Source organism: Episyrphus balteatus, chromosome 3, assembly GCF_945859705.1.
Source record: "Episyrphus balteatus chromosome 3, idEpiBalt1.1, whole genome shotgun sequence".
Lineage (NCBI taxonomy): Eukaryota > Metazoa > Arthropoda > Insecta > Diptera > Syrphidae > Episyrphus > Episyrphus balteatus.
The window spans coordinates 56,427,038-56,654,640 of NC_079136.1; the positions used below are offsets into that span (position 1 = coordinate 56,427,038).

At 32.1% G+C, this 227,603-nt stretch overlaps 1 protein-coding gene across 1 annotated transcript; it reads right to left on the reverse strand.

Moving 5' to 3' along the window:
* Positions 1-11,429: 11,429 nt before the first annotated feature.
* Positions 11,430-215,898, reverse strand: LOC129915027 (uncharacterized protein DDB_G0271670-like). Its single transcript, XM_055994482.1, has 4 exons — positions 214,192-215,898; positions 171,145-171,229; positions 86,136-86,176; positions 11,430-12,639 (listed from the first exon to the last, which is right to left on the reverse strand). The coding sequence occupies exon 4, from the start codon at positions 12,612-12,614 to the stop codon at positions 11,430-11,432; it is 1,185 nt and encodes a 394-aa protein (XP_055850457.1). The 5' UTR covers positions 12,615-12,639; positions 86,136-86,176; positions 171,145-171,229; positions 214,192-215,898.
* Between the last annotated feature and the right edge of the window lie 11,705 nt (positions 215,899-227,603).

Here is a 227,603-nt window from a genome sequence, read left to right on the forward strand (position 1 = left end):
TTGGATTTTAAACAGTTAAAATTTTTGTTTTTTTTTTAATAATTTTTTTTAAAAACCGAGCAGTGAATTTTATTGAATCATTGTTTTTATGTGTCGATTTCCTTTTGTTAATAGCATACCTTCCAAAGTTTTTTTTTGAAATTTTTTTGAATTGTTTAACATACCTAAGAAAATCTATTTGCTAAAAAACTAATCTAACGATTTTAAATTTATTTTTCTAAAAATTCTTTGAATTCATTTTGAGGTTAAGAGGGGGGGGGGGGGGGGAGGGGCTTACCCCAGAAGGCATGGTAAATTTTTTTTAACGACACAGTTAAAATCTATTTATAAGAACCGATAATACATAAAAGTATGAAAAGATACGAATTATTTTTGTTATTGTTGAACAAAAATTACTTGAAAATTTGAAAAAGCTCTCTCCAGCGCATCGTTCAAATTATGTACCTACAGAAATAAAAATTCAAAATTTCAAAAGGTTCGGTGTATTAGTTTTAAATTTTGAATATGAATTTTAAAAAGTGCACTTTTTAAATTCAAATTGAAATAGAAAATGACTAAGAGGAATTACAAAATCAATTTTTGCCAAACAAATTTTGTAAAAAAATGCAACTTTTTTGAAAATTTTGACAATTACATAATGAGTTGGGTCTTATTTTAGCAGAATGTTGAAGAACAAGAAAACTGATCGAGCTACAAAATCGAGGTTATCGCGTTTCATATGAGTCTAGGTTGCAATAAAAAATTTAATAACATTGAATTTTTTGGATATTGAAAGCTTTGTTTTGAATAAACTTTTTTAAACAAAACCTTGAATATTTAAAAGTGTTTGAGCTACAGTATTGGGGTTTGCAACAAACTAACATTTAATTAGCTACAATTTTGGACATACAAAAATAAACTATTTTCCAATTTTTCTCCGCTACTTCAGTCTTATTTAAGCGTAATTTTTAATTACAAAAAAACTGTTGATTCTGAAAAATCCAACTTTGTGGAACTGAAAAGCATTTTAAGAGCTTCAAATTTGGAGGTCAGCCAGACCTATTGTTTTTTATCATTTCAGTTTTTGTCCGCTAATTTCAGACTTATATTTTGGCTAAAAATTCGATAATTTTTAAAACCATACAAGCTACAAATTTTTGATTTGCGCAACAAATAAGCATTTAGCTACAATTAATCAGATTAATTTTTTTTTATTCCGCCATAAAGTGTCCGTGTCCGCCAAAATCAGTGACGTAGAGGAGTCATTAAAGAAGAAAATCCATCGTTTAATACAAATTCGTAAATTCTAATGTATAACAATTTATTATTATGCATTAATTGCACCTTTCACTACATCAAAACCATCAAAATTCTATGTTATGTACATAAGTTTTTGACTTCGCATTAAATTTTCCCACATATATTAAAATTCATCATAAAATTATCAAACAATTTTTAAAAAATTAAAAATCAGTATTTCCCAGTTAACTTCTCTTACTGGCGCAATTAAAATCCATTGAATAATTCCATCTGTCCCGCAGGAATAATCGGCATTTAAAATCAAATTAAGCAAATATTTTAGAGTTGATTATGCCATTTATAAAACAACGACAACAAAAATAAGTAACAACTACATGGTGATGACATTTCGCAATTTTTTTTTTTTTCGGTTCTAACTACTTTTTTGTTTTTGGTGCCGCTTGTGTGTCCATTTTTGGCAATACCAACATTTAACTTGCTCCTATACAGTAGTTTGCCTCGTGAATTAATGAATTTCACGTAGTTATCGGAGAAATATTTTTGTTGCAACATTTGTCATTTGCTTTGTACACACAAATACACTGAAGACACATGATGCCGACGAGTTACCAAAGTTGGCCAAACCGATTAAGTTGGTGTGAACCGATCAGAATCTCATCATCATAAGTCCGTTTGGTGGATATGTGGCCTACTTGATGTGGCAACAGGTATACGTTTACTCTCTCTCTCTCTTTAAATCCGCCGTCAATGTGCTTAAACAGAAATTTATTACGTGCAGATAAGTGAACATTACCCAGTGGAGAGTCCGAATCGAATCAAGACCGAGCCCGAGCCCTACGGGTCAACTCTTTGAGCAGGATGGTTAAACTGGCGCAGGCAAGTTGCATGCATGCAACACGCCTCTGTGGGAGGTCCCGCAGTCTCATTGTCCATTCTGAGAACGAGAAGTCTCTGCTCTGTACACAAATGTGAGCTCTCAAAGAAATCGACGATTTGTGGAAAAATATATAAATTTTCATTCATCCGCGTATCTTTCAGAACAAAAAACATATTCGAACAACCACAATATCTATAAAAAAAAACTTATTATACGTGATATGAAATACGATATTCTGGAACGAGCGCATTCTGTCCATCACTTGGAACAGTCAGGCGGCGGTCAGAGAGCTAAGGAGGATTAGCCTGACGTCGAGTCGTGGTTGTTGTCACAGCAGGGTATCGGTGGTGGATGCAGGTGATGCAATATGCGCTCAGTACTCGTACAGTACAAACTTATAGGATTGTCGGTTATTGTGTGTTTTTCTGTCCACCAAGTCCATGTTCCAAGACCAAGAAAGAGCGAAATCTGATATCATGTATCTGCAATGTACGAATTCAATTAATTTCAATTCGCACTTAATCCATCACATGTGAGGGAGTGGTTCCGATGGAGGTTCTTGATTAATGGTCATAGCGATTCGGTTCGCAGCCAGGCCACCATCATCATCATCATCAAGCTGCACATATTGGCCACTACTGCTGTTTGCTGGCCGCCGCCATCAGTCGCCTACCTACCCGGGTGTGTATGTTGACTGCAACAGTTTGCGACACATTTTCATTTTCGAGGTTAATTGTATTCTAATTTTTACGGAATATAATGAGCCAGCAAAGCGATACCTGGGTGGGCAGGCGAACCGAAGGCAGACTATGGCCAGTGGTCATGGTGTGGTTTATGAGTGTGCCAAGCGAAGATATCAGGTTTTAAGTGTTTTTTCAAAAAAAGACAAAAAAAAAAAAAAAAAACTTGAAAGATTTATGGGTTTTTTACACCTGCATTGATGTTTTGAGAGAATTAGGAAATATGTTAGCGGGTTAATGAGGTGTGAATCAACGAAAAATGCCGCACAGTTAAAGATAACCTAATCTTTATTGGTTAATTTTTCTTTCAGAGAATTTGTCACTCTTTGAAAAGCAGTTAAAGGAATTTGGAAGATTTTTTTACGTAAGATTTATACAAGATGATCAAACTAGGCAAGATTTCAAAATAAATTTGGAGCATCCAAAGTTAAATAAACAGAGCTCCTTGGGTTGGCAGTTACCTATCTCCCTCATCTTTGACTCTTTGCCAAGTTCTTTCAAAAGATTATGTTGAAGAGTTTTGATCAAAAGGGGTGCTGTGAAATTTTGTTTTAGAAAATAAGTTTCAGAAGTATTTTTTTTTTTTTTTTTCAAAACAGCAAACAAACATTTTTTAAAATTGCAAAAACGCCCGATGTATTTATTTTTTTTTTAAATGTTTTTAAGGCCAACTAGCAGCACTAGTAACCATTTTTGTCATCTTTGTAGCGCTGGGTTTTGATTGTGAATACCGGCTGGTATAAGCAACTACGGTAAATCGCCATATTATTAGGTCCAAGTGCAAAGAGTACAATTCTTTGGTTCATCATGATGCTGAATTTTTAAAGTTTTTGTCGAAATTTATTTTTATCTCATTTACATACAATTATCATGTACATAGAAACGGATTAACTTTAAAAAACTTACAGCCGTATTTATTAGATTTGCTTAAATTGGTTCTCAAAGGTTGTTTAGTTAAACTTGCTTAAATATTTAATTCGCCTTTAAGCAACGTTGCTTTAATTTGTATTTATAATCGAATTACTACAGAGTAAATCGATAGTTGTGTCAAAAAATGAAGGGGAATTGACTAATCTAGTACAAAATACTATTACATTTAAGAAACATCACGTGGTTTTTGACAACTTGAGGGCAATATATATTCTTGTAGGGGCTTAAACGTTCTATGAAAAATTCCTTAGAATCAAATTGATTACTTTAACGGTTTAAAAGATAACCGTATCCAAACCAATGCCCACTGATTTCAGTAGTTTTCTTATGACTCGTATGCATTGCGATTTGGATACGATTATCTTTTAAACCGTTAAAGCAATCAACGTTTAAGCCCTTACTAGAATATATTTTGCGAATTTGAAAATAATGAATTTATAGTGAATTAGAAAATTTTGAAAAGTAAAAAATTTTTTTATAATTTTTTTTAAATTTGACCTCGAATAACTTTAGAATGGTTAGATTAATGAAAAAGTTAATAAGACCTTTTTTGTGGAACAATCTATTTCCTACAAGAATATGTCTTGCGCGTTTGATTATTATAATTTTTCAATTTGTTGCAAAATTAAGAACAAAAAACAATTTTTTTAAAGATTTTCTCGATTTTTGGACCTCAAATATCTATTAAACGGTTAGATAAACGAAAAAAGTGTAGAAGGCATTTTTTTTGTAGAGCGTTCAATTTCCCACAAGAATATGTAAAGAAATTTGCTAAAAAGTCGATTTAAAAAAAAATAATTTTTAAACAACCTATATGGCTGTTAAAGATCGCATAAATTTTGATAACAAATAACGTTCAAAAGAGGATACGCTCCAAAAGACGTTTTCTATGGAATTCATGTCCAGAAAATTACCAGACCGACCGGTCCAATACTTAAATTTTTGCATCAATGAATAACATGACATTCTAAATGCCTACACAGTGTTAACCTCAAAGCAGACCGTAGAAAAACAAGAGAACATCAAATCGATATCGTATCTATAGAGACGAACCAATGTCCGGTACGGTACAGTAGAGGAAGACCTCGTCTAAGTGTAACATGGCGTGAAAAACTGGATAGACCTGGCTGGAGAATCTTGCTGGTTGAGGCCAAAATCCACGAGGATTTTGAGAGCTGCCTTAAGGGCCTGGTCACCTTAAGTGGAAGTTCTCTGCTCAAAGAAATCAAAAAGACATTTATTTAAAATCAAAGATTATGCTTCTTTCAGGACCAGAACTGTAGCTTTAACATAAACATTGCTAAATAAAATGCACGACTGGGGTCGCAACGAACTTGCTGTTATGGTAAAAGTAACTCTAATATTAAAGCTTTTTATTGAACAAAACTAGTTTTGTAATCAAGTATATGCCATTTGATTTCTTGTATATAAGAGAATTTTTAGAAAAAAAAAAAAATCCAAAATATTTAGAGACGTTTTAAAAAAAAAAAAATCATGTGTGCAATTGACACGCGGTTGAAGTGAAACCTTAAAAAATCATTTTTCTTGAAAAAATATAACTTTTTTTTCATTCCATCACTTTTTTTTATATGACAACCTACAATAAATTTTATACCATCTGAAAGCTTATTGTTTCAGCTCAAAATATTTATATCGACCATGTCTATACAATATCTACAAAAAGAGCTATAATTTTTTTAACCCAATTAGTTTTACAAAAAAACTAAGAATTTTTTAAAGCCCACTATGTCGAAATTTGAAACTGAGATTACAGTACTTTCTACACTGGTGGCGTGATATATCAAATAAAAGGTTATGTTATCAGCATGCGTATTAAAGTTAAATCAAATTTGTATGTGCACTAGATCAAAAGATTTAACGTGTGTTGGAAAAGAACATCCTTTTACCGTTATCTCCGAATTTTGAATATGAAATTAATTGAATTGTACAATTATAATTTATTTAATTACCTATCTACAGTACAAATTTCATTCATTTATCTATTAAAACAAAAAAGTTATAACAAGTTGAAGTCGTGTCGCGTTTTCGTTTCATCTTGTTTCAAATCACTACGATACTAAAGAAGTTTTCACTTCAAAAAATAATTTTTGATATATAAATATTTTCCATCGTTAAAAAAAAATTTGTATGCCATTTTTAAGAAAATATTATTCAACACATAAAAGCAAGGTTTCGATAAAATTCATCAACCCGTTTTCAAAAAATCGATTTTTCAAAAAAAAAAAAAAAAAAAAAAGTTGAAATAGTTTTTAAAAATCCAAAATTGTGTTTTTGGAACATTTTATAAAATTTGTATGGTAACGTTTATGTATAAAAATGTTGGTTAAAATGTGTTTTGTCGTTTACGAGAAATTCGTAAGTTAAAAAAATCGTTCCATGGCATTTACCGTCTACAACAATACAAAAAATATTTTTTTTTTTATTTCAAAAATGAGACTCTTATGTGTTACACTACACACAAAAATTTTAATCAAAATCGTAGAGATGTTTTTGAAAAAAAAAATTAACTTTTCTAATTTCAATTTGTCCTCTAGGGAATCACCAAAAATTATTTACGCCCAAGTTTGAAGAAAATCGCTAGGCTGTAGATCGAGGTATTTACAGACGGACAGACAGACAGAATTGCCGGAACCACTTCTTTGGCATTCCCCATATCATCCTAATGTCATGTAAAATTGTTATCTCGAGTTCGAGTTATCGCCATTAAAAATGTTGTCCGAAACATTTCACTCCGTCGCTCAAAACAAAAGTTGAAGAAGCTGAGAAGAAGAAAAACAAAGTCTTCGTCTACATTGATTTATGTTTGCCCATTTCAAAGGTAAAATATATAGAAAATCTTCACATTGAGTTGAATCTTGGATATGGCAAAAAAATTTCACATCAAAATCTACAGAATTTTCATCCAAATTCAAGCATGAAGAAGAACATAGCATACATCATCAGAAAATTCTTGTTTGCATTGCTTTGGAAACTGAATAATAACTCCTTCAAACTATAAACCTACCAAACATGAACATGAACAGCAAACAAAATTTGAAAGCTTTCCTAAGGCCAACGTTTTAGCATTTTAAGACAGTGAATATACAAACTCCTCAAATGGCACTTCGGTTTTGCAACGTTCTTAAAACTTTAGCTCTTCGAAAAGTGAAAAGCCCGCTATTTTTTTTTTTTAAAGGTTAAATTTATGTAAGTAATGCAGTGCATTAATGTGATATGTAGGTAAACATGTGATGAAATATTGTAAATATTAATAGCTATTTCTTTCAAAGTTCAATGTCTCAATAAAATATTCCAATCCAACCCACAACTTCTCCCTAAAACCTAAAGCGCTTTATATTAACTCCCAACATCCAATTGAAACCTTCAAGTGTACCTATCATATACTTTCAAACTCATTCAAGTCATACTTAATTCAAGGTTAACAAATGCATTAATTTCAATAACTCTTCATTTCAAGTTCATTTTATTTATGCGCATTTTACTCTGAAAACTAAATGATATGAAAAAAAAAAAAAAATAAGAAATAACGATCAAAAGGTGTCAGCTTTATTTATAAGACTGTGATTTCTTACAAAGTGATTTATGTCTTCCCTTGAGCTTGAAAAAAAGGTAATATAAATAAATTTAACCCACTCACGCGATCAATTTATGTGACATTCTTCAAAAGCTTAAGCACCCATCTCTAATTTTTTTTTGTTCTTCTTTAAAGAAGTAGACTTCAGTCTACATCACCTATAGAACTTCAAAACCTCAACATATTTAATCCTATCTCGTTAAGAATACCCGCACTCTGACACCATCAACGAAAGGATTTAATCGTCACTGAGCTGCCACCTTTTTGTTGCCTATCAAAAGAGTTAACTTGACACTCGTTTGCAAAGAGATTAACTACGGCCTTCACGCAGCCATCTTTTTATGTCCACAAAAGATGTGAATGTCCTTAAGCTATTAAGCACTTCACCAGTTGAGAAGTGCGCACGTCCACATCATCGTCATCATAGTTTTTTTTTTTTTTCAATGATGATGATGATGGTTTACATCATCACCGCATAAGCACTCTGGCCACTGATGTGGACGCTCATCCAACAGCCTTAATGTCTACACCCGCGGGCCGGCCGTGCTAGCTCAAAAAAACACAAAATAAACATCTCGAAACCACAGCACAGAGTTTGGCTGTATAATGCGCGCACTCACGGATGTACGAATGGGCTCATTATATGGCCATTAGTATGGAGAATAGACTGCGATTACCCGCAGGGGAGTGAGTATTCACGCAGCACGCAGCAGAAGAGAAAAGAAGAAGATTCGTCAAGACTTTTGCACATTCTCAGAGGTCTGCCCCGACTGTTGACTGCTGGACTGCCAACTGCTGAATGATGTAAGAGTTTCTTGGGGCAATAGACGTGTGCACACGCGCTTTTGCGAATTAATTTTAAATCAATCGAATCAGATGGACGCTAACGCATGGTCTCGGACGGCGGACGGACGCGGACGTGTTTCCTCTTCAATTGGCCAATTGGAGTTCCTTAAGTCGTGGCTAACTCACGACTTGAGGTTTAGGTACTCTTCCGTACTTAAACAAAGCCCTCCATATGTCCTCCATTCTACCTCGAGAGACGTCATTTACCCAAGACACCAAAGCTATAACTCATTGTCTGACCAAGCGAAGAACGGACGGACATTGCGGAAGCAGCGTGTGCGTGCGATAGGACTAATTACATTCGAAAAGGAACGCTTCCCGAAGAATGCGGATTATACTGTCCGCGACTGTGGAGTGGCGCTGGTTAACCCATTATTATGACGATGACCCCGATTGACAAGCAGTTGATTGTGCCAAAACAATCATCGGATTTACGCCGATGAATAATTAATCGTGTCAAAGCTTTAGTAGCTGCTTCCTTAAATTTATTCTTTTCAGAAGCCAAAACTAATTAATTATTATGTTTTTGAGTGCAAAAAATTGATTGCACGTATTTATTAAGCAGCATACATATGTTGGACACAATAAGGTTGATTGCTTCTGGAACATATAAACAAACGAAGATATTAACGGGTTGCATTCATACTGCCATGTCCGACAGTAATGGAAATGTTTTGTTTGCTTAAGCTGACACAAGCGATTCGTTAAAGTTTTAATTTTGCTTTAAAAATTTATATTTTTGTTTGTCTCTTTTGTAAACATTTCTTGAAAATGGTTTATTTTTCGAAAAATTCATTGAAATTCATTTGAAAAAGGATAAAAATATGAATAATAAATATAAGCTCATTAAAATTTTGGTAAAAACTGTTGAATTGAACAAAACCTCAAGAAAAAAGATATAATCGCAAAAACGCAAAAATTACACAGATATCATTCTTCAGCTATTAAATGTGAGACAGTTTAGAGCTCAGGCGTTTTTTCTCGCTTGTTTGCAACAAAACATAGAACAAAAATTATTCCAAGTAAGTCTCTATTCTTATAGAAATATTTGACGATAATAATCTCTAAAAGTTATGATGAGATAACCGAAAAATTTATTGAGAGCTTGTTACTTTACAAAGTGGAAGTTGATTCGAAGTGTCTCTTCTAGAAATGGAGATTCGAAGTATTCAGTGAAGATTAATATTACTCCTGAAATTTTTATGTTTTGCATGATGTTTCTTCGAAAGACCTCTTCCTTGTTAGAAAAAATTTTCCCTCAAATAAAATCCACTATATAAAGAGTTTGTTTGCGTAACTTGTATTATTTGAATCCTTAAAATTTTAAGGCCGATTAAAGCTACCAACCTATGTACGTTATTCTCACATTGGTACATTTTTAAGAATGTTGAAATTAGTTTACTAATAAACCAGAAATCGACCATTGTCGATGATGGCCACCTTGGATCTCACTTACTTAAAACAATACGATTTCCACTTAAAATAAGTGGAATTTGCAATTCTACAAATTTTAAGGTGAACCTCATTTCATCTTAAATGGACCATTGCTGAAAAATGGAGTCTTCCAAAAGCGGAAGGAGACATTATGAAGGTTACAGTCAGTTTTGAAGTAGGCAAATATATAATTTCATGCTCAAGAAACTATCGACAAACAAAATTTTATCAGAAATTCCTGCCTGTACCGGACATCGAGTCGAATCCCGGTCTTGCTTCAGTCAGTGAACCAAATTAATTTTTACTAACTTAATTTGAATTTTTTTATTTTTGCATCAAAACGATTTAAGATAATTTTTTGGATATGGTTAAAAGATCAGTGTTTTTATAGGTCCATGAGTAAGACCACGAACGTTTTGAATTTGATAAGTGGAAAGAAAGTTTTGAACATCATGAATCATACCCTGAAAGTAGCTCTTTTAGCTATTTACTATTCTGCGTTCAAAACCAGCAACTCTTAGGAATGATGATTTGGTGGTGGCTCAGGATAAATCAGATGAGTTGGACTGCTTGAGTTTCTAAAAAGTCTCACAATCTGAGAACAAATTCTTTTTTTTTTAATACAAATAGCTAACTTAAAATTCAGGGTAAGTAAAAGGAAATAAAATGCAAGACTGGGTCGAACGAATTTGGTATATGACAGGTATCGTTATTTTTATCCTTAAAAAAATTAATCCCAAAAACCCCTCTGTATACATTGTAATCTAGAACTCTACTTTTATTACAGTATAAATATCAATGTTGAACTGTGAGAAATTAGCTATATAAATAAAAACTTGAAATAAACATATATTGCGAGTCTTAAGCTAAAGAAGAAAAAATCCATACCATTATGTTACATCGTAATTTTTACAATCAATTTTTTTGCATTATAGCATCAGTATTATTAAATTGGAGTCAATTTTTTCTTTAACCCTCTGTCGGCACACGGGTGCGAATTTGGCAGGACAAAAATGAAAAGTGGTCACAAAAAAGTGTCTTTATAATTGTGAAAATACATTTTTTAGGAATTGTGAATGCAATATTCGAATTCCTCGGAAAATTCGACATCAATTTCATGTATGATTCTCCATAAAATAGTGAGACCGAAAAAAGTTCTAGCGCCAGGAAAAAGTATAAACCAAATTCGCGAAAAAGAGGTGTGCCTACAGAGGGTTAACAAATATTTTGACTGATAACTTCGTTTACATTGTTGTTTTAAAATACTAAAAAAAAAAATCAAACAAAAATAACTTTGATGAAAGTTTCCCTATATTTATTTTTCTTCTTTACCTAATGAAAGCGTTAAAATGCGCTCTCCTCAACCGGGGCTACCTCATTCGATATAGGCATCCTGGTGTATCAAGGGAGAATTGTTCTGCAAAGAAATTCAAATAATTTAAAATTGGGTCTCCAGGGTGTATGAGTGTTTTTTTTTTTTTTTTTCAATTTAACGAATTAGTGATAAATCACATTATTAAATATTTGAACTGATTCCAAAATTAATCTCTAAAAACATATTTTAGCATATATGTACATAGTTGGAAATTTTATAAAGGAACTTATTTGTCATGTATTGGATTTTTGGTTCTGCTCGAAGGAAGTTTGTTTCTCCTATGTTTATGTTTATGACCATTTAAGAATATAGTATGGATCTGAAAGGACACTTTCTATGTATGTATTTACGAGTATATATAACAAACTTGTTCTTTTACAAAACACCTATCACTTAAAAAAACAAATATTTCTCCGAAATTCTGTCAAAATACTCACCGTTATTTGATGGGTTCTGCAAAAATTCATTGCGCATTGTTGCATTCATTTTGCATTCCGCTGTTCGATTGGCATCGCTTTCATTCGTATTGTCATTAGAACCGCATCCAACCATTATTCTTTGGGTTGACTTTATCGTCGAGTTTGGAGACGACGACGACAACGACGACGTAGAAGAAGACGTGGCTGATGGTGCTATCGCCATAGTCGTCGCTGTAGAATACGTTGTCGTGGTCGATGTTGTCACTGGCGCTGCTGCTGATGCCATTTCTATTGCACTGGTGGTGGTCGATGTTGTCAATGTTGTCATTGCATTTGCTAGACTATGTACAGTTTCTGCGCCAGCCGTTGTCACTGGCACTGGTACCGGCCCACACTCGTTTCTCTTGCGAGCCGTCGTTGTCAACGTAATTGTCATTTTTATATTGTTGTTATTATTTTTTGATCGCTGGCAATAATTATCCGCTTGATCATCATCCACGCATTCCTTTACCGCCGCTGCTGTTGTTGTTGTAGTTGTCGTTGTCGTCGCAGGAGAAGCTGTCATCCTAGACAACGACACTGGCGGACTCCGGCGAAGCGGACAACAACAGCCATTCAGGCGGCTGCTGCTACTGCTGTCGCCGCCATTTATGTTTCTCACAATTTTATTGTTATTTGAAATGTTATTGCTAAGTCTTTGGATTTGTTGTTGAACTGGCTGTTGCTGCTTCTGTTGATGGGTTTCACTGTCATTAGAATTGTGAATGGTATTTGTGACACTACCGCCGCCACTGCCACTGTCAAAGCTGGTGTTATTATTTTCTCCAGCCGACACCGTCACACCGCTATGATTCGCTTGAGCTGATGACGTTCCCATTGGATGCTCGCAGTTTCCAGTTGCTTGCAGCGGCGAATTTGTGCCGCAATTAAGTGTTTTTTTCTGAATTGTGTCAACTCTGCTTGACATTACTTCCCGATTTTTCAATTGGGATACATTGTTTCTATTGTTGGATGCGGTATGGGCTCTGGGGCAGTGTGTCTTGTGGTCATTTCTGTCGTTGTTGGTGAAATCGTTCGGCGTTTGATGTTGTTGGTGGTTGTTGTTGCCGTTCGCTATAGACCACTCTTCCACCGGGGCTACCTCATTCGATATAGGCATCCTGGTGTATCCATGGAGAATTATTCTGCAAAGAAAGGGAAATAATTTAAAATTGGGTCTCCAGGGTGTATGAGTGTTTTTTTTTTTAATTTAACGAATTAGTGATAAATTAGATTGTTAAAGCCTTGAACTGAAGCCAAAATCAAACTTAAAATAATTCATAGAGAATAATTCTGCCAAGAAATTGAAATAATTTAAAATTGGGTCTCCAGGGTGTATGAGTGTTTTTTTTTTTTAATTTAACGAATTAGTGATAAATTAGATTGTTAAAGCCTTGAACTGAAGCCAAAGTCAAATTAAAAGTAATTCACGGGGAATAATTCTGCAAAGAAATTTAAATAATTTAAAATTGGGTCTCCAGGGTGTATGAGTACTTTTTTAAACTTAACAAATTAATAATAAAATACACTATTAAAGCCTTGAACTGTAGCTAAAGTCAAACTTAAAATAATTCATGGAGAATAATTCTGCAAAGAAAGGGAAATAATTTAAAATTGGGTATACAGGGTGTATGAGTGTTTTTATTTTCAATTTAACGAATTAGTAATAAATTACATTATTAAAGCTTTGAACTGAAGCCAAAGTTAAACTTGATATAATTCATGAAAATAATTGAAGCAATTTTAAGTAACTGCCAAGTAGTTGCGAACTACAACCGCAACAATGTATTCAAATTATCGAACAAAACAATTGCCTTCTAGCCAAATTAGCCAACTAATCAAATTTCTATATCAAGCCTTCGGCTGTGATCGCGCACAAACAAGTGTTAAAATTGTTTGGCTCGTTAGCTATGTTTTATTTCGTTGTATTATGGTTATTTTAACTAACAAGTCACCGTGAAAAGAAAATCATCCTGTCGACAAACTAATAGTCGTATTTTATATAAAAGAGAAATAAATCGATTACATTAATTGGCAAAACAACTGTATGTTTGGTTTCGCGCTTTGACTCAAGCACAGAGCTCAAATCCAGATCCATTAAAGGAACTGGATTAAGTTTAACAACTCTCTGCAGAGCATACAGAGACTTATTTAAAACAAAAAAGTGAAGATTGTTTTTTTTTGCACGAGAGAGTGAAATTGTGACGAGAAAGTGAAGACAATTACGATTAATATAACCCCACAAGCTACGGAAGGATTTTGTTTCTGTTATTTTACAATTAAAAGTTAACACATTTTGGCTCAGGTGTGGTGTTATGTGTGTGTTGGCAAGAAACTTCAAAAAAAGGAACACACTCTTGTTGTCGTCGGTATACATATCAGTTGTTTGTTTGGGAGGCCAACAAGGAAGACTTCGACCAACATGTCTTTGTTTGGATTAAATGATTTTTAACGATTGATTTCCTTGATTAAAGTGCAATTTTCGTTGTATAACTTAAATTAATGATTTTATATAGACGACGACAAAAAAAAAAACGAGAGGTGTTCATTGAATCAGAAAGTGACGATTTAATGGATTGGTTATATCTTAAATAACGATACTTGACCATTTTTATATAATAAAAAGCAATTTATGGGAAAAAAAATATAGTGACTGACAAGCAACTTAAACCTGATCAAGATAGTGAATGCATTATTTACAACACTGTCTATAGCTATTATTTGACATTTTCTCAAATCTATTACATAACCGATTATGACAGCAAATATAATAAAATATGGCAGAAGGAATGACGTTGTGGAATTTAAGACATATGCGGAAGAAATTAGCGATTGACTATCAAATATATTTGAAGCTCATAGAAGAAATGCTTAGATATGTTTGAAACTCAGAAATCATATGAAATATGAAAGTAAGGCGACCTTAAGACCTCGACTCTACTTCCAGTCTAACATTTTTTAACAGAATTTTTAAACTAGTCAATGCTATTTATGTACTTCATAAGGTTAGATATTGAAATGGTTATTGATTCAAAAAAAAAATTAATACTGAAAATGAAAAAAATGGGAATGTGGCAAACTTTTTGAATGGAAAAATTGTCACATTATAAATTTGTCATATGTTTTTAGTTTGGTCAGATAACAAAGTTTTAAGATGAGAAACAAAAACATAAATAGTAAACAAATTAATAAAATATTTAAAGAAATGTAAGTCTTAAAAAATAGATATGGTAACCTTATTCGAATAAAAACGGAAACACTCCAAAAATCTTTTTTGAACAAAATAGAATTATTTTTTCTGAATATACTCGGTAACCTTACTCAAATGCTAAAAATACTGAAAACAATTATTTTTTAGCCACACAAATTATATAGGATATTGTTCAAGGCTAAAACATAGATACAACAAATTTTAGTCGAAAAATCTTCTATCTATTATAAACTTGACTGTTCTAAAACCAAATAGAAATTTTCTATCGCAACCAGTTTAGAAAATAATAGTTTTTTTCGTTCAGTGTATTTAAAATAATCTTACATTTTCATCCACCACTACCACGAATGAATGAATTTTATAAAATTTATTTTTTTTATAATTTTCTACGATAATTGACTCACTACATAAGAGGTTAAAAATTTTCATAATTCTTTTAAGTTTCAAATTGGTTTAAAGCGACAATTTTCTGCTCGTTTGCCATTCAAGTTATGTTTTTTTATAAAATTTGTTTCTCTTGAATAAAATATACAAGCTTACCTCAAAAGTTGAGATAACATTTTTCCATGGCATTACGATGGTAGACAATGCCAAAAAAGTGGGTCCCGGAAGTCCGTCTGTCTGTCTGTCTGTCTGTCTGTCTGTCTGTATACGAAGCTACAGCCTAAACGGATGGGCCGATCAATGTCAAACTTGGTATGTAGCGTTATTTGGCGACTCTCCAGAGGGGTTTTTGGAATTAATTTTTTTGGACCAAAAATAGCGGTACTTGTCATAGGTATACCGATTTTAGTAAAATTGAAATATCTCGAAAACGGCTCTAACGATTTTGTTTAAAAAATTCAAATGTTAGCTTTAAGCTAAGGTCTATCAATGAAAAATTTTTTTTTGAAAATCATTATTAACGGTACCTGCCATAGAACCATTTTTTTCAAATCCGATTTTCTCCGAAACTGCCCATTCGATTTCAACGAAACTTTTTGTGAAAAAGCATTTATATAATTTAAATATAAGCCAAAAATAAAATTTTGAAAAAAATAATTTTTGGATTTTTAAAAAAATTTTGAATTTTTTTTTTTTTTTGAAAAATCAAATTTTCGAATTGAATTTTTTTGAAATTTTGTTTTTAGATGTTGATTAGTGATTTCTACAAAATGGCATACCAATTTTATTTTAAAACTTTTTTTCCAAAAAATTGTTTATAAAAAATTAGTTTTTTAAAAAACAACTCTAACGATTTTGAAAATTTTTTTTCTAAAAATGCATGTTAATATATCAATCAAAACTGCATACTTGTTTTGGAGGGAAATTTAATTTCAGATTTTATTTTATTTTTTTACGAATTTTATTTTTTTTTTCAAAATTTCTATATAAAAAGTCTTAAAAATGTAAGCAACTTTAACTCTAAGAGCAAGTTCGTGTGACCCAGTCGTGGATTTTATTAAAACTAATAACCCAAAATTGGACATAGAACAATTGCTTATAAGTACGTTGTTTTATTAAATAAAAAGTGGACTTACAACAAAATATCATTTTCAAAAGGCTACTTCCCTGTTTTTATTGTTCTATGTCCCATTAAATTATATTATCTGCGGAATGAAATTTTTTTTTGCCAAAAACGGTTTTCAAATTCGGAAAGAGCACTCTCAAATTAGTAAAACTGCATCATTATAACTCATGTTCGGTAAAAAGTGAATTTAGAACAATTTTGCTTTACGCCGACGAATTGTTAAACCTTCTGTCGGCACACGGGTGCGAATTTGGCATGACAAAAATTAAAAAAAAAAAACATTTTTTTAACAAAGTGGGTGTAAAAAAGTCTTTTTATAATCGTGACCATATATTTTTTGGAATTGTGAATACAATATTCGAATTTCTCGCAAAATTCTACATCTATTTCATATGCGTATTCTTTATAAAATACATATGAGACATAGAAAAAGTTCTAGCGACATGAAAAATTAGAAGGCAAATTCGCACCCGTTTGCCTATCACGTCACAAAAAAAGGTGTACCTAGAGAGGGTTGAAACATCACCATTAAAAAAATGTTATAACAGTTGAATACTAAGAACATGTTCGTGTATTTAGTTTGATTTGGTGTTTAAAAAAAAAAGGAATGGACAAGTTAACATAAGTGCTTGTGAGACGATTCTCCTGCTTTGAGTTGAATTTCATGATCCGAGGAGTTTGAGAAGTTAACCGATAGCACATTTTTATTTATTTGAGCTTTTATGATTTTTAGTTTAAGTATTTCGCACTTACATACTTTATCTTATTTAAAATTAGCTTTTACTGATGCCGACAATATTTTATTGATCGATATACATTATTATATGTTCACAATTATTTGCAATACAAATGTTCAAAGCGTATCGGTCAGCACCTTGAAAAGTAAAGACGAAATCAAAGGGTGACAAAAAAGTAAGGGGACATAAAATAAACAAAACAAAATCAAATTTTCAGTGATAAGTTTGGTGTTTGAATAATCTATTTCATTAAATACAAACAAAGTTTTATGCTACTTACATTATTACAGAATTAATATTTTTTTTCGTAGATAAAACTACTTCCTTAAAAGTCAATTTTTCTTAAAAAAAAAAAATCCACTTAGAAAATCTTTTATCACTTGTAACTAAAACTGCTCTACTTTACTAAACTATAAAACAACAACTAACGGACATTAATGTAATCTCACAATAAAAAACCATTTAAAAACTCAAAAGACGGAATTAGTTTTTTTTAATTCTTTCTTATAAAATATAATGACTCGCATTAATAAAATAAATTCTCATGTTTGTGATATAATTTTGTGCCAAGTTCCATTTCCAGAACAAATCACTGCCAGTGTCCAATTTATTATACAGACACGAGCAATTAAAAAATTCCTAAAGCAAAAATCAACCTACAACTGAATCACTGCTAAATGAGTGTATATAAAAAATATGTTATTGAGCTTGTTATATATTTTTTTTAATATACATATTTCAAGCTCACAACTCATTTACACATATCCCACCCTAATCGACCGGATACAGATGTGCATTCTCATTCATACTGTTTGCAATATTGTAAACAAACAACGTCATCGTGACTACAACGGATTTGTGTAGAATAATATCAAAGTTGAATTTGTAAATAGATGAAATTTCTGAAGAAATACTTCGTGTTGTCATCCACTAGTTTGCAATTATTGTTACAATATTGTCAACAATTTGTTTGACTTATTGCACAGTTTTCAATAAATGCAACTACTGCCACCTGGCACACCTTTTCTAGAGTAAACAAACAAACCTTCTTCCATCACATATGAATTTTAATATTTTAAACTTTACAATAAATCACGCTGGCTATCGCACTTCAATAACTTGTGCTGTGACAGACAGATGTCAAAAAAGTTTTGAAATGAAGCTGCCAGCGCTGCTTCCGGCTTCGGCGGCGATGGCGGTTATAAGGCACGCTCCCTCTTTCAACGAAATGTGTCAAGAAAATAAATCATCGCGTTAACAAAGTTTTGCAAAAACGCACATAAAAAAATTTACAAAAAAAAACAAAAGAAGTCTTCACAAATCAATTTCGGATGATTTATTTATGAACATGGCCCGCCTGTCAAAATGACTTGTTCTTGCAACTGAAAAACTTAAATCGGTTGCCATTTTTGTTTGTATTTTTTTCTGTAGTTTTACTCTGACAACGACAACGCAAAAATATTGCTGAAACATTTTGTCTTAATTTGAAGTCTTGCACAAAAATATCGGTGCATTTATGAACTCTCTCATGAGAACAAAAAATATTAATGGAGGCCGCCATATCTGCCCCCGTGCGTCGTTGTCGGTCGTCGTCACTACTAAATACTTTGACGCGCGGGTCGTTCTCTTGCTTGCTGCACCTACTCTATAGAGCTCTTTGTAATCGAACGCTGGAAATAGGCTTAAACACGCAGATGGTTTTTGTATTTTTTTGTTTTCTTCTGAATTTGGCATCATTTAGAGTCTTGGCAAAAGTTTTTCTATATAGTAATCTTTTTACTGACACTAAGTAGTAGTAGTAGTTTTGCAGTAGCAATTGTGTGGATGAAAAAAAAAAAAAAAAACAGATCCACAGATGTTAGCTTTCAGCTTTAACATCAGAGAGTTTGTTCAAAGATAAATATCAATTTGATAGTCTGGGATGTCATGTTGAAAATAAGACGAATTCGCACAAAAATAATACAATGCACGACAGGGGTCACAAAAATTAGGGAACTTTTTAAATTTGATATTAAAAAAAAAAATTAAATCTGTATTTATAATTAACTAAACATTGTTTTTTTAGAAAAAATAATTGAAATTCAGTGTAAAAATTGTTCTTTTTATACTATTTCTCAATTAACCATCGTAATTCCAACAAATTACATCACAATTTTTACACGAAAACAAGCCAATTTTGATTTTTAAGAGGTTGGTTATTTGAAATAAAGTTTTTTTGTCATAATTTTTGAACTAAGGTTGGGATTACGAAAAAAAAGTAATGTAATTTGTCGGATTTACCATGGTTAATTGAGAAAGGTTTAAAAAGTACCTACTAGGTATTCGTGTGCTGAAAAAAAATCACCTCACACACAATTTTAAATAATGTTGTTGTATCTTTTTTTAGTGCTCATTGGAATACCAAAAAAATCAATGATTTTTACACTTGAAAAAATATTTATATTTTTTTTTTTTTTTTTTGTTTAAGTGAAATTGAACAAATCAACTGAAGCTTCTTTACAGGAATGTTGTATAAACTACATTCAATAAAGTAAGAATTTTTTTGAGGAGCAATGTACACTCCAGTGGATTTACTTTTTTCCAAATTATAAATTTAAAAAAAAGGTCACTGTGGTGTATGTGTAATATTTTTTTTAACCATTTTTCTAAAACTCAATGGAACAAGTTTGCCTTCGTAAAGTGGAGATGTGAAATAAGTGGTGGTTTAGCCTGGGCTAACCTTGGACAAACGAACCACAGTGAAAATCAACAATTTTCACACTGAACAAAAAAAAAATATTTTTTGTGGATTTTGAGGTTAAACAAAATTAATTCATTATATTTTTAGAACTAAGGGGGGACTAACGAAAAAAAAAGTTGGTCTACCCTGGACTGGACGAACCAGGGCAGGTTCGATTTTTGGCAAGCAAATATAATGAGCGGTGAATTGTCCCGTGAATAAAAGAAGACGTCACTGAAAAGCTAAATTAATTCCCGAGCAGTCTCTCCTCGTCTTTATGACCAAAACGTGACCGTTTATCAACACAAATTTTCTCACGAAAAGATCTTTGGACCTTTTTTTTACAAAGAGGATGGTAGAGAAAAAAAAATATGGACTTTTAAAATCTAGTATTCTTGGTCTTTTTGAACCATTTTTCATCAACACATTTTAGAAGATGTGATTACTGGTTTTGTATTTTTCTATTTTTATAAATTTATACCTCTATTTTCTAAATCCCTTAACTATTTTTTTTTTATTTTATAAAATGTTTCAAATGAAAATAAATTTGCTATTTTTGTTTTACTGTATATTTTCTAAGTTTTAAAATATTTCTTACATTAAGTAGTTTTATGGTTTAAATTAAGGACAAAAAGTAATTTTAAATAAAAAATGCATACAATAAAACCACAGCTAAACACTATTTTTTAAAATATGTGTTAAAGAAAAATATTTCAAAAAGACCAAAAATACTGAATTTTGAAAGTCCATATTTCATCCAATTTTAGCCGTATTCAAGTTTTGTGACCATTATGTTGGAAAATAAAGTATCTTCTTTTCTCCTTTATAATGTTCTATTTCTATAAATGCTCAAATGATAAAAACAGACCATTTAGTAAAAACATCAAAAATTTCGATTTTTTTTCTCTTTTTTGAATAGTATTTCTTAAGTTTTTTACAATATTTCAATTTTTAATTTTTTTAAAAGGATACATGTCGATAGAGAATTTAATTATCTACAAGAAATTACTTAATACAAATTTTCAAATTCAGCTTGCTTTTCAAGTTATAGAGACAAAAACTCAAAAAGTAACAGAAAAAGTCGAAAATATTGATCGTTACAAAAATATTCATATCTTTATAATTTATTCATAGATTTTAAAGAAAATTATCTTTTTATCTTTGCCAAAAAGTGTAGTATACATACAAAATTTAAAACTATGAGGATTCGAAATATTTTGATATTTTCTTTCAGTAATAAAGTTTTTTTTTACAAAAATTTCCTTTAAAAAAATCGCACTTTAGCACAAAAAAGTTGTTCTAGTGTTTGTTGCTTATTTAGTACTCAGCTTTCAGGCACCGGCTTTTCTGTTCAGATAAGTCGTTTATTACTCAAGATATAGCCCGAATACTAAGTGGGCTAGTTGGAAAAAACAACGACAAAAAACTTTGAAAAATCATACCTGGAAAACGTACGTAATTTTTTTTTAAGTAATTTCCGAGTCCCTGAGGTCAAAGTACGTTAGAAAAAAAATGGGATTGAATGTCCATTTTGGCTGTAAGCTAGTGGTTAAAAGTTTTACAGAACAAAAATTGCAAAATAAAATTAACCAAACAAATTATTATAAAGTTATAGTTCACAGGTAACTGAAGAATTTTCAACACAACATTTTGAACTATATCATGGAGCATGTGTATTTGGCGCTGACATTAAATAAATAGAAATATTGATGCAAAGATCGCGCAATTACACCAAAATTGATATTGCAGTTGCTATTGCAGTTTCAATAGAATTGCAGGGTCGAAATGTTTGTTGTTCCCATTGTTTGTTGTTTTTTTTTTTTTTTTTTTTTTTTCTTTTATTGGAAATCACTATTGTTATTACACATGAAACATGATGGAATTGTGAAATGGAATTTGAAAAATTCACGAAATTAGGAAATTCCGTTTTAGCAGTCTTTCCTTTAGTTTTGAACGGGATTTTTTAGGCGTGAACGAATTTGTTCATTTCAATTGATGATTTTAAAGAATTTTTACATTGGCACCATTTTTAATTGAAGTGAAAGAAGCAATAACGGCAATTGCGGAATTCCGCTTGAAGGTTTATCAACTTAAACTAGAGAAATCATGATACAAAATTTCTGTGATGAGGGTAGTCAAAGAGAAAATTTTTCATTATGTTAAAGTCATTTCGGACTAAACAGCTGAGATATTTTCAAGAAGTTCTTGAACTCTAAGAATCGCTTTTAAAACACATTTGGTTACCTACATTTTTCATTTCCGATTTCAAATCAATCTCAGTGCATTTCCAGCTTCTAAATCTTGAATTTCCAATAATGTTAGTAATTTAGCATTCAGAAGTCGACGACTGTCATTGATAAAATTAACTAACACAAAACTTTTTATATGGCTTGAGATTTCCATTAATGTCTCCGTCGAGACATATCTTCTCTTTGTTCGACCTGATCGCGTGGGTCGAATTACCAACCTCGCAAGTTCGATGCATTTTACCTACGTTTCTCCGAATCCTAACAACGTCAACTTCCTCATTCCGTTTCGGTGGATATAGGTACCTAAAGTCAAAGTCAATAAATAGTCTTTCATTGGTACTATTTCAATGTCAAGACCGCGATTGTACAGTCCTAGACATAACATTGTTCCACGTTTTTCAATGGAATGCAATCTGCAGAGTAATTTCTTCTGCAGCAGCAGTCACAGAAAAAAAAAAAGTATCAATCTATTTTGTGTGAGATATAGTAGTGTGCTACTTTATTTTTCGACGACGATGACGATACACGAAAGAACTCATGTCTCGACGACCGACGACGACAGAAAGAAGACAAGTCATCCACTTTGAACAAAATACGACAAATGCCAACGGATAAGCAATACGCAACAATTCAAGGCTGGAAATCTGGGCCAAGTTAGCGCATATATCACCCCGTCTGGAAAACCTCTAGTTTCTGGTATACTTGCGGTAGAAGTACTTCCCTTTATCTAGATGGAGACACTCTTGCAACATCATTTCTTCAGATCTTTCAGGATGAACGAGCTTCATTCCAATGGACATCAATCAACTGGCCAACCAGCAAAAGAGCGAAACGGTGCGAATTTGATTTTAATTTCTGTGGGAGATAATAAGCGCCAATTGCAAGCGAGTTGGATTTTGTCCAACTTCAAGTCAACTTTTGATGCGGATCCAATTAAAATTGTGTCCGTAGTAGCTACTGATCAGAAGTTAGTAATTCCAACATTCCATTGCAAATTCTGATGAAAAAAAAAAAAAACAGAAGAATTTAATTGTCTGTAATCACTCAAGATCGAGGTTAAAGTGAATGGAATTTTGCTGATGAGTCGTTGTTGTTGTTTGGAAAAATTACAAATTAGAAGAGTGTACAGTTGTTAATTTAATTGAAGTTGGAAACAAGGAGGTTTTTTGTATTTCGAGTGATTATTACCCTTAAATTGCTTGTAATTAGGTGTAACAAGTTTTTTTAGTTTGGAGAGTTAAAAATGTGCAATGTTATAAATTGCAGTATTCCATGAAACGATCTCGTCACTTGGTAATTTTTATTATGGGATCGCATTACTTTGGTCAATAATTTGTAAGCATTTATTAAGAGTAGAATTTTACACAGGAAATATGAATGTGCCTATGGGAAAGAAAGAAAAGAATTTTTTTTCCGAAAAGTGTTAAAAATAACAAAACTGTACAATTAAAAAAAAAAAACGCAAAGTGATTACCTAAACCTAAAGGCACTAAGCTTAAGGCTGTTCATAGCTATACTCGAAAAGATCGGACCAAAACTTTATTAAAAGAATATAAAAACGTTATTTATATTTATATATATTTTCTGTAGAGCATGATTCACAATAATATGTGGAGGATATTTTTCTGGAAAATCTAAATGTATTTATGTTTATATTCAGATCTTTTAATGGGAACAATGTTGTAAAAATATAAAAAAAAAAAAATACATTTGAAATTAAAAAAAAATTTGTAGCTGAAAAAAATTTGGATTTGCATTAAAAAAAAATATTTTCTGCAAATTAAAATATTTGGCATTAAAAACGAAAATTGTAGGTAAATGAAAAATATTTGCAAAAAAAATTATTGGAAAAAAAATGTTCTGCATTGAACTGATAACTGTCACCACCTACCCTATCTACTGTTTTCGTTTTGACGTTGACTTTTGGGACACCCTGTATTTGTTGCTGACAAAGTTTGATGAGAAACAGGTCTTTGGAAGTCTAAGAGCTGCGGTGGTAGCAGATATTTCGGCTCCGCGAAATTAGGCCCCATTAAATAAGGCACCAATAAAAAAATGAAATAAGGCCCCAAAAAAATACACACAAAACAACGAAATTTCTCAAATTTTGGGGTGTTATTTCATTTTTTGCGGCCTTGTTTCATTTTGTTTTTGGGGCATAATTTCATTACGAAATAAGGCCCCCATGAAATTAAACCCCAACACTTATTTTGGGGCTTACTTTCATTTTATTTTAAAAACAATTTGGGCTTTATTTCATATTTCATAATTTACATAAAAATGCTATACTAAATTATCTTTCAAAGAAAATGTTGTAAAATTCCTCTTATCAAGGACCCAGAATTGGCAAAGTACCGCACATTGTGGACTCCCTGTTGGTTTGCAGCAATATCTTTACATTGAAAAGCATTATTAAGTAACAGAATAGCTGACAAAAAATCGCACGATTTTTGAGCTATTCTGTTTCTTACTAATGCGTTTCAATGTATTCTGTTACTTACTAATGCCTTTCAATGTAAAGTATTGCTGCAAACCAACAGCGAGTAACAGAAAAGCTGCAAGAAATTGAAAGGCATTTGTTTGCAGGACGATCTTAACATTGAAAAGCATTGTTAAATAACAGAATATCTGAAAAAATCGGGCTATTTTTTTTCAGCTATTCTGTTATTTAATCATGCTTTTCAATGTTAAGATCGTGCTGCAAACGAATGCCTTTCCATGTTAAGACCGTGTAGTAAACCATCAGGGAGTAACAGAATAGCTACAAGAAATCGCACGATTTCTTGCAGCTATTCTGTTACTCCCTGATGGTTTGCAGTACGATGTTTACATTGGAAAGCATTATAGAAAGTAACAGAATAGCTGAAAAATCGCGCGATTTTTTCAGCTATTCTGTTACTTTCTAATGCTTTTCAATGTAAACATCGTGGTGCACTGCAAACTAATGCCTTTCAATGTAAAAAAAACCATCAGGGATCATTGAAAAAAGCATTAATAAGTAACGAATAACCGAAAAAAAACACAACAACAGTTTGAAACATCCTTGAGGAACAATTTTAAAAGTTCCCTCCATAAATATGGTTCTGTTGGTTTGGGGTGATATTTCATTACCAAAAATTAATTAATTATGATAAAGAAAAATTAGGGTCTTATTTCATTTTTCTAAAAAAGTTCAAAACAAAAAAGTTCAAAACATTTCATTTATTTTTGGGGCATTTTTTCATTTCGATGGGGCCTTGTTTCATTGGGGCATATTTTCATTATGAAAAAATACCCCAATTTGGGGCCTTATTTCATTTTTTCTTTTGGGGCCTTATTTCCTGGGGCCTAATTTCGCGGAGCCGATATTTCAAATGGATGTAGTGAATGCTGACTATTGTGATTGAGTGTATTAGTTAACCCCTTTATGTGTTTTGAACTGGTCCTTAATAATGAAAATGGTTACAATTGGCTTCATATAGCGATTTAAAGCTGTTTAACGAAAAACGCACTCTTGAGCTATTAATCGAGTTAAAATCGATGGGACCCATTTTTCAAAAAAAAAATGTCATATGGGTTCTTGAAATGACCGATATAAATAATTTAGCAAAAAAATGCACAACTTACTCTTATATTTCAAAAAACCTTTATCTAATCTTTAAGGTCAAAAAATTTAAAACAAAAATATATTTTTATGTTTTTCTCCATATAAGGTATGGATTTTTGACAAAATAAGTTCTGCCATTAAGGAAATATAAGCTATAGACCGAAAACATGGTAGATCCCGCAAAACAACAAATAACAACGTCATATATCCACTATCGAACTTTTTCAGAAAAACTAAAAAAATTTTAACTAAAAATACAGATTTGATAAAATTACTTAGTTTTGATTAAATTTTATAGAAATCGTTCTGTCCTTTTTAATCCTTTTGAAGTTTGACTTCTAAAAGAGATATAGAAAATATGAAATCATCTAAAAATCATCTGTTAAAAATTTCACGCAATCCATTTATCCGTTCAGGCCCTAAACTTCTTTGACTTCTCCGCATCGTAATGTTGGTTTTGATTAAAACCTCGAACTTTTTCGACACGAAACCAATATGTGTTGCATTATACAATAGATCATTCATCAATCGACGGGTGAATCTCATAAATTCCTTTATCCTTATGAGGATTTTTTATATGCAAGTTGGTTAGTTACTTGTTTTTCCTGATTTTATTCATCCTTTTTTTTTCCGTAACCTCACAACATTATACTTTTTTAAACAATTCTAATACTCTTCATTCTTCAAATAAATATTACGCATATATTATGAAGGTATGTTTCTGAATTGTTGACCTATGGCCAAGGCCACTATAGCTTAAAAAGTTTTACATCATCGTTATGAAACAAAAACTATATAGGAAAAGACAGGAGATTGAACATTAAATATTATCATAGCTGTCATTTTTAAAATGTTTCTTACATAATCTTATACATTCCTTTCAGGCGATTTTGGTTGTGGCCTTCTAAAGTGTTATTTATATGCGCACGCATATTATTTAACCTGCATAAAAGCTGTAGTGTGACTTCAAGGCAGCACTCTCTTGCACGACAGGGAACTTTACACAATGCCATGTCATAAGATAAGACTGACCCACCTTTCCATTGTTCATATTATTATGTTGTCAGGTTTGTTTTAAAAAATATTTCGTATAAAAAACTGAGATGTCATCATTGACAATTCATTGCCAATTTAATTTTAAACTAAATCGTGACATTGAAAAGGTGCAAAAAATGGACACTTGGCTGAGAAAAATGCAGTCAACTCTCTCCAAGTCGAATTTTTTCACCATTTTCAATGAAATCGTTTGAAGACTTCCAAATGTCTAAAATAACAGCTTATAGGTGGTACCTCAAAGACAGTAATTATCTTCGAAAAGGTCATTAACTCTTGAGAAAAATCAATAACTCCTACCATTACTTTGCTGTTGAATACAAAGTTTAATACCACGGGAAAATCAAAAAGCTGTTATCCTATTGTGCCGCCCCACGTCATTGCTTTCATGTGTTAAACCAAGTTCATGTGAGTTCACTTTTACATATAAACCGACACTCAATCAATCAATCAATTTTTTCTGTTCGAGAAGAAAACACATCTCAGCATGCATCTGCATTCCTCTAATAAATTCAATTAGCAATCAACTTTGACCCATTTATACCAAATAAGTATCTAAAGAGAAATTCATCTATAAGCGATAACTAGATTATCTTTCACTCCTAATCCCCTCTCCTTCTCTCCCTCATTGAGCCAACTTATAAACTATCTCTCTTTTTAAGACCCCAAAAAGTCATCAATCAATTTCACACACAAATAACCAAACGACGACTTCAATCGAATTGTCCATTATGCTATTCGATTAGTATAAAACTCCAAAAGCTACCCCCGCTGAGTTACGAACGAATAGTCTAACCCCGACACTCTCTATGAATAAAGAAAAAAAGTTCATTCCGGGGGATCAAGGAGGTCATTACAAATTGAATGGGATATTAGTTGTTTGTGTGCTGATGCTGCGCCGCACCAAGAAGTCACACGTGTGCACCATCGCATCGATCGATTGGCGCTCGTTGGGGCTTACTGGCTTTTGCTGGCTGGTAACATTATCGACAATCTTACCAATTTATTTGGCTAATACGCTGTTCGATTGCTTCGATATGTCTGCACATTAGACCTTAACGGGCTATGGTCTTCTTTGTTTGGGTACTTTTGCGGTGGGTGCACGAACTCACCGATCACTCTCAGCGATCAGTTCGTCGTCGATTGTGCGTTTTCTGTTTGATTTTTCTTTTGGTTATAAAATGCAATTGAAAATGGAATAGTGTTTGGCCAGTCAAAGTAGTTAGCAGTGGTGCCACTGGATTGGGCCTATAACCTATAACTGATCATTGACAGCAATTTATCACAATGCAAAGTCGCGACGAGACTGTCACACGGATAGAGCGCGCGTGAGGCAGCAGAGACCCAAGATAGAGAAAACCGATAGACGATATAAACATGGCCATTTATTAAAGCCAAAAAGATACCCGCATATATTATAAAATCTTATGGCTTGACTGTGCCAGCTACTCTATACTGCCACCCAAAGAGTCCCAACCTATTAGCCATTATAAAAAAGTAAGGCCACCGAACCAATGAGAAGAAAAATAAAGTAGGAGCAGCTCAGCGCAGTGCAGTCACATTGCCTCTGGGCCGGATGATGACTAATCGCCACGCGTCAGTATCAAATTACAATGTCATTTCGAAAGAGCGATGCTCTGTGATTTGTGACTGCATTTACCATCGATGGCGTGTCATTTGTCAAGAACCCCATATAAATGATCAAAGGTGACCAGATTGCTAGTTAAGAATTTTTTTTTAGCGAGGTAAACATTTAATTGCTCAGAATAGTCGTTTAATGTTTTATTGGATAACATTTTTTCGTCAACTACTTCCCACTTCAGTTACTGTCAGCAGGGACTGTCAGCGCATTGGGAACGTAGCAACGAAAAAGAACTACGTTGGCTTTAAGTGCGATCTTCCTCCCTTAAAGTAAGACGCTAAAGGTCCAAAAAGCCACGAAATTACACCCAACTAAGCCAAGATCAGAAGTCCGCGGCACTGGCCGTACTACGCCTTCAAAAAATGCTCAAAGTGGCTTATAACTTTAGTTTGTTATATAGACAGGCTAAAGAAACAACATTGACCTCATAAGCTTTAAGACCTACAGAAGAGAAGAAAAATACCGAGGTATAATGGGTGACATTTGTGAAACTAGCCAAACCAAACTTTGTTGGGCAAAATAACAAGAAGGTACATCACTTCATTGCGATGGCAACAGTTGATTTTAAATAATAAATTTTTTTTTTTTTTTTTTTCTTTTCTCACGTTTTTATTTGTGGAATTGTTTTCGACGGATTGTTATTCGAAGAATTGTTGTTTTCTTACATTTTACAGCCTCTCCACTTCGCTTGCCCCTTCTTTCATAACCTTCAAAAGAGAAGGGAATCGAGAAACTGCTCTACACGATGACAAAAAAAAATCATGTGTGCAATTCACACGTGGTAGAAGTGAAACCTTAAGAAATCATTTTTCTTGCAAAAAAAAAAAAAAATGGAAAAAATCTACCTGTTTTTATTTTATCACCTTTAAATCCATGTTTTTTATATGACAACCTATATAAATTTTATATCATCTGAAAGCTTATTGTCTAAGCTTAAAATATATATATCAATCAGGTCTATGAGACATCTACAAAAAGAGCTAGAATTTTTTGAACACGATCAATTTCCATCAAAAAAGCGAAAAAAAACGTATTTTTGTCTTCTCACGCTATTAAATGCATTTTTTCCCTAACAACCTATAAGAAATGTTATACCATCTAAAAGCTTATTGTAAGAGCTCCACATATATATATCGATCAGGTGTATGAGACATCTACAAAAAGAGCTAGAATTTTTTAAACTCGATGAAATTTCATCCAAAAAGCAAAAAAACATTTATTTTTATGTTCTCATGCTATTAATTCAATTTTTTTGTTTGACAACCTATAAAAAATTTTATAAAATGTGAAAGCTTCTTGTTTCACCTTGATAATGATGTATAAATCTTATTTCAAAGATGTCTACAAGAGAAGTGAGAATTTTTTAAAGTCAACCATGTCGAATTTCCAGACTGAGATTACGGTACTTCCTACACTGGTAGCTGATCATCGCCAACAGATCTCCACAGGTGTTTTGAGGTATTTTTAAATTTTTTTCAATTTAAGATTGTGTAACTTGTAGAGGACGTAACGTTATGTGTGATATATCAAATAAAACGTTATGTTATCAGCATGCGTATTAAAGTTAAATCAAATTTGTATGTGCACTAGATCAAAAGATATAATGTGTGTTGGAAAAGAACATCTTTTTACCTTATCTCCGAATTTTGAATATGAAATTAATTGAAATTTTGTACAATTATAATTTATTTAATTACAAATTTCATTCATCTATCTATTAAAACAAAAAAGTTATAACAAGTTGAAGTCGTGTCGCGTTTTCGTTTTATCTTGTTTCTTCAAATCACTACGATATTAACCCCTTGTAACCCAACATCGTAAATTTTAAAATTAATAATGTAAATCGAAAGGGCTCTAGCTATAATAAAAATACTTTTTTTTTTAAATTCAATAAATTCATTATTTGCTTAGTTATTTCGAAATTTACTCAGTAAAAAAAAAAGTTTAAATAATTTAATTTTGTATATAAATGCAAAAATTCAAACAAAAAGCTATCTCATATTTATTTTTAGGCGCATTCCTAATATCCAAAAATAAAACCCCGTTAGTTTATGCACAAAAAATATTTTTTCTGAATTTCATAGTTTTTACATAAATTTGCTTGTTTTCCAAAAAAGATTATGTAAGAAGCTTTAAAAAAATAAAAATATGTTTTATTCTGCTTTTGGGCGATCTTTTTCGGTTTGTTACAGAAATGTCACATGGGGCTACAAGGGGTTAAAGAAGTTTTCACTTCAAAAAAAAAAACATAATAACAAATTGATTAGAAGTTATTAGTTCATCATTACAGTGGTCCACGCTTGTATGGGAACAATAAAATTTTCAAATGAACTTTGGGCCACCCCCTACTTTAATTCGACATCCTATTGGTATCATACTATTGAATTTTCAGTCTCCTATCTTGTATAAAAGGGGTTGCTGATTGCTATTGAAAAATTGTATTTTTATGGAAAAAAGTAAAAAAAAATATATAATTTTTTTTTTAATTTCAAGTTAAAAATTGCTTGAAAGTTGTGGTTGTTATACTTATTCTGAAAAAAATATCGAAATAATAATTTTTGGGGCCACTTCCAAGTAAATTTCGTCAACAGGTGGTACACAGTATTTTTATTTGCACATTTTGCTTTTTATTTATTATTATTTTTAGGTTTTGTAGGTAATATTGATTTTTTTTTCTTCTTTTTTTTTTGAAAAAAAAAAAAATATTTTATTTAAGTTTTACTTGTCTTTATGAAACATATAAAATATTTTTTTTTTTTCAAAAAAATAAAATGAGAAATAATTAATATATATTAATATATACATACTACATATTAATACATAATACATACATATTAATACATATTAATTATTTCTCATTTTTTTTTTTTTTGAAAAAAAAAATATTTTATATGTTTCATAAAGACAAGTGAAACTTAAATAAAATATTTTTTTTTTTTTTTTCAAAAAAAAAGAAGAAAAAAAATCAAAATTACCTACAAAACCTAAAAATTGAACTGTTACTAGCACCTTCTTGCGGTTAAGAAAGCGAATTGAAATTTCACAACATTAATGTTGTAGGTAAGTGGAACAAATTTAAGGGGTGGCCCGACCGAAAATCGAAAAAATTATTTTTTGGAGCACACTAGTCATTATACACCGAAAAAAAAATCAATATCAATTTAACATTTTTTAAATATCATAAAAATTGCTCTTTAAAATGTGTTCAATGATAATTAAAAAATCAAAACAATATTTTTATTATCAGGATGATATTTAAATATCACATTTTTTAAATATTTTTTTCGGTGTAAGGATGATTTTTCTGGCAACTATTCGTCCTAACAGAATCATAGGAAGTATGTACATAAGTTTATTTATTTGGCGAGACCAGTCATGTATTAAACTCTCCGGTCTTTTAGCTTTTACGATTAAAAAAAAAAATCAAATAATAATAACAGTTCAACAAAGTTAACTAATCTGGTCACCCTAGCCCAACTTGCAAATAGGCCTCTTTTGCAGACTTCTTGATTATTATTCAAACTGAACTGGGCTCTAAGTTGGAGAGGCCTGTTAATTAATAGTTTGTGAGATTCAAAAACAGCAATACCTCCAATCCTCTCCATCGCCAACAACAATCATGTGGCTTTTTTTTTTTTTATATATTATGAATTTGTCCCAAATGAGAAATCGCAAATGAAATTTTGCCACTGCTGTTCGGGATGTGTCCACTGCACTCTGCTGGCTGGGAGACATCTATTGAGACCATTCCCCGTGCACCACACGTTGCTGGTTTGGAAATTGAATGGATTTCTACAGCCATTCGTTTATTTGTTGCAACAACTTCAACAGCAAGCCGGCAGCAGCGGCACAGTGCAAAAGGCTTTTGTGGGTCATAAAACCATTTTCAGTGGCCGTGTTTGTTTAGCTAAAGGTAGGTGACTCTCTTTGTTTTGAGATATGTGGGTAAGGCTATTTAAAAGTGGCTCATTCAATTTGTCCATCGTGTGTCTTGTGGTCGTGTCGTCGCCAAGTCGGATCTTTAGAATCAACGTTTCATTTATTAAAAAAAAAAAAAGAATTATTGATAAAGATATCATGGGGAGAGAGCATGGGAAGTTATGAACTTGAAACAGTTTCTTTGTTTTTTTTTTTTGTTGTGGGTTATGATTATGATGATGATGCAATAATTAAAATGATGCTGGATTATGGTGATTATATAAAAGTATCCTAGAGGGAGCCACATCCATGTGGGTTGTGTCCGATCGATACCCGATCGTTGAAAGCTCTTTTAGTTATGAGAAATTTTACTAACCACACATAAACTAACCACTAATACCGCACTAATGATATCATTTAGAAAATATTTAACTATCTTTTTAGGGAAATTTGAGATTTAAAATGGAAGGGAAATTAAAAAAAAAAAAGTTTAATTATGATAGTGTCGATAAGGATCTAGTTCTATTGGTTTTCTTCGGAAATAAATGAAAAATAGAAATAAACACCTGTTGTGCGCGTGGTTTCTATTTTGTTATCAGTCTCAGCTAGTTGCTATTTGATATGCAAGAAACAATCAAATTTTCTTTGACAGATGAATATAGTGGATAAGGATGTTCGTGGGCATTACTTTTATAATATCATTTTTGGTTAGAATTTCTTTATCAAATTGAATAACTAATGAAGTGAATGATTGCGTGTATACCTTTTACAAGCAAATTAGATTGGACATTATGATTTTTGATTTAAGTTGGTCTTTTTTTATTAGGTACCGATGTTATTATGCAAACTAGATAGCTATTAATTCTTTTGAAGATAGAAATGTCTAAATACATAGTTTGACATCAATTAAAAAGAAACTCTTTTTGAGAAAGAAATAGTGAAAATATTCTTTTAATAGTTTTCAAAAGTGCCTTTAACACCTACAAACGATGTTTTTTAATGAGAGTAATGAGAATTTGCTTTTGAAACTTATAATTTGCTTTACCAAAGACGCTCAATTTCAAGGCAAATATCGTATGTTGGAATAAGTAAGTGATTTTAGTCTCAACTAGCAAAATAAGATATTTAATACATGAATCCAGTCTAAATACAGATTTCATTGTTGTGGAATCTGCCACAAGTTTTAAATAAGACTTCAAATTCACCATTGGCAATGAAAGAACTTAAAATGGCTGTGTTCCTATTCCTACGCTACAAAAATCAACATTGAAAAATTTTAAAACCAATTTTAAGTTGGAATTTCATCTAAAATATAATGTATTTGAAGCAGCGTTACCACAAATTGCCTGATGGAGCCCTAAGGCTTTATCTTTCAGCCATCAGCCTGCTCCTATTAGAAATGCCCCCTGGATCAAAATATATCGGCTTAACATATATCATGAAAGATGAAACTAACTATGTAAAAGACGACCGTCTTTGAGAGTTCCCCACTTAGGACCTCCCTATACATGACGTTAAAGAAGATTTCTTCATAGAATTAACGTTAACTTCATTTGTTCCACTTAATACAAACTTCTTGATCTAGTAGCTGTTACGGACTTAAGCTATCGAACTGTCACACATTTTGGAACTATTGCAATATCGACGGTCTGTAAATTTCGGTAAGAACACGACTTTAACAAATGTCGAGAAAATTTCTTGAAGTAATTTTGTGGAATTCATAACTTCTAGTTCATGCTGGTAGAAAAATGCCAGTGATACTTTGGCTTTAGTACATATTAAAACTGACTGTCAACAGCTTTATGTACCAGCGATTATATTTTTATTGCAAAATTACATTGATCAAATTAAAAATCCTACAACTCCTGTTGCTTCGATCGAAGAAAGAAAGCAGTTAGTCCCAAAAGAAATTTTTGCTTTTGTACTAAATTTTTACTGAGAGGAATTCAAAGGTTTATTATTATTCTATTAAATTTAGAGAAAGAATTTTAAAAAAGCTGACTTGAACATGCTCTGTATAAATTGGCTTTACCAAAAACAAAACTGAATAAAAAAAGAGGTTGTCTGTAAAGCCGGTTTAAGGACGATGATTTTACGTGATAACAACGTAAGAAAACAGGCTGTGTGCTTTTTTTTAAAATGAGTCAATTGAAGCGTTTATTTATTTCAAACAATCATAATTTACAAGAAAAAGCTAAAAAAAATTACCTTTTTTCTTTTTTTTGATATAACAACCTATAATAAATTTTATACCACCTGAAAGCTTATTGCTTCAGCTCAAAATATATATATCGATCATGTCTATTAGGCATCTACAAAATGAGCTAGAATTTTTTGAACTCGATCAATTTTCATCAAAAAAAGCAAAAAACATATAATTTTATGTTCTCACGCTATTGAATCAATTTTTTTAGACAACCTATAAACATTTTTATATCATGTAAGAGCTTATAATTTCACCTTTCATATGACGTTTCAATCTTATTTCTGCGATGCCAAGAAAAAGAGTTAGAATTTTTTAAAGCCAACCATGTCGAAATTCCAAACTGAGATTACGGTACTTCCCACACTGGTAGATGTTCATGATCATAAGATCTCCACAGGTGTTTTGAGGTATTTCGCAAGTTCTTTTAATTCAACATTGTGTAGCTTGTAGTGAATGAACAGTTATGTGTGATATACAAAATGAAAAGTAACATCATCAGGATGCTCAATAAAGTTAAATCAAATTTGTATTTGCTTTATATCAAAAGAAAGAACCTGTTGAATAATAAAACTTTATTTTACCGTTATCTCAAAATTGTGACTACAAAATTGATTGAAATTTTGCATTTTCCTGTCTGTTATCTATCAACAATATAAATTTCATTTATTTATCTGTTGAAGAAAAAAAAAAGATAAAAATAAAAAACGGTTAAAAAAGGTAAACAAAACTTGGGACAAAATAACTTGTTTTTCCCTTTATTCGGTCAGAAACCATTTTGAAATACCAATTTTTGCACATGTATGCGCACAGTTATAGACTACATGTTCTATAAGCTTGAGATTTTTTGAATGCTACAAAAAATTAAAAAAAAAAAAAAAACTCACCCAAAAATATCCCAAAATAGGTAAGTAGGTGTTTTTCAAAAATTCATATTTCGAAACGCAGAGACTTTAAAAAAAAATCCGTATCAGACCCCTTTTTTTTTATTATTATTTTTCGAATGACGTTTTTCAAATTGTCAAAAAAAAATTCCTTTACCTATAATCACTACTTTGTCAAAGGTCTACCTCATGTTTTAGTTTTAGAAAACCATTAAAACCTTGGTTTTGAAATTTTTTAGAATTTTTTCAATACCATTGTCAGCCTTGCAATAAATTTATCTATTGATAAAAAAAAATTAAAGTCTTTACATTGTCGCGTTAAGAAAATAGCAAATTGTTTGAAATTTTGTTTTACCCCTATTTACCCTATTTAATGATAGAATTTTTTAAAATCCTTCAAATGTATTTAACTTTAGGTTATTATCTTTCAAATAAGCTATAGAAGATTTTTGTATCTCTAATATAGTTTATTTTTAATTTTGAATTGAAATTTTTGCAGCACTGCGAAAGTGCGAGAAAATGGCATCACTTTTTTGTGGTGGCTGCCATGGTTCATCGATTTATAAGACGTTACGCCAATAAAACGTTTCAACAAAACATTCAACTTCAAAATTTCTTCTTCAGAATCAGGAACGAGGAAATCTATTATAATTCTAGCCATTATACAAAATGACACATGATGCCAAATAGTGATTAAACTCTTTAACAAACTACATTTAAACTCATCTATTACTTTGTTATCTGCTCATCGATCTCCATATGACACACAAGACACAACACAATAATTTTCTTGCCTTTAAAAAAATGTGCAATTATTCATTTCTCTTCTATGGAAAAAAAAAATTAAAATGAAAAAAAAAAGCAATAAACTATAAAATTGAAGACAACAAATCGATCAAAACTGCTTGTCACTTTGAACTGCATGTTTGTTATTTGTACAGTGGCGACCATAGGTTGATCAGAAGAACATTTCTGATCAATTTGTTCAACAACAAAAGGCTACTAACTATAACCAACCAACAACCAGTAGCGCAACAACATAATAATAATAATTCTATAGAAAATGTGTAACAAGGGAAAAAAAAACTTTCCATAGGGCAAGTCAAAGTAATAGACTTGACAACTTACAAACTGTGTAATAGTTGGAATAGTTGGATGCTCTTTCTGTGTTCATTGATTTCAATTGATCAGAGTTTTGTTAAATAAGCCAGAGAGGAAAGAAAAAAGTAATAAATTGTAAGGAAAAAAAATGAATCACAGTCTGACAGAAAAATTAATCATAATCAATTGAGGCTTGAACTCATCGTTTTTTGTATTGTTATTGTATTCAATAACTCTGTGTCGCGCCCTCACGTTTCATTCTTTAACTGATAGAACTGGATGCATTCATTTTTCACGTCCGTGTTCGTCGCAACAAGACCGACCGATATGCGACGTTCGCGTCCGCGCCCAGTCACTAAATGCGATCAATTGCAACTGTGATTTCCCCCGTGTGGTTGTTGGGTTTGTGTCTAGACTCTAGACATAACACAACTGTTTCTATTTTCTGTTACTGGATTCTTGAAAGAAAAAACCATACACAACGTGATCTGAATGTTGACATTTCTATGCGTATAGCAAGTCCCAAGAAGTAGAAGATCCATACGCGATGGATGAAGAACAAGAAGAAGAAGAAGAAGATGCATCATGGCGCGTCTGATGTCGAGCGTATCAGTCACTCATTCAGTCAATCTCCAGAGCAGTCGTTGTTCTTATTTATTGCGGTCACAATCACACTGTAATCGCACTCCTCCTCATCCTCCTTCTGCGTTTGGAATTGAAGGAATTCTTATTATTTCAACTGACAGTTGTGGAATCTATGAAAATACTGCTACTGACTGATAGATGGATAGGAAATTCAAGTTCCACAGATATCCATTTTTTGCGATCGAATAGTAGTAAAAGTTGACTGCCTTTTATGTGGGCATTTGGAAATTTCATTCTAGTTGCCGCCGCTATTAGGCATTCGGCAGATTGAATTGTTATGGTTGCCAGGTGATTGGAAATAGACTTGAGGTTTTCAGTGTCATTAGTGACGTTCCATGTGTGTTTTAAACATTTTCTGACAGTTATTTTTTTTTTAAGTTCATTCGATTTAACTTTTTTTAATTTTGAAAAACCTCAGTTGGCAACCATATAAAACAGTGGCACAATAGTGTTTACTCATCCATTGAGGAAACATGATGTTCTATTAATTACATTGCAACGGCAGGGAGTTTCTATAATTTTTTTTCTCCTCTTCTTTTTTTTTTAATAATATTCCTCTTAGACCCAAGTTTTTTTTTCAATTTTCTAACGCATCAATCTTCTTTGGGTAGCGTCGAAATGGATAAAACGATCTCGGCACACAGCGCAAGCCTTTAACCATAGCTCAAGCCTAAAGGCCATTGGCATGTATGAGTTAGCTTATTGAATTGATGCGTTATTGCGCAGAAACAAGTCAACTTCCTTGTTTAGACGTTGAGTTGTTGCTGACGGGCCACAGCGCACATTGCAGCACAGCAGCAGCTAGCCAATAGTTCAATTGGATTTTTTTTTTTTTCATTTTCATAGGAATGTTTCTTGTTTATTTAACTTTTCATTTATAAAGAAACTTATAGAAACGATCGATACTTCTATAGTTGTTGTATAGCATTTTATACAGCTAAAAGGGTTTCATGTAAAATGCATTAGAATTATTGATGAGTTCTTGAGAATGATTGATTCAATAAACATTTTTAATGTGAAAAGCGAAGAGTTATAAATAAGAACATACATTGTTTAATGTAAAGGAAGAAAAATTAGGTTAATGAAAGCGAAGTTGATTTCTTGGAAAATATTGTCATGATGAAAAGAAAATTAATAACATTGTCAAACAAGATATAAAGTTTCTATAGTTTTTAACTCTGCAGAAACTAACAGCCCGCCTATCCCCCACCAGTCACAACTTTTAAGAGTCAAAATTCTCAAAGTTGTGATCTGCTTATAGAGGAGGTCACAATTCACTACAACTTAATGAAGAATAAATGCTTTTTGTGACTTCACAAGTTGTGACTGTGAGGAAAAATCGGGGTATAATCAAAAATGTTACACCATTCAACAGTGTTTTTTCCTGTCTAAAGTTTAATAACTTATTTTGCTAATATTTGTTGATGGGTTTTATATGTTCTCCTAACTCTAATTTTATCAAATTAATTTAAAACTGGCAAAACAATGTTAAAAATAGATTTGCTTACTCCCGAAAATAGGAGCTGCTAGATTTTATTCAAGCGAGGGTTGTATTTAAGTTACCATTGTCAAACAAGTAGAAATAGTTTGAAGCCCGTGAGCAACCTGTTCAAATCTTCATTTAATTTTTTTCAAAACCCATGAAGTCATCAGCAGTGGTACCACTTTACTTCAATTGAAGTAGATCTACTTCTTTTTTTCAAAAAAAAATTAAATCTACTTCCTACTTCGCACCATCACGAAAATAACGAATTCTACTTCATTTTAAAATCTCTGTTACAATCTACTTCAAGTTATCAAAATATAAGCCAATTCTACTTCTTTTTGCAGAAAACCAAATATTTGACTAAAAATTGTTATAAAAAAATGTATTGAAATAATATTTATACCGAAAATATAGAGTTTGAAGGAATTCAAATTTTTGGTTTTAGTTGTTTTTACTAATTAAATTATTTAACTTAAATAAATTTAAGAAAAAAATTTTTTTTTTTTAAGATGGATTTTTATCAAAAAATGATATTTTGAAATCTACTTCGATTTTTCTCAATCTACTTCCATTTTTTCTTCAAATCTACTTCGACTTTTTTTCTGCAAGTGGTAACGCTGGTCATCAGTCAATAGAAATTGGTAAAAAGCGATAGCCAATTTTGTCTGTTTCCAACTTTTTATAATTCACACTGTTATTCTTCAAAATTACAATTTGTTGGGAATTTTCGTTCCTTGATTGATAAAAAAGCTACATGAAAGTTAAGTCAATAGCAATATTTTGGGTTTGTAAGCAACTGAGATTTTGGAATTTTTTTTTTTTTGGACTGGTCAAAAACTTAACATGTGGAGCTAAATTTTATATTCTTGGCAAGATTTAGATCTTTATTTATTTAGTGCATTTCTGTTATAGCTCTGACTTTGAATACAAATAAAATGGAACCTATTAATTTTGGTGATTAATGCACTAGTTTTAAAATCTTTAAACGTTTTCTATGTAATATTTTTTTTTTATATAATTGTTAATAGTTATAGGTACTTACAAATTATTATTTAAACATTAAAAAGTTTTTACCTGAAAAGAAAAAAAAAATTGTTAAAAAATCTTTTAAAATAAGAAGTATATGTAAATTGGTAATAAAGAAAGCAGAACTGGCAGTGATCTAATGCCGTGAAAATGTAAGATCAATCACAGAAGCCTTTCGTTACAAGAAGAGAAATTTTCTCACACCCAAGAGAGTTCTTCACATTATTTTAAGTTTTTTTACGGTTATGTGACTATTTTTATTAATTTATATTTAAAACGAAAAATAAAGAAAAAAATTCATACAATTTGGAAAATACTTCCTTTTAACCCTCAAAAATTGTTTGTTTTTTGGGTTTTTTTTATTTTCAGTTTTTTTTATATATATTCTACACTCAACTTCGTAAATTATTTATAAAATCTATTCATTTAGCCAAAAACATCAGTCAACAAAACTACTCAAAGAACAAGTTTTCAAACAACAAAACAACAACAAAATTAAAGTGAACGTTTAAAAAATTAAATCATTATTCTCAAATACATACAATATTTACTTTATAATAAAAAGAATGAGGAGTTTTGAGTTGAAAATGGGATGTCCATACACTGTAAAAAGTTATTAAATTAAATATTTTTTTAAGAAAGGTTAAATCCAACAATATGGTCGCACGAACTTGCTCTTAGAGTTCAAGTTGTTACAATTTGTTTAACTTTTTATATTCCAATTTTCGTTTTTCAAAGGAAAAAGAAACGTTTTTAATGAATTTGAGCTCTAAAAAATGTAGGCATACTAAAAATTATGTTGTATCATTCGAAAAACAAATTGAAATTACAAATCCAAAAACAAAATTGTCACAAAAAAATCACTATCTTGATTTCCAAAATTTGATTTGCAAAAAAATTTAAATTTTTTGAATCCAAAAACTATTGTTTTTTTTTTTCAAAACATTATTTTTTGATTAATATTTAATAAATTCTTTTGTTTAAACATTTTTTGCTAAAATTGAGTTAGTTGTTTTTGAGAAAATCAAATTAAAAAAAGAGAGAGTTTTGAAAAAGTTTTTACATGTCGAAAAATTGTATTACTTAATTATTTTTTATTATTAATTAATTATTTGGTAGATGGTTTATGTAAAAATTTCAATTTTAATATCAATTTTCAATTCATTTCTTCCATTTTATGATAGTTTTGTATTATTTGTTAGTTCTTTCATCTTGAAAGTAGATCGAAAAAAATCATTTAGCATCAAAATGTCTAATTTCAAATTTTTCGAGAACTTACTTTGAATATCTAAATAAAAAAGGCATTCCTCGAGAACCATTTTCAAGCTGGTTTTTTATTGAACCTTGTAGCTTTTAATAATAGGTACCTACCTATTTCTTTTCAATGTTAACAAAATGGTGTACAACATAGTGGTAACCCCAACCACCTATCTTCAAAACGGTTTAATTTTTTTGACGTGATAACGTCTTATAAATCGATGAACCATGGCAGCCACCACAAAAAAGTGATGCCATTTTCTAGCGTTCCACTCTCGCACTTTCGCAGTGCGGCAAAAAATTTCAATTAAAAATTAAAAATAAACTATTAGAGATACAAAAATCTTCTATAGCTTTTTTGAAAGATAATAACTTAAAGATTAATCCAAATGAAGGATTTTTAAAATTTCCGTCATTTAATAGGGTAAACAGGGGTAAAACGGAATGATGAAATTTGGGCTTAAATCTAAACGCAAAGTAGTAGAGAATTGATTTTTCTTGCTATAGATAGATGAGACTAATTTAAGAATAACTGCATTTAAGAAAAAATTAAAAAAAAATTATGAAACTAAGCTATAACGTTTTGTTTTAATGTTGTACACGTGTTGGGGCTATGACAAAACGATGATTTTGAGTAAAGAAAATTTTTTTTGACAATTCTAAAAATGCCAGGTGAAAGATGAGAGAAAAAAAATTAGGCGTCTTATACGGATTTTTTCCAACACTATGCGTTTCGAAATATGAATTTTTGAAAAACACTTTGTTTTTTAGGGGTATTTTTGGGTAATTTTTGATTTTTTTTTTTTTTGGAGCGTTCAAACTTATAGGACATTAAAGTTTTGGCCTTATGCATACATGTGCAAAAACTTGGAATCGTTTAGTGAGTTTTGACTGAATAACAGAAGAAACAAGTTTTTAAAAAACACGTTTTTTGACCGATTTTCATCGTTTTTTATTTTTATCTTTTTTTCTTTAATAGATACAAGAATAAAGTATATGGAGTAATGATAGACCATGACCACCATGTGCGAAGTTTCAATCATTTTCCTAAACACAATTTCGAGATAACGGTAAAATAAAATTTTAAAATTCAACAGGTTATAACTTTTGAACAATAGCAGATAGAAATTTTATTAAACTTTTATGAGCATCCTGATATAATTACCTTTCATTTGGTATATCACACATAACGGTAGACTAACTACAAGCTACACAATGTTAAATCAAGAAACTTGCGAAAAACCTTAAAAAAAATCGATTCCATAGCCTGAAAACATAAAAATAAATGTTTGTTTTGCTTTTTTTAATGAAATTTGATCGAGTTCAAAAAATTCTAGCTCTTTTTGTAGATGTCTCATAGACCTGATCGATATATATATTTTGAGCTAAGACAATAAGCTTTCAGATGGTAAAAAATTTTGTATAGGTTCTTAGGGAAAAAATGGAACTAATGACCTGAGAAGATAATAATAATCAATTTTATCAAAAAAAACAAAACCGACTTCCATGATTCAAAACGGGGTTTTATGGTTTTTCTAATAGTTCCTATGGCTTAAACTGAACGAAATTGAAATGGGACCATATTGCAGCCACTAGGTTTCCAATACAAAAAGAATTATCAAAATTGATTCACTCTGTCCAAAGTTATGCGGTAACAAACATAAAAAAAAAAAAAAAAAAAAATACAGACGAATTGAATACCTCCTCCTTTTTGGAAGTCGGTAAAAATTCATGTTTTTTTTTGCTTTTTTTTATGAAAATGATTGTTTTCAATAAATTATTTTTATACTACTTTTTGCGCATTGTAAAAATTTAAAAATGGTTTTATTCTTAAGAAGAAATACTTGGCTTTTAAATTGCATAATTTTTTTGTAAGCTTTTGAAATAAAAAAATTAATATATTGAGAAAATAAAAAAGTTATTTCTTTTTAGCTTTTTCTTGTAAATTATGATTGTTTGAAAAAAGCAAACTCTTCAATTGACTCATTTTAAACAAAAGCACACAACCTGTTTTCTGACGACGTTATCACGTAAAATCATCGTCCGTAAACCGGCTTTACGGACAACCTCTTTTTGGAATCCAAATTTATGAAATATGTTACTTTTTTTTTTAAACAGAATTTTATGTTTTTTATTAATATAACATAATATAATGTTATATACATTAACCAAATTTATATTTATAAAGTTTTAAAAACCAGGAAACTTGAACTTTTTAAAAAGCCGTTTGCTGAATAGAAACTTATGCTCAACATAAATCCTTATGTGTTTACGCAGAAGAAAAAGTAGAGGATAAAAGTTCATATTCAACTTAAATTATTTAACCTCATTAATATTCAAAATGCTCGACACCCTTTTGCGCGTAGTTTTTAAAACACATCAACAATAAAGATATTATGTATACATGGTGTAGTGTATACACTACACTTCCACGATTTCCAACTTCGATAAAACAAACACACTTTTGATATATTTTCGATAATTCTGGTTGATCAATTCATTCTATATAAACATGTCATAAAAAAAATTGTATTGTTATCTAATCTTAAAGAAAACAAACTCTTGCTTTATTTTTATTTGTTGACTTATTAAATTTTTATCAATTGAGTTAACTTATAAAAATTGCAATAAACATCACGTTCTACATTCGCCAAGCAAACAAAACAAACTGTCCTTGAACTTAATATTATTTGTCACACACTTATAAAATTCAATTAATAAATAAATTATCACTTCTTTTTTAATATAACAAAAAAAAAACAATTGCTATTAATATTCTTACCTCAGAATATATACCATAATTTTATCAGCTTCTTAAAAACCACTTAACACCATATTACAAAACAATGAAACAAAATTAACAACTTTCAGCACACGTTTTGTTCTTTTTTTTTTATTATTATTATTTTTGAAAAAAAAGCGTTCTTCATCAATGAAATAAAATTAAACACTAAACTTCAATTAATATTTTTGAAATATCAAAACTCAAATTATAATCCCAAAACTCCCGACAAATTTCCCCCTTTTTGTTCCTTGAAAATCCTACCCCCATATTCAGCCAATTAATTTCTAATTCAGCACACTTTAACAACAATGACGTTTTTCTCTTCTAAAACTCCAATTTATCCGGATGTTTACATTACAATGCAACCGAACAAATTGGAAACACAACTTTTACACAATCATCAGCCATCTTCTTCGTCTTCTTCGGTCTTCTTCATTTTCAATTAAAAATACAAAAAAAAAAACAATAAAAACTCGCTGATATCGAAAATCTTAATTTCCAAACAAAACATCATCATCATTTTTGACTGAAGACATTTGTTTTTGGGCTCATTTTGATTGTTTCAAGACTTCCGGGATGATCAGCGGGTGTTTATCATCCAGCTCCATCTTTTCAGTTTACCAGGTTGTATGTGTTGATGGCTGACAAATGGCTTAATAAAAAGAGACTCCAAGAATGGCATAAAATTCTTTGAAAAGATGCGATGGCATGGCAATTGCAATAATTTCTCAAGGCGGTATCATTTTTTGTGTTTCAATTTAAATTAATTTGTTAAAATAACTGTGTTTTGTATGAATCAGCAGAATGTTTCTTGAAGAAGATGTTAAAGTGAAATTAATGGAGAAAAAGTTTTTGAGAAATTGTGATTATATTTTGGAAACATGATTTGTTGATGTTTTAATTGTTCAAAGCTTATTTCAGGTTAGGGTTGTAACAAATCATTTTCTTTTTAATGCATTTGTTTTCCATTACAAACTAATAACAAAAATATTTTGCATTAAAAAAAATATTTATTGCAGCTGGAAAAAATTTGCAATAAAAAAAAATATCATTGCAACTGAAAAATATTTAAAATTAAAAAAAAATATTTCACATAAAAAAAAAAAAAATTGAAAATAATTAAAAATGTTTTGCATTGAAAAAAAAATCAGTGTAAAATGTGGGGATTAATTATTTCTTTTTTAATATTCGTCCAATTTCTTACCTAATATAAGGCCAAATAGTCAAAATCGTAAGAAATTCGACGAATATTTAAAAAAAATATTTAATGCAAACATTTTGGATTGAATTTTTTTCAATGTAGAACATTTTTTTTTAATGCAAAATATTTTTTTTTAATGCAAATATTTTCCAGTTGCAATAACATTATTTTTTAAAGCAATAAAGCATTGAATTTTTTCTTTTTTTTTGAATGGAGAAAATTTTTTATTTGCAATAATTTTTTATTGATGGCAAATTTTTTTTTTAATGCAAATATTTTCCAGTTGCAATAAAAATTTTTTTTTAATGCAAATTTTTTTTAGTTGCAAATTTTTTTTTTAATTTCAAATGCATTTTTTTCTTTACAATTGATATTTTTACAACTCTGTTTCTGGTTCGTTATCGGTTGATTTTTTTGTTAAGAAATACCCAAAACCATTAGACAAACGAGCCTTCAAAGTGTGTAAACTTTAGCAAATTACCAAATAAAACTTGGGTACAAGTTAAGAGACAACAAAAATAGTGAAACTTCTAACTAGGCCAACGACTATTAGCCGTAGTTAACTTGAATGCATTTAAAACGCAACACATGTTACCTACCGCTTAACACACTTTGTGCCAATGCGCGGAGTTACGCTGCGGCTAAAACTTGCATTAATGACCATAAAAACTTGAAATAGCATTGCCAACATGCGCATGTGATAATTACATTTTTTTTGCCGCGCTGACAAACTTAGCTAAACTGCCCGTAAAAAATAGACTTCACAAATTTTTTACGACCAAAAAGAATGTCAAAGAGTTTTACTTTACATGATTTCCTTATGCACCACCGCACTAAAGACAGGACAGAGAGAAACATCATCATCATCATCAAAGTATACAACATTACCAACTACCTGCTTATTTTTTATGACTTTGGGAAATTTATAAGAAGTCCCTCGTTCAAATGCTCGTAAACAGTGCGATAAGTGCATCCTTCAATTAAGAGAGTCTCGATGGCGGTATATCCTGGCGACTTGCGACTCCAACGTTCAACAAAACAACAACAATACCATAATCGTATATCTTTTTAAGGATGCACCATTGCACAAATTAAAACCTCTTTTCTGTCTTTGATGTGGTTGATATTTTCTGGGTGAGTCTGAGCAAAGAGTTGATTCTGGGGAGACTAAGACGTGACAATGGTTACAAATCAACGCAACATTCCCATAAAACCAGAATAAGAATATTAAAATTGGACAATTTCATTCATCAGCGGGCGGCCGCGGCCCGTCCTGCCCCGACGCAACAGAACGAACCATGGCAGGCGCTTCTTTATTTGTTGACATTATTGCATCCGCAGCAGATCCATATCACATTGATGGGGCTGGAATGGATATGGCTGGTGGAATTGAATGGCAAGTGATTTCTGACAGTGATGCCACTTTATTTTACAATGAGGAGAAACTAGCAAAAAATATGAAAAATTTTATATTACAAATTTTGGTGTCGAATTTTTCACGACAGTTTTCTCAATTTACATTTTTATTTTTATTTCAATTTCATATGGAAAACCCGCCTTTAATTGCTCAATTTGGATATACATAGGAGCACCAATTTAGAGTTTATGGAATAATCAGAAATCGAGTTTAAAAAGATAGAGTTTACACTTAAATGGAGCTAGATGAGCTTACGAAGAACCAAGGCCAAGTGATTTACAATTCACAACCATTTCTGTGTGCATGATTTGTTTTCAAAAATGGAGGGGACGTACCCTATTGTGAAGAGTCCCAGTAGGACTTACCAACGCAGTCGTTTCAGAATATTTTAAAGACAAGGAGTCAAATTTAAAAAAAAAATTTATTTTGCATTTTGTTAATATATGTAAATTTTGGTTTTAATGATCAATGTCGGGCGCCAAATTGTAATACATAAACATGCTCATATCTTTAGACGACTCTTTTCTAAATTGTTTTAATTTTCAAGGAACCTTAAATTGCCCAAGTTAAAAATTAAACAGCCAAATGTTGACAACATCTGAAATCACAATTTTAAGGAGCTAGTGAAGTGTTCAAAAAGCCTATTTGGCGATTAATAACAGGCTCTGGTAATGCTTAGATACTAGGAGTAGGAGGACTTGTCAGTTCTTCACGTTGATCAAGGTCACAAGAAAGTTATTGAATGGCAACGAAATTTGAATACTGACGGGTTTACTGATGAAGAAGCCTGAAAACACTATAAAACTCAACTTTGGACCAGACTATAGTAATGTTAGTTCTCTTGTCTGTTATAAATAATATACATACATTTTGTATAATTGTCATGTGCAAAAATTGAACATCTTTTACTTTAGAGGACACTTTGTAGCAGAATCAAAAAAATTTATCTCACCAATATTAGCCAATTAATTAAATGCTAATTTGTTGCGCAAACCAAATATTTGGAGTGGCGTTTTTTTTTAAGTTATTGAATTTTCCACCAAAAAAGGACAATAGTACAAGTATTATTTTTTTGATGTCCTAATTTTTTGTAGCTAATTAAATGCATTGTTGTTGTGCAAATATTTATTTTGTAGCTCCATTAAGTCATTTTTTTTCATTTCAACTATAAAAGTTTCAAAAGTGCACTTGCAGTTCAGTGAAGACATTTTAAAAATATAACATGTTTAAATTATTTCTTTGTGTCAATTATTGAAGATTTTAAAAACAAAATTTTTGATGCAAAATCCAATTTTGGTAGCTACAATACTTTTAAAAATATTCAAGGTTTTGTTTAAAAAAGTTAGCTCAAAACAATGCCTTCGAAATCAAAAAAAAAAAAATTGCAAAATTCAAATTTTGTGTGCAGAAATTAGGTAACCAAGACTCAAATGAAACGCGAAAACCTCGATTTTGTAGTTTGATGAGTTTTCTTGTTATTTAAGATCCGCGAAAATAAGACCTTGTATCATTTTCTATTTTAATTTGAAGTTTAAAAAATGCACTTCCGGTTTGCTGTAGCAATGCACAAAGTTTAAAAAAAAATTTGTTTCAAAAGTTACAATTACTGGCAAACAAAAATTCAAAAAAAGAATTGTAGAATATCGGATGGCCACGATTAATCAGCGACCTCTAAGAGAGCCCTATGTCAGAGAAAGGAAGTCTTAGTACAATAGAAGCAAAATTGTAGGGTCTGATGTTCGAAGCTGCAAGGATTAAGAAGATCATGGTTTAATGACGAGTTTTGGCCAGCACGTGCAACTAATCGTATACAAGTGTATGGAAAAGCTTTGATCTGTCTGTGAACTCTCCAAACAAAAAATAACCAGAGTCACAGCAAATAGACGTCAAAAGTCGCAACATTAAAAGTGTACAATCAAGGAACTAGAGAGTTGCTACTGCAGAAATGAGGATGAGGTCATAGTACGCGAATTTATATTTGAACTTTTCATGCGAAATTATGAGAACTTCAATCTTCACAAAATTAGAAAATTTTGGCATTTTTTCTTTTATCCCGATAATAGTGAAATTATATCTGACTATTGCTGAACCTGCTTTATTTTTATGAGGCTAGGTCCCTTGCGAAATGGTAAGGGCTATCGATTACCACGTCTGAAATCTGGGTTCGAATCCTAGTGAATCCAAGAAGTACTGCTCCTGAAATAAATCTACAAAAAAATGTATTTTCTATACAGAATTGACAAATTGACTGCAGGATCTTTAAGATCGCTAAAGATCGAAAAAGGAAATTGAGGGAGAGTATACAAACTTGCTATTTACCCAAAAGAAGTCATGGAAAACGCTTCTTGAAAAACGCTGGCAAAGATATTAGCACCTGGCAAATGACTTTGATTCATGAAAAATGCATCAATCCTCAATAAACCTTGGCAAAAGAAAAGAAAATTACATGCCTAGAATCAACTATCAATGTTGTAACTTTCAAGTGCGTATACCCTTTAAAAAACACAAGAGTCAAAAAATACTGACATTAACCGAGCTTATAAAAAAGTGTCAACACTGTTTGCTGATATTAGCTGGTGGCTGGTTTGCATGCAAACGTTTCGGGCCATTCTAACTATAAACAGAGACAAGAATGACATTTTGATTACTCATCGGGAATCCAGAAATGGTTATGTGCATCTTATTTTATACTGCCCACAATAATAATGCACCAACTGCAGTGAGAGCGCGCGCGCGCGCACTCCAACAGTCAGTGTGTGTAAAACTATATTGTGAATAATCAAGTAGGTACAATTTTTATAATATTTTTTCTTCCTTTTTGTTTTTGTTATTTCCTCAAACTTAAAGCCACTAAACGTTCTACTTTGTTTTTAAAATTCACATCAGAAACTGCATGCATATAATAATAATAATATATCCAGCGGATGCACACACCTAACTTAACCTAACAGATGTTGAACAAAGAAAATTGGTTATGCGCGCATGCGCTCGAGCGCGCGCGTTTCGCGCACTACACCAAACCAAACCACACCACACACCTACTTAAATTTAACATCCGTGAAATAATCACCATCAGGGCAAAAAAACATTTTTTTTTTTTGAACACACGTCTCTTCCGTTTGCTGTTTGAGAGTTCTTTTTTTTTTCAAACCCTCATATTGGCAGCAAGCTTCAATTTTGGCCATGGCCAGTGGAAAAGAAGAAAAAGAAACACAAACAATAAAAAAAAGTTGGCAGGAAAAGATAAATAGATACAAATCGGAGCTGGTGTAATGAATTTGGGCAGGATAAGAAGTAACAGCGGCAGCAGGAAGATAACTTTTCAGCACAGGCTTTGCAGCACGCATTAATATAAATTTTAACGCTGTATCAATAGCAGCTATAAGATCTTTTTGAAGCAGAAAAAAGGCTTTTTTCGGAATTGATTTGCAGCAGTTTTGCATATTAAATGTCAATGGACAGGGCAGGGCAATGGGACCAACCCACTTTTTGTAGCATGTTGTATTGTAAGTTGTCGTTATTGACTGCACAGTAAATTGAGATATCAAAGGGAAATTTATTTCTCTCAAACGATCGGAATTTACAACTTTACAGAAATGGTCCTCAGTATCACAAAGATAATCTGGTTGATTCGTTAGATATAAAAGGGTTTCATAAAAATGATAATACAGTTAGATATTTTATTGAGAAAAAGTCTGATATTTCTTTATTGCCTTCGCTTTTATGCAAATTTTTCAATTATTGAGGATAAAAAAAATACCCTTCGATGCGAAAATGAAATAAACTCGTGGACACAAAGGATCCCATAAGATCAGGTATGTGCCTTTAGACCAGGAAAGTTCACCATCGGCAAAAATTCGCAATAAAGTGCATCTTGGAAAAAAAAAAACCAGGGACCACAAATCGATACAGAATACCATTTCATCAATTTCAAGGCCGCGTAACGTCATTTATAGTTTTGGCGTCCCTGTCAAGCTTTTCCGAAAATCCGAGGAAGCCTTAATATTAAAAATACCATCTCTCAAAAAATAAGAACGCGATCGACTCATTGCCATATTCAAAGTTGAGATAGTGAGAACTCCTTTCCAATACGACCACGAAGTCTTACTTCGTGATAGGAACGATAGGTCTAAATGGGTCTAGTAGGACAAACAAATGCAAAATTCCAGGATTCATTTGGCCTCAGAAATGGAACAGTAAAAACCTGTGAGGCTTGCCGCCGATTTCTGACAAAGTGCCACCATTGACAGCCATTACTTTGAGGTAGTAAAGGATTTCGTCTACGAAGGATTACTCTTCCCGAGTAAAAATAGAAATTTAATTTATAAAAAAAACAATAACAAAAATTTTGACCGCCGAACCACAGCTGCGCCAGCGCCGTTTGGCGTAAAATTTCGGCGCACCACCGCAGCACCACGACTGCACCACGTCCGCACCATTTCATTTTGTATGCAAAATTCACTGCACCATGATATGATACATAATTTTGGATTGTTGAAAAACAAAAAAAAAAAACTACAGACGAGAAGGTGATTCGAACCGGAGTATCCAGAGCACATTCAATTAAAAGTCCAACACCTTAACCACTCGATCACCAAGTCATGTTTGTACGAACTGGTAATTTGTTGCTTAAGTCAAAATAACTTTGAAGACGACTTAAACATTTGTATAAGTACGAGAATAGAATTTTTGATCATGGTGCAGACGTGGTGCGGCGGTGGTGCAACTATTTTTTTCATACAAAATTAAATGGTGCGGCGGTGGTGGTGCAGCGAATTTGTTTTTTCATATTTTTTTTTTAAATTAAATGGTGCGGAAATTTCTGATAATGGTACGGAGACGGACCTGCTGCAGTAGTGGTGCGGCGGAATTTCATTTTTACTCAAGTAACCTGTTTAGAAGTCTATGCTACCAGCAGAAAGTCAAGAAAATCAGTGACAATGTTTCCAAAGAGCCATTAGAGATGCGGCATCTGCCTAGCTGGGTTTCACTAGGCCATTACAACGAAACCCCTGGTTAAATGATGAAGGCTGACAAGTATGTATCTACATGCAGCTTACTAGGCAGTGCTGCAGAAAAGGACCAGCACTGAGCTCTAGCTCAGGAGAAAAAAGAGGCAATACGACCGAATGAGTTTCGGAAAACATGGCCCGCAGAATGGAACTTCGGGATATTTCTTTTACCAGACTAGTAAATCGAAGATCCCTTTTGTACTAAATTTGCAGAGCTTAACTGCTTTAAATGTTCATCTGTTCCCATATAATTTCTAAGACATGTAGGTAATATAAAAAATAAGGTATCATTAGAAATGTCTCCTTTGAACCTTAGTGGCTTAATCTATAGTCCTACTTTTGGCTTATATACCCATGATGATATTTTACAATCCAAAAATAACTTTAAGTATAAATCTCGAAACCAATACTTATCCTATTAGATTTGTTTATATCGATTCCATACAAAGCACCTATCAAATATTCCGATACAAAAAAAAATCTCGAAAGTCGTTCTCTACGAATTAGTAATCTCGATGTGCTCCATAAAACGTCCGGCCAACATGATCGGAAAAGGCGTTTCTACTTGCTATTGCTGTGCAATTCATTGCACTGCATGTATTATAAGTTAATAACAACAACAACAACAAATGACGAGTTGATGGCAATATGGTGATGATGATGTAATATGGCTTTTGCACATTTTACAGATGTTTCTTTCGAAGTGTATGCAACATGCAGCAGGCAGTCACAGCACACCGTTCGTATATGCATTCAGTAGCATAAAAAAAAGACTTATAACGGATACAAAGTTGTTATTGTATCTTGGTATCTGACGCCAAAGTGTCTGGTTTATCAACGAAAAAATACGAATATGTGCGCTCTCGACCTCGATAAGATTCCATTTATTTTTTTTACATTTTATGGATTGAAAAATTGAATTAAAAAAAAAATAAAAAAAAAAATTACGAATAAATGTGGGGAAACATGTTGCTTGGTATTTTTTTGTTGATTCTCCTTGAATGGCAAGCAAACCAATTGCACATAGCACAATTTACTCTGAAGTTTTCACTTTTTCTTTCATGGAATGTTTTGTGTGTGATGATAAGTTGTTGTCTTGTCAAATGTAAGACTTTCTGACTCTATTCGATAAGGTGTACAGTACGACAACGACGACGAGAGAAATTTTGGAATTTCTTGAAACAATTTGATACCTTTCAATCTTTTAGAAGAAAACAAGTAACTTCAACAAACCTGATGAATAATTGTTGCTGACAAGTCGATATCTTTATAGATTGACGAAGCAGTGTAAAAAAAAATTGCATGACTTTCTTTAAAAAAAAAACTCGAAGCCATTGTATTACGATTTGATGATCCAGGTATCAAGTTTTTTTCATTTACCAAGACCAAAGTAACTGAAAAGGCTTCAAAAGCTGTTTTTTAAGATGACAATATTGATACCGAAATTACGTTACTTTTCCAAACAAAAAAACATGAAAAATAAAAGTGAGGACGTCTGTCCAAAAAGGTATCAGAATTGTTCCCAAGCGTTCATTTGCTACCTAGGAACCTTAAAAGTCAAGGCCTTCTAGATTCCTAATCGATGTCAATTCTACAGTAGAGCTAAGTACTTTGACTTTAGAAAACTGATTCCCACAAGGAATTAACTCCCAGTTTTGAAATGAATTAACTCCCACGACACAGTCATATTGAAAGCTTAAAAACTATGAGAAAAAGTGGGCTAAATAATAAAAAAGGAGAATTAGAAAACATAAGATGCCAGGTGAATTTTACGATGCTTTCGATGCCTACCAACACGGAGAAAAATAACGTAATTTAAAATATGCTGATAAATGAAATCTGTTTCAAGTGTCTGTTAAATTTAAACTGAACTTCATTTTAATTTAATAGGTAAGAATTTTAAATTTTAACTTGGCTAAATTTTTGAGAGAATTTTATATGGGATCTAAAATTTAGTTCGATCTGCGTACTAAGCTTTACAGTGAAAAGTCCCCTTTTTTATAGACTCCTTAAGAGAAAAATTTAAAACATGTCCTTGTGTAAGAATTAGGACAGGTCTTATGCAAATCATTTTAGCACACACTAACGAAATTCTTCAAGGCTTTCCTTCAAAGGTAATCTACAAGTTAATAGCTTTTGACGAACATTATAACGAAACATTTTAGGGAGGCTATAGCTTTGCTAAGGAAACTATCACTTGCATTGGATGTTATAATATACCCTTATAGAGTCTGTTATAAGATATTTAAGAAAGGATTTTAATGAATTTTCTTTTATTATTGTTTTAGTTGTAATTTTTTCTATTACGTTTTATCTCAGTTTTAACCATTCCACTGCTTTTTATGTTGTTCTGATATGAACAAATTTTATTTTAATTGAAAAAGAACACATTTTCTTACTTTCACGTAGCCCGGGCTAGGAAGTGATCCCACGTTTCTCCGCATACCAGCCCAGCTAATTGAAATACAATGTTTTTTTTTTAATGCATCAGAAACGTTGCAAACTTGCAAAATAAGAATATTGCACACTTAGGTATAAGAAATAAACACTGCAGACTCACAAGAAAAAACATTGAATATTAACAAAAGCTCCTTGGAACAGGTCTTATAGAGGCTTTCTTTAACTGAAATTTAGTAAGAAGTAAGAAGAGACCTTCTTTTTTTCGAAAATGGTTCATTTTACTACAGCTTGTCGAATGGAAAAAAATTGTTACTTGGGTTTTATAAAGATTCTATTTGTTTTTGGTATGTCTTTTTTTGAAAGAAACAAGACGTTTTTTAGTTGAAACTTTGAACAGCTTTTTGGGCAAAGTTTCTACTCGCATTGCTAGCTTGAGATTGCTGATTGTTCTCCAACTTCAAAGAATAAGTCGATAAAGAAATCTTGAATGTAAAACAATTGAAAGTTAACGATAATGTTAAATGGAAGGAATTGTGTTGACGATATCAAAGATGTTCTCTTAAAAGAAACAATAAAGTAAATTTAAAATGAAGTAGACAATTTAATAATTGCTGAATTTGCAGCAACCAGGGCTGCACGGAGAAAAAAGACCACTTAAGAAAAGCAGATTCCGAATTAAAATTTGCGGATTTCTGCATGAGTTTTTGCCAAGATGACTTCCGTCATCAAGCGGACAAATCTTCTTAATTTCTCGAAAGCGAAAATTTAAAATAAATCCACTTAAATTAAGCGGAAAACCATCTTCTTAAGATGAAAATTCACATTAAAATGAAATGAAATTCACCTTAAATTTAACAGAATTTGAAGCGGATTCCACTTATTTTAAGCGGAAATTGTATTGTTTTAAGCGGGTGGGATTTAAGGAGGGCATCATCTTATTTTAAGGTGCCTCTTTTTTCTCCGTGTTACCAAGCTGAATTACCTCCAACTTGCAAAATGAATTAACTCCTATCCAATTATTTGTCCGTGAGCGTGAACTCAGTTCAAAAAATTCAGAGTTAGGTCATTTCTTCTTTAAGAATTTGAAATGTTTTGGTGGAATGGTGTTGCATTTAGATTGACGAATTACTTGGTAAACTATTTTTAATACCTTGCAACGCTAGTAAGTGAGAAAAAATACTCAGACAATTCGTCGTTCAATTGAAAAATAAACATGAAATCTCTCCACATTTTGTGAAACTCATGTTTATTGCGCCTTAAAATACAATTTCTAGTGGAAAATAAAGCTAAGCTAAAAATGTAAGAACTTCTAGCCAACAAATTACTTCAAGTTCTTAGCAGGGAACACTTTGAAGGAATAGGGGAAAATACCATACACGTCAGTTTTTTTGCCATTTGTAAAACTTGCAATGCAACTTTCCAGTGATTCATATTCAAGACCCCTGTAATTTTTGGAAACCTATCAAGTCGATATATTTCCCGGATATCAGCAAACGCGTGCGACCTAGTCATGCGTTTAAGCTTTGAAATCGATTGTTGATTATATTGTTCATTCAAACTGAATTTGGAAAAAAAGGTAGAGATATAAATCGTTTACACAAAAATGTCAAAGTGATATATTTGAATCGAATGCAAGTTGCATGCAACAATTTTCAAACAATCGACACACTTACATACTTCCAGAAAAAAAAAATAAACAATAAATTAAACTCGAACAATATTCTTGGCTTCTCTCAATAATTGATTCGTGAATGAATGTTATTGTTTTTTTGTTTGACTTGGTTTGGTTTTTTGTTGTTCGTATTAAGCTTTCAAATGAGAAGTTTATTCTGAAACTACTCTCATGACTGTGTCACCTCATTGAATTGACCTAAATTTATTGTTTGGATTTTTTTATTTTTTTATTCCAAATGCATTTATCAACTGTCATTGTGTCATCGAATGTAACTGTGAGAAGGACATAGGGGTAAATACAATGATCTCATTTTTTTGTTTGTTGTTGTATTAGAATTTTGTTGATAAAGATAAGCTCTCTCGTTTAAAACGAATATACAAAAATTTACTTTAATAGCTTATCGTATTTTTTTTTCTATTGACATTCGAACCAAAGTCGAAGTGGTTGATTGATTTGGAATGTTCTATTTGAAGATTGCTTGATAGTTATAAGTTTTCTATAGAAAATGAGAGAAAAGTTTTATTTAAAGTGAAATGCCCAAGCAAATAAATAACAACAAAATTGACATATGACGATATGATGGGGTGCTGTATAGATACTTGTAGAATATACATATAGAGACTTTTATAAGAATGTCGAGTACGGGAAGTTATTTATGAAAAAAATGTAAAGATAAATAATAAACAACATTTGACGTAATTCTATTTGATTTAGAACTAAAATGACAAAATGATTGTTATTTAAGTTTACTTCAACAAATTTATTTAAAAATTTAAAAAAAAATATTTTGTTTACTTTTTCGCTGTAAATTAACATCATCGTAATAAAAATTATTGTAATTCAGTGGTTTTTTTCTACTTTTGCGTATTAACAAACCATTTTCACATAAAGCAAACGTTTAGACTTCTGTAATTTTTCTTCGAAATGTTACTTACCAAATTTACCAAAGTTACCAAATTGTGTTTCAAAACCAAAAACCAACTCTCGCCCTTTCGCAGAGCACACAAAATTTCAATTAAAAATTAAAAATAAACTATTAGAGATACTCGTACAAAAAATCTTCTATAGCTTATTTTAAAGATAATAACCTAAAGCTTAATCCAAATGAAGGATTTTTAAAAATTCCGTCATTTAATAGGGTAAACAGGGGTAAAACGGAAAGATGGGCTAAAATCTAAACGCGAAGTAGTAGATAATTGATTTTTTTTTGCTATAGATAGATGAGATTAATGTAAGAATAACTGCATTTAAGAAAAAATTCTAAAAAATTTTAAAACTTGGGGCTATGACAAAATGAGGATTTTGGGTAAAGGAAAATTTTTTTGACAATTCTAAAGATGCCAGGTGAAAGATGAGGGAAAAAAAATTAGGCGTCCAAAACTCTGCGTTTCGAAATATGAATTTTTGAAAAACACCTTGTTTTTTAGGGGTATTTTTGGGTAATTTTTGGTTTTTAGCTTTTTTTTTGGAGCGTTCAAAAAATCTCATCTCAAAAAATCTGGCCTTATGCATACATGTGCAAAAACTTGGAATCGTTTAGTGAGTTTTGATTGAATAACGGAAGAAACAAGTTTTTTAAAAACACGTTTTTTTACCGTTTTTAACCGATTTTCATCGTTTTTTATTTGTATCTTTTTTTTTAGATACAGGAATAAAGTATATGGAGTAATGATAGACCATGACCACGACTAAATGTGTGCGAAGTTTCAATCATTTTCGTAAACACAATTTTGAGATAACGGTAAAATAAAATCTAGAATTCAACAGGTTTTAACTTTTGACCAAGAGCAGATAGAAATTTTATTAAACTTTTATGAGCATCCTGATATAATTACCTTTCATTTGGTATATCACAGAGCAAAGACACCTCGTGAATTATGGTACCCTGCTAAGTTCATTATATAACCAGCTCAGAAGGTGAAAGGACCAGTTATCCAGTTTGCTTCGTTTTCAAAACATACTTTCTACAAAAATGTGCCGCTTATATTTTCTGATCTGCCTGATTGTATGAAAGCAATAACAGCAAGTCAAAAAGACTTGACGGCTATCCAGAAGAACTGTCACACGTATTTGGCAAAAAAAATCTAGCGAATTTTAGCAACTGAAAACGGAAATGATCGTCATGCTTTTAAACTAGTAAGAGCCTTATTTGACAGCCTCAGTAGAGAGTTTATTTGTGCAAGAGTGGTTTTCCTGTTTATGCATTATTTTATAAAAGCAGTATTTAATAAGTGCAAATGTCACGTCTCACATGGAAGAGGATGCCATGTTGGAGTTGGACGGGACTGCATCATACTAGATCTGCATCAAATAACATCAATGGTGGAGAGAGATACAAAAACCGTTGGCCTGAAAATCAATAGAAGGAAACAAAGGTGATAAGCTTTGAACCCAGTCATCTTCCAAATAAATATTCTTCAACAGCTGATTGCGCCGATAGAGAAAATACATATATATAATTTCTAATATTTTGGAAGCATTGTCTCTACCAGGGTTCGGACTTTACTTCGATAGAAGTAGATTTACTTCGATTTTGGGATCTACTTCTGTTTCTTGATTGAAAAATATTTTTCAAATAATAAATTTAGAGAAAGGGATTTACCTTCAATTTTAAACCTGGTCGAGGCATTGAGAAATAAAGCTCAACTGAAATCTCAAATGATGAATGGAGGTCAATTATTCTTCGAATTCAAGATATAAATAAAGTTTATCAAAGTAATTTTGACTGATGTTGGAGAATTCCTGATCAAAAATTTGTTAGATTATGCTGAATTAACCGTTTTACCCCAAAGCACCGTTCAACCACTAGATGAGAAAGGTTTTTTGGAAAAGATCATAATAAAAAAAGTAAAGAAAATAATTTTGTTGAAAAATAATTTTTTTTGAATACATTTTTGTAAATAAATGTTCTGAAAGTTTAAATTTGAAATCTATTTCCGAAGTTTGGGATCTACTTCACTTTTTTTTCAAATTTGCTTCGAAATTTTGAAACTGAAGTCCGAACCGTGGTCTCTACCGAACAACACATCAGCAATCGTTTCGGGAGGGCAAAGGCTGTGTTTGAAATGTTGTCCAATATTTTGACGAACAACTTTCTCAGCTAAAAGACCAAAAGCTACTACTGTTAACTGTTACTTTTAAATGTGGAATCTGTACTGCTATTGATACAAATGCACTACTTCGGAAATTACATAAACTTTGGAAAACAAATGTCTCTGAAACGTCTTAAAGGTTTTCTCACCCAATTGTATTTCCAACGAACATAAGGTTTTTTGGAATCACACTTAAACCCTAAAAGGTCTGGAAACCAAAAGTGTAGTAGTTTTTTTTTTTTTGACGTGTTAAGCTCAGTCTATTTCTAATCTTCAACTTATCTCTATTAAGTAATTTTGTAAGCTAGCTCCATTCACCAAGATCTTTCTCCATGAACCACTTCACCAAAAAACAATAATCATTGAAAAGTCCTTGATAGTATTTGCTACTTCCGAAAAATTCAACTCAAGAATTTACTTAACTCTTGATTTAACAAACTTCGACTTAAAACAAGTCAAGTTAATATCTTCAACTAATAATAATAATAATAATACCAACAACAATAACTGTCAGTAAACTTCAAACTGCTAATGAATCTTTCTCGTGATTATTGCAAATACCTAAATAAAAAAACAATCACACATCTTACTGTTTCCACCTTAAGCAAACTGTGAAACCTACTTATGAACTTCTGAACAGGTACCGGGCGTATCCATATTCAATATTTAGTTCTACCAGAAAAACCAACTTCGGTTTGTTGCACATAATAGTATACTGAGAGTACGGTGAGTATGGAGTATTCCATAACTACCTACCTTCTGACAGGTGTTGCATAATCCACTCCATGACAAACACAGGGGGCAAGCAAGCAAGCTTCCATTGCAAAATAAACAACAACAAATAAAAAAAAAACTCCTAAAACCGACAAAGCAACGCGACCAAGTGGAAAAGTGGAAAACTCACTGAACCATGGAAAAGTTGAAACAAAAACAATACAAAAAAAAAAGAATGATGGCTGCCTAAGATGACAACAATAGTGACATATTTAAGTGGGAGATCGAGTTTAAGTATTTTTATTTTTTTTTTTTTCTATTTAAAGTACACATTCTCGAGATGCCTCAAGGTTCTCATGCTTCTTAATCGTGAGTTGTATTGTGAATTTTTGCCTTTGAATTGGAGGTGATTGTCAATAATTTATTTGGGAAATACTATTCACCGAATGTGTTGAATGGTAACCCTTTTTTTTTCTGTTTGTTTATAATGCAGATAATAATACAATGGCCGACCGGATGTGTAATGCATTCAAAAGTAGTTACCTAGTTGATTTTTTTTTTAATTTTGTACATTTTTTGAAGGGAGGGATAACGCATCGGCAAACATCTGAGAGGTTAAAATAATTTATTCCGAACGAGGGAAACTATTATTTTTTGGAAATTGCAGTCGTTTTTCTGTGTAAATTTAGGTTTGTTCGACGACTATAATATCCGACGATGTTGGGGTGTCGTATGCGCATGAGGAATTTTTTAATGAACCTTTATGGTAGGAACTGAGTATATGAAAAGAGACATTGACATCGTTTTGATAAAAAAAAAGTATTATGTCACAAGCAATAAGGTTTGTAATTATAGAGTAATGTGGGCCCATATGATTGGGACGAGTTCTGCATATTTACATTTTTACATTTTGTGGGAATTTTTTTTTTTAATATTTAAATTAGGTTAAGGTTAAAACTAAAATTAGAAGTAGATTCTTACAAGAAGCTTCAGAGTAGGTATCTTATGTATATTTTAACACAAGCTCTAAAGTTGTATTTTGACCACACACAATTTATTAGCTCTCAATAAAAACTCAAAATCTAGTCAAACTTACCCATCACCTTTTAATCTTTGTGTGGTTTTAATGTTAAAACTTTCTTATTGAGTCAAGCTTTTATAATTAAAATGATACCACCCTATGACCCTCATAAATAGCGATTAAAAAGAGTGACGCCTTACTGTCACTCAAACAAAAAACAAAAACCGTAAAGATTAGAGAATAAAACATTTCAAGGTATAAAGATAATCCATGGTTTCTTTTTGTTACAAATCATGGGTTTATTCAAATTTTTGATATAATTAGTGATGTTGTATTTTTATGTTTAAGTGTTTTAATTGTTACCCTGCGGGTAAAATGAGTTTTAAAGCTGTACTATGTTTTGTACAGCTTTGTCTTTTGACAATCGGGTAGTTGAATTTTAAAAATAAAATAATTTTGTATTTTATTTATTCCTTTTTTCTAATTGAAAATAAAGTGCACGATTGGGGTCGCAAGCAGTGGCGTATCCAGAAAAAAATTTGGAGAGGGGGGGGGGTAGAAAATTTTTTAAAATTTTTTTATAGGGAAAATGTACGAAAAAATTTGTTTCTCTTTTTTATCCATCTTTGATCGAAAGTGAAGAGCTGTGGTGCGGTACTGAAAGTGGTAAAGTAGCATTTTACTGCTACTACTCGACAGCTTCGTACTCTGTCCCCTCCTTACATAATAAAAGTAGTGTTTTTTTCAAAGTTGTTATACTGCAAACATTTTACATAATGAGCAAGGAGTTCAGTCATCCATAAAAAAACACTTTATTTCGTTCGAACTTTGTCATGTACTGAATTCAAAACTCTTAACAGATTTATTCCTATCACGAGCTATAGGCTCGTTATTATTTTCGATATAAATGCTCATGTTCCGCAATTTGAACGAAAGTGAATTGAAATCACTTTTCAATTTCACGTGAAATTAAATATCATATTCTTCATTTCGATCGATTTCGAAAACTTCAAAATTGCTTCAAACTGTCAAAACTGAAGGATCATTCATTTTTATTTTGTTTCTAAAGTGAAATTACTACTGCTTTGGACATGGATGCAATTTTATCCGCAATTTTAATGGAAAAAGCAAAATTTAAAAGAAAAATGAAGAAGACACATTTTGTGAGACAAATCAAATATGTAAGTGAAATGCAAAACATGGGCAGTATTATTGCAAATTTTAAAACAAAAATGAATTAGTGTAAAGCGAATGAGGTTGCTAACACAGAAGGAGTGCGCAATTCCCGAGGGTACCTGGAGAATTGCGCACTGCAAACACAGAGGCAGTGATAAATTATAATATTTTATTCCATGAGGCATTATGTATTTTGTATTAAATCAACAACAAACAAACTATACAAAACAATAAAAATATAAGTTTTGATAATATTTTGTCCAAAATTGCAAATTCATTGAAAAAGGCACTAAATTCAAAGTAAACTGAATTCGATGAGAAAATCTAAATGAGTGAGAAAATGCAGAACACCTAATTTCACTTTCGGCAAGTGAATGCCCAAAAAGTTAAATGCAGAATGTGAAAGTCTCAAATATTGATTTTCAATGAAGTTCTTTTTGATGTTTAATCCAAAATACATATTATTTTTTCGTAATATGTTGCTTTTTTAATATAAATCAAAAGCGCAAAATGGAATTTGCTAAGAGAAACCATTAGTTATGTTGGCCACTATAAGATTTTGAGATATCAAAAATTTCTATTTCTAATATCTTTAAAAGACGGCGTTTTGAGATTGCATTTTGCATAAGAAGTTTTGTAAAATTTAACGGTGATGTAATTCGATGTCAAAATACAAAAAAAAAAATGATCTGAAGAATTCCAAATCGAACTAAAATCCGAAAAAAATTACGCCAACCCTCAACGTCAGCTGAGGCTCTTACTCAAACAAACATAAACATCCGTTTCAGATTTTGGAGGGGGCTCGAGCATCTGAGCTGCCTCTAAATCTTTAAGATTTACGAAAAAGTTTCAGTAAATCATGTTCATTATGATGAAATCAGCTAAATAATAACATGATCTTGAAGGCTTGGGGGGGCTTGAGCCCCCTGAGCCCCCCCCCCCCCTCAATACGCCGCTGGTCGCAAGCACTTGAACTTATGATTAAAGTTGGTTGGTAAACTAAAAATTTGTATTCGAAAATTTTTTAAAGAGTATTTTTTACTTAATTTTATAAGAAGCTTAATAAAAACTTAAATTATAATTTTAAATGGTTCGCATCCAAAACTTTCCTTTTCTTAGAAGCAATTGATTTTTTTCTGATAGAAATTGATGGTTATATGATTAAAATGGAAAAGATTGTGTTTCTCTAAAAATGTCTCCAAATATTTTTATTAAAAAAGGCCCTTCTTTTGAAATAAAAATATTATTTTTTGAACAGCTTTTAATAGTACCTGTCCTTGAACGATTTCTTAATTTCTGACTTTCTCGCTAGCCATTTAACCAATTTTAATAAAATTGTTTGTAACATTATAATTGAGAAATCAATTTTTCAAAACGGATCAATAAATTTTCATGAAATTTTGTATTAATATGTACAAAAATACCAATTTTTGGAAAATTATTCGACAATTTGTATAATAAAAAAAAAAGTTCCACCAGAACAAAAAAAAAAAAACTCGAAAAATTCTTTGTTTTACAAGAAATCAAATGGCATACATCATTTTAATATTAAAACACTTTAAAACGTGGTTCTTGTAATTTTAAAAACTTTTTAAATTAAAATACTCTTACGAATGTTTTAAAAAACTTTAAAACTTTTTTCTAAGAAGCTTTAACCATTGGAGCAATTACGTTTGAAGCTGTAGTACATTAAAAAAGGCAATATTAATCCAAGTATAATAATAAATTCATTAATTTTTCAAAAAAAAAAAAAAAAAAAAAAAAATAAATGTTTTTAAGAAATCCAAAAATTATCTCAACATGAAGTTTACTCAAACGTTTTCGTCAAGAACTTTCATCGCAATCGGTATACATATTTCAAAAGTGCGACAGTACAAGTGCTTTTTAAATTAAAATCTTCAGAGACTTTTTTGAAAAAACCATTCTTTTGCATTTTTGTAATATGGCAAATACCGATAATTTTCATCCTAAAATCGTATCAAGGAATAACCCAAACTCCTTTACTAATAAGTTTAAAGCAAATCGCTCAACGACAGACGCACAGAATTCCGAAATCCATCGTAACTATCTATCTAAACTAGATCACGAGTAAAAATTGACAGACTTTAGGAATTCAGTACCTTCAAGTTCTTAAATTTTATAAAATTTATTTTTGTTTCATGAAGAAATTGCAACGAAAATTATTTTTGAAGCCAAAATTTATGAAATGCACGAAAAGTGCAAGGGTGTGGTTAACCAGCCATTTCCTTTAAGACGCACTTAATAGGGTAGAGTTGCCTATTTTTGGCCGTCTCCAGTTTCCGGCCACCTTTTGGAAAATAGTTATAATTAGGGATTTTGTAGGGTTTATTCAAATTTTTGCTTTAATGCTGTTCTAATATAGTTAGAACAGCATACGAGCGAAAATTTGAAATCACTAGTTATAACGATTTTCCGAAGGGTGGCCGGTAACTGGAGACGGTCGCAAAGAGGCAACTCTACAATAACCAATTTTGTATAGAAAAAATATAAAGGCGAAATTTCTAGATTAGACAATTACACAGCATTTTTGTTTGCAAAGCTCAAAAGAAATTATTTTATTTAAACTTAAAAGGTCACTCTGGTGTATGCGTAACATTTGTAAAGTCAAACTTTTGTTTGTCAAAAAAAAATTGTTATAAGAAAACCAGTTTTTTTTTTTTTTGTTAAATATTTCCTGACTATTTATCTTGTGGGCTTGCCTCGCAAAATTAATACTCGACTCATCGCATACAGCAGTTATGTGACAGAAAAACGTCATCAACATCTCTTTCTTCTCATTTTCGACAGTATTCTTCAACAAACTGCAGTTTTACACACAACGTTCTGTCAAAAATTCTTCCTATCATCTTGAACTGCATTCCAAACTGAAACGACTTGCTGGTAGGTATTTCGACACCAAAAATGTTGTTCTTGTTAAAATAAATTTTATTCGAAAACACACCAACAACACAGATGTTATTTATTAACAACAAGCGCAACCTATTGCCATCATCGCAGCAAAAGAATCTCCTTCCGCAACTGAACAACGCAACGCCTTCATTTTTTGTGACAAGCGGTAAGATGTTAAATGTCAAACAAAAAACATTGACAGTTAACAGCTGAATTTACAACATGCTATGTCATCTAGAATATGACTCACAACATATGTCTCAGACAAAACACAAGAATAGGGTGTTTGATTATAATAATAATTTCCTCACAAACTTTTATTGACCCTATTTTCGACGTATGCAACCAATTTCAGTTGCATATTAAAATTGATATTTCAATAAAAATAGGTCTTGGCACGGCGGCGGCGGCGGCGGTGTTGTGAGAGAATTATTGTGTTGGGAAATACCGCGCGCGTACCGCACACACAGGAAATGCACACAATTCTTTCTGACGAGCCCATTTTTATTCAAAACAGAAAATACTCTCGGCATATCGGCATAGAGTTGAGAGACGCATCATCTAGGTCTCTCGAGAAATGACTCCCATTTATCCGTGGAAAATGTTATTGCTCCCAGTTGCAGCTCTGGGATACTTGAGAGTGTCTCTGAACGAAGTAACACGTTCCAAAGTGTGGAAAACAAAACGTTTCAGATGATTCACGTTGGTTTTTTTTTTTTGTTTTGTTCTCCAAGATGTTATCGTACTGCAATTGTACGTTGCATCGCGTCGCATATCGCCTTGTACCTTATATACCTTCCGAGAGGAGATTGCTCCTTTCTTGAATCGCTTTTGGGATCGGGCATCATCATCATCACAACAGTGACTCCCACTCACCGCAAATGAGGTGAGTCTTGGTGTTGTTTTTGGTTTCGGGGTAAAGCTCCTCCATAATACCGGGTGTGTTGAGTGTTTGTACGCACCTTAATGTGGTGTTGTTGCGCTGTCTGTGTTTTATTTTTTTTAGGGGGCTATAACGCATTGACTTCAGTTGCTGCATTTCGCTTTTGTTGTCTTGAGGGTGTACATTTTTATACGCGAGGGAATATGGAATGGATGCCAAATGTATATATTAGCCGCCTCGTTATAATCGTTTATTTGTTGTTGATGATGATGATGAAGCACGTTAAAGAGAAGGAGACGTTCCCTCTCCGTATTTGGCGGGATATGAAATTTATATATTTTCACATCTGTGAGAAGCGATTTCACAACACTTTTTTGATGAAGGGGAACGATCGAATCCAATATCCGCACCAGTGCAGTGTGTAGGGGTTTTAATTGGCCATCATTCGCAATCCAATTGGGAAGTTTATATCTTTTCCAAAAGATTATGAAGACAAAACAAAAACACATATAGGGTGTGGGAACACACTTTCATTTGTTTTGAAAGTTTTTCTTTTTCACGGAATTACCTACTGGTTTCACCATACTTTTTCTTTTGTTCTCCCGAGAAAAAAAACTTTCAGGGAAACATTTTACTTACAAGTAGCATAGTAAGCAATAATCAATGAAACCGTTAGGTGTCAAAAATATGAAAAATCACACATAACCTTTATCTGTGGAGATAATTTTTTTTTTGTAAAAAAGGGTCTCATAAAGAATGAATTTCTGTTTTTAGGGGCGTGACTTTTTGGGTTCATCATTTAATTTTAAGTGGAGCTTAGTCGAATAACCAAGTAACCAAATTAGTTCAAAGATCCTAAACTTAATTACAGAGATATAGGTTTTCTTATTTTAAGGTCAAGATTTATGAGAACAAATTAACGGTATAATATAAAATATTTTAATATTTTTGGATTAGTATAAACATGTCCGAAATATAGAAGCAAAAAACTAAGCTCATTCCAATTTATAAAATGAAGTTTATTAGTTTCTTAGAAACTTGATATGATTTAGGTTTGAAGTCCATAAGCACGACAGTTTTTAGAAACATAAATTTAAATTTATGAAATATGCGATTTTGTTACACGGTCATTTGATAATAAATTTTGAACTAATGAATTTTTATGCAATTAAATCAAAAGACGGGCTAACGGCTAACATACATAATTCCAAATATTTTATTTAGGACTTATGTGTTTTCAAGGAAAGTTGCCTTTGGATACATTTTACATAAATGAGTAGCAACATTTCAGTCATGCAAAAGATTTGGAGGAGTCTTTTTTATATGGATTTACCTTTTTTGCCAGGAAGTGCAACAACTTTCCGATTAAAATTTAAAAAGAATGGGAGATAAATAGCATAACAGTAGGGACTTGAATAAGGCAAAGATATTCAAACTATAAAATTGCTGTTAAATGTAACGCATGCAAAAATACGTATGGTCTGTTCTTTTTTTTAGGGATTGGTATAATCAAAAATGTATAAGCCTTGACGTTGCGGACGAGCTAAGGGCCTTTCATTTAATCCCTTGGTTCTGTCTTTACGAACTAAATAAATGCCTTTAACTGTCGATCATCTCTGATGGAGATGGCACAAAAGTTTAACATTCACCTTTGCTGGGTGCCCGGCCACAGGGATATTCCAGGAAATTGTAGAGCTGATGAACGTGCTAAAAATGGTATATCCCTATCGCTGCTTGTAAACAAATGCTAAAACAAGATGCTGCAAATAAAAGAAACCTTAGGTGGAATAATATCATGCATAGCGACGAAACAGATCTGGCTACGGAGTGTAAGTGTGTCGGCTCTCCTACTGATAACCACATTAACCTGACTAACATGGGGCCTTCATCGTCTAGATGTCAAAGTGACACAATTAAAAAGTCGTATAGTAAGTGTCCGAAGTATAATGAAATTTATGTCCCACGTTCCCAAGAGAAAACATCGATTCGAATCTAGACTATGGAGAGCTTAAGAACAAAATTAAAGACCAGAAATCGTAAACTTTACCAGAATTTTTTGCAAACCTGGTCTTTCTTAATTTCTTGGAAAGTCCACCGGAAACCTGTGGACAAAAGGTTACATTAGAAATGCCAAAACTTAATCTCTGAATTGAAGAAGTATTTTTGTTAGCACTTCATACGCCTATGAATCTAATCTGTAGGCGAGAACTGCAGATAAACAGATAGACTTACACTACATTCTTAGAAGTATAAACATAGAGATAGAAGTCTAATGTTATAAAAACTGATATACTTTAGAAGCATTGATCAATGCGCAGACATTCCTTGGACGATTAATAATAATGATCGAAATATACGACCATTTAACCAAAAATATATTGCTGCTATCCTTTTAAGAGTCTAAAGATGATCTGTACAGAAGTAAAAAGCAACTCATTTTTAGAAACAGTTTGGTAGGAATGAATTGACATATCCCTTGGGACTAACTACTTTCCAATATTACATACCTTACCTATACAATTTTATTATTTGATTCTAGAACCATTCGCCAGCGAATTGACCGGTCAAAATCGCGCAACAACCTCAGAAACTTATTTGGGGTCCGCACTTAAGGGGGGAAATCCCTCTGGAATTTTTTATTTTTGCATTAGGTATTTTTTTTTTGCGTAATAAATTTATTTATCAACCGAAGAAACTATTTTCAGTGGTTTTAGCCTTAAATGAAGCCTCAAAAGTGCCTAGATAGTCCCGAAACCAATGCGCTCCGAACCTACCATAGTACGAAAACGAGGCGTCAACTTTGAAAGGCTATAGAGCCGCCATTTTGCTATTTTTTCATTTCAAAAAACATTTTTTCAATACTTAATAATGTCAGTAATATCTTGTCTTTTTCCAAATTTCAATAAGTGCTTTCAGTTTTTCATAAAAAAAATATTGAAAAAGGTGTCGTCCAGAGGGATTTCCCCCCTTAAACCTTGTATTTTGATATATCTAAGGTTAGATATAAAACTTTCATCAGCAAAACTCTCTCTCAAAGAATCAAAGAAGCCCTTTATAAAGCCATCTAAGCTTCTCAGCCTTGCTGTATGTTCATGGAATTTGACAAAAGTTATTGAAAATATTCTGGGTTACTTTTGATGATGCAGAATGAAGGATATGACAGATATGAATTATAAAGGTGAGGTGCATCTATTTATGAGAAGGTTTACAATCCAAAACGTATGCACGTCGATTTCAGTAGGTAAGGAATTTACCAATCATTTCGACTTTAAAAGTTTGAAAGACTTTGGCATTGTTTAGAAACTTCTTCCCTATGGTACCTTTGATGTTAAGAAAGGATTTTACCATTTTCATGCATTTTCTTGCTATGTTCAACTTGAATGGGAATCCCCTTTCACCTCCCTCAAGCATTTTTTTCTTTGAACATAAATTTATAGATCTTCATTATTCATTACAAATTGTTAATACTCCAAAATCTTGTGTTTTGTTTATGTTTTCTAAATCAGTACTTAGCCATTCTTAATGACAAATAAATCTCTTGACCCTTTTCTTTCTTTTGTAAAACACTTTCACACCTCTTTTATTTTGTTTTTAATCGAATATCGAAAAAACAATCAACAACAACTAGGTACTGTGCCTATCAACCATAACAAGATTTAATCTTCGTGTGATTCAACTCAATTAAATTTTCCCAAAATGAAAGTGTTCTTAGCACCTAAAACAGCAACCGTGTGTCTGGCCTTTTCCAAAATAACAAACTTGCTGTTCCATAAACAACTTATTCGTCTTCTAAAATAAAAAAAAATAATAACAACAAAGCTTACACATGTGATGTGTCTTCACGCCAACCAAACCATCTAACAACTTTGGTAGCATATCGACATTGTAAGTTGACACATGCGAACGCGCGCACTTTCCCTATTTGATATTCAACTTCACGAATCCACATCACACAGTGAGTGATTTAAGTCGTCAACACGTCAGTATCATAGTACCTATCGCCTATATAGTCACTCCATCTATTGGAAAAATAATATTGCTATGAGTTTTATTTATTTTCCATTTGGAGCGTTTAATTATTCTAGATTCGCGCTCGCTCCCACAGCTTACAACTTACAGCTCTCAAAATGCTATCCCAACCCAATCGGACTGCCACTCTCTGCCATCACCTTGATGATGAACAGCTGGAATGCGGAATGGAACGTGGTGTTGTGATGGCAACGCCTCTGTTAGAATTTACTAGAAGGTGGATCGAGATACTTATGTATGACATTTAAATATGAAAAAAAAGATTGAAAATTTATTCAGAATATTTTTAAGTTTTTTTTTTTTTTAGGTACCAAATTGCACACAAAAAGATACGATATGTGTCCGTCCGTCCATTAAAGTAGGTCGCCATCATTGGTCTATTACGTCCCGTGTCGATAGTCGTGCATCGATCTTGTCTACTGTGGAAGTTTCAAATAAAAGCTGAACATCTCGTTCCACAAAAAAACGGACACGGACCACAAAGAATATTTCGAAAAAAGATCGATGTTGTCGATCAGTTGGGCGGCTGTTATGTTATCTGGCACTAAACGCGCATTTAAAATGAATTATTACCTCAGAGCGGGATATTATAAAACACGACTACATCAGCGACGAACGACCAAGACGACAAACGTTCGGTCACACTGAAATGCCGGTTCCCTAATATGCCTCCTAATCGTTTGTTGAACCACATGCCGCCCGCTAGCTAGCTAGCTGCTAATCCCCCATGTACGCCACATTTGCGGTGCGGCGGGACTGTGTTTGTGTTGGACAAAACGTGACATTTTAAGTCGTCACCAATTTATTTATGATTTTAACTGAATTTCAAATGTTGCTTTAGGATGTTTGGTTGGAGCTTGATGAATGGGAAAAGGTAGGGTTAGAGGGGGCACAAATGTAATACAGAGAATGCTGCTGCTAGCCCGGTCGGTCGAACGTCGAAGTAGTGCGTGACCGGCATAATGGACAAAGACACTTTGACAAATGACGACTTTGTATTCGATATCGATTGACAAGCGTAATTATGGTAGCTATACAAAGGGGCCAAAAGGGGGTTAGGGCATCAAAGTGCGATACTATTCAGTTGCGTAGCGCGAGTGCATGCGATGCGATGGGTATTCGTAGAATGTTTGGTGTTGCATTTGACGGAGCCCATCATGCGACTGCTGCGTTTGCTGATGGAAATCCACGATGTGAATGCACTTTACTGACGATACACACGCTGCTGACGAACGGACGCACGACTCTCTCACAATCAATATTGTTTTGAAAGGATTCTTCTTCTTCAAATACCAATTTTTATGTGAGCTGAATGTAATGAATATTTGATTTGTTATTGAATTGCGGCTTCGAAGAATTATTTCGTCGGTGAAACCAGAAAAGTGTGTAACTCCATTTTAGCAAATTTTATAGGAGAGCAAAAAAACAAAATCGTTTTGAAAGCATTTGTATGAGTTTTCATTTTCTAATTTGCTAATAAAATAAAAACTATGAACATTAAGGGGATTCTGAGTTTAAGGAACGGTAGATATTAGGTATGTCTAACAGATGGCATTCAAACCTAATTTTCAGAAAATTTGGAGTTACACACTTTTCTGGTTTCACCGACGATTTGGATTTTGTTCTTCGATATTTTTAAACAAAAAAATGCAATTAAAAAATTATAATACATATAAACAAACAAAATTTGTTTTTCTTGTTTTGTTGGGGTCTTTCTCTCTCAAGCCAAATATAGAAATTGTCTTCCTTGTGATTGTATCTTGGTGATATGAAATAAAAAAAAATTCCAATTTTGTGTTATCGATTATTCCAGGAATTCATCTTAATTTGGCGGCCAGCATGGCGCGATGGCGGCCGACGACGACGACAACTTGGTTAATATTGTCTTGGAGCCATACTGGGCCGCCTCAATGCTATATAAGTATTGAATTGGATATTGGATTAGGAAAAAGTTATTTTGTCACTGACTTCTATTTCACACCAAGAAGAAATTCTTATAGTGAAAATCTATACAGATTTTCATGAGAGATAATGAAATGAAAAAAAAGTTTTACAATGTTCATTGATTTTTAGAAATATTGAATCTTTCACATAAATATGGCACAAAGAAGTTAAATTTGAACTACCATTGGAGATCTTGAAATGATATTAGTAATGAATTCATACAAATTAAAATAGCAAATAAATTCACTTTTGTTAAAGATGATAGAAATGGAGTCAACAATACATACTTCGAGAAATGTAAAAAGGGCCAGAAAAAGTCGCTGATAAGGATTTGAGTACATTGATTCAGATGATCAGTGAGTAGCAATTTGGCATTTACGTGAAATTGGACTGGATGAGGGCCTGTCGCTGCCCTTCGTTTTTAATATACCACTACAAATCATTCATAGTTAAACAAAATAATGCAAAGAATTCGTTATTATGTTGGTTATTATTATGCTTAGCAAAAGAAATACACCTTTTTTTTGTAATGTTCCACATACGCCTCAGTGACTCAAAGGGTCTCAGTGAGATATAAACAAAAAAACAACTTTAAGAATTCTATAAAAATCATCTGTGCCTGCAAAATGTTAAGAAAATCCACCCACCCGTTTTGGCTGTGTACAATGTGTACATTGTACAGATAGATGAACTTGCACAGACGCACAGAATGATGGAAAAATTTATTTAAACTTCATCGTATAAATCGAAACCAATACAAACCATATAGAGCAAGTTAACAAAATAAAAAATAAAAAAATAACATAGGTAAAAGTAAGAAAAACATCAAAAATGAATTTCAAAAAAATATGCAATACATTAACAGCCCTATTCTGCTGTTTCCGTGAATCTCAGATCCGATTCACACATTCGGTTCACTTTAACTCTACCTTGCCATTCTGCTATCCATCGGGTAAACTGCATTATCATCCCTCAATTTGACGTCCAGGTGAACGTCAAATTAAAAAAAAAAAAATGGCGACGAAGTAAATTGAAAGGAATAAAAATATTTTGTTTGTGTTTATTTGCATAGAAAAAATAAAAACACCTGATTAAATGTTAAAACTTAATTAAAAATTTATGAAAAGTGGCATTTTGCTTAATTTTAACGATGGTGAATTTATTTTTAAAACCAAAAATGACAGATCCGCAACATTTTTTAAGCGGATTGCAAATGTATGGAGCAAGTTCATTTACGTGATTAGTGGAATACTGAACAAAAATTAATTAGTGAATACAAAATTAAATAAATTTACCATGACATTTCGTAGCATTTTATTAATCTTCATGGTTTTTCAAAAAGAATTTTTTTAATTTTTATTTTCAAAAATTTACTTTTGATTAACCTATATTTACGGTGACCATCCGTCTGGATTTACCCGGGACAGTCCCGTTTTTTACAGCTTGGCCCGGGTTTTTATTTAGGAAAACCGGGACGTATTTTGTTGTTTGTCCCGTGATTGTCCCGTGTTTACAAATTGATTTTTGTATTCAAAATTTTAAATACCTACTTTGTACGGAAAACAAGAAAACAGTGGTTGAAAATTAAAAGTTCTTCTAATTTGCTCTAGGTCTCCAAAGTCAAAAAACTCTTTTGGAGCAGGAAAATTTACCAGGACAAATAAATGTGAGTGACAAACGGTTGACTACGCTCCAAATATTCTAGCACGGGTAAGAATTTCGTTGGTTAGGCTGCATAATGTGTAACGAAAAGCTAAATTTTCGTTTATGATTTCGTTGAGTTGGTTTTGTAAACAAAGGTTAAAAAGCTTTGGAAAAGTTTTTTCTTCGAATAATGAGCAACATATATGGAAGAGTAAAGAACCTAGCTAAATTTTAAAACTTTAAAGCATGTTAAAAATTGAATTAAAGATTCTAAAATTTCAAATCAATTAAAATAAAATTAAAATATTAGAAAACAGCTCTTAAGATTTTTAAAACATATTTTTTTAGAAGTTTTTTAGAAGTTATTAACAATACCTATTACATATTGAACCGTTTTCTTGATTTCTGATTTCGAAAACGACTTAAATGATTTCAATGAAAATGCTCCTATAATATAGTTTAAGAAATTCGATATTAAAATAAGGAAACATTATGAAAACTCATTTTTTAAAATTAAATTTTTGTTTTTTAAAAATCAATATTTTCAAAACGATCCAATGAATTTTTATCCCTGGTTTCGCTTCTAGAAATGTGGTCACCGTACCTTTATTAAAATTCTATAACTAGTTTTGTATACCAAATTTCGTTGAAATTGAAGCTGTGTCGTTTAGGAGATATTCAGAAATAGACAGGTACCAATAATATCGATTTTCGAATAAAATGTATAAAAATATAGGCATTGTTTGAAAAATAATAAATAACACTTGAAATTTTGCACGGTAAATAACAACAAATATTATTGGTTTAAGGAAAACAAAAATTTTTGATTTTAATAAATAAAAGTTGTTGTAAAATGTTTACTCAGTAAAATACTGAGCTACTGAAAAAAAAAACGGCTACCTAATAGGTAAGTGCCATTTTGAATTTTTCAAGAACTAAATTTTTACTTGATACAAATACTTCAAAAAGCCATTTACTGGATATTCGTTTGTTACTGAAGTTTCAATGCAATATGCAAAAAATAAGATTCTCTTTTCTAATTTAACTAAACAACTAAATATAAATTATTTAATGCATTGCTTAAAATACCTATAACATTGTATTTTAAAGATATATAATTACAGTAAAATGTAACATTTTACCGGATAATTGCATCTCTAATAATAAGTTAAAAATCTTATTCAGTTAAGATTGATTTTGTTAACATTTGCATATCTATTAATTCAAATTAAGACAGGCAACTGTAATTGGCTCATTTCGACTATAATATCAGTAATCTGATAGGAGCTTAACAGGTAATCAGAAATAACATGTTAATTAAATTTTCTTATTTGAATATTTTGTGGTATTTGAGTAGGTTTTATTGTTTAATATATAATATTCTACTCTGAGGAAATATATAATCTGAATCGCTTCGGAATATTATAACACCCTTAGACTATTTAAGTAAGACCTTGGAAAATCTTAAAGTAACCGAATTTTAAGCTATTGCCTCTAAAAACAAATTAAATTTGCTGACCATTGTTTAAAATTTTTCGAGGAGTTTCTATATTTTCGACATTTTCTACAGGCATACAAACATTTGTACAAAAAAGGAAAGATTATATTTGAGAGTTTGTGAGTATACGGATAATTGTAGAGACAATAATTGCAACGGCAATTATTATCAACTAAAGATGTTTCTTATCTGAACTACCGTTTTGACAACTTAGTTAGTACTCTGATGAAAAACGTTCCCAGGTGTAACAAAATTCTTATAGTTGTATTGTGGGGGCTTGAACTCAAAATATACTTTTCTATAGGTTTTTGATGTGAAGAACTCAAATCCGAGGTCAGAAAATTTTTATTGGCCGCCGTTTTTGAAATATTACCGTTAGAAAATGCCAAAAAACGTCATTTTGGCTGTTTTCGAGGTTATGTTTTTATGTGGGGTAATTTGTAATTATGAATACATTTGTAAGGGTATCAATAAGAACTGGTTTTATTCATTCAAAGAGTGTTTAAATCTTTCCGATATCTCTTTTACTGCAAGAGATATTTAAAAATTAAGTAGCGTTCCTTAACTCAGAAAAAGCACTGGCCAACCAAATTAAACTTTTTTTGCCACAAGAACCAAAATATACTTTTCTAAAAGTTTTTGGGTTGTTGAACTCGAATCCGCAATCAAAAAAATTCTATTTATAACGGTTATATATCAAGAACGGATTCTAAAAGAATTTTTCTGATTGCGGATTCGAGTTCAGCAACCCAAAAACTTCTAGAAAAGTATATTTTGGTTCTTGTGGCAAACATTTTATGACATGTGCCTTAAACTTTAGATTAAATTTAGTTTATCTTTGGCTTATTAACTGAAACTTAAGATTTCTCGAGCAATAAAAGAGATATCTGGAAAATTTAAACAGTTTTGGAAAGAAGAATATCTGTTCTTATAATCACCGTTTCAAGTTTGTTTATAATGAATTACCCCACATAAGAACAGAAGCTCGAAAACAGCCAAAATGGAGTTTTTTTAGCATATTATAATGGTAATATCTCAAAAACGGAGGCCAATCAAATTTTTCTGACTTCAGATTCGAGTTCAACACATCAAAAACCTCTAGAAAAGTATATCTTGGTTCTTGTGGCAAAAAAAAGTTCAATTTTGTTGACTAGTGTAATTGCACATGTAATCATAGGACATGTTATCATAGACAAGGGACAGATAAAAAAAAAAAAAACATTATTTAGGTATAAAAAAATCCGTCAGAAAATGTAACTTCCCAAAAGAAGAGCATCCAAATAAATTTTTTCAAATCGAAATTTGTTAATCCAGAATTAAATTTTTTGATTGTTCTATTTATTAAAAAGATAAATGTATCTCTATATAAAAAAAATCCTACTTTGTGGCATTAATTGTTCCTGGATCAAAGCATGTTGCATGATTACCTTATATTAACATATTTACAGAATTTTAAACCTCTTTGGGTGGGCTGATAGCTTGAATTCCTACCATAACAACTCGAATAACAACATTCCCTTAATGGCTCTATTTTATGAAACACAAAACTTACAAAAAAAAAACAAATTTTATCCATTTAAGTTACCCATTCCCGATAAAAAAAACTTATTGCAAACCTTAACATGTGGTCCTTAAATTCTTTTATATCTCAACTCTGTTTCTGTTTAAAAATATTTTTTAATATCGACCACAAAAGTCAACAAACCATAAAAACCTCCATTTGCTAATACCATAAGTTATCGTTTTGTTGCATTAAAAACCAAACAACAACAAAATAAAAAAATATAACAAAACTGCATGCATAACTCGAAAAGTAATAAACAAATTGTCATAAACTTCAAACATGTCATTCTTAAAAGCCACTGCTCGCGCATTCTTCAAAAGCAAGCTTAAGGTTCAAACCATAAAAAAAAATATAAGTAACACTCAAAGATACTTAAAAAAAAAACTACACCGCCTTATAACAACAAAAAAAGATTATAAAAAAAAACCGGACTCATTTGTATTCTTAAGCTCATAAACGAAGGTATTGTTAAATCTTGACACATGTGTCGACAACAACAACAGCCAGCAGCAGCACCAAACAGAAACCGTGATTGACACATTTTTTATCACTCAAAATATCTCACAACAAAAGGCAATCTCAACTTCTCACGAGACATCAAATAGATCACCGAAATCTTATAAACAATGGGACTAAGTATAGTGTACTTCTCTTTATGGCAGCAAAAGATTAGAGCGCCCCTTCATTATCTTTATGGAAACTTGACATGGCAAAGAATTGCATCATCAAGATCAGTTTTTTTTTTTTCTCACTCTGTTGCAACTCATGATGCAGTGTGTTCAGTTAAGTGTTACAAATTAAAAGTACAACGTGTCGTTTACCTTGAAGCGGAAGTTGAAGAACTTCCCAACGGGTTGGTGGAGCATGTGAAGTCTGAATAAAAACGACAGAATGCGTAGGCCACCGCTCTTAACCACAATCATCAGCAAGCCAGAACCACCCGGGCCGGGATCGGATCGGGCGCGCAACTCGATATCTAAATAACCACAAAAGCACATGATTCACCATTACGACCACCAACACCTTCCTTCTTCGCAACCACTCTGCATCGTTCTGCGCAATAAAATCGCAGCAACTGGGGAGTGCAAGAGTGTGTTTGCAGGAGGCATGTGTGCGAGTTTCACTTTCATCCCCTCGCAGTCCTCTGGCACTCTCTTCAAAGTCAATGATCGCCTTTTTCTACGCCAGAAAAGCAAAAAGATCATTGCGCAGCTGAATGGCTCAAGACACAAACAACGTAGTCAGTTTTAGTTGCTTTTAATAGGCTTAATCTGTTTATTTATTCGTCAGTGGGGTACCCGGTACCCCTCCGACCGACCGACTCCACCCCCATGACGACTGCTACGCGCAATGGAATTGCCAAGAATCAGAAAATATTGATGCTAATCACTTTTTATTATTGAGATCCATAAATTGTATACTCAATTCACTGAGTTTTTTCTTTGATGATGGTGTAAGGGGAGGGGGGAGGGAACTGTGCCTATTTTTGCAAAAAACCGATAACGCGTATCTACGCAGCGATTTAGATGAATCGTATGCTCATTGCACTAAGCAAAGCATATAACAGCATCATCATCGTCTTCTTCGTTGCAGTTGAACGGAGGTGATGTTCACAAATCCTAAATTATAACGCCCCATACCTAGATATTATATATGAAGAGAGGACGATCCGCAGACGATCCACTACGGCAGCGTATAGAAACTCTCGGAAAGTGGTCAGTTTTGGTATAAAACACCACACGCTCTACCAACGATCGGATTACATTAAACTATGCTGTGTAGAAAAATCTTAATAAAACTTTTTCGAACAGTTTTTCGATACTTGATATGGAATTGATGGGTTTCTATAGAATTTTGAGGCTGCTGAAGAAGGGACCTACTCCTAAACTCCTTTGTTAATATCGCTGAAGAGCATGGAACAAATGTCAGAAAGTCAATATGAACCATGTCAGTGACTGCTAACCACTGAAAGCTCTAACCTCTCCAATTAGTCAAACTCCTCCAAACGGAGTAGATAAAACTTAGATTTGTGCTAAGATAATTTGACGAAGAGCAAGAACGATTAGTTTCCGATAAATGCATGTACTTCGTCGGAGCTCATTCTGAATAAGACACTAGCGTGAGTGGACTGAGAACGGTTTACAGAGATCTGCTTTAACTCGCTAAAAGAATGAAGCGATGATGCGGTAAAATTTCGGTAGTCAATATGACAACTTTTAGTAATCAATATGACAACTTTTGGTAACCAATATAACAACTTTTCGTACCAATATGACAATTTTTGTTAGTCAATACGACAATTTTGGTAGCCAATATGACAATTTTTAGTAGTAAATATGACAACTTTTGGCAGTCAATATGAAAACTTTTGGTAGTCAATATAACAACTTTTCGCATCAATATGACAGTTTTTGTTAATCAATACGAAAATTTCCGTAGTCAATAAGACAACTCTAAGTAGTAAATATGACAACTTCGGTAGTCAATATGACAATTTTTGTAGCTGATCTGACAACTTTTAGTAATCAATATGACAACTTTTGGTAGCCAATATAACAACGTTTCGTATCAATATTAAAATTTTTGTTAGTCAATACGACAATTTCGGTAGTCTATATGACAACTTTTAGTAGTAAATATCATAACTTTTAGTAGTCAATATGACAACTTTTGGCAGTCAATATGACAACTTTTGGTAGTCAATATAACAACTTTACGCATCAATATGACAATTTTTGTTAATCAATACGAAAATTTCGGTAGTCAATATGACAACTTTGAGTAGTAAATATGACAACTTCGGTAGTCAATATGACAATTTTTGTAACTGATTTGCTAACTGCGGTTGTTAATTTTTAGTTGACCTTTGAATATTTTTGTAGTCAATATGATTTTTGAAGAAGACGGAAGCCTTCTGATCGGTAGAAAGAAATTCAAATTTGAAATTTCGTAACAAAACGCTGGGTTTTGAAATGGCTCATAATAAATGTACCTACTTAAGAAATCACAACAAATCAGTCAAAACTGTGCTGCTGATAACAAAAAAATTATAAAAAAGGTACATTATAGTTCAATATGAAAATTTTAATAATATCTTCTTTTTTTTGAAGTTATACTTCTTATGGGAGGGTGGGTATGAAAATTTACTTTTTGACAAGAATGTCAAAGGGATTATGACGCGATCACCCTGGGTAGCAGGGCTGTCGTTTCACCTTTAGAGTAGGTAGTACTTTAGTATTTAAAAATGCAGTACGCCGCAGTACGGCAAACATAAAACACACAACACGTTGCAAGTTACATGTTTCATGTGGCAAGTTGCATGTGGCAAGTCGTATGTGGCAAGTTGCATGTGGCAAGTTGTATGTGGCAAGTTGCGTGTGGCAAGTTGCATGTGGCTAGTTGCGTGTGGCAAGTTGCATGTGGTAATTTCCATGTGGCAAGTTGCCAGGGTTGCAAAAAGCTCACATTTCAGCTCAGCTCACAGCTCAGCTCACAGCTCAGCTCAAATTTGAGCTAGGTACCATAGCTTAGCTCATTTGAGCTGAGCTGAAAGTGAGCTGAGCTGAAAGTGAGCGCCCCAACTTCCAACGCCTATATCTCGGAATTTTGAAAAAAAATGAAGAAAATTTTTTGATGCCAAAAGGTAGCGAGGACTCTAACCTACATTTGGGTACAACTCCCATCCCTGTAGGTGCACGCGTTCTCAAACCGGGTGAACTTAAAGGTAAAAAAAAAGTTAAGCCCGATTCTGAAAAAATAGGTATGATGTGGCGGTTTAACATGGAAGATGATTTTTGAAAAATCTGAGAATGTGCAAAGCGTAGGCCCATGACACAAGCTATCATTTGGCATCACTCCCAAAAATTGCTCTAAAGTGGTTTAGCTTCCAGGGGCGTTTAAAGATTCGGGGATTTTTCGAAAAAAAAATTTACCCCAACTTTCAAACGCGATTTTCTCGGAATTTTGAAAAAAGTCGAAAAACCGGATTGTACCGGAATTTTTTTTTATGATAAAAAAAGAAATATTTTACTAAAAAAAATAGAAATATATTTACTATCAAAAACACCAAGAGAAAAGATCACGAAAAATTATCTGTCTTATTTATAAAAATATCTATGTGTTAAAATAATTCCATTAATAACTAGAACCAAACATCTTAAGCTATGGTGTTATATAAAAGTTTAAAATATCTTCATATTTCATTATACTTTCCAAATAAAAATCAATGTATCCTCTCACCCATCACAGCTCAGCTCAGCTCACTTTACCTTAGCTCACCCAACAGCTCAGCTCAACCATCAGCTCAGCTCACTTTCAGCTCAGCTCACTTTCAGCTCAGCTCAAATGAGCTGAGCTATGGTAAATATCTCAAAAGTGAGCTAGCTCAAAATTTGAGCTGAGCTACGAGCTGAGCTCAGCTCACTTTTGAGCTTTGTAGCAACCCTGCAAGTTCCATAGTGCTGAAGCACACACAATTCTCATAAAATTACCATATCGCACATTTTATGCGCAATCATTTACTTTCGTTAACCATATATAGTACGTTCTGAACCGCACAACATGAGTAAAGTTCACAGATTAAATTGAAAACTACATGGACGCAAGGAGGAATAAAGAATTAATTTATTGTTCACTTGATAAAAATGTAAAAAACGAAGTGTGGATTAATTAATTTAATAATAGAAATTAAAAAAATCAAATGAAATTCATTTATATATGTATACTGAATGAGAAGTATAACTTCAGTCGAGTGTACATGTGTACACACACTCTTTTTTTGCTTCTGTTTCGGGAAACAGTAAAACTGTATCGTACGGTTAAGTAAAATTCTTTCTAAAGACTAAATGTGTCAACAAATTTTCAAAACGAGGTGGTCCTCTATTTCCTTTATTATGGCTCTTATATTCATAAATAATATTCTTCTAAATTACTCGTAGAAGATAAGATGGCTCAAAAGATTTCCCAATCAAAGTTGGTGTGCACCAGGGAAGTGTCTTTAGTCCTTTGCTCTTGCTCTTTGGCTTCAAAATCTGCAGAATTGAAGGTCGAGTTGTTTAACAAACTGAGTTACATAAAAGAAAATATAACTCACTTCGAATTGACCCCAACAAATGACCTACATATTTTGTTATTAGGGCATGGGATAAGACTTGATATCCCCTTTAACATTTTCTGTTAGAGTTGTGCTATGCACTTTTCTGCATTTCTTCTTTTACCTTTTACTTTACTTGAAACCCTCTGTAAGATCTTGATTAACTCTCAGAATCGAAGATCAAAGACCTAATAGCTTTTCTTAAAGTCGGCTGCTCTTGCACATTTTGAATTCAATTTCAGCCCAACCTTTCAATTGGGATCGGGTCAAAATTCTGGCTTCAAAATTCCGCTTTTCAAAATTCTGCTTTTTCAGCGAAAATTCTGTTTTTCAAAATTCTGCTTTTTTTCTATTCTGTTTTTCAAAATTCTGCTTTTTAAAATTCTGCTTTTCAAAATTCTGCCAGCATTATATTTGAACAAAAAAATTCTGCTAATTCTGTTTTTTTTTTTATAGCATATGCGCTGGCTAAAGAAAAATACACCTTATTAATGTAATTCAACATTGGTACTTTCCTAAATTTTTTATTTAAGTGTCGCAAATATTTTTTGAAATGCATATACTGACTTTCTTTCAAATAAAATATGTATACTAATTGGAACAGATGTTGTATACCTTTTCTTTTTCAAATTTTTGAATATTCATCTTTATTTGATAAATTAATAAATTTTTAGTTATTTTCGGAAATGTTTAATATTAAAAACCTTTTCTTAATATTTTCAAATTTATTCATTTATAAAACAAAAATTAATTCGCATTTAAAAAATGACAAATTATGTAGATAAGTAATCAAATAAGCAGATAATTTTTCAAAAAGATGATTTTACAGAATTCTGCAAAAAATTAAAAAAGGGTTTGGAAAATGTTAAAAAGCGCGCGCTTTTTAACATTTTCCAAACCCTTTTTTAATTTTTTGCAGAATTTTGAAAAGCAGAATTATGAAAAGCAGAATTTTGAAAAACAGAATTTTGAAAAACAGAATTTTGAAAAGCAGAATTTTGAAAGCAGAATTTTGTAAAGCAGAATTTTGAAAGCAGAATTTTGACAAAAGAATTTTGACCCCGGCAGAATTTTGACCCCAACCCCTTTCAATTTAATCAATCCATCACAGTTAAACTAGAGATTTCAGTTGCTTTTTGCAATTAAGACCTTTCAAAAATTATGACATTCGCTGTGAAATGCAAAACGGCAACCAAACATTTTTCTTAAACAAAGTTTTAAAGAAGCTTTACAGGTACTGTTACTCCCATAAAGCTTTATCGATGCAACATTGTTCTTTGAGTAAATTTGTATCTATGAATTACCTTTCAACTCTCATATTTCTAACAAAGCATTAATTGAATCATGGTGAAATAATAACATTCTGATAAATAAAGTGAACATGAGTTGGCCTAGTATGCAGCCCTGAGGTACTCCAGATATGTTGCCAAATTTACTACAAAAGTAAGTAAAGCACCAATTAATTTTTAAGTTTCAATGATAAACTACCTTCCTAGCTAAAAATTAAGTGATTTTTTTTTCACACAGCACTGTCAATTGCATTTAAAAAGTTGCAAACACACATGTTGTGTATATGTCATGTTGCATCTTGGCTGACTCTTAAGGATAATAATCTGCATTAATAAATGTGACCGCAGAACTCATGAAGTTATTATTATTATTATTAACACTGTTTAAGTGACTTGTATGAGTGGAGTAGTTTTTCAAAATTGTGCATGCATGTAATCGGCCGGCGCAGCTCGAGTCTTCTATAACACTTATATTGTTGGACTTATAAAACTGCGAGCGCGCACTATACAACAATCTCAATGTGTTGTGTATTATGCACCCGCAGAGTGCTTCATTATTGGTGATTTCTATTGAAGCGCGCATTTATAGAGACCAGTTCTAATGTAAAAAAAAAAAATGGACATATGAATTGGTGGGAAGAGGGTTGGAAGACTAATAACGTAACGACTTTATCTTTTCAAAGTCAAAAGGGGATACTTTGAGCACAAAGAATATGACAAAGACTTTTTGACATATCTGCAAAGTGCTAGTGTTATTAGTTATTATGTTGTTTTGTGAGATGTTTTTTTTTTTTTTTTTTTTTTTTTGAGAATAGAATTTTTATTAGTCATTTGTGAAGATGATTTAGGTATATTTTTGTTGGACGGTGATACTTTGTTGTTGTTGGTGTTTGGATGAAAATTCACAATCGAGGTGTGTCATACAATATGCCATTAGTTTGAATGTGTAGTTTTATTTCTTTTGAAAGGTAATCCTCTGGATATGAGGTAGTCAAATATTATTACTTAATGCATGGAAAGATTTTTGTAGACCTTAAGAATTTGTGCATCGAAGTTTGTTGAACTTTTTTGAGGTACTGTTCTTTACTTCATAAAACTAAAAATCATATAGGTATGCGAAATAACCGTCAAGAGAACAGCGATGTTATAATCTCTTCTTCTACCGTGCGGCTGTGGTGCGGCCGAGTAGTAGTTTTTAAAAACTTGCGGCTGTGGTGCGGCGGTGAGGGGGAATATAAATTTTTGATAATGGTTCCGCTGTGGAACTGCGGTAGTGCGGCGGAATTCCATTTTTATTCGTTTCACACGTGGTTGAAGTGAAACCTTAAAATAATTTTTCTTGCAAAAAAAAAATCGAAAAAATATAACTTTTTTTTTATTCCATCACTTTTTTTATATGACAACCTACAATAAATTTTATACCATGTGAAAGCTTATTGTTTCAGCTCAAAATATTTATATCGATTATGTCTATACAACATCTACAGAAAGAGCTAGAATTTTTTTAACCCAATTAGTTTTCATAAAAAAGCAAAACAATCAATCTCTTTTCTCTTCTAACGAAATTACATCCATTTTTTAAAAGACAACCTATAATAAATTTTATATCATTATTATTTCACCTTTTCTATGACCCTTCAATCATATTTCTACAATGCCTACAAAAAAAGTAAGAATTTTTTAAAGCCAACCATGTCGAAATTTCAAACTGAGATTACGGTACTCCCTCTACTGCTGACTGCTCATCGGCAACAAATCTTCACAGGTGTTTTGAGGTATTTTTTAAGTTTTTCAATTAAAGGTTATATAACTTGTAGAGCACGTACGAGCACGTTATGTGTGATATATTAAATGAAAGGTAATATTATCAGCATGCGTATTAAAGTTAAATAAATTTGTTATGTTCTCTACATCAAAAGATATAACGTGTCTAGAAAAAGAACATCTTTTCACCGTTATCTCAGAATTTTGAATATGAAATTATAATTGAAATTTTGCATAATCCTGATTTATTTAATTACCTACCTATCTACTGTAATTTCATTCATCTATCTATTAGAACAAAAAAGTTATGATCAATTGATTTTTCGTGTCGCTTTTTCGTTTCATCTTGTTTCAAATCACTACGATACTAAAGAAGTTTTCACTTCAAAAACTTCCAACTCAGGATACCTGGTCATCATATTTAACTTCAATTAAAAGACGAAAATCCTTACTTTTTTTCTGTAGCGATATAGTTCACACTCACTGACAATTGATCAGACTCAAGCAGACGTGTTCAACGATCGGAAACAATCGAAAATATCAATTTAAGTAGGTACACATGCAAGATTTTCTAAGGACGTCTAAAACAGTTCAGCTTTTTCAGTGTTCGAAGAAATTCTGAGGTTAATTTATTATTTTTCTCTGAAACTCCACAGGTAAGAAATTGAGTGTTAAACCATCCTAGATTTGACGTTGACTTTTTGACGTATCGCCAAATTTTCGAGCATTATGGAATTACATGCTACGCATGGTTCTGATCCTGGACTGATTAGAAATGATCGAGTCAGAGTTATTCGGATGACTGGAGACTCACAAACATATACATACATACCTAACATCCTTATCCACAACTATAGTTTTTTGCAAAATCGAGATTGACACTTGCAAATTGTTAAAAATCTGCTGCAAATAGGGAAACACATCAACGTTTGTGCCTTTTTTTTCCTACGAAAATATCGTGAGTTTGAAACCGTGGTTCGTTTTCCCAAGGTTAAGCCAGGATAGCACAACAAACTCCATAATTTTTTTGTTTTTCGTAAGTCTAACCTTAGTTCAAAAATGATGACAAAAAAACTTAATTTTAAGATTTAGGGTTTAAGAAAGTCACTGTGGTGTATGCGTAACTTTTTTTTGCGAATTTTTATTACTTTTGAATTATTCAGTGTAAATTTTGCATTTTGGATCCACGCTCTTAGGCACGATTATGTTCACGCAATGTACTGTCCGACAAGTTGGAAAGCTTCAAAAAGTTCTTTTCAAAAAATATAAGCAACCTTCCAAAGATATGACAAGTACGTCGCGTCAAAATAATCTTGACGAAAAATATTTTCATTTCAATACGACCGGAGTTAAAAGCACTCTGTCGAGGCCTTAAATGTTCAAATGAGAAAAAAGGTCCTAAAATTACTTCACTTCGCGGAATCAACTTACCGACTACGGATTTACTCTGATATAACTTTGCTCTCTGAAAAAGTGGTCCTAAAACGCTTTTGTTGAAATTATGTAACAGTGTCTTTTATCTTTCTAAAATCTAATTAATATCATAAAACTCATAGCTTAACCAAAATTGCAATAAAGATCTGTTTGATTTGCATAGAAAATAAACAAAAATTCAAACTAATTCTTCATTTAGCGGATATTAAATTAGTGTTTTCAGCAGAAATCTAACTTTTAGATCTAATATATTCATCATTAAATTGATAAAACTTAATATTTTTGACACGAGTAACTATTATTTTACTATTTTATTCAAAGTTGATAGTTCTCGTTCAAGTAGTAAACTTATAAAATTTTTATATCAATTTTATTTCTTTGTGTGTTTCTATATAATTTTATGCAAAAAAAATGTCAAACTTTGAAATTTTGCGCATACAAATCAATAAAATGTTATTTAATTTTACCGATATTTAATTTTTGCAAACAAAACACGTCATTTTATCATAAATTTTAACCTCTGTCTCGTCTAATCGCTAAATCGTGTTTTTCTGTATTTTATGAGAAGATTAAAGTAAGATGGGATAAGTAGATAAATAGTAAAGTTGTGTTTTTCTCTCACTGAGATTTTTTTTTTGCTAAATTTAGGGACAACATTTTTTAATACTTTGAATAAAATTGAGAATGAGAAAAAAAAATACCCGATTTGTCGATAAGAAGGATTTTTATTGACAAAATGATTTTAAATTAGCCTTCTTCATTGTGAATGTGAATATTGTCAACTTTGAACAACACAAAACTGAGTGTGGGATTTAAAATGGAAATACCCCGATGAGTTGGATATAATAATACTTAAAGTGAACGACTTACCTTCTACGTTTGTGGTGATTCACTGGAATTCATTTAGATATCTGAAATAAAACAAAAAAAAATAAAGTAAAATTAAATGAAATGAAATAGAAGTTTATACATTTTATCCGTCAGAAGTGGGATATACTTTTTTTTATGAATTTTTAATATTTTTTATATAGAAACAGGTAGCTCTTAAAAACAACCTTTCAAGGAAAATTGAAGCTGTCAATAATGGATTTTCCACTACCTGTAATTTAGTCATTAAAAAAGGAGAAGACTTGGAAAGTTGAAAAGTTTAAAAGAAATTTTGTAAATTGGGGGCATAGTCAAAGTTCGAAAAGATTTTGGAAAGAATTATTTAGGTCTGAATGAAGATTTGTACAAAGTAAAAATAGTTTTAAAAAACTTTGTCATTCCATTCTTTACGACTTATGCCAAACCAAAAAGTGGATTACATTTTACTTTTTTTTTCATAGAAAATGAGCGGCCAAATTACCGTGATTGCATTAGGTATATTCATTTCTTTGGCAGGAAACTGTTCATCTTTTTTCAATTGAAGACAAACTCGTTCACATAGAACACGGCTTTTGAGCTTGAATCCATTCTCAGATATGGAAATGTAAAAAAAAAAAAATTTTTGAAAGTAAATCAAAACTTTTATTTTCAATTTTTGTATTTGATACATGACTGAAGTCTCAATTACTAGAATTTTATTTATAAGACTTATATCAAATTGTGAGTAGCAATCGTACAGTGAATAAAATTTACAAAAAAAATTAAATGTCTCGATTTCGAAAATTTGATTTATCAAAACAACACTTTTTTTTAGTCCAAAAATAATTTTTTTTAAATTGTTTTTTTGATTTACATTTAGAAAATATAAATATTTTTGCATACAAAAATTTGTTAAGATTGATCAAGTTATTGGAAGATAGTCAGAAATTTAAATTTAGTTTTATGGGAGGTGTTGTTAATAATCTTGCCTAAAATCTTTAACATACTTGAATTTTTTAATCAAAATTGTAGCAGTCGCTTTTGAGAAAATTAAACTTATCCAAAATTTGCTCTATAACAAGTACCGTTATTTTTGGTTCTAAAAAAATTAATTCCAAGTTTGAAGTGGAAAATAATGGCACATAAGGTGCTACTTTTGAAAAATAATATTAATAAAAATAATATTTTTTGAACCGTTATTCACGGTAGGTATCAATTATAGAATCGTTTTCTTGATTTCTGACGCTCTCGTAAACCATCTAGATAAACAATTTCATCGAAAATTAAAAAAAAGAAAGTTTTAGTAAATTTAGTTTAAAAATTTAAAAAAATTTTCTAACATACAATTTTGTGATTTAAAAAAAATACTTACCTATCGATACCTTCCCGTAAGAATGTATAAAGCGACATTTTTTTTCGCCATACGCCTCCTCACTAGAATTATGTTGTTTTTTGCGTTTCCTGAACAATTTTAGAAATGTCGATTAATACATTCTTAAGGGAAGGTAAGTATCGATATTAATTTTTTTTTAGAAAATAAATTTTTTCAAACCCGATTGGTGAATTTTCTTGAAATTTTTTTAAACATTTTAAATTCCTCAAAAAAATTAATTATAAAATTAAATCAAAATTGTTCCTTTTGTAAATGCTATATATAGGTAAAAACTTTAGCATTCTAAGTAACTTAAACACATATAAGAGCAAGTATTTACTTGCGACCTAGTCATGCATTTTATTTTGAAGAGATTTTTATGGCAAAAAAAACTCAGTGCGTCATAAAGAAAAAAATAAGGGAGATATGAAAACCAAAGTTATATACGTTAGAGTTATGATTGAAGTTATGAAAAGCCAGAGCTATGGTATGCATGTCAAAGCTATGAAAATGCGGTATAGGGGAGAAAGTTGTACATTTGACACTTAGTTTTTAAAGGTCTGTATTTTCGAAAACTGTTATTTGTTTAAAAGTTTCGTTTTGTATTTGATTTATTGACTATTCAAGACTATACTAACAGTAAATTTTTTTGTTTTACCATATTACAACATTTAAAAAAATAATGTTTTCTAAAAAAAGTCATTTTAAAAGGGGGACAATGGTGGATTAAACTCCACATCGTGTGCATTATATTTTTAAAACTATCTATTGTTTAATTAGAAAAAAAAATAAATTTTTGGTTTTAAACAATCTAATAAACAATATAACGAAAAAAAAATCAAAAAATTTATTTTCTAAAAAAAAGAAAAAAAACCAAAAACCATAAAATATTTCAAAAAATCTCTCCGTTTAAATCTTAATCAAAATTAATCGATGTCGATTTATTTTTAAATAATTTATTTAATATATAATTCCCCAAAATCAACGTAAAACTGTGCCCACATTGCAAAAGTCAAAGGTGCCCCGAAGGAGCCACATAACTGTTTTTCTTTTTTTTCAATAACTAATACTACTTTTTTTACAAAGCTGGTTTTAATTTACTTAATTTTAAGCTTAGTGCTATCAAAATATTGATTCACCGTTAAAAAAAACTGTTTTATTAGGTTCAGAAATCGCTTACATACCGGTGGTCAAAAATTAGATCAGAAATACAGAAAACACGAAAACACGTGGTACTTCGCGAAAAGTTAATGAAAGACTGCGAAACTTCGCAAAATTTCTTTAAATCAAACTTAGCTTCTTTCTTCATCCAAACTATTGTTAATTAAGGGCACGATCATACCGAAAAACGCAAAGTCAAATGTGCCCCGGTGTCAAATGTACCCCCGCTTACCTTATGTGGTTTTTAGGTTGGCAACAATTGACAGAAACGATAACTTCGGTTTTTTTCTTTTCTTTGACGCCCATAACTCTGTCGAGCACAACTTTTGATTTGATTTTGAATGCATAACTTTTATATATTTTTTCAACACCAATGATGTACTGTTGACGTATGCTATTGATTTTTGTCAAGTAAACTTTTACAATGCTACTACCTTTTTTAAAAAAGTAAAATAAATAGATGGATTAAGGCTCCACTATACCTAACTATAATAGACTTTACCGAAGTTAAGTTAGTGTCGACACCCACCGTAAAGTTACCAGAAGTTATCGTGAAAAAAAAACTAACAATAATAGAATCTGGTATCTTCAACATAAATCTGGATGCGATTTATATCTATATGAAAAATTATTTTGTTGGTTAAAAACACAGTTTCTTTACTTTAAGAATTTTCTCAAAAATTCTTAAACTTAAACCAAAAGACAAAATAGTAACATAGTTCAGAACCAGCCTGGAATTTTTGTTTCCATGTTTAGCTATAAAAATTAACTGTTGAGAAATTAAACTTAACAGAAGTCTCATGTTATCATTTATGTTAAATTAATCAATTTATCTTCACCAAAATACTCTATAAAAACTTCTTAAATATTTAAGAGTATATAAAGATTTTCCAATAAAAACCCACAAAATACCATGTTAACTAAATGAGACTTACAAAGAGGGTCTGTTTAAAATCAAAATCTTCCAATCCTAAGTAGCTTACCGAAAAGCAGTAAAAATTAATTAAATAGGTTAGAGGGTATTTTTTTAAAATCGGTTCCACAAATAAAGCTATTAAACCAGTTTCCTAATGTTTTAATTTTTTATTCTAACTTAACCAATCAGACTAATTAAGAATTCAACTATGCATAAACGGATCGAATTAACTTCTTTTGTGGTTTGTAAGTTTTCATTGATTGAAAATTAAGAACTAAACTATTTAAAGAGTCAACATAATAATAATGTTATTTGAAAACCTGTATGAATTTTTAAAGACTTAAAAAGACTCAATGAAGATTAAAAACTGTTTGTATTCGTATGCCTTTTAAAGTGACCCAAACAAATACTTTGCGGTGAATGTTCAAATATCATAGTTTTTAAACAGAACTTTTTTTCTCATTAATTTCAAAATGTTTTCTTGTTTGTTTTTTTTTTTCTTTTTGTAAACATAAAGAACGTGTCATCTTCTTGTCACTCACTTGTTGACTTTTTATTTTTTTGAGAAGCTGTTGATAGAGGTGTCGATGGAATTAGGCTCATACATGTGTGGATGCGAATGATTTGGGTCCCAAAGAGACCTCATCTTAAAGTTTTTTTTTTTTTTTTTCTAAGAAGACTTTGTAGTGTTTATATCTCCCGCAATGGAGAAAAGAAGATTATAATAGACATTCCTACTCGTGTAGGATAGTTAATCAGCTAAAGTACGTGATGAGTATTAATTAAAACATTTCGGGTTCAATGGAACATAACAATCAAAATGAACGATTTATATTTCTTGGTATTCAAAATTACGTAAGAGTAATATTTACTGCGTACCAAAAACAAAAATTCAAGTGAAAATACTAACGAACTTTAATAGTAACGCTTCAAAATAGAAATTTTGAAAATTAAGCTCAAAAACTTACATAGAAAAAGCTTTTTTATCGACAACTTGAGCCTTTGAGTAGTTAATTCAACCGTTTTGAAGAAAAGATCCTCCCAACAAGCTTTCCAAGTCCAGGTACCTACCTATTTACTCCATTGCCCTGCACTTAAATGATTAAAACGAGATATTTTCCTGACACCTTGTCCATTAAGGTTGGATTCTACAACTTGATCTTACAATCTTTTGCCTTTCTAAATGTTGTTGTGACAATCAATACATTGCTTCAACCTTCTCCCTTTTGAAGACATTCATCTCTATCACTAAGTTCTATTGATCCGTTCTATTTGCAATGATAACCTCCTTTGATAGGCTGAAAGTCCTCATTTCTATTACAGCGCTCTACTTTTTTTTTTGTTCCACACTTCCATCATCTCTAGTAGACAAATAAAACCAAACCGTATTCCGCAGCAAATAGAAAAAGTAGTTCTGCAAAAGAAGACAGAAAAAGAAAAAAAAAAAAAACGCTAAATTGACAGAGATACCCTGCTTGACGTCTGTGCAGCATATTCTTTTGCTTACAAATCTAACACCGTTGTGTCACTTTTTCTATATTGCTATCCGCACCGAAAGTGTTTTCGGCACAAACTCTTAGATAGAATTTCAACGTTGTCGTTGGTCGTTGTGCGTCGCGTCGTTGAGACGACCGACGGTTGCCGTCATCGTTCGTCGTCGTCTTGTCGTGGTCACCGTCACCATCGTCACAAGTGCATGTGCACAGCATGTGAATACACGATATAGGTGCGCGGCCAGAGCACGAAACCAATCATGGAACCATTGTCAGATCACGTTTGGTAAATATGGTCAGCTCTTGAAATTGTGAAGCGGTTTTTCGGTCATCGTATGTCAGTCAGGCGAATTTGCCACCGACCATATCGCCCGCACCGCTATATACCACCAAACACTTTTTATAGGCAGCGCCGACGACGACACTTGAAACGGCGCGCGGTGTGCGACAACAAAAACTGGAATCCTCTAACACTGTTTCGTGTGTGTTTTTGTTTTTTTGCCTTTGGTGGCTTCTGTTTGGAAATACATATCTACTTCTACGACCCACGCTATAGCTCGAAAGTCAAGACTCTTCTCGCTGTCACTTTGCGCGATGCGATTGAAATAAGCGGCACTTTTGCTTGTTGCAGTGCTAAATAACGGTAATTAGCATATGAACATATATTATCATATCACTGATGATGAGTGAAATTCTCCTCTGTGTAACATTACGGTAGATAAAAGCTTCAAGGTCGATCAGCCGCGAAGATCACATCAGCCAGCAACAAGTTAGATTGAATTGGTCATTTTAAACAACCAGTGGCGCCCTCTGGCGATATGCATTTGTGTAGGAAAAATCTCACCTGTCATTTTAGATTTCTGTCAAAATGTCATTTGGAATTTTCTAAATTCTTTTAACAAAACAAATTTTTAATTAACAACAATATCGTAGGAATTTTAACAAAAAATATAAACCGGAACAGCTGGTTTAAAGATTGTATAGGAACTTATGGCAGGTTTTGCCAGAGCTTTTCATTGAAAAATTATGACGCAGCTACATTCTTTTAATAAAAGTCAAACTGGAACTTGTGAAATATTACAGAATTTCTTGTTCATTAAAGAAATAATTATTATTTTCTGTATCAACAATGTCATTGCTTTCAGGGATTCAAATATCTCATGTGGAATTTCTTGAGAATTTCAAAGCAGGTGGAGGAATAATATAATTATGGAAATGAACCCTGAAAAGGTGTTAAGATTATAAAATATTTTATTGCATTTAGTCGGTATTTTTTGTTCAGATAAAACAGTGTGGACCTTTTATATTGTTTTTTGTTGTTTGTTTTATTTTTTGTCATGATTAAGGAGAAGCCACTTGGAATTTAAGTAAATAAGAATAAATTGAAACTGCGGTTTTTTGGGTATTTTTGACCTTTTAATGGAAATGCTTAACCCTTAACTATAGTGGTGAAAATTTGTGGTGTTTTGAAATGATAAAATAAAATACAAAATTGAATTTTTTTATAAATTTTGTTTTTAAGCATCAAAAGATAACAATTTAAAAAAAAATAAAAAAATAAAAAAAAAAAAGAGAAAATTCATTTTCAACGGTTTTTATTAACTTTTTAAAAGTTGATGTGGGTCCCCTGGACCCACCACTATAGTTAAGGGTTAATTGAATTGTGAAGATTTAAAAGAAGTTGTTGGTTAACATAAATGGTTTTATTTTTATGTGTGAAACAATACGATTTTTTTTTTTTTTTTTTGGAAAAGGTTTAAAAATCTTTTTGGATACAAAATTAAAAGCTGCAAATCTTGGAGAAATCGTAAATAAGCTTTTGTAAATTTTATACCAAAATTTTGGAATTTTTGAAACAGTTGTTTGAATAAATAGCTAAAGCTTCCTCTACTTGTTGCAAATAAAAACTACTAATTGTCCCGTAACGAAGGAGTGGAAGATTATCTGGTTGAAAGCAAAGGTCGAGCTACTTTACCTATTTTAATATAGGTACTTAGAGGAAAGAGATATTAGCAGCAATTAAGCCGAATTTTAGCTTTTAGACTCAGTAAACAACTTGGCTTTGCAAGTTTGTGATCCCAAATTTTTACATTCAGCCTTATTGCACTTTGTCAAAGGGAAATTTCTAAGAGACCCAACTGGGAAATAAGGCTGAATTTTGAGAAAATTAAGACATAACAAAAATCAGAGACATAACGTCCTTGTAAGTTAATCTTTTTTACTTGCGATATAGGTACTATATATCAAGTTATGCATTCGTACAAAAAAAAAAAGTTGAGATAACATTTTTCCATGACATTACGATGGTAGAGAATGCCAAAAAAGTGGGTCCCGGAAGTCCGTCTGTCTGTCCGTCTGTCAGTCTGTCAGTCTGTCTGTCTGTAAACGAAGCTACAGCCTAAACGGATGGACCGATTGATGTCAAACTTGGTATGTTGCATTATTTGGCGACTCTACAGAAGGGTTTTTGGAATTAATTTTTTTGGACCAAAAATAACGGTACTTGTCATATACCGATTTTAGTAAAATTGAAATTGCTCAAAAACGGCTCCAACGATTTTGTTTAAAAAAATCAAATGTAAGTTTTAAGACAAGGTCTATCTTCTAATAAAAAAAGATTTTTTTGAAAATCATTATTAACGGTACCTGCCATAGAACCGTTTTTTTCAAATCCGATTATCTCCGAAAGTACTTATTCGATTTTAACGAAGCTTTTTGTAAAGAAGCATTTATATGATGTTAGTATAAGCCAAAAATAAAATTTCCGAAAAAATAATTTTTGGATTTTTAAAAAAATTTTGAAAATTTTTTTTTGAAAAATCAAATTTTCGAAAACGGGTCATTGAATTTTTTTGAAATTTTGGTTTTAGATGTTGATTAGTGATTTCTACAAAATGGCATACCAATTTTATTTTAAAACTTTTTTTTCCAAAAAAGTATTTATAAAAAATTAGTTTTTTAAAAAACGGCTCTAACGATTTTGAAAATTTTTTTTCTAAAAATGCATCTTAATATATCAATCAAAACTGCATACTTGGTTTGGAGGGCAATTTGATTTCAGATTTTATTTTATTTTTTTAAAAAACGAATTTTATTTTTTTGGTATTTTTTTTTTTTTGTACCTATACTTTTTCCAAATTTCTATATAAAAAGTCTTAAAAATTAAAGCAACTTTTACTCCAAGAGCAAGTTCGTGCGACCCAGTCGTGCATTTTATTTTTTATTATCATGAGGTACAAACATATTAAGGAACAATGGTCCCAAAATAAATTTGGGACTTATGTCCATCAGATTGAGTCATAAGTTCCAGAAAAATGTTGGGTCTAATTTTCCTCGTAATTATTCATTAACCTTGTTGAGTTTGAAGAAGTGATACAAACAAAGGCATTTCAAAACCGAACTGCCTGCAACGAATTACATAGGAATATTTCCTTGACTCCACTAAGAAGGCCTTGGCTCCAAGTTGGTAGTATAAGAAAATTGAAATAAACAGACATTTTACGCAACTTTGGTATATCAAGAATTTGAGAGCAGAATATTTTAGAATTCTAGTTTTAAAGAGTTTGAAAAATAAAACCCAAAAATCCCACGATTTCTCGCTCCCAATGTAACATAATGGCTGAGTTTCAATATGGTACCATTGTTATTTCTTAGTATTTTTTGCAATAAACCCATCATTTCTCAAAAATGTCTTTATATTGCAAAATTAAATATGAAAAGGATGTTTTTTCTTTATTTTATGTATTTAATAATGTATGAACTAAATAAACTCTCAAAGTTCTTTAGACCCAAGAGTATATCTCTTTTCGTTTAAAGTAAAATCTAAAGACGAAAATGTGTTTTCCACTGTGATTTGAGTTGCTGTTACGACAAGCATAATCAATGCAATTTCGAATATTTCAGGAGACCGATGTTCTTATACCTAGGTCAAAGCGTTCAGCTTCCAGAATCGTTTTCGCCCGCCCAACTTCAAACAGCTATATCTCGGAATTTTGAAAAAAAAAAATGCCAAAAGGTAGCGGGGACTCTAACCTACATTTGGGTGCCACTCCCATCCCTGTAGATGCACGCTTTCTCAAACCGGGAGAACTTAAAGGTAAAAAAAAGTTAAGCCCGATTCTGAAAAAATAGGCATGATGTGGCGGTTTAACATGGAAGATGATTTTTTAAAAATCTGACAATGTGCAAAGCGTAGGCCCATGACAAAAGCTATCATTTGGTATCACTCCCAAAAATTGCTCTCAAGCAGTTTAGCTTCTAGGAGCGTTCAAAGATTAGGGGATTTTAATTTTAATTCGAACAAAAATTTTACCCCAACTTTCAAACTCGATTTTCTCTGAATTTTGAAAAAAAAAAATCCAAAAACCCGATTATACCACTATCGGGTAGATGAGAATATATGTAAGCTTTCATATGGCACCACTCCCATGTCTCTAGGAATTGATACATTTGCAGATGAGATTTATTTTTTTCTCTCAGCGATAAATCTCACTGGTTGACCGAAACATAAAAAAATACAAAATAAAGGTTTCTCTCAAACCTTGACCGAAATTTTTCTTTTTTAAAAATAAAGGATATTTTATGACCTTTATTGAAAGTGGCGATAAATAAGAGTTATTAAGGAACCTTTGAAAAGGTTGAGATTTATTTCTGATCTCTGCCCGTACCTAATTTCCATGACAACAACACCATTTTTAATAAAGTTCGAAAGGGTATCATTTATAAAATTGATTTATTTAGACTTATCGCGCGGATATTCCTTGTTTCCAAAAAAAAAAAACTTAGATTCTAGGTAATTTCTATTGTAAATGAGAAATTTTTACTAATTTTCATTGGGGTATCATTTTTGTCATAGTTTTTATGGTACTCGTTCATTTTATCTTTTTTTTTTAAACACCTTTTTGGTCAAGATTATTGTATTTGTTGTAGATTTTTTTCACCAAGTCTAAAAAAAAAAAAAAAACAAAATGTACTTAAGCTATGTATTATGAAAAATAACTCAGCCCCTAAAAAAACACCGTTTCTCAAAAAATAATTTTAAGAATTTTTTTGGATTAAGTGTTTTTTTCACAAACCTCCAGCGCAACATTGGACGTCATTGTTCTTTCTATAATACTATTAGAACGTAAATTAAAAAAACAAAACACACGTATACACCACAGTGACCCGGATTTCTTCTAATATAAACAAAACATAGAAAACATAGTTTCAGAGTTTTTCATTGTTTTTATTTGGGATTTATGTAGTTATAATAGCAAAACAAATTTCAAGAAGAGGTATCACAAGGCTCCAATCTGCAAAACATAACAATATTGAAATCATTAACTACTATCAATATCATAACTGCTTAATCTATAAGATTCTGTCAATCAATCACTATAAACACTCATCAATATTCGACAGTGTCGTCAGTCTTTACGATGTAATTAATCTCTTGAGATCATATCTAATAAAAACGACAATAATTATTATCATCACAAAAAAAAAAACAGGTGAAGTCTGCTTGCTGTAATCACACACAAAAAGACCAACCCTCTTAAAGATTAAGATTAAAAAACATTTCAAAGATATTGTTTTCTTATTAGACAATGAATAATGTATAAAGTTGTTATTTAAACCTTACCTCTTCCTTGGTTATTTCCATGTCTCCACACATTAAATTCCAATTACAATTACGACGAATTCACAAAACTTCAAGTCAGTCATTAGAAATAAATAAGAAAAAAAAAAAATAAACTAACATTTCATCGAACACCACATTCCCACGCGGAAGTGTCTTAACTTGTTGGCGCCATGAAGCACGTATCATTCGCGACAATATTCAAACATATCATGACAATTTCTCTCTCTTTTTTTAAGCTTGTGCTCTGTGTTATGTGTTTTGATGTGTTGTTCAGTTAATTAATTGAAATAAAAACCATGTATCGTCCATTTTTTTCAATATAAAAATAACCTTATAAGCGCCTTATGACTCTGCACGAACTCATTGAAAAACAGTGCCATCTATATTTTTTTTTTATAATTTTCTCGCGCAAAATGCCAGCTTATATTTTCATGCAAATTACTATAGATTGTCACCTGAATAATAAAACTCTCTCTCTGTCTAATGTCTTATGACTTAAAGATATAAACTATTCACATTTGTGTGTATAATTTCATAAAAAAACAAAAATATTCACTTGCGAATTCAGCTCAAAACGTCAATTACAAGACACTATGCGTCTCCAAGACAGACTCTTAATAATAAATTCACATTTTGTTTTTATTACTTTTTTTTTTGCAGAATTATTATATCTCTATAAACGTACATTTTCTTAGCTCATTTGAATGTATAGCGGTATTTATTCACACTCATGTAATTGGCAACAATTTAGTTGTGAACAAACTTGATCTATGACTTGTAGGCCACTAACGTGTCTAACATGAGTCACAAGCTTATATTTAAAATATAGTAATAGCACATTAATCATGCAATTGAAATGTAATAAACCATTTTGCATTTGACACAATCAAATTGTAATAGATCATTTTGGTGCGTATAATAAATAACAAAGGGGTAACAAACGTCAATATTATGTTTTAGCTGACTTTCGAGGTTAATTTTATTTTTATTTAAGGGGGACACACATTATAATTTTTATTTTTGTTTGTTACTTTTTTTTGAAATTTTTGACAGTTATGTGTGACATTTTTGTTTTTATAAACCAGGAAGTGTGTAAGTTATTTTTAATTTTTGTTGTGATTCCTGATTTGAAAGTCATTTTAATTTCAATTTTGTTGCAATAATAAGCACATTTTATTGAGATTACATAAGATTGTAAATGAACTGTCGCCTTATGTCAGAATTAATAATTTTAAATGTCATTGATTTTGTGAAAATGGCACCACTGCATATCCTCCATATACCACAAATTGACTGTCACTTATTTTAAATAAGTGCCAATAAATTGTTTTGTATTTAAAAAGATGTCTATTTAAAGGTTTTGTATAAGTAAATTGTATGTCTTTAGAAGACAATGGTTGGCAGTGCCAACAATAATGATTGTGAAGCTATGAATATTGTGTTATAAGTTATAACAGAGGCAATTTTCGAACAAAAAAAAAATTGAAGACAGAGAAGTTAATTTATGACTTTTTATTGTGAACAAATGCTTTCTTAATATATACCTTTTGTTGTTAGTTTTTTATTGTATTTGCATATATAGATCATTAGGTTTTGTTGTTTTGTTGTTGTGTTTAAAATAAAGAGCAATTCATCAATCAATTATATGACAGTTGTAAGTAAACTATCAAATTTATTGAATGATAAATTAATATTTCATTGGTTTGATTGGTATTGTTTTTATTACTATTATTTGATGTCTAAATAAATACAATGGGGAATTTTAATTCCGAGAATGCTTTCAATATATGTACAATAGATTGTATAAATATTTACTTTTAACTTAAAGGTTATTATTATTCAAAACCATTCCTAGTGTTGTTTCATCTAAAATACTTAAATATAGCCATTCCGGGAACGCTTTCATAATTGTTTTCTGAGGAAACTCGTCTAGATTTTCTAAAATAACTTAACAATTAATTAGCAGAAAACAAGAATTAGTTTATCATTTTTGGGACCAGAATCATTCCTTTATTTTAACTGTACTTAGCTTATTTTTGGCTAGAAAAAATACTCGTCTTAACGATGTCTATAAAAGCAGTATTTTGCACACCATTTCGTAATCGAATGGGAAATTTTATAAGTCTAAAAGCTATTCTAAATCATTTTTTTTCCAAAAAAAAAAAAGAAAAAACTAGTTTTCAACATCTAAAATCACCAAAGACTGACATTTGACTAACATACATTTCCTCACTAGAATAATGTTGTTTTTTTAATTCCTAAACAATAAAAAAAAAAATGGCGCTTAATACATTCGGTGCAGGGAAATAATTCCACGGGAATCTGCTCCACATGAGAATTTATTCCACCTCATGTGGGAATCTGTTCCACTTTTTGAAATAGAATAAATTCTCGCCACGAGTGAGAATTTATTACACTTTTAATTGGTAAATAACTTCACCTTCTATTTTGGTGATTTATTTCTTGTTATTTTGGAGAACGATTTTACTTTATGTTTGTATTGTATGTGCAATCTAAAAAATAAATGAGTTTTGCGTAAATGGATAGTACCTTCAGTTTATAAACCATTTTCATGGCATAAAGAATAGTGGAGCTCCTTCCAATTCGATCTGGGAAAATATAATATAAACTGGGAATTTATTAAAAAGATTTCTTTCAAGTCTCATAGTTTTCAGTTCGCGTGATTTGAAGAAATATCTAACAAACAAAGCGGACAAATAATGATAATAGACCGAGAGCCGGCAGCATATTTTGGCAGTTTTGATATAACCGAAATTCGAGTGTGCACATATCTAGATATGCACCACAGTATGTCAACGGAAAAAGTCTGGCAGTGATCTTTTTCAACTTTCCCTTGCCAGACGCATCCAAAGTGCAGCAAAAGATCAATTTTTGGCGTTTTGGTATAACCGAATAAATGATACACCAAAAAATCATAAAAAATCCCCTGATTTCGAATCTGTGGGTACCGCAAGTTCCTTTTTCAGCTTTCCCCCCGCCAGACCGCTTTAAAGCATTTTTAAGTGCATTTTTCTAATAAAAAACCTAATTACTTATTTTCTGTTAGGTATAACCGTATGATGGTAACAAATTAATGTTCTATGTCTATTCCAGGTCTAGAAAATATAATTTTAAGCCAGCTATTTTTCAGCCTTCCCTCTGCCAAACGCATCCAAAGTGCAGTCAAAAATCAACTTTTGGCGTTTTGCTAGGTATTACCCCAATAAATGATACACCAAAAAATCATAAAAAATCCCCTGATTTCAAAAATGTGGGTACCGCAAGTTTCTTTTTCAGCTTTCCCCCCGCCAGACCGCTTTAAAGCATTTTTAAGTGCATTTTTCTAATAAAAAACCTAATTACTTATTTTCTGTTAGGTATAACCGTATGATGGTAACAAATTAATGTTCTATGTCTATTCCAGGTCTAGAAAATATAATTTTAAGCCAGCTATTTTTCAGCCTTCCCTCTGCCAAACGCATCCAAAGTGCAGTCAAAAATCAACTTTTGGCGTTTTGCTAGGTATTACCCCAATAAATGATACACCAAAAAATCATAAAAAATCCCCTGATTTCAAAAATGTGGGTACCGCAAGTTTCTTTTTCAGCTTTCCCCCCGCCAAACCGCTTTAAAGCATTTTTAAGTGCATTTTTCTAATAAAAAACCTAATTACTTATTTTCTGTTAGGTATAACCGTATGATGGTAACAAATTAATGTTCTATGTCTATTCCAGGTCTAGAAAATATAATTTTAAGCCAGCTATTTTTCAGCCTTCCCTCTGCCAAACGCATCCAAAGTGCAGTCAAAAATCAACTTTTGGCGTTTTGCTAGGTATTACCCCAATAAATGATACACCAAAAAATCATAAAAAATCCCCTGATTTTAAAAATGTGGGTACCGCAAGTTTCTTTTTCAGCTTTCCCCCCGCCAGACCGCTTTAAAGCTTTTTTAAGTGCATTTTTCTAATAAAAAACCTAATTACTTATTTTCTATTAGGTATAACCGTATGATGGTAACAAATCAATATTCTATGTCTATTCCAGGTCTAGAACATATAAGTTTAAGCTAGATATTTTTAAGCCTTCCCTCTGCCAGACGCCCTAAAAGGTATCTCAATAGTACGGGAAAGTTAGATTTTGCTATATGGGACATGAGGGTCTGGGAAAAAATCATGTGAGAAATTTTTTTTCCGCTTCGCTTCTAATGTTGGCCTTATTTTAATTGGCAATATTTCATAACATCAATATAATTGCTAACTTATATCCACAAGAAGTGGTTACATTTTTAAGAATCCCGTCCAAGCAACTTCAGTTGAAGGAAAAACTCTATAATCGTTTGTTTTGAAAAAGAATACAACGTCGTATTATAAAAATAAAATATTTTTTTTTAAACTAAACCTTCTATTTCCGTATACATAAAGTATTGATTAAATGAATTCAAATGGTTCTTAAAATATTCAGAAATTAATCTATTTTCCACAGTTTTGGTGGGTAATAATTCCACAAAAAAATAGGTGTAATAAATTCCCATCCACGGTGAGAATTTATTCCACTTCAAAAAGTGTAATAGATTCCCACTTGAAGTGGAATAAATTCCCATGTGGAGCAGATTCCCGTGGAATTATTTCCCTGCACCAATACATTCTTACGGGAAGGTATCGATATATTTTCATTTTAGACAATTGTTATACGTTCAGAGCTTGAAGCTGAAAACTTAAAAAAAATTACTATGAATAATTTACCATGAAAAAATAAGAGATTTGACGGACGCACACAGGTAAATTTTCCCAAATTCATGGCCAAAACTACAAAAAAAAAATTTGCGATTTGTTGTTTTTTTTTAATGCCAAGTTGTTTACAAATAACATAAGCTTAGAACCTGATTGATCATGCGATGCAAATTGTAACTGTTTAATCAGTAGATGCTTTCAAAGTAGAACATTTTAATTAACGAGTGCAGTAGCAAGGTTGGTTTCTTATAAGAAGTAGTTTGCTTTATTTTTTATTTAATTTTTTTTGGTGATTTTAAAAATAATTAACATGGATTCTGTTGCTAGTGGTATGTTAAAAAAAGATAATGACAAAGATAATGCAAAATTTTAAGTCTAAAGTAAATTTTAAAGCTTCTTAAGATAATGTGTTTGAGCAGTAAAAACAAACAAATTTTTTTTCTTTGATAATGAAAAAGTTAAGTTGATTTGCTTTTTTCTGTACTGAAAATAGTGTTGAAAAATAGTTAAATGTTTCCTTTATGGGAAACAATCCTAAAACATTGCGGTTTTTTGCGACTTTTTATAATATTGGCTTCAAAAGGTGTTGGGGACGGTGATTTTTTTTTTTTTTTTAATTAGATTTTTCTTTTTTGACACAGGATCGTAATTAACTTTCATTTTTCTTTCAAGAAATAAGCTTTCTGAATTTTTAAAAAGCTGTTCGTCACGTGACATTACAGAAAAAATTAATTTTGTTGGTACCAAAGGTTGAAATATTGAAATTTCGGAGCAAATAGAGAAAAATTTAACGGATTTTGATTTTGCATATATGAACATAAGAAGATGGCTGAGTGCCTCCAGAAATAACAACACCTTCTTAAAACAAAATATAAATTGGTTGCAATATGAAATATCGTTTCCATGCTGAGCCCATGGCTTTGTTGGACGGCCTCAAATGGATTTTTCAGACCTAAGCGAACGGTCAAAGAGACGTAAAACAGAAGATTTACGTTCTAACTATAATGCCGAAGAATTAAGCTATGCTGCGCCATGCAACTGCGAGAAAAAGGGAAACTTGTTCATCAAATGTAATGAAAAATATAATATTTTCAACTCCTTCACGTGCTGAAAAATATCAAAAGCTTTGAAAAAAATTGACCAGAAAATTATTCCATATACAGCAGAAGAAGCACTTTCAATAGTTGTTGAAGGAAAATTAACTTAGTTTCATAATAACCATAAAATTTATTCATTCATTGGACAGCTCGGCGAAGAAGCCCAAGAATCACGAAACAAAGATATAAAGCGTTTCGAGAAAGTTTCCCAAGAAAATTTTCGAGGCAGCAAAATATGGAAGATGTGTTTTATAATCTCTTGGTGTCTTCTGACCCATTAATAAGTGGTTTGAGAAAACTAAATCCTAAAACAAAAAATGCGTTTCCCTCTGAAATACTTCAGTTTCTAATAGAACCAGAGATCGAGCAAGCAGACTTATAGTTACAGTTTCACAACTCACAAGTCATTGAATGATGTACACACATACAAACTCACACTCATGTTTATTTATGTATATAGTTGTTATCTATGCCTGCATTATTTATTTATTTATAATAACGACTGTTCAACTGTTTTTTTCAATCTATTGAATGTATAAAGCTATGATTACACGGTCAACGAAATCGGTCAACGCGTTGACTCTCTGACGTCACAAAAAAATACATATTTTCTCTGTCATCTCACCGTCAACGTTTATTGTGTCAATGCATAAAACATTGACTATCACACGATTGACACTATTGGGTCAATGTTGTCCCAAATTACGTTGACGCATATGTGTGTCAACGTGACTTTTACTTATCAGTGTCAACGCATTGACTCACAAAAACTTTGATGATCACACGATTTGACACAAAGCAAAAAGTCGTAGCTGTCAAGACAAGTCAATATTATTTTGAGGAAAAAAAATAAATATTGTGAGTTTTTTAATGCACATAATATATAGATACATATATTTAACTTAAGTGCAATTCATTTTCAGATAAAAGCAACAGCAATGACAAAAAGGAATATGGAGATAGCTGTTTTGGCCGCATACATACTAGAAAGTAGCACGGACGATGAGCACGAGGACGACATCCGCAGCGCAAGGCCTTCGCGAAATCAACGTTCTGTGTGGACAAAAAATTGGTTGAAACTCCGGGAGAAAGAAGGTTTTGGTGTAAAATTATTACGCGAATTGCGGACTGAGGAACCAACTTTATATAGAAATTTCCTCCGCATGTGCGCAAGCCAGTTTGATTACTTGCTGGCGCTGGTGGAGCCTCACATACAAAAACAAAATACTAAAATGCGAACGAGTATTCCTGCCGAGGTGCGATTGGTCCTCACACTGCGATTCCTGGCCACTGGCGAAAATTTCAGATCTTTGCAGTACCTTTTTAGAATTTCCCAACCAGCTACCTCCTCTATTACTCCGCAGGTTCTTGACGCGATTTTCAATGTTCTTGTTTCTGATTTTATAAGGGTATAGTTATCAAATAGTTATTCAAATCATAATAAATGTGGCAAAAAAAAATTAAAATAAATGCATTTTATATTACGAAAAAGTTTTAAAAACGACATGTTAAAATTTTGTCAATAATTTTTTTTTTCAAAACTATGCGTTCAATTACCATTCTTTCAAAAGCCCTTCATTCAATTAACTTAATTTTAATTTTACAAATATGATTAAGCTTCTAGGTGAAATGAGAACCCTCTTCCCCCCAAAACGGTGCACTATTCAAACAATCACCCTACAAAAAATGTTCTAAATATAACTTTCATCACATTTCTATTCAAAAAACAATGTGTCAATCTGAAACGATGACACGGTATTAAATTCTGCCCCGTCAACGCTGGGACAGGGTCATTGCGATGACACCAAATCCTAAAACCCTGTCAACGCGTCCCAATGGCATTGACAGAGAGATTACACAGTCATCGAAAATAGTCAATGCGTTGACCCAAAAATGTGGGTCAACGCGAGTGTCATCGCACCCGTCAACGCAATGACAGCAGTTTTCGTTGACGATCACACGACGTGACTCTCTTGGGACAGATTGTGACGTCATTTTTACGTCAGAGAGTCAACGCGTTGACCGATTTCGTTGACCGTGTAATCATAGCTTAAATATTGTATTATTAAATGTCAAATGAAAGAAACCCTATGGCGTAAAGTAAAAAAACGACTTTTTTCATTTTTTGCTTCTTTTTTTGTGAATTTTCGTGTAAATTTACTTAAAAATGGTGAATTTTATGGAAATTATCTTATTTTGATATAATCATGCAATAATAAATTGAATAAAAACAAAAAATAATTTTGGCCATGTTTTTGGGAAAATTTACCTGTGTGGGACGGTCTGATGAAAGATGGTTTAACAAGAAATACCAAAAAAAAAATCTCCCTAATATCGCCGAAATTACTAAAGTTATCCTTATACAAAGTAACAGACCTCACTCACTTTTGTATGGTTATTAGAAAGATCAAAATCATTTATGAGTGTCAAAGGACTTGAACGTAATTACTACCAGATCATATTCTAGTTATCCCGATCCTAAGGAAATCGGATATACTCCAAAAAGCTTGTAAATAAGAAAACAAACTGGAGTAAATTTGAAGAATAATATAGAAATTATTTGTAAGTTTAAGTGCAGTTTTTAAAATAATTATTACTAGGATTTTGAAAACAATCATGCGATACGGGTAATATAGGACAAGTTAAGGATTCGTTAAAAAATCAAACTCGAGATAACAATGAGACATGAAATTGCGATGATAGACAATGAAAAAAAAAGTGAGTTCCCATTCGTTTCCAACTTGGTAATAAAGAGAGTTGGGGTATTCTCTAAAAGATAAATTAAAATTTTATTTTTAAGGCCAAAGTTAACGGTACCTTCTATATGACGAAAATACGAAAGCTTGTTTTTTTTTCAAAAACGACTCTAACGATTTTGATTGTAAAAAATCTGTTCAAATTGTAAAATAAGGTCGTTCTTTAAAAATAATAACAAAAATATGTTTGTTGAAACATTGCAAACGGAACTTTACTAGATTCCTGAATTTCTAGAACTGATTTCAAAAAAAGAGTTTGAGTAGCTGTAATATTTAAATTTTCAAAACTAAAACCTATTTTTGGATTTTTTAAAAATACTTCAAATAATTTAAAAAAAATTGTTTTACATTCCTTTCTTTATTAAAAGTATTCTTTTATGCAGTTTTAGATACATTCTAAGTACGTTCCTTTTATTTAAATTTGTAGAATTTCATATACCCCAAATATGCACACTGAACTAATTTTACGAATAGAAGGAAACAAATAAATGGTCTAGGATTAAGCTCGTTGTTGTCATAGAAAAATGTATCTTGGTGACTGCTATTTTGATAGTATCAGAATGATTTAAAATGAATTTCAGTGTTTTCGCACCTTTAGTTTCCAAAACAATTAACCATTGAACTCAAAACTTTCTGAGAATTCAACCAAATACTCGTTACAAAAATCATTCAAGTGACTGAAGGGATTTCTGGCCTTTTGGAATTAAGAGACTCCATTTGTAAATAAACTATCTGCTTCCAAAGTTTTTATTTTAATATCATTCATTCAAAAAATCATTTCTGACTATCTTTTTATTATTTTACGTTTAAAGAATTAGCGCACAACTTTGGCAATCTGAGTCATTTCATCTTTTCAAAGTAGATTCAATTAATGCTTTCGAAAGAAATTTCACCAAGCCAAATGAAGGAGAACCAAAATTTGACTTATCATTAAATAAGCAACCACATGTGTCAAATACGAAATAATGACAACATGACCCGAGAAATTTTGTACATTGAAACTTCGGTGTGAACACCATTTTTCTTCCATTTTGACACTTTCACAAAACGTCAAATTATGTTTAATAATTTTCATAAGATATCTTCTTGAGTGATCAAATAACAACTTTTAACCAAAGAATAAATATGCATAAGCATAAGCACAATAACCAAATTCTTTTACCAAATTCTCATAAAATAACTTGCATGTTCATCAATGCAAGACTGCAAAACAACAACAACAAAAAAATATAAACAAATCGAAATGTCATTCAGTATGAAAATTAACATGACAGCTCCCATTCAGAACCCATGTTCGATTAAACTTATATGTATCAAATCAATGAACCATGGCCAGACACGATTTCAGAATTAAATTAGCATGCGAATTGCAGCAAATTCTTTCGATATCGACAAAGAGCAATATTCACGCCAGCCAGCAGTCGAGCCGCCGCGGCTCAACAGGTGGTAGCTTTTCAAAATATCGAATTCCAAAGCCTCATTCTGTCAATCGACCCGTAAACAAAAAGCTTCAAACCACCAGACAGACCAAAATGAACACAAAAAATATCCAAAACAAAATCAGGAACACTAAATAATTGATATTGGAATCCAAAAAATTATAGGTATGACTCAGGTGAGAGACTCCGGCGGCACTGCGCTCGTTCGGTTTTATGTCATTCGCTTGCACAAGTTTAGTGTGAAACAAGTTGTGACAACCTCCGTTTCTTAGTCCAGCAAGTTAATTCCCTCTCGACGACGATGTCAAGCCAGCGCACTCCATGGTTCATGTAAATTATGCCATTTGTCGCACTTACCCGCTTGCACCCTCTTTTGTGAACGGGCACAGAGTTTGTGCGGGTACCTCCAAAATCCGACAAGTGACATTAAGCGCAAAATAAACAGCTTGCAATGTGTATATAGATTGGATACAGTGAGTGCGATCGCACGGTTTAAAAACTTCAAATCCAAACAACAACGACGGACGACGACAACGGGCACTCTAGCGTGCGTCGGTCGCCTGAACTTCGCATTAACCCACTTCGAGACGCACAACATGGACGAACAACGGCCGGACGAAATGGCCGATCGACATTTCATAACTCAAAAAGCTAGACAACGATCTAAGATCGCAGCGGCGGCGCAGTGCGGCTGCTGCGCGTTTTGAATGTTTGATCAAATTTGAATTTAGAAAAATTATGATCGTTTTTGGCGCAGCGACAGGGGGGGGGGGGCGAACTATAATACAAGCCGCAGGCTTGTTGCACCCAAAAAAAACTGAAGCTGCCGACCAACAAAACCGCAACCAAAACGCGGCACTGGGAGACTGTGAAAATGTACGCGGCGCGTGTGCGCAGTGGCAGCACAACGAAATACAGCGAACTCTATTGCATTGAGTGATCCGTCACATAGAATGCAGTATGAAAACTCAATTTACTAATCCTAGCCAAAGCCAGTTAAATGGAGAAAACAAGTCATCGGTGTTTTTTGGGCTTAGACGATGGATCGAGAGACGAGGTCTTTTTGTTTATTTTCATTTCGGTGGTTTGTGGTAAGTAGCTTTGTCCGATATCCCGGTACATGTTTGCACTACAAGAGTGCGTTTAATTGAAGTTTGGATTAATGTGGAGTGTTATTTCGAGTTTTCTTCTTAAATGTTGAAGAAGTTAAGACAGCAGGGGGCGATTCACTCCTCATGTTCATAGATATGGTCTTGTGACTTATGGGAAGTGAGGTAAGTTTCACTTTTGATTTGTTATAGTCAGTTTAAGAAGGCAGCCCGATTGGTATATATGGATTGTAGTGTGTTTTGATAGGTTTTCAGATTTGGAGAAGTAGGGCGTGGATGTACCTATGATTTATGTTCGGCGCAGCAATTTGTTTTGGCCCATATACGTTTATGTTGTCATGACAGATTGGAGAGTGCAGCTGCTGCTGCAATGCGGCATTATAATAAAATGGAATTTATTGCACCAAATGGGGAAATAAAATAACCAGGTTTTTTTTTCAAATTAGGATTTAGGAGTTCAATTTGAGATCACAATTTTGGGTGTTGTGAAATTTGAAGCCAAACTTTCCATCTGAATTTAAGATAAATGTTGCTGAAATGGGTAGATAAGGCTGACCAGTGTTCACTTATAATGTGTTAATAGCGCCACATCATAACCATCCTAAAGCAAAGCTTAGAATCTTAGGGTCTGTTGCTGAGAGACCACTGATTAACAAAATCTTCAGGACTGCTTCTTAAAAATCCTTTCTGAATTTTGGAAAAAGATACAAAATATCGGGTTCAGAAGCATAAACCTTATTTAAGGCACAAATATGAGCCCATTTCACAGAAGATGCTTTGTAACGTTCATACCGAGAATCATAAATTTCTCTGTTTATTTTATTACGACCTGTATGGAACGGTTCGAAAGGGAAAGGTAATTTTCAATCGAACGAAGAAGGGAATTTTCGAAATGGATGCATTTTTGATTTGAGAACTTGTTTTCAAACTTTATAAAAAGCTTTTGAGATATCAAACGCAATAATCTAACTTTCTTTATAAACGATTTAAAGATTTGTTTCACTTAGCCCTGATTTTTCAATCGTCAGTTAGACTCTATCAAAAGAATAAATGTCAATATAAAAAAAACTTTTATTCCTAGGAATAAACTCTATCTGAGGTTTATCTGACAACTGAAAAATTGGCCCTTAAAAAGTTTTCTTACTTAAAGATATTTCTCTCCTTCTAGACTTTGACTTTGAGGACATATTGACTCTTGTTATCCAGTTTATCTCGTTGAATAAGAAATCTTTTTTTTTTGAAACATGGTGAATCTTAAGGGAAAGGGAGTTACGGGCGATAGAGTTACGAGCGTCAAAGTTACGAGAAACCGAAGTTACGAAAAACTAGAGTTACGAATTCTAAAGTTATGTTAAGCTATGACATGTGATTTTTGGGTTGGCAACAATTGCGAGGAACGATATGGAATTATGGAAATACAAACAAGAGATTAACATTTTTCTCATTGGTCAGAACTAAATGAGTAAAGCGAAAATGGGTGTTATTTAATCTTGTAAAATTTTGATTGGATAGGTCATCCTTATTGCAATTGATGATAAATACTGAAATTCGTTGTCTTTTTAAACTCAATTATTAAATTTTAATATACATCAACTATAGTTGACAATAGCAATTGGGGTGACAATCTTCTAACGAACCAAAAAAAAAAAAAACATAAAATTCTGATAGTTGGGCAGGTACATAAATATGACACAAAAGACCTGCCCATATGGCAAATATATAGGTATATTAGAATTCTTTTTATTAGGTGGGGTTTTTGTTTGATTTTTAACTTATCCTGTGTCAAATAAATAAACAAGGAATGGGGTTGTTTTTTGCATAAAAAGATTAAACCACACCCATTTTCGTTAAAATCTATTAAAATAACCAATGAGAATCGATATTCTCTTATTTATGTTTCCATAATTCCATATCGTTCCTCGCAATTGTTGCCAACCCAAAAATCACATTTCATAGCTTAACATAACTTTAGAAATCGTAACTCTAGTTTTTCGTAACTTCGGTTTCGCGTAACTTTGACGGCCGTAACTCTGTCGCGCGTAACTCTGTTATTCGTAACTCCGTTACCATTTCGAATCTTAACCCTTTCAAACCCAGCGTCACTCTCATGTAACATATATTTAAAAATTCGTAAAAAATATTCCATTTAATAATTTTTAGAGATCTTATGATCTCCTTCTTTTCACATATTATATTATATTATATTATATTTGTATGCCAATCTAGTTATAAACTTAATTGAGGACTAATAGAATTCTTGCCCCGTTTCGTACAGACAAATTTTTTCACAAATTTGAACAGTGAAGGTGTGAATGCCACGTAATCGGAGACCAAATTAAACCTAAGTGTCTTCAATTTGTCAAATATGCACGCCAAAGTCATCGTTCACACTTTTCGGCTCTACCAAATTTGGGTTGTACCAAATAAATGAGTGTTAAACGAACATGTAATATTTTGTTTGTGCATTCAAAGGTTCTCACCAAATTTTTACTTTATCACTTATAAATAGTAACACCACCTTTAAAGTCGGTGACAAGCTTTCACAATTTTTTAAATATGTCACAGGAAGAAATATTAAAAAAAAAAATCGGAAATGACAGCAATTATTCGGACGTGTCTCGGAAAAAAGTAGTGAAAGAAGTAGCCCCCACAACTCGTTGCTTATCATCCGAAATCAAAAATCAAATCTTTAAATAATAGTTTTCCTAAGGTTACCTACGCTTGGACGTTTATTTTACTCTTCTTCAATTTTTCACTCTTTGAAAAACGCGATGTTTAGCAAAAAAAAAAGCTGCTTATTTGTTATTGATAAAAAAAAAATTATTAACACATTTGAAAAAGTTCTCCGTAGTTTAACCTCGTAAATTGTGCACAGAAATAGTGTGCACAGTTTCAAAAGGAACGGTGCAGTAGTTTTCAAGTTGTGAGGGTCACCAACTTTGAAAACGTGAGTTGAGAAGAAAACACTTAAAAGTTTAAAGCTTATAAGTGAACTCATAGCTACGTAAATTTGGCTCCAATTATTTCAGTGACTGAAAGAAGAAAAACTGGAATAATCGAAACGAACCTAAATGTTGAAGCCCAGATAAATATTGGACCCTACAGTGAATCTCTAGGGATTTGTTTCCTTTAGAATATTTATTTTTCTCACGCGAAAAGTATTTTTCGATCGTGAATCTCCCTCGAAATCTATTTCTGGGGAACAAAAAATCGTATTAAGTGACAGCTAAATTAATAAATTTATAGGAAAATTTGTTACAGTTGCTAATAAATTCCGAGGAAAATTTTTCATGATCATTTTCGTTCCTATGTTTGAAACACGGAAAAGATTCCTATAAAATTTTTCATTCACAATAGCCCCCATTTAAGATTATTCACATTGAAAAAAAAAAAAACACAAAAATGAGTTCTTGATTTAAAACTATAAAGTTTACAACTTGTGTCTTATTTAACTACTTCTAAGTAGGTACGGTTTTAGAAAACATAAAGATCTTACAAAATAACACTTAATCTAAAGCCAAACCCAATAGTATAACAGTTAAACACCAACAATAAAATTAACCAGCTTTATTTACCGTCAACTTTAAAGTAGGTACCATCTACAATTTCGATTTGACTATTTATTTAAAGCCTCAACAACATAAATGATGTTCGACTTTCTCAAAATTATATGTCATCCATATCCAATCAATCTACCCACTTAATATCAAATTTAACAACTCCACATCCAAAAAAACTCTATAATGTTTCTTTTTTTATTAAAAAACAACAAACAATAAAAAAAATAAACAAAAAAGTCAAACAATGTATATAAATTATTATGCGGGAATGGCACTCCCATTGACGAAAAATGACACCGTTAATGTTGATTTATTCATTAATAACGCATTTCTGGGTGCAATTATTTTATAAGGTTTGGCGGGGCGTAAATAGAGGCTACATCTATACAACATACAATATATTCCAGTATAAGCATGCATGAGCTATCTTGTTGAGTTGTTTTAAAAAAAATTTCCCTTTGTACAAAAAAAAAAAACTTATTTAATGACATTTTAAGTACAGTGCATCAGTCTTTCTTTTCATTTAATTATGTTTATATGTTTACCACTTTCATTACGTGTTTGTATGCATTTGCAGCGGTCCGCTGTGTGTGTTGTTAGAGGCCCCACAAAACCCTCTACAATAACACTCCTTTCTTCGAAACCAGGTGACAATTTCCATAAAATTTTAAATTACTAACATTTCTCCAATGAAAATGAATGATGTTGATGATGGAGGGCTTGAGAATAGGCGGGCTTTCGTTCGTCTTCCATTCGCGCAGCGCTGTCTTCGTGTTGTTGTGGCGTTATGGCTTTTTATCCGCGCCTTGTTAATTGAAGGGTAACGAAATGACAACATTGACGTCTGGCGTCGCGTCGTGTGCCATAATCAACCAACCAACTAAAGCTCTCTGTTGACTGCAGCGCCATCGCCATCAGCATATTATAACGAAACATCAAGACCTTTTTTTGAATGCAACACAAACGATTTCACAATTTTACCATTGAAGCATTACTTCTATACTCTTCCATTCTAACCTAAAAAAAAACTACGGTCTTTGAGTAGAAGAAGACGAAAAAAACTGACAATACCGCCCCAGCCCAGGTAAATTACACCAAAATTAAGTGGCCGCCTTGTGGAAGGTAGTAAATAAAAACAACAGGCAATTGTAAGAATGAAACACAGAACAAAAAAAAAATTGTAGTAATTGTGAGAGAGTAATTACATTGTGGTGGCTTCATGCACTGCACACAGTCAATGATCTACCATCTCGGACAAAGTATCCAGATACAAAACATCATGTAGAAAGAGGTTTCTTTAAGCTTAAATCAAAAACTCCACCAGAAACGTGTATCCGTTGTGGAAATGAAAAATTATGCAAGAGAAACTTCCTTTATTTCCTACAAAGTCAGCAGAGATATCTATACAACTTTTATGCATTAAAATCTATCGCTCTGGCTAAAAGTGCATTCATTGAGTTCTTTCATTCCATCTCTATTCATCCATCTTTCAAGGAGAATAATGTTTGGAATACTTTGAAACACAGAACAGCACAACAGATCGAGAATGTTAGGTAGGGTTTCAATTCTTGATGGGTGCTCTTGCATTACAAACGGTTTTCAGGGCCTAATTGTTAGCAAGAATTTCAAAGAATAGAATGTAGCTGACTGTGAGGTCGAAAAGGGGCAAATGCCATGATCATCTTTCTCGAAAAACAGTGCGTGAAGAAAGGTTTTAAATAGCTGATTTCAAAAATTCCAAGAGTTTACTCCCCTTCTTCCAATGAATGTGTTTGCCACTGCTAGTTAAAAAAAAGATCAGTATAGAACTTGAGAACCCGTTAGAAATAGACAGGTAGTTAGTCTCAGTAGAAACTGGCAGCTGGGTAGTCAAAACTGGTCGAACTAAGCCTAAATTGACCAAAACTTATGTTTACAAAAATAATTCAGATACGAGAATCTTCAAATGCAAGCTCTGAGGTGTAATATCTCCTGAAAAAACATAGTTAAACAATCAATGCACACCCAAAAACTATCATTGGGTCCACTAATTTCTTTAAAAGACTGCATACTGAAGTTTCTTTAAAATAAATGAGACAAATAAGGTTATTTAAAGTGTTATACTGTTATACAAAGCGTGAACAGTGCACCTTTCTGACATACTGTTCATCATTTTATTCCTCACTTTCGAATGAGACAAGTTATTGAAATAAATCAATCCTTTTATTTTATGACTCCACTTTCTAGTTTTCAGGGCTAACAAAATCGCTGATTGGGGCTGAACGTTGTACACGTGTTGGGGCTTTGACAAAATGATGATTTTGGGTAAAGGAAATTTTTTTTGACAATTCTAAAGATGCCAGGTGAAAGATGAGCGAAAAAAAAATTAGGCGTCTGTGCGGATTTTTTTCCAACACTCTGCGTTTCGAAATATGAATTTTTGAAAAACACCTTGTTTTTTAGCTGTATTTTTGGGTAATTTTTTGGAGAGTTCAAAAAATCTCAAACTTAAATTACATGTAGGTTTTGGCTTTATGCATACTTGTGCAAAAACTTGAAATCGTTTAGTGAGTTTTGACTGAATAACGGAAGAAACAAGTTGGTAAAACACGTTTTTTGACCGTTTTTAACCGATTTTCATCCGTTTTTATTTTTATCTTTTTTTTTTAATAGATACAGGAATAAAGTATATGGAATAAAGATAGACCATGACTACCACTTTATGTGTGCGAAGTTTCAATTATTTTTGTAAACACAATTTTGAGATAACGGTAAAATAAAATTTTAAAATTCAACAGATTATTACATTTGACCAAGAGCAGATAGAAATTTTATTAAACTTTAATGAGCATTCTGATACAATTACCTTTCATTTGGTATATCACACATAACGTTAGACTAACTACAAGCTACACAATGTTAAATCAAGAAACTTGCGAAAAACCTCAAAACACCAGTGGAGATTGTTGTTGTCCCCCGAACAGACACCAGTGTGGGAAGTACCGTAATCTCAGTCTGGAAATTCGACATGGTTGACTTTAAAAATTCTAACTTCTCTTGTAGGCATCTTTAAAATGAGATTGATACGTCATATGAAAGATGAAATAATAAGCTTTTACATGGTATATATTTTTTATAGGTTGTCAAACAAAAAAATTGATTCCATAGCCTGAGAACATTAAATAAATGTTTTTTTGCTTTTTTTAATGAAATTTGATCGAGTTCAAAAAATTCTAGCTATTTTTGTAGATGTCTCATAGACCTGATCGATATATATTTTTTTGAGTTGAGACAATAAGCTTTCAAATGGTATACAATTTTTTATACGTTGTTAGGAAAAAAAATGGAATTAATGACGTGAGAAGATAAAAATTCATGTTTTTTTTTTTTTTTTGATGAAAATGATTGTTTTCAATAAATGGTTTTATTATTTACAAGAAATAATATATATAATATAATTTTTTTTGTAAGCTTTTAAAATAAAAAAAATAATATAATGAGAAAAGAAAAAAGGTATTTTTTTAGCTTTATCTTGTAAATTATGATTGTTTGAAATAAATAGACGCTACAATTGACTCATTTTAAAATCACACAACCTGTTTTCTTAAGACGTTATCACGTAAAATCATCGTCCGTAAACTGGCTTTACAGACAACCTCTTTTTTTTGTAAAGAAACCCCTGATTGCTTACATTGGCCCCACTGATGCCCGGAACTATTGTAAGCGCCTATAATTCTGATCTCCAATTTCAATTCATCACCTCCCTATTCCCACCAACGACGACAATGACAATAACAACAACGAAGACCTAGAGCGACGTCTCCGTCGAAGACCAAGTATAACAAACAAAACAACTGACGACGACTACGAAAGACGCCAAATGCAATAGGTAATTATGTGGTTAGTTCTGAAATTGTGTGCACGATCATTGACTGAATGCAATCCGAGAAATGTAGGTTAATTAAATTCTCAGGCATTACTCATTGTTGTGTTCCTGGATGGATGCATGCACTTCTTTAGGGGTCTGGGCTGAACGCGATCACTCCAAAGCAAACCTAAACTAAAAGAGCTCAACTGTTATACTCTATGATCTATCATTGTTGTTTGGATCTCCTCGTCCTATTCTCGATCGCATCGTCTGTTTTTATTACTCACGTTTTGACTTATTGATCACGTAACGGGTTTGAGGAGAGAGATGTTACACATTTGCTGAGTGAAATTGTCATTGTTCCAAAGTTCCAACTAAAAAGAAGTGTGTTAAAGCATCTCTCAGAACACTGACTTTGCTGGATGTGGAGGTATATCTACGCTTCACCCAGCACACCACACCGATCGAGACAGTGTCTAATTGCAAAGAATATCAAAATACGTAGATGCACACTTCAATGACTTAGGCTAACACATTCATCTAAAAAAAAATGAGCGCGGGTCTAATGACTTTGCTGTGCGCCATTGAGGTAGGTCATTTGTCAGATACATTTTCCCTCTGTCATTCGATCAGTTTTTGTTTTACGGCCGCTGAAATAGTGGATATTAGTCTAACTGTCGCGAGTTGTCATCGAAACGAACGGACATTCAAGGCACACATTAGAATTGTGTGGTGCTAACAGAGACTGTGAACTGAACAATGAAGGAAAAGATGAGTGTGATGAACAGGAAACTTGGTATAATTGAACTGTGTGTGATATCAGTGGAATAGATGTATCTTATGGCAGATCAATGGTTATTGGTTACTCGAACGTGTCACACCACATCTTTGTGTGTTTGATTTGAGTTAGCTCTGTGTGTGGGTTTTTGTTGGAGTCGAGAGTGTGGCTTGTACTGTATTAGGCCAGAATAGAGCATAGAGGTTTTGTGAAAAAAAATTGATCGTGTGGTAATATTATAGACTCTTAATTGGCCTAAGGCGGGGGTATATACAGAAAATGAATGAACGATTATTATGGTTTGATATTGTCAAAGGTTATGGTTTTGCAAGAGCATATATAGAGCTCTGTATTCGATTCATATAAATGATAACAAATGGAACAATGTTGGGAAAGAGATTTTAGTTTTCTGTCCGTTTTGTGTTGTGAATTTATTTTTATGGTCCGGATGCAATTAATTGGAAAATTTATCACAATTATAAGATTGAAAGAGTTTAACTTTGTGTTGAACACAATCCAAGTTATTGGAATGAGGTTGACTTTCAAAAAGGGTTTTCTCGGCGTTGCTCATGAATGGAAAAAGTTTACAAAAATGTATGAACTCAGGATTTTAAATATTGGTAGAAAACTCAAACTGAAGAGAAGAGACACCTCAATAATTTATAACTCGAAGTATCTCATCAATCTTTAGGATCTTGAGATAGAAATTAGTAAAACAATGCAGAGGAATGCTTTATCTTTCAAAGTTGAGACCAAATGATTATTTTATATTGGTTGAAGAACATGATCAGCAAATTTTGTAGAGGAGGGCAATTGAAAAAGCTTCCTGTCATTGAAACCTTAAGAATTTCGATCTTAACTCCAATCTTGAAAACTACTGGTTAATATGCCTTTGTTTTTTTTTTTTTTTTGAGCGCTGTGCAACAAAATAATTAATTTATTGCAACAAAATGTGGTACCCCAGAACCTAAAAACATTTTCTGCCTCTTGCGAGAAATTAACAACTCCTCCAAGAGTATCATTGTCATGAAAAAGTGCATTTTGAAAATAAATTGCACGCACAACAGAATTGTGTTTTTTAGGGAGCGTGTCGGAGTCCCGCTTTTTTAAAATCCCGTTTTTCGAAAATCCCGAAAAAAAAGTTTTAAAATCCCGTCTTCTAAAATACCGATTTTTAAAATCCCGTCTTCTGTAATCCCGCTTATTTAAAATATCGTTTTAATTGCAGAATCGGGATAGTAAAAAACGTGATTACAATAAACGGGATTACAAAAACCGCGATTTTAAAAAGCGGAATTTAAAAAAGCGGGATATTGAACCCAACCCTGTTTTTTAGTACATTTTGCATAAAGACGCCATTATAACTTTCTAAAAAATAATTGTAGTTCCTAAAAGAACACAAAAAATGGCAAGATCTTTTCTGTCGAGGAATTATTGTATTGTGTTAGGTTTTCTCATACCTATTTGTTGTCCAATCGTTAGAAGCGGAGTGTTAATTTAAAGTTTCTATTATAATGCAAAATATAAAAAAACTTGGACTTTTTTGTTTAATGTTTCTTTTAAAGAATTTTTAATTGAAAATTAAATGAAAATATTTACCAAAATGGGAAAATTACCAATATAAGTGTCTCGTTTAATTTTGATAGTTGAACTTTTTGCAAAGCTTACCTAGAATGAAAAAAAAAAAACAAAATTGGTAAGTTTAGAAACTTAAAAAAAAAATTAAAATAATAATACTAACACATTAAAAAAAAATTAAATTTTCACAACATTCTTGAAAGTACACGGAGAACATGCTAAAAACAAATGGACTCCGGTCTTGAAATAAGCAGGCAAGTCATCTTAATTTCTTAATTTAATTTTAATTTCTTGTAGGTACCTAAACAAAGTACCTACGACGAAATTACCAAAAGAAAAGAATCGTTTTGAATTCAGGTGAACATCCTTTTATTCATTTTGTATCTTTTAATTTCAATAAGGATGCACAAAAAAGTTTAAGTTAGGTACCTAAATGAATGCACTTTGATTTTAACAGATTTTAAACAGATCGTATTTATCTTAATAAGAAATCTTTTTATTTTAAGAAGAGAAGCATCATCTTGATTCTAAGTACCTAACTTATTTTTTTCTGTGTTGTTCCTAAATTTCTTTGAAAATGATTAAAATTTCATTGATATTTGGTGTTGTTTTCTATTCATAAAATTTGTTAATTCCTTCATGAAATGCTCAAATAGCAAAATTGCCCTACTATGTAATCACTCGATGAATTAAGCCCTGCATATGAAAATTGTATGCCCCATTTGAACTTATTCACAAATGTGTAGGTAATACCTACCACCGATAGTCATATCACTTATGAAACAAATTGCACAATTGCACCTTTTACATCCGTACAAACCATATTTGGACAATCAAATAAGGATTTCCATTTTCGATAATATTTTTGTATAATATGAATTGGAAACAGTAATAAAAATCCAACTTCTAAACTTTATTGAAAAACAGTGGGACAAAATGATTAAAAAAAAAAAACTTTGATTATCAAAGAAAAATTAAATTATTTTTTGTCTAGGAAGTCTGAAAAATGAAAAATCGTCTCAATGTCTAATACACGTATAAAACCAATTGCAATTGTTTCTCCATCTCGAGCTCTTTACATATTAAAAAAAACATCGTTTTTCCACCCCCAGTTTGGGAGATATTTTTAAAAAAACAAATTTTACATTAAAAAATTCAAAATCCCCTAAAATTCTCAAAAAATATTTTTTTAAAGATTTTATTTTTATAGCCACTTTCATACAAAATATTATTATATTTTTTTTTTTTTTCTAAAATCCCCAAAAATAATTTTTTTTCAAAAATTCAAACTGCAATCGTTTGACTTCCTCAAGAAATTAATACGAATCAAAAATCATCGGATTTCCACCATATGTATAAGAGATAATATTCAAAATACAAAATTTGTTTTAAAAAAATCAAAAGTCCTCAAAATTCGCAAACAAAAACTTTTTTCTAAACATTTTTAAACTCAAACTTAAGCCGTAACAAATTATGCAACCCTGGTCATGTGGCCAAAAGCATACATTTTGACTCTATAACCGTATAATTTTCAGTTAGCAAATGGTCGATGAAGTTCAGATGGACTAAATAGTAAAGTCAGTGATTGCTTAAATTAAAAGAAATTAAGAGAGTCACTGTGGTGTATACGTAACTTTTTTTATAAGCAATAATTTTAGCGCAATCTTAGTCCATTTGTTTACAGAAGACAAGTTGATAAAACTAAGAGGATCTACTTGTGGAAACTTATCATAAATTTAATATGAATTTTTCTTTGACCTCCATATTATTCGTCCCACTGTAAATCCTCATCGTGGGTTGTTCCAGAAAGTGCAAAAAAAAATATCAACTAATGTGAAACACAATTGCAACAAAGTTGCAACTTTTTGCAATGCATATAAGACATTGCTGCGCAGGCGCACTGCTACTAGCTACAACACTCCGCAATATCTAATTCTCCCCAAACCAAAGTCAAAACTCTCACTTTCTCTGCTAAAAAGGGATAGCTTTACGTTTTGGGTTGGCGCAATATTTATCAACATCGCAATAAAAAGGTGTCGGCGGCGGCAGCGGCTATCTTATAGAGAGACGCGAAGCCCAAAACTATTATTTAACAACCAGCAGAAGACAAAATAAACAAACAAAACAGCAGAAAAGTGTGAAAAGCTTTAGTAATCGCCTTAAGTTTGTTGTTGTTGTAGGTTATAGAAAAATAATAAAAAATACAAAAAAAAAATAAAGGTGTTGCGCATGCTCAATGTTAGCGCACACATTTTTCATTTCAAGAGATATCTAATGTTGGCATCTCTTCTTCCTTGTTGGCATAAAATTGTGCGCATTCAAATGTATTTCTCTGCATACAAAATATACTACGTCATCGGGGAAGTGACAATTTATTTTCCAATATTTTTTTTTGTTTTTTCTTAATTGTCAAAAATGAACAAAAAAACTAATGAAATCGAATGCAATCGAAAGCCAATTAATTTGCTTCTTTTTTTGCTTACAAAAGACTGCACCGCACCGGATTATCGGGTTACATTTGCATCTCTATACATGTGAACATCGCGCGACTATACGCGCGCCGCGCGCGGCACCAAACTCAGCGCAAACGCCGCGACAATTTGTCAGCTAAATACACAGCGCCAATGTCTATTGAATTCGACAACTAATTGGCCATTAATCGATTCATAAAATAAAACTATGGGAACAGCAGCAGCTGAGTGCGGTGCCGGTGCGGTGCGGTTGTGCGCTGCTGTTGCAAATGTATAGCCAATAATGTTGCATCATCGAGAAAAGACCGAACCGACACATGGCGCGACATCGTCAACATCGACAACGTCGTCATCCAAGTCATAGCTCTGGCCCGAAAGGTACCCTTCCTATAATCTATCGTTAGTGGGCCAAATATGGACTTAAGAGAGCGCGCGAGCACGCCACTGCATAAACTGTTGGTTGCCCAATTCCCAATAGACGACGGACAGAAAATTGTTTACTCAAAGAAGCTTGGCGGCTTAATCTGCAAGACTGGTTGATTCAACAAAAAATCTATCTTCCCTACACCAAGCCGCACCAATTACCTCCAGCATTAAACACCACGTGAATGATCGATCCTCTTCGGTGGGTTTTGATCGAACGATTATCGTTACACGATTGCCGCTTTGTAGATTGTATATTTTTGTTGTTGATGTATTAACCCAAAATTAGGGTTGCCACATTGTTTAAGAGAGATCTTATCCCAGCAAATTCTGCCGTGGTAATATTTCCAACTCAAAAAAAATTTTGACCCTATGGCTCAGGATCTATATTTTCAAACTTAAACCGGAATTTCCACTACATAAAATTTAAACTACTTAATCAATGATTTACAAACTTGGTCTGGTAACCCTGTTTCTAGTAAACCATGTTGCTTGCGGCTTTAACTTTTAGATTTTATTGAATGAATGAAAAACGGTAACGAAATTAAATTTAACACACGAAACCAACAAAAAAAAAACAAACAAAAAGAGGACAATAACTGCAAAAAGAGTGAAGAACGAAGAAGTGTATGAATGCAAAGAGGGAATTTAAACCATGCCATGATGCCGTGTCTCGTCGCTTCGTCGGCGTCATCGTTAAAAACATAACGAAACGATGAAAACAAAAGGGCATTGGCTTCATTGTTTGTGTTGTGTTGCTCTTGTAAATTTTGAGATGATCTACTTTTGTGTATAGTCTTGGAGGCCTGAACTTCGACATTGACTTCTTAAGTAATAATGCCAAACAGCACTTTGCCAGCTATATACACCTGGAATTTGTAATGTTTTTAACGCTGACACAACGGGTAGATGCAAGATTTTGAAATAATTTTTTGATACTTTGTTGCAGTTGAATGAGCGATTTGTGCATGAAGTAATATTTATTTACTAGGTTTTATGCACTGATAAAGGTTCAAAATGGTCAAAAGCGGTTATTTAGCGCACTCTATCCCGTTCCCATGTACTAGTTGAACAGCATGAATGTCATAGTTTAACATAGGAAATTACGCTTTGTGCATACAGTTCACATCCAGTTAATACACATACTAATAAAGTGGAACAACATATGATCGACCAAAAATTAAAATCAGTCTAATGTCAACTTTCAACAAGACAAATAATCCCGATGCCATAAATTACTAACAATAAGGCTGCTCGCCAATATTGTTAGAGGGCTTATTAATATTGACCTGTTTATTGCCTGTTTCGTCCGTTATTTTGCTAGGAACGAATCATTACTACTCGTAATAAAACTGGAAGGCGAAATAAACCTAAGCAACAAAAACAGAGGACTTCCGAACCAGGACCAAGGAAGATCCAATATGTATTTAGCACCTCCTATTTAGCCATACGAACTTATGATATAATTTAAGACATTCTGAATCAAGGGACACGAAAGTGCCCAGCCAAGTTCTTTAGCAGCTTTTGCACTAAGCAGCTTAGACCATTTTCCATCCCCTCTTACTTCTATACCAAAGACGTCAGAAATTTCAAAATCGCTTCATTTGTGGAGCTAGTTAAAAACACAAAAGCTCAGCTGCTCGAAGAGTAGTTTCTGAGATTACAAAAACTGTAACTGAACGACTGACTGAAGGCAGAACTATAATTGGAGGAAGCAGTCGGAAGCTAATGTCAAAATCCACAACCAAAGCATAACTATTGAAAAAAATAGGTATAAAAGTTGCTACAAATTTAAAACCAATCCTTAGAACTTATTACACTTTTATATTTCAATGCTTTTTGTGCTAGCCTATTTTCAACATAAGAGAACTTGGCTCTTTTTTCATTGTGTTTTGATTGTGATAGGAATTTCAGGATAAATCAACAATTTGCCATTTTGCGTGTTCGGAGCAGGGCTGCCGAAGTCACTACTAAGGGAGTATTTGTACTCCCAATGCGTTCACCGTACTCCCATACTCCCCACTCTTCAATTGTACTCCCCTCAAAAATATTACAAGATTTATTGGATTTATATTATTTAAATTTTAATTTTTGTATCTTATTCTATGTTTCCATTAATTATTCTTAATTATTCTGCATGTTTTCATTAAAAATGCTATAAATACATACATTTCTTTTATGCTGACCTATGCCATTGTCGGTGTGGTTGGTATCTGTATACTTGCAGCAAGCTAAATGAAGATGCTACAAGAAATATAATGTAAAATAAGTTTTTACATTTTTTTCATATTATGTAAATTCCAAAATAAATGACAACTTTCAAAAGAACTTTTGAAAAGTTTTTATTCGTACCTGTTTAATCTTTTTTAAAGAATTTTGTTTTTCACATTAATGAATTTTAAATTATTTATTTAAATTTTTTTTAAGTATTCACCCTAATTCTGATTAACAACTATCAATTGATAGTTGATAAAAATTAAATTTCAATAACTTATTACTTAATAAATAACAATTTTTAAAACAGAGAATGGTTATAAATTAAAATTTTATTGAAAAATTTTATTAAAAAGATTTAAGTTTTCCCATAAATGAAAATTATTCCTATTTCCGTGACCCACTTAGAGGATCATAATGTTGAATTTTTACAAATTTTTTTTTAAATTAAATTAAATGTATTTAAATTTTTCAAGATGTGATAAATTACAGGGAGAAAAAAGACAATTGGAATAATGTAATAATAAATTAAATGTTTTTTTTAAAGGAAACTTCCGTCTTCAAAAAAAAGTGATGAATCTTCCGAATTTCTTGAGCGTATTAATTTAATAAAATTAATTTAGTTTAATAAGAAAACCATTTTTTTAAACCTACTGCAAAATAGGATAATTAATGTGAAGACATTTTAATTTAAAGTGGATTTCCGTTTAAAGAAATGTGTAAGGCAATTAAATACATCACATTTCCTGATTGAGTTTACTTAAATCGCATCAATTAGAGGTGGGATTCTATAAAAATAAATTGTTCAAAACTTAAAATTACACGGAAATCGTTTCCTTTCAGATTTTTAAAGTTTTAAAGGGAAAATTATATAGGAGATAATTCTATAAAAATTAAACTGATCATTAATGATCGGAATTGAGAACATCTTGTTATTTTTTTGTTTTGAGAAATCTGTAAAAATGAGACTCACAATAAGTAAGCAAGCACATAGAATGATTAAGATATTTTTTATGTTAAGTCGAGTTTTTTAAGAATAATAATCTTTTATTAAAATTAATTTTGAATTTAGCAAAATTTTTAAGTACACTTATACTATAAATATATATAATAAAAAATTGAATTTTTTACTTTGCATACTCCTCTTGAACGTGAAATACTCCCCTCAAAACATTTAAAATACTCCTCAATGAAAATTCGAAACGGCAGCCCTGGTTCGGAGTAACCAACATTGACTGGGACCTCTAAAAATAAAATGCACGACTGGGTGGCATGAACTTGCTCTTAGAACTCAAGTTGCAAAAAATTTTAAGACTTCAATTTAACCTACAATTTTGGTAAATGTACATATATAAAAAATGAAAAAACATGAAATTAGTTCTTCAAATGAAAAAAAAATAAATATTTTAAATGAAATTAAGATCCAAGAAAACTGCAGTTTCATTTATTTTGTTAACATTCATTTTTTAGAAAAAAAAATTAAACCGTTAGAGCCGTTATTATAATACTAATTTTGTATACCTACATAATTTTTATGGAAAAAAAAAATTAAAAATAAAATTGATACCTATGCGATTTTAAAGCAACTATCTACTAACCCACACCTAAAACCTTAATTTCAAAAAAATTCAATGTCACGTTTTCGAAATTTTTTTTAAATCCAAAAGATAATTTTTTCAAAATTTTGTCTTTTTTTTCATTGATTTCAAGACAGTTTTCAAATCCACCCACGAAGGACGGTGCTAGAGGAAAGTTGATTCAAGCAACTCACGGAAGTGGAGAAAAACCTTAACCAATTAAGTGCGTTATTAACTTTAGGCTTTTAAGTCGAGGACAAATCAACAATGGACTGTAAATACTGATCAAAACAAATAAGGAAGAAATTTTTAAACTATTTTTAAGTATTTTGATCTCAAAATAAAGCTTAACTAAATCTGACTCAAAAACAAAAAGGAATCTCATCAAAGATTTAGAATGGTTGTCTTCGTGCTTTGTTTACTTCGACTTAACCTAATTTAAATTCATTTGGGAAGTTTCTGCGAAATTATCTCGTAGGTGCTCACTTTTGGCTATAATCACTTTTAAGATTTTTTGAACAAGATTTGTGTTTTCGTAACTCGCCCATCTGATCCGAAATTTTCTTAAAATTCATTGCGTAAACCTCAATATACTCCACGGAAATCAAATTGAAGGTTTTTTTCTTTTTTTTTTTGTTAGTTATTACTGTCCATTTCCACATACAACTTCTTTAGCCAATTTTTAAACCTTTTGGCGATTTATTAGAGTCTACTTTACATAAGTCATTTCCATTTATTCATTCGAAACTCAAAAAACGTTTCAGTTCGTTTCCTAGGAGCTCTAGTTTAAAGCTTGTTAAGCAATTACTATGCCACAACACAAAGAGAGGGCATTTTCGACAAGAATAGTTGTTATTCCCCTCTGCAACAAAACCAAAATGTAATTATATTTACTATGTTATATTATGCTGCATGCAACCTAATGAGTTTAATGAGCCAATTACAATGTTTCGAGTGCCGATGCCGGCCGTGGTCGTCGTACCAATATCCCTAGAATTTGTTCAAGTAATCGAAGTTGAGGTTACCAGAAGACAGCAGAATAACCGCAGAAACAATTTCGACTTGTGAAAATGGTTTAAGAAAAATTTCCCAATTCAATAATAGGTATGAACAAACTACAAACCAGCAGAAAGAGTAGGTAATAGGCGTTAGAAATGAGGAGAAAAACGATCGAAAAAATGCCCTCAAGTATTTCGAGATTGTGTAATATCCCACTTAATGGGGCAAACCGTCAAGTCAAGACTTTGAGTAGTTTGAGTGAGTGAATGACTTCGAACACGCTTTTTTTGTTGTGGGTTGTTGCTGGTTTTTATTTATTTTGTATTGTTGTTTTTGTGTTTTCTTATGCCTAGGGCAATCGGTAAAGGTCAAGGATTAACATGCTTGTACTCTTTTGGTTGAATACCTACTTCGAGAGGAGGAAATATTTGCTTTGGTTTACTTTTTGTGTTTTTTTTGATTTTTTTTTTACTTTGTAATAAGATAAAAACAAGAAGCCGAAAAATATGATCGAAAACTGGTTGCAATCGAGTTAATCTGACAGCAATATCAGCACGAGAGTGCATTTAAGTGTCAGATTTTGCCGAAAAAGGGCTATAAGAGAGACATGGGTGGTGTTGGTTGGTCCGTGAATGGGAAATTAGAGGTTTGGCGCACACAATATATAATGTTGCAGCTTAATGGACAACTTTTCACAGAGGGCATTCACGAGTAATGGGGATTAACATTTGTTTGCCAAAATTGGATTGGGAGAGTGATAACAATCTTTTTCGAGCTGTTAAAGGATATCAATTTCCATGTGATTAAGGTCATTTCATTTTAAAGTCACTTTTTTTTAACTGTCACTTAATTTACTGATGTGATGGTTATTGGGTTAACACCAATATCAACTTTCTCGATCTGTGTGTTGTCCCAGGAATAAAGAGATAAGATATAAGCAGTGAAATTGTGATCCAATTTATTAAAGTATTCAGTTAATTCAATCTTTCAAAACCCAAGTGAAATTAAGAATTTGTCATTATTAATAATAACTCCTAATAGAAAAAGCTTGAACATTATTGTTGATCAAATTATAATCAAGTAAAAACGTAACCAATTTTATCTATCTCATCGAGTTTGGATGTTATTATTTTATTAATGTAGGAATTTCTCAGATAAAATTATATTGTATTCCGAAAAAATATGAAATTGTGGCAGCTGTGTTACGTAACATTTGAAAACAGGCAGCACAATGCAAAAAAAAATTTGTGGGACGAGCCAATAAACGGTCAAAGCCTTTAGTGACTTAAGACTCTCAACTATTTCTATATGCGTGTAATTAGTTTGAGAGAAAGAAGATAATTAAATTTCTGTTAAGTCCAAACGTATTTGGTTGAGATGCACTTAATTTAATTCTCACAAGGGTTTTCATCGGATGTTGAATAGAAAAACATCATTTCCATCATTACTTTTTTTAAAAAGTGTAAATTTAATCTTCAATCTCATAGCACAAAATGACCCTTTCTGACCCTTTTGTACCCAAAAAATTTGAACCGATTTTAATGATTTAAACCGTTTTTTTTTTTTTTCTTAATATTCTCAACCAATTTTTATGAAAATTACTGCGTTGAATTTGTTTATAAATATTAATTAAAAATAAGTGCATGTACCTATGTGTCAAAAAAAAAAACAGTTTGAGTATCATTGGGCTTATGGATTTTAGTTTTTCTTTTCTAAACCAAATATTTCATACATCATTGATATTTTCTAAATATGTATCTTCTACACAAATTTTCAAAAACAAAACACGTTATATCTTTTGATTAACAGCACATGAAAATTTGATTTAACTTTAAAACGCATGCTGATAATATTACCTTTTATTTGATATATCACACAAATCTTAAATTGAAAAACTTGAAAAATGCCTCAAAACACCTAAGGAGAACTGTTGCCGATGACCAGCCACTAGTGTAGGAAGTACCGTAATTTCAGTTTGAAATTTCGACATGGTTGCTTCAAAAAATTCTTACATTTTTTGTAGGCATAGTAAAAATATGATTGAAGCTTCATATAAAAGGTAAAATAAAAAGCTTTCAGATGATATAAAATTTGGGATCGGGTCAAAATTCTGGCTTCAAAATTCTGCTTTTTTTACGAAAATTCTGTTTTTCAAAATTCTGCTTTTTTTCTATTCTGCTTTTCAAAATTCTGCTTTTTAAAATTCAGCTTTTCAAAATTCTGCCAGCATTATACTTGAACAAAAAAAATTCTGCCAATTCTGTTTTTTTTTTATAGCATATGCTCTGACTAAAGAAAAATACATCTCATCAATGTAATTCAACATTGGTACTTTTCTAAATTTTTTTGTTTAAGTGTCGCAAATATTTTTTAAAATGCATAGACTGACTTTCTTTCAAATAAAACCTATAACTTATTGGAGCCGATGTTGTTTGATACAAAATATTCCTTTTCTTATTCAAATTTTTGAATATTCACCTTTATTTGACCAATTAAAAAAATTTGAATTATTTTCGGAAATGTTTAGTATTAAAAACCTTTTTTTAATATTTTCAAATCTATTCATTTATAAAACAAAAATTAATATGCATTCAAAGAATGACAAATTATATAGGTAAGTAATCAAATAAGCAGAAAATTTTTCAAGAAGATGATTTTACAGAGTTTTTTGCAGAATTTTGAAAAACAGAATTTTGAAAAGCAGAATTTTGAAAGCAGAATTTTGTAAAGCAGAATTTTGAAAGCAGAATTTTGACAAAACCCATAAAATTTATTATAAGTTTTCATACAAAAATGGATTTAATAATGTTAGAATGTTTTTTTTTTTTTCGTGAAAAATGATTGGTTTGAATAAATTATTTTTATACTTTTTGAGCATTGTAAAAATTTAAGTATGGCTTTAATGGTGTATTTTTTTTTTCTTGCCATCTCTTTCTTGTAAATGACTAAACCAATTTTCAGGAAATTTTTCTTACAGAAGCGTTTAAGTAGTCGTAATATTAAATTTTAAATTTTCGAAAAACAAATTTTTGAATCAAAATAAAATTATTTTGTTTCTGAAAATGGTTCTATGAATATTAAATAATGAATAAGAATTTCTTTAAAAAAGGAGAACTAAGAACCCTAGCAGTAGGTATATTTAATTATCCAAATTTATTTTGGTGTTCTTTTGGGAAGAATGAAAAAAACTAGTTTTTGGAGCAATGGAAGCATATTAAACATGATTAAAGCGTGTTTTTCCAAAAGAATCTTGAAAAATTTACACTTAAATAATACAAAGAGTTGGTTTTAGATATCTTAGCATTAAATGAGAACAGTGAATAATGAACATTACCATTGAGTAGGTTCTAAAATAAGATTAAAACTATAAAATTTAAAGTCAAAAAATTAGTTTGAATCAAATTAAAAAAAAAAAAAAACACCCTATTCAAGGAAACAGCTTTTGTTGCAATACCAAAAATATAAAAATTCATAAAACCCAAAACCAGAGACCAGAAATAACAGTCAACCTTTATTTTCAATCGGTTTCTCTCTGAGAGTTACCACATTTTGAGATTTATTTTTAAAAATCAAAAATAAAGGTTATCGGTTGAGATTTATTTTTTATTTTTTTAAATATCTCTCAATGGTTGAGATTTTTACAAAAAAAATAAGTGGAAAAGGTCAACCTTTAACCGTTTATGCTGAAAATAAATCAAAAATGGTGAATTCAAAGGAAAATGTCGAATATGTAAAGAATGTCTTTATATTGCAAAAATAAATATGAAAAGGATGTTTTTTCTAAGTTTATGTATTAAATAATGTATGAACTAAATAGACTCTCAAAGTTTTTTATACCCAAGATTATATCTCTTTTCGTTTAAAGTGAAATCTTAAGAAGAAAATGTATTTTCAATGCAATTTCGAATATTTCAGTAGACCGATGTTCTAATATCTAGGTTAAAGAGTTCAGCTTCCAGAAGCGTTTTCGCACGCCCAACTTCAAAGTAGTTTTCCTATTTTTCAATTTTCTCAAAAAACTAGAAGGCATAGAAAAATATGGTTTTCAGTATTTGATAAGGAATTTATTGAGGTAGTTTACTTTATCAATTTATCCCGTAATGAAACCCAAAGTCTTGACAAAAATAGTATTCAATGTATTTTTTTAAACTTCTTTTTCACAATTGTTGACTTTGAAATCGATTATTTCGAAAACAACTGTTTAAAATAACTTGGTTTAAAAACTATAATTAAGTGTACAATTCTAGCTTTTGAAAAAGGTATCATTCATAACTGTAAGTGTTGCCATTGTTTTTTAATAATTTTTTGTTTGATTTTTTAGAAAATTGCCCCTACCGCCTAAAGGGGGGGACATAGACCCTCCCTCCCAAAACCAAAAATGATTGTATTGAATACCTCTACTAAAAACCATTTTCAATTCTCGGCGCCTAAGTTATCGTACTCGAGCCTTGCGTTGATATGAATTTTTCTCCAAAAAAAAAAACACGTTTACGGGGGGTATCTCGAAAAAGGAAGCTAATCCGATTTTAGTAAAAACGGATTATTATTGCTGAGGCCTTCAGGAACAAAGCCTCGTCTTTAGTTTTTGTCGTCATTTTAGGTCAACCTTAAACTTGTTCAGGCTCACTGTGTTTGCAGATGAGATTTATTTTTTTTCTCTCAGCGATAAATCTCACTGGTTGACCGAAACATACAAAAAAAAAATAAATAATTCTCTTAAACCTTGACCGAAATTTTTCTTTTAAAAAAAAAAAGGTTATTTTATGACCTTTATTGATAATGGCGACAAAAAAGAGTTAATAAGGAAAATTTCGAAAGGTTGAGATTTATTTCTGATCTCTGCCCAAAACCCATGTGACAAAAAAAAAAATACAGAAGAAAATTAAATGAAACAAAAAAAAATAAAAAGTAAAACACGTAAACGCCGCAGTGCACGTAGAAAAAGTGGCAAATGGTTAGAATTACAAAATTGAAGCTGCAATAAAAGTCCAGTATTTTATTGAAAAGATCAATCTAAAATTAAAATTTGTATTAACATTTCCTTAAAATTCAAATTTTGTCTCGTATTCCGCAATATTCTCTCTAGTTTCCTCTCAAGATTTATCGATATATTTTATTAAAACGATTTCACAGAACATAAATCTAAATTCTAACCGATTCAGACCATCATGCATTTTATAGTACCTTAAAGAATCGATCGTTAGTTAAATACTTATACCAACTAATTGGACAGATTCACTTTGCTTTTTGAAGTAATAATATCACGATATTCACCGCTTTTTGATTTTATTACTCACGACTTGTCTTTTTCCTGTGGATATTGGTGCAACAAATTGCACTGAGTACCTACTACAAAAAAGGGGTTCCCCAGCCATAGGTTTTCTCATCACAGTCCTACTCGTACATATGCTTTGAGGGCACACAAAAAAAAAAACAAAAACATCATCTCTTCCTCGCGCATATCATGTAATTAACTATGCGAAAGAAAAATCACTGTTAGAGATGAGTCAACACAACGTCAGTTATGCTAATGCATCTCTTTCCTATAAACGACCAACTGGGACGGACGCAGACAAACCGCAAAAGGTATGTATCAGTAACTATCTGGACAGAATGATAATGATGATGCTGAAACTGCTGCTGTCCCTTTTTTTCCTGATGCACACGGTCAAAAACCACCAAGATCTGTGAGGATTCCCACATCCAGATTTGTATTTCCCAGCGCACATCACACACATGAAAACTGAACATGAGGAAAAAGGGTACAACCATTAGGATGCATCATCATGTGCTGCTCGGTGAAGACCACCATCAACGGTCTGGATCATGCCTTGACTTGGAATATAGCTTTAAGTCGTGTTTCACGTTGTAGTTACATTCTGTCGATTGCACAATTTAGCCAAGTTAAGATTGGAGCACACTGCTTCTGAGCGGCTATAACAACATGTGGAATAAACAATTCGGTTTTTTTTTTTGTTGTTCACCAAAACGGTAATAAATATTTTAAACTAACGTAGGTATAATGTTTTGTGTTATATAGAGCCTCCAAGACCAAACCAAGACCATAGATGGATATACTTTGTTGGGTTGGTTGGTGTTACAAAACAAGACTGAGGCGGTCCCCATAGAAAGAAACCATGGCGTATAACATAGTTAAGTGAAGTCTAAGTGCTCTGGAATTGGTTTATTCTTATGGTGGTTTACTTTAACTCAGACTTGAAGTTTGTTCTTAGAAATAATAATAAGAACTATAGCGCACTATTCGTTTATTATGTTCTAACAAAATAGTTGTAATGTTTTTCAAAGTTATACATGCTAATGGATGGGGTGTGGTTTTGGGATTTTCAGTGAAGCATTTCCTAGTCTATTGTTGAAGAATAAAATTGTTAGGTTCTAAATTATGTATGTGAGGTGTTGAGATTAGTTGATCATGTGAGTGAACAATAGGCTTAAGTTAGTGTTAAGACTGGTTGGTCTTGGTATTTATGTACATATATTTTTTCTGGTTAGTGGAAATAGGTGATATAATGTACGTGCAATTTTGATGTTGTGTAAACAAAGATTGAACTTATTTTGTAGAAAAAGGTGTTTACGGAGGTTGTTAAAATATTTTATGCAAGGTTTGTTGCTGTAATGTAAGTTTCGTTGAGGAAATAGTTCCCATGAAGGCTTTGTGATAATTTGTGGGAAAGGGTTGGACTTTTGCGATTCAGTGTCTAATAGAGTTAGTATTTTTTTTTTTGTCTAAGGGATTTATTTGTGCCATATTTATATATATGAAGTCACCTGGAGGGTCAGTTCAATTCAAATACCACTTTTATTGTTTGTTTTTGCCTAAAAATTATTTAAAAAAAATTTTTTTTTAAGCACAAAATCTGTTTTCTTATAAAATTATATAGTGTATTGAATAGAGTGACCGCAACTCCCATAGGAAAAAATTTTTGTCGAATTTTTTTCGGGGGAACCCCATAAAATGTTCCGCCTTTGCAGATTTTTAGATAGCCAAAATTTCAGCTCGATTGGATAAGTCTAAATGGTGCCGACACTCGCTCAAAGTATCAAAAATCTCTGTTTTTTCACTGTTTTTCGAAGAAAATTAGCTCTAGCTCCCAAACAGATGGGGTTATTTTCACTTTTTATATATTAAATGAAAGGTAGTGTTACTACACATAATTCAGATTCAAAATTTGTTTAGTTTTACAAAAAAAAAAAATATTGCCATCAATTTAAATTTTCAGTACTTACCTCAAAAAGAGCTGAAGTACAAACTCGATTTAAAATAAAACTTTTTATGTTATAGATTGATGTTACCTATCTAATTGAAATGCTTCTCGGATTATATATAATAATATATAATAATTTTATCAATTATAGAAGCACAGAGTAAAATTGACTGAAAAAAAAAAACAAAACAAAAAGGGCACCCAGTGGGGGTTGAACCTGCTATGCCTGGATTGATAGGCGAGTAACTCAATGTTGACAATTGTCGTGACAAACTAAAACAAATCTTAAGATATTCAACGAAGTGTTATGGAATTTTCAGGATTTAAGCTTTTAATAGAAAAAAAATTAAATTTTAGAGAAATAATTTTTCTGTTTATTTACGTTTTTTTTATAGAAAAAAAATAAAATGCAGTTGTAAAATACATATTTGTTGTTTTTTTTATGAAGTTTAAGCTTCACGAGTCGTTTCGTTGGTAGTTCAATAATTTTATTAAGATAAACTCTCGCTTTTTGCTAATTTTCCTTTGTATATAAAATAAATTAACTTAAAATAAAATGTGAGTATTAATTCTGTTGCGTTTTTGTTTTAAGATTAAAAGAAGTTTTAAGAATTGTTAGTGTTTTCCAGATATATTTTGTGTTCGTTGATATGGCATTGGCAGCAAACACCCGAGAAAAAATTTTTCTTGTAGGCATCCGTCTCATCAAATTACAGGGTGTAAATTACCCTCAAATCGTCAAGTTTTGTCAACACTATTTTTTAATTTGCGAATTGTAAAATTAAATTTAAAGGAATCTGCAAGACTTGTCATTCGAGAGGTACTTATTTTTTGGGAAAAAGCCAGAATTCAAACAAAATATGAAAAAGATGCCATTGTTAAATTAGAAAAACTTTACAATGAGTGGAGAAATCACCAACGAAATAAAAACAAAACGCTTGAAAGCACCAAAAATAAAATAAAAGAATTTGCGTTGAAAATGGACGATCTCTTTGATATAGCACATCGAGATGCCTTGACCATTAATGAAAAAAAACGCAGAATTGAAGAATTCAGATTTGATATTGGTAAGCTTTAGTATTATTATCATTTTAATTAGATCTTTGCTAATGTTGACTGATTTTAAAAGATACTGAAGATGACGCGGAAACACAGGGGACGGAGGAGGAAGCTCAAGAAGAAGTATATAGCCAGAATTCTGCGGATTGGGATAGAATGGATGTTTCTCTATCTCAGGCAACCTCTGGGCCATCGGGTAGCAGGAAAATGAGGTATAGTCGTGGGGTGAAAGAGCTGTTAACAATGAAACTTTCTATGTTATTAGATCGATGTAAGGTATCATTTTAAAGAAGGCTTTAAGAAAGTGAAAACACTTAAAGTCGTAAATGACATGGCAGAAAGAGGAGTCAAGTTAATAACCGATTTTAATAATCTTTTAACTAAAGATGAGGAACAAAAACAATATGTACTTCAGGTAGTCAGTGAGTGCCGAAAATTATATCCTGATGCTTCCAAAACTACTTTAAGTAAGTCACTTGATTAAATTTTTTAGTATTTACTTCAATAATTATGTATAAGAAATTTAACACGATGTTAAGTATTTTGTTTTTTAGAAATCTGTTAAATGTTTCGATTTTTTTTTTAAATAAAACAGTAAAAAAAAAGTTTCATTTTAAATCGAGTTTGCACTTCAGCTCTTTTTGAGGTAAGTACTGAAAATTTAAATTGATGACAATATTTTTTTTTTTTGTAAAACTAAACAAATTTTGAATCTGAATTATGTGTAATAACACTACCTTTCATTTAATATATAAAAAGTGAAAATAACCCCATCTGTTTGGGAGCTAGAGCTAATTTTCTTCGAAAAACAGTGAAAAAACAGAGATTTTTGATACTTTGAGCGAGTGTCGGCACCATTTAGACTTATCCAATCGAGCTTAAATTTTGGCTATCTAAAAATCTGCAAAAGCGGAACATTTTATGGGGTTCCCCCGACCAAATTTCGAAAATCGATTTCTTGCGGACACTCTAGTATTGAATCATAATATCATATCATAATGTATACGCAATCTAACGACGAAATTCACATTGTACTAGTCAAAAGTGAGAAAATAGCAAGTTTTCTTCTATTAGACCGAGCAAATTTTTGAAGTGAAGGTATAACCAAAATATAAGTAAACAGTATACATTATGATTGTTACAGTTATGATAAAGGGCTCATTTTATAGATAATTAAAAGTGCAATAATTCATTCTTAAAGAAAATTCAAAACAAATCAAAAGTTCTTCGGATATTTGAAAAATTGTCATATTGTCCTAGCCTTGCGAGAAGAACCCGGACTTTGACTGACTATAAAATTGAATTTAACTAACTCACGGAATTCATTTGTATATCATTTTTTAAATAATTTTATTGTGAATAAATCTGTCCTTGGACATTTTTGGTTTAAATGAGTAAAAATGGAGCTATGAAATAAAAATGGCACCGACATCTTTTCCAAGATGGTGGCTGTTCCCGATGTTCTACCATCCCAAAAAATTCATTTTTACGATAAGGACATACACCCAAACACGTTCCATGAAAAAAATTTGTCCCGCGAAAAAGGCAATTTGATTTACTAATTTGCCTGGCCTATTTTGTTTGAAACTCATTTGAATATTTTTTTCGTTTTTCAAGAGAAACTTTTCGTTGGTCGCTGATTTTACAAGAATTGTTTTTCAGGCCATTGAAAACAGTAAAAGGGTTGGTATTAAATGTTCTTCTATGCAATAGACCAAAGCTTATGGCTCTCCGTCGATCCGTTCGATCTGTATTTATAAAAATGCACATTCACAAAATTGCACACAAGCCCATAAGGATGCAAATAAATTTGTTTGTTTGTCATATTTAGTTTATATTAAAAAAATCCCTCTAAGTATGTTTACTTTAAAAGTCTAAAAGTTACCAATTTATACGATTTTATCGAGTTTTAAAAACTTGCTTTTAACTAAAAAAGTCAAAAATTTGGAAAAAGTGCTAATTTTTGAATAGGTACATTTAAGTTGTTTCTTGACAAAAAAAATTGCATATTATCAAAGGATTTTACCTCTACTTTATTTCATTAGTACAAAGTACACAAAATGACCCTTGATTTAGTAAAAACAAATAAAATCGTCAATTTTTTAACTTTTTTTTCTTTGATTTTAGGTTAGAATTTAAGTGAAAAATAATTTTTAAAATTTTTTAATCATCTTACCAAGACAGAAAATATAATTTGCTATGAAAAGTGTCTTTGAACCATTTCAAAATTAGGCTTGGTTTTTGAGTTAAATCAAAAAAACTGAAAACCGACCAGTGTTGCCGTTTTCTCAGAAATGCACCAATGGATTTAGTAGCACTTTTGGCTGGAGTATTCTTTTATACCAAGGAATCAAAATCAGCAATAAAAACTCTTGAACGAATTTGTTCTAGTTTTGCTCTGGAGCTCCGGTCTATTAAATAGACTAATAGTCCTCTAACCGATTTTAGAATCTACGGACAACCAATGTTTCTTTTCAATTTGTTATTACATGTCTTTCAGATGTTTTGCGCTTGCAAAGTTATTAAATTGAAATACTTTACAAGAACATTTATCCGCTGATATTCCACTAACTTTTCGTGCTCTTGGTGGAGACCGAAGTAATATTTCGTTTCGCATCAGCAGCGTACTAGATTTTAGTAATTGTATGCCAAAATATGCACATGTAGTCGCTGGATTATAATAGTGATAATGTTGCTGTCATTTTGACATCTGTCAAATAAAATTCTTAATACCGCCCAAAGGTAATATCATTATCTAACGTTTTAATTTTCTGTGTTAAACTACAAAATGTGGTCGTAAGTTTATGACTTTTAAATTGTCAAAGTCAAAAGCAACAACAATTTCCAAAACAAACAACAATTTCAATAATGCAGCTGCCAAAAACTAAGGAAGCAATCTTACATTCTTTCATCTGACAGTTCTCGTTTTTTGTTAACCTGTACATAATGAACCTAACCTTGTCTTTTTAGGTATACCATGACTTTTACATTTTTTTTAATTTTCTAGAACTTTTACAGAATCGGCATATCGTAAGTGACACTTCGCAGTTCCATTTTGACATTCAGTGTTTATTTTTTTTTTATTTTTATGTAGTTGTTCCTTTCCAACGTCCTGATTTGGATTGAAGACTCCTACTTAAAACAGTTTTAGGAAATGACAGGTGTCAAATTAAAATGTCACAATAAAACGTGCGTCTAGATCTAGACACAAGGTAGAATATTTTCGTTTAAATAACAAATTGAACTCCGCAAAACGTTAAAAAGAAACTCTAAAAACCGAACTTTTTAGCTAAAGTTTAAGCAATAAGTTAAGTGCAGTTGAAACTTCCATTCTGAAGTTGGTGGTAAAAGACTGCTTTTGTGTAGGTATGGCTGGATAAACTTTTTTCAATGTTATTTTTCAAATTTATTCCATTGCTCAAAGGTGAAAACTTTATTCTATGTCTTGCTTGAATAACTTCGTACTCTCAAAAATAATATTATTTTAAGAAATGTCATAATTCCTTTTCCAAAGAAAGATAACCCATATGAAATGTCAAAAAAGGCCACATACGTGGGTACATGGGTAATGTTTGTGCGAAACTTTTAAATCAAAAATGTCTCACCATTTTTATTGTATAATCTTTTCTCACCGTTTAGCAATCCTACAACTTATTTAAAGATTAATATCCAGATAGTTAATCATCTTAAGGTGAATTAATTCCCAAAGTGTAAATAAAAAAGAAAAACAAACATTATCTCGACGCCTGGCTTAATGGTTTTGCCTTTTTTTTTTGCTTTTGATTGCCGTGTAAATGCCCTTGAATGCGAATTATTTTATTCCAATCTTAATCCGATTGAAGATTTACCTACGTAAAATATGTATATGTATCTCGTATGGTTGACCACGCGAAATGTGTTGATGACGAAATTATAAAAAAAGGCGACAAAACCTTGACTTTGTGTTGAAGATAAAATATATAAATATGCGTTGTATAGAGTTATCGATAGCGATGTATCTTTTGAAGTTTCATAAAAAATACATATAAATAACCAAACATCGTCATCATCACAATCATATCATAAACTTGTATCGAATTAATCATTGACTTTTTGTTTGAATGAGTTCAAAATAATAAAAAAAAAAAGTTAAATAAAATGTTAACAATTTGACCTTGAAGAGGGCTATAGCCACCTTGTTTATAAGTTCAATCGATATAAAAGTTTGACAGTTTGGTCTTTAACTATAGATATGAACGGAAATAAAACTATACAAAATTCCAAAATGATTAATTCACCAACTGGTTTGTTTTTGTGTCTTTTTTGATTGAGGAAATTAGTTTGAAAAAAAAATAAAAACAAATGAATTCCATTTGTTATCTATTTTTTTTTTGTCAGTTTTTTTTTTTTTTAAGTTTTTGTTTTAAAAATGTAAAGCATGGCAATTTTATATTCTCTCACAGTTTGATAAATTAAAAGCAGAAGACTATTAATTAGAAATAAAATCAAATACAAAAAAAGCTTTTAATTTTTTTTTTTTTTATAATGAATAGAAACTGCAACTTTCAAAAGAAATTAAGATAACAAAACGTTAAATGGGTCTTTTTTCTTTGATGGACAGGTGGGAAATCAAATGATTTGTATCAACACCGTGTAACGAAATCAGTTTAATCTATTTTGAAATGTTTTTTTTTTTTTTTTGTGTAAACTGAAATGAATGTTAAATTGGAAATTTTTATGAACTTTTGATTGTTCAACAATCTCATCGTTTTGAAGAAAAAACACTTGGATTGTTGGGAACGGTTGGCTGACCAGTGACCACAGTAAACAGGGGATAATAAGTCATCTGGGGGGGTTAAAAAAAACTTTATTTTAAAATTATTATTAAGTGTATAATCTTAGCTTTTGAAAAAAGTATCAATCATAACTGTAAGTGTTGCCGTTGTTTTTTAATAATTTTTTTTTTATTTTAGGTATTTTTTTTTAGAAAATTTCCCCTCCCGCCAAAACGGGGGGAGATAGACCCCCCCTCCCAAAGTCAACAATGATTGTATTTAACCCCTCTACAGAATCTCATTATCCATTCTCGGTTCTTAAGTTATCGTACTTTCCCCTCAAAATGTTTCTGTTTTACTTGAGTAAAACTAAAAATGCGAAAAAAAGATAGATTAAAATGGTAAATATTTCGGTTAATTTTCAATGAAAAAATTTAGTGAGCAAAGCATTTTGAAGGAAATTTATTCTTCTTTTTTTCTTTAAAGCAATGTTTATTTCTATCTCAACCCAAAAAAAATGAACCACTATAAAAGCGAAAAAACTCAAAAAATCAAATTTTTTGATATTCTTTTTATGATTGTTTCGACTGTTTTGGTATGGAAATTTTTGTTTTCAATTTTTAAAACACATTATTCTAATAGGAAATTCAATTCTCTACAAAAAGTTTTGAGTGCAATATATCAAAATTTTGCTCGGGTTGCGAGATATATTGAAAAAACCAAAAAGGGGGCTTTTGCACCCCTATCTTCAATTTCCACCCTCTCGTTTAATAGCATTCCGCGGTTTTATCTTCTTTTATAAGCCATTCAACGATTCCTGTTATAAAAACCCGTGAACGTCTTAGTTCCTTTCTAAATGACATAATCAATAGCCTAGGAAGATTATTGTTCTCCGTAACTCATAAAATCACGCTACTGAAACCAAAACTACGCTTCGGATCACGAATGTAGTTCAAACTAATGTTTTTTTAAGCCATTTCAGCAACAAACAATAAGTTATTCTTATTTTGGTTGTTTGCGGGTCAGGGCTAAATTTTGGGGCCCCTTTGATACAGAAAATAAGATAAAAATTTAAAAAAAGTACGTATACGCCATACGTTTTTTTTTTTTTCTTGAGCCCTTGATTACACTGGTCAACAAGTTTTTTGCCACAAGAACCAAAATATACTTTTCTATAGTTTTTTGATGTGCTGAACCCGAATCTGAAGTCAGAAAATGTTTATTGGCCTCCGTTTTTGAAATATTACCGTTAGAAAATGCCAAATAACGTCATTTTGCCTGTTTTCGAGGCTATGTTATTATGTGGGGTAATTTATTATGAATACATTTAATAAACGGTGCCTATAAGAACTGGTTCTATTCTTCCAAAAAGTGTTTGAATCTTTCCGATATCTCTTTTACTGTCCGAGATATTTAAAATTTAAGTAGCGGTCTTTGACTCAGAAACAGCACTGGCCAACCAAATTAAACTTTTTTTTCCACAAGAACCAAAATAAACTTTTCTAAAGGTTTTTAGGTTGCTGAACTCGAATCCGCAATCAGAAAAATTCTATTAGCCTTCGTTCTTGAAATATTACCGTTATAAATGCAAAAACAAGGTTTTTTTTATAACGGTTATATTTCAAGAACGGAGGCTAATAAATTTTTTCTGATTACGGATTCGAGTTCAGCAATCTAAAAACTATAGAAAAATATATTTTAGTTCTTGTGGCCAAAATTCTGTGACCAGTGACTTAAACTTAAGATTAATTTAAATTTCTCTTTGGGTTATTAACTGAAACTTAAGATATCTTAAGCAATGAAAGAGATATCGGGACAATTTGAATAGTTTTTGAAAGAAGAATATCTGTTCTTATAATCACCATGACAAATTTGTTTTGAATGAATTACCCCACAAAAACACAGAACTTCGAAAATATTTTAAATGACATTTTTAGCATTTTATAACGGTAATATTTTAAAAACGGAGGCCAATCAATTTTTTCTGACTTCAGATTCGAGTTCAGCACATCAAAAACCTATAGAAAAGTATATCCTGGTTCATGTGGCAAAAAAAAAGTTCAATTTTGTTGACCAGTGTTATTATTTGTTATCCGCTTAAATTATAAAAGTAATTTTTTTTTGGTGCCCTGGTATCTTGCCTGCAAAAAAGTGTTCAAATATAATATGCCAATAACGCTTCACTAAAAGAACTGATTTATTCCAATATTGTCAAAATTATGACGTATAAGGCTGTTGATCATTATTATGTTATTCAAGCACAAATAAATGCGTGACGATTCCTTCTTCGATTAAATAATTACATAATAATTTACATAATAAATTAATTTTTATTCCAAAGTTAATGAGTCCCAGTTCTCAGATTACCGAATAAATTGATTCCCTATAAAGTCATTGATTGCATTCTCTATAAATACCTTATCATCGACTTTTCAAATAAGTTCTTAGTTATCAGAAATCGAATATCTGTCTGGGCTCTAAACTTTAAAACCAATAAAAGCTATTTTGAAATAACATTTAAATCTTAAACAAAAGGCAACTTAATATTCCCCCAATTATTGAATCCATCTATTTTACTACGCAAACATCCATTAACAATATTCCAATTTTCTCATAAAATTTAAAAGTTTATTTGCTAAATTTAAGAATTTTTCAAAAACTCAAAGAAAAATGAAAATTCGATATGACAATAATCTATAATATCGAATAACTTTATTTTCGTAAATAAAAATAAAAAAAAAAAAAAACAAAACACAGTTTATAAATATTTTTTTTGACAAAATCAACAAAAAACATGAAAATCAATATCACATAACCTGCGATGTAACAATAATCGAGAAAGTATCTGATCAGGTCATCTGCATAAATTAAATTGATTTCAGTGCAGTGAGCGCCAGCGCAGCACAGTGCGATCGGTTACGACTTCATTAAAAAAAATTTTATTTTTTTTTTTTTTTTCATTTTTTTGTTAAACAAAAGTTTCATTGACAGGGTAATCAATTACCGGTGAGAAAAAACACAGATGCCCAATGGATATGGACATCTTCGGGGTTTGGCTTTTGGATTCGATTAGGACAGACACAGTTTGTGTACAGTCTTGCAGATTATGCAATTTGAAAGATGCTATTTTATAGTTGAAGCGTTACGGTTGTATTTTGAGAATGAATATGTTCTGCATGAGAATTTGTTTTACCAAAAAATAGGAATGCATTCCACTTTTCAAAACGGAGGGAAAATTATAATCTATTATTTTTTTTTTAGTTGTAATGTGATTCCGCTAAAAACAAGCGGATTTCTGCATGGTTTTTTTTCAAGATGACTTCCGTATCAAATTAAGCGGTCAAATCTTCTGAATTTCTTGAATACGCAAATTTAAAAGAAATCCACTTAATTTAAGCGGAAAATCATCTTATTTTTAAGTTGTTATACGATTCCGCTAAAAACAAGCGCATTCCACAAAAATTAAAGCGGATTTCTGCATGGTTTTTTGGCAAGATGACTTCCGTTTTAAATTAAGCGGAAAAATCAACTTATTTTAATGTGTCACTTGGCGAGTGCATTACCATCAGCCTATCTCACTGTTGAAAATAAGTATGATAAAATGCAACAAAAGTTGAAGTCTAACCATAATTTTTAAATTTGTATTTAAGCGGATTCCACTTATTTCAAGCGGAAATCCTATTGTTTTAAGATGGTGGGATTTAAGCTGCCCTTTTTTTCTCCTTGTACAATTTTTAAATTTTGCTAAGTAAACATAATTTTCGAAACAAACATCAATCCAAGATGGCCGCCACAATAAAATTCATTTGCAACCTTACTTCTTCAACTATAACATAGTAATAATAATTTGATGTTGAATCATCTTCTCTATAGACTTTTACCATTCCTCGATGTCCAGTTATGCCAAATGACTTAATGTCTGGAGGAATAAATTCGAAAGTGCTGAAAGTAACAACCCGAGTATTTTGGTATGTTTGTAGTTAGTTATGTATGATCTGTGATCTGTCTGAAGACGCTTAACGCTCGGCTCAAGACACATGAAACGGATATTATACTCTCGTATATCAGCGCGAGAGGATATCGTTTTATTTTGATTATCGTCTTTTTAAATTGACTTTTTCTTTTATATCATTAAAAAAAAAAAAAACTTACTTAATAAATGGATGGATATTGATACTACTACATCGTTTTGTATCGCATTAATCTGTTGTCAGATGCGTGTCCAGTGTTCGCTTTAGGTGGCTTAAGATAAACGCTTCCGAAAGAAAAAGTTATCGATGGTCAGAGAAATGAATGAGCTTTGATGGATTAATGCAAATAAAACAAAAATTATGTTTGTTTTTTTTTATTTCGGTTGGAGGGAGTTTTCGATTATTGTGGTTTTTTTCGGTGGAGAAAAAGATATTAATAAAATGTTAACGAGTGGCAATAAATTGACAATTTAATGATATAAATGGGCGTGGATGGTAAGTATTTAATAAATGTCAGTCAGCAGCAGTTGTTTTTAAGTTTTTGTTTTTTTAAAAAATGATTAAGTTACATCATTTGCCAAAATTTTTTGGCAACATATGAGAGAAATTTTTTTGGGATTTTCTGTTTTAAGGGAAAGTTAAAACAGTGATATCCATTTATTTTGTCTTAACGAATTCCGCCTTTTTCGATAGGTAATTTTTGTAGATAAAATCACAATATTGCATTAAATGTGGGAAAAACTGATGTTTTGTTAACTGTTAACTTTGAAGACTGACCGAACTAAGATGTTAAAAATGTTCCCGGAAATTTTTTGCAAGGGTGACTTACTGGTCCCAAAAATTAATCTGTGGTATCATGGTGAATGGATCTATCATTAAATAATTATATGAAAATCCTGTAACGCAAAACAGAGTATGTAAAGGTAAAATGTCGATATACAGTCAGAAAAAGGCCGGCTATGTGCAGTTGGCACCCCCAAATGTTAATTTGTTTTTTTCAAACCTGGTTTGCCATATAAGAACCTAGAAAAAGCTACATGCTAAGTAAATACTATTTTTAAAGTTACAACAATTATAAAATGGTGTGTGAATTGATTTCTTTTTCAATACACGAATAGAATTTTTTAGACCTTTCTCAACTAACCTCGGAAATTCCCTCTGGGTTCGTTTACCAGTGGGTGAAATTGCTACTTTCAAAAAAAATTATGAAAAAAAAAAACTTTTTTTCAAAATACCAACCTCTTAAAAATCAAAATTTGTTTTTTTTTTTCAGTGTAAAAATTTTCCTTCTTACCCTTTTTCTCAATTTACACTGAAAAAAAAAAAAACAAATTTTGATTTTTAAGAGGTTGGGAATTTAAAAAAAGTTTTTTTGTCATAATTTTTTTGAAAGTAGCAATTTCACCCAGTGTTTCACGAAAGGCAGAAAAGTGGCATTAAACAAATATTCAGTCCCGTATTCCGTCGAATGGACAAACCACATCCAAACAGGAATATGGTTTGGCCCAGTTTGAGTTCGAGATCGATACTGCCATTTTAAAATAAGAAATAAAAATTTATTTGAACGAATTAAGCCATTTATCAGAATTATGCCAAATAAAATAATATTTCTCTGTTATGCTCTGACAGAATAACAATAGTTTGAACAAAAATATTAACATCTGTGTAAACTAAACCGTCTATAAAGTCTCATTACAAAACACCAACTGTTTTGCTCTATTCATAAAAAGCAAAGAAAAAAAAAACAGAACAAACGTTTTGATTAATTGACTTATTATTCTATTTCCCGCTATTATGTTACCCTCAAAAAAACATGAGTTAAAAAATATTTCAATAATTTATGTTAATTTTCTAAGGTCATTTAATAACTGTCACAGTCTTTTATAAAGGTTATATGATAACCTATTATGCACTCGTGATACCGAAAAACCACAATATTTTTTACGTAACGTGTTTTTTTTTTCTTCAAAATTTTCACAGTTTCCCGCCTTAAATTAAGTGCCCCAATTAGTGACGGTTACATATTTATATTCACCAAGTAACATGCAACAATCTAACATCCGGCAGCGCATTTTTTGTTAAAATAGGTTCTCAGTAATCATTGTCATCACCACACAAAAGCTTGGGAAAATGCAAAAAAAAAAAGAAATAAAAATCTAACAAAAATGAGAAAAAAAAACTGAAAATGCAACAATTGAAAATCTATCTACTTCTCTTGTGCTCCTATAATAACATGTAGCCAAGTGAAAGGTAATGAACACGAACGTTATACATATTTTGTGTGTGTTTAGTTTACGTAGATTGTCCAAACCGACATCACAAAATAACAATTCATCGATTCACCACGCATGTGGGCTCCCCCAAAGACACCCAAATGAAACTCAATTTTGTAAAAGAAGACACATAATTGCCAACTAAGTTTATTGAAAAGTTATTTTTTTTTTGGTTGGGGTCGAATGTCTGTATGTTGCAAAATTCTGTATTCAAAATACTGTATGCCAAAATACTGTATGTCAAAATTCTGTATGTGCAAAATGCTGTAGGAACAAAATTCTGAAAGTCAAAATTCTGTATAGCAAAATTCTGGTTGGTCAAAATACTGTATTTCAAAATTCTGTACATCAAAATTCTGTAAATCAAAATTCTGTAAAAATGCTGTAAAAAAATATCGTTTGATTTACAGTATTTTGCTGTACAGAATTTTACAAAACAGAATTTTGCATGTCAGTATTTTGTTCATACAGTATTTTGACGTACAGAATTTTGTATTTACAGTATAATGACGTACAGAATTATAGTATTACAGTATTTTGACCCCACAGAATTTTGTCGTACAGAATTTTGACAAGCAGAATTATGACCCGCTCCCATTTTTTTTTTTTTCAAAAGTAGAGTCGCAAAAATGGGATCAGCCTTGGTGACCTACTTAAAAGAACCTATTTTAAAATGTCAGAAGTAAAACTCACAAGCACCCCGCATGGAAAGAAAGCCCAACTATGATGAAACAAAAACTATTACGGAAAAACCGACTAATACTGTTGATTACCTTCAACGCGTGCAAAATACGCAAGACAATTTTTAGAATTCAGATGACATTTACGTTGGAAAATGCAAACTCGTTTGCAGGGCTACCTTTGCTCGTCTAAAAAATGTTTTTTCTTTTTTTTTCACCCAATCCTCTTGCCCTCCACTTTTTAAAATCTGTCCAAAAACTCCTCTTGCCTCTTTTTACTCCTTTTTAAAAAATATCTGCTCTACTATGTTTAGCTTTCTTGCGGTCAACACATTCGAGGTAAAGAATGACTTTCACTTTTTTCAAACTAACAACTTGTTTTGTTTATTGAAAAAGCCAACGAAAACGCTTTTTGGTTTGGGGTAACTTAAATTTTACACCTGAACGTCGACAACAAAAAAACACTGAGAGAGCTTAAACTCTCCAATTCTAAAATTCAGATATCCAGAATTGTATTTTATTATTTAAATATTTTTAGAATTGGCTGAGGCCCCCTTTTTTCTTCAAAGGCTCTTTTTGGCCTCTTTTTTTAAATTTAGGAAGGTATCAGTGCTCGTTGGAAGTAATCAGGTGTTTAAAAATCTATTAAGTAAAAGGCCTTAAGTTTACAGTATAAAAACATTAAATAAAAACTTTTTTTTCTTGCCAAAATCTATGAGCAAATGTTCTAAGAGCTATAATTATGTTTGGAAAATAAGACGGATTGGGGTCGAAATTCTGTATGTTGCAAAATTCTGTATTCAAAATACTGTATGCCAAAATACTGTATGTCAAAATTCTGTATGTGCAAAATGCTGTAGGAACAAAATTCTGAAAGTCAAAATTCTGTATAGCAAAATTCTGGTTGGTCAAAATACTGTATTTCAAAATTCTGTACATCAAAATTCTGTAAATCAAAATTCTGTAAAAATGCTGTAAAAAAATATCGTTTTGATAATGTAAAAAAGTGCGCGCGCACTTTTATGGTATTACAGTATTTTGACCCCACAGAATTTTGTCGTACAGAATTTTGACAAGCAGAATTATGACCCGCTCCCAAATAAGATCTCTTTGGTATTTATAACCGTCCTTATGGCATAACATGTGAAAATCAGCTTCGTGTCGATAGCTGGTGCCAATATCCGTATATAATTAAGGGTCTCCGATAGATCGAACTTGCAACGTTATTGAAATCGTCTATCACCTGGCTTAGCGGAATAGCTAAATCAAAATTCTGTAAAAATGCTGTAAAAAAATATAGTTTTGATAATGTAAAAAAGTGCGCGCGCACTTTTTTACATTATCAAAACGATATTTTTTTGGGTTGGGGTCAAAATTCTGCCGGGGTCAAAATTCTGTTGTCAAAATTCTGCTTTCAAAATTCTGCTTTACAAAATTCTGCTTTCAAAATTCTGCTTTTCAAAATTCTGTTTTTCAAAATTCTGTTTTTCAAAATTCTGCTTTTCAAAATTCTGTTTTTCAAAATTCTGCAAAAAAATTAAAAAAGGGTTTGGAAAATGTTAAAAAGCGCGCGCTTTTTAACATTTTCCAAACCCTTTTTTAATTTTTTGCAAAAATTTGTAAAATCATCTTCTTGAAAAATTTTCTGCTTATTTGATTACTTACCTTCATAATTTGTCATTCTTTGAAAGCAAATTCATTTTTGTTTTATAAATAAATAAATTTGAAAATATTAAGAAAAGGTTTTTAATACATTTCCGAAAATAATTAAAATTTTTTTAATTTATCAAATAAAGATGAATATTCAAAAATTTGAATAAAAAAAGGAATATTTTGTATCAAACAACATCGGTTCCAATAAGTTAAACATAGATTTTATTTGAAAGAAAGTCAGTATATGCATTTTAAAAAATATTTGCGACACTTAAACAAAAAAATTTAGGAAAGTACCAATGTTGAATTACATGAGGTGTATTTTTCATTAGTCAGCGCATATGCTATTAAAAAAAAAAAACAGAATTGGCAGAATTTTTTTGTTCAATTATAATGCTGGCAGAATTTTGAAAAGCAGAATACAAAAAAAGCAGAATTTTGAAAAACAGAATTTTCGTTAAAAAAGCAGAATTTTGAAAAGCAGAATTTTGAAGCCAGAATTTTGACCCGATCCCTATTTTTTTACAGCATTTTTACAGAATTTTGATATACAGTATTTTGCCGTACACAATTTTACAAAACAGAATTTTGCATGTCAGTATTTTGTTGATACAGTATTTTGACGTACAGAATTTTGTATTTACAGTATAATGACGTACAGAATTATGGTATTACAGTATTTTGACCCCACAGAATTTTGTCGTACAGAATTTTGTCGTACAGAATTTTGACAAGCAGAATTATCCCAAATAAGACCTCTTTGGTATTTATAACCGTCCTTATGGCATAACATGTGAAAATCAGCTTCGTGTCGATAGCTGGTGCCAATATCCGTATGTAATTAAGGGTCTCCGAGGGCTTAGCGGAATAGCTTAACGAAATTTTGAGATGAGAAGAAATTTGATTGTTCGAAGAAGTCATCGCAGAAATCGCCAAGAATAAAAATTTTGTTTTACAGAATGCCACTGAATAGACTGATGGGATGCCATCAAGTTTTTTTTTGGGAGGAAATACTTAAGAACACCAATGCTGAACTTCTGCAGGGGCTATTTTAACAATCTACTTAATGAATAAAATATGTAGACTGGCAGGTTCAAGAGCTCACGAGCAGATTTTACAGAAACGCACGGGTGCTGAATGCGTCAAATCTACTGGATCTGAAACTAACCGTTTTCAATTTCACATCACAAATCGTTTGAGATCACCTGTTTTCTGGCTCGACATTGAAAGAGCTTTAGAACTTGAGGTTGATGGTCGTTCCCTCAGTGTGTCCCAGCTATTTTCAAGGTAGTAGCCTGAAAATCTAATTTTTTCTTTAAAGATTTAGGAAATGTGGCTAAGATGCAGTTATTTTACTCTTTCGCACTCATTTATTTTGAATCGTTGACCGACCCATAACAACAAAAGACCAGAAGTCTGTGTTCCTGACCACATAAAACTCCCTATAAAACGACCTATAAAACTCTTTCCTTAAATAGCTTATTGGCAACAATAATCAGCAATCTTAAATATTCAGAGATCAGAGTCCTATTGAATCTATGTATATCTGGTTATTTCAAACGTGGTATACTTCCGTGGTATACGTCTACACTACCCTAGCCAGCCCCTTAATTGACGATTTAGAAGAAGCTGTTTCCACCCTTGTTAACTAGAAGCAAGAGAAGACTTTACTGCGGAAGAATATCAACCATTTCCTTTGTACACCCAAAAGCTGTACCAGCATAGAGAGGGATTAAGGAAACAAGGAAATTCATCGAAAAAAGTTCCACCGGCATTATCGGAGATCTTGCCGATGACAGCGGAGTTATGCGTCCGCAGCACTTTTTGACCGCCTCACCTTCGCTGCAGCACGTTCGCACTATGATCAAAACTTTCTAAACCGCCGCACCACCGCTGCAGCACGTCCGCACTATGATCAAAAAATTTTAAACCGCCGCACCACCGCTGCAGCACGTCCGCACTATGATCAAAAATTTTTAAACCGCCGCACCACCGCTGCAGCACGTCCGCACTTTGATCAAAAATTGCTAAACCGCTGCACCACCGGTGCAGCACGTCCGCACCGTTTCATTTTGAAAAAATGAAAAATATGAAAAAAATTCGCTTTACCAACGGCGCCGCACCACGACTGCAGCACGTCCGCACTATTTAATTTTGTATGAAAAAAATTCTATTCTTGTACTTATACAAATGTTCAAGTTGTCTACAATGTTATTTTGCCTTATGTAACAAATTGCCAGTTCATGCAAACATGACTTGGTGGTCGAGTGGTTAAAGCGTTGGACTTCTAATTGGAAGTGCTTTGGTTCGAATCTCCTTCTCGTCGGTAGTTTTTTTTTTTTTATTTTTCAAAATTACAAAATCATGTATCATGGTGCGGCGAATTTTTCATACAAAATGAAATAGTGCGGACGTGCTGCAGTCGTGGTGCGGCGGCGGTCGTGCACCGAATTTTTCATTCAAAATGAAACAGTGCGGACGTGCTGCAGTCGTGGTGCGGCGGCGGTCATGCACCGAATGTTTCATTCAAAATGAAACAGTGCGGACGTGCTACAGTCGTGGTGCGGCGGTGGGTGCGGCGAAAATTCCTGCAAACGGCGGTGGTGCAGCGGTGGTGCTGCGCTCAAGAATTTTTTCTTTAAAAATTCAATTTCCATTTTTACTCGGGAATGAAAACAACTCCCATCTTGAAAGGGTAGAGCTATGTCAATAATTGGACTTGGTTGGCTGGAGATTAATTTCCCTGGAAATGGGCTCGAATCCGGCTTCGACATTTCCTACTTTACACCTATTTCTGTCATAAGTGTTTAAGCTCCTAATTCCATTGCGTGAAAAAAAGCTTGAGGTGATTAAAAAAAATTGACGAAAACATTTCGAATGTTCTGGTCTTCAAATGAATGGTAGGCAACAGTGTGACAATTTCTTTCTAACTTTTGAAAGAATAAGTTGGCAACACTGTTAACAATCACACTAAACACCGCCAATATTTCGAGTACACATAATACACCAACGAATCATCATCAGATGATCATGGTTTGATAGACCAATTTATAACAACATGTGGGTGGGTGGCCTCCATATCGCTAGCTCCACCGCCGCTGCTATCGCCAGCAGCGCCATTGCCACTGCCGTCAGTGCCCCGTCATCATGCAGGATTATCTGATTTTTCAGCAAATTGCATTGGCCTATTGTGTAACAATCACAAAAGAGTTCCATCTGCGTGAGTTCAGCGGCGGTGGTGGTGGCATCGAGTTTCCATGTATATCACAGACCGTGCGTCGTAGTCGTTTGTTGTTTGGTAACCTCTACCACACACGTTAAATAATCTTCCAATGTTTAGACTATGCACAATCGAATCGAATCAAAGACTTGAATGCGTTAACATTTGAATACCGTATCCAGGTTAAGCTGATTTCTGAAGCTCCGGTTTATATGTTCTTCTTTCTTTTTTTTTTGCTCTTTTGTGAGGTTTTTTTTTTTGTATATTTTTGCTGGGTGCTTGGGATGGATGGATTTCCTGAGATTCTTTTCCTGCTTTGCACTCGCACTATAATATACCTATACTTCAGGCGAATATGTGTAATCCTATTATTATTACATCAAAACCTTATCCGCATGTGTCAAGACAGAACTGTGTTTGCTTTTACTCTTAATGGGTTTTGAGTGACGCGTGGAAGTGGCGGTATCTCTTCGACCATATAAAGGTACTATTGAAAATGTAATTTATAAAAAGATACAAATGCTCGCACGAAAGGAACATCATGATGAAGGTAGGTAGTAGGAAAGGTATTCTTAATTGCGAGAGAAGATGAAATGTTGAAGCATTTCTTCAAGTCTGGTTTTTTTGAGTGCAAAAACAAAACAAAAAATGAATGAATAAGTAGTAATGATAAATCCAAGAGAATCTCAAGAATAACAAAACAAGGAAATAAATTGAACTGAGAAAAGATGGAGAAAAAAACGATGAAAAAGACAACTTCATGAATAAAGGGGCTACGACCTTGTAGAAATACCTACATCATTTAGACGAACTTGATAATAATTATTATCTTCTGGGGTCATTTGAGTTTATATTTATGTCTGTTTCCTCTTTTTCGTGGTGTTCATTTGGAATTTCTATGCATTATAGAAGTGTATTTCTCAATATATGAGTTACAACACGTATCTTAAAAAGACACTTGATATCGTCTCGATACTTGAGATGATTTTATGAATAATCTTTTTGGTAATTAAACGATATAAGGTTCAAATATGTTCAAGGTCTAAACGTTTTCTTAGACTAGGTACATAAGACGACATTTTTCTGAGGGAAAATCAATAGAAACATTTAAATATCAAATCTGTCTCAAGGATCTTACTTAAAACTTACAGTTTTTAGGTTTCGAAAATGGATGAAGGAGACCATGGGTTCAAAATTGTTTTTCTAATGAGATTTGATGAAGATGTATAAAAGCAGTTTCCTCCAAGTTTCCTTAAAAACGGTTTTGAGTAGCCTCAAAAATAGACCTCCATGAGTATTTAAAAGTATTTGGAAAAGTTTAACCAGTCTTCTTGCCACAAAGAGACAAGTGTTCGTTCTAACAAAAAATTTAACCGACCTATCATAGTTGAGAAACTGCAAACTGTTTTGACCTCTTTCCACGCGGGAAACCTTAAAATAAGATGTCGCCAACCTCAAATCCCACCCTCTTAAAACAATACGATCCCGCTTATAATTGGAGTCGTCTTCAATTCGGTTTCATTTTTAAGTGAATTTTCATATTTAAAAAATCGACAAAATTATAGTCAGAATTCAGCTTTAGGGCAATTCCATGGTAACTCACGTTACATTCACAAAAATGTCCAACACATAAATAATTTTTTTTTTTTGTCAGTTTTAATGTAAATTGATACGAAATTACTATCCATGAATGGAGCATAACTATTACTTTCATAATTAACTAAAAAAATTTACTTTATTTTTAACATTTGCTTGGGAAAAATAAAAGTTTGATGGTAACTCACGTTACAAAAATCGGACACGAATTTTAAGAGTCCGACAGTATGAAGTTTTTATGTGAAATTAAGAATCTTTATTTGTTTTTAATGAAGATTCCATATATACATATTTCGAGGAAAAATTTTAAAATATTTAGGTAACTCACGTTACATTATTTTGGTAACTCATGTTACCTGTGATTTGTGGTTGTAAATGTAAAGAAAAGATGCATTTTCACTCAAGTTTTTTTTTAAATCGTATATTGTGTAACGAAGCTTGCTTAAATGTTAATTTATTTTACCAATAACGAGGGGGTGTTGTCATCGTCACTATTAGACTCATCATGTTTTTAGTTTCCTTGTTTTTCCGTCATTTTCATCTGAAATTCTTCTGTTGTTGGCAAGCTTATGCTATAAAAATGCTTTAAGATTATTTAAACTCCCTGAATTTGATGTCTATCCATAAGGGAATACAACAAATCTTTTCTTGCAACTTGCAAAAAGATTTGACGTTTGTAAATAGTAATTTGCTAATAAAAAAAGTAAAAAAGACTGCATATTTTGTTCAAAATTCGTGTCCACTTTTTCATGGAATTACCCTTTAGTTGCTTTTTTTCCATCAGTGAAAAAGGCTGATGTTAAAGCAGTCGCCTAATGACCCGACAGTTGTAGGTTTGATCCCTATTGATGGACAGTTTTTTTTAACTAAAATGTTTCCACAAAAAAAATAAAATGATTTTCCGCTTAAATTGAGTGGAATTTTTTTAATTTGCGCATTCAAGAAATCAAGGAGATCTGTCCGGTTAATTTAAAACGGTACAGTTTTGGCAAAATAACTATGCAGAAATCCGCTAAATTTGATTTGGAATCCGCTTGGTTTTAGGTGGTCTTTTTTTCTCCGCGCACCAACGGTGGACGTCAATTCATTTGCATGAAGAACAAGGAAGACCCTGACTCAGAACATTGCAAATTGATAAATGGCTAGTGCGAGATTCAAGATTCCGCAACCATCAACAGCAAGTACCCCAACTAACTTTTGAGAAAAAACAAAAGGCAGAGAAAAAATCTTTGCGGCGAAATCAGATTTTATGCTTTCCCGCTTTCAGTTTCACAGTTTAATATTCCCAACGACATTGTGCACAGAAATACTTGCTGATGACTTATCACTGGAGACGACGAACTAATTTAGACTGGATACAACTATGAATAACAGAGGTGAAATTACTGACTAGCTGTGATAGTGATCAATACTCATTGGTATTTGTATCACAACCTTGACCAATTCTCCCGCTTAAAACTTCTACGTATGAAATTTTTTTAGTATCTTCTAAAATCAGTCAGTGGAATTTCAAAATTTTATAACTATACAAAAACTGTCCGGAAAAATTCACCCATTTCAAAATTCAGAGGTCGATGTCGCTCGTCAACTAGTAGAAGAGGCTTTAAAATTACTGCAAAGCAAAGGCGATCATCCCCGACACGCAGTTTTTCTCTCGAGAGGGACACTCGAGACACTTGCTGATATTTCAGTCCAATGTCAACTAAGCACTCAATTACAACAGTTAGATGCTTTCTGGACGGTCTTGAAAACATTCGAAAGTCTATTAATATCAGAGACCCTTATCCATAAGCTCTGAATACTTAGACTGCCGTCATTATTATTTCTCTAATTCTTTCAGAAAATTTTAGCCACAGACTTATTTACTCAAGCATCAAAGATTGAAGAATTTGTCTAGACCCTGATGACGTGCAATCAATTGATTCCAGAATTGAATACTCCTTGCGGACGTTTAGCGCAAGTCTCCAAAGATAGAGACTGCGAGTATAGGTATTCCGCCTCAACACAACCGAGTCATAATTTTTTGAGTAGAATCTATTCGTATGTTTTCCAGACGTATCAGTAAAAGCAGCCGAAATAACGACACAAAGACCACCTTCGGCGAGTCGTTGAAAAATCAAACCCAAATCAAAGATTGTGCTAAAGAACGCGAACTTTGGGTTCCTTTGATTGCTATGCATTATAAGTTGGCATTATCTGTCAGGCTTAAGGCAGGTAACAACAAAAAAAATTTCAGCACAACAAATTTCACGAAAGCCCATTTGGCAAATTATAACATAGCAATCATTAGGCCCAAGGTAATTGACCTTTCTTAAACGAACGCTCTTTCGCATGTGACTAAACTTTCAATCGCAACTTATTTCAGTTTCGTTTTACGAATTTTTTTTTTTGTTTTTGGAATTTCTAAATTTTTGTTGAACAAATTTCTACAATTTTTCACTTCTAGCATTTCTATAAAAAAAAATAATGAACCAACAAGAATAGAAAATTTATTTAAATATTTTACAAACGTCAGAACAAACCAAACTTGAATGACAAATATAATTTTATTAGAAAGAAAAAAAGCTTTAACCTACTATTTGCTAAGTTAAGCTTTAGGAAATATGAATAATTTATAAGATTTTAAAAATATTAGCCAAAACCAAAAAAGAAAAACAAAACCAAAGCTATTACCAAACCTATAAGCTACTTCGTCATGCGCGGTTTGGTTAGTTCAACACACTCTCTATATCGATTCCCACATGCAAACTTACCATGGCCTTAAGGCCTTCAGTAATATACAATTTTGTTAATATACTGAAAAATATAAATTTAACCTATTAGACAGTCAAATATTTTTTTTTCCTACAAATTTGATTGTATATGAATAAATTGCCAAGAACGAAATAAACATTAGCGTGTTATAAGATTATTGGCATAAGAAGATAAATATTAAAAACTTTAACTGGCTCTCTATATAGCTGTCTAAATTCTATCGGTATGTTATTCATTGAAAGTTGTTGGTTGGTTTCTAAATTTGGCAATTCTTTGGGAATAAAATTAACAGAAAAATTATGTGCTTCGCACTTAAATTTAATCTTCCATGGAATTGGTGTTAGTTTGGTGTATTTTTTTGTGGTTTTTTTCAACCAGTTTTGGTAAGATTTTATTTGTGTATTAAAATTGGGAAACGTACAGCTGTAACAAGTGTTACTTTGTTGTTTTTTTTTTCTTTAATTTGTTCAAATTGAATGCTTATTTTATCAATTATCTGAAAAATTTATTTAAGTAGCACTTAAAATAATCACCGATTAGTTTAAAAGCTTTTGTAATGACTTTTAAACTGACAGAGCGTTGAATTTTATTTTAATTTCAAATTGTTGTTTGATTGAAAGGATAGTAGTTTTTTGACAAGACTAACAAGAATGAGGTAGCTTCGAGCTTGGTTCGAGGTTAAGCATATAGAAGGACTTAATCAATTGGAGTGTAAACAAAGTGCTTTAGTTTAATGTTTAAAATGAGTCAATTGAAGCGTTTACTTATTTCAAACAATCCTAATTTACAAGAAAAAGCTAAAAAAAAAAAAATACTTTTTTTATTTTCTCATTATATTAATTTTTTTATTTTAAAAGCTTACAAAAAAAATTATGCAATTTAAAAGCCAAGTATTTCTTCTTGAGAATAAAACCATTTTTAAATTTTTACAATGTGCAAAAAGTATAAAAATTATTTATTGAAATTATTTTCATAAAAAAAAAGCAAAAAAAAACATGAATTTTTATCTTCTCACGTCATTAATATCATTTTTTCCTCAAACAACCTATACAAAATTTTAAAGCTGAAAGCTTATTGTCTTAGCTCAAAATATATATATATGTCAATCAGGTCTATGAGACATCTAAAAAAAGAGCTAGAATTTTTTGAACTCGATCAAATTTCATTTAAAAAAGCAAAAAAAAAACAATTTATTTTTATGTTCTCACGCTATGGAATCAATTTTTTTTTTTTGACAACCTTTAAAAAATTTTATACAATATGAAAGCTTATTATTTCACCTTTCATATGACGTATCAATCTAATTTCAAAGATGCCTACAAGAGAAGTTAGAATTTTTTAAAGTCAACCATGTCGAATTTCCAGACTAAGATTACGGTACTTCCCACACTGGTGGCTGTTCGGGGGGCAACAGATCTCCACTGGTGTTTTGAGGTTTTTCGCAAGTTTCTTGATTTAACATTGTGTAGCTTGTAGTTAGTCTACCGTTATGTGTGATATACCAAATGAAAGGTAATTGTATCAGGATGCTTATAAAAGTTTAATAAAATTTCTTCATCCTTCATTTGGATTAAGCCTTAGGTTATTATCTTTCAAATAAGCTATAGAAGATTTTTGTATCTCAAATAGTTTATTTTTAATTTTGAATTGAAATTTTTGCCGCACTGCGAAAGTTCGAGAGTGGAACTGGAGAAAATGGCGTCACTTTTTTGTGGTGGCTGCCATGGTTCATCGATTTATAAGACGTTATCACTTCAAAAAACTTTAGTTTTGTAGCTTAATTTGGGCTTTGTCATAGACTTACTTATTACTAAGTGTTTCTATCATTGTCAAAGATGAAAAGGAATACGTCAATTTTTGTCAGGACTTTACTCCCAAAGATTTAGAGTGTGTTACACTTTAGCTTTAGCGTATAACTGGTCTGATGTGGTCATTTAAATGATCAGCTTTCAGCAAAAAAACAAAATTGGACAAATTTTCGAGTCCTTTTTATGACTTTAACAGTCTAATATCGTTCAAGATCCAAAGTTCAATGTTGGTTTAATAGTAGTAACTACAATTCTATGCAATTGACATAAAAAAAAAAGTCGACAAAAGATAGAGTCATATTGTTTTGCAATATCATCTTTATGTCTTCTTCTTTCTTGCAAAGTTAAGTTTGCTTAAGTGTAACAAGAATTATTTTTTTAAGAACTAAAATTAAAACTTTAAAATCAGTTGTTTGCATCAAGTTTTATGATTGCAGATCTTGTTTAGTTTAAGGTTTCAGAAAACAACACATGTTAAATGAATAGAGCACAACAGTTTCAGGAAAAATATCAGTTAGGATTTAGCAGAAAACTACAGCAAAAAATTTGACAGTTTTCACAGATATTTTCTGTATGACTCAAAAAGGCTTTTGTTTTGAGTAATAAACCGTGTTATCCGCTTTCTTTCGTTTATAAGTTGCAAAGCTTACTAAAGTAAAAAAAAAACGTACATTTGTTTGACAAAAAAAAAAAAAACAAACAATTTAAGACATCTCAAAAATTACATTCATCGGAAAGTTATACATTGCAGAAAAGGTCGCGTTTCAAAGACTCAATATCTTTGTTTTGAGTAGAGCAAGCCATTCCCTCTTAAACGAACTACAGCTTGAAATCCAAAGAAATCAGGTTTACCAGCTGTCCCAGCTGTGGTGATATAAAATCGGGTTTGCCGAGGTCTTGATACATTTTCATAAGAATAGAGGTTGATTACGCCACCTTATCTCACTTCTTAGATATCTTTGATGGCTTTCGAAGTTCTCACAGAGCGTGAACGGCCGGACATTTGATGGCCATGTATTCCACCAGTTCTGAAAGCATTGAATGAGAGTCTTCATTTTTTATAAACCTGTTTACTTTTTAGCCTTCCAACATTTCTGGGACCCAACCCGATCCCGTCCGCCCCTTCAGATACAGCGACCCTTGTTCTCAAATTACTTTTATCTTAAAAGTGACCAGGCTTATATACTTATATAGTCGATCTTAGCTGATCTTAGTGGTGAGATCGATTTTTTGGCTCTATTCCGACGAACTTTTGTAAAAGTTTTTTTATAGTGAACCTTACTTCTGAATTTTTTGACACTATCAAGTTTTCATTTAAAGTTCACAGCCTTAATTAAAAAGCCTTCGAGATGCTCTTATTTCAATATTACTTCTTATTCAATTCTTGGTTTTTATATTTCGGTAGAATCTTATCTAACCTATCATAATTTCAACAAAATTTCGTCAAATCATGTACAATTGATGAGGTCTAAAACAAGATTGGACTGAGTATGTAACAGAGATTATATTTCTAAAAAGAACTAGTTCTGCATTTCTTACACTCCATCAACATTATGAAAAAAAAAAAAAACAATTTAACCTTGTCTCAAATCAATCAAAAATCATTTCAACACACTCCAACTTCATCTTATAAGCTTCTCAACAAATTTCAATTAACTTAAAACTATTTCCGCATGTCTGATGCTGGTGCTGAGTGAGCTGCAGCTAGAGCTCCAGAGTGGCAGAGTTGATGGTGGAGATGAAGTGATGATTCCATCATCATCAATCTATGAAGAAAAAAAAACAACTCCTTTACTATGAGCAATTGCTTGTTGTTGTTGTTTTATTTTACTTATTTTTAATCCAGTATCTGTATCTTTCTCTCCAGGCAAGATCGTGGTATAGTATTTATTTTCCAGAAAACCAGTTTACTATCTTTTTTTTTTTTTGTATTTTTGTTGAATTTTTACATTTCAATCTCACGCTCGGTCGTATATATGAGAGTGAGTATGGCAAGCAAATTAGAATTTACATAATTCTTCAGCTGTGTTGTAGCGCGTGTTTTTTTTTTTTGTAAAGAAATAAAAAAAAGCAGTTCAGCAGTGCGATATGAATGTAACATGTAACACATCCCATTTTGCAGCAGAGCAACATCAGAAATAACACAGAAACCTCTTTATGATGTAATCCAGTATCTAGTACTTTTTTTTTTTCTTGCTTCTCTGTTTTGAAGTTAATTTACTGGGAAAAGAGATGTCATTTTTGTTTTGTTTTTGCTCATTCCAAAAAGGTAAACAAACATACACACACTTTTTTTTACACTGTGATATCTGATTACATATCTTATATCACTCGAAATGAAAATTTTATACTCAAGTGCAGAAAAGTAAGCCAACAAGCTGTACCTACTAGATGTTTGTAAATTTTCTACGAGGAATCTTTGATATTTAAAAAAGCCAAAATCTTAGGTAAGAAGCGTCACTTTATCGATAACGAACGTCAATTTATCACAATCTGAGATAGAAAACGTGACTATATCACAAGCTGTGATAGAGAAAGTCACTGTATCACAATCTGTTATCGAAAACGTCACTAAACTACAATCTGTGATACCGAACGCAAATATATCACAACCTGTCATAGAGAACGTCATTGTATAACAATCTGTTATAGAAAACCACAATCTGTGATAGCGGAAAAGACTATATCACAACCTGTGATAGAGAACGTCACTAAACCACAGTATGTGATAGAGAAAGTCACTGTATCACAATCTGTGATAGCAAAACGTCACTAAAACACATTCTGTGATAGCGAAAGTGACTATATCACAACTTGTGAAAGAACACGTCACTCTATCACAATCTGTGATAGCAAACGTCACTAAAACACATTCTGTGATAGCGAAAGTGACTATATCACAACTTGTGAAAGAACACGTCACTGTATCACAATCTGTGATAGCAAACGTCACTAAAACACATTCTGTGATAGCGAAAGTGACTATATCACAACTTGTGAAAGAGCACGCCACTGTATCACAGTCTGTGAAAGCAAACGTCACTAAACCGCATTCTGTGATAGCGAAAGTAACTATATCACAGCCTCTGAAAGAGTACGTCACTGTATCACAATCTATGATAGCAAACGTCACTAGACCGCATTCTGTGATAGCTAACGTGACTGTATCACAATCTTAGCCAAAGAAGTGATATGTGGGTGGTTAAACAAGCACCCTAGTATTATGTCACAGCAAAAATGCATCAAGTGAGGACGACAGAAAAAAAAAAGTTCATTGTGCATTTCTCTTGCGACTAAAGTTTATATAATAAATTTAATCAAAACAAAAACTCATCAAGTTGAAACAAAAACCTGGCCATTTGGTTTGCCGACGATGATGATGGAGATGATGCTGATGCAGTGATGAGGAAGAGTTAAACTAAATTGAATCGAATTCGTATCCATTCGAGATAGATGCATAGATACAAGTTTTAAGTTTAATTGATTTTCTGTAACCCAAAACAATTCGAATGTCTATCTCTGGACGTAAATGGTGAGTTGTGGGCTACCATTACCACACTACCGCATAGTAACCATACAACTTTAACACAACATTTTGTCCCAAAGAAGATTTATCGATACAAAATTGTTATACTTGTATCTAAAAAATCAATTTGTCACGAAGAAGAAGAAGAAACTGATGGGGTCTGTAAGATTTTGTGGGCTAATTAAAAATTGAATAAATTGATGATGTCAATATTGTAAACAGGATGAATATTTCTTATATGATTGACAAGAACTTAAGATACCAATTTCTTTTAACTCTTGACAATAATGCATAGAGATACATGAAAAGACAGACACGACCTACAACTTATTAAACATATCGTATTTTCAAGTAAAAAAAAAAAAATATAAAGACGGGGGTCTCCAATTAAACAAAATTGAAATGAAACATTTTTATTCCATTTCGATATACTTGAGATTATTACGACATAATTGAAGTGTACAGACATATTTTTTGAAGCACGGGCGTGTAACGTAGCGTGAAGTCGAAGTGTACAATACAGACGGAGAGAAGAGATATACTCGTGCATGATGATGATGATGATGACGCAGATACGGGCTAAGACCATCGACCGTGGGGTATTATACCGAGAGTAACTTGATTGTTTTTATTTATATATAGATTTTTTTTTTTCTTAAGAGGTTTTTTCTTTCATATAATCATTACATACACGTATAAGTTACATAGAAGAATTCCATAAGGGATATTTCAAGTCAAGAGGAGAATGAACAAAAAAAAACTAGAATTGATAACAAAAATATATAAGTTCCATTAATGAACTAGTAAAAAGATACAAATAAATCAAAAAAAAAATCCCTCAAAGCGGTCTTGTTTTTTTGTTTTTTTTTTGTTAAATTGATTGAATGACATTAGTTTATAAAGTACAAGCGTATTGAATCAATGAAATAATAAATCGGAAAGCAAAATGCTTGAAGGCAATATATATAAATGTTACGGAAAGATCAACAAGTGTCAATTTTGTATATTATTGTTACAAGTCATTGAACTGAAATTATTAGATTTGACTTTAATATAAAAGAAGAGAAATTATTTGCAAATAATGTGCAGCTTGAAGCGAAATGAGCAGAATTGCTTGACATATACATAAATCACACCTACCTTGGTGTATATCATGAATCACGGTAATATCACGGGATAATTCTGTTAGTATCATGGATTTCTGAAGTATATATCACAAACTGTTCCACTCGGTATCACGGAGTATTTCAGTAAGAATCAAGGCCTATCTTAATATCTATCACCAATTTTCGTGGTAAATATAACAAATTGCTTCAATATAGTGCTTGGTATTAGTAAATATCACGGATTACGGAGGCTAATATCACGAACTGCCCCGGAAAGATTCACGGAGCAGTATTTTTACTCCAGTAAAAATCCTGCATTTCTTTGGGATATATTGATGAATTCTCTGGTAAATATCACGCATTACTCATTCACTGTTAATATATCACAGAATAAGCTGGTTAATATAAATTTATTACTCCAGTCTAGGCGCCAAGTTAACCCGGTTTATATCTTGTATTATCATGGTTCACATACAGCACGAACTTCCTTACTTTTTATTTCATATGACAAATTACTTCAAAAATCAAGATTATGTATCACGGAATGCTATAAAGTGTAGCACGGATAACTCCAGCTTATATCACGAATTGTTAGATCATTAATCTGGTTTATATTACAAATTGTTGTGGTTGGTATCACAATCCAAGATCTCCCAGGTATAGATAAATCAGTCATTTTCTTCGAATTGTTGCACTTATATATCATGGATTGCTCTAATTTCGCGGTAAGTATCACAAATTATTGTAATATCACAAATTATAACACAAATTTCGCAAATGCCACGGTTGCACTTGGTATATATCACAAACTAGGCGTTGCCATGACATTTAACTACGGATTTAACTGATTTATGTGTATCATAGATTGTTGATTGCTTCTGTAAACACTACGAATTTCAATAGAAAGTATCACGAACTACTCTGACTTAATAATTACGGATTGGTTCAGAAAATATCATGCATTGTCTTGATGGCAGATTACTTAGATAAGTATCACAAATGTTTATTATTAATACTAGAAACTGTGGAAGAAAAGAAAGTATCAGTAAGTACACTGAAATATTATAATAAATATTAGTTTTGTTTACAAGTGTTCCTGATTCGAGATTGCTCCGGTATATTCTAAACGGTGTAGGTATATCACAACGTAACGAGGTGTTGTGTTGCGGATTATTGCAGTATGATTTCGGTTTTCTCTAGAAAACACAACGAATCGATACTGTATGCATCGCAGACTGGTTCACCAAGTATTATAAATTACTTCGGTTAGAATTTTTATTGATACCCCGACATATATCATGCATTAATACATTGAGTATCACGGACTTTTTAGGTTGGTATCACAGGTTAATATCACGAATTGCTAAACAGAGTTCTACGGTAAATATCACAAATTTGTGCAGATAGTATTACGACCTTACAACGTACATATCACGGTTTATTCGTATAACAGATTGAGTAGGGAGTTATTGGGGGCTTCTTTCTTCTGTCTCCGTTCAACTTTCGCAACAAGGAGTTCGAACATGTTTTTTTTACACTTGTATGTGTTACCAAAACAATTTCCAGCCAATAAGAGTACAGATTTTAGAATTGCCCTACCTAGTGCAGACAAATGTTAATTTATCTGGAAAAAACGCATTTCAACTAAATATCGCTAAATGTGTATTTACTTAGGCATTTATCATTTCATAAATGCTAAATATTTACACATCAAATGATAATTTTAAAAGATATCACACAATATTTCAACCTTCAATAAGAACAGCTGAAGAATTTTATTTATCTTAACAACAAGGACATCAGTCTTCGTATTAGCAAAATTATCTAATTAACATTTTTTTTTTGCCAATCCCCTTAAAAATGTATTTCAGCTTCTACTTTACGCCACAATCTGTCTGGCCCACCCTAATCTCCAGCCTGTCAAAAATATAATAAAGTTGCATATTGCATTCCCACGTCCATATCAATAAATTGATCAAAAATAAATATGTAAATATATTTTTCTAAAGAATCTCTACGTGATATTCTTGCAGAAAAAAAAGTAAACATAAACCCACCTAAATATCGTCAAAACAAACGACACATGGAAACATCGATTGTGTCACCCGAAAAAAAAGAAACACTCCTAAACCGCGGAGCGACGACGACACGGCAGCGGTATCACATTTTTAACACTTTTTTTTGCTTGATTTGCAAAAAAAGATCACAGAAGAACAAACAAACAAGTCCAAAAAAAAAAGGAAACATATTTTGACGGATTAAAAACAAATATGGCGTTGAACCATTGCCTTGAATAAATCAACTTAAATTGAAAAAGGAACAAAAAAAATGTCATTTGAAACTCCCCGATTTGGTTGGATTGGAATAGAACGTCATTTAATCACGATCTACCGCCCAATATGCTGCTCTTGACTCTCATATATAAATTCACGGATCAACCTAATAAAATGACAACAACTCTCGATGTCAAACTTGGCAGTTTGTTTTTTTCTTTTATTGAATGATTCAATTGAAATTGATCATGTGGATTTGCGATATTGTTGTAAATTGATTGTTCCAATTCAGTAAACAATATGAGGAATTAAACAAAAAAGGTAATTCAAGTTTGAGTATGTAAAGTTGATTTGAGTTATACTGCTGTCAGTTTGAGAAACCAACTGGAATCAATTGACAGCCAGAGAACATGGGAACAAACGCTAATTAAGATTTGTTTAATTGAAAGTTGTTCCTTAATTACTTCCAACACATTAAGTATCTATTTCAAAATTTTTGTTTAATTATTTGAAAGCTGTTACATAATTCTGTTTTATCAAAAGCCTAGCCTGTCAAAAAAATGAAATAGAACGAGAAATTAATAAAAATTCACAGCACTCAAACAGATCTAAAATAAGTGCATTCATTAAACAGGTATGACATGTGTCAAAATTGACAACATTACTTTTAATGTTGTCAACTACAAAATTATTTAAGGTAGAACCACAGAAAACAGTGCTGCCAAGTTCTCTTTTTTTGTTTTAAGAAAATTTATCACGATTTTAATCTGCGAACAAAAAAGGCTTGAAACTTATAATTTATAGCGATCCATGTTCGTACATACACAGCTTGCATTATCGTTCTACGACATCTTTATAGAATTTATTAATCTACAATCGCGACTAAAAATAGTCGATACGATATTATTATTAATATTCACCATCTATCCATATTTCAAGATGCATGATGTGATGGTGAACTTACATTACACAGTGTAAAAAACTAGTATCTTGAAAACCTTGAACCTCTTTTATGAGCAAAGAGAACACAGTTTTTGTTTATAATAAATTTTTATGAACTTGTGTATAAGGTTTTGTTTATGTATTTTCTATACAAAAACATTTTGATAAATTAATCAGATAGTCGGGCATCACCGATATATTTTGTAGGTATGTTTGTCAATAAACTCGAATTGCCATAAATGTGTGTCCATTCGTCTACAAGTTAAAATAACAAACTTTATATCAATAAAAAAAAAAAAACATGGTACTTATATACGATGAAGAGAGGTTATTGCACATTTTGTTGGTTGATTTATGTAAATTGACTTATTAAACAAACATACACATATACTTTCAAGTCAAGAAAAATATGCATGTTTACCTGAATAGCAGCGTTCAGAGAGCACACATGACATTTAAGTCAAGGTCATAGCAAAGTTTAGTGAACGCGCTTGGCTGCTTTTATTTATTATTCAAGAGATGTAACCCAAAAAAAAGAAATAAAAACAAGAAGCTGAAGCTGTCAAATCATGATGATGATGATGTTGATGATGGAATCAAGTTATAAAGCCTGTTTTAATGGCAGCTCGCATTCAGCAATATAAATAAAGGCAAATTTAATGGTGTTAACAAGAATAAATAAACATTTAACATTAATTGAAACATTAAAAAAAATATATCAATATAGGAAGCAAAGTAGCCTTATAACAAAAATTTGCAATCTGAAGCTACTGCTGATTTTTAACGATTTAAATTTTATGATTTTTCATTGAAAATATACCAATTTTTTTATGCATTAAATTTAAAGTACCTACTCTTGTATTTGGATAATTGTTTTTTTTTTTTAAATCACATGTTACAAGCGTTTAAAAATAAATATTTTTATTGTCTTAAAAGTGGAACAGCTTTCAAGTGGCTGGTAGAATAATAAAAATGTTTCAGTTTTTTATTACCAGTAATGTTTTTGATCATATACTCAACTGTTTTTTGTTAAGGTTTATAGCTATTGATATCAATTTTCAATGGTTTTTAAAACCATATGTAAAAGTAAAAAAAAAAAATACATATTTGATGTATTTTGAATTACATGATTCAACAAACAATTGAAATAAAATTTTGTACAAGGACGGAATTTTTATTGAATAATTTCAGTATTTTTAGAAAAGTAATATCAATTTCTTTGTAAGATTGATGTATGAAACAATTGTTAACTTGAATAGATAAATTGTCATTTTTGTCGTCAAATCTCCAATCAATGCGACTATGATCATTATTAGTTTTTGACTTCTAGTAGGTACCTAAAACATAATTTTTAAAAATCTAAAAAGAAATGCATGGTCACTGTGGTGTATGTGGAACATTTTTTTCAAAAAATGTCTGTTGCAATATATTTCTTTTGCTAAACAAATAAACAAACCATTTGATCTTTATAGATGTATATTCTTTCTACTTATTTTATTTATTAATAAGTAAACGGAGAAAAAAGACCACTACTTAGAAACGAATTACACATCAAATCAAGCTGATTTCGGTATGTTTTTTTTCGCCAAGATGACTTTCGTCTTAAATTAATTTCTTAATTTCTTCAATGCGCAAATTTAAAAGAAATCCACCTCATTTTAGCGGAAAATCATCTTATTTTTATGTGGAAACATTTTAATTTAAAAAAAACTGGCAGCCACTTTTTTTAGGAAAATCCTTTACCATCAGGCTATCTCACTGTTAGAAATAAGTATGATAAACTGCAATTAAAGCTGAAGTCTGACTTTAATTTTAAAACTCTTTTTTTCGCCGGTTTTTTTAAGATGAAAATTCACATTAAAATGAAAAAGAGTGCTCCTTAAAATTAACAGAATTTAAGCGGGTTCCTCTTATTTTAAGCGGAAATCGTATTGTTTTAGGAGGGCGGGATTGAAGGTTAGCATCATCTTATTCACATTAAAATGAAATTAAGTTCTTCTTAAATTTAACCGAATCTAAACGGATTCCACTTATATTAAGCGGAAACCATATTGTTTATAAGGGCGGTGTTAAAGGTAAGCATCATCTTATTCACATTAAAATTAAATGAAGTTCTTCTTAATATAAACTGAATTTAAGCGGATTCTTCCTATTTTAAGCGGAAATCGTATTGTTTTAGGAGGGCGGGATTGAAGGTTAGCATCATCTTATTCACATTAAAATGAAATGAAGTTCTTCTTTAAATGAACAGAACTAAAGGTAAGAATCATCTTATTTTAAGGTGCCCTATTTATCTCCATGTACTTTCGAAACATCAAAAATTGATTAACTAGACATTTGTTTTTACTTGGCTAACAATATCTCTTGCTTATCTTTATTTTAATGGACAAAAAGGCTTTTATTTCTCAGACGGATGTGTTTATAGGTTAAACAACTCCTTGGGAAAAAATCGTGCTTCTTCTGATGACTTCCTTCCTTTATTCATTATGGCGTGGTTCCACTGTTCCACATCTATGTTAACAAAGTTCAAATTATCATCATGCTCACCTACATCCAATTCACATCAAGCTTTAGGTACATATACTTTCTCCATCATTATAATGAATATGGACAATAGCAGTCATTCAATTCTTTAAATCACCATCACTATCCCCAGAAATCACGTAAGTTATATTATGAGAACCCCCGATAGATACAAATTTCTCCTATCTTAACTTTTATAAGATACCAGAGGTATTCATCGACAAAAGTTATTTGCTGTGAACCACAAAAAAAGCCTTTATTATACCTATGAATTGATCACAAACATACAACTAAAAAAAAAAAATGAGGAAAAATTATAGCAATTCATATCTATCACACACAAAGAGTATTGTATCTAAATACACTATTTCGCTATAACGAAAATTAGTACTTTTTCAGCTCAATCAACTCTAATCGACAAATACGCGGTGGCGGCAGTTGCTATAGCTATAATGCCAAACGCGGCTTGACGTTCAAATAGCCTCAAGTTCTCTTACACTTTTTTTGAATTTGGCAGAAAAAAAATAAAGATATTCATAGAGATATAGAAAGACAGAGATACGAACCAGTTTTTCCAGCTAAACCAACAAAGAAATCATTGTTTTCGAACCTAAAAGTCGCACACACAACATACGTGATATAGTCACAAAACATAGCGAATGAATGAAGACTCTAGATAAGCTAATGATTGGCATTAACATGAAGTAAAATCAGCGTGCAAATTACTTTTGATGTCGACAATCTCGTCGTGTCATTCAAAGATGTGGTCACACGAGAAAAATATCTATAGAACCGAAAAACCTTTACGGAACTTAATTATACTGAACCGCGAAAAATTGGGCCCCTATTTTGTATCTCTATCTTGTGACAGGTTTATTTTTATATATATAGATGCAATTTATTGTTAATTTTTTTTTAAAGGTGCGGTAAGGTTAATATCTTTATTTACACTATCGTCGCGTTACCGCCCATAAAATACAATTGGAAAAAAAGTAAATCATTTCTCAAGCTGTTAAGCTAGATTATATGGAGATTGTGAACTTTAATATTATAAATATGCTTGATTCCTATATTATATCTCTTAATTCTGTAGAGAGTAATGAGGAAGGAATTCCACTTGTTGCTGCTGCTGCTGCTTTAGTTCATTCCACTGCGGGGCAACATTCCAATGATCAAGCAATTTACATGATCAATTCTGCTCTGTTGATCAGCAACGACAACAACGACAGCCAGCTAGCAGCGCAGCGGCAGCGGCATGGCAGGCACAACTCTCAGCTGAGAGCCGGTTCCCGCGCATTTGATCATCAAGAGCATAACTTTATCAGTATGGTGACCATCTGTTCTTCATTTGAACTGATCTGGTTCTGTAACGTGTTACAAAATTACAGGCATAAACTGGTTGTAAGAACTTTTTAATAAGGCTTTTAATGAAAACTGAAAATGATGACAAGAGGTAATACTGCAGATGCTCAAAAAAAAAAACATAATGATTTCGCCAAATCAGCTTTGACTATCTCCTACGTTGTTCATGTATCTCATGTAGGTGTTTTTTTTTAGACGTTTGGTTTTCACCCTAGAAATTCTTTTTTGTAGTTGGTCTTTTTGACAGCTGTCACTTGATTTATACTCAGTTCGCAAGTTCGGTGAACACGCTAAAAAAGAGATGTCCATTGTCCTTTGATCCCTTAATTAAAAAAAAAAAAAACTTTATTTTGACTTTATCTTAATATCGCTGAGTGTATGGCAAATTAATTACTCAAACTATTCTTAAATTGGTTGCTAGTCTTCTATTCATTTTGTTATGTTGAAAGATAAATTGAACCAGCTGTAAGATTGGTAGCCTTGCTTCCTTGAATCACAGCTTTTTCATACCGTAGGAAATTTCACCACTGCGTGTTTAAAAGACCCATATTAGGTATCTCTTTAAGAGGGCCTCCAGAAGAATTCTTTGTAAAATGTGATTTCTCCAATGAAGAATTTCAATTTCATGCTCACATCAAAGGCATATTCAGGTTGAACCTTGAACTTCTGAAGCCCTTCGCAAACAATTTTATCAGTGGGCTTAAGGTCAAGACCACATATTCCCATTACGGCAGACCGACCAAAAACACCTAGAACAGCAATGCTCATCATCGCCACATATGACATTATCTACAAAAACGAGCTCCATAGAGCCATGTCTAAGCTTTGACATCCCTCCTCTGCAAGATGAAAATAGAGAATGCACCTTTGATGTAAAAAAAGTTTTTAGACAAGATCACGCTCTGTCATGCGACTTCTTAAATAACATCCTTGAACAAATAATTAGGAACGCTAACATCAACACCAGAAGTCTCCCAGTTGTAACCAGAAGGACACGGCCTTGAGAAATGTCAGAGTCGCTTTTGCGAGCATTGAAGCGAAAGAGATAATAATCATTTTTATCAAAAATACAAAACCGACCATAGATCAAAAATGGGTTTTATGGTTTTTGTCATAGTTTCTATGGCCAAAATTGAACGGAATTGAAATGGAAGTACTGGCACCAGATTTCCAATACAAAAAGAATTATCAAAATTGGTTTACTCAGTCCAAAGTTATGAGGTAACAAACATAACGTCGGCGTCGTCGGTCTCATAAGAAAACCTCGTAACTCCCATTTTTTTCAAAAATGAATTTTGAATGCCATTCTTTAGAAAATATGTTAGCGGAGCAACACAATTTGGGGTCATTCCGAAAACTCTAAATAGACTAAAATTAAAATTTTGCGCAGCGCGTTTCTTCCCAACTACTCTGTTGTTTGTTTACTCTTTCGTCTCTCCTGTAAAATTTTGATTTTGGGAGTTACGAGGTTTTCTTATGAGGCCGACGAAAAGACTTTTTTAGAAAGTCGGTACAAAATGGGTTACCTAGGCTCCACTTTAAATTAAACGAGGAATTACTCTTTCTTGCCTCTGCTGTTTTGGTCACACTTCAAAAATCTATGAACTTTAATGAGAAAATAGCTTTCGAACAAAGCTTTATAGAAATCTTATAGAAGCTATTACCTTTTTTATTGATTAAATGGGTCGGTCTTTGTCCTATGTCATCTTCAAGCATTCAGCCACTTGACAAAAATTCTCGAAAAATAAAAATTTTCTCTTTCTGTTTTTGTAGGCAAAGGTAATAAACCGACAGGTTAATTCAGCAGACCAGAGGAGATACAAGTGCATATTTTACCATTAAAATTACACCGGCACACAAAATAAAAAAAGTGTCATGTACCAGGAACCAGACCTATCTTTCTATATGTTTTTGGGCACGCTGAATCCGAATTTCAAGTCCGTTTGGCCCGGTCACTCTCCAGTTTTGAGCTGTGACTGCATTTTGTTTGGATTTTTATGACTTTTTTGGAGTTTTTTGCATTTTTCTCAAAACTGAAGGGTGTTCGGGCAAAACGGACCTGAAATTCGAATTCAGCGGGTCCAAAAACATATAAAAAGATATGTCTGGTTCCTGGTACATGGAACTTTTTTTTTTGTGTGCCGGGGATGAAAGCGAAATTTCGCGACAGTGCCAGCACACCAAAAAAAAAGTTGTATGTACCAGGAACAAGACCCATCTTTCTATATGTTTTTGGATCCGCTGAATCCGAATTTCAAGTCCGTTTTGCCCGGTCATCCTCCAGTTTTGAGAAAAATGTAAAAAAGACCCCAAAAAAGACAAAAAACTTCATTTTTTTGAGTTTTTTGCATTTAACTCAAAACTGGAGGGTGACAGGGTCAAACGGACTTGAAATTCGGATTCAGCGTGCCTGAAAACATATAGAAAGATAGGTCTGGTTCCTGGTACATGACACTTTTTTTATTTTGTGTGCCGGTGTTATTACCTACTTGAGTTGATTTCAGAAAAAATGTAATGTATCTAATTTCTGGACTTTCTTTCCTTCAAATCCTGTGCTTATTTCTTTTTTAATGTGAGTTCTGATAGTATAAAATAATTTTCGGAAAGCTTTTTTTAAAATATATATGAAATCTAAAAGTCTTGCAGTCCCAATTGAGAGCATTTAGTGCAATAGCACTGCAGTATTTAAAATACTCATTGTACAAAAACAATCAGTTTTTTAACGATAGAGAGCACTTGAAGACTCTCTACTTTGAGCCTTGGCAAAGTTGCTCCAAAAAAATGTTTCTAAAATATGGTAACCCCAACCTAAAAGACACTCTGAACAACGTGTCACGGGTTGTTCTCGTGTAACGTGTGCTGCCAACTTTCGATTAAACAAATATTTATTATTATATAAGTTTGCTACTGCCTCTGTGTAAGCTGTAACTTTACTCTCTACCCTCTGCCCACATAAACAGCACCTGTGTCAAATGATAGAGCTAATGAATTTTATAGAAAAAAAAAAATAAAATACTTAAAGCAATTCATGAGATACTTTCTGAGATTTTGTATATTTTATTCAAAAAAAGGCTAATTAATGGCAAATTGATATAGAACGGATTCTTAAAGTTATACCTATTTACTATGTTGCATCTAGCAGGTAAACTTGATTTTGTTTGCCTTACCTCAAATGGTGTGTGATTGTTGGTAATAAATCCACTAAGAGAAGGAAAATGAAGTCGATGTTATCCACTATATTCTATGACGTATCTGAAAAGATAGAAAAAGAAATAAATTAGCATCTAGCATAAAGCGCGTGTAGTAGTTATTCATATTTGCGTGGCCTTGTCCTGCATAATTTATGATGCGTTTTACATTCTATTCTCCTGTGTGTGTAGATATGTCTTGTCTTGTGTGTTAGCCGGTATTTTTTTTTATTTAGTCAAGTCCAAGATATACCTAAGCTATAAGTTAAACCAAAAACCGGGGCTTGAATGTAACAACTTTTCTTGCTTTATCAATTAGCATTCGTATTCGTAAAAGTCAGTTTATGTATATTTCTGAGAAAAATACTGAGATTTTTATTGCACTGTACGTCTGCGTGCGTGCGTTCGTCTTCGGTTTTTGTTGTCGTCCGTAGTCCGGTCGGTTGTTGTTGTGATCTTTGGAGCATTGCAAAGTTTGTTAATTTTTATTTTTTACCTCATTTTCATTTTCTTAAATGTAACTTTAGCCTAAGTATATCTCTTGGAGAGTAGATAAGATAGAAAACAAAAATATATGTACAAAACACGCGATGAATGACGTCAGTGGTATAGAGTTTTTTTTTTTGTTCAAGTCGGTTAATGGTCTAACCTTGGAGTGTAAACAGAGATACAAAGATACCGGTAGGTATACTTCTTTTTTTTTGTATGTGCAATTAAGTAAGTTATGTTCTTTAAGGGCAAGTTAACGGGTTTGAGAAATTCTTGTAAAATTGTCCAAAAAGCTATAGCTTCTATAAAGCCTCCATCGGAACCAACTCTCTTATGAAAGTCATAATTTCTTTAACAGTTTGTATAAAGTTCTTTGAAAGTGTTACAAGCAGTAAGGACTGTTGTAAACGATCTTATAGAACTTAAATGTTTAAAAGTGTTAAAGGAAGTAAGGACAGATGTAAGTAATCTTATAGAAGTTAAGTTAGTTTCCTAGCAGCATCAAAGAGGTCTTATTATCTTTTAATGCCAAAATTCCGTTATAGGATCATTTTGAAGTTTATCATTCATTTTAACTCTATACGATTACAAGAGATCTTACTTCTTTTAAACATTAAACTTTACCGAAGTTAAAATAAAGCTTATACCTACACCTTATAGAAGGAAATGTAAGTTGAATGATATGCAACCTAGATAGCTTCAAACATTTTAACTAGTTTCAAACACAATCTTAAAAATGTTTATAAAAAGTTTAAAAATTCTAAGCAATTTTTTACTATCATACATATAAGCAAGAACATGCGACCTACTCAAAGACTTTATTATTTCTTTTTTATCTTATTTTGGGCAATCCCGTGAATTACTTGGGTAAATATAATTTTTTCGTAATTGTGTCGAGGAAGTTGAATCATATTTCCTTTTAATTTTTTTGTATTTGAGAAGATACCTAGGTTGTAGCCGGTCAATAAGCAAATGGGAAGATTACATTTGCAATTAGTACCTTAGCAAACATGTGGGTAACCTTGTTAAGTATTTGCAAAAATAATAAACGATTATAGATAGGCAAATCTTATTTGTTCAGATAAGAACAAAATGAGACATTATGAATGGACTTCATTTTGGGAATACTCGTAAGTTTTAAGATTTTAGGAATTTATGTTTAAGTCAACCATTTGGTTATCATATTAGGAATATTGCTTAGAATTCGATTAATGTTTTTCGCCCAAGTATAACAGTTATCTCATAACAGTTATATATTGGTATAACAGTTTGATTTTTTATAATCACGCGTATTATACTTGCCTTTATTTCTCCCTACTTTCTTTTCATATATTGTTATCAATGAGTTCGATTTCTTGGCGAAACGATTTAAATATTTGATAGAATGATCTTATTAGATTTTTTCGTATTGCTTCTTTTCAATGTTAGCCCCGTGTCTTTGAAATTGGTAAGCTACTCATGAGTATTTTACATGGGCAGTTAGATATCCTATTTTGTATCAATAAGAAGTATAAAAGATGGAGAGAATGCACTAACGTTTTATCATAGACTTACTTTAATATATGCCAACTACTACAATTATAACAGTTTCCCTGTGAAAATCCAATTTTCTGCCTTAATTCACTCTCAAACCCTCAAAAACGCACCGGAAAAATCAATATATGAGTTCATGGTTGGTAAAGTATATAAATGTAGTAGATTTTTGGCTAAACTACTACAATTATAATAGTTTCTCAAACAATTATAACAGTTTCTCTATGAAAATCAAACTTTCTACATTTATCAACACTTCAAAATGCTTATAATGGCAAGAATATATAAATTTAGTTGAGTTTTGCTGCGTCAAGTTTGATGTTCGTTAAACTTTTAATTTTGTAAACGAAATTCTAACTCGAAAACAACAAAGCCAATCTCTGGTCTTTTCTCAAAATGACTTTATTAAAACTGCGCAATATAATACATTGTCTACAGTCTCGAACTCATTAATCACTTGAAATTGATCATTTCATGCTAAAAGAAATAAAACAAATCAAAATATCATGAAGTAGACAGAATGGAGAGCTTATTGCTCTTAAAAGAATCCAGAACCTTTGATATTATTTCTTTTGTTTATTAAAACCACTCCAAAACACCACTCAAATAATCATTTAAAATTCTTTCGAAGAACAAAAAAAAAACTCATTTATAATCAAATCCTTTTCGTATAAAAATAAATTGTTGTTTTTTTTTATTTTTATTATAATTCTTTCTGTTTTTAAGAATAGTGATTTGTCATTCTGTCTCGCACACCTTTTACCTGTCCGCAACCACCTACTTACAAGAATCATTTTCAATTCTAATGTTAATGGCGTCATACCGAAAGGAACATCCCACTCATTTAGTCGTCGTGACAAGACCCAGAGACAGAGACAACCTGTATATGAGTCAGTGAATATTATTTGGCAGGTATTCAATTTAAAATTAATTGCAGCAGAATATTATTCTTATACAATAATAGGGGGGTTCACATTAACCAACTTACCGGACAGACCGATTGTCATTTGGCCTGATGGCCGTTTTATATTTTTCGTTCACACTCATCAGATAATTTTTATCAAAACCCATTTTTCAGCTTATTTTTAATGTATCTTTACCCTATATTGCTCTAAAATTAGAGAGAATGGATTATCACTGTCTGCCGGACAGACATGTCGTTTAATCGACTAACATGTCCGTCCGACCACCAAAAAATCAAAATTTTTTGAAAACCATCCGGCAAACCGGACAGGCTGTCGGATGGGTGTTCACATTATCAAAACAACATCAGATCAGACCAAATGGCGGCTGGTCTGTCCGGTAAGTTGGTCAATGTGAACCCCCCTAATAATAATAAAAGTCATCAGACAAATTTCCGCAAAAATGAAATCATCATGCTAATGCATCATTTCTCTTAGAAGAATTGCCAACTTTTGACAGTTTGGAGAGATTTTTTTGTAGAAAATTTCTAGTTTTAGTTGACAGTTGTTATAAGACAAGTGACAGATGACATTTGAGTGAAAGCTACAAATAGTCACCAAACATAGTCTCGTACTATCCTAACTTTTGTTGATTAAATATTATAGATATTGGAAACAGATGTGTAGGCGCGGTTGATGTCTAACTCAATCATGTGTGAGCTACACCTGGGTAATAACCACCGACGACAAAATAGCATACTAATGAGCATTTATGTTTCCACCGAATTCCTATCTCGAAATTTTCAAAACAATGTTATTTTTATGCTAAGTAGTGTATTCGACAAACACACAGAAACGCGTCGCTAATGGGAAGAGTTTTGCAATTTATTTTGGTTAAATCCATGATTTTATTCGCATTGTTAATTCAAAGCATCGATCAATTAGAAGTCCATTAAAAAATTTCTACATACATAATTTGATTATGACACACAAAAATATACTTATTATGATAAATGTATATCCGACCGAACTTTGGGGACATCAATCAAGTTCCATTTGGCTTAGATAGATATTTAGACAGAAATTTTGACTTTACCCTACCTTGCCAGGTATTAGACCACACCTTGACAGTGAACAGAAATCATTGAGGACACATATTTTTAAGCTCCAATACTATACTAAAAATAACAATCTGTATCCGTATCATATGATTGATGGAAATACCAACGAAATCGGTTTTCAAAAATTTGCATTTTATGCAACCAAAAAAATTTGACAGCTCACTGGGTTTTTATTTTATTTTGGTTGTCACTTTTGGTAAACGCACCAAGTGGAGAATAGATAACGCATTACGTTTACTTCGGTTACCACTCTGCTAATATTTTAATGGTTGGATGGAATTATTGTGTGTTCACCTTAATGCAATGTGTGTGCTAAATTCATTGTAAGCCAAGTGAAATGTCAAAGTCAGATAATAAAATTGACAGTAGGTGGAAAGGGGTTTTTTTTCTATCTCTACACTCATACACACAATAATATAAAAATTTCCAATGTGTTATATTTGTGTGTTTGAGGCTTTTGTGTAGAGCTGGATTATCGAGCTTATCAATGATTGATAGGCTCCATGACTTCATCCAGTCCATCGAGCAATAAAACGCATTCCAATATTTATCGATAAAACAAAAAAAATAAACTAAATGGCGATATGGGAATTGCAAAAACACTTTGTTTTGAACTTTTTTTTTTACTAAATTTAATCAGTGAATGTACCTATGTATGTATATTTTTTCCGCGCAAAAAAAATGAACTAATGGGTTTTAAACGATTTATTGTTTGGTTTATATTTGGTTTGATTGGCTAATGCTATTGATGTTTTTAAACATAAAGGTGTTAGGGTATGATTAGCCTTCTATTTTAATGGGCTTATTATTTAGAATTGAGGTTAAGATAAAATCAAATTTATAAATTGCAAGTAATCGATAAAGTAGGTGCTTTAAAGGTGACCTTTAAAATTCTGTTATACTGTTAAGATAAGACCTAAACCGTAACAAATCTAAGTGTGATGCGTGTTTTAGATTCTCCAAGAAGGTGTTCAAATTGGCCTAATCGCCTTTCTGTCCTACCTCTTTTCTCGTTCTTTATGTAAAGAAAACAAGAGAAAGAATTTTGACAGCTGACCTTAGATGACATACAACCAAAACAAATTATGTTGAAAATTGGTAGGATAAACAAAAAAATAATTGAAGAATTACAAACAAATTAAAAGTGAGTAGTGAGTAAGAACAAATTTATTCATTGGCATGGCAAAAATTTAAAAGAAAATTTAGACATTTTTCTAAAAAAATCTTTGCCTTAGATTTAACATACATAGATTACATAGAACTTTTCGTTCGTAGAACAGTTTCAAATTGATTCTAAAATTTTTTATCCACTGTATTAAAGAGATCAGTGGTTAGGACATTTTAAACTCATTTAATAATTTTGGAATCACAGAACAACTGTCAAAATATGCCGATGAGCTTAAGTAATGTCAAAACTGTCCAAAACTAACGTCTTTTTGAAGCAGAAATGACCAAATCCTGTTTCTTAAAACCAAATCTTATACAAATATGCCGTAGACGTGTTCATGCAATTGCTATCGCTTGCAATATTTTTTTAGTTACATAGATAATTTTAAATTATATATGCAGATGTCAAATTGTTTTTAATGAAAACCAGTCCCATATAAACACCTGACAAAAAGTTCAACATTGATCTTGTCCCGGTGGCTCCAGGTGAGACCCAAACGTTCTTCCCAATGACATAATATGTATGCATTTATAATTTTTCCCAAGAGGTCAGAGGTCATTTTTAAATAACAAAAGACAGTAAAACAAAGTTCATAAATAAGTCGTGGGAAATTATTTTTACACTACACTTCCAGCTGAATTATCTCAGAATAATCCTTTGGTCAATATTATATAGAAAATGACAAAAACCAACGCAAACACAAACGTGGGAACATATCTCCATTGACCTCGAAAATCTGTTTGATTAATGAGCTTACCATCGCAATAAGCCCTAAAAATTATACTATAAGCAAGGTTCGTTACCCCGACGACGACTTTTCTAACTTACTACTTATAATAATATTAAGACCCGAAAATGTGTCCAAAAAAATGTGTTGTTGTATCCATCTCAAAATTAGTATTCAACAACAATTATGGTGTGTAAGAGTTATAAATCACTCTCTGATGTTTTGATCTTATGTGTCATTATATGACTTAATATTTTACCATAAATGATGTCAGAAAAGATGACAACACTAAAGGTTAAGCCCATTCCATACACCACTCAATGAGAGTGCACGGAGTGGGCCCTATATAATCATTTGGTGATTATAATTTTCCTACTGTTTGCTGAGTAAGTAATTACGAGTATTAAAGATTAAAAATAAAATTTGCAAAGTCATTTTCTGACATTTCAGCAGTATAATTTTGTTTTTTGTTATATTTTTTAAATGACACTTAACCGGAAATGGATTTGAATCATTTATGTCGTCGTCGGTCGCTTGGTTGATGGCGTTGATTGTTATAAAGTTACAAATGTATTTTAATGTTGTTAAGTAATTTTTTACGCTCAACGCTAAGCAAGCAGAACTATTATCAACAACGTGCTGTCAAACAAAGCACACAGGTGCAGTAATTAGACGATTTATCTTGGGTTCCGAATCTTATCTCAAGATACACACAATGTATCTTTGCGCTCCAGTGACAGCAGCGGTAGTGGTATAAGCTTATTATTGTGTCAGTATATAAGATATCGCGATGGCCAAAAAAACTTGCCGACTTTAACTGGAAATTAAAGCCAACAAATCAACAAACCAAAATAACAGCAGCAACCAATTTGTTTGCTTTTATTGTTTCTTCTGCTGGCGCATAGAGTTCAGTAAACAGACGAAGAAAAATGACTCAGAAAAAAAAATGGTCTGATTTTAATGTAGAAGGGATTTTCACGCTTACTGCGTCCGTCAGTTGATCTTACTGAAAAGTCAACAGCAGCAGTAGTACCGAAGCTTGTTGGAGAGTTGCATGGGCGATCTACATTTTGAGCTTGAAAATTTATATCTTTTATGCCATTTAGTTTTATTTCAATGGACTTTAGATGTAATTTCGATTCGCTTGAGTTAGCGCCGCATTTTAATTTTGGTATGTAACCAACCACACCAGCCATCATGGCCAGTAGCTATAGCACTTATATTTGACAAGGCTTCTCTATAAAAAACAGCGGCGGGTGTCGGCGGCAGCGGCAACGTATCTATGTCAAAAAGGGGCTCGTTAGTATGCGGCGTGATCAGTAGGTCATAAAAATACAAATTCGAAGGAGACGAACTTTTAATTCGAATATACATTTTTATGGGCTTTTAAATCAACTTCATGAACACCCAATGCTGGTTATGGTGGTGGTGGTTCTAGTGATACAGTTTAAAAGTGCGTAGGCGTACAATGAATGTGCGGCAAAGAGCTTTGATAAGCTCTCTTTGTTGATTGCCGTGCCATGCGTTTGATATTTCGAACATGATCAAGGTTAAGTGTCATTTATTTTTCGAACATGTCTAAGAACTGTGCCACTTTATCAATCTAATGAATTTCTTCACTGAAATAGCCAGATGGGTTTAACCGAGTGAGATTTCACCTATCGACATACTTTTTAGTTCGGGAAAACAAGATTCAGTCGAAGAACTTTGGACCTGTTTATTTAGTTACAATCGCGGGGATAAGCTTTGAAAACATAATTTCAAGGATATGATCTAGGTAGGTTGGGATAATGATCTGTAGTCGATTACTGCACAAAAACTAACTTCAATTGAAGAGTTTAATCTTTGTTCTTGTTTTAAAAAAGAAAGTCAAAGCAAAGATTCAATAGTTTAACAGTATTTATTACACTTAAAACAATCTTTCTTTATTTTATGATCGAGATGGAACATGCGTTGTTGTCATTTTAAACTGGTTTCAACAAATTTTTGATGTTTGCACGGATTCCACTATCCAGTACATAAAGTTCAGCGATTTTAGCTAATCTAGTTTTCGAAAGCTCTTAAGTTAAGATTGCTAACTCCGAAAAAACTTTGGAAACTTAACTTATGTATGACCACACTTTAGCTATGAGCACTTGAAGAATATCTGCTTCAATTTAATACCTTTTTTTTGGCCAGTTATTATTTTTAGAATCAACTCAAACTTGGTACGATTTCTCTATATAACAGTTTTTCCTTACTTTCAGACGACTTGTCTGACATTCTTACCTTGCAGTTAAGCGAGACTGTCTGCTGTATAAATGTCCTAAATAGTAGTTTAATTATGATTATATGTAATAAACATAAGAGTTTATTCCATACAAATTATAAAAGTTTCTTGACACCCTTCAAATTTGACAGTAGTACAGATATATTATTTTATATAACACTCTATTAAGAAAAAAAAAAGAGGGAGAAAATACCTTGAAGTTTAATAGTAAACTAAAATATAGCATAGAAATCTAACTCAAAGGAATAAGAATCAGTGTAATATTATGATATCCCCATAAGTATAACAGTTAACTTTGCAATTGATTCCATCTTTTTGAATCAACTATCTATTGTTTAATGAAATGATTTGATTAATGATCTGTTGATGAATTAACCCTTCAAGCAAGAAAACGGAGTTCAAAAAAGACACTCCGACCTCCGACAGAGAAAAAGGGGGCTGCACTCACTCACTTGCAACTTCTTGTGTATGAACACAAAGTCGAAGGAGAAATAGTGGTGAAAAAACCAATACATATAAAATCGGCTCCGCGGTGATTCTAATTTCCATACTAATTTGAGCCGCCTTCGGGCCCGTTTCTGAGCCGAAGTCAGACTCAGCTCCGCCTGAGGCGGAGCGGATTCGGACCGAGGTCGGACTTGTTTGCTTGAAGGGAACTGTTTGTTTACTGTCACAGATTAAGTTGACAGATTAGGCGTGTTCCTGTTCAGGCTTGGAATTTATTATTCCAGAACTTAAATATAACACTATATTAATACAAATATAACACTATATTAATATAACTCCATTCAGCCTTAACTCACTCTTTATTAAAGACCAGTATCCATTCTGACAAATAATTTTAAACAATCTTTTATAAGCAAAAAAATGATACCATCAAATATGTCAAATTTAAGATGCCACCAAGCCTGGAATATGAATCGAATGACATTTATCATCGATGCAAATATCAACCTAGTATACAATTACCTACTTAATTAACTCAACCTCCTGATGTGTAGTCAATATGAATTTCAATTCTTTATTTGAAGACAAAAATAGGTCGTTTCAACTAAGAATGAAACTTCTTACTCATAAATTATTGTCTCATATAACATGGGTCATTAACATCAGCGCCGCCGCCGCCATCAGTACGACTCATAGTCATACCTAACCTATTCTTTGTATTTTAAGTAATTTACAACAATCAGAATGATCAATTGATCATACAAGATACAACAACAATAAAAAAAAAACGAAAATATCATCTTCTCTCAATGAAGGTTGATTTTTTGTATTGTTTGTTCACTGCTAGTGATGGGAACTATCGAATGATTTGAACTATCGATAGTTAGTAACTGAATGATTTGAACTATCGAATAGTTCATTCATTCATTCATTCATTCGAATAAAAACTATCGAATAAAACTATCGAATAAACTATCGAATAAACTATCGAATAAAAACTATCGAATAAACTATCGAATAAAAACTATCAAATAAACTATCGAATAAAAACTATCAAATATTCAGTTGCTATTTAAAAATAATATTTTATCAAGTTTTTCACTTTTCATCCGATTTCATTTTAAAGAAGCATCCATCATACATTGAAGTACATAATATAAAAATCGTAAAAAAAAAATAGTCGAGAAATGACCACTGGAAAAGATTTGTTTCCTTTTCTTACACTTTTTATTTTTGCTCGTCCACATGCAAAATTGCAAATATCAAAAGTATATACATACCTACCTACAACAATCCAAACCAACCACACAGTCAATTTCAATTCAATTTAGTTTATTGAACTTGTTATTTACAATTGACTTAAAATTAACTTATTTCTAAGATACATTGGTTGATATAAAATTTTGTTGGCACAGAAGGGGCCTAACCTTATACAATGACTAAGTTATAAAATATAAATAAATATTATACATGGATAAACTTAATTTAAAAAGTCTGCTGACTAGGTTGTCCTCGGGGTGTTCAGACCCGGATGTCCAGTTGTGGGGTTGGTTGAGTTGGGTTGGTTTGATTGGCGTTTAGCCACGATAGTATGCCGACTGGGTGTCGGCGTAAAAGTTAACTGCTTCTTCGTTGTCCATTGAAATTATGTGCTCATCCAGTATATCCAAAGCGCAAAGGTACCTAGGTTCCGGATGTCGTTGTTGGGCTATCATTCTTCTCATCAGCTGATTGGGGTGGTTGGCGATATTTCCTACAAGTATCTTCGCCGATAGCAGTAGATACCTGTCCAGTGGTATGATTTTTGCTTCCTCGTAGAGTCGCTTGTTGCTGTAGTATTTTTGTCGCTGTCGATCGAAGTAAAGTCCGGTGCACATCCTCAGTATTTTTCTCTCGAACATTTGTAGTTCCTTCATGGCTGTCTTGGAGATGGTATACCATACCGGAAAGCTGTAGGCAATGACAGGTCGCAGAAGCTGCTTGTAGATCAAGAGTTTCGTTGGTTGACTTAATCCTGTTCTTACCAACCACACAGTTGCATCATATTTTTGTCTAACCCATTCACAACCCTTTACAAAATCCACTTGTTGACACATATACCTGCTGTTTGTGCGTGCGCGAATGTTTTGCTTCTTCCGGCGCCATGTCTCGTCAAGTAATTGAAAAGATGGGTTTTCCCACTAATTAGGTTCATAAACTATACACTGGCTGAACAATGAACATGTTCCGCTTCCCAGGTCAAAGAGTTATTTTTTTCTCTTTTGTCACTTTTTTATGACACCGCACTGACCGACGGATAACTTCTTCTTTCATGCACCGTGTTGCCTTTCTTTTTCTTTTCTTTACCGCCTTTGTTTTGAAAATATGGGCACTCCAACATAAAACACATAAATTCAGTCCTGAAAAACTTTCAAGATATCATTTGGAAGATCGCACAATATGTGTATCATCATTCATCTTCCTTCAGTCCTTCCTTCAAATGCAGATAAAATCATTTACAATTAAATTGTGAAATCAAGAGAAAAAGCAAATAGTAGAGAAATAAAATTATGACTGAATTAAAAAAAAAAAAAAAACAATCTAATAGACTGAAAGAAAACAGTAACTGAATATGAAAAAATTCAAATGAAAAAGCTATCGTTTGAAAAAACTATTCAAATGAAAAAACTATCGTTTGAAAAAACTATTCGAATGAAAAAACTATCGAATAAAAAAAACTATTCAAATGAAAAAACTATCGTTTGAAAAAACTATTCGAATGAAAAAACTATCGAATAAAAAACTATCGAACGAAAAAACTATCGAATGAAAAAACTATTCGAACGAAAAAACTATCGAATAAAAAACTATCGAACGAAAAAACTATTCGAATGAATGATTTTAAACTATCGAATGAATGAATATTTTACAACTATCGATAGTTTGATAGTTTTTATTCGATAGTTCCCATCGCTATATCACTGCTATAGTTTATTCTCATTCTCATGACAATTGAAATTCTTTGAAGAAAATATACAACCAACTTAGTGGTTTGGTTGAATGCAGTATAAATTTATGTTCTAATACTTTGTCAGTGTCAAATTGCAAAGGTCAGCATAATTATTTTTGTTCTTCTTGATGAAGTTTTGGAATCATTATTTGACGTTGACATCGTGTTTCGAATTGAGAAAATCATGTTTTATTGATGTTCAATAAATGTGTAGACTTAATTGATATGCATTTAGTTGGGAATAGTTGACATATATTAGGGCTATTTGTATATTTTTGGTTCCAGCTGTGGTTCGGATTTAAACAAGATTTAAGACTTACTTTAAGACTTACTCTACTTAATAGGTGTTTAAATCAGTTTGTGTGAAGTGGATTCTCTGAGATGGCAAGGTCATGTGGAGCACATAGAAAGTTTTCAACTCCAACTCAGAGGGACCGTGCAGTAGAATGAATCAAACTGGCGCGCCATGGCGCCATGGCGTACGAAACTGGAACCAGCTAGCTAAAGATAAAACTTGTCACCCTTAGTAAGTAAGTAAGTAAACATCAGTTTGTTATCCTCTTTTTTTAAAGCGATATGGACAATGTCGTCCAGATGTATAACTGTATAACAGTATGACTCTTATGGCATTGAGCTCGATACTTCAAAATAATGTCATCTCTAACTGGAGTTAAAAAAGGAATACTTTGCTTGGGAGCTTAATGTCCAGTGTATTATAGAGATCAGAGAGGATAATTTGAGATACAGTTGATCCTTGGTTTAACCATATAGACCTGCATCTACGTTAAATAATTTGGGCTAGTTTTTCAGTGATAAGTTAACTCTGGAATTTAACCTAATGCAAATTAACTATTATGTTTGATCATTGTAACGTAACGAGGCTTTTACCCTTCATGGAGTCGTCACACAAAAATGTATTTTATTTATAACAAAAAAAAAAAAAAAAACACTAAAATATTTTAATCAAAAATTTGTGTCACCAAAAATAAAAGCCATTTATTTTCATTATTAAACCCTAATAAATTATCCATTTTGATCACAAAAAAATATGCCAATATGGATACAAAACGAAAAAAAAAAAACTCCAAACAACAAAACAAATTCAATTTGGAAATCCCATTTAAAACCCATAAAGCCGTCAACAGTTTTATTCTTCTTTTTTTTTTTCTTTTCTTTTTCAAATGTTATATTTTTTAGTGGGTATTTCTGTACAAAAAAAACGTGCATCAAAAGTTTTGATTTACAATGCATTTAGATGGTCAATCGATTTCGAATTAGCTTTAACGTCGTCGTCCACCCTATCAACAATATATAGATATATATATAGGCATCGAACTTTTAAGTCAATACAACCAACAACAAAAAAACATTATAATAACCTTCCCTTGTTGTGTCGTGTTATCTTATGAATGTTTCAAACGTGCAGCCACAAATATACATATCTACATTTTTTTGTATTTTTTTGGTTTATAATATAAATCGAATTGTTATTTAAAATTTGAATTTAACTTCTTGTCACAGTGTTGCCACTTTATTTTTTTCGGGATTAGTATGTCATAAACTTTTTAGCTCAGTAAACTAAAGTTACGCCAAAAATCCAGATGAACATTATTAACCGGAGTTTCTTTTATTTTACAAATAGGAAGTAGTTTTACGAATATCTTAATAAACATCTTCTGTCAAAATTATCATAAAACAAAGTCATTATGAGACTAAAAATCCATTATTGCATTCCAAAGGTCCTGAATTGGGCGCCACTTAGAAAAATTCTAGCATTTTATAAAGAATATTTCAATATATTAAGAGGTGGCAACTCTGTTTTTCATACGATTGACTTTGGCAGTTAGGTATACAATACGGTGTGGTCCGTTTTCGATAGCTGAGTGTGTGCTGAATTATATTACCTTGCCGCTGAATAAATCACTCTTGGGGCCGGACTACATTTTTTGCCCACACCGCTTGGGGTCTCTTTTTATTTTTTCTTCCAAACAATGTACCCAAACATACCTATGCTATAAATGCCCAAGCAAGGAGAGAATAAAATATTGAAATCCCACGGTTAAAAGCCAAATGTTTTGGATCGTTCCAGACTACAACAAAAGAATATATATTTCTCACCGCAAGCAGATAGATATCTTATAAACTTTAGAATGAATTCCTTTTATTTGGCGGCGCACTACTGTTTTTGGGGTAAACCTTTAACATTTAACATACTCGCATGGATGATGGAACATTTCAAACGATCTAAATCGAGCTTTCAGGGAAATACACAAAACAAAAAAATAATACACAACTTCCCCTCAAGATAAATATCTTACCTATTTACTTGAAATGCATTTTCTAAGCAAAGTCATTCTTAAATCTTGTTTACGCTCTGATTAGCGATTGTATCTTTTTTTTATACCAAAGTTATCTTTTGCTGCGGTGTTCAAGTTTAGAGTGAGGAACAAAAAACTAAACTAATCTAAAAAAAGATAAAAGCAAAGTGAGAAACAATTAATTGTATCTTATCTTATCATCTGCTGAACTGATATACATTTTTTTTCGTGGGCATATACAAAGTTGGAAAGTTTGTATGTTGTGGATTTTTTGTTTTTGGGATACCCGTTGTTTCACCTGGTGAAGATAGTGAAGTTTAATGCATTTAAATTGAATAAAAAAACTACTGATAAGCTTTAGAACTTTTTAGATAATTCTATGCAGTGTGGGTGATTGTACAATCTATTTAAGATAACTTTAGTTTTTTTTATCAGAGACACCCACAAAAATGCAGTTGTTTGAATAATATTTAAATTACAGTAAAACCCGGATAAGTACCTCACCTTAAATGCACTATTTTGACAGGCACTAAAGCGGGTAAGGTACTTACAAGAACCCGGTTAAGTGCTCATAGGCACTTATCTCTATATTTATTAAATAAAAAAAAAAATATGTTTGATTACTAAAACATAATCTTCACAAAACAAAATTACTTTGAAAGTTCAAAATAGCTAACTAGTTAATTTCTACCTTTAGTAGAATTTTTGAATTTAAAGCGGTTTAGGAAACGAAGTTTTTCTTACAGTTCAAACTTGTTTCAAATGTGTACTTAAAAGAATTTTTTGCAAGTAAATTCAACTATAAGTATTTGAAAAGCCAGGCAATTAAGCGGGGAAGGCAGTTAAGCGAAAGGTACTTAAAAGATGAATTTTAAATGGAAAAATCCTTAAAATTTTGGTTCTAAAAAAACAAAGGTACTTATGCGGGTTAGGCACTTAAGCGAGAGGCACTTATCCGGGTTTTACTGTAGAACAAAAATGCTTTGGAATGCTTGTTTAAATATTTGAAGAGAAACACGGTTCTGGAAGAATTTGTTTACCTACAGAAAACAAAAGGAAAAAAAGAAATCTCTAGTAAGTTATAATGAAAATAATAAATCTAAAATTTAAGTTTTTTCATATTTTGGATTTGATTCTAACTCGATTTGTCACAATTTTGAATCTAAACGGGAGTGATGAGTAAAAAATTAAAGAATATACATTTTAACCAAGATATTCCTACAGAATACCTACAAGGGAATATTCACCCGATATTTTGATGACATCACGTGTATTATAAATCGAATGTGAACATCGCCTTACATAATAAAATGCAGGTATACTTGAATGTGTTATCTATGGAAAGCAACAAATATAACACACAACCATAGACAAACAATAATCAAGATCAGAAATTTACATTTATTTAATCATTGAAAACTTCTTGTAAAAAAAAATTGAGTATATTACATTTTTTCTGTATAATTTGCCGTTTTAACACAGTATTTAATGACAGTAAATGTCTAAATTCTGGAAAAATTAATGTCAAGTTTTCTCTTCTTTAAATGGAGAATAATGTCCCAAGTGCATGAACATTTTGTGTTACATAACTGTCAAATGGTCTAGTTGCAAAAGAATAAGAAAGTTGATTCTGACAAGAAAATCTAGTACATAAATTTCCTTTCTTGCAAAAAAAGATACTGTATTTTGATTGTTTGTACAACAGTATAACAGATGATAATTCAAGCAATATACCTACTATTTTGATTTTTTGCGTAACAGTATAACAGTTTCAATCCAGTTAATTTTATGCCTTACTTAATTTTTTTAAAGAACGGCATGCCACTGTCTTCTACCAATTGGCTTAAATAATTTCATATATTGTATAACAGTATTCAATTAAAGAAATCAGTGTTCCCAAAGTGGTTATTAAAGACAACGTTAACCCTAACGTTGGGTGTACTTTAAAGAGCAGCATTGTTATCATTATTTCAAAGCCTGGACTAAATAAAAAGATTTTTTCTCTTAAGGTCCTTTATTATGAGGAGAACAACAAAAAAAAAGAGACTCGTCACAGTTGAATAAAAACAACACTATAACCTGCTAAACTTGGCCATATTTCGGTATTTTCAAATGGTTTTAAAGTAGAAACAACACCTACACCTACAAGATTAACAAGTTCTTATTTTTTTTTTTCATTTGAATTTCTTGAAAAAATATAAAAAAAAATTAAGTTGAAATTTTTTGCCAAAAAAGTTGTAGGAATTTAGACTGGATTGCTTTATAGAGCAACAAAAAAATGTCTTAATTCTTTATCCACAAAAATAAAGCGAAAAAGATTAACAAAATTGTTCCGCATTGTGTCAAATTACAAATCATGTTTGTTGATGTATTACCATGGTATTAAATTACAATCAACCCAAAAGAAAGAAGTTACATTTTTTTCTCCAACAATATTCCCAAACACCCGGCTAGTTTAAATGAGTCAACATTAACTCTAAGCAAAACACCTGCACAACTCTAGTGTTACTGCTGCTGACGACGAACGACAACGAAACGACTACGGTAACACAAAACACTCGATATCCAGGAACCAAATTACTCACTTAGGCGTAATGAATGCAATTACCATGTTACAAGGAACTCCAATCATATTACCCAGGACACCAAAGTGTGTATCTTTCTTGTTGGTCATACAAAAAGGCAAAAAAAAAGAAAACAATCTAAAGCCTGTTCCTCACAAGTTAATGAAGGGAACAACTTAAGTTGACATGCATGCGTACTAAGAGTAATAATCAGTTCACCCTGAAGCCATCGATCGTTTCTCTTGAAAGAGTCACAGAGATACACCAACGTGTGTCGGTTAACTCTGTAACTATACCTTTAAGGGACAATGTTCGTTCAGTCGGGTGTGAAACGAAAATCGCTTGGTCAAAGGATTGTTACTTAATTAAGTCTGCACAATTTTGGTCATTTTTGAATATCTATACATGAACTATGGCACGCGGTCTTCTTTGTCTCACATCTTTTGCGAACGAACTTAAAACTCTTGTGAACACCACCGCTCTTTCACAAAATCGTTTATCTATGCGCCAATAAATTAGTGAAAATTTGTATCTTGGAAACACTAAGGTTGCATCGCGACGCTCGCTGTGCTATAGCCAATGAGTCTCAATATACCACCGATCTCAGCGTTGCAGTTTTGCCAAACAATGCAAATAAAACATGGCTGCTGTTGATAGTTGAAGGTTATTAAGGCGTCATATGATAAAGGGGCCTTGTTTATTAAAAGTATGTTGTATAATAGTATAACAGATACGTATAGTGTACTTCTTGGTCGATGAGTTTCCAAATCTAGTAAGCATTTCATGCTGTTATACAGTTATAAATTTTGAGTTAGCCTGATAAACTGATCTATTATACACTGGAGACTGACTTAACATGCCAAATTTGACTCGTGTATAATGTATAACAGATATGTACATATTTGGGTACTTCGTAGTCGGTGAGTTTGCATTTCATACTGTTATACTGTTATACATTTTAAATAAGCATAAACTTGATGTGTTCCTTTGGGCTCAGCAAAGGACTTTTAAGTACTTCTGAACCCAATCAAAAACATTTTTTTTATAGAAGAAATGGAGTTGAATACAACCAGAAGTACTTAACAGTAGATACTTAAGGCCAAAGGAACGCAGCTACTATTGATCTGTTATACACTGGAGATAGTCTACACAAACTAAATTTGACTTCGATTTTGAACTGTTATAGCATTCAGGAAAGGTAATATACAGAGCAAAATATAATACTTCACCAGTATAACAGTTTAATAACTAATATTTTTCTGTTGTATAAAATGATGACCTCAGAGCTCAGCCACCTATAAGAGCGTTTCCCAGTCATTCTCATAAAAATAAGTGTAAATTAATAAGTCCGTCCCTGATGTACAAAATAAGATATAGCTGTATTATAATGCTGCCAAGGATGGTTGCAGCATTTTATCTCAATCTGTCTGTTCTGTCTAATGACTGCTGTTGTACACCCATCGATGAATTGGTTAACCACTGTGCTGCTACCCTGTCTGGCATGGTTGGTGGGTTAGTCTTTTACCCAGTTTGGACAAAGACGTCAGTCGTGCGCTGCTCTGTTGCAGCTCTCAGCAGCGAGCGGCAAACCAACCAACAGAGCAGCATGGCGTTGTTGCAGCAGCGGCAGCGCGGCGCAGCGGCCTAATCAAGTGTTCATAATCTTAATCTGCATATGTGCGCTGATAGTGCGCGACGACCCAGCCGTAGATCATTGTGGCCTGGGTGGAAGGAGTTTCCTTGATCTACAGTTACTGTCTTAATAACGAGGTTATGTGGGACCGTTTTGTTGGGTGTATTGAAAGGTTGAATTTTTTTTCTTCTTTTCTTTTTTGTGTTTTGTTTTATATTTTGGTTGAATGGCTTCCTATCAAAGAGGAAGACTTTCCTAAAGACTTAACTTCAAACCAACAAAACAAAAAAAAAACTCTTGGGTAAAAATTAAAAGATAACCTCTCCACACACAAACTCTTAAAACTTACTCCTCCTAGACTCTGTGGGAGATTGCTAACTTCTCTAGTTGATGAAAATCCAACAAAACATTGTAAAAGTGTATCTATGAAAAGTATCTTGTTCGGTGCGGTCGCCGCGCCGCTGCGGTCGTGTGGTATCGGTATATGGGTGCTAAGCTACATAAATATGCTATGGGAGCGTGTGGTAATTTTCATTAAAGTTATCGACATACGTTAGCAATGTTTAAAGATCAATAGGAGTCTTATATACTCTTCCCAACAACTATGTAGGTATATTCATATTCCGGCACTGCTCAGGTATGCATGATGGGTTCCAATATAATTACTCTTACCGCGTGTGCTCTAAGTCGGAGCTTCATATAGTATCCGCAAAAGTGTTTTACACAAAAAAAAAATAAAAATATCTTCTGTCCAATGAGATGTGCGGGAAAATGGTTTGTAAAAATTTGTAACCAATTTGAAAGCGATTTGCGGCTTTAAGTTAATCGTTGTTATAGGTTGTGGTGTGGTATACCTATACTCGCTATAAACATTATGAATATGATGGGGAAATTGAACGAGAATGTAAATTGGTTGTTGTCGATGGTGTTGAGTTGATTGATTGGGTCAACGGACTAAACACATCAATTACTCTCTCTTCAATTAATTTTTTTTTTCGTTGAATATATGTAATATGTAAGAGTTTCAATGGCCGCGGTGCAGCGCATTAGTAATTATGTACCCACCTACACCTAATTCTATCACTCACTAAATCGATTAGGTTTACTTGAAATGTGAAAGTGAACTTTAAAGATGTTTGGTTACTTGATATTTAACACTTTTTCAAATCTTTTTATTTAAGAGAAAACTTTTAAGAAAACTAGAATGAAGATAAATTTCAACTGAGTGCTAGTCATGAATTAAAATGCATCTTTTAACATCAGTCTGAATATCGACCCACTTTTGACAGCAACCAGCACTTTCTAGCAGGCGAAGTAAAATACGGTAAGCTTTTGACAGCAGCTAGTAGTATTGCCTTTAAAAAAATTCACTACATCGAACCATTGTCAGGACAGGTCTCGAATTTGTAATAATTATAACAGTTCTTAGTCCTTTAAACCACGAAATATTTAAAGTTCATCCCAATGCTATGTCTAAAGAATACGTAACAGTAAGGTCATCCTCTCTAGGCAATAGGAAGTACTAAATAACTGCATTGACAGCACTGATTTCTTTCACAGGATACTGAATTCTGTACAATGTATAACAGTATTTTACTCGATTGGTAGATGACATTAGGAGTTCAATGGCATACCATTTTTTATACACAGTTGAATAAGTGACATAAAGAACTAAATAGTCTTTTGTTACATTGTAATACAAAGAAACTGTTACTGTTGACTTCTGTCAAGCTTGATGTCAAGCTTTTTATACAAATCCACTTTATTCTAGAGAATAGGTACGACACAAGCTGTCTTACGGTTAGATCAGATATTTCATTTTACAATCTCTTTTACAGTTTGGGTTCGAACCTCGGACTTGAAAGAAAATTATAAGAAATACATTGTTTACACTGTGACTTTGCGCTTGTCACATATGATATTAACAGATTCGGAAATTTATGCATTTGGGAAACGTAGATAGGTAGCCAAATCGTTATCTTCTATCAAGTGACTTGTGTTTTGAAAAGCTGACACAGCATTTTTTACCAAAATTCGTTTCCAATAAATAGCTATTGATCATTTATCTACCATCACGATTCATTATGAAATGCTTTGATTTAATTTTATTTTATCAAATTATCTATTAGTTATAACTTGACATATAATCTAAAAAAAAACTTTCTACAAACACTGATTGCAACCAGTCAAAATAACAACAAAAACAAAAATCCATATGCATCATAAAATTTCATTAATATACTACCGCTAATTTATAGCTCCTCGAATATTGGTTGGTGAACGTCACGATAACAGCAAAACCACAAAAAAACCATATCAATTCATTATGCATTTTGATCAATACATTTTATTATTATATTTTTTTCTGATAAAATACGACTTCCTAATCAGCAGCACCGATGACAACCTCTGCGCAGTAAAAGTGTAAATATCACCAATATCTAATAATTCAACGCCGTCAAGACCTTTGAGTTATTCATAATCTTTTATAGTTTATCTGTTGGATATAAATATATACAGAAGAATTAAGAAGCAGAACATTCTATTTGACTGATATGATCTTCGAATCAATTTTAATTAATATTATAATACATTCCCTGTTATAGCCCACCGACATCAATTTTTCCAGTTTTTTACCCAACTTAAGTTCATTAAGTTAATTTTCATAAAAAAAAAACTGTTGTAAGATTGTCATCTATCAAATTCAAGATCAATATGGATGAAGATAAAAGAACATAAGGCAGAGAACCATATTGAGACAAGAATACATTTTACTGCATCTGATGCGATACGATTCTGAAAAGGTTAAAAGGTACGCAAGATTGAAGAATGAACAAGAAAAAACATCCTCTATTCGACTTTGCTTGACGCCTCCATTTGAATCCATTAAAATACTCTTGAAATAGACAGAAAACATCTCAGACATACGGTTACCAACACTTGGAAAATATAGGAGTGTAAACGTACCCTAAAACGTCACACCAATTTGACAGCAACATCTGTCTCAGCTTGCATGCTATGGCACTGATCTCTATAAAGCATTGAATTGAATATTTCTTAAGAAAATGTAATTTTTGAAGTTATACTTCTTTACCGCCCGCCATTTGTATCATAGTAAAAGTTTAATTTTTGACAAATGTCACATTTTGACATTTGTCAAAGTGACATTTCACCTAAGAAAGGAAAAAGTTTTGGTAAAAGTGTATTACTGGCAGATATTTCATTTTATTAATCTTTAAAGCCCTTTACGCTGCTGATGCGAAACGAAATTTTCCATACCTACAAAATTTCGTTAATGAAATCTTGAACGAAATTTAATTTGTTTTGTTTTTGCTTTTAAACTTATTTTTTGATGTTTTTTCTTGAATTTTTTGATTTGTGCTTTTATTATTTTTACTTTTCTATAATACCCGATGGTATTTTTTGGTTGACATGTCCGCTGTTGACTTTGGAGACTTCAAAATTTTTCGTTTCGCAACAGTAGCGTACTAGGCTTAAATTGACAACCTTAATTGAAAAATAATAAAAACAAAGTGGTAACCATGATCTGAAGAATGAGTTAAAATTTACATTAATTTAATTAAATATTCGAAAGATCCCTCACTGCATCCACTCAGATAGCAAAGGTATACCTCTATAATGCACAAGCACATTTTTGTAACTAAGTATAGGTAAGCATGTGTGTGTTCTGTTTTTATTTGAATTTGTCACAATGGAGAACCTGAGGATGGAGAGAAGTGGAGACTAGGAAAGCAATTAGTATATTTAACTGAATACACTTAATTAAATGGCAATAAAATGAAATATAAAACTGTTATCACAATCGGCATTAAAGCAAAAGAAATTAAATACCAAAATTAATGATATTAGGGTCCTTAGTAAAAATAAAAGAACAAAATAATGAATTGACATTTTGCCTTTTTTGTTTTTTTTTTTTTTATTTTGAATTCATTCAGAAGTTTTATTTTTTTAGGATAGTTCTCACATTGTTTTTGTTAGATTTTATTTTTTTTTTTTTTCTTCTTTTGAAATCGATATAATTTATGGAAGAAGCAAAGGTTATAAATTTTATCTGATATCTTTATGTGTTTTGAATGAAATTTTAAGAAAACTACAAAAGAACAGATAAAATAATTCTTTATCCAAAAAGCATAAATAACTTGGTTTTTTTTTTATTTACCGAAATGACTTTGAGGTATTTGTCAATTCTGACCTTGAAAATGAATCGAATAACTTCACAGTCTTTATATATATCATTAAAAAAAGAAATATAACTTATAAAACAAAATTAAAACTATTATACATTGATATTGACATTTTGCGCTATAGTAAAATTACTTAAACAGTATTTGTTTTTTGTATCCGTTTTCATAATCAGAACGAAAAAAAAAAAAACGTTAAACGAGAAGACTTCAAAAATTCAAGCTAGGACCATTCCTCTTCAACATTAACAGTATTGACCGATCGAAGTAATTTAATTTGTAAATCGTAATTGAAGCTGAAGACGGTAAATCGCCACCGAAAATTGATAAATCGCTGCCAAAACAGGTTTGTTGTACCTAAACTTCTATAAATCTGAACAAAAGCTGGTAAATCGCAGCTATGATTGGGAAATCGTAACTGAAATCGCAGTGAAATCTAGGAAATTGTAGACGAAACTGATGAATCCGAGCCGAAACTTGTTAATCACAAGTGAAGTTCGAAAACCTTATGTCATAAGCAGAAGGGTACCTAAGTAATTCTATCTCTCACGTAATCCAGTGATTTAGATAGCTGGGTTACCTCTCATCACAGTACACATAAAAAGGTAATATATGTGTGGATCAGAATCAAAACCCATTATATCCACTTTTCAAAAAAAATGACTTAGATATGAGGTTTTGTTTCTAGTATTCAAATACATACGTTGCGCCCAAGTTTGAGTCTCTAACTACATTTTTTGGCGTAGAAATCAGACCACAAAGTTAGAGGTTAATTTCAAAACCCATTTTATCCACTTGAGTTTTTGTTTCAAAACCCATTGTATCCAAACAATTTTATTCGCATCAAAATATATTATATCCATTCAAAATATTATTTATAAAATAAATTTGAAATTCAAAAACCATTTTATCCATAGGATGAGATTAGATGGGAATATCCGAAAATTTATACGGATTTTTGAAAAAAAAATTTCGGCATTTAGGTTTGAATTTATTTGTTCAAGAAAGTAGGCGTAGTTAAAAAAAAGGAAATAAAGTTTTCTCGTTTTTAATTGAGTTTTTTTGAATGCCATATTTTCTTATTTTGGCCTGAAATTCAGAGATGATTTTCAAAATCCATTATATCCATATTTGTTTTGGGTATAGCTCTAAAACTAAAACCCTCAGATCACGATTTCTGGACTTGAATTGTAGGGAATCCTAATTGAATCAATCCTGCATTTAAAAAAGTACTAAAAAATGTTTCGTTTACGAGATACAAGTTTTTCTCGATTTACTCGAAATCAAAAAAAGTGGATAAAATGGGTTTTGATTCTGATCCACACATATTCCGAACTGACATTGGTCGCCAGATTGTCAAAACATGACACTTTGGCGACCAATGTCAGCTACCGAATTCTTAATTGTTTAAAATACCGACGAAAAACGCACATAAACCGATAAACCACGCACACCACTAATTTTTAAACAGTTATTTACCATTTCCCGCGATGAAACAGAAGAAAATTTGTTATTTTTCAATTTATAATATTTTTAAATGACATTTTATAAATTAAAACAAAAACAAATTTCCTGTTTACTGCGATTGAAATATAAAAATTAAAGGCCGACCTGACAGATTGGTGCCCATTTTTGACAAACAAATTTTGACAACGTTCGGAATATATTACCTTATTATGTGTACTGTGACCTCTCATTCCTTTATTATAATAGCTTCCAGGCAACAATTATAATAGTTCTACATTAATATCTTTTGTTTCATTGGTGTCGTTAAACGATTTTCTGTAATTGTTATACACTATTAGAGCCTTTGATTGACCAGCTGTCATTTAGTGCAACATGACTTCTAATTTTGTATAACAGTCAACCACTGACCAATTAGCTGAATTTGACATTTCCTTACTTCAGCTATGATTTATTATTATTTATGTTTATTTCGTTATTGTCTAATTTGCGTACGCCCAAAGAGACCATTAGAACTGACAATCATTTCGAAATTTCCACTCAACAAAATCAAAAGAACTTTCAAAATATAAAATTGTGACGATAAATGCAAATTGCATCACAAGTCAGTAGAACAGTCCATCCAATTGTGCCCAATACTAAAATCAAAGTTTCCTAACATTGTTACTTTTGATCTTTTTGCATTTTAAAATATGATTTATTAAATTAACCCTTTAAAGCTCATATAAAATAATCATACTTTCAAAAATCTTCATATCATCAAAAAGGTCATTCATATGTACCTATTGTATAGCTATATGAGCTGCTGCACCTTATCTAATAGTTTTCTACAAAAATACACTCTGTCATTTGTAATTAAACACCCACTGACTGACAGCTAAAAGTATGACATCATCTTTATACAAAAGCCAATCCTATTTTAATTTAACAAATAACTTTCTGAAGAAGCTCTTTAAGCTAAAAAAAAAAAAACTTGAATAATAAATTCATAAGCATTAATCATAAATATTCTGTAGTTTCCATCAAATATTAACCACAAAGTGATATTTTTTATGAGTGTAAATGTAAACTACACAAAGAACCACAATTTTCTCACTCCATATGCCATATAATAAAGAGTTTTTTTTTTTATAATAATAATAATTAAATACCACTACTGTTCATGAGATTCTAATGGAATTTTCACTCCCCTATCAACGAATAAGTCTGTTAAAATAGTCACCCCGAGAGATGACCTTTTTATTTTCCTCAACCGATAAGTTTCTCGATGTAACAACATATAAAAGCATTTTATATTGAATACAAAACAGAAAGCAGAAGGCCCACATTTTGTTTTTTTTTTTTTTCTTTTTGATGTGTTTGTCTTTATTGCAGATAAAACACACAACAATTACGCATCGAACAACTTTATATTTTAAATGTGTACTGAACGAAGCAGATCGGAGCCAGCCGTCGAGTCGTAGCACATCGATTGGTGTGATCCTGCTGGTGAAGATGAACACGATCGTAGCTTAGCAAGATGAAGATCATCTGTCCGCTTCCCAACTACCCAAAGTCAAACTACATAGAACTCAATTGTCGATCCGGATCAACACTTCAATGTGCGTGTACTATTAAACGTGATAGAAGCGCACTATTATGGATGAATTTACACTCCACAGGGTTGAATTTGCACCTAATCGGGCCTTTAATTTCAGTCAACTGTCGTCTGTAAATTAATCTTTAACTTTGGTACCTGCGCCGTACTTCACAAGGAACTGTACAATGAAGATACTATTTAGAATCTATAAAAAAAGTAATGCCAACTTACAACTTAGCTTCTATAAAGCCTTATACAAGTCAAAATAATATCTGTCATTCCTTTTAGAAGGAAAATAATTCTTTGTCCCTGACCTATAAAGTACCTTATCTTTTCTGTTTTCTCGTTTATACTTATTTCATTCGTGCATTCTCATCTTTATAATTCATTGGATATTAGATTATTTTCAGAGTATAACAGTTTTTAAGTCTTGTTTATTAACAAAATATAACAATTTTTATGTCAAAACAGGGAAATGTGATATCAATCATACTGTTATACAATAGAATATAAAGATCTTTGAATTGTATTTAAACTAGCGTTAAAAGAAGAAAATGAAATGAGGTTTAATAAACTGTTATATGTTCTGATATGGCAATGACATTTAATGACAATCACAGCACATCACATAAAAGATATAAATATTGACTTAAGCCTTCTTCAATTGGTGCCAAATCCCAAAAAGAAAAGAATCACATAATTAATGCTACTGTTATACATCAGAATGTATTCTGTTATACAGAAAGTGACATCTCGTTGACGGGTTATACTAGGATTCTAAATGCACTTTAAGCTTAATTAACATTTCTGCTTTGGAAATCTATTAGTTGTTGGCTTATTTCATTAGAAGACGCGTAGAGCGCCCTTTTTATAAATAATTCGCTCCAGCTATGTTCCATTCTTCAATCGAATAGAGCCCTATAGCTGGATGCTGACACAGAACGATGGAACACTTCAAAAGAAATTACTTGCGCCCCTAGAATCTCTCGTTGGAGGTATACATTTATTACTAGAGTATGTTTTGCTCGTTCGTAATTACCACAGAGAGGAGATCATTTTGGTGGGGTGACGCGACATGCGAGCGCGCGATCAGTATCAGTTGAACGGTCATTTGCCCGGCACACAAGGGCGGCTCATCTTCTTTCGAAAATAAAACTAATTTGGTGTCTCATTCCCAGCTTTTCTATAGAGTCCCATCTGCCTCAGCTCCGATAAACTGATTGGCGTTGTGTTGTTATAGGTTTCTTGTTGTGGTCGGTCTTGGCACAGCTAAAGTATAGAACCCCTTGTTGTTTCTGGGATGATCGTTTTTCCAGCCAACATCCTCTGATGCTTCAGTTCTCTTCAGTCGTCGCCTAGCCTAGCCGCCAGCTGTGTAAAGTGTATAACTACTTCTACTTTCATAGGTTTGTTTTGCGTTGGTGTTTGATTGCTTTGGTGCAAGATGTTCGTAATTTTTTTGTTTTTTTTTTTTTTTTTAATTCTATTTATCGTTCAATATATACAAGTGCGCTGTGTTCGTGTTGCAACTGGCAGTGCAAGAGAGGATAACAAACATAAAAACGTATAGCCATCAATGTTTTCGGCCTTGTTGAATCATTTGGTACATTATAATAATTTTCATGAGCACACAAGAACATTTTAAAATGAATAAGTTATAATATATACAGACAGACATTGTGTTTGTTTTTTGGAAGGCGGCACGGTACGAAGGTATTTTGAACTCAAAAAATATACACCGTTTCTGCTTATTGTTTGGAAGAAAAATTACCTATTTCAAAATTTTAAATGACATAAAGCCAAAATAAAAATGATTTTTAATTTTCAAGAAAAGCGCCAACAATAAATTCGATATGATTGTTGACTTCTCATAGTCAAGCTAGACCGAAATAATAAATAAACAAAAAATATTGTTTTGGTTTTTAAGGAAACCACGTTTTCTGCGATGATTGTGTGTTCTATGTTTTAGTTGAACTTGAAACCTTGAAAGAAAATGTTTGGACAGTAGCCAATACTGGCTTAAAACAGATGGCGCTTTCAGCCACATCAATTCGATGTTCAAAATGGTCAAAAAATTCCTATTACTATAAAAAAAAAACTCAAAAAATAACGTTTCCCACGACTTAAAATCGAATAATCTTAACCCCTACATATATTGTCGTACATTGCTGTAAGACAAGTTTAATTAATCTGACAAGTGAACAAATAGCTTTCAAATTTTCAAATCCTAGCCTACCTTTTATGACGCGTTGAAGAATTAAAAATTTCTCTCGATATACAACTACAATTTCACTAGATTTAAGATTCTGTGGAGTTCAATGCCAGCCGCAGCCGCTGACAGCGGTTTGGAATTTGTTTCATACGAAGACGATGAGGTTTTTTGTCGTTGGTCGCTGTTGGTGTGGGACAGCATTTATATATATTTTAAGCACAGTCAAAAATATATAGAATCATCGCCTGCATTTCCGTCGCATATACATTTGTGCACAGAAACTGTTTCGACTGCAGTGATATACAGAATACAAGGATGATGACGTCACGTGTATCATACATCGAATGTGAACACTGCCTTACACATTAAAAACAGGCATACTTGAATGTTTTATCTTTGGAGAGAAACAAATACAACACAAATCCATAGACAAACAACTAACCAAGATCGGATGCTTTCATAATGTTTAATCTATGGAAATTTCATATACAAAAATTGAATAGTACAAACGACGTCACAAAAACAGAAAGGATAACGGAAATCTGAGTATATTACTTCGTATTCTGTATATCTTGATAGTGTTCTTTCTTAGATGTCAAATTCTACTTCGAAAAAGTTAAATTCTACTCCCAAGAGTTTAAAACAATAAAAATGAGAGGATGTTGATGCATTTTCTCTTGCATAAAAGTAAGACAAAGAAATAACAAAAATTATTGCTTGAAAAGCCCAATTTAACCATAAATTGACATAAACTGTCAAAAGTTTGCCTTCAAATTATTGTACAATTGAAAAATTCCTTTTGGAACTTAGCACACATACCAATCTGATCAACTTTTAATACAATACACCAAAATAATAGTATAACAGATGTATATTTTTTTCAAGGCGATATAATAGTCTTTAACTTCTTGTTGATTCTGTCGAACGAACTAACAACTACCGTCACCACCCCCTCTGGTCTCTAACAGTTTATAAACATCAACATTTTATAGATCTTTATAGATCAAACGACCATTAAATAGCTGTAAACCACACTGCCAACTGCCACCTCTAAAGGCTGCTGCCATAACTCATCACCCGTATATACAACATCCATACAAAAGCAACACTCTATGTTCCTTCTGTCTACTTTAAATAGTGTGCTACACCGCTGATGCTGCCGCCGCCGGGTGTAAACATTATAACAGCCTTCTGTTCCGATCCTATCCTATCTTATTATTCTCGCCTTGTGTTTCCGCCCTTCAATCGAAAAATTAGCCCCCATTACACTTTATGCCACCTACAGAGTTCGTTGGTGGTTTTGTTGTCTATTCCTTTCCTATAAAGAACTCAAGCATCGTTATTTCCAAAGATTTGTTGAGAATGCAATTCATTCTTCCCGAGAATCTAAATAAACTTTGACTTTTAAAACGATAAAAATTCTCTCCTTTTAAGAATTAGAATTTCAAAATAAAAATAAATATAATCAACTGTGTGTTGCATACAAGATTGTGTCTATACTTTTGAATTCTTCCCAAATAAAACATTCAAAACAAAATGAAATCACCTCTCTCGCCCCCCTCCTCAGAATAAATTACCTATTACCTACTGAGTTCTTCGCGCCGCGATCGGCCGCCACCGATGATAGTCAATAGAAAAAAATTCTTCCAATTTCCATTCCAACAAGCAAACCGGATGCTGACATTAGACATACCGCGCTTTTGACATTCAATTGACGTCTGATCTTCTGCTTGTAAATTAATATATTGGTGGCATAAATTCGAATATCGATTGGAACGTTTCATTTTTTTTGTTTTTTTTTTTTTTTTGTCCATCTTTGATTATGAATGTTTGAAAGCTAAACGTCGACGACAATAACAAATGCAAATCAGATGCAATTAGCGCGTCTTAAAATTTATTGCAGCACACTTAATATAGACATACAAAAGGTAAATGATTTTAATTTATAACAACAAGTTCTTTATAGAAACTGGAAGTATGTAGCTTTTGTTAAAAAACGTTAGAATCAGTGCCGGATTAATAAGAATGTTTAGCAGTCATTTTAGCTGTTATAGCCTCTTATGGGTCGCTACAGCTGTAGTAACGCTGGGTTTCCACGTAACTTATTGTATTTTGTATGTTTATAGAATTTCAAAATCATGCGGAATGCACGATGAAAAGCTCCGTGTGAAAGAGGCCTTATGTCAAAACTACCATGTCAAAGTTTGACATTTTCAATTTTGCAATTTTGTTTGCAGCTTAAGAAGTTCATCTAATAAAGCAGAGTTCACACTTAACTTGTCACCAATGAAGGTAGTTGCTGCAACCTGTTTACAATCAACTGTTATACATAGGTGTTATTAACCTTATATTGCCTTATAGTGTCTTTATAACTTAGTCCAGCCCAGTGTTTAAGACTTTTGTTACACAAATGGTTGTCACTCTCTTTTTACGATAAATAACTGTCAGAGTGCTTGGGCGTTTCTTGAATTTATAAAAAAAAAAGTTATTCTACTGAAACATCAATGAATAAAATCAACTATAATCGGTGGATTTCTGTTTAATTTATTTTATATACTTTTTTTTCTTAGAAGGCCATTTTAATCACGTTTTAGTAAAGCGTGAATATGTTTACCATCTGTAGAAATAGAAACTAATATTGCAGCATTCAGCATTATTAAAAATTATAGATTTAAAACCAGACGGTAGAAACACGAACGAAAAATCCAAGGTCTCAAGTTGTAAACAAAGTAAAATATAATTTAGTTTTTGGAGGAACAAGTTTGTCAATTAAATACTCATTAGTTATAAGTTATAACAAACTAATTATCTAGCAATGAAATTTAATTTAAAAACTATTTGATGATTATCTGACAGCTGTCTGTAATTTGACAGAAAATAACATAAATGTCAAAATAAATGAAGTTTAATGAGAAGCAAATTATTTGACATTTCGAGAAAAATATTATTGTATGAACCTACTAACTTTTAAAAGGCATGTTTTCACGAGTAAGAAGGCTAAGCTTAGCTGGATTCAGCTGATGAAGCGCTAGCTTCAAAAACCTATCTATATACATCCAAAAAGGCTTAAAGCTAAGAACACTGTTTCATGCTAGAACTATCAACTGCCAATTTTGACATATCTCCATTATAACAGTTTCCATAGATTACAAAACCAGCACTATCTACCGTTCCTAATTTTCACCTCACAAAATGCACAAACATAAAATTGAATTCATTTTAAAATGCATCACAAAATGTATTAATAAAATTTAATATTCAATCGGATAAACAACACAAAAACTATTAGATATAAATGACAGAAAAAATAAAAATAAATATACCAATAACAGAACTCTCCAACGAAAAGTTCCATAGGGAGAGATATGCCAAAAAAAAAATAAATAAATAATTAATTAACATGAATACAAATACAAATTGGAAGTGGAATAGGGTCAAAAAAAAAAACAAATAGACACTTTAACACACTAAGTTTGAGAGATCTGGCGACAATGTCAATATAAATCCGTTCAAATAGAGCAAACAAAAAAAAAATCGTTTGCTATCATCCGTTCATTTGTCCGGCATCATCTACATTTTAGGTGTCTGTCTTATTGACACTTGAGCTGGAATATCATCAGCTGACACAACTAACTACATCTTTTTCTTTGCATCAACAAGCAAGCTAACTTAACGACAACCACCAACCCAGGCGTGGAGAGATATTCAAATTGACTTCGCTTTCGATTTGCTGTGTGAAATACTTCTACCGGCCATCACATAAAAATAATAAACCCGCTGTCACACTGTCCCCTGGCCTTGTTGTATATATCTTGCTGCTCCATGCCATCAGCTGCCTCCAGAGATTCTCTCTGTTTTTTATTTTTGTCCAATGCAATTTGTAAGTGTCACCATTTCAATCGGCTTAATAGGAGCGCACGATATAATTAACTAGTAAATTGGAGTTTTCCTAGTGTAACGAGGTTACACGAAGCCTACATATACTATACAGTGGCGTATCCAGAAAAAAATTTGGGGGGGGCTGAAAAAATTTTTTAATTTTTTTTTTCTCTCATTTTTATTCTTCTTTGATCAAGAGAAAAGCGCTGTGCTGCGGTACTGAAAGTGGTATTGTAGCATTTTACTGCTTTCGACAATTTCGTACTACTGTCTTTTTTTTTTACATTCAAAATAGTGTTTTTTTTTTTTAAATCTTGTATCGCAAACCTTTTACACAAACAGCGAGGTGTTCAGTCATCTTAAAAAAAAAACACTTTTATTCCTATGACGTCTAGTTTTTGATCTATACTCATCACTTTTTTCGATATAAACGCCCATGTTCCGCAATTCGACCGAGAGTGAATTGAAATCACTTTTCAATTTCACGTGAAATTGACCTTTGGTCGATTTCGAAAACTTCGAAAATGCTTCGAACTGTCAAAACTAAAGGATCATCCAATTTTATTTTGTTTCTAAAGTAAAATTACTGCTACTTTGAACATGGATGCAATTTTATTGGCAACTTTAATGGAAAAAAAGCAGAATTTAAAAGAAAATATAAGAAGAAGTCACATTATGGGAGACATATTAAATATGTATGTAAGTGAAATGCAGAACATGGGCGATATTATTGCAAATTTTCAAAGAAAAATTTGTTGGGTAGAGTTTAAAGCAATGAGGTTGCAAACACAGAGGCAGTGATGAATTATGATATTTCATTACTCATGTGTTTTATGCTTTTTGTATTAATTTAACACCAAATAAACATTACAAAACAATCAAAATATAAGTTTCGATAATATTGTGTCCAAAATTTGCAGATTCACTGAAAAAGGCATCAAATTCAAGAACAAAAACAAAGTGAACTGAATTGGATCAGAAAATCTAAATGAATGAAAAAATGCCGAACAAATCATTGCCCTATGGACAAGTGAATGCTCAAAAAGTCCAATGCAGAACGTGAAAGTCTCATAAACTAATTTCACCGGCACACAAAATAAAAAAAGTGTCATGTACCAGGAACCAGACCTATCTTTCTTAAAGTTTTTGGGCACGCTGAATCGAATTTCAAGTCCGTTTGCCCCTGTCACCCTCCAGTTTTGAGTAAAATGCAAAAAACTCAAAAAAAAGAAGTTTTGTGCCTTTTTTTACATTTTTCTCAAAACTGGAGGGTAAACGGGCAAAACGGACTTGAAATTCGGATTCAGCGGGCCCAAAAACATATAGAAAGATAGGTCTGGTTCCTGGTACATGACACTTTTATTATTTTGTGTGCCAGTGTTTTCAATGAAATTCTTTTTGATGTCTAGTCCGAAATTATATACTTTTTCATAATATGTTCCTTTTTTAATCCAAATCAGAAGCACAAACCGGAATTTGCTTAAAAAAACCATTAGCTATGTTGACCACTAAGATTTTGAGATATCAAAAATGTCTATTTCCAATATCTTTGAGAAAAATATTATTTTTGAAAAAAAAGTAAATATACTAAAGACGATAAAATACGGCTTTTTGAGATTGCAAAAGAAGTTTTGCAAAATTTAACGGTGATGTAGGTAGTTCGACGTCAAAATACTAAAAAAATATTTGAAGAATTCTGAATTGGACTAAAATCCGAAAAAATTATCCCAACCCTCAACGTCAGCTAAGGCTCTTACTCAAACAAACACAAACAGCCATTTCAGAACTTGGAGGGGGCTCGATCATCTGAGCTGCCTCTAGATCTCCAAGATTTACGAACAAGTCTCAGTTAATCATGTAGATTATGATGAAATCAGCCAAATAATGACATGATTTTGCAGGCTTGGGGGGGGCTTGAGCCCCCTGAGCCCCCCCCTCAATACGCCACTGATACTATATAGATGCGGCACTTTCCTATGGATTCAATGCAACCTCCAACTAAGGTATGCTAAATACTCTCAGCATGATCTCACTCTAGGAGGTTCTGGCTGTTGGATTGCGCAGACGCGCAGAGCTAGCTAGAGTTTTAATGATATTATACTGCTGTTGCTGGCACAGAGCACCACCATCACACCACTATTAAAGTGCTGGAAAGAGTGTGATCTGATACAGCTTGTGGTATAGGTTGGTAATACCCGTGTACTGGGGCAGCATTCATTATTTAAAATAACACACTGTCCGCATTCATTTAGAAAAGTGGTGACACACCCGTCTTCTGATTGCATCCATGTAAGCAAGCTGAGTAGAGTAGAGCTGTGCGCGCGAGCTTAGCCATGCTAGTGCTAGTGCAAGAGTGCCACCCGCCCGAAGTTATATGCACTTTGGCCACTCGCCGCCTATACAATGGTTTGGAAGGAGTACCTAGTTGATAGAATTCTGTGGTGGGCTGGCCATGCAGAGACCCTATAAGAAGAATTCCTTTCCCTTTTTTCTTGAATAAAGATAATAAAAGTTGACTTATATTCGATTTTGAATTGGATTTTCGATTTTGTTTTTTTTTTTTTTTGATCAGTCGTGTGTGGAGTTCGAGGTTTTTTCTTGTAATTGCTTTTCTTTTTAAGCTTTTTAAAAAACAAAAAACAAGGCGTTGTTGGGCTTGAGGGTCAATCAATTTGTATATAATAAAATCTTAATGGATTGTACCTTAAAAGTTAAAGAAGTTCGATGAAAGTTATTTAAATTACGAATGTGGTGTTGTTTAAGGTATTTTCTAGGTAGGTGGTCATTAACACCAAACATTTAACATGATTTGTTTTTTTTTTTTATCCAGGTCAGGGGGACCATAAAGGTTATTTAAGGCTGTAAAACATTCTTCAAAAGGAAACAAAAGGGAAAAGCATACAGTGCTCTATTATTTCTGTTCTAAAGTTCAAGTGTTACATTTGACATTTGGGCTCTCCCAAACCAATGCTTTTCTATACCTTCAACATAGCCTAGTTTAGCAGCAAATTTAGGTTAAATAGAGATTTTGGGACCTATTAGACTAATGCTATATAATTTTTCATATTAAATCACATTCAGCAGAATTTAGAAATAAAAGAGTGCCGCGTTGATTTGTAAGAGCCCTAGTCTCCACTGTCTTCCTCTTCTCTACAATTAAGGCGCTGCTAGATAACAAATATTACAGTTGAACATGTTTAACTTACTCGTAGTTTGGAGCTTGTAGCTGTTAAAGTGGTTACCTACTTTATTCGCGGCTGCTTATCAACTAAATGTGACTCGGAATTCAAGATTGTCGTTTTGTCCTAAAAAGGTTGTATAACATTTCCAATACAATGACATCTGACTACCAGAAAAAAAAAGATTTAAAATTATATTATACTGTTATACAACAGATTGTATGACCGTCTCTTTCTATATAAATCGAAAAAGATAAAGATGAGCTTAATATATGCTTTAACTGTTATACAAACAACTCTACATAAACACAGCGCTGGTGGAGACTTCTTCAAATAAGAGTTAGAACAATTGCATCTAACAAATAAAAATATTGAAGACATAGAGCTTAGCATCATACTGAAATAAAAATTACAATTGCTTATAAAAGTTTTATATTTTATTTTTGATCAGGAACTACTGACAGAGTAAGTATCTTTAACTCATATAAGAAATAGGGTTTAGAGGACAATGTGCTTTTGGTTATCACAATAATTATGATCTTATTAAAAATGTCATCAATAAATGTGATAAATATGTAAATATGTTTTACGAGAACCTTTGAAATAACTAGAAAAAACAACCCAGTTTTGTTTGCGTGATCAAGTAGAATGACATCTGAGTCGGTTTTATCGATCGCAAAAATGTAGAACATACTTTTACTAGCGTGATGAAATGAATGACAGTCTTCATGAAAATAAAAGAATTCACGCTAGATGGCGTGATCAATTGAATATTTGGATTTGTGGGAACACAAAAGACACGCTAAAGTAAAAAAAACTTTGTTTGTTTCATGAGAACTCAAATATTCTAGATGCAAAAAATACTCCTGAAACTTTAATAGCTTCCTTATTAAACCACTTTCCAAGTTGTTTGTTTTTATTACTTGCTCGAGTTCTAAATATTTATCCTCCAGACAGAGTTTTTCAGTAGAAAGTTCTCTACACTCAATTGAAAAAATTATGGCATCTTCATTGAAATAGATTAGCATTGTTTTATTATACGAGTATGAGCAAGCATTCACATTCTCATCATTAGGGCATTAGGCAATTAAAAACAAGTGGCTTCAAATACCAGAAGCTACATATATAAGAGAAGAGATGATAATCTTTTTTAATTCTTCCCACAGACAATAATTATAAAAATTAACCGGAATAGTTAGTTAGCTTAAGGTCGGAACCATGGTCATTGGGCAATGCAAACTTTTACATTCGTATTATCTACACACAAAGTACTTAACAGCGCGACAAGCATCCAAGCGTTGAATTTTTGTAACTCAAAGAGCAGAAAAATGCACAAGTAGAGATATCTTTATAATATCTACAACGAGTACAAAATAATTTTATTTAATTTTTTTTTGTCATCTTGTCGGCATCGGCATGTAATGAACCAACCCAGGAAGCAGATGTTTGCCAAAAACAAATAAAAAATATAAATCCTCAGCCGCTCTTGTGGGTTCTTTCAAACAAGGAGCGAGCAAAGAAAAAAGGAGGAGGCTGAAGGCGGCTTGTTGATGTTGTTTTTTTTTTTTTTAATTTTATTTTGGTATGTGTGGTCGGCTGACGTTGCTGATGATTTCATCTTTAAAATTTTCAACAACACAACCAAGACAAATTAAAATGCTGATGTTGATGTTTTCATTTTGGGTGCACTCTTCTCCTGAGGTTATTTCCGTTCGTTGTGACCGTCTTCGTCATCATCATCATCATCTGGTGTTGACATTGTATACGGTGTCGAGAGGGCACACTTTTCGCAGGCAATTCATGTTTTCAAGTGTGAGTTTTAGGGGACTTTAATGTTGTCATTCATTAATGAAATCTCACCTTTTCACCAGAAATCCACCCAAGTGTTTACGAAAGATGACAAAACAACAATTCAAACATAAACAAAAAGGGACAACGGCCGATGAACCTCGGTCGTAGGTCCAGGTCCATCATCATCATCGGGGCTGTGTTCATTAATTTGACCGAACCTTAAATGGTAAACAACGCAGTGGAAAAGTATTTTCTATAGATGTACCGCTATATATCAAAAAATATGTCTTCCTTGTTTTTTTTTTTTTTCTTTTCTTTAAACACTCTGTTTCCGACTTAAGGTATAGGGATTTCTTTTTTTTTTTTCTTGTTTTTCTTATGATGAATTTCTTACAGGATGCAATGATTTCCTGTGTGAACAGTCTTATCAATCTTTCTTTTAAATGGGATAATTGATGTGACGTCAAAAAGGTGAAGTAATAAATTTTTTCTCAAGATTAACAAACATTTTTTTTCCTCTTGAAGGATATGGTCTTTTATGTTGAATATAAAAGAGTGAGCGATTAATTACTTCTTGGTATTTCTGATAAGGTTTTTATTTTGTTTTAAATTCCTGAGAAGAGTTAATTTTTTGTCGTTGTTGTTTTAAAAACTTAAGACAGATCTGAGTTTATTGCAAATTGTTCTGACATTTTAAAAATTAAATTGTCCTTATGCAATAATATAGTGAAATTTTTGAAGTGATTGATTTTCATGCTTTTCTAGACAAGAAAAATAAGTTGACGGTTTGGCGTTGGGCGCCAGTTAATGAAAAAATATTATTACTCTTAGTTTTCTTGTCAGAAAAATGTAGTTTCATTTTGTACGCGACTCATTTGTATGATTTTTCTATAGGACAATCAGGTTATCGGTTTCACGTTGGGCGCCATTAATTCAAAATATGATACCTTATTATTTCTTTTAGATCTACTTTTCCTTTCAAAGATCACAGGAGCTTTGTTTACTTTTTTAAAAACGTTATTTTTTCTTCTTTTAAAGCTGATCAATCAGTTTATCGTTTTCACGTTGGGCGCCAGTTTTGCTGAATATGATATTACCTGCTATTAGTTTTTAAATGCTATTCCTTTCAACCAGTACAAGAGTGTAGTTTATAATACAAGAGTATTGTTTGTTTGCCCACTACTATTTTTTTTTAAGATCCCAAAAATATGGTTTATTTTTTTAAGAGTATGATTGCTTGATTTTTTTGATAGGACAAACAGGTTATCGGTTTCACGTTGGGCGCCAGTTACACAAAACATGAAAAAAGTAATACTTTTGGAACTTCATTTTCATTTAACCATCACAAGAGCTAAGTTTAATTTTTGAAGGGTCTAATTTTTTTGTTTTAATCTGATTGTAAGGTTATCGGTTTCACGTTGGGCGCCAGTCCAACAATTTCACCTTTAATTTTCGATTTAACCAGCGTTTCTTTGCACTTATAAGCCTTGTAAGTTCTTAGAGGCAAGTAAGACTTTAATCGTTAAAGTTGAATTTCTGGGCTTAGGTAAATTGTATTCGGTTTCATGTTGGGCGCCACTTTTGAAAATAATTATTAATCATATCATTAATATTTAATTCAATTAAAATTCCAAATCGTTTAAAAAGAAATGACGTAGGACTAAGATGAATGGTAAATGGTTTCATGTTGGGCGCCAGTTATGAAAAGTATTTTCTTATTACTGAAAAATTTAAAGTAGCTTTTGCAAAATGCAAAGATATCACTGCTTTTTTTCTCAGTGAATATGACATTAACATCATCGTCATTATATGTAAAATTCATCTGGCAACTCTAGCCTATCCATACATCATTTTCAATTGAAATAATACCACGTACTTACTGCGCTTTATAAAAACATTCAGCGACAACGGATGGACAGACAGACGATCATCATCTGCACAGACACTCATATCCAACCGAAGCCCGCATTGTTCACCTTTCAAGTGTTGTCTTTAACTATCCTGAGGGTGATCATATTCAAATTAAACAAAATCAACAAAAAAAAAACACGAATGGCAGAGGATGGCGCGCATGCGTACTTTACCTACCTACACCATTTTTATTCGTCTTTATTGTACTCTATAGCATTTGTTATTAATAATTGAATTGTTGAATTGATTGGAATCGTATTATTGCTATTAATGCAGTCTTCTCCTCTCTTATGCACCTATAACAACAACATCAAGCTGGTTAGTAGGTGGTCAGCATCTCATAGTCAATAGAGTTTTTCATAATGACGTTGTAAGGTTATGGAACGAAAAAGTGGATGCAACAACTTAATGCTGTGACAATGTCAAAACATTGTGTTAGGTTAATTGCATGCAGCTAGCAAAGAGTGAGTGGAGACATATAGGAGTCACGAGGAAAAAGTATAAATAGGTATAACCACCACAAGGAGAACTACTGTCATTTGCATTTGAGGAGTTGCAGTCCTCATGTTGGTAGGTAAACTGCTGCTGCTGCTGGGTGGTATTGGTAGACGAATTTGCATATATATAACATCGTTGATGTTGTTTTCAGTTGAATGTGTGGTTAATTTCAAATTCAAATTATACAATGACAATTGGATTTTAATTACAGTTCCAACCCTGCAATGACAGTTCTGTTGATTGCTTAATTATTTTTTCTCATCTGATTGAAAATATACGGGTTAGGGTTTTCATTTCAAACGTCATCACCGCTGTCAATTTGACGTGTCTTTTTTGTTATTTTGGGCCTCCTATAACAACCCATTTAACTATTTTTGTTTGTTTTTCGTTTTCTTTTGATTTTATGATACATCCATTAGGGTTTCCCTTTTATTTTGTTGGGTTTATCTCATTGCCAAGCACTTAATAAGAATATCTACTTTATGACCATCGCTGGCATAGGGGTAGTCCAAATAGAGCAATTTAAGGGTCTTTCGATTTTATGACCCATTAACAGTCAGTTTATATAATTTGAAGAAGGGTATCTCTACACCATAATAAAACCAGTGTATTTGACGCTGTCAATGAAAAATACCTCCCAAGTAGAGAGAGAAAGAATGCATGTCAATTCAATTCTAAGGGCATTGTTCCATCAAACAAAATAAAGTCGTTTTCTAACATAACATCTTTTTCTTTACTTTTTTTTTTCTTTTTCTCTCGTAAAATGTGTGTTTATCGTTAATTGCGATGATTGAGCGTAGACTATTTAGTATAAAAATGAGAGATAGAGAGATATAAAATTAATAGATTGATGAATAATGCTTCAGGCAATTCTATCACGACTTTTTGATTGCAGGAGACGTAAAGAAGGCGAAATGAGTGTTCATTTGTTTGTGAATTTTAAACTTAACTACCAATCAGATAGATCAGCAAATTGATAAAAAAAATTATAAATTTTTTTTTTTAGAATGTTGTCTAGTGTGTTTATACAAAAAAGGCAAAGTCGAATACAAAAAAAAAAAACAAGTTGAATGGCAGACATTGAGTAATAATGTTACATTGAGGTGATAATTAAGGTGAATACAAAAAATGTGTGTTTCTTTTTTTGATTTCTTTAGAAGATTACTCAATTAATTTTCTAGTAGATACTGACGTCAAGGTTTTCCTATCTAGTAATGGCTTTTTTTTTATGAAATTCTAATGTAGAATCTAATAATTCTTGACATAACACATTTGACAGAAAAAAACAGCTGTCATTTAACATCCATGGTCAAATTGTCAAATTATTTTAGAAAGAGTTATTTTGACAGTGAAAGTCAGAGAATTTTGTTTAGGTATTTTTGCTTTGTTTTCATTTTTTTTATTAAATCAGCTTATAAAACATGAGAAAGATACATCGTTAAAGGAAATTTTAAATTGAATAGTATTTTTTAAGGTGCCACAACCTTCAATATATTTTAAACAGTTGATACTTGTTTAGTTTTTAGTAGTAAAAATTTAATTTTTGTAAGTAAAAAACATCCTCTTCTGTCGTACTTGACAGTAATTAGCCAGTTTAGGCTCAGTTTAGAACTACCAATAAATCGCAGTTCATATAACATGGAGTGATTGTTGCAGTTCCAAAAATGAAGCTCTTAGAATGCGCTATTGAATGAGTTTTTTATGTTTTTTTAAAACACTTTTAAAAATGTAAGTTAAAGGAAAGGCCCAACGAACGACAACGGAGCTCCTATAAAACGCTGTGTAACTAATATTTCACACCTGAACGTCAATGACAAAAAATTCTATTCAAATAGCTGAACTGGCCAGAAATAAAAGTATGGCTTAACCATCTAGTCGACTTCTGTCGTGCGTCTTTGAAGAGTTGTAAAAATCAACTAGTAAAAAACCATATTTTTAGGAAGAAGAAATTATGCTCAAAATCGATACAAGCCACATCAAATCGGCTTGATGCAATAAGAGCTGTTGATGAATATGAAACAAGCAGTTTTCAAAGTAAAACAAGTTTAAATTTTGGCAGCAAAACAATATGGCATCAAAAGATACAAAATAAGACGTATGGTATGGACCATGATCTGTACCTAAGTAGGTAGAACTTTATTTTAATAAATTTTGTCACTTAAGCCTGGTCCGTAGATCGAGCTAAATTTTAGATCCCATACAAATTATCGAAAAAATCTAGCACCAAAAATGTATGGAAGCTCGGATCTGCGTACCAGGCTTTAAACTCTAATCTTTGCACTTAAGAGACGTTTGAGAACATGTTTGAATAGATTCATATCACCAGAGAAAAATATATCTTGTTTTTTATGTTCGATCGAATCTAAATCCAGCTTGAGTCGATTTAAACCGTACGGGGAAGCTGTAGAGATGTGTATGATTAAAATTTCAAAACCAAAAGTACATTACGAACTGACTTTTGCATTCATATCCATATAATTCTACGCTTTTGTTCTTGTGCTGGACGCACTCATTTCATTCGATCACAAACAAAAAGGAAAGTTGTTAAAATGGAAAAATGTTGTCTAATTTCAATTTTCTATCGATTTCGAGAGTTTTTGCATTTGATTAAGGTTTAAGGTATTGTAAAAATCAGATTAAAATACTGAAAATTGAGAATTAGTAAGGTTTTTTTTAATCCAGAAATAGAAATATTCTAATTTGATTTTTGAAGAGCTGTCAAAATAAGTATCCTTCTTAATAATTCCATGCAGGTCAAAACACCATTTTAATTATCTCCTGCCCTAAATCTAGAATAAGGTTTAGTGGAAGCGTAGCTTGACGATAGAAATTATCTGATGCCGACTTTTCACTATTCGACTATTTGGACTTGGAATTTTCTAAGACCATTTCAACTTAATGCCGATTTTTAACTAGTCGTTAGTCGAATTTAACCGCACAATACTTCGCACGGCTAAGGTCAACTATGATTTTTCTATAGGGATTGTCACTTAAGTCACCTGAGGCTTATGCCGACTTTTCACGAGTCGATTTTTGACGTGCGGCGGTTCGTGTGAAGGTAAGCCGTAGGTGACTAAAGTGACAATCCCCAAAGAAAAATCCTAGTCGACTTAAGCCGTGCGACAAATCGTGCGGATAAAATCGACTCGTGCAAAGTCGGAATTACGTTCACATGAGTCGACTCACTCTGAAAAAATTCGTCGCAAGACAAAAATCGATTCATGAAAAGTCGACATTATAGTCAATTGCGGCTTAAATTCACAGGAGCCGATTAACGCCGAAAAGTGAAAAGTTGACAAAAGCCTTTAGTTTATTAATCCCATCCAGATCGAAAAATAGCCATATACAAAATAGTTACAATTTTGACGTTTGATCTATTAATTCAGAAGTATGCATCCAAACTCACAACAAACAAATATATTATAAGTCAAATCTGACGAACGTGATGCTTCTTAATATTTATATGATTATAAAGTCCTACCTCAAAATTGAGAGAAAGGACTTTTCCTCGAAAAAAAATTAATGAATATCGTAAAAGAAACCAAATTCCAGTTTATCGTTTTTAAACTACAAAAGGATGTGTCCAAAGATTGTAAATCATATCCCTAACTACTGTAAATTTCTCAAGAAATCTGATCTTAGTAATCCAAAAACTCTATTATCCCCTTCAAAAAGAACCTCATTGAAAACCGAAAAAAAAAGAAAAGAAAATTACAATCACCTCGCCTTTTTCTCATTCATAACATTTTTATTTCTTTCATTTTCAAAAAAAAAAAAAAAATAACAAAACATAAAAACATCTAGAGAACACACATAAAAAAACACAAAACATAATCGAAAAAAAAACACATAAAAATAGAATTCAACGAAAAAAAAATCTCTTTTTACGTGACATTTTGTCACTACTGGACCGACATAACAACGCCGCGCCACATGTGTCAACAACACTTGACAGCGATTTGATTAATTTTTCCTTCATCAATAAATGTCATAAAACACATTCAAAGAAATACAAAAATCATATAAAAATTCATCTTCATAAAATTAAGATAAAACTGCATATTAGAAGATTGAGATAATTAAAATTTAACTCATTCTTAATAAACTCGTTCAAAATTATATTGAAACAAAATTTATGAATGTGAACTCACCTTCAAATCAAGCGCCAACTAAATCCACTTTTTGACGTTTTTTTCTCAGGCAGTTGGTTAAAATAATCCAAAATAAAGAAAAACAAGGGGGATTAACAAAAATAATGACACACCACACTTTATTTTTTATTTATTATTTATAAATATAAAAATATATTTTAAGATTTATTTTTTTAATCACACACTATCAAATTAATACACAAACACCCTTATACAACTCTTATACAACATAAATCATAATAATTTCTATGATTTTTCGATTAGGTATAAACCTTTCATAAATATTTTAGGGGTAGATTACACTAGGTATTTTTGGTTTACTTAAATAAACCCGCTATCATTCGTTAATCAAATCCGTAACGAATGTCATTCGATAAAAACATTACAACAAAAAAATTACTTCCTCCGCACTTCTATAGCACTTCTATAAGTATGATATGAAAGATATGGAGCATTCGTTGAATATACACATGAAACAAAACTTCAACTCGCCCTTTTTTCTGTGACCGTTAATTCGAAAACGTCACGGCTCGTTACTGTCTTTGAATGCGCGCGGCCCGAAAAATTTACAACAACAAAAAAAAATGTACCTACATAAAAATATATTACAAGTCTATACACTACATGCTGCTATATACCAAAGCACATGTGTTAACAATATTACAAACATGTGTGTTGTTTAGCAGGCAAGCAAAATTCATATAAATTACAAGCAACTAGAAGAGACGAAATAAAATAAAACTGAAGTTAACGAATTAGAACTGTCAACCAGATGTGTTTGAGTTGAGTGTTGAGAACCATTGGGGACGGCGGGCGGGCGGGAGTTTTTTTTTTAAATAGGAGCGAGTTTACTTCTCTCGTCGTTATTTGTTTTTGTCGCTGGTGTAAATGAAGTAAAATGCGCACTCTCACTCAGTGTCGCTACAACAGGCTATAGGGTAATTGAATTCAAATGGGGCTCGGCAAATTATATTATTGTGCTCTATTATGCACAAAGTCGTTCGCTCTGGTCAGCCGCCAGACCAGCAGACACACAATCTAATTACCATTCAATGTAGGTGAAGCCTATTAGCCCCGACGAAACGACGAGACCAATTCAGTTAGAGAAACGAAACTATCTCTATAAAGTTGTATAGAAGCAAAATATAGGTAGTTTAGGTCTTAGAGCACACGCGCTTATTCTCATTCGTTTGTATAAAAAAACAAAACAAAAAATGAGAAAAAAAGTGTATCAAAACAATGTGACAGTTGATACAACAAAAAAACGTAACAGACGCGACAGACTGTCAACCACGTTCGAATTAAGATAAGACAAGAGGGCGCTAGAGTTATTTCTGGGTAAGCAATGAGTAAGATAGGGAATAATATAGGTTATCAGTCAAGATTCGACTTCTTCTGTCAACTGGAACGTTGTCTACGAAATAGATGAAGACCGACGACGATACACTCGATTGTCAACTCGTTATTATCTCGTTAGTTATTATATTGGTTCGTTTTCGTCAATATGGTTTGGAATCCCAATACCAGATTGTTGTTAAATTCATTCACTCACGTATGTGTCGTAGTAGAGATAAATAAACATAATTTGTAAATAAACTTGTAGGTATCGTGAACACGACGAATATACACAAAACGATTTTAACGTTAAGTTTGTCCGGCATACGCTACGTAATCAATGGCATTCGTTGGCCAACTGATCGCGCTCCAGAGAGTTGTACGGAAATTTTACCCACTTAAACACTGAACACACTCATTTGATCGAAGAAAAACATATTGTACTAAAATGACTCATTTGAAAAGTGAGTGTGAGTGAGAAATGGAAAGTGCTCAAACATGTTTGAGTGAAAGTGTGGGAGAATAAATGTTGTGTTTTGAGTGTGAATTTGATAAACAAATGGCCGTATACCGGTCGGTCTCGGTGGTGGTTATTGTGTGAAACCTGATAATGAATGATAACAAAGTTTGAAATAATCTTGTTTGCAAGCAAGCTGTGTTAAAATAGAGGGGTGCGATGGTTGGTTTTGGGTTGAATGGGAAATATAAGAAATTAGTCATGAGTGGAGGTAAGAAATTAACAAGTTCATTGTGTATATACTCGTAGTTTATTATTAGGTAAGTGATTGCGTTTATGAATGAAGAACAATTGGGCGATGGACGAATGATGTTTGATGTTTTGTTTTTATTTTGGTTTGAGGTAGAAATAAATTTAAGAGGAAGAATTATTGACTGCAATTCTTATTGCAAACGGATTGATTTTCTTCTTTATTGTATGCGATTTAAGACAAATTTGAGGGAAACCGACGAAGTTTCGAATACCAGAGTTACGGGCGACAGAGTTACGGCCGTCAAAGTTACGCGAAACCGAAGTTACGAAAAACTAGAGTTACGAGTTCTAAAGTTATGTTAAGCTATGACATGTGATTTTTAAGTTGGCAACAATTGCGAGGAACGATATGGAATTATGGAAATACAAACAAGAGAATAACATTTTTCTCATTGGTCAGAACTAAATGAGTTAAGCGAAAATGGGTGTTATTTAATTTTGTAAAATTTTGATTGGATAGGTATAGATATACATATATGGTTTTGTTTTTGTGAGAAGATCGCAAAAACGTTGAAATAGAAAAAAAAAACATAAGTTTGGGGGACATAATTGAAATTAACTTCTATTTGTCCAACTAATATTGCACCTACGTATTTTTTTTTTCTATTAATTAATATAATTATTATTCATAGCGTATTTTGTAATACCCACTTTGTATATCTATACCTATCCAATCAAAATTTTACAAAATTAAATAACACCCATTTTCGCTTAACTTTAGTTCTGACCAATGAGAAAAATGTTATTCTCTTGTTTGTATTTCCATAATTCCATATCGTTCCTCGCAATTGTTGCCAACCCAAAAATCACATGCCATAGCTTAACATAACTTTAGAATTCGTAACTCTAGTTTTTCGTAACTTCGGTTTCGCGTAACTTTGACGGCCGTAACTCTGTCGCGCGTAACTCTGTTATTCGTAACTCCGTTACCATTTCCAAATTTGAAGAAGAAAATCATAGTTATGTTGGATTTGGACATAAAGAGATGTCTTAGAATTGTTAATTATTTTATTAAAAGCGGATGGACTTCAACTAATCGCTGAAATTAATTTAGTTTGTATTTCATTTTTGAAAAGGTTTTTCCAATTTAAAAGTTTTACTGTGAATGCACCTTTAAACGAATAACTTTAGCATTTCCTATTACATAATGAAAAATCTTAAGCAAACAGTAATGATCTTCGAAGCCATCATCTTCAACCACAGCTACTTCCCACAGAAATGGGAAACTGCAAAGGTCGTTGCGATGCCTAAGAAAGGTACAATCTAAGTAAACTCTTGGAAGATCTGACACTCGACTTTGGTGGCTCAAAATGCTTTGCAGCGTAAACAACACCATGCCAGGCATGAGATTCGGTGTGCAGGTGTAGGATCGCAATTATCACCACCTGCAAGTTAGAGCGATAACCTGCCTTACGCGAACGATTCACTCAAATACTACTATCCGAAAACTGTATGATTTCTACAGTAAATGGGGTATCCGGATCAACTTATCAAAATCGGAACTACCGTCCCTTAGACAAGCAGGAGGACAAACCAGTCGTTAGGCTGCAAGCTGTTAGAGCATCACACTGACCCTTCCAGATGGAACTAAATTGAGAACCAAACGTATTGCCAAGTATTAAGAAACTTACTTTAACAAACTCCTGAGGTTCAATTTACACTCTCGGTTGGTTCTTAAAAAAGCCAACGAACGGCTTTGATCGCCTTTAACCCCTTATTAAGAGAAGAAACGGAGCCACCAACGAAACTTCTGATCTACAATTTCTCCGACCTGCCGTGAGGTCAGATCAGAAGTTTTTTTTAGCTACAAGGCACAACTGGTCAGAGTCCAGGCTATTATGGCTGAGTTATAACTTTTCCTAATGGAAGAAGAGTCTTAAGCCTACGAATTTTAAGAAAGGGAACGGTTTTAAGAATCCTGATTCTTCTGTAATTTGCCAATAGTTATCTTGAATGAATTTTGGGATTGTGAATCTCTATTGTGAACGAAATTTTTTGTTTTATCGTTTAAACTCAAATCAAGTTCATATTTCACAATCGCCCTTATCACGTATTCCATCGTATCGCAAAATTTCTACGATTAACAAATAAAACAATCACAAAATCCGATTATGATGACGATTTGTATGAAATTTATTAGTTTTTCGGGAATGGTAGCAAAATTCCGATACGAATGGAATTCATAATCAAGCCGAAAAGCAAATTTTTTTCCAAAGAGATACACAATACCAGTCATCGATTCGATTGACTTTTATGACATCGAAAGTTGAATGACCTCGCAATAAGGGCCTAAAGCTCGTTGACCGATAAAGCTTCAGAAATTTTACTATTGTATGCAATCCTTCGCCAACGTTACATGTAAACTCTAAGAATAAGAAATTTAATTTTTGTCTAGGCTCCCAAATAACAAAATCTATCAACAACGATCATTGTTGAATATAAAAATACTGCATGTTTGCATGCAGGGTCGGATAATTCATCAAACCATCATTTTATATAAACCCAACAAAACGACAGCGACGACGCACGAAGAAAAATGTAACGAACTTTAATTTATTGTTTTCCAACATAATTTCCTAGCTTCAACATCAACACAACAGACACACTGATGGTGTTGAACATTTTTATGTGCGTGCACTCTCAAAGCAATTATAATTTAATTGCTGTGGAATTTCAATTTATTTTTTTTTCCTTTATGCTGGAAAGAGACTTATGTGGGTTATATGGTTTTCGGTTTAAAATAGTTGAAAACCCATATAAGTCTCTATAATCGTAAGTACTTAATTCTGTTTAGATATAGATGCCACTCCTTTTTGTGGTGATGGTTTTTGTTTTCCCTCAGGGGTATACACTGAAAAGTCATTTGAGGAAAGAAATATTAAAATACAAAACCAATTCTAACGACCACCTATTGCGAGTCAGGTCAGAAAAAGGATATCTAAGCGTGAACGAATTACTAAGAAGAAAAAGAGGGTCCCGACTGCATGCGTGATGAACTGATCTAAATCTACCATTTGAGGAAGGGATCCTAAAGTCATTTTATTTTCAATCAATCATGCGTGGTTCATCTTTTGTGTTGGTTGTGAGTTCAAAAAAGGGTCAGAACGTATTTATCAGAATTTGGAACAATTGTTTGAAAAAATTGTTTTGTATTTTGGGTATTTTTATCATTGAATGATCAAATACACAATAGATGAATATAAATATCTTGACTGAGCTACACAAAAGCTATAATCAAAAGGAAAGAAGGATGAATAACTTTTGGTATCCCGAGAAAAAACATAATCATCAAATTTTCCTAAACACACGCGGTCACTCATACGGTCACTCACGCGATCATTTGAAAATGGAATTTCAGTTTTTTAATTAAAATTTGTACAAGTTATTAGGACCATGGTATAAAAAGACAAGGTATGATCATTAGAGCCGCCATCTTACAAAATGGGGTAATAAGGTTTTGACGTTTGGCATTTGGCAAAGTCAAAAGCAACAACAACTTCCAAGACAAATTTGTTTACAACAACAATTTCAATGGGCTGGGCTGTCAAAACCTTAAGTAGCCATAAGTTTTGACAGTTCTCGATACTGAGTTTTTTCTAATGATCATACCTTCTCTTTTTATACCATGATTAGGACTTCCTATAGTCAGTCCTTTTCATTACAATACAATACTGATTGAAGAAAGCATGAATGTGAAGCAGGGGCGTACACATCATTAGGGCAAGTAGGGCGGTGCCCCGGGGCCCCTGACATGCCAGGGCCTCGATTGGAGACAATGCAGAGATGGCAACTTATTTGACGAAGCAAAAAGATAAGATATTTGACATGAATCACTTCGGATACGAGAGAGACAAATTATATTCTTCAGTGTAATGCATAATGAATTGGTAGCCAGTCACATACCTCAGGGATCGCAAAAAAATAAATCGTTTTTTTTTTTAGAAAAATTACATATTATTTGCCCCAAAAAGTGTTGCGTCAATAATCTTAGCGACCAACAAATGATACCTACATCAGGGGGAACCCCAAAATTTAGTCTTGCCCTTGCAACGTACGCCTCTGATGTTAAGTTAGAGAAAAACCTGCCACTGATCATAAATTCACTCCTCGGAAAAGTTATTAATTATTCTGTTGCTAATAAGTTTCATTTGTTATGAATTTTAGTTCATGGGGATGTTTCAAACAGCATTTATTCCAACTCATTTTTACTGGAAGAAAAAAGGTAAATTAATTTCCAGTAAGTTTCTGTTGTTGAATTCCCTCAAATCTTTTAAATTTACAAAAAAATGCACATTGAGTGCGCCATTCAGCAGAAATTTTTAAGATTTGGTAACGTTCTTAACAGCGTTACGGCTTATGAAATACAAAACGATAGAAAAGCTACACGGAGAAAAAAGACCACATAAAATTAAGCGGATCACACCTTAAATTAAGCGGATTTCTGCATGGTTTTTTTCTAAGATGACTTCTACCTTAAATTAAGGTGACAAATAACATTAATTTAAGTGAGAGATCATTTTATTTTTATGTTGAAACATTTTATAAAAAAAAAACTTAAGATTATAATTTTAAAATTTTTATTTTTTATCTTTTTAGTATGAAAATTCACATTAAAATAAAATGAAGTTCACATTAAATTTAACTGAGTTTAAGTGGAATCACCTTATTTTAACCGGATATCACTTTATTTTAAGGTGGTGAAATTTAATGTGCGCATCATCTTATTTTAAGGTGTTCTTTTTTTCTCCGTGTATTAAAAATATGGATTTTACAACTGTAACGGGTGTGACAAATTAAAGTTTAAAGTGACATTTTATATTTAATTTAGTTTTTCATATTGAAAAATTACACTGTGCTATTTTAAAAACCTAAAGATGGTGCTCCTACACGGAGTAAAAAGTGTCACCTTAAAAATATAAGATGATGCGCACGGGAACGGGTCGTTATTCTGCATTCCAAAATTCTGTATGACCAAAATTCTGTATTTCAATAAAAAATTCTGTATTAACATAATTCTGTATTCCATTATTCTGCTTTTCTATTATTCTGTATTTCAAAATTCTGTAAATCCAAAATTCTGTTTTCAAAATTCTGCAAATCCATTATTCTGCTTTTTGAAATTCTGTATATTCCAAACTTATACATTTTTATCTTGCCTGTTGAACAATTTATATTCAATAAACAAATTAAGTATAACAGTGTATAAGAGCCGATTGCTAAAACGAAACTTAAGGATTTATGTTCTACATAAAACCTAATGTGACAGTCTACGCAGAGGAAAAATTAGGGAATATGAGTTTATGTTCTACTTAAATATTTCAGCTTTGTGTCAGCAAATGGCAATAAAAGACCTTACAAAAAAAAGAGAAATAAACTTTTACCTTACAAAAAAACAAATACAAAATAACAAAAAACAATTTGATGAAATATGTACATAATTAAGATTATTGGCTAAATATTACTCGTATTTTCGTATTCAAGGTGTGTCATTGCCATATGGAAATTAATTGGGGAGATACTTTACTTTAAAGTATTTTCTGCAAAGAAAATACCAAAGATCTGTAATCAAAAATTCTGTAAATGATAAAAGAAAAATTGTTTTGATAGTGAAAAAAAGTGCGCACTTTTTTTCGTTATAAAAACAATTTTTCTTTTATTGTTTACAGAATTTTGGAATACAGAATTTTGAAATCCAGAATTTTAGAATACAGAATTTTGAATTTACAGAATTTTAAAATACAGAATTTTGGAATACAGAATTTTGAGACCCGAATTTTGGACCATACAGAATTTCGACCCCAACCCGCTTTAAATAAGGTGATTCCACTTAAACTCAGTTAAATTTAATGCACGAAGAAAACAGACCACATCGAATTAAGCGGATCGCACCTTAATTTAAGCGGATTTCTGCTAGTATTTAGCTGTACAAAATAAACAAATATTTATAGAAACTATTTTACTATAATTGAATTTTGTAAGTGTTAAAAGAAGAGACAAATATTTAGTTAATAAAATAGAATCAAAATTAGACTTCATTAAAAAAAAAAAAACAGTTTATCAATAGTAACAAAATAAGAGAATGGAAATATCTTTCTAAATTGACCATCAACTCATTTTCCTTCCAAAAGTGGACTTATACCACTTTCAAAAAAGGCTCATATCTTGAATAATGTTGTTTTTGTTGGAGAAAATTTTCAGTTGTCCGAGGAGAAGTTCTTCTTATTCTGTTACGAGATCTTGGAGTAGAGAAATTAGCCTTAATCCAGATTTTCTTTTTGTTTGTCCTTTTATAAAATATCGACAATTTTTGCAAGTTTCCATTTGGTTAGGAAAAAAATAGTTGTTAATGCCGACTTTTCACGAGCCGATATTAGCCGCACAATATATCGCAAAGGTAAGGTCCACTAGGATTTTTCTATGGGGATTGTCACTTTAGTCACCCAAGGCTTGCGTTAACACAAATCGAAAACAAAACAGTCACAGTCTTCTCTCTTAAAATGCTGATACTTTTATTGCTTTTTTAATTCAAACTTTCTTTTAAGGCTTTTTCAAATAATTGAGTCATTTCTGAAAAGTAAAGTCGGTTAAGACTGAAAAATCCTTCACTATATCAGGGCTCAAATCTGCAATGGACTTGGTGTTATCTTTTGCTTTTCATCTTTGAGTTCTGTTTCAGTTGGAAAAAAGTTAAAAAAAAAAAAAAAACAAAAAATCTACCACGAGTTTCCTTCTCACTCAATCGACAAATCATGACCACAACTCACAGGCCCTAAGGCATTATTCAAAATCCACACATTCCCACATAGACAGAATACTAGAACATAGTATGAAAATCCATCTTGCGATATGGTTGTCTAAGGTCGTAATCTTGATCTTGATTCTAAAAGCTGAACCACCTTTGCCTTTTGTAAACACACAACATAGATTCTGTGAATTAAACGGCCGTGAGTGAGAAGCACGTACGAATCTGTCGTTCTAAGTAGTTTCCTAAGGGGCTCTGCTGGGACGTGTTTGCTAACGTGTTGCGATTGTTCCATGCAGCCAGCAGAGATCCCCTCATCTGTTTAAACACAGTTGTGTGCTCCTGCTGTTGTAGTTGTAGTAAACAGGGAGCAGCCAGCAGCAGCATAGAACGGATATGAGTTGTTTTGTCTTCTTGCCGCATAGTATAATGCATCTTCTGTTTGGCCATTTTATTCCTGCATCATTGGCAAGCCGTTTATGTGGGTACGATACGAATGTATTTCTATTTGTGATGTTTCAACGATCTCGTCATTATGAATTCCATCCAATAACGTTGGGTTAAGGCTGACCATTGTTGAGCCTATATGTAAGCCCCCCAGTGATGGCACAAAGGAATAATGACCCTATAATAAGCTGAAGGAATAGTTTGTGCGTGTTTACTTTTGTGACTATGATGGGTATAGAAGATCCCACTTTGAGTTGGATCTCCCGTGGGGGAATCGCGCTAGAGACATGATGGATGAAGAATGCCAGCAGTACGTGCTGTTGCATTGTTTGAATAAAGGAATATGGAGAGAGATGATATTGAGTCATTTGCTGGTTTAGAAGAGGTGTTATTTTGTTCACTCGCCATCACGTTATATCGCGCACGGCTTGAGTCTGACCCTTGGAAGGAGTGGGTTATATTGTGATTTAAATTGACCATGTAGTAGGTTATTTATGAATATTTATGGGATTTTAATAGTTTGAAGTAAAAGAGTTGATAAAATAAACCGTTAATATGGAATCGGAGTGTTGAAGTTTTTTTTTTGAAAATTGTTTTTAGTTTTGAACATACTGTTAGTTTGATGAAGCAGTCTAACACACTTTTTACAAAATTGTTAAAATTGTGGAGCAGGTTGAAATACAAAGATCAGAATCATGTTATTAAATTAATGAGTCACTAGTCACACATTCTAAGGGATTTCTTAACCAGTCGAGAATGATTGAAAAGCTTATAATGTATAATTCCAATAAGAGAGCTACAGAATACAATATAAAAATGACATGGTTCTAATTCTATCATAGAATCTAGCTACACGGTGACTTCGCAATACGCTTACGAATGAGTTTGTTGGCTAGAAATATAAGGAGTAAAAAGTACCTATCCTGTAGAAATCTGATTTTTTTTTTTTTTTACTACATTCGTGGGTAAGTTTTCATGTATAAAATGAAAAAAGTAAGTATACGCCAGAGTGAACTTTTTATTTTTGTTTAAATATGTTATGTACCTTTTAAATTCAGTATCGTTTTACAATTTTTAATTAATCTCAAGTTTTTCTCCAAAACAGCTGGACAGATCGGAATTTTTGAAATTTTCACACGATCTTTTATTGTCAGGTGATGATCGAAGGAATAAGGCTTTTGAAAAAGTAGTTAATAAGCCACCTTAAAGTGTACCTACATTTTCTTGATAAAAACGATTTTTTTTCTACGGAAGCCGCCATTTTGTCAGAAATCAGAATTTTGACTTTTGTTCGATACAGCGAAATTGAAAAGTCTCCATTCATTTATTGTGTGCGGAAAAACGACAATTGAAATTTGTTTGTTTTAGTTGTTCATTTTGTCATTGCATTTCTTTCACGTTTTTGGGATTCACAAGTGGATCTTAGGTCAATTACATTAAGGAGAGAATTTTCAATGAGAAAGACAAAATTATGCTCGATTCTTTTTCTCCATTATCGACGATAGTCATGATGGGGTCGGATGAGGTCACAAAATTATGCTCGATACTTGGCTAAATCCAACATTTTATTTATTTTTGTATATCAAGGGGCACGGTAGTGCCCAGCCAAGTTCTCTAGCAACTTTGGCACTACACCCTTATTTACAGGAAACAACTCAGGCCATTTTCGACCCCCCTCTAACTTCCACACCAAAGATGCTAGAAATTTCAAACTCACTACATTTGTTGAGCTCGTCAAAACCAAACACCTCACAAAATTTCAGCCTCCTACGATGAGTAGTTTCTGAGATATAGGGCTTCAAAAATCGCGAAAACCGTAACTGACTCACTGACTCACTGACTCACTGATTCACTGACTCACTGACTCACTGACAGATCATCAAAATTATGGAGTACTTCCCGATGTCGTAGAAACTTGAAATTTTACACGGTGATAGGACTTGTGGTGTATACAAAGGAAAAAATCGAAAATTTGAGATTTTCAATTCAGGGGGCGTGGCATCCGCCCATTTCCGCTGAATTTTCACCAAATATTATAGAGCACTTCTGATAGTCGTAGAATCTTGAAACTTGGTAGAATGGTAGAGCTGGTAGTTTATACAAAGGAAAAAATTTAAAATTTGAGAATTTCAGCCAGGGGGCGTGGCAACCGCCCATTTCCGCTGAATTTTCATAAATTATTATAGAGCACTTCTGATTGTCGTAGAATCTTGAAATTTGGTAGAATAGTAGAGCTGGTTGTTCATACAAAGGAAAAAATTTAAAACTTGAGAATTTCAGCCAGGGGGCGTGGCAACCGCCCATTTCCGCTGAGTTTTCATAAATTATTATAGAGAACTTCTGATTGTCGTAGAATCTTGAAATTTGGTAGAATGGTAGAGCTGGTAGTTTATACAAAGGAAAAAATTTAAAATTTGAGAATTTCAGCCAGGGGGCGTGGCAACCGCCCATTTCCGCTGAATTTTCATAAATTATTATAGAGCACTTCTGATTGTCGTAGAATCTTGAAATTTGGTAGAATAGTAGAGGTGGTTGTTCATACAAAGGAAAAAATTTAAAACTTGAGAATTTCAGCCAGGGGGCGTGGCAACCGCCCATTTCCGCTGAGTTTTCATAAATTATTATAGAGAACTTCTGATTGTCGTAGAATCTTGAAATTTGGTAGAATGGTAGAGCTGGTAGTTTATACAAAGGAAAAAATTTTAAATTTGAGAATTTCAGCCAGGGGGCGTGGCAACCGGCATTCCCGCTGAATTTTCATCAAATATTATAGAGCACTTCTGATTGTCGTAAAATCTTGAAATTTGGTAGAATGTTGGAGCTGGTAGTTTACACAAAGGAAAAAATTTAAAGTTTGAGAATTTCAGGCAGGGGGCGTGGCAACCACCCATTTTCACTGAATTTTCATCAAATATAGAGATTTTATATTCTACAGCCATACCTTGCAAAAAGTAGTGAAATCACAACAAAAACATTACTGTTAAAAAAAGAGCCAAGTTCTCCTATGTTGAAATTATGCTGGCACAAAAAGTACTGAGATGTAAAAGTGTACCAAGTTCTAAAGTTTGGGTTCAAATTCGTATCAATAAAATTTTGATTGTTTACTTGGCAATTTTTGAAATAACTTTAAAAATCGATAATTAAGAAAAATTGTCAAGAGAACAATCAAAATTTTATTGATACGAATTTGAACCCAAACTTTAGAACTTGGTACACTTTTACATCTCAGTACTTTTTGTGCCAGCATAATTTCAACATAGGAGAACTTGGCTCTTTTTTTAACAGTAATGTTTTTGTTGTGATTATTTTTACTTGCTCTGTAGGACAAGTAGGTACATATTGGTTTTATGTCGATCATTTAATCAAAACCAACATTACGATGATGGAGAAGTTCAACAAAGTGGTTTTTGTCATGCCGGCCGTCCGTTCGTCGGTCTTTGAGTCCATCTTTACATCGAGCTACGGCCTGAACAGATAGATGAATTTGTTTGAAACAAGGTACAGATGATTTTCGCTTGATTTCCTAGACCATTTTTATAATATCTCCTTTTTAACGGACATAAACGTAAGTTTTCGAGTTATTACAATTTTCTTAAAAACGACTCTAACGATTTAAATTAAAAATCCTTGGTATAGGTATATGTATACCTTTATAATGAAAGCGCGTTTTAAGTTTTCTTCAAAAAATTCGGGAAACGGAGATATGGCGTTGCCGTTCTTTGCAAAAATTGACATATTTTTTATATAATCTCGTAAATTTCGTCAGAGTAAACTAATTTTTTTTTAGAAAGATATTTCTTATAACTTCAAATGAATCAATTTAAAAAAAAAAATTAGTTTGAAAAAATTCCTTCCTTTTTACCGACTTCCAAAAAGGAGGAGGTATTCAATTCGTCTGTATTTTTTTTTTTTTTTTTTTTTTTTTTTTTTTTTATGTTTGTTACCGCATAACTTTGGACTGAGTGAACCAATTTTGATAATTCTTTTTGTATTGGAAAGCTGGTGGCTGCAGTGTGGTCCCATTTCAATTTCGTTCATTTTTAGCCATAAGAACTATTTTAAAAACCATAAAACCCATTGATCCATGGAAGTCGGTTTTGTTTTTTTGCTAAAAATGAT

Excerpts from the sequence above, each read along its gene's own strand:
- LOC129915027 (XM_055994482.1), bottom strand. The coding sequence starts at position 12,614 with ATGCCTATATCGAATGAGGTAGCCCCGGTGGAAGAGTGGTCTATAGCG.